This window comes from Cyprinus carpio, chromosome B3, assembly GCF_018340385.1.
Source record: "Cyprinus carpio isolate SPL01 chromosome B3, ASM1834038v1, whole genome shotgun sequence".
Taxonomy (NCBI): Eukaryota; Metazoa; Chordata; class Actinopteri; order Cypriniformes; family Cyprinidae; genus Cyprinus; species Cyprinus carpio.
Genome location: NC_056599.1, coordinates 20,968,540 through 21,256,897, shown reverse-complemented (window position 1 = coordinate 21,256,897; position 288,358 = coordinate 20,968,540). Strand labels below are relative to the sequence as shown.

The 288,358-nt window shown below is 37.5% G+C and overlaps 6 protein-coding genes and 1 pseudogene across 13 annotated transcripts; 3 read left to right on the top strand and 4 right to left on the bottom strand.

The window, feature by feature from the left end:
- Window positions 1-9,022: 9,022 nt before the first annotated feature.
- Window positions 9,023-82,151, bottom strand: LOC109060324 (protein phosphatase 1 regulatory subunit 29-like). The gene is made up of 3 exons (XM_019077485.2): window positions 82,104-82,151; window positions 34,486-34,579; window positions 9,023-17,842 (listed from the first exon to the last, which is right to left on the bottom strand). Exon 3 carries the CDS (start codon window positions 17,583-17,585, stop codon window positions 14,883-14,885), a length of 2,703 nt encoding a protein of 900 aa, XP_018933030.1. The 5' UTR covers window positions 17,586-17,842; window positions 34,486-34,579; window positions 82,104-82,151; the 3' UTR covers window positions 9,023-14,882.
- Window positions 82,152-118,029: 35,878 nt separating this feature from the next.
- Window positions 118,030-133,676, top strand: LOC109060331 (nucleus accumbens-associated protein 1). Of its 4 annotated transcripts, none has more exons than XM_042720203.1 (6): window positions 118,030-118,184; window positions 122,881-123,912; window positions 125,716-125,886; window positions 127,254-127,359; window positions 127,443-127,540; window positions 128,730-133,676. In XM_042720203.1, exons 2-6 carry the CDS (start codon window positions 122,910-122,912, stop codon window positions 129,035-129,037), a joined length of 1,686 nt encoding a protein of 561 aa, XP_042576137.1. In that variant the 5' UTR covers window positions 118,030-118,184; window positions 122,881-122,909; the 3' UTR covers window positions 129,038-133,676. The 4 variants fall into 4 exon arrangements, with proteins under 4 accessions (XP_042576137.1, XP_042576139.1, XP_042576136.1 ...); XM_042720205.1 differs by lacking the exon at window positions 118,030-118,184 and adding an exon at window positions 118,253-118,883 and having other exon boundaries at window positions 125,719-125,886; XM_042720202.1 differs by lacking the exon at window positions 118,030-118,184 and adding an exon at window positions 118,285-118,883.
- Window positions 133,677-135,545: 1,869 nt separating this feature from the next.
- LOC109060330 (immediate early response gene 2 protein-like) lies at window positions 135,546-136,865 on the top strand. Its single transcript, XM_019077494.2, has one exon. The coding sequence runs from the start codon at window positions 135,662-135,664 to the stop codon at window positions 136,196-136,198; it is 537 nt and encodes a 178-aa protein (XP_018933039.1). The 5' UTR covers window positions 135,546-135,661; the 3' UTR covers window positions 136,199-136,865.
- A 2,678-nt stretch (window positions 136,866-139,543) lies between these two features.
- Window positions 139,544-240,022, bottom strand: LOC109045151 (voltage-dependent P/Q-type calcium channel subunit alpha-1A-like). The gene is given in 49 exon segments (XM_042720201.1): window positions 139,544-143,907; window positions 145,498-145,742; window positions 145,853-146,051; window positions 148,373-148,414; window positions 151,063-151,176; window positions 153,147-153,282; window positions 154,082-154,191; window positions 157,232-157,332; window positions 159,391-159,498; window positions 159,812-159,917; window positions 164,449-164,545; window positions 167,442-167,569; window positions 168,585-168,735; window positions 168,827-168,924; window positions 169,051-169,116; window positions 170,148-170,264; window positions 173,988-174,071; window positions 175,936-176,046; window positions 176,347-176,511; window positions 176,639-176,840; window positions 177,079-177,219; window positions 177,308-177,468; window positions 178,292-178,391; window positions 188,014-188,120; window positions 188,798-188,857; window positions 189,112-189,241; window positions 189,641-189,779; window positions 189,863-190,206; window positions 191,233-191,738; window positions 192,369-192,501; window positions 193,965-194,071; window positions 194,434-194,501; window positions 194,605-194,722; window positions 194,811-194,883; window positions 195,036-195,167; window positions 195,281-195,393; window positions 195,724-195,836; window positions 196,895-197,101; window positions 197,673-197,747; window positions 198,116-198,172; window positions 198,408-198,523; window positions 199,503-199,562; window positions 199,564-199,604; window positions 203,143-203,330; window positions 203,452-203,604; window positions 205,743-205,834; window positions 220,897-221,036; window positions 221,231-221,336; window positions 238,113-240,022. Coding segments are annotated over 49 exon segments (7,035 nt in total). The 5' UTR covers window positions 238,385-240,022; the 3' UTR covers window positions 139,544-143,304.
- An 8,447-nt stretch (window positions 240,023-248,469) lies between these two features.
- Window positions 248,470-250,607, top strand: alkbh7 (alkB homolog 7). The gene is made up of 4 exons (XM_019074568.2): window positions 248,470-248,888; window positions 249,624-249,797; window positions 249,889-250,013; window positions 250,139-250,607. Exons 1-4 carry the CDS (start codon window positions 248,610-248,612, stop codon window positions 250,257-250,259), a joined length of 699 nt encoding a protein of 232 aa, XP_018930113.1. The 5' UTR covers window positions 248,470-248,609; the 3' UTR covers window positions 250,260-250,607.
- An 80-nt stretch (window positions 250,608-250,687) lies between these two features.
- gtf2f1 (general transcription factor IIF, polypeptide 1) lies at window positions 250,688-257,532 on the bottom strand. 5 transcript variants are annotated; one of them, XM_042720196.1, is made up of 15 exons: window positions 257,301-257,532; window positions 256,716-256,784; window positions 256,629-256,642; window positions 256,393-256,439; window positions 256,202-256,274; window positions 255,886-256,079; window positions 254,391-254,561; window positions 254,070-254,275; window positions 253,838-253,994; window positions 253,663-253,721; window positions 253,425-253,556; window positions 252,955-253,025; window positions 252,653-252,794; window positions 251,747-251,879; window positions 250,688-251,411 (listed from the first exon to the last, which is right to left on the bottom strand). In XM_042720196.1, the coding sequence occupies exons 2-15, from the start codon at window positions 256,771-256,773 to the stop codon at window positions 251,207-251,209; spliced, it is 1,662 nt and encodes a 553-aa protein (XP_042576130.1). In that variant the 5' UTR covers window positions 256,774-256,784; window positions 257,301-257,532; the 3' UTR covers window positions 250,688-251,206. The 5 variants fall into 5 exon arrangements, with proteins under 5 accessions (XP_042576130.1, XP_042576132.1, XP_042576129.1 ...); XM_042720198.1 differs by lacking the exon at window positions 256,716-256,784 and having other exon boundaries at window positions 256,629-256,670; window positions 257,301-257,411; window positions 257,501-257,516; XM_042720195.1 differs by having other exon boundaries at window positions 256,629-256,784; window positions 257,301-257,531.
- Window positions 257,533-259,566: 2,034 nt separating this feature from the next.
- On the bottom strand, window positions 259,567-275,870 carry LOC109062332 (annotated as a pseudogene).
- Between the last annotated feature and the right edge of the window lie 12,488 nt (window positions 275,871-288,358).

The following is a 288,358-nucleotide window of genomic DNA, read 5'->3' as shown; positions in this document are numbered from 1 at the left end:
ATGAAAACTGACACATAGCTCATGGTGTAAAGGCTACGGCGTAGGTCCGACGCAGAAGTATAAATCAGCCTACTCCCTCCATAATTGTGTAATTGCAGTCACTTTGTGGAACTAATATAAATCAAATGAAGAGCAGGAGTGGAATGAGTTTAGCAGTGTTGAGGAATATATCCAATAACTTGCAGTGTGTGAATTATATAGTGATTTTCAGTGTGGTTGAATACTTTGTACAAATTTTGGTTTTATTAAATGAATTTTAAATGTTTCAGGAACCTTTTTAAGTCCATGGGTTGATTTTTATTAAAATGAGCAGTGATGCATATATTTTACACTTGCCCCAGAAGCAGACTTTTAATTTTAAAACATGAAAATCCATTAAGAAAATATTCCAATTATAACATTTAAAACCTTTACACCCTAAAACTGGGTGAAATAAGCATAACCATTTCAATAGCATATATTTGTTGTGAGAATAATACTTATGTGTATTAAAGACACACAAATATCTATGAAATTAACCTTGGCAACACTTGTGTCAGAAATCGAATACTGTCTAACATGTATACATTTGGCTTGCATGCGAGTATGAATGTGTGTAGTATGAATTAGAGTCACCATATGTCATGTGACCCATGAGTGTCAGTTGCATTGCTTCACAAATCCTTTCCCATGGCCACATGGGATAGTAAAGTATCCATCAGATGTGCACTTCAGAACTTCACCAGAAGTAGAAAGTTATCCTTGTACTTTTCACCTACTATTTTATGAATACTATAGATTTGGACATACTACTCTGCTCACATAGTGTTTTCCACCTACTGAATAGTATAGAAGTAGACATGACACAGGACAAGATAAACGAGTCAGCCATTTTATTCCAAAGACATAAAAAATGCACAGGATACTATTAAACACAATATATAATTTCAGATATTATGGAAATAATATATTTGAGAGGCTCCAGCTTCCTCGTACATAGGACAAGCAGTTTGGAAAATGCACCGTACTGCAGCTGACAGTGTGTTTGGCGTCTGAGCCTCTAACATCTCCAGCAGAGGTGAAGACATCAGTGAGAGAGCAGGTCCGTTTGCCCAGGTCTTAATAACACTCACACTCATGCACACAGCCGCACTGATTTATGTGCTGAATTTCCAGTCGCTCAGCCTCCCTGTGAACCCAATCGATTGGTGAAGCATGAAAATACATCTAGAGCCAAAGAGAAGTTTACTTTCTCTTACTTTTTCATTGCTTTTCTTCATTCTGTAGACATATATGAGTATGAATAAGGCATGAAAGGCTCGAAACGGAGTTAACAAATTCAATCCATTCAAGATAAAAGCAGTTGTTTAGTCCATTATTTGTATTTGCTCAGCCGTGAGTGTTGCTTGTATCGTTGTTAGACTTTGGATTTGAAAACCCTTTATGTGCACTCGGTTGTTTTGTTGTTAGACTTTGGATTTGAAAACCCTTTATGTGCACTCGGTTGTTTTATACAACCAAGCGCACAACCTGAGGCCTTGTAAATGAATTTTTTGTAAATTCAATATGATAGAATATAATATATTAATTTTTGATTGATTTTATTGATTTGTTTTAATTTGATTACATGACTAGCTTACTCTCTACAAATTTAATTAAATTTACAAATATAATATATTAAATATATGATTACTTAACATTTTATTATTGTTGTTGTTGTCATTATATGAAATGCCAAATAGGAAATAATTATGTAAAATTTGAATATATAAATATAAAGTGTGAATATATAGATAAAACAGTATACATATAAATGTATAAATGTACACATAAAAATATACATCACGAGTAGTAGGTAACTCTAAGTATTCAGATATATACAGTAGTAATGTATAAATGTAAAATGTGAAAATGTAGATCTTAATATATTAATATAAATTGCAATATGTAGATATGTATAAGAATACATGGATACAAAACTGAATATATAATGTAAATCATGAATATATGTGTAAAAGTAAATCAAAATATATTTTAAAGTTTTAATAAATAGAAGTAAATTTGAAAATATAGTTATGTTTAAATATGTAAATGTAAATTCTGACTATAAAATTCTAAATCAGATTTATATTTATAAACCTTGAATATATAAATGCAAATCTAAATATTTAAATTTACATTTACATTTAATCATTTAACAGAAGCTTTTATCCAAAGCGACTTACAAATAAGGACAACTAAAGAAATCAAAATCAACAGAGAGCAAAGATATGCAAGTGCTATAACAAGTCTCAGTTAGCTTAGTTTTTTTAAATTATATAATAAATAAAAAGAAAACAGATAGAATAGAAAATAATAGAGCAAGCTAGCCTTAGTGTTTTTGCATTTGTTAATTGTATAATAAATAAAAAGAAAACAAATAGAATACAAAAAGATTAAAGAAGTTAGTGTTAGGTTTTTTTTTTTTTTTAAAAAAAGAAAAACAAGCAGTTAGTAAATGAATAGAGTCAAGTCTAAATGGGGCAAGTTTTTTTTTTTTTGTAATTATATATATGTATATATATATATATATATATATATATATATATATATATATTAGATATTATATATATGTATATATATATATAATATGTCTACATAATAGATATATCCACATCACAATATAAATATATCTTTATTATTAGGCATATCAATAGACTTAATTAATTGTTGCTTTTTTAAAATGAAAACAGTATGCCAATACAATGTATATATGTATGTATATGTATTCAGATTTTATATAATCATTATTTCCTATTTGGCACTTCATATTATTATTATTATTGAGTGAATATAAATGAGGAAAATGATGTCAGGAGCAGTGAGTGTGGTTTAAAAACAGCAACAGTGTACAAGAACACAGCAGGGAAAACAGGGAGGAGATGGACTGAAAAGGAGGGAAAGAACAACCCCAAAGGTGAACTTAAACGAGCAATAATCTTTTCATAAGTACGCACAAGAATCTGTCCATGCCTCTAAAAGCGATTGCACAATGACACGCTATATTCAGAGTAATTGCATGGTGTCAGTGAGGCGTTTCCCCCCCTCAGGAATCAAAAGAGCTGCCGGCAGCACTGCAGGCTGTACAAATGCAGATCATTCCTCACAGCTGATGTACCTCAGGAATATTTTGCCTTATCTGTGAAAAACACTAATCATAAGAGAACACTAAATAAATGAATGAATGCTATTTAAAAAGATGAATATAATTGTTGGTAATGTTTGTGGGGCAGTAGTCACATTTAGGTTAAAGAGGTGTATTGCATTATTCAAATAGTCGGTCCTCTGTATTGCCACGGGCAAATCTGTTGACCTCATCCTGTCCACAAGTAGTTATTGTGCTGCTGAGAGCAGCGTTTAGCCTGTGAGACCCTGTGCTCTCTGAGTCTGGATGTAAAGTGGCCCCAAAATATTTGGACACTTAAAAATGTAGAAATGATTGATTCTACTATGACTCCTAGCAGGTTTCAAAGTGATTTTAGTGTATATGTACAGATGTTTTCAGGTGTCATCATCACCTTAATGTGCTTCTGTGACATTTGACAACCAGAAATGATCACAAATTTTTTTACTTTTCAGCATTTGTTGTTTTTAAACCTAACAAATGTTGTTTTGTATAAAGTGTGCTATATTTCTTTAAAATAAATGTCACTGACTTTGACATTTTGTTGTGGAATAACAACTGTGACTGATGTGTCTAAATACTTTTTTATGACCATTTATCTTTATAACAAATGACACTAGCTAGATATTCCCGGTTCAGAGAAAGACAACACAGAAAATAGTTTTTTCCCTCATAAATGAGACAACATTGGAGGAAACTGATGAAACATTATCATAAATACTTAACACGTCTTTCCTGAAATCCTTTATTTTTTCGCACTTGCGATCTGTCTTCACACTGTATGAAATATTGAGGGGCCTGATGAAGTCTTGCAGGGTCATTCCCAGCTCAGGATAATATTCTGCCTCTCCTCTCTGTCCTCCAGGGATTTCTTCCATCTGTTTCAAAGGTTAATGCTCCAACAAGTCAACCATGAATTCTGGGACTGTACAACACCTGTGATTCAAAGCATCTTGCAAGTCTGATTACTGCTCAGTTTGTCAACTTACTGTGAAGTTTATTGCTCAGAAGTCACTGAATTTATTTAACCAGTGTAACTTTAAAGTTTGGGGTTTGTAAGACCATGGGCGCATTTATTTGATCAAAAAGAAACAGTAAAATAGTAATATTGCAAAATATATTTACAATTCAAAATAAAATGCCATTATTCCAGTGTCTCATGATCCTTCAGAAATCATTCTAATATGCTGATTTGCTGTTCAATATATATTTCTTATTATTGTTTATTTTTGTAAAATTTTTGATGCTTTTTATGTTTTTTGGTATTTTTGTTGAAAAAATGTTTTAAAGTGTTTTTTTGTGTATTTTTATGATTATTAATTTTATTAAACCAAACTTTTGCATAGTTGTAAATAATTAAATATAATTTTCATTTATATTTATGGAATAACCATTTATGTATAAATACATTTTATTTTTAAAAAGGAGCTGGAGATACAAAAATTATATCATCAAAAGTGGTAAGATTTTTGTCTCTGTATGAAAATACTCTAACAAGGTCAGCACTTTTTTTTTTTTTTTTTTTTTTTTTTTATTTAGCATATTATTTGAATGTTTTCTGTTTATTTAATAACTTTGAAGCATTACATAATCTATTTTTCTTCACAAATGTATTTCCACTGTGATCATAGCAGTTAATATGAGCCCACTTTGCACATCCATTACAACTAATCCATTTCTGCTCAGTTATGGAAAACAGCTTATTGAAGTTGAAGCATTCGGCATCTTTCCCTTCTGTACCGTGGGTGGCTTTTTGACCACAGTGGGTTTTTTCAAAAACCACAAATAGCATCCGTGGACTTACTGTCAAATATAAGTGCATATCTTTTAGACATATTTCAATATAAGCATATACGTTTCAGAGATTCTGAGTTTCTCTGTGGCACTGTTGTTTTATTTTTTTTTATAATATCATATCAAAAGTCATTTAAACCAGAGGGGCCTTCATAGTTTCTAAATTCGCTTCATCTAGAAGTATTTTTTCTTTCTTTCTCTTTCTCTCTGCAGTTTTGAGGAGAGCTTGTTGCATGTCTTAAGTCTTCATTAGCAGCATGACTGAAAGTCTCTCTCCTACAGGCATGAATGATTTATCCTGGCCAGGACATTCATATCCACCCTGCTGTATCATCAATCATGCACTCCCACACAACATTTTTAATTGCTTCATAATTTAGTGGGCTTTGTGTGTTGATGACTTAATGTACGTTTAAAGGAATAAGAGTGCGCTCTATCTCAGCACAGAGAACAGAGAAGGATGCATGGACTCTTCTATTCATTCTTGTTGTTAAATGAGGTGAATTTTATTTCTATAGTTCAATACTTCTGTTTGTGTCTTTTGCTCAAGGATTTGAAAAAAAGAAAGAGAACAAAAACTGCTCACTTTAATGAATAGGCTTAAATAACCTCATGCATTTGCATTCTATAAAACCTGGAAAATGTATGGAGTGATTTGTACAAGCTTACTGAATGTGATCAAAGACCCCGAGGAAATGTACAAAGAAAGCAATACTGAAAGGAAACAAAAGACAACATGAAAAGAATAAACAATGAGAGGACAGAAGGGAAAGATTAATAACACAATTTATTGTTAAGAAAATTAAGTATTAATTATTATTAATTGATAAGATTAATGTGCTTTCTATTGAATCAGTCACATATTTTGAGTGTTCAAAGGTAACAACAAGAAGGAATTACAATGTTTTTTTTTCTTTCTTTGATCTCTGCTCTCTTCGCTGCTTCTCCTTTAAGACACATATTATATTTTAGGATATTTTTAGGATATTTTTTCCCCCTCCAAGTGCAAGAGACTACTTCAGAGAAGTTGAGAGAATTACGAGATGTTCCTGTGATGAGGAAACATGCAGGGAAACACCTCAACTTTCACCCACACAACATCATGATTTACGGTTCATACTATTACTGGACATGATGGTAAAAAGCTGTTGACTCACAGTGGAACCATTTATGCTTATTTGGAATTTCATAGCAGTTTGATCTCATAAATTCACAAACCATCTGATAGAAAATGGCAAGAGATTTCTCAATTTTTACACGTTTAGTGTAAGTCAGGTTGCAAATGATTTCTTTGGTCCTCTGAGACAAAGTCGTGTTTACAAGCTACAATATGAGCAAGACGTTTCTGCAGTTATTCAGCAAATGAAAATAAAATGATGAAGAGGAGCATTATAACCTGGCATTTATCCAAATGTTGAGGACAAAGTTCACATATTTTCCAATAATTTATTTAGTGCCGTCTGCATTATGACGATTGCTCTGCCATTATTTGGATGAGCTACCAGCAGCATATTATTGTAGACTCACTGAATTTAGATTAAACTTAAACCATCACATATACAATTTACTATGGTTAGATATTGTGCATGTTGGTCAGATAGTCTCTCCTTTCCAAGTGGGCAGCTTTGGCCAGAATAAGCTGCAAAGTCAACCAACATTTATGGCAAAAAGAAAAAGGTTGGCTCTGCAAGATTTTCTGTATGTATTACATTTCTCACATTTGTTTATCTGCGATTCAAGCAAAGATTTAAAACTAAGCAAAAGAGTCACTTAGCAGCTTTCAATAGCAACACTCAAAACTCTGGTCAAAAAAAAATGAGATGAGAGTTGCAGAATACCAATGCATTTTCAAGGATATGTGGCGATATTTTGTGTGAATAAACCAGCTAATGCATCTGAAGCTTTTTTTTTTTTTTTTTTTTTTTTTACTACAAATTTATTGCAAATATAGAAATAGATCTTTTGTACAGAATTTGTTGTGAAGATGTAGGATATAATTACCAGCAAAATAAATGTAAGTAAACCATTTCAGAGGCTTTCCCCCCTTTCACATCAAAGAAATTGTGTCCTTTTTGAGATCCATTCTTTAGATAGAAAGAGAGGCAAGTAAATATACAGCTGAACTCTGATTGTGAATGAGGCTCTTTAAAATCACTGAAATTCATTTACAATTCTGTCAGATCCTGTAGTTGAAGGTTCAGATACTTATGATGTCCAATATTAAAGTATTATAAAACTCACTCACAGTTGGAGTTGTTTTGTGTGTTGCCATGGATGAGCTTTGCTTTCCCCTTAAAAAAAAGCAATCAAATGTCTATTTTTCCCACATTTCTGCCTTTTTCAGAATCCTACTCTCGACCAATAAAATGCTATATATAGTCTATTATTTATATATGCATAGTGCTCCAAGAGGAGAATGAACTGAAGGGCCATTGGCAAGAGTTCAGACATGATTATTTTGGTGTTGTGGTTTGGCCCAAGACATGCCGTTGTGGCCTCTCGGCCTTAAATAATCAATGCAGGCCTCTTCATTCAGTCAGGCCAAATAGAGAATGACATCCTCTACAGCCTCCAGAGACTCCAGCCTCCCGAACAGACCAGCCCCTCTCTAAGTACCTCTCTTTCACTGCCCATGGACTATTCCACCCACTGGCTTCTCAGAAACGCTGAAACATTCATTTGCTGATGTTTACTTTATCATTGATCCAATGAGCAGCTGTGCACGGGAGAATGTTTTTCTCCATCCGAGACGAGGGGCTACTGCGGGACACCTGCAAGGTTAATGTAGTGGATGTGCCGTATACTCTCATTTATTGATCTGGAGTCAGCTGGGCGGCACTGAGTTCTGCAAAGGATGAATTGACCCAGCTAGGATCTCGCTTTTCTTTTTCATTGCAGAGAAATAACCATAAGTGATAAAGGTCTTATTTTGGCACTAAACAAGACTGACTAATAAATCATTTTTTTTTTATGGCAGAATACAAAGCTTTCCCATGGCATTGTTTCAGGCAGCTTTTTTCTTGGTTTAAAACGGTAAGAAGTATTTCAGTGACAGTAATGGAAGTAGTTCAGCATTACTGAGGTACAGTATAAATAAACCTCAGTATTATCCCTCAAAATGATGGCAAGTTCTAACAATATTTCAATGCCTAATTTTTGCTTTGTTTGCAACATATATCCACTCAATATACACAACAATATAATTCATCTCTTTGAAAAATACAGGAAATCATGCAAACATAACACTTTGTTTCTTTTTCTGCCACTTTCTATGGCCTCAGTTTGAATCAGATCTGTATAACGTGGATCACTGTATTAACCCAGTCCAAAGCTATACAACATGTTACCCAAAGATCACCCGAAATCTCCCACCCCGAAACATAATAATAACAATTACAACTAGAACTTTAGTGACAAAAAACAACTTTGATCTTTTTACAAAGTTTGAAATTCACAAATATAGCTATTTGTCTACTATTTACCTCCTGTTTTTTGGAACAGGAAATCAAATGTGTGAAAAGAGGGCTAATAAAGCAAATGAGAAGAAAAGAAGATGCAAGCTAATAATTGTCATAAAAGTTCCTGAACCATATTTTGGGACAGGTGAAGGCTCAAAGATACTGAAGAGCACATAGACAGACCCGCCAACCGCATGCCAACTTCATGAGAGGAGATTATTATACTGGAGGATTAAAACAAAACATGAAACACAAAAGGCCCTTGGGTCACCCTTTGTACATTTTATCCTCACGTTCAGCAAAACACATTATTTGCGTGTTGAAATTGACTGTAAAAATAATCAAATGAACGACAGAGTAGACCCAAACACCACCCCCTCAAACTCCTACTCTGTGATTTCTACCCGCTTTACAAAGTGCCAAAGTCAGGCTGTAAGTCACATTCTGTGAATCCTCAGCAATTTATACACAAAAAGCACTCTGAGATGTGCATGTTTCAACCAAAAATCACTAGATCCTCTATGCAAAACATTTTGGACTTGTATTTAAAATAAATAAATAAAAAACTCACAAGGGATTTATTTAGAAGGTGTTTTTTTTTTATTATGTTGTTGTATTATTGTTGTGATGAATAAATAGATAGACAAATGCCATTCTCTTTTTCTCTATAAGCCCTATTGTTGGACACCTGCAGTTGCAAGAAATAATAAAGTCTTAGTCTTAGTTGTTTCATTAAATGTCCTCTATTCTTCTCCACAGCATGTTACTGGAGCATCACTCCCATCTTCAGACAGCAGTGATGGCAGTGTCTAAATATGGGAGTGATATCTTGATATGTTGGCCTGTAGACGGAGAGTGAGACTACAGAGGGAATGAGTGAAAGATTACAAGGACAGCAAGCTGATGGAGTCTGAATTTAATTGGGAAGTGAGTGATGGCGAGGGATAAAACAGTACCCAGGATTAACTGGCGTGATCTCCTAGTGTGAATTGCTGGGAAAATCCTAGTTAGCTCCTTTGATATTCCCACGTATATTTGAAACATTTCCCACGATTTCTGAGTGGAGAAAACAAAGCTGTTAATAGTCCATCCAAACATTATTTACATTCCAAAATGCGACTAACTTACTTTCTTCTGTGAAATAACAAAAAAGTGATATTTTAAAAGAATCTTCACACAGCTTTTTCATAGCGACCGTGGCTGCTATTAACAAAACAAAACAAAACAAAAAACAAAACAAAACAAAACAAAACAAAACAAAACAAACAAAACAAAACAAAAAAAACAAAACCAAAACAAAACACAAACAAAACAACACAACACAACAACACAACACAACACAACAACACAACACAAAACAAAACAAAACAAAACAAAACAAAACAAAACAAAACAAAACAAAACAAAACAAAACAAAAACCGAAACAGAGGGTGACTATTTTCATGAACCACAAACATTTGGATCTAAATCGGTGATAAAAAGCAATTTAAACTCTCTGATCATCTAAGGTAGCTTCTTCCCCTTTCATAGCATTAAAGATTGGGCATGTTGTTTATTCATTCAAGGCTCCAGTCATTATCAGGTTGAAGCAGCTTGCGTACTCTGTTCCTCTCTCTCCTCTCAAAGTACTCCTACACACTTGCTGCATCATCTCCAGCCCTGATTTACTGTCTCCTCCTGATCCTGAGTGTTTAATGTGTTTTTCATCACCATACCGACATTCTCTGACTCACTTTGATGAGCTCATTCAGAGTTAACCCCTCTCTCCTGCACTTGTTTTCTTCACTCAGTGCATGCTTTTGTCTCTCCATCAGTTTAATATAAAGATTTATGCCTTAATTAGGTTATCAAAGCCCATGGGCTGCGTGTTGGAGAAGCACAGAAACGGGCCCTTTTATTGTCTCCTCTAGTTCTAAACAATTGTGGTTATCCATCCTGTAGCCTGTCTCTGACAATCCTGCCATGTTTTCCACCCCGCTGTCAAACCAGAATTCAGAGAACATTTGAGAGAAAAGAACAAACAAGCGGAAAATATCAGAGGGAAAATGTGGCAGTGTGGTGCTCTTCTGTGCAAAGAGGGAGAAAACGACTTAAAAGCTTCATATAAGAGGCACAATTATCCTGACTCCAGAGACCCTTGGAGTGATTTTCTCTAGACTTCTTTTGAGCATGAACAAAGACAGGCAAAGCCAACGAGGGGGACCTTCAAAGACACATCAGAACACGGTGACTGCATGTAGCCATTTGCATTGGATTTAAGGGGCAATACTAAGCTTGACAAAACAATGTTTGGTCCTGAGTAATTATTAAGGATTCTGTTCTTGTATAAAGAAGTAAATTATTTTAAATGTGTTCATTACAAATTGAGAACTCTGGTGAAGACTCTGGACTCAAAGCAACCTCAAAAGAAGTAATGAATAATAGGGATTTATGATATAACAGAACTAGCTACTAACTTTTAGTGAAACTTTTGTCACTTTCTTGTGATTCCAAGGCCATTAAAAAGAAAGGAGGCTGGAATGAAAATCTTGTTTCAAAGTATTAAACCGTATCTCTTTTGCTCTCTTCAAGCCAATCTCCTTCTATAGTGTCTAACACTAAGAGGAGGCTAAAGAGCTTAGAAAAGTAAAAACTGCTGTGGAAGAGTAATCCACTTTATGCTCTGTGTAATATTGCTGAAAGCTGACAATGATTAATGTCAAATTATTTTCTACTCTTAGTACAACAAACTTCCTTAACACAACTATAGTGAGAGGGCCTTCAGAAAGAACTATTAGTATAAAGAGGCTATTAAAAATATGGGTCTATGACCAAACGTGAATTATCCAACACTGTCAAATATCCTATGTCAACCGCATACAGTCCAATACGTAGATCACCATTTTGTTCAACCAGAGCTGGTTTGAACAGTTGACGTGACACCCCTGGCCAAAATAGTTTCTTCAGGAACTTCTGAATTGTTAACAAAATCAAACTGTTGACGGTGAGACTAGCATGTAGCAGGAATATAATGATACTTTAGCACAGGATTGAAAAGAAGAGACAGACACATGCATTATTCAACTCTGAGAAAAAAAAAAAAAAAGCTGTATTCCAAGAGGTGAAGCTCTGACCCCCAACCATTCACTTGTGATCAGTTCAGTCAATAAAATGACTGTTAGCTCTGTAGTAGGGTAGTAAACAAACATGTTGAGAATTTGTGCATGACTTTTCAAGTCAAAAGTTACAGGCCAAGTAAAAGACAGAAATAATTAAAACATGAAATAGCATATGAATAAAGGTCTGATATAAAAATGTGATTTGGTGGAGGGAGATATTAACTTGAAATAAATGAATCACCTGTTTGTCCTGAATGAATGGGAAAACACTGAGGGAATATTCAACGAGATTGGCCTTGAGCAAAGAGAAAAGAGAACAACACAGTCTTACTCCCCAGCAAAGTATGATAACAAAAAGCACTAAGTACACATTTTCTTAAACAAATAATACATAACAGAAAATCTTACAGATGCCATGCCAATAGTATTATTACTTCCCTCTTTTGTTATTCAACTTTGAATTCATTGGAAAAATGGCTGACAAGCTTTTGTACAGGAGTGCAAAGTTCTTTTTTTTCTTTGTCAACGAGGGGAGGCACAATAAAAACCAGATCTAAAAACATAAAGCTGGGCATCAGATTTTACTGTTATAAAAACGAAGTAATTTATGATTGAGCATTCATGGTTAGTTCCTTCAGACCAGTCCAAGTGGTTTTAAAATTTTGTAAAGTAAGGAAAATGTCACAGTAAGCCTCGGGTAGCAGTCCTTCGTGGGTCCATTTCCGTTGCCCAAGAACAGTTTGTCCAGTTATGGTCCAATTTATCTCTCTGTAATGTCTTCAAGTACACAAATAGTGCCCTAATAATCCACATATGTTATAGCTGCTTGAGTAAACCATTAAGCATCCTATAAACAACGTGTTGTTGTACACCTTGGACTGATTTTTTTAAAGCCCCCGAAAAAAGAGAGAACAAACAAGACATTGTGCCTGAGTGTATGTCAAATGTTGGCAGGTAGGTTATCCATCACATATTTACAATGAAAAACCTTAATCGAGAGAAATTGTAAGAAAGATGCTATATAAATGTATGTACAGTGAACCCCTTATTAAATAAAGGGATTTTCAGAAAATGAACCACACAGCATAAAAATCATGAACAGCTCTTTATGTGGTACTACAACAAATAATGGACCTATTTACTGAAGGCACATAAACACCTGATGCTGAAAAAATGGGATAAAATAAAGAGGTTTGCTGGCTTATGCTAAACCCCATACAAACTGTTTGCATTTTGTTTCTAACTTATCTCAATGATTTATTAAACGGGTCATCTCAGACATGTTTCACCAGTAGTGATGTCAAGTTAAGTGCCTGCGACAAAGTAATGTTAATAAGTTCTTAGAAAAACCCATATGAATTGTGAAGCTTAAAAATTTTCCCATGTTCTTCTCCATGCAATTATAATGAATCACGCCACTTTTAAGCTCCAAAAAGGATGCGAAAGCATAAAAGTATCATGAAAGTGGTTTATGTGGCTCGTATGCTACATTCCAAGTATTCTGAGGACTCACAACAGCTTTGAGAAACAGACTTTTTGTGCCCTTTTTGAAGTTTGAAAGCTCAGTCCATATTCATTGTATATGTATGGAAAACAGACGGTTCAAAATGACACCTCTTGTGTTCTGCAGAGGAAAGTAAGATTGAGTACAGAATTTTAATGTTTGTGTGAAACTATCCCTTTAAGCCAAGTATTTAGAGGGGGATGGGGGTATAATTATACTTCACTGAGCAAACGCCATTCATTTGATTTCATGTGCCCTTTGGATGTCTCACCTGTCACTTCATACTTACAGTATGAGAGTGCATTGCAAATTGATGTATATTTTAATCTAATCTAATCCAATTTTTTGGTTTATTGGTCCGTGAAACTGTAGGCTGAATGTGGTTGCTGTGAGAAGAAGAAAGAGTGATCTCTTTTAATCAAACTGGAGGTCTTGGCTGCTTACCCTTGCACACTAAAGGATATAGCCTTGGTTAATTGCAATTTTTTTGTTTAATCTAACTGGACATTAATAAAATAATAGCTGACAGAGGTGTTGGAGTTAATAATATTTGTCTTTTTTTTTTTTTTTTTTACAATAAATCATACAATTAATAATGTATTATGATATGAAAAGTCCTATGAGATCTATATTTGAGATTAAGTGGGAAGAGCTTGAAACCCAAGGTCGGTAAGTGATGATAAGAGCATAAAATATCTACTCAATAAATTCTTTGTATTTTTTAATATAATTTAATTAATTCTTGCTCCATTTTGTCATAATTTCAATGTCAGCATCATGGATAATAATTCCGCCCACTAAATAAATAAACAAACAAACAAGAGCCTGGAGAAACGTCGTATAAAGCATCAGTTTAAAATGGTCTAGGTCACTTTGCCTGTTGAATGTCTCAGCTGTCAGCAACAGGCTTCCAAAAGCCAATTAATGGACTAAACAAATTGACCTTAGGGCAGAGGAACAGAATACATAAACCTCTGCTGCCAACAGCCACTTTGTGCTCATGCTGTGATACAGGTGACAAGGTAACCTCTGATAAGGAAATGCTATTAATAATGCATCAGTGATGAGAGATGCACAGCGCTATGTCTGCTATATCCAACACAGATCTACACATTTTCCACAGAGCCTAGTAAATCTACAGTATTTTCTCTAGCACCCCTTGCACTATTTATGTCATCCTGCTCAGCACAGCAAGCAGCTGCCAAACACGGCTGACTATTCCAAAGCTCCCCAGGGAGATTCTTCTGTTTCATTTTTTTATCCTTTCCTTCCCTCCATTCCTTTATTTTTTTCACATGAGGAGTGCTATTGAAATGTAAATTTGGTTGCTCTGTGCATAGTCTCTGCAATATGGAAGGGGGAAACTGCTTTTGACAGGTTTGTAGAAAATCAGCACATCATTTTATCCTCCTAAAACACACACTCATACACATTCCCGCCTAACAAATGAATGTGATGGCCTGTGATTCGAGTGGGAGTATAAACAAAGATTCTGTCTCGGGCTGAACGAAGGACTCAGGTTACGAAGGTCTCACCATTGATATGAACGATGAATACACAGATGAATACTTAGTAAAATACAATTATTTCAATTGCTGACATATGATAAGCCCATCTGACCTTTTTCACAGAGTACGACAATGGTCAGTACTCCAAATTACATCTCTGAATATTATCTTATGTATGTAGTGTATCCTCAGGCTCTTTTACTCTCTTTCTGGCTCACTGTACAAAAACTGTATTAAAACAACTTGTCCTCAAACCCTGACAAACTTGGCTCTGTTTTGCACACTGCAGCCATAACCCGACTTCTCACTATAGTCGCTCTTCTGGTTTATCAGGCAGTGAAGGAGACCTGCGCTGTGTTTCCACGCAGTCGCATAGATTACAGCTTTTGCTGTGCCGACACACCCTTCCAGTAGTCAAGGATGTCATGCAAGTCCTCCCCCTTGGCAAACTGGACCTTTTTGCGCAAGGCGTTTCCGGCTGTTACATAACAGGACTCCTCGCGGGGACCCTTTCTGTGGGGACGGAAGCGCTCCCAGATGCGCAATGTGTTCTCGGAGGAGTACTCTGGACTCGAGGAGTAGCCAGAGTAATTGTGGTGACGGGGAGAGAGCTGAGAGTAGGAAGCAGCGTCTCTCTTGGTACGTGACAAAGGCTTGAGAAAAGAGACCCTTTGGGCTGGGGAGTCATGGAAACCCTCATAGTAAAGGGCAGGGACTGAGTGACGATGCTCTGCACAGTGGTAGTCTGGGTGCACTTCCAGGTGCTGCTGAAGGCCCATCCCATCTACAGTACCACCATCAATGCTACAGCCACCACCTCCACCACTACCTACTAAAGGGAGCCTCTCCATGGGCTCACCGCACCCCAGTGGGCTGCCCTTGTCTGGATACTGGCAGGGATCTGGGCTGTGGGGTTCTGGAACATCTAGGCTGTAAACGCGACCTTTCCCACTGGAAGGCCGGCAGTGCCTCTTGGAAGAAGAGATGATGACAGCTGCATCGGCACTCATCTGTCTTTGAATAGGCCTCACTGCAGAAGCTGGGGGAGGTGGACGGTACGGCGGTGACACAAAGCCGCCCCCTGTTATTCCAGGTCTCTCGGACAGAGGAGCTGTGAAGGGAAGAGGGGGTGGAGGAGGAATTTTTGGGGAAGGCAGGACTTTGCAAGTATCACTGACACTGGTAGAAATGGGAATCAGTCCTCTGGTCAGGGAGGAGGTAGAGGTAGGTGGGGGTGAGGTGGGTCCACTTGCTGTGGTGGAAACAGTAGAGGTTCCAACAGAGTCCAGCTTAAGGGCATCAATGCAGTTGTTAATTATCTGGTTGACCTTGTCAACCTCCATTGCAATTGTTGAAATCTCGGATGCTGATCCACAGCCATCATCATCTGAATCATCACCCAAGTCACTTCCATCATCCCCCCTGAGGTCTTCCTCCCGAATACCATGTACCACAGCTCCATCTCTCCCCCTTTCGTCTCCTCCTACAGAGGTCCTAATATCCATATAGTTGCCCTTAGTGGCCATGGCCTCTGAGAAGGCCGTTGCCATCTTCTCTACTTGAGGGATGGAGGACAAACGTGAAGAACTAGTGTTGGCAGAAACATGGCCAAGCATGGCAGAGCTGGACGAGGAGGACATGGGTAGTTTCCCATGGTGATGCTGATGGTGGCTTTGCTCATGAAGTTTCTGGACAGCTGTAGGGTCATTTGCAACTGCTGCTGCCACCTCTGGTCCGTATCGCATTTCCAGAATGGTCTTCTTCACACAAATGGATTTCTCTTTCTCCTCCTGTCGGCGTCGTCTTCGCAAGCAGTAGTAGACAAACCCGAGAACAATCAGCATTCCAAAGAGGCAGCCAACAATGGTCATGATATAGTGGGTGGTCGTGGAGGGTGGAGGCATCAAGTCATCTGGATTTGGAGCTCTGGTAGAAAAGGATAAACAAGTGTGGTTGTAGCGCTGTGAGTTGCGTATAGATGCCACACAGAAGGTGTAGTTGGTGTTTGGTTTGAGCTTATTAAGGGTGATCATTTCCTTTTTATTTGTTAATTTCATCACATCAGACACAAAGCTCTGATTATACTGCACCAGGATGTACATTTTGCTGTATGGCTTTGGAATCTGGATCAGAAGGGATGCAGAGGAGAGAGACACATGCTGCAGTTTGATGCTTGGACTAAATGCATTTTCAGATGAGGAGGAAGTTGTAGGCTGATGGGATGGTCCAATGTGGTCAAACATGCCAGGACCCATGCCAGAATAATCAGGATCAGGTGGCAGAGATGTCATTCCTGGAATCCGCACCCCATTCCGGCACACAGAGGAAAGGATATATCGAGCACTCCGTCCGTGCCCAGCCACAGGACTCAGCAACGGATAGCCAAACAGCTCCCGTGGAGTCTCGCACTGAAGTCGATCATAGGTGTGTGTGACATTGTTAAAGGCCTCTAACCAGGTGAGGAAGCTATAGAGCTCACAGCCGCAATGGAAAGGGTTTCCCGCAAGCTCACATCCCATGAGCCTGCCCAACACAGTGAATGTGGATGGGTCTAGCCGGGCAAGTTTGTTCGATGACAAGTCCAGGTTGCTGAGGCTGGGGCACTCCCAGAATGCATTGGTGGCAATGACTTCTATGAGATTGTGCTGAAAGAAAAGAAATTGCATACGTCCCAGACCTCGCAACATGCCTTCAGTCAGGTTGGTTAGCTTGTTATATCCAAGTTGCAACACCTGTAGATTTGCTTGGCTTGCAAAAGCACCGTCTTCGATGTACGAGATCTCATTCTTGGTGAGGTTGAGGTCGGTCAGATTTGTGAAGCGACTCAAGGAGGTGAAAAAAATTGCTTTTATCTTGTTCTCATTAAGTCGCAAGTCATGTACTGTGTTGTTGATGTGCTGTGGGATTGTCTCATATGGTGGCTGGTTCTGGCTGCAGATGGCCAACCACACATAGCCTTTATCCCCCTCGATGAGCCAGCAGTCACCTCTGACCAATGCTGGCGGGCATAAGAACATGAAAAAGGGAAGGGAGAGGAGGGTGGTAAAGGAAGGAGTGAGGTCAGTCAATAAACTCTTCATGATGGGAGTGGAGAGGAAGGGGTTGTTTTAAAATAAAGGTAAACAAGGTTGGATTCTTATGCGAGTCCGCTATTGAGAGTGCAGACCTTTCACATATGCAAAAAATGGATTTCCTTTTGGGCTGTCAAAGCTGTTTACTTGTCATGGTTTCTTGCAGAGCCATTTTTGCTCATATCCAGTATAGCTGAGTTAGCGTGATACATTTTTCACGCTGATTTTGACTTGAAGGACAACTGCTGTAGTCCTCTCTGTTGAATCTGTCAAATAAAACAAAGAAAGAACATATGAGCTTAATTTAACAAAAATAACAAAAGATAATCTCAAATACAAAAATAAAAGCAGAAATATACACAAATATTTTATTTAATATAAAATCAAAAATTAATTCAACATGACTATTTTTTAAATCAAATTCTACAAACTATTTATAAAATATAGCTTCATTTTTAAAACACCTCATTTGGTTATTTATCACTTTAAAACAGAATACATAGCCACTACTAACATATGAGTCATAAAACATGACACATTAACATCCCCTAATGGATTCTGCACAATAATGAAAGCCACTTCAACAACTCTTGAGAGGCTCAAATCTTATCTATGCATGCCTTAGTTCAAACATTTAACTGGTCCATATTTTCATTTCAACTAATGATGAGATGCCACAAGCGCTTGTACAAGCTGGCACAAATGCATGAATTTGTGTATATGTGCTTGGTTGTTGCTGTAAACTCCCAATATAAAACCAGGAAAACCATTTCCATTTGGACCATTTCCCAACAAATCATTCATTAGCTGTAAGAACAAATAGTGCCCTACCCTTGGATTTCATTATCTTAATCATTAGAACAGTAGTAAATGAGCCATGTGCTGGCTTTCAAGAATAGGGCTCATTTATCTCACCCTGCCACCTATCAGTCAGGCCTCCATATAGACAGCGAGAGGGGATTGTGATATGACAAACATCATTAATCAACCAGCCATGCAAGGTTCCCCATTTCATGAACAGCATTCCAAGCCCGCTGTATGTCAGAGAGGAAAATATGTGTAGAAACGGAGGATTAAAATGCTTTTGCATTGTGCCAGGCATTGCCCTCCTCTGAACGCAATGGAAAATAGAACACATTTACACATACTCTGACCTGCTGCTCATTTCTGATGAGTCTTACAGAAGCTTTTATTCTTATGTTCTAGCCTTGAGTACCATCAGTAAACACTCAAGTGACAGTTACAAGAATTTGTGATTTAATCCTAGGATTATATGTCATCTGGAAAAAAATTTATGTTTTCTTTTAAACAGCAATCTAGAGTGGCCTCAAATATGAAATCTAGGTTGTAAAAAAGTTTGCAGCAAGTCCTAGTAACCAAGCTATCTCCACTATGAAGGCCAAGGTTGTTAAACCCTTCTTTGACACAGATAAAATTCAATCTTTTTGTCCCACAACTTCCCCTCATTATATTTTGTTTCAATCTCTTTGTCTTTCACACCCACTGTGTTTCATAATTTCAAGTACAATTAATTGTACAAAAGCTTATTTTGCTAATATTGAATAAAAATGTTTGCTAATCGAGAGTAATTGCCATGAGAGTAATTAAAGATCATCTGCTATTGTTTTTAGATCACTACAGAATCCCACACTGCAAAATATTAATAAAACAAGAACAATGACAATTTTAGTGAAACATGCAATCACAAAATCGTTCGAGTAAGGGCTAAGGCTAGCAGGCAACATTTGCAGTCTGATCATGCCTACATCTCGATGCCCCTCCATCTTATCTTACTTGTTCCTCTCTTTCTCACTCTCACTTTCTTCCTCAGCCCACCAGAGATGTGATCTGGTTTGGTGCTCCACATAGTGAGGCCCAAAAGAAGCTTTAATTAGAGCTGGGACTAAAGCAAGGAGGTGCATCCCAATGAGAGAGCAGTCTGTATGTGTGGGAGCGAGACCAGCTAAAATAAATGAAGAATTATAACAATCTCAGTGGGATAGAAATCACTTATTTATTTTGCGACTCAATACCTTTACACCATGAGATACTGATTGATTGCACACAAAGCGTTTGCTCTCCTGCTTTCATTAATTTGGTACAGTCGTCAGAGCAACAGACAGATTGGCACCTGGTCTAAAATTGGAAAGTGCTCTTGTTAGGAGTGCCAATTACTTACTGGTGTCTCTCCAAGACTATTACCTAATTAGTTACGATGATATTCCTCTAAACCTAAATGACATCTGTGTACACAAAGAGGGCCTAAATTTAAGTACAGGTAAGTACATTTTATATTGGCAGTGTTTAAGTATATTAAGTTTCTCATTTTTCCCCTTAATCTTTCCGTCTGCAAGCCTATTCTTTGAGTAGATCCTAACAGGGCCTGAGTGGGTGGTTTGCTACATGGAAGTGTAAGAAGTCTCATTTCAGACTGGTGTGTGTGGGACCATATGTGCTATGATTTCATGTGATATTGCGAGATATACCAACACACAAGAGGCTTTTGATAATATATGTACTGCGTAGGTGCAGAACAACACACACCTTGCCATGGTTCTGCTTTGTGTGGTAGTGATAGCTAAATTTGAAATCCCCAGAGAACATCTATTTAAACATGCATTACAAACGTGTATGCAGTCAATCTGGTTGTTGCACTATATACATTTCAGATGTGTTTTAACATTCCCCAAGACTCAAGTGCAAATATTTTACCTTTGTTTTAAAGTCTATGTATATGAGAAATATAGGGTGAGAAATGTGAGGAGGAGGAGAGAAGCAAAGAAAACAATAGCATATTTAAAGATTTGGCAATGGTTTATGTTTCAGGAGGTCTGTAGCATTGGTGGGAGAGGATCTCTATGTGACTTCTGAGGGTTGGAGAAGGGTTATGACACCGTACCTCTGCTGGAGCCTCGTCATCATTGCTGCTGACTAGAACAGCACTGAGACCAGCTGCTATACGGACAACACATCACCATGGTCTTACTGTTTCCACTGACAGGTATCTGGGACAGTGTTGATGCTGATGCAAGAGAACAGGCTGGCCATGCTTTCCTGTACCACTATTTTGGAGGAAAAGTCAGGCAGTGTGAGGTGATGTGAGCCAATATGAGGCAATGTGAGGTGGTGAGAAATGATACGAGTCGATCTGAAGCAGCATGAGGTGGGATTGTGTGAGGTGTTCTGAAGCAATGTGAGGTGATACAAAGCAGTTTTAAGCGATGTCAGGTGGAGTAACTTTGAAACAGTCTGATGCAATGTGAGCCACATGTACGTTCACATGCACTTTAAGAGTTCAGTTTCAGTCAGACTAAAATAATAATTTGTCCTGTAATAAAATGTCATGTAAATGCTTTAGTAAGATTGGAATCTTACCTGGCTGTTTTTTGCTGGAAAACTGACCTAGGTAATGCAATTGTAGCTCAGCTTCATGTAGAATTTATATTTATAAATGTTCATTGGACTACAGTTGGCCTTACTGTTGTGCACTTGCTCCGAAAGACAGAGGTGATGCACAAAAAACCATGGCCAAACTATTTCTAACCCTTAGCCAAACTAAACTAATTGAAAACATACTTCTTTTAAACCTTCAAATGTCAAAATATATTACAAAATGCATCTTTACAAAACTTATCAAAATTATTAAGTTTGAAGCCAGTAAGATTTTTTTAAACAAACAATTTCTTCATGATGCATTAAATTGATCAAAAGTCATTTCTATTTCAAATAAATGCTGTTCTTTTTAACTTTTTATTCATCAAAGAATCCCAAAAAAGTCCTGTTTTGAAAAGAGGCCTGTATCACATTTAAAAATAAATAAATAAATCAGACATAAATTACGCAGCACAAATTTTTTCAGTATCGATAATAATAATAATAAATGTTTCTTGAGCAGCAAATCAGTAGTATATTATAATGATTTCTGAAGGATCATGTGACACTGAAGACTAGAGTAATGACAGCTGAATAAATGACATTAAATTACATTTTAATATATATTCAAATAGAAAACCTTTATTTCACAATATTACTGTTTTTACTGTGATTTGATCATATATATGCAGCCTTGATGAGCATAACTATGAGCATAATCTTTCAAAACAAATAAAAAATTCAGACTCCAAATGTTCATAAAAATATACATTAACATATTATGGGATATATGGGAATATTTAATTACAAATGTGTCATGTATACTTGGACAAACAGATGCAGACTAAAGCTTAGCTACACAAAACCTTTCTTTAAATCTATTAGGTAACACTTTATTTTAAGGTATCCTTATTACTGTCACAGCTCACTACTGTGAGGGAGTCTAATTCAAACATACAGTCTTTAATAATATCCAGGGAAACAGGAAAACACATGTAGCAAGGGTTTACATTAACAATTCCAGACCTGGGAGAACAGAATGGGCTAGGACTAAATCGGGTAGATAATGAGGGGCAGACAGGTGGGGAGGATAACTAATAACAAGGAACAGGTGACTACTAATAAAGAGAATAGGAACCAAACCAAATAAGGACAATCAGGAACATAACGGGAACATCCACGTGACATGTTACATGTACTTACTATAATAATAATAATAATAAATTATGGATGATTACATGCAAGTAACCCTAAACCAAACCCTAATCCTAACCCTAACCATGAAGTAAGTACATGTAGTTAATTAATATTACTCAGTACTTAAATGTTTAATTACACTGTAACAAGGACACCTTAAAATAAAGCATAACTCTCTAGTATTACCGTGCATATAAACATTGTAAAACTAATAAGAGTAAGTTTAAAGCTAAGCTTGATACACGTCTTTTTGAAGCAATGTGAGGTGATGAGAAGCAGTTTGAAGTAAGTCGTATAGAGAAGTAGCGTGAGGCGGCATGAAGCAACGTGAGGCAGAGTATCATGATGTGAGACAGTCTGAATCAATTAGTGTGAGGCATGTAAGGCAGGGGTGTAAATTTCATCTAACAGTGGGGGGGACAATAAACATAAATTTTCTCAAGAGCAATTTTTGAAGGGGACACAAATAATACAGCTAAAATTGTACTTCTAAGTATAAGTATACAAAGAGAAAAGGCTTTCTACTATTAGCGTAGCAGGGAGACCATGCCAAATTAGACAACTTCAAGCTGTTGTGGTCACACCGTGACAGCAGTCGTGTCCGTTGTAGACATTACTATCCTTCAAGCAGGTAACGTCATTATTTCTAACATAGTGGACTCATCAAAAAATATATTGGCATCATCTTATTAAGCAGAAAATAATCACTTCATCCATTGTTTAAGTGAATAAAATAGCCTTGACAGCCGAGTTCCACAACTACTGACTTCATTCTCACTCACCGGACTTGTGTGTGTAGGTGATGCAGGGTTGCCAGGTTTTCAAAAAAAAAAAAAAAAAAAAACGCCAAATCGCTACTCAAAACGAGCCCAAAACGAGCCCAATCGTGTTCCGAGGGGGGTTCCCCGGTAAAATTTGCATTCCACGGGCTAAAAATTACGTTATTGAGGTCCATTCAAGCCCCCCAACAGCCCCCCCCCCACCTCAGGGATTTCCGCCTGTGATGTACATGATCTGAGACTGTGAGGTGGCTTGATTCATCAGGTTTATTTGCCTGTGGTGAGCCAGAGCTCAGCCAATACTGCATAACATCTGCAGCAGGAGCCATGCCAAGCCTCTAACAAACCCACAGGAAGCATGTTTGTGTATCACACACCTGCTGCTGCTGCCTCACACAACATTACTGTACTTATAGCTGGGCTTTAGAGATGTCTGTCTATACACATGCACAGACTGTGTTTAGTCAGTGGGGATGATTAGTAGTCATTATGTTATTGGCACCTGTATGGGAGAGTAGCAATATATGTGCGAAAAAGATAAAGTATACGTGATACGCAGAGCCAGGGCCCTCAAAACACCAGGGGGCCCCCTTGCTCTTCATTTTTGAATTTGGGCAGCGGTTATGAAAACCACTTATGTCATTTATTTTAATGAAGTGCATTGTCGCCCTTTCTACATAAAAATCAGTCAAATCAAGTAATGTGAATGTCATACAGTGTCTTACTCAAGACAAAAAAACGACTTCAAAACATACCGAGCCGCGGAAGAGACACTGTTTCTCAAGTGTTTTTCGTGAGCACGGATTTGACACAGAGTGAACACGGACAAAGGCCTTTCATTCATAACTTGTCCTCACCACCTCACCGCTGACTAAGTTTTGCGTAGGGCTAATACAAGTCTAGGATCGGCACTGGTGATAAATCTGCTAGTGCGTTTATGAGTGGGGTAAGATGTGTCAGTGTGTACACTGTATATTTTCTTTGTCAAGTGTCAAAAACTTATCTAGCTATAAAAAATATATATCATATATATTCCCAGTGTATGAGACCATGTAAATTATTTGTCCAAAAATATGGTAACACTTTAGAGAGCTTTTTTACATTTTAGAGAAGTCAAATTGCGATACCGAACAGGACCACATCGAAATGCCAAAAAAAACTAAAAAAAAAAGTAAACCAACCACCTGCTGACTGTATATACAGTATCTACTACTGTAGACAGATCCATTCATTATCGTGAATGTGTGTGGAAACTGTGAATGTATGGAAATGTCTGTGCTGTGCATAAATACAATGTACGATCAGTGCGTAAAGAGCACTCATACACGCTTTATTATAATGGACTCATGAGTGCTTACTATATGACTCCTGTAGGCCACCGCAATCGTCTTTACCCTGATTGCAGTCTTCATCCATCAAAACTTTACTAGCAAGAGGATGATAATGTGACCCTTCAACAGTGGTGCACGCACGGTCCTTCGCTTTGCTTACTTTGTCAAATATTCTACAATCCTGATAGTAAATTTCGAACCACTTTCTATCTACTCCATCATGAGTACTTCAACAGTCAAGGACAATTGGAAAAGAGTGACTGAGCAATCGCCAATAAAGAAAAAATTCAAAGATTCCACCTTCACTAAAAAAGAGCTTGAAGGCACCATTGCTAATGGTATAAAGCTAGCACTTAAAGAGCAGCAAATTACTTTGGATTCGTTTATGGCCTCGACAGTAAAAGATGCGATTGACTCTGTACTGACCCCGGTATTGCGTGACCTACAAATGGACATACTAGCGACCAAAAATTCTGAGAAAGAGCTAAAAGCAGAAGTTGAAAAGCTAGCCATCGCGGCGAAACTGACACATGACTGGGTCGATTCCATTCAAGCAGCTGCACGTGAGGATAGGAGAACAGTCACGAAACTGAGAAAGCAGCTAGAACAACTTACCGATAAAGTCACGAACATGGAGGATAGGAGCAGGAGAAATAACGTTATAACAGGGGGTGGAAGGCTCCGATGCAGCCGGCTTTCTCAGAGATAATCTTTCCAAGTGGATTCCTGCACTGAAAGGACCCGATATTGAGATTGAACAGGCTCATCATGTGTATGATATACAAAAAGTAACTCCGAGCGGCTGCGTACTCTTATCTTTCATGTGCTGAGATGACAAGACAGATTGGCGATCCTGAAGAGTGCACAGCAGGCATACGAGGTAAAATATACGCAGGATAATGTCACGCTGGTGTTTTTTCCTGACTTCAGTCCAGCCACGTTTGCCAGGAGAAGGAACCTCAACCCAGTCTTTAGGAGAATGACAGCACTGGGTCTGCAGCCGTTTCTCATCTATCTGCCGATTATTAAACTGCGACACAATGGTGAGCAGATTATGTTTGACTCTTCTCAGAAAGCCGAGGATTTTATCAGCTCACTGCCACAGAAGAAGGCATCTTAACTGCCCATGAGAGGAGGATAACAATGTGGACATGGACACTTAAGTTGCTGCTGTGATCTTCTATCCTGCAATCTTGTCTGGTGACTGATAAGCTTTGAAATCTTTTTTTTGGAGCTAATGGAGAGAAGGTTTGATTACTAGTTCTTGACACTGGGCTTTTTGGGGACAGGTTTTGCATTGGTGTGGATCGGTCACATATCCAAATATTTTTCTGTTTTTTTTTTTGTTTGTTTTTTATCTTAGGCAGACCTATATTCTTGGTAATGTGCGATCTGCTTTGGTTTTTGTTCAAAGTTGTTTGTCGTTCCTTTTTCTGTGCTACTTTTATTTTATAGAACAGACATTAATATATTTATGTATTTCATTTGAATTTTAAAAGGTGTGGGATTGGGTTACGATTGGGTTGCACGTTTCCTCGTGTGTGGAATTGTTGATCGCATTGCAATGCCTTTTTCTGACAAATCAGTTTGGAGTCGAAAAAATTATCTGACCTTGATTTATCTGTCGACTTAGGAGAGGGTGTGGTCTAGCCTCAGTTTGGCCTTTAGGGAATTGGCTCATCGTCTTATATATTTCAAAGTTATTCATGGAACATGTATAGTAACACAGAGTGTGTGGATGATGTCTGTTGTTGTTTTGGTGTTTTGTTATGTTTGTTGTATGTATAAAAATAAATAAAAATTTGATCACAAAAAAAAAAAAACTAAAAAACTTTACTAGCAAGACTGGTTATCCAGTTGAGAAATTGTAGTTTGCGTCTCATCTGGCCGTACAGCAGTGGGGATGTTGACAATCCATTCAGTCTGTACTAGTCTGCTCATGCTCTTCAGAGACAATCACAGAATATGACAGAGCTCTGCAATCTCTGATGTAATCAGCCTGGTTTCCTTTATATTAGCACTCTTTTGGAGGGATTGTTTGAACACATTCACTTACTGGATCATTAGACTGAAAACTTTCCCGGAGTTTACCAGCTTAAAATGATCTGATCGCAAGCAGAGAAGCAAAATTGGGTTAAAGGGTTAGAATAGAAATTGTGCTTCAGTAATTTTGCGTTAACTGTGCTAAATTTTTTATATATATATATATATATATATATATATATATATATATATATATATATATATATATATATATAATCTTTATGCCTTTTGCACAACTTAGGACTGTCCATCCAAAAATGAAAATTCTGTCAAAATAAATAAATAAAATATTTCCGTTCCAACTGATTTTCACTGTGTTTTTGTCTGTACAATGGAAGTCAATAGGAACCAAAACTGTTTAGATACCAACATTCCATAAAATTTCTTTTTTTTTAATATATTTTCCACAGAAGAAAGTAAAGGTCATTGCACACTGACGGTTTTTGCACATTGAGTCTGAAATTCTCATCGGAAATATGACCTTGCGTTGTGTCAATCATGTTTACACTGCCTCTGAAACTTTCCTCCGCCATAAAAATATTCGGAAGAGGCAGTGTAGAGAAAAAAGATCTCTGATAGCCGAGGCACTCCGTAATTAAAATGTCTTGTATTGCAAAAATGACATGTCCTAAATGGACAACTTTAAAATGCCCACGCGTAGCAGCATGGGGCCTTCTTCAGGCCCCATGCTGAAGAAGATGTTCTACCTTGGACCGAAGAGCACCCAAATCAAATGTAAAAGGGATTGAGCACGCCATTCATCTTGAATCTAAACATAAAAATATTCGGATTGGGTTAAATTTTCAGAATTTTTCACATCCGTAGCAAGCATTTTGAGAGGTGTTTTGACAATTCAATGCCACCATACAAGTGAACACCAAAATCCAGAATGACCACTGACAAGTTGATCCACTTCGTTTTGCAGAACAAAGCACTGTATGACAAGCAAAGCGTAGAATACAAAGATATGGAATATAAATATAAACTATGAAATGCTTGGGATAATCCCACAGCTCCTTGATAAGGAGGTGGAACTCTCCTTCCTCTCTACACATTCACTGGATTGGATGGACCCAATATTTCCTCTTTCTTGTTTTCTCTTTTAAAGAGGAAATATTAGGTCCATCAAAGACAAAGAACAACAAAATCATCCTCACAAGACTCAATTTTGTGTTGTTTTGTGAATTTCTTTGCAAAGATTTATTAATATGCATTGGACTCAGTGTGTAAGGTTTCTGTGCATGACAAATTTTTATGATGACAAATATGAAAACACACATACGAAAATGTTGTGCTCAGTGTGCAAGGACCTTAAGTCATACCAGTTTGAAATGACTTGCATGTGTAAATTGTTACATAATTTATGGGTGAATCATGTCTTTATGTAAAAGTGGCACAGTTTACCCATGCTAATCTGAGAAAGACAAGTTCAGACAAGTTGACCGCCACCCTGTGACCACGAGTCTCTCAGTTAATGCCCATACTTTCCCTAGAGACAATGTAATGGACAGACTGAGAAAAAAGTGAGTTCAAAAGTGAGAAAAGCTGCCCAGCCTGTGATCTGTGAGTGAGATTCAAACTGTGTAAGTCAACTTCATCCTTCCAGTGGGGAGTATGTTCTGTTCAGGACTCAGAGTGCTAACAGGCAACACTCTGATAAACACACACAACCCTTTTATTCGGATTTGGCACCTCTTCTACTGGAAATGCTCTCACACAGCAACATATACACACAAGGCCCCCTGCAGTAACATGGTGAGGCACAGCGCCGTTCTCCCCTGCAGGGAGGTCTGCGCTCCCTTCTCTAATTAGAGCAGATTGATCCCTGTACATTGTGATTTTGTACGGTCCACTGCACCATGTTTATGTTTGGCCTCTAGGCTTTGGTGTGTGTGTGTGTGTATATATGTGTGATTGTGAAAGAATGAGTAGTTTCATTTTTAAATCCTGGCCCACACACAGTGGTTTGTCCGCCCTGAGCAAGTGTTCATCTAATCGTGAAAGTTTTTACTGTTTAAACTGTGGTTGAGGGCACTCTGTGCCTGATTCTTTAATTTGAACTCTGCTCAAAAGGAAGGGAAACTGTCTCTCTGCTAAATCTAGCGTTTAACGTTCCTGTAGCTCAAATAGTGCTGCATGGTCTTTGCCACATCAAGGTCATGGATTTAACTCCCAGACATGAACTGATAAAATGTATACTTTAAATACAACATATAACGCTTTGGATAAACTTGTATGCCACATACATGTAAATTTGGGGTTCAGCTGAGTGATGCCTTTCCAGTGTCATCAGAATCAAAGGCCTGATTCATCTCTCTAGGTTAAACCACGCTCTGAAAAGTGGATTTTGAATGTAGTATTTGTATCTTTTATAATTAAAGTGCAATAGAAACCACACAGTTGACTTGGTGCTAGGAGTATTTTGCACATAATTTTTTCCATAAGGATAAAAAAAAAAAAGAAAGAAAAATCAATATAAAGTTTTAAGCCAAAGCACTAAGATAAATTATTAAATTACAAAAGTTGATTTGAAGTATAAAAAAAAAAGAGGAAAAATAATTAAAGTCAAGAAAAAAGAAAAGGTACAAGACATCGTTTATGAAGGAATTAATTACAAGCCCATAAAGGACTGCGAATGACTTGATCCAATAAAAAAATATATGATGTATTTTGGACAATATAAAACTACTGATAAGTATTATTTAAATAATATAGCTGCAAGCAGCGATATGAGGCCAAGACCCTGAATGGGGCTGTACTGCAGTGCAGAGTAGGAACATCAAAAATAAAAAAACAGCAGAAGTTGAATGAATGTGAAACACAGCCAGTTCAGAATTATTGGTGAGAATGAACTTAGAATAAATAGAAGTTCAAATGAAAATTAACACAGCATGGATAAAATCATTTATTTTTAATCCAGGATAAATAAAGGTTTGTACAATGCTGTTCTGGATAATAAAGGAATCAAAACAGCACAATATTAAACACAATTTTATAAAGTCCCTACACAGGACTCGAACCCACAATCACCAGGTCACATGCCTGTCACCTATCTAGTTGTACCACTGAGGAGATGGGTGTTCACAAAGATGCTGAAGTTCAGAAGTTCAACTGAGAATTAATTCAAACAAACTCAGGGACGGTCAACTTCCAAGAGGTATTTCTCAGGAATGGAAGCCGATATCAAAAATCTGTTCAGTCATTTCTATGCGGCTCAGTCCAAAGATCATATGATCAGATTTTGGACAAAATTGTGCAAAATTTGTAGAAGGAGTAGCGAAAAAAACTGTTTTTCATCTACTTCAACTGATGGAAAGTGACAAGTGAGATAATAACCCATCGACATAACCCAAGGAATGAAAGGACATAAAAATAACAAAATTTGGACAATGTTTTCAAAAGTAATGTGTTTTTGCAAGAATCATTATATAACTGGAACACTAGGTTTATTTATACATAATAAATATACACAGTACACGCATATAAATTATGTAAACAAAAACTTTTATTTTGGATGTTGTGATTTGTTTTTGATTATTTGTTTGAAATATTTATTAAATATTTAAATTTATGTCAGATTTCAAAATGGCGGACACATGGTTCAGCCAATCTTGGCAAAATTTATATCCTCTGATTCGGCATGACCTGAGGAATCCATAGACACCAAGATCATCATTTTTCAGATTAACTGTTTAAAAGTTATAAGCCAAAATAGCCATTTTTTCATACCTCACGATCCATAGGTGGTGCTGTTCCCATTTCTGTGGTCATGTCTTATCTCGCCTAGGGCACCACAAGGCTGATCTGCCACAGGTTCCACCCCCCACCAAACAAAAATCAATAAATAAACCAATAAATGAATAAACAAACAAACAAACAAAATTTGCATGATGCCCCTGGCTGAAGTGAAGTAACAGTTTCTGCACTTGATCATCTGTGCCTGCCATCAACATCATTTGGCTAACCAAGCAGACTGATGCCTTACATATGCTCACACACAAAAACAGCGTGCACACGCAGCACTGATGCAGCTGAGCACTAAAACATGCCTATCTCCTGCATGGAGAGGTTTGGCCTTGCAGGGGAATTCAGACACCAGGGATCAGACCGGGGCAGCACTCACTGCCCCATGGGAGAGAAGCAAGCGAGTGGATAAGGGAAGGAAATGAGGTCTACATGTCCCATCATGCCTCGCCAAAGGACGGAGCTGTGCGACCCAGTTCCCAGCGTCTCAGGTGTCCACAGAGAGAGACGAGGAATGTCCCAAATCCTGCATTTAACCACACCGGAGAGTATTTAGCATACATTCCTGCCCTTCAACTACACTTCATGACACATATGCCATGTGCTCCTGCCCCGTAACTTCACTGTCTAACACAGCGACTCGCGCTTCACCCACTAACTCACGACTTTCAGCTCTTAAACTTTGCATTTTCTGTCTGCAGGGCAGTATTGAACTCTTTTCATGAACTGATATAATCTAGAAACACTACTCATATTGACGTAGTTCGGCTTACTTAATTCATCCCACAGGGTGAGACTGACAGCAATTCTTTTACATTTCAAATTTCACAAACCCTTTTCCTGCATCTACAACTACTGAATAACAGCACACATTCAATGTCAGTTCCACTGAAAATCTCTGAGTTGTGGCTTTGGGGTCAGGTGCTAATATGGGTGCTGCAGTTCAAGTTAAACCCATAATTTTTTTGTTGTATGTATTAATAAAAGTGTCAAAAGAGCTCACATAGAACTTAAATAGCAAGTCTTAAACAGTATCTTTGGTCTGACTCTGCAGTCTAATGGCACTTGCCAATTAAAAATGATTGAGACCAATGATTGAGAACCAATCAAATCAAAAAGGCGGGCTTTACTGTAATTCAATGAATTCTAGCATGACGCTTCATTTTTATTGCTGAAAGAATGTAAGGTAAGATGTAAGAAGCTTAAAATTTAGTATAATATAATATATAACAGTTTTATGACAGAAATGAGCGTTAAATTACTTATTAATACATTCAACTGTAAAAGTTTGCTGTTTTATGTATTATGTATATGTAATGTATTGTATAATTCTTAATTGAACAAGACCAGAAACACAGCCAATTTCAACATATTAGGTCTATGATTAGGAGTAAATGTGTGCGTAGTTTAAAATAAAAAATATATGCAAATAGTTCAAATGCATTACTTTACAATAAATTCTGCTTATTTTACTACTATTTGTACTTATATTCACTTAAAAAAGGTCCTATCCAGTGATTATAGACATGGTTATAGCCTTGCTTAGCAGCAATGCAGTACATCACACTACAGTACCAATGATGGAGTGGATTTATGATCCCCACCAACCTACTTTATTTTGTCTTCCTCTTGGGTTTACTGATGAGGTTCATACATTTACTAACAACCGTTGTGATTATATAATCAAATAGTAGTGTAATTTATTATTCGTAAGAGGAATCAGTGTTTTCTGAGAAGCGTCTGGCTCAGGCCAGCCAGGAATCCACTGATAGTGTTTACTCATTTAACCTGACTTCCAGATAGCAGATATGCGGCCTAGATCATTTGATGAAATTTTCTCAAATATCAAAGTTCATATCTACTATTGTACTCTTTTATTACATGTACTTTTTACATTCACTTGGAACAGACTCCAATGCCCAGTCACTCAACTAGGTTGACATGGCAGTATCGCCTATGCCGTTATTTATGCCAATAAATGTAATATCATTTATTTAATACTTCTACTTAAAGTACTTCTACTTTATTTTTCTCTAGTGTTATTTTATCTTGTACTTGAGTGAATTAATATGATTTGATATGATTAAGTATCATGAGTTTGTATACAACACTATTATGAGAAAAAGCCATTGCTATCACCTCACAGCCCGATTATTTGGCATACACGTAAGTATTGTTACTGATAATAATGCTCAAGTTCATATAGAATGCTTTGTTCAAGAGTTAATTCACTCTTTTAAAAATAAGACAAACTGTTTTAATATTGCTGACATCTCACGTGGAGAACACCGTCTTTATTGAACTGACTCAATAAAGATGGTTTTCATCGTCAAAACTTATCTTTCTACTGTGTCAAACCATGCTAATTCCAGATAATTCTAGCTGTTAATAACTAAAATAACAGACTATTTGGCTGTATAATGCATCTTTTTCTGTGTAAAAACAAGCAGCACATGGGGAGACTGCTCATGCTGGCAAACTCATCTTCTCACTGACTCTAATTTTATGTTCCAGCTTTTCCTTTGTCAATGTTATGGCAACACTGCAGTGATATCTCAAAGCTCTGTCTGAATACTCATAAATGAGAAGATGAACATAATGCTGAACAAATAAGAGAGAGAAAGACAGAGATTATTCCCCTGGCAGTCACTATAATAAGGTATTCTTAATATTAGAAATGCAGCTCTCCACTTGTTCAAATAGCAATGAGCAGAGACAGACATTAATACTTCAGCAATGGGAAAACAGTTTAAGAACAATCAGCAAATGAAATATCATATAGGAAATTTTACTACAACTATACACGAGTTTAGATATGCCATTGAATGCAGTTTAATCTGTTAAAGTATCCCTATTATTCCATCTTTGAGGTTCCTAATATTGTTTTGGGAGTCTCCTACAATAGGATTACATGCATGCAAGGTCAAAAAATGTTTTAGTTTTCTCAAAATCTGCATTTAATATCACCTGCTCTGCTCTGATTGGTCAGATGGCCCAGTCTGTTGTGATTGGTCTACCGCATACAGAGCGTGTCAGAAACAATACGCCCATTGCCATAGTTCCGTATTTTTAATGCTCAATAGAAAATATAATTTATTATTATACTTGTGAATCAGTGGAGCCAGCTGGTCCAAATAAACAGGGTACTGAGCCATCTTTCAAGAGCAAGCGTTTAGTGAATCCAGCGTTGAACTCCCCGAGGTTGAATTTTTTTTTAACTCCCCGAGATTAGAGAGAAAGCAGTCATCAGTAAAATGATGTGTTTGTGGGCGGGGTCAAGTTGTTTGCCGCCGGCCAAAATAGAACATAGGCAGGATTATGCAAATGTGTTACCCTGTGACGTATAACCGTCATGGATGGGGATTCAAATGACTAACGACTCGTTTAGGCTGTAGAGAGTAATAACTTTATTTATCATGCACTTTTGTCTTTACAACTTTGCTGATCGGTTACATACACATACAGCTACATTACACACTGCATGAAAGGCAATATTGGAAATGGCATAATAGGGGCACTTTAAAGGTATAGTTCATGCAAGGTATACTTCCAAAACTGACTGGCTTTTCTCCATTGAACACAAACAGAGAAGTTTAGCAGGATGTCCAAGTTGCTCTTATCCATGCAATGAAAATGGCTGTCATTGAGCATTTTGTCACCTCAGTTTTTGCGGTGTGTTCTACACCATCTGCGCTAGTTGGACCCTGTTGACCGCTTATTGGCAGCTTGTTGAACTGGTGCCGGGCAATCAGTGAGAGAGATATCTCTAATTAGTTGCTCAGCATTAATAAACCAGTTCACAAAAAGAAAAGCAAAAGTGATGAAAACACAAAAGAGCATTTCAGTACACATACATTTTCATAACAGCATAAGCTGTCTGGAATGAAGAAAGTGATCAACAAGAATTATATTCAAAATGGTAGGCAAGTGCTGCTTTGTTTAGTTACATCCACAGTCTTAGTTTCAGTCTCTTTTTTTAATGACAAATATAGACTATTTCCCCTTGCTGGTATAGACAGCCACTGGCTGTAGTCCTCGCAGTCTTAGTCCAGATGCTATTTCTTAGTTGTTGCTAGTTTGGATTGGCATGTCACGATGTTTACATTTGATGCTTGAAAGCAGCTTGGACACTCTGTTTTATTTTTAATTTTAGACTGCCCCGAAGTATTTGAGTATTATTGTTTTGGATGAGGTCTGTGGTGTCAGATTTTTCATTTTCAGGTAATCTATCCCTTTAACTTCTGTAGTTAGCAGAAAACCCATGTGTGAAGTTGACACTGCGAGACGAACAAGAAGACTCTCAGGTCTACCGTTCAGCACAGCTTGAACTGAAAACAGCTGCCTATGTGCATACTGTATGTCTGTTCCCTAAGAGCATATGTGGCATTTTCTCTTAAATCTGCTTGTGTGTTTCTGAGGGTGTGTGTGTGCTGATATCTTTACCTGTGTGTTCCTGCGTGGTCGTATTGGCTTGTCTTGTTAGCCGTGGAGGAGTATGACAGGGTTAGGACATGCAGCTGCCTTGCTGTCTGAGGCTCTGCAGCAGGAAAGGAGACTATATGTCATTGTCATAGAACAGGAAAACCTGCCAACCAAACATCCAACCTATACATAAAATATAATCCAAACCATTATAAAACTCACATTAGAGACTCTTCATATGACTAAAAGATCATATTGTGCATGTTACTGTAGCTAATGCTTTTAAATGGGTCCACATATATGACACTACATGGATAATTATATACATCACATTGTCTTTAAGTGAGGCTTGTCTTGTAAGTGAATAACCTGTAATTAAAAGAATGTATGCAAAAAAAAAGTGCACATAAATCAGCACTTGCGTTGAAAACTGAACCATGAATTAAACTTTATAACGCAAATCTCAGAGGCCTTGTTCTTTCTCAAAGACTTAATTTTAACGTTCTCAGGAGTCTCAGATGTAACATCAACCATTTATCCTGCAACAGTATTTAATGTATTGCATAATAATCATTACATTTAATAAAATGCAATAGCAGTGACAAAAACCTATATGCAATTTTCAACTTTTTGAATATAACTTGCTTAATATTCAATTTGTTTTTTATTTTTATATTTATTTTTGTTTTTTATTTTTGTATTTTTTTATTTTTTTAGTTTTTTTTTGTGTCTTTTTATTATTATTAATATTATTATTATTTATTATTTTATTTGTATTAATTTAATTTTATTTTAAACTTTTTCAGTTAGTTGCCAAAGCAAAATTTTCCATTTTCTGTTAATTTTTTTTATCTAATATTTATCTATTAATATAATCTTTTTGTTTTAGTTTTTTAAGTTAGTTTTTTAATCAATATTTACTATTTTTTGTCTAATATTTTTGTTATTTGTGTTGAGGAGACCATTTACTGAGAAGTACTAGAGAACTAAAGGCACTGCTTAAATTTTCTGTGTGGCTTTAGCCATTTGGGTCAGATTGGTTCCTAAAAAAGCCCAAAGGCTCATAGCTGATTAAGATTGGTTCCATTTTTCTTTTAACCCCTTTGTTTTTATCTAATAGGCATTTATCCTATTAAATGTTGCATTTATGAACACTTTTATAGATAAGTCTCTTTTTTATGAATTTGGCAAAAGTGGAATTATTTCAAAAAATTAAAGTATCAAAAAGTTATAGAAGTTTAAAACATGTTTGCATATAAAATATTTATTATAAATGTGTTATCAGAGCTCAAATGTCTAATAAGTTTGTTATTTGAAGTTGATGTTATCAGAGCTCAAATGATGTTGTTATTTGAACTGTTATCAGAGCTCAAATGTTTCCCTTTCTGTGTGTGGCTTTACTCCATTGGAATCCTGGTCAGACCTTTCCAATTGTTGCCTAACAAAAAAAGACCGTAATGCATTTTGTAATAACAGACACTGCCCACTAGCCATAAGATTTTGATTAACGCAAATTCACAAAATGGTTTTCACAAAAGTGCTGTGAAAATATATATTATGATTTACTAAAAGATTTTATAGAGAAAAAGGACAACAAAACAAAGAGTGCCTCTCTCCTGGTGTGACAGTTAAGGGGTTCTATAACAGCACAGCTCTCTCCTGGTGTGCCATTACACCTGCTCAAAGTGGACTGAGTCCCTGCAGGAAGGGCCGTTTTGTAATTTTAAAAGTCATAATGTTCCAGAGAATTAAATGGAAAGAAGCTGAGAAGTTGCGAGAGAGATTCCATTATCATTCTTTACGATTATTATTGTTCTTTCTCGCCTTTTTCATTATTTACTGTTCTTCACTCTCTTCAATCTATTGTCTGCAGCTAATTTGTTTCATCTTCGGCAATACAAATTGAATTGTGGGCAAGAGAGAGAGAGAAAGAGTGAGAAAGGCAGTTTTAAGGATAGAAGAAAGAGGATAGAACCCCCTCCCATCATCCTTCGCTTCACTAAATGATTACTGACCAAGAATGCTAATGAGGAATGAAGGGGTGAGTCACTGCTCTTGTCTACTGAAGCACACAAATATGAGATAACACACACACTCACTAATACACTCACACGCTGGGATTGCTGACAGGTTCCCCCTACACTGCTGAAATATTGGGAAAGCTACAGTATGAGGAAGTAGCCTACAGTCATTTGTCATGATTCGAGTCAGTTCGGTAGCTTGTAGTCAATATACTGCAGTGCGGCCAAATACATACGTGATTTGTGATTTCAGTAATATTATATGCACCACTGTTCAAAAGTTTGGGTTGGTAAGATTTTTGAAAGAAGTCTCTTATGCTCACCAAAGCTGCATTTATTTATTAAACCAGTAATATTGTGAGATATTATAATAATTTAACATAATTGTGAACTATTTTAAAATATTTAAAAAATTTAATTTATTGCTGTTTTTTTTCAGTAATGGAATTCTCCATTTCTTCAGTGTCACATCATCCTTCAGAAATCATTCTGATATGCCGATTTATTGTTCAAAAAACATTTCAAAGTTGCTGCTTAATATTTTTTTGTAGAAATCGTGATACATTTTTCCCCAGGATTCTTTGATGAATAGAAAGTTAAAAAGAACAGCATTTATTAGAAATGGAATTTTTTGCAACAATGTAAAGGTCATTGTTGATTAATTTAACGCATCCTTGCAAAATAGAAGTACTAATGTCTTTAAAAAGATAAATCTTACTGACCCCAAACTTTTGAACAGCAGTGTGTAATATATATAATTGGACACTACTGTTCAAAAGTTTGAGGTTGGCATGATTTATACAATATTATATACAAACAGATATTTCAAAATCGAGAAAATAATTTCAGCAATAACATAACATTGAATGGAACATAATTTGGGTGTGAAAGGATGAAAATGTTTCCTCTCCCTGTATCTGTTTTTAACACCCCCTTCATTTCTTTCTCTGTGCATCGGCATCGACATCTTAAGAACCCCCTTCCTTTTCTTCCCATGCCTTCATCCAATTCCTCTCTTCCTTTCTTTCTCTCTTCTCTTACCCTGGAGGCAAACAGCATACTCTGATAATGATGGCTCTTATTAATTCTCTTTTCCGCGGTGTATCAGAAAGGCACTGTTCCAGAGGGAGAGCTGAGATGTGCTTTGACTTTGATAGATCGTCGGCTATTAGTGGGTGGGTCCCAGCATGCTTTCCGCCTCCATGACACACAAACACATACACACACTCACTCACACACACATGCCACTACCTGTCACGGAGGACCAAGCCAACGGCACACAAGCACAGTGGGGGAATACCTCACTAATCTGTCTGCCATGCATCCCAATCCAACTGAGTGTGCAGTGAGCATCCTAATGCTGCCCACTCCTCACTAGAGCGAATATTTGTGCTGTGTGCATATCCTGATAGCAAGAGCCACAATGGCTGAAAATGCATGACATTCACTGATGGAAAAGAGCATGAAACCAAACACTCACTTACCTTTGCCAAGTGAGCAATGATGTTTTGACTGATTTATTTGGTTATTTTGGTCCTTCAGATTCAATATCTCAGAGATCATATGCAGCCAGCTGGCAATTATTGCAAAATAACCCCCGGCGGGGTGATCAGGGTGACATGAAGCTTATTACTTTCCAAATAAATGGACACGAGTTGAAATTATTATTTGATTATGTATTACATTTTATCATGAGAAGAAATAAATCATAGAGTAACATAAGAGACGAGAGAAATGTGAAACAAGTGCAGCTATGCAGGAAATCACTTACTCTGGATGGCGGTCAGTTTTATAGTTATTATGTAAGAGATAATGTACAGTCAGCTGGTTGTTATTGATGCAGAGTACACACCAAATAAATATGCAGAAATAATATTAAGTTGAAATTTTTGGTAACACTTTAAAATAGCGTTCAGTTGTACTGTATGTCATTTATAAGTGATTAGTTGATGACCTAATAATTTACAAAACATTCATAAGCGATTAATAAGTGATATGCTAACAATTTGTGCATGATTTGTTAATTCATTTAGAAGTCATGTATAAGTAATTAGTTAAAGATTAACTAATCATTTGCAAAACATGACTATGCATTCATAAATGATCAATAAGTGATATGTTAATATTTTTTATCTATGTTTGGTAGATTAAGTCATAAGTCATTTACAAGTGATTAGGTGATGATGAACTAATCATTTACAAAACATGACTATTCATTCACAAAAGATAATTAAGTAATATGCCAACGATTTACAAATCAGTAGTAAGTGATCTTAAAAAAATAGCATCATGAAATAATCAAACAGATCCTTAGTAAATGGTTAATAGTTACTAGTTAAGTTACTATATACAGCGTTAAAATATTCCATGTGTGTCAGAGAAGACATCTGTCTAAACCCTCACCAGTGAGCCCTTGCATTGCAGTACACACTAAAATGTATTCAAAACTCTGTTGTGTAAATGCATGAATAAATCATTTACAAAGCTTTCTGCATCCCCTAATCTAAAGTGTAAGCTACTCATCAGTTCTAAATGTGTTACATATCATTTATAGATTTTCTTACCTGTTACAAATGACCTGTAGGTGTATACAAGGCATTTACAACACATTCTGTATCTCCTAGACTGAAGTGTAAAATACTTCCGGTTACAGGTTCTGTGCAGTAAATGTCCTCACTGTGCCATATGACTGAATCTATATTCTAGCTGAATTTTTACAGATGAAGGGTGAGTTATAGTAATGTGCAGTCTTTGCCATGGTAATGCTTCTATATACAGTATCACATGGCTTAATGTACTGTAATGTAAAATGCTGTATTTGATGCCACCTGTCTCCCTTCTTCTCATACATCTCTGATCCTCTCCCTTGTGTCCTGCTACATGTTCACAAATAACAAAACACGCGGTTTTACAAAATGATGACGTCCTCAAAGGAAGGTTTTAGGTGATTTTTTAAAGTTTTGCTTACTTCTGGGTACCAATTTGTCCCCCAAATATGCTTACAATAAGTAGGCACACACACACACACACACACACACACACACACACACACACACACACACACACACACACGTTTTCCTATCATTATGGTGACATTCCATAGGAGTGATAGGTTTTATACAGTCTCCCCCTACACTAACCCTACTCCTAAACCTACCCTTACAAAAAAAAAAAATCTCACTGGACCCAAAAAAAGGACAATGATTTCAGATATTGCCATCTTTGTTGGGACATTTTGTCTCCATAAAATAGGGTTTACCTGAACCACACACACAAAATAGTGGTTAATCATGGATAAATCACTTTTAGTGTAAAAATAATTCAGTGCATTTGGTTATCCCTAAATTGCAATCACGTTCTATAGAAACTAAATGTCTATTGAATGTATATCTATAGATGCACCAAATGATTCACTAATTAACCATTAAGGTGAATTAGATTAAATAATAGACAAATGTATTCAACTAAATGAGAAGTCATGATAATGAAAATTTTGATAGTAATAGTTTTATGAAAGGAAGTTAATGTGAATGAAACATTTATATACTGTAGATAGAAAACTTATTTTATGTATTGAAAAGGATATTTTGTGATTGTGTGTATTGTATTAACATAACTGAAAATATGCTGAAATTTTTGAAAAAAGTGCACTTTTGATGATCTGTTGTGATATTAGTACTTAGAGGTTTGAAAATGTACCAATTGCTTGTGAAAATTGTGCCAAAGCAATAATAATAATAAAAAAAAACTAACACATTATTATTATTGTTATTATTATTTTACAAAAAAATAAATAAAAATAGTTTGAAAACTGTTTGAAATTGTATGTAATTGGCAGACCCCCTGCAGTAAAGGAACTTAAATATTCATAACCTTCTTTTTAGCAAAGAAAGCTTCACATTTGATTGGACAGCCCTTCTAAACAGCACAGAGAACTACAGTGCGCCTAAATGCGTCTGCAGCATACTGTATATCTGAGGCCAGAGCCGGTGATCTGAACTTGAGCTTGATTCAGAGTGCAGGGAAACAGCTTGCCGTGTGTTTCTGCTCTGCAGTCTCATAGCAATGAATTGTTTTGGCTCTTTTATTCAGGGGTGACGGTAGAAAACCTGCTAATAAACTAGGGCACTGACTGTCTTCAGGCACAGAGGAGAAAACGCAGAAAAGAGAACAGAGAGAGAGGGGGAAGAAGAACGGGAGACAGAACAGAGAAACCAAACATGACAATGTAATGGAACTTAAAGTGAACTACATACAATTTATTAAAGGATAGCTTTAGTGAGACATCAAACATAAGGACTCAAATTGTTCCTTGCATATCTATTGACTAAATGTCAGTGCTTATTCTCCTACACAGCTTTTTAATAAACCACAATCATCTGCAGTCATTCCCACATCTACCAATTGCGTTCCTTGTTATGAAATGTGACCAAAACAACAAATAACTATCTTCCATTGTCTTACTGTCAATCACGTGGCTTTGGCAGAAAGCAAAAGCCATGTTTCTTAAAGTCATTTGAGTACAATATGAGTACAAGCTAAGGCAGATGGTGCAAGAGTCTTTAATGTCAGACTGTCCCATTCAGATCCTAAAAGTATATTTTTAAACTTGAAAACTTTGCTTGCAGATGAGATCATATTAATAAAATGAAAAGCCACATAAGTATTCTTGAGGAGAATACACTTTCGTGACTGTTTCTTAAAACACTTAAGTACACTTTTAAAAAGTTTGTAATAAAGTCAAATTAAAGATTTTTTTTCATGCTTTAAGGAAATACACTCATTTTAATGTGTTGACTGTAGTAAAGCAAATAATTGAGTGAAATCCTCTGACATGCGAATATGAAATGGTACTGATAGGTCCAAACAAGTCTTTGCACTAATGATGACAAGTTCTCTGAATGTCTGGAGTCTGTGGCTAGGCAGGAAGAGGCAAGTATGAGCCAAACATTGTGGGGAAGTCGTGGCCTAATGGTTAGAGAGTTTGACTCCTAACCCTAAGGTTGTGGGTTCGAGTCTCGGGCTGGCAACTGCCTTGAGCAAGGCACCGAACCCCCAACTGCTCCCCGGGTGCCGCAGCATAAATGGCTGCCCACTGCTCCGGGGGTGTGTTCATGGTGTGTGTGTTAACTGCTGTGTGTGTGCACTTTGGATGGGTTAAATGCAGAGCATGAATTCTGAGTATGGGTCACCATACTTGGCTGTATGTCACGTCACTTAAACATGACGTGAGAGCAAACTAACAAGCTATTTATGCTGTAAATGATATAAACATGCAAGTATAAACATTGTAACTGAACATCTACCTCTCTCTCCCTCACACACACACACAAACAAACATGTTGCTATGCTCTTATTAGTTCTTTATTAGTCCTTTAAAAGCACATTTCAGCACATTAAGGAAGATAAGGGATAGATAAGGTACAAAGATGTACCTTTGAGAAAACTGCCCCAATGAAAAAAATATAGCTAAAATTTGCAGGTGTTGTATGGTAATTTTTCTGATATTGTGTACAAAAATGTCTGACACTGGTAATAATTCATATGAAGTTAAGATTCTTCGCGAAGGCAGATAATCAAAACAGAAGAACAAAATTGGTCTAGACGGCAAAAACTATACAGTGTGCAAACAGTTTGGATTTCGGTCTCTCATGCAAGTAGGCCAGAGAAGAATGTGTCAGGAAGAGGACAGGAAAGGAGGACAGTGTAAAAAGGGAAGATAGAAAGGAAAAGAAGGGAGGATGTAAGAGTAGGAAGAGCTATAAGAAGAAAAGAGAGCAGATGAGTGATGAGTAACACAACTGATGCCGTTCAGCACAAGCAATGACAACAGGCTCTTATCGGGATGTTGGCATTGTGCGCACATAGTCATGAGCTGAATTACAGAAAATCATGCCTAGACTGCCATGACTGGCCTAGAAAAATGAGTATTCATCCTCTGTAAAGCAAACAGCAGTTTTTCAGTTGTCCTGATTTGGCCCTGATGAGAGCTACAGTATTAGTATTAGATGACCACACGTGCACACATACAATCACACACACACACACACACACACACACACACACACACACACACACACACACACACACACACACACCTCGGTTGGTGGCAACATGTGCCTCATGTTGACATGCTTAAACACTAAAAGCGTGCAAAACTGTCATTTATCACGAGACATGAAGAACACAGATGTGGAGTGAGAGGCCAACAGATGCTAGATCATAATCAGCTTACAGTATGTGTCTCTTGTTTCCTCTGAAGGAAACATCCACAGTCGGTCTCCATCACAACAAGAGCAGTGTTCAGACACAAAAATAAGAGTAAAACCGGGGTTTGGTGCAAAATAAATAAATACAATAAAACCAATTATCATATATAACTTTATTGAGAATTGCAAAATAAAGTACATTAACCCAAATAAGAATGATAATCTGATTCTCCAACCCACACTTACAAGCAAATGTCACTCTACTGACTTTCATTGTGCATCACCCCAAAAAAAAAAAAACTCACTTTCGATGTCACTCTGGTGCCTTAATCAACTTGTTTCAATATTCCATCACTTTACCCAAGGCTAAACCTTAAAATGTTAAAAAGTAATGAAACTTCTGTCATCATTTAATCATTACTAATCATTTCAGTTTTATTTGTTTTTTCTCTGGGACACAAAAGAAGTATTCTTAATATTTAAGCTCCAAAAAAAAAAAAAAAAAAAAAAAAAAAAAAAAATATATATATATATATATATATATATATATATATATATATATATATATATACATATACATATACACACACACACATACACACACACACACACACACACACACACACACACACACACCCATATATATATATATATAATGTTCATTAAGGTGATCTATTCTATTGCGCAATATTTCAAGTCATTAGAAGTCAAAGAAACTGTAATTTAATCTTTATGCACTGACAATCATCCCCAGCCTGCCTCATGAAGTAAGTTTGAAGTCAATTATGTTAGAATTACATAATTTATATACAATAGTAAAAACCATTAATAATATAAACCTAATGAGAAACACTGCTGTTAAACACATGCATAATAACATTTAAAGACTGCAGAGAATGTGATGGAATCCTGCAATTTCCTGAAGCAAACCAGTAATTTGACGAGCGCAAACGTTAGTAAATCTTATTGTGTGATTCATTTGAATACTCTCATCCCATAAATTTTGCATCTGAAAGGGAAACTCCTACAAATGCCTATTTGGTAAGGTCAGGCACAAATATAACTGTGTCCATGCCTTTTCAGCACTAATTGGTCACTGCGCGTCTTTAGTAAAACCTGACAATACTATTTTAATGCCAAAAAACTGTTTGCATCGGCGCAAGCTGTTTGTAAAACTGGCCCTATAGTACTTATTAATTAATTGTTACACTATCCATTTTAAATTTGGTTCTAATTATTTACGACAAGATATAATGTATTACAATGGACATTATGAATAATTTAAATTTATTTAATCCTGCTCGTAATAGCAGGAATTAAATCTGATTGGGTGTCAATTTTTTTTTTTTTATTGTTATTAAGATGTGATGAATTTTTGTGATATTGATTTTTACAATATTGTTTCTTTGTCTCTTTATCGTTATAGTTGTGGTGTGGACTCATCTATTCTTTAATACTGAGAATGATTTTTAGAACTATATCTTTATCTTTATGGTTCTGTCTTGAAAACTCTTGGAGGGATTGGCATGGTAATATACATGATAATGTTAATGTGCTTGGTCTTGGTGGAATAGATCTGCTATGCTGCTGCGGCAGAGTAAGTACCGAGACTTGCTACTGCCAATACATTTACAACATGCTGCTGTGAGCATGTAAGAAATACTGCTGCTGCACATATATCATAAGTGAAATAATCCCAATAGCATACATGATCACCCCGTAGCAGATCTATACAGGTGGAGCTGGGGAAGGCGGGGAGTTTCTGAAGTGCGCTGCAACTGCTACAGCGAGCACTAGCCAAGTATTTGAATGTTGAGCAGCAAGTTCATTGGCTACCAATACAGGAGTCAACCAATCAGCTGTGACATGTGATGATGTCATTATGTCAGATTGAGTTAGACTCATCGGACTGCGCCATCTTGAGTTACATGACTGAACTTTGGATATATCGTCCTTGGTGTGAACAGGCCTTTAGTCTACTGGAAAAATTTAATCTAGAAGGAAAAAAAAAATTCAGCTTAATGTGGCAATGTATTGATACCCTACTGAATTTCCTGTTTATTGGCTGAAACTTTAACTTTTGTTATTTACGGACATTTTATACACTGACTGAAAAGGTCAACATGGCTTCGTCACTTGCTGAGACACACAGCTGCAAAATAATAGCAGGGTCATGTGAGATGTCAGGGTGGGCTCAGCTAGACAGCAAAACCCCGCTCATCTACTCTGATAGTGAACTGTGGTATGAGCCGCACACCCCCGTAATCAACAATATCTGCAATAAAACCTGCAGAGCAGCTACACCCTGACATTACGTTTACAGTATCCAGGAATCGGTTTAATGCCCAACATGAGAGTTTAAATGACTTTGTGAGCAGAGCGTGGCAGGTCATGTGCATAGAGTTTGTTGTGATTGAGGTGAGGGATAAAGCGAGACCTTTTCAAAACAAGCAAACGGCTCCATGCTTTCTGTCTTGAAGCAGGTCGCCAAACACATAAAGCATTAGAGGTAATGTATTGTACTGAGATTGCTTTGCTACAGGGTCTGACACAGTGGGTGCAGTTATTCATAAACTATCAAACAAACAAATTAAGCAAACAGACATGCACATGCATACCGAGGAACACATTTACTCAATCTTATTCCACTAATAACACTTTTATTTCTCCTATAAGACAGACCCCACAGATTATTGATCTGAAGGTAATCATTGACAAACCTGCAGCACAGTTAATCGCTTTCTGACCACTATGGTTGTACTTGTGAAAGCAAATCCTCAAAAATATAGTAAAACAAGTCAAAAGAAAAAACAACTTAAAGACATTTGAAATGGTCCTCACTATTTGAAATGCTCATAATTCAAGTTTGGTCAAGTTTGCTTCAAATCTGATGTCAGTGTCAACAGGGTTCTGTAAAGATGTTTTGTTATATGAAAATCACATTAAAACTTTTGTTTTGTTTTGTAAAACTTTTAAATGCTTTTGTTTACTCTTGTAAATGACTTTTACAGTGTGTATAGCTTGTTGTTTTGCCCCAGACCTAGACGCATACTTAAACTATGGAAATTCATCATAAAATGTGAATTGTAAGTTTAAATCTGTGAAACAATTAAAGCTACTACTTTATATTGAAATATATAATAAATATTTATACTATTTAATTTTGTCATATATTTTTTATTAGGAAGAATAAATTTTTTATAATTATTAAGTTGTTGAAATGTAATGTTCATGATCATTAATTAATTATTAAAAAAAACAAATGCGTAATGTGTGTGTGTTTTGTGTGTGAGTGTATATGTATGTGTGTATGTAGTGTATATACCACATGCTACATTTCTTTCTCGCTCTCTCTCTCTCTCTCTCTCTCTCTCTCTCCAGTAACAGCAGAGACAAACTGTTCAGTAACAAAACCCCCCCCACTTCTGCTGTTTAACTCCATATTCTCCATCACATTAACAAACAAGCAATAAGATCCTTTTTTTGCAATGCACCATGCAAATTAGACTGAGCACAGTCAATGTGAAATCCTCAGTCAGAACAGCATGTTCTTACCAACTAGCTTAATCAGTGGTCTTGAGCTTGATGCTAGACAGTGAACATCCATCCTGAAATCACCTCCCACACAACTGCCCCTCAAACCCATGAAGACAACCACTGGAGCCGTTACCACCAATAGCGGGGATCATTTAGTCACAGGATTAGGGATCATATAGGCATCTGTGAATCTTAAGATACAGCCATTTGAAGTCCTTCACGCCTTTGTACATGTCACATGAACACATGTTTTGTGAGCTCCTGTCAATGGAAAATGAGGGGCGTTATTGCTCTGAGGGTGCATCTCAGAAGAGGAAGGGAGGTGTCTGTGGTGAATGTGTGGACGTGATTGGGAACTTAAGTGCAGTAGTGGAATGTTCTATACGTGCTTTGTTGAAAAGATACTACATAAGGAAAAAAGTAATTGTTATATATATAAAAAAACACAATTTCTTCATTCCTCTCTCTTTGTTTCTCTCTTACTTAGTAGCAAAAACACTGCCGTCTGGTGAATTATCTGAAGTGCAATAAAAAAATACTTGGGGGTGGCATCTGATTCCTACGCTGCTCGAGGAGAACAGCTTCAGGCTGTGGTCATCCAAATTCTTGAAGAAATGCACACAATAGCCAGTCAGAATGTTCTAAATCATAATATGAATAAAACAGCCTGAGGTGGTTTGCTGGTCTTTTCTGGTTCTCCTTGTCAAGGCAAATTTTGCTTGTTAAGCAGGTTTGCCAGTTGGTCTCTCCATATTTTCCCCCATTTTATCATGTGCCAGGCAAAAAATTGTCCATTACAAAGTAATAAGGTAAAAATAACAAGCACTTTAGCAACCCCTTGCAGCCTTCATTCAAGACTGTTCAAAGCAAGTAATTCCCAACCAGAGATATGTGTACCACAGGTGAGGTGTTTTCAAACTTCTTGATGGCAAGGACCCCCAAGTATAAACCCAATACTACTAAATAGCTACTGTATGTATTTTTATAAAGAACCTTTTATAGACCGTTTCACTGGGCGCACGCGCCTATCCCTAAGTTAACATCCGGTCTGTGTTTGTTTATCAGTCTGGCTAAAGTTAAGGTGAAGCTTTTCCAAAAGGCTTCATTGAATAAACATGAGCACGTACTGCATGTTTAAAAATCAAAACGAGGCGCGGGAAGACTATCTTTAATTAGTCTATAAAATTTTCAGTGTCATTTTCATTTAATCTTGCATGTTATATGCCTGATAAAGCAGTGTTTGTGAGCTCAGCACTGCTTTGTGTACAGCAGTTACTGGGGAAACCTCTGTTTCTCCCGCTTAAAGCACCTCCTGCTGGCAGAGAATGAATTTGCATTTTCAGTAAATTTGATTTACGCAGCAAACATATTATGCTTGTTATCAAAAATAATCTACTCTAGAGGGACTACTAGCTGTTGTTATTGATTTTGTTTGGATGTCTACCAGAAGTTAAGTTAGGGCCACAAAAGCAGTAACGTTTGTTTATGTTGTTGCCAATTATAAAAAATATACGCTGTTTGTAAAATTATAATTTGCTTTTATATTTTCATTAAATAAAGCCAAAAGAAAAGTTATCTGAAAAATATTGTTGCATTAAAATTATCTTTTTCCTTCTCATTAATATTAGATATAACATATCAATGTATAAACACTGAAATAAATATTTTCAATTAAAACTGTATAGTGGTTTTTACAAATAAATAAATAAATACATACATACATAAATCAAACAATTCCAAAACAAAAAAACAAAAAAAAAAAAACCTTGAGCTATAAGCATAAAATTATTCCCCTTGAATACTAAAAAAGAAGAAGAGATTAAATATGTTTTAGCTGTCACAAAACTATGTGCAGTTTTGTTAATGGCCTTACTTTTAAAAAGCATGACTGACAATAAAATAGAAAAAATAAAATAACATAAAATAAAATAACAATGATTAATCTAATTATATCCATTTTAGAAAGCAGAATGAATCAGTCAAATGACTGTATGATCGCTAGTGGGTCATATTTCATACTTGTTGAGCTGGTATTTAAATGATACTGTACAAAGAATGCAAATGGTTTTAATATATATATTAAATTAATAACACACACACACACACACACACACACACACACATATATATATATATATATATATATATATTTATTTATTTCAGTTAAGTCTTTCTTAGAGAAATTTTCACCATGGCTGAACCCAGTAATATCAAAAGTTGTGTAATACAATCTCAGACAACTCATTAAAGACAGAAACTACTAGTGAGTCTGTTTTTCACCCACAATATCAAATGTTTTTAGTTGTGGGCCTAATCATTGTAATAATGCCCACTTTAATAATAACAATAATTAAGCAATTTCAACAAAATGATTCTGAGTGTGATATCGCTTTTTCAAGACCATTTAATAAACTTACATTTTAGTCCCAATATTTCCCTTACACCAACACCATCAAAAAATAATTCCAAACAAAGTCACACCATATTGAACCAGCATTTGTCTTCAAGAAAAAACACAGTAGTAGTAGTGTTTCATTCGTAAATGAATTAATTGTTAATTGTTTTTCTACCTGAATGAAACAAATTAGTTGAGTGAGTGATTCAAATAAATCACTCAAACTAACTACTGTGCCTGGGTATGCCTAACTTCCAACTATGTAGTAGGCAACATATAGAATAAATATTGCTAAATTCTTAGTATTTATAAAACAGTTGACAAACAGTATCCGAATAACCTACTACACCCACCTGTCCCATGAGGGCATAAGTTGTAAATGGCACTGACTTGGTAGGACGTGATCAACTGATCAAACTGGATATCCATTACAATATACTGTAAGTTTAAAAGAACACATTTCAGATTTGGTGTCCATAAAGGGCTACTTCAGCCTTACCAGTGAGATGGTGGATGTGTGAAAAACAAAAAAAGGCATTTTAAATTCAGAGCCATCAGTTCTAACAGAGGATCTACACTACAAAACTGCACATCACTGCAGAGCCAAAGAGAGTGAGAGAGCAAGGAGGCAGGAAGGAAGGAGAACAGAAAGAAAGGCGAAAGTTTCCTGTGGACGAGGGCGAAGGAGAGATTGCTGTTTACTGATAAAACACATACCTCAGAGGGATAAGCTTCGCCTAATCTCTTCGTCTGCCATTTTTCAATTACAGGAGGCTGCAGCCAGGGAGGCTGGGTAGAGGAGAAGGGAGGATTACAAGGATATTTGGGCTCTTATATTGAAGGAATAAACTAACTGAGGCCCCCTTCATGGGGGGCGGTGGGACTCGGTGGACAAGTGTGCGAGGTAGAGATTTGTTGGGCCCGCACATGCACAAACACACATAGCTGCTTAATTCACCCTGGAGTTAATGCGAGTCTAGTGTCTCCATCATAGTGCCAGGACTCTGGGGAACATGCCAGTGAGGGCGAGATAAGACAGGGATAACAAATGATACAATAGCTCACCAAACTAGTTGGCAGGGTTAAGAACCACGGGAGCGGCGAGAGACCTGCAGATGTGAGGCGTACAGTATATCTGGAGCGTACACAAACACACACTCAGAATGCAATTACGAATGGCCTACCAACTGAGCGAAGACGTTTCTTAGCGATCCCCCGTGGATTTTGATTGCTGTACAAGGATATGTGTTTATAGTGATCATGAATTAAACATTTTATTACACATTCAGATCGCCGTGCGGAGGCCTTTGTGTGTGTATGTGTGTGGTTTTATTCCATCTGGCTATTTCCATTGGATACATTCCAGCAGCAGAGCACACTGTGGATTTAAGAACGCAAGATTCAACTCTGAATAGTTTAAATGCAGTATAAAGTTTAAAAGACCACTGCTAGCTGAAGAGATTTTTTTTTTGACATTTGTGAGCAAACTAGGAGATGTGTACTTGTGTATGTAGGATTTCACATGCATAAATGTAGATTTTGGTAGGGCTGATAAGAACAATAGCAATCACAGTCGACAGAATATTGACAAAATGTAATATATTGTAGCTATTAAATTCAATGTAACCATAGTTCCCTTTCAGTCGGTCACTCTCAATATCATGTCGGTTATGACCAACAAATTGAAATCTCGCTTAGAGGGACCAATCCACTTCGAGTGTAAACTACACGAGCCAATGCACATTGGCATGCAATGATTGCATTCAGCTGCCTCTGATCGTAGCGTGAGTATAACTAGGTAGCAGGTGCAATGCATACTCAGCTTTTTGCTTCGGAGCTGATCGGTCATATTGTTCTGTGTCTGACTTTTACTGAGAGAAGACTGAACGAGTTCAGCACGCTTTTTGAGAGCTCTTCGTGTTGGCGGTATGGCACTTCAGTGGTGGTGGTTTCCCGTGTCAAGTGGGTTGCACACATCAGGCTGCACTACCCCCTGTTTGTGTTGCAGACGGCCATCTCCCCAGTGAGCTTCAGCACGCTAAAAGAGTTTTTTCCCAAAAAGAGCATTCACGGGTGCATCTTTTTAAATACGATGTTTCGTCATGGCAACCTCGACGTTACATCTTTATAAAGATGACGTTGCGTCTTGCTACAAACAACATGTCACCCATGCGTTTCTGGATGCGATTGTTACCTGGCATCGGGTGATGGTCACGATTGCTGCCTCACGTGTCTGGGTATTAAGCACGCTGAGGTGGTGTTCGTGGATGACTCATGTTCTCATTGCGGAAAGATGACCATCTCGGAGTTGCGGGCCAAGCTCCATTAGCTCTGCTTCTATCTAGTTCTCGTCATGGCGGCAGTCAGGTAGGGGCTACTTCAGGCAGTAGCACGGGCGGTCTGAGGGTAACAGTGATGGCAAACCCTCCAGGGAACCAACCCTCGGGGACCATCGCTCCTCTTGCACTCTGCAACCAGTTGAGCTGCCAAAGGACCATGTTGGGCCCTCTACAAGGAGCACTGCTGCCCTTCGGGACTGTAGCAATGCCTGAATCAGATCCGGAAATGACGGCTATGCTTTTCCCAGGCTGCTGTGAGGGTAGGGCTCGAGTGGAGACCTCCACCGTGTCCAGAGCCCTCAAGGTTTGACGATTGCTTCTTTGGGGTGGCCCGCACTGGTTCTCAGCACCCCGCCCCCATGCCATTCTTCCTGGAGGTGCATTAGGGGCTTATCAGGTCGTAGATGGCACCTTTTTCTGCCAGAAACCGACCTGCTAACTCCTCCTCCCTTACCACTCTCGACAGTGGTGCAGCAAGGGGATATACGGGGGTCCCCCCGGTGGAGCGGTCGGTTGTGATGCAGTTCTAATACCACCTCCACACGGCAGGGCAAACCATACCTCCCCTCCTGTGTCTGTAGGTACTTGTCTGGTCATGTCCACACTTGTGGTCCAGGAGCGTCACCTCCTGGAGTGTCACGCAGACAAGTTTGGTTCCTCAAGTTCCCTGTGTTCCAGTCTGGCCTCTTCGGCGACGCAGTCGAGAACATGGCCCAGCAGTTCTTGGCTGCACAGGAGCAGACTGAGGCGATCCGACACATCCTGCCCCGGTGGGCAGCTGCTGGCTCCACCCATCTTCTTGCCGCAGTGCCCCAGCCTGCTCGTCCCCGAGGGGGGCCCCCTGTGTCCACCCCAGCTCCCGCGCCGCATCTGCAGCAGCCTCGAACATGCGGCACCTTCCGGTGAGCAGAAGAGCGAGAGGCCCTGGGACGGGCAACCCAGAGAGAGGGGGAACTGTTTTTCAGGGGATGGTGAATACACCTCTCCCTCCCCCGGAGGAGGGCCGGGTGGAGAATCTTGTTTCCAAAAATCTTGACAGAGGAGCAGTTTTCTCTGTCTCTGGGTCCCAAGAGGGCATGGAGAGTCGCAGATGGACCAACACCCCACTTCAATGAGAGCTACAAGACATGCATACGCCTTGAAGTGGAACCTGTTCATCGAGTGGTGTTCTACTCATTGAGAAGTCTCCCGAAGATGCCCGATCAGAGTTGTGCTGTTTTTTTGCAGTCAATAGGGGGAAGTCAGAAGTCGATAGGGAAGCATGACCTGGTCATCAGGTTACTTAGGGTGACCAGAAGGTTAAATCCTCCCCGGCCCCTCTCTATACCCTCTTGGGACCCATTTGAGCCTCTGCAGTCAGTTGAGCTAAAGCTTCTATTAATGAAAACTCTGCTCCTGCTTGCACTGGCCTCCATCAAGAGGGTAGGGGACCTGCATGTATTCTCGGTCAAAGAATCATGCCTAGAGTTTGGGCCGGCGGACTCCCAGGTAATCCTGAGGCCCCGGTCTGGCTATGTGCCAAGGTTCCCACTACTCCCTTCAGGGATCAGGTGGTGAGCCTGCAAGCACTTCCCCCGGTGGAGGCAGACCCAGCCCTAGCTTTGCTTTGTGCCGTCCGAGCTAGGGGTGCACGATAAATATTGGCCGATAATTAATGTGCTGATAATGAATGTGTCAGTTAACAATGGGTCTGTGTAGTAACAGCTGCTCTATGTGAAATCATGCACCTGATGGAATTTACCGCTGTTTAGTTAACTGGCTTTACTGACGGGATTAATTATCGGCCGATATTTATTGTGCACCCCTAGTCCGAGCCTTTATGGGATACTCCACCCCAAAATGAAAATTTTGTCATTAATCACTTATCCCCATGTCGTTCCAAACCCATAAAAGCTATGTTTGTCTTTGGAACACAACTGAAGATGTTCTGAATGAAAACCTGGAGGCTTGAGACTGTCCCATAGACTGTCAAGTAAATAACAGTGTCTATAAGGTCCAGAAAAGGTATGAAAGTCATCGTCAGAATACTCCATCTGCCATCAGACGTACAATTGGGGTTATATAAAGTGACGGGAAGTGAATAAAACAAAAATAACGACTATTCAATAATTCCTTTGTCAAGGGTCAATGTTTATTAGATATTCAAAGACTTAATGACATAAAGGCATATTTGATGAAGACAGAACTGTTAAAGATCATAAACTTATGAAGACTGAGTGTTCCTGTGCATCTGTGAGAAGAGCACTGTCAAAATAATTGGCCAAAACAGATGATTTATTGCCAGATTTATTGGTTGACCAATAACATTTTGTCCATTTTTAATCGTAAAATAAATTTAATTTTGAGTTTAAATTAGATCAATATTTATTAGAGTAAGAGCACTGTCTGGAAAGTGACTGCACATGAGTTTATTCTAAACGTTCACACACGTTACTATCAAATGAAGGAGGCTGATAAAAGAACAAAACGTGACAGCATTATCTAAACCAAAGCGCTACAGGCCAAAAGACATTTCTGACATTTCTTAAAATACCTTCATGTCCGACAGAAGACATGCAGAAGACATGAAGGTGAGTAAACATTGACAGAATTATTTTTTGGTGAACTATCCCTTTAAAATTTGATGATCAGGGCCCGTATTCCCAAAACATTTTATCTTACCACTAACAGTTCTCCTAAATAGCAGTAAAAGTTTTTAGCTAAGAGTTTTCTCTTAAAACCTATTTACAAAGCTGCTGAGACAAACTTTTACTAAGGAATAGAGAGAAGTCTTAGGCTAAGAGTAAGGGCGGGGTTGACCTCATTGCTATGGATGATGTCAGCTTGCTTACTAACTATGCACACAGTCATTGGCTGATAGCGGAGGAGTCTCTGTCAAAAATTTATTCATAGAAATATTGTAGAGCACAAAGTTGCCATATATAAAGGTTTAAAAATAAAAATGTTGCCACATTCAAATAAAGATTTTAAAATGCAGGGTGTCACTAATTAAACAAATATATGTTCAGCTAATTGTCAGCCTCTTACATGTATGCTTCTCGTAAACAATTAGTGAATATGCATATAAACATCCTTTTAATTAACAGAGTAGAATAATCATGGCTGATAGTAAAAAATGCAAACATAAAAAAAAATAAAAAAAAATTGATGCAACAACAGCTGTTACTTCTTACCCAACTGGTTAATGAAAACAAGGATATAATCAAAGGAAAATTTAGAGATGGAATAGCCTCCAAAACCAAAGGCGATACCTTTTTAAAAAGTCTATTTTATCAGATGTTTCTAAAATGTTTAGATTCAGAGGCAGATTGCCGGCAACAGCCATTTTAGGATAGTTTGTGGTTTGATCTTTGTGACTTAGGAGTCCTCATCACTACTCCTAACGTTTCACAGATTTACTGTAGGAGCTAGTTTTAGAGATAAAACACTTTGTGAAATACTCGTAGAGCAAACATTTAGGAGTCCTAAATATATGATTGACAAGATTTTCTCCTAAATTGGCGAGTTATGAGCTACTTTTAGCCTTAAGATGTTTTGTGAATACGGGCCCAGGTGATTGGCTCAACATCAATTCTACAATATCTACAATTTAGATTTGTAGTCCTGCGCCAGCCAAGTAAGTGCCATTAAGATGATTGAGAATGCTTATGAATAGCTTTCTCCAAGTATTACAGACCTTATTTAATCTCCACTGGCTGTGTCTTTGGTTTACATTTTTTTTTTTTTTTTTTAGAGCTTCAAAATGCTGACTTTTACTTTGAAAATCATTCTATGAAATCAAACTGATTTATGAATGCAATCATTTATGATTATTTTAGCCTCATGATATCAAGAGTGAAGCCAAAACCTCTTATTAAAATGATATGGTCTCTTTCAGCTAAATTTCAATTTCTCAGCAGTCAGATATAGTGACAAACCACGCAGTGACTGGTGAGAAAAACCTTGAATAAACAAAGAGTGCAGGATTTGTAGCTGTGCATCTGTACAGTTTGACTGACGTTAACCAGGCCTGCACCCTTGGTCTTGCGGTGGCTGAGTGAGACGGCGCTGTGCACATCTGCAAGTGTACAGTACATGCGTGTATTTGTGAGGCACTGCTCAGTGTGAGAGTTTGTGTGAGGGGGCACAGAGCACCTATCTGGAGGGCTTCCAAAAGCAGGTTTGGATATTAAAGAGCACTCAATCCTCTGGTCACATTCACAAGAGCATCTATTTGATTTATCACTGAAAATAACTCCCCATATCTCACTCTAATGCTCTCTCTCTTCTATTCTGGCTCTCTCTTTCATTCAGGTCCAGGACCCCAGATTCCCTCTACTTGTTCATACTGATCTATCTCTGACTGCACACTTTTCTGTTTAGCAGGGATTTCTCATAACGCACACACATATAGTACATGTATCATCCTTACATTTTCCCATTGATGTCTATAATTTTATAATAAGCTAATAATATTTTATTTCTCTTAAATGGATAGTTCACCCAAAAATAAAATACTGTCATCATTTATTCACCCTCCTGTTGTTCCAAACTTTCTTTTGTGGACCACAATAGATGATATACTTATATAGAATATAGGTAACTAAACAAAACAGACCATTAATTTTAATAGTATGGGGAATTATTTTTTATTTTATTTTTTTATCAAAATATCATCTGTTTACCACAGTTTTGGGACAACATGAAGATTGGTGTTGTTATTGTTAAAGGTGGACTAAGTAATATTTGAAAAACACTTTTGACCGTAGTGTTGGACTTCGTCCCAAAACACACTTGTAACCAATCAGCAGTAAGGGGGCATGTCTAGTAATGATAGAGAGAAGATAACGCTCAATTTGAGCACACAGGACGGATATTAGCAGATAAATTATAGATAGAGAGAGATGGCAGATACAAAGAGAGGACAATATCAAAGAAACTAAACATTTAAAATAAGGGTTATGATCAGGCAAGAGCTAGGACCCATATAAATATCGGAGCAGCTTTCCAGTGGTGGAGAGAACTCAAGGAGCGGGAAGGCCTGAAATCAGACGCCAAGGTTGTGTTGTTTCTTCTTGATAGGTTATGATAGGTGATAGGTTCACACAACTTATCTGTGTTGGCTTTTGTTTGAATATCTTTGTGTTTCATCTTTGCTTGTTTCTATGATCATCGTTGTCATGGTTGTATACGTACATGTGAGGCGGAGATATCAAAATAGGGGTGAGGTCCTGTTGGGGTATGGACGTGTTTGTTCTGGTGCTTTCAAATATTAACATTGTTTTGCAAAATTCGCTAAGTGGACCTTTAACTAAAACCATTACAATTGTTTTCGGTAGCTGACATAACTCCTATATACATATTACATATTTACAAAATTAAATAAGTTTAAGTACTAAAATTAAACCTAAATTATTCTATAGAAATATAAAAAATAATAACATTTAAAAAGCAAATAAAACACCCTTAAAACGAAAATTTATATGAAAACTGAAAATATAAAAAAGCTAATTTAAAATATAAATAAATAAATACTAAAATAAGAATGAGATTTTTTTTCTTTTGGTTGCACTATCCTATCCCTTTAATTTTACACCAAAACTTCACACAAAATGTATGCCTTTTTTTTTTTTTTTTCATAAACATATTGTTTAGTATGTTTAAGTTTTTGCCTTTGTAGGGTCATTGTCTGGAGCCTACAATGCAGGAAAAACTTCAAACATATGCACTGAGCAAAACACCAACAACTTTTTTGAGAAATAATTAAATTAGAATTAAATTGAATTCTCCGGTGTGGACTGATCTAAACTAATTTTGCCTAACAAGAAAAAGTGGGAACCAAAGAATACACAGAGGATGAATGTTGTGAGTTGTGAAAGAATAATTAATTATATCATAGTGGCTTCTCTGGTTTCCCAAGAGGGCCAGATGGCGTGGTGACCTGGGTTCCTGGATGAATAAACTTTTATTATTCTCTGTCTACTAACCGGCTGCCACCATTATGGGTGAGTGTGGCGCCTCAGGGGACAGCAACCATCACGCTCACCTGGGATGGTGCTAATTGTCCCAAGTACAGTCTCCATAACACATCATCTGACAGGAAAACCTAGCTAATGTCCACTAGAGCAGCACATCTCCTTCAAAGATCTAACATGCAGCTGAACTGTATGTTCAGTCCACTTCCAAATGACCTCTGCATACATTTGAGTAAACTTATTTTTACTTAGAGGCCAAATCAGAAGAGACCACCTCCAAGTCTCTAGTCTCTAGTCCATAGATATAGATCAGGTCACTCCAGCAGGAATTCATAGAATACAAAAGTTGAACAAGTACTCAAAGTCCTAGCACTAATATTAAGCAATGCTTGTCTTGGCAAACATCATTAATAAGGCTTTTACAGAACATGGCCAAAATCTAAACATGTAAGGAGAATAAGACTGAGAGGGAGGAGACTGAGAGGTTGTGACTTGCTGAAATAATGATCATAAGCCACCCATGTTCATAAGATGAAGTTGAGTAAAGTCATTGCTTTGGAAATAAATTATAAATTATAGATCATAGATCAAATCATTAATCATTAAAGCGCAGTGTCGGTAGGGGAGTCTTTGACAAGCTGCCTCTGATCACAAGACAAGAGATTCTTTCTTTCTGTCTTTCTCCCTCTTTTGCCTTCTCATCTCCTCTGTTCTTCCTCCCCCATCAGTTTCCTTTCTTCTGCACAATTTCATGCATACTTCATGTGTAAGGGGTGGGTTTTACATATAAAGCTTTTGTGCAAATTTCATAATGACATATGAATTAATTGTAGTATATTTTATGCTGACTGAAACATTTTAGTCAATTAAAAAAAAACATATTTAGTAACAAATAACAGATAATACGATACAAAATGACAAAATATGCCTGTAAAACTGTAAACTTACACCATAAACTATAATGTAAATGTATTTCATCTAATGTAGTGCTGTCAAATTGATTGATCGTGATTAATCGCATGCAGAATAAAAATTTGTGTTCACATAATAAATGCACACACATACATGTATGTATTTAAGAAATATTTACATATTTGGAAATATAGAGATATATTAAATGAAATATATACATAATAAATATATACATATATATGATTTATATTATACATAAGATTTATATTATACATAAAATGTATTTTATGTATAATATAATATATACTGTATATATACACATATAAATATACACAGTACTTACACATATATTATGTAAACACAAACTTTTATTTTGAATGTGATTAATTGCGATTAATCAAGTTGACAGCACTAATTTCAACTTGAAAAGTTTACACTGTTATGAATTTTTCATGCTTTACACTATAAAGTACATAGTATGGTCTGTGGTGTTTCTGATTACAACACTAATTAGTTCATCTGTGCATTTACTTCAGTGTCTGTGTAAATATTACCTTTATGTTGTAGATATAGTTTATTTTATCTCATATGAACACCATATATATTTTTAAAATGATGTGTATTTGTTTGTTTTTTTTGCATATTTATAGGGGTGGTTCCAAAAATGTATTTTTTTTGTCATCATTCACTCACCCTCATGTTGTTGTATGACATACTTTTTCCTCTGACAACACAAAAGATGATATTTCGAACTGTATGGACAAAACCACTGAGAGATTAAAAAATAGCTTTTGTGTGTGTGTGCTCCACAGAAAAAGAAAGCCATACAGGTCTGAATGGACATGAGTGTGAGTAAATGATAAGAGAATTAATCACAGATAATAGTTTTGATGTACTCTGCTTGACTGAAACCTTGCTAAAACCAAATTATATTGTTCTAAATGAGTCTACTCCACCAAGCTACTTTTATAAGCATGAGCTCCGTCAGTCTGGTCGTGGTGGCGGTGTTGCAACAATATATAGTGATATTCTCAATGTTACTCAGAAAACAGGATACAGGTATAACTCATTCAAAATACTTATGCTTAATGTTACACTTTCAGATATGCAAAAGAAATTTCTCCTATCTTTTGCTCTGGCTACTGTGTATAGACCACCAGGGCCATATACAGATTTCCTAAAAGAAATGCAGGTTTCTTCTCAAACCTATTGGTTAATGTTCATAAAGCGCTAATTGTCGGAGATTTTAACATTCACGTTGATAATACAAATGATGCATTAGGACTTGCATTTACTGACCTAAAAAACACTTTTGGAGTCAAGCAAAACATCACTGGGCCCACTCATTGTTTTAATCATACACTAGATTTAATTATATCGCATGGAATCGATCTTAATGATATAGATATCGTACCTCAAAGTGATAATGTTACCGACCATTTCCTTGTATTGTACATCCTGCGTATTACTGAAATAAACTATATGGCTCCACGTTATCGTCCGGGCAGAACTATTGTTCCAGCCACCAAAGACAGATTCACAAATAACCTGCCTGATTTATCTCAACTGCTCTCTGTACCCATAAATACACATGAACTAGATGAAATGACTAGCAACATGGGCACTATATTCTCTAATATATTAGAAGCTGTTGCCCCCATCAAATTGAAAAAGGTTAGAGAAAAACGTACTGTGCCATGGTACAACAGTAATACCCATGCTCTCAAGAAAGAAACTCGTAGTCTTGAGCGCAAATGGAGAAAAACTAACTTGGAAGTTTTGAGAATTGCATGGAAAAAACAGTATGTCCAGCTATAGACAGGCTCTAAAAACTGCCAGCACCGAGCATATCCACAAACTCAAAGAAAATAACTAGAACAATCCAAGGTTTTTATTTAGCACAGTGGCTAGATTAACAAATAAACACCCCATCTAAATATTCCCCTTTACAGTTTAACAGTAATGACTTTATGAATTTCTTCACTGACAAAATAGATAATATCAGAAATACAATAACAAATGTAGATTCTACAGTGTCTAATACTTCAGTTTTATCCATTGCACCCAAAGATAAACTGCAGTACTTTACAACAATAGGACAGGAAGAGCTAAATAAACTTATCACTGCATCTAAACCAACAACATGCCTGTTAGATCCTGTACTAAATTACTGAAAGAGTTGTTACCTGTAGCAGAAAAACCGCTTCTCAATATTATTAACTCGTCGTTATCTTTAGATCACTTCCCAAAACCTTTCAAGCTGGCAGTTATTAAGCCTCTTATTAAGAAACCACAACTAGATCCTAGTGAACTGGCAAATTACACAACCATTTCAAATCTTCTGTTTATGTCTAAAATTTTAGAAAAAGTTGTGTCTGCTCAATTGTGCTCCTTGCTGGCAAAAAAAAATAAAATTCTCTATGAAGAATTTTAGTCAGGTTTCAGGCCCCACCATAGCACAGAAATTGCACTTGTTAAAATGACAAATGACTTTCTTCTTGCGTCAGACCAAGACTGCATCTCATTGCTAGTTTTACTTGATCTTAGTGCTGCGTTCAACACTGCAGAACCTGATTTTACCAAGTGCGATATGTTCCTGGTACAACACTGTGATTAACCAATCAGATTTGAAGAACCAGATTTAGTTTTTGTGAAGTTTATGCTTACAATAGCCGCATTTCCACTGTAGGGCCAGTGCGAGCCAGGGCTTAAAACGGGCCAGGCGGGGCTAATAGCCTCGGGCCAGTAGCACTGAGGCCAGAATAGCGCAGGGTTTCCACAGTCGAGCCTGAAGCTCTGCTGCTCTTCACTAAAACCCGCCCTTTACACGCCTTTCAGGAACAACGTCACGCAACCCCATCATTTCACCAACAAAGAGAAGTTATCAGAAAACTAAGAAATAAATCACTGGAACTAGCGTGATCACAAAACGAACATGATAACAGCGGCCTTTTGTTTGCATGCTTTGTTAAATATTCAAATTCAAAAGCATCGATGTTTTACTATAGAATAAGTGATACATTGATCATAATGAATCAATTTATCAGGACTCAAAATTAATCACACAGAAATAAATTTATGAAAATAGCCTGCTTATTCAGTCGAGTCTGTTTCTGTTTATTTGTAGCCACAGTAGCCTATATACGTCACATTTAGACTGAATGATAATAATAATAATTTGATAATAATTGATAATAATTAAATGATAATAATGATAATAAATGATAATAAATGATAATAATTTTTATAAAAGCTCCCGAACAAAAATCATTATTATATTTTGATGACATGCTACGCGGAGCTAAACTCTCGAGACGAAACTTATGACAGATAAAATATGTTACTAAATAAATACACAATTGTGATAGAGAATAAGAAGCTGATGCCTGATTTCTCCAAGTGGTTGCATTTACCATGTTTATTGTTTAGTGTGCATAGTCTTTTACATCGCTTATAAATATTTCTGCCTTTTATGATGATTATAATCCACATCGGATCTCGTTGTTTCAAACACTCGCTGCTGACTGAAAGTGAGTTTTGAGTTCAGCTTATTTTTAAAAGTTTTTAATGTTGATGTTATAGCTGTTATTTTTTCTGAAATGATCCGCGGCTCTGACGCTCTCCACTCGCGAAGAAACTCCGCCTCTGTTCATAACCACTCCTCTAGCCCCAGCTGGCCCGCTTTGGCCCAAGGTTTTCATCGGGCCAAAAAACCCTGGCCGTTGGCCCCGAGGAAGCCCCGACGAGGCACGATCAAGCCCCGGAAGTGACAGTGGAAACGCGACTGGCCCTGGCACGAACTAGCACACTCGCTTTAAGCCTGACAGTGGAAACGCGGCTAATCAGTGTTTGGTGCTTGTACATCAGTGTTATTCATCTATCATTTTATCTGATTTTAGGGATTACTCATGGTTAAGGTTAGGTTTAGGGTGTAGGGATATGGTCAAGACCAAATTTTTGTATTAAAATGTTGTTCCAGGGTCAACAAATTATGTTGACCTAGGAACACATCTAACTCAGCAAAATAAGGATGTGGGTCCGACACTATAGATCATGACATACTCATAGATCGATTACAAAACTATACAGGTATCCAAGGGCAGGCTTTAAGATGGTTTAGATCCTACCTGTCCGATCGCTACCACTTTATTTTTTTAAATGGGGAGTCATCTCATCTATCACCGGTAAAGTATGGATTGCCCCAAGGATCTGTCCTAGGTCCTCTGCTATTTTCAATATACATGTTACCCCTTGGTAATATTATTAGAAAATACGGGATTAGTTTCCACTGTTATGCTGATGATACTCAACTATATATCTCAACAAGACCAGATGAAACTTCTAAATTATCTAAGGTAACAGAGTGTTAAAAATGTAAAAGATTGGATGACCAATAATTTTCTCCTATTAAATTCATATAAGACAGAGATATTACTTATTGGACCAAAAAACATTACACAGAATCTGTTGGATTACAATTTCCAATAAGACAGATGTACTGTTACTTCCTCTACAGTCAAAAATCTGGGTGTTATATTAGACGGCAACTTGTCTTTTGAAAATCATATTTCCCATGTTACAAAAACAGCATTCTTCCATCTTAGAAACATTGACAAGCTACAAAACATGTTACCTGTTTCTGACGCAGAAAAGCTAGTTCAAGCATTCATGACCTCTAGACTGGACTTTTGTAATGCACTTCTAGGTGGTTGTCCTGCATCCTTAATAAACAAACTACAGGTAGTCCAAAATGCAGCGGCTAGAGTCCTTACCAGGTCAAGAAAATATGATCATATTACCCCAATTTTACAGTCTCTGCACTGGCTACCTATTAAGTTCTGTGTCAGTTACAAAATATTGTTACTTACCTATAAGGCCCTTAATGGTTTAGCTCCTGTGTATCTAAGTAGTCTTCTACCACGCTACAATCCATCATGCTCCCTAAGGTCAAAAAATGCTGGACTTTTGATAGTACATAGGATAGCAAAGTCCACTAAAAGAGTTTGAGCTTTTTCGCATTTGGCTCCCAAACTCTGGAATAGCCTTCCTGATAATGTTCGGGGTTCAGACACACTTCCTCTGTTTAAATCTAGATTAAAAACACATCTCTTTAGCCAAGCATTCACATAATGCATCTCATAATCTTGTACTGCAGTTATATCTGATCAAATTCACATTATTATTCTTTAGCTTGGGTTGTACAAATAATTTTTGCTTGGTTGGAACAGCAGCTATGCTAATTATTTCTCAATTTGTTTCTCTGTTTCTGCCACGGGATTGAATCCAACCCTGAAACAACATACAGAACTACCAAATTTTTTTACAAGTTTGATTGCAACATATAATCTTTGCTGTGAAGAAAATTTAAGCTAAAATGTAAAAAAGGAAAAGTAGGAAGTGAGTCAAACAATAAATCTAAATTGATACAGTGAAACAGTAGCCTAAGGGTAAACCTTGAATTAATACCGCCTCACTTAATTGGTAATGATCATTCATTGTTTTCACGCATACAGAATACAACTGGGAATACAAACATGTTATTGAGGCTAAATAATTAAATTCAAATGCTAATCACTTAAATGTGATGATTCAAAATAGTTAACAATCCAGCAATGTTCATTAATAGTGTTCATCGTCTGTTTGATTACATCATTAACTGATTTTTACCATACATTTCTGCCATATGTGCATCAACTTGACATAGTCACCAATGATAAGCTACTACTAAATATATTGTAGAAACTTAATTTCCTGTAAAGCTGCTTTGCAACGATTTGTATCATGAAAAGCACTATACAAACAAACTTGGATTGAACTGAATAAGATAATTTTCATTTTTAGGTGAACTATCCCTTTAAGTCAGAAAAAGAGCAAATAAACAAAATCTACATTCACAGTCATGGTTCAGGATAGAACCTTATTTGCCATTTAGTTACTACAGACTCTCAAATTATAACTACAGACCCAAACTTATCGAATATGGTCTGTATGAACAAGTAACCCCCTTTCCTATTCTTGAGATAGCGATGAATAACATCTGTAACCACAGTGATAGTCACTAAAGTAAATATCAAATATGGCAACTTCTATAACACCACAAAATCTCATCACATTTCTGCATGCAGTGGTTTTTTATAAACAAGCCCAATCGAGTTGAGAGTTAATCTGTCAAATCTTAATTAACTGACAGTGGCTATGAATGTTCAGACATCAAATCTGGTGGGGACAGACAGAAACAGGATCTAAAACCTTCATACACACAGTTCATATCTCCCTCTCTAAATTCCCAGAACCCAGCATGAAAAATCACAATACGTATGAGGCATGAGAGTGGTGAAACAGACAGCTAGTTCTCCAATATGGTTCCAGTCAGAAAGCAGCAGTACACTACTACAGACTAAGGGTGTGTTCACAGGTTTGGTTTAATTAAAACGTAGTTAATTAAAGTCTTAAAAGTGTGAATGCTGATATCTGAACCTTGGAGCGCACCAAACAAGTGGACTGAGAACCCCTGAAAAAGTCGTTCTCGGTCAGATTCCAAATGGATTCTGGTGCTGTTTGACTGAAATATGAATGCATGAAATATGAAATATGTAAAACAAACCACCCGAAGGTTGACCTTCCAACATCAAAAAAAAAAAGATGTAATAAAGTCTGGAACCAGAACCCAATTAGGAGTGTAAACACACCCGAAGGTTGACCTTCCAACCAAAGATGTAATAGCCCATTCAAAAGTATAATTTTCTGTTACATAACTTAAATGCAAAACTTTATATATTGTATTCACTTAATAACAGCAATAACTGTATATATATTTATTCCCTAACAACTCATATACAACTGCTGCTACAATTTAGACTTTGCCTACTCATTGTCAATTCTGTTTTACTCTGTGTACATGGTTGTATTATTGTCTGTATTTATTGTACTGTTGTCTTTTTAGCCCTTGTGAGTCTCCTGTGTATCATTGTTGTTTTCCTGAAGAAACTGTGTTTCCATTTTTTATCCATGTGCTAAAAATGACAGTAGAGTTGACTTTGACTTCGAACTTGCTCTCAAAATTCAGCTCTGCACATTTGCGAGAGTAAATTAGCACTCCAAACAGGTCTGACACTAGAATTCTGCTTCTGTGTGAAAAAGAGCCAACTCTTTTAAGGCAGAAGAAGGAACTACACAAAAATAGAGACACTGATAAAGAGGTAGAAAAGATTGTACAGATACTAAACGAAAGATAATATGATTTTAGAGAGAAAAACACAGTTCCACAACACAAAAACAAGAAAGAGAAAACAGCTGGGGAAAAAAGGACCTCTGTTTGTGTTTTTGCCATCTGTTTAATTTTCTGCCTCAGAAATCTCGGGAAGCTCTCGCTACATTTCAAACCTTCCCAGCATCAGCCTCTCTGTGAACTGATGTTTTAGTATGCGGCTGGAGAAGCGGCCATCCTCTGCCCTTTAGAAGTGGAGCGTGTTGAGCACTCTTCTTTAAATAATGGTGCTAAGACCCTGCTGGGTTCTGCACCGCATGAGGCACAAGATCAGAGCAATGAGGAAGTCATATAAGATGTTTGCTGTGCTGTCTAAACCCCTATTCATACCTCTCCCCCAATATTTGTTTTCTTTGCTTCCTTCTTTTGACCTTTTTATTGCCGCATATCTCTCCCTCTCCCTCACTTTCGTCCCCTCATTCCTCGGCTCTTTGAAATGTTAATTCTGTCATCAGGTCTCTTGCCTAATTGGCTGCCTCCTTGTTTTAATTAGGTATGTATGACTTGACCTAGCAAGAAGTCCCTAGACTGCAGCGTGTTGTTTTCTTTGTGTGTGTGTGTGTGTGTTTGTGTGTGCACAAGCTCAAAGCTGGCTAGAGTGACATCAGAGTGAATTTCCTGTTTTCAGGTCTCTGTATTATGTGTCTGGCCCTTGTGTAAGGTCCATCTCTCGTGTTGTCGTAGTGACGGCACGAGTTCCCTGCGGCTGTGCTGTTGTTCCCAGAGAAGCTAATCTGACTGTATGGCTGAGCTGACGGTCATGAGGTCATGTTTGTCCTATTACGGCTGCATTTGCCCTCCACCTTTATAAGGAGGTGGACACAACAGGATCAGGATGATGCTGTTTCCCTGTTTTAGTAAAAAAGTGAGGACCAAGCAAACTTTTGACCTAACCTTGTGAAAATGAAATAAACTTCATTATACTTTCAAAAAGAGCACTTATTTTAAAATAGTACACTTTAAAACAGTATAAGTGGAAACTGAATATAATTTCCTGGACATTTAATTGCATTTTAACTGAAATTGAATGAAAATGCATTAGAGTTTGAATTTATATTAATGCAATCAGCTGAACTGAAGTGCTTTTTGACCAACTTACTGTAAATGGAGTCATCTTTATATGTATTCCATAACTACTTATATTGCCTTTGAAATATGGTTAAAGCACACTGCCTAATGTACTGAAAAGCATTTATGGTAAACTGAAGTAAACTTTAATGTAATTTCTATTGAAACTTGTCCTATATGTTGTGTATTTATATTTACAATTATTACAGATTTGTAATGAGGAAATTTAGTACATTTAGTACATCAATTATATTTAAATGTAATATTGAATTACACACAGGAAAGTTAAAAACATAACCACAGAAGAATTATAAGCACAATTTAATAAAAATGTTCTTTTTGAAGTACACTACAAGTGACCATTCAATACAATTAAGCACACTGCTTTTTTACAAGGTTATGGTGGATGCCTTTCCACAAAGTCCTTGAGGTGTAATTTAAGGCGTCAGTATTTAAGCCTAAAAAGTTTTTATTACCATACCAATCTACAACCACTATTCCAAGAGCTGTTTGCATTTAGTTTTATGTAAAAAAAAATTGATACAAATGACAATGTAATCGCTCCTGTGTGACATTTCATATTTTAATGATATTTACAAAAACTGCAAATGACTTTTGTTTAATGTCCCATTTGGACTGGATGTATAAATAAATTCGCCTTTAGGTCTTTCTCAGAGAAATGTTTTCTGCATGGTTTCCCCCAGAAATGTCAAAACTGGTGAATGCTCAGACAAATAAGATCAGGTGTCTCATTAAAAAGAGAGAGAAAGCTGCTTTGCGAGTCTGTTTTTCACCAAAAATATTGATTGCTTGAAAGCAGAATAATAGCCACTATTAATGAAAAGGCTAGTATATTGTTTGTTTATAGCAATATATTTCAAGATTGGAGTCCATAGACCTTACTAATGGCACTCCAGGAGTAAAGAAATTTAAAAAGGCTGGGAAATACTGCTTTAAATGACAAACACTTGAAAAGGATTGTAAGAAAAAGGAAAAGAGATAAAGACGGAAAGAATACACAACCAAAAGTGAGCCAATATCAGCCTTATTTCCATCACTAACATGACAGTATAGAGAAATTGAGTTATTTCTTCAAAAGCTATAAAGACAGAATATTCGCCTGCATCTGCCTGCAAGAACATGGCACAGATACTGTATGCCTATCACATGACAGAAAGAGAGAAAAAGACAGATCTGAGAGTGGAGGAGTGAGAGAACACAGAAAGAGAATCAGCTTTACGACTTCTAATGCATTAAGTGTTTCTGGAGTGACCATCTACATCTGGTTTTCAAAGATTATTCACAGCAAATGCTATACTTTCTATCTGTCACATCAGACTGGAAATTCTGTCTTTCTTATGGATGTGTATGATGTATTCTGTATGTTGAGTGTGTGATACGTGGAGGAGAGGTTCTTTTTTATCTAGCGAGCTGTGCCATTATGTAAGCTGACCTATCTTTGCTATAATCAGATCAGCGCGCACACATAATAATCTAGAAACAACTGAAAAACAATGCTGAATTCACTCAGTCAACTTACCAAACCCGCTCGTGGAAATGTGCTGAGGATGAGAGGGTACTGAAGTTCATGCCTTAGGATGTCTGCGTTCATCTGGGATGCATATTTCATGCTTTGTCAAGCTGTTTATGGATGCTTGTGGCTAACTCTTTCTTCCATCTCTGTCTTTTATCTCTTTCTCCCTGCTCTCTCTCAAGTCTCATGAAATCAGTCTTATTCTTCTTTAATGAGGGCATGGGGGAAAATGTATATTCAAATATCTAAGCATTCACAGTTCGCACAACATCACAAAACATCACAAAAATATTTAAGCAGCATTACAAAACTGTGATGTTCTGAGATGAGCAAACAGCATTTGTTGACTGTATAAAATTCTGCAGCATAAAGCATTGTAAATTAGCTGACAGCTGAGAGTATTTGTGGATACGCAGAAAGACAGAGGACGTGGAGGTGTACCATGACCTGGAAAGCCTGTGTGTGTGCAATGTGTGTCTATGTGCTGCATGAATCAGACGATGCACAGAGTAATGAGATCCCTTTTTAAATCTTCTTAGTTGGAAATGTATGACTTGGCAGCAAACCTGTTCAGATTTTATAGCATTCAGCAGAGTTCTTTTAGGTTATCTTTCTCTTACTCATAGTCAGCTAGTGGGGCCCTTGGTAAGATTAGGAAAATCAGTGTAAAAAAAAAAAAAATCACTATAATCATAATAATAATGATTAAAAAAAAATTCAAATCATAGAAAAAAAAAAAAAAAAAAAAAAAAAAAAATTCATAGGTGTGTGTATTAAAAAATTCCACTTACTGCAGTAAAATAATTGTCTTTAAATCTCAGTTCATTTGAATTCTACTTAATTGCAATTGTGCATCCTGTTTGTTGCCTCAACCTCAATTAAAATTTTGGAATTCGATTGATTCAATTCTGAATGCAGCACACCCCTGGTGTTCAGATCAATGTTTATAAATTATTTACTGCAACAGACTTTGCAAAAAGGGCAAATTAATTTCTTGTGTTTTCACTCTGCAAGTCGGTGTCGATTTAATTCTGTGGCGTTCATCATTCATTATAGTGGGACAGATACAGTCACGACACACCACATGCTTCTAGTGTTCATTAGGTGATGAGTGTCTTTGCACTGAAAATTATCATCTACTTAATTTTTATAGAGCATTTCACTGTGCTCTTTATATCTTTCTGTGTGTCTCATGCCTTTCATTAAACAAAAATCACTGTGCATAATGATTATACTGTCCAAATAATAACACATACAGTATATCTACATTCAGTACTTCCAATACAAATATGCTTTGAATCACAGTAGGTGTGAGGTCATGTTACAGCAGAGTTTCATACTGCATGACTCATGCTGTTTGATGTCATACATCATTGTAAAAGGGAGTGTGAAAAGGGCAGAGGTCACTTTATGATTCATAGCCACAAATCTTTTAAATTATCCCCACTGGTGCACATTATGATGAACAAAAAAATATTTCATTGACATCATGTGAATTAGAGTGATTGAATGACATGTGAATTAATCAGAATGAATATCTTTACTATCCTAAATACATACTATCTCAGTGAAGTGTGTCATGTACCAATTCTCTTATCCACAGCTCGCGTTATAAAGTCAGTTCTACATTTACTGACTCATCAGCCCACTTGTGTTTTGACTCAGGGGTCCACAGGTTCACTGAAACCATTAGTCAGCCCAGGTTTGCTTAATAAAGTAGTTTGTCGAGCGGTGAGGTCATGCAAAAGAGGCTGTTTTATGAGAGCTATAGGGACTACACAAATGCTCCCCTGTGCAGGGCTCTCAGAAACAGCAGCTCAATACAGCCACCAACCTCCTTCAGGCCTCAGATGCTCTTCATTAATAAGCAGAAAAGCTCTCTGGTCCTTTACTTCATAAAGGGACCTTCATTCAGAGAGGGCAGCGAGTAATCACGACAGAGTTTGGAGCTCTTAATGAAACACCAGAACACACTCCCCAGACCCTGATATTAATTACCACCTCAGCTATGGAAAGACAGTCTGTGTCTCCACATCTCACAAGTGCTCTCACCTCAAGATCAGTCTCAGCATGCGGCTACAACTTTGTCATTTCTGAGTGCTCAGTAAGAGCTCAACTCACCTGACTCTCTCTGGCTCCAACATCAGAGATCATCTCATATCGAGATTCTGTCACTTTTAAAGTAGTTTCTTTCGACATGTACTGCAAGAAGTATGGTGTAGATTCTACTGTAATGTTTGACATATAAGAACATAAAATCAAAGATCAAGCTTGAAAGAAAATTGCACTTTTACACAAAAATATTAAGCAACTGTTTTCGACACTGATAATGATAATAAATGTTTCTTGAGCAGCAAATCAGCAAATTATAATGATTTCTGGAGGATCATGTGACACTGAAGACTAAATATTGATGCTGAAAATTCAGCTTTGACATTACACTAATAAAATGCATTTTAAAATATATTACATTCATTGCTCTGGTGATCATAAGAAAATGATTACTACTTTTTAACGGTAGTTTATGTTTTTAGCAGATATGTGCAATAAATGCTCACTGAAGTGAGAATGTTTCCATAAATTATATATACTGTATATTATATTGCTTTATAGTCTCTAACCAGCAACAGCACTTGGCGTAAATTATAAGCTATTGGTCACCCGATTAAAGGTTCATTTAATCATTTTTGTAAATGTTGTGCTGATTTGGCAGACAAACTGGAATGACCCCTAGTTATGTGGATGAAACATCACACATAGTCATGAATGAATTTATTCAGCAAGAAAAAGGGTCTGGTGAGAAGAGGGTTACAGAGAGTACTAAGTAGATCTGGCTTATGCAATCTTAAAGATTTTTTCAAAAGTACTACTATGATAAAATAAATAAATAAATAAATACAAATTCTGAATGGACCTTTAAAACAAATGTACTGTCCCAACTTTCTATGGATGTATCTGTAAAGTTTCAGCTCAAAATACCCCACAGATAATTTATTATATCATTTTGAAAATGCCTATTTTGAGTGGAAGCAGTACCTGTCTCTTTAAATGCAATTGAGTTGCTGCTCCCAGCCCCCTTTTCCAGAATAGAGCTGCTTCATTACAGCTCAGACCTACTAAAAACATCTCTTTTGGTTCTGATTATAATGTTTATCGCGCTGAAATAATGCATTTTAAACCATATAAGTTTAAGCTTTTGATATATGGGGTTTTCTGAGAGCACACATCTGAAGCACACGGACAGAAAGCGGCTGTCGCAGCATGTGAGTACTAAACTAAGTTCTCTTTCACATATAAGTTTATGTTAAAAACACGAGTTACAAAAACAGTCGGTTATGTCTGTGAAGGTTTTAGATCTGTGTGGCAGCAGCAATATACAGTAAATAAATCAATAAATCCACTGCTCTGTTGTCTCCTCTGAGGCTGGGACTCAAAACTGTGCAGCCAAAGATGGAAAAGTTAACATGTATTGCTCAAACTTTCGCCATGGCATTAGAACTGGTACACCTTTGTCGCTTGCAAAATAAAAATGATGGCACTGTGGGTGGTGCTTACAGATGAAGGGGCAGTCATTTTATAATGAAATCCCTTTGCCACGTCACCAAGGGAGCGGAATCAAATGCGCTCATTTTCTCACACGCTTGCAGTAAAAGGCTTACCAAAACAAAGTTACTGGGTTAATCTATTTCATGTCTCCTTGGTTGGTAGATGCACCGGGGACCTGATTTTAGTACTTTTCATGATATGATATGCAGATTTTATGATATGTCAACTTTAAATGTTATTGCTATGCATCAAGCGGTTAAAATGGCTGGCTCCCATTCTGACAATCTGGCAAGCGATGCTGTACTCATTAAATATATGTTTGTAGAGAATAAGCAGTTCTCGTGTGTAAATCAGCCGCTGTAGAATGAGCTGTATAGTGCTAATGGAGAATGTTGGCCTGTGGGGCTGAGTAAACATGGCTATTTTTAAAACACAGGCTCTGGATCAGCAACAATGGCAGACAGCTTCTCATAACACTGCATGCATAAAGTACAAATTGTTCATTATGTACTCCATTGCAAGAAAGTGCAGTTACTGTTTTAGGCTATGTCCATATAGCAGTGCAATATGGTTGTCAGTCCTGCTTGTAGTTAACATTCATACACAGTTCAGTTATGTAAAAGTGACAAATGCATTCTACTGTATATTCAAAGTTACTACCTCATGAACAATTTTCAACAGTCAAAACTGCATTTAAAGAGTGAATTTGGTTAAATGTAAGCTGTATGAACATCTATAAATGACAAAAAGGCTCATGTCAGTGTTCACACATTCATACTTTCATTACATCATTTACAATAAGAGTTTTTGACCACACACTGCTTCTTAAAGAGGATCAAATGCTAGATAGCTTAGAAAAAAAAAATCACAAGATGCAATTTAAAGTCTTGATATTTACTATCATTATCTGTCACTATGGTTACAGCTATTACTCGAGGCTGTCAAGAGAAGAGGACAGACTTTGGTTACTCATTCATATGACAGCATTCGATCTGCTCCTGTCTGTTATTGTATGTACAGGGCAATTTCACAGACACACCTGTTAGTAAATACGGCTGTCAATCCCAAACACTGACACAGCCTTTCAAAGCTCTTCTCTCACATTCATTTACTCCAGAACCTTACACAGGCTTTTGGGTGCTTTCGACCTTCGCTTCTCCAGCGATCTGTCATTTCGATTCAATTACAAAACCCTCCCTCCTTGCAAGCCTGTCACTTTCCATGTGGAACGGCTGAGAGTGTGAAAAGCACAGTTTAGACGCGCCTCAGAAGATGTGTGCGTGTTTGTGCACTTTACTTGCCATCGAGTCTCTAAGGACTTGTTGATTTTACAAAATAAGTGTCTATAAGCGCCTGTTCAGTCACTTTTGGCCCTGCAATCTACAACATGTGTATCAGTGTGTCTAACATCTTTCACAACAGCATCAATCACAGGAGAAACTGCTGTTTACTCTGTCTGTCACACTGATATGTGATCCGTACAAACTCTCTGGAGAGATTTCCACTAGTCGTTTCATCACTGAGCCTTGTGCTCTGTGTAATATCGTCCTCCCCCACCAAAAAACCCTTTCTTAGATGCAAGACCATCTGCTTGTGGATTCCAGTATAACACAAAACCAAAGGTACACATGTGAGGATAAAGAATTACTGTAATTCTTCTGACAGTTCTTTGTAGCTCAAACCAAAGCCTCGGATTAATCTTACGCGTCGACACAGAAAGAGACAGCTTGTTGCAACACTTCTCATCAGTGGATGGAGATGCACATGCATCAAAGTACAGATCTGAGAGGGTTTATCTGAGAGGGAATATGACAAGAGATGATTTTTTTTTTTTTTGTACTTTTAATTAATATATACACCACGATTCCAAGGTTTGGGGGCTGTAAAAGGTTTGAATGTTTTTGAACAAAGTCTCTTATGTTCACTACGGCTGTATTTATTTATTAAATACAGTAAAACCATAATATTGTGGAATTTTATTTCATTTAAAAATAACTGTTTTCACATATTTTCAAATGTAATCTACACTTTTGTTCCACAAGGTGTTTTTTGCAATGATGCCATTTTGGGTTCCCCATAGAACCTTTCAGTGAACAGTTTTTAAAGGAACAATGTTTTTCTTAGTGTGAAGATTTTAATATCTAAAGAACTTTTTTTTACAACTGTAAAGAACCTTTTGTGGAATGAAAAGGTTCCATGGATGTCGAAGATTCTTCAACCATTATGCCGATGAAGAAGTTTTATTTCTATATCCGTGTGATGGCAAAGTGGAGACATTTCCTGTATTGAATTTTCAGCCATTACGTCTTCAGTTCCACATGATCCATTATAAATCATTCTAATATGCTGATTTCAGTTGGGCTGCATAATATTTTTGTGAAAACCTGAAAATGTGAAATTTACAAGCACTCCCTGGAGCCTTTCACATAAAATGAATGTTTATTCTGTACTGTCATGCAAAAAAAGGGGAGTAATTCAAACTATAGTGTAACATAGCCATATTTCCATATGCATATATTCTAAAATATGTTTTAAAATCAAACTATCATAGCAGTGCAATTTGAATTACCTCATCTGTCGATACAATGCTGGTGAATTGCAGAGTTCATTATTATTTTTAATTATTAGTTTATAATCTAGCTCTGCTGTCTTGTTGTATACTTTTACTATGTAAAGCACTTTGGTCAAGAAATATATCCACATCGCTTTTATCAGATTTTGTCTTAACTGCTCTTTTTTCACTGCTGTCATTTTTGTTGTGTGTTTATTTTATTACTGAAAGGAAAGCGCAGCATCAGGATGTTCATTAAGAGTATATCGCTGTAAAGGTATTTGCAACTTCTGTTTACTTCTAAGCGAAGAGCGAAAAAATAACTTCGCAATGAGTAGCCTATATCGGGGCTTTCAATCGTGTTCACTATTTTGTACATTACATAAATTGCTGACTGCAGATAGTTGTGTTCAGTCCTGTGTTCCCTGGTCCAGTCTACTTTGTCCCTATATGTCTCCTGCTTTTTCTGTCCTGGATTTACCCTTGTGTGGATTTATTAAAGACTATTTGCATTCATCTTCATCTTCTTTGCCCTGGTCCAGTCTACTTTGTCCCTATATGTCTCCTGCTTTAGGTCTGCTTTACTGACATCACACCTTCTTTGCGCACTTATCAACCACCCCTCACTCACACTTACAGTATGAATGGCAGTCACACAAGACTATTACAGGACTACACAGCTACAAAAAGTAGCTATGACAAATTCAGCTCCATCAACACCCTTTAAAACACTGGTTTTTGATGAATGTTTCTGATAAGTTGTAAATTTTGCAAGGTACCCTAATGCACAACGTGTATCTTTAACCACACATTGTCATATTAACTGCCAGATAGTAACTAGTAATTAATGCAAGAATCTCTGCAAAGTACTGTATGAAAGTCTGTGATCTAATGCATGTGTGAGAACTGTTAACGGAAGAATGGTTTCACACTTCCCAACCCTAAATCTGACTTGTTCAAAACTTATATGTCTGCTATGAGAGAACAGACTCGAGAGTCTCGCCTTCAGTATTCACAGCTCATTTCTGAGTGACCGGTTAGCCATTATGAATAAAATTCTCTGGGTACAATCTATCTCAGACACACATGTCAAATAGCCACAGACTGCCACACATTGACAGTCTGACTGTGACTGCTTCTGTGTGAGTGAAGTGAAAGCACTTCTCATTCTGTAAGAAAGTTTTATTCTCTCACGTTCAAATGGCTCTAGCTAGCAAACTGGTCTCTATCTTCTCTACTACTAGGTCAGATTCTGTCTAGTGGTGGCCTAAATCCATTATTTTGTTTGCATGTGACATAGATTATAGATTAGATTTGAGCAGTGTGAACATAAAAATCCAATCTTTTAAAATCCAGTTTGGGCCACTTTCATATGTAGCCCTACAACTAATAAATAACCAATCCATGGCCATGTGACCCTAAAAGTGATCACATTTGATCCAGTATATGAAGCTTTTTAGTTAAGAAAATTAGTTACTTTAAATCTTTAAAATTAAAATACCATTTTAATGTTTTGCCTTGATTTTTTGTTCTCACCAATTAATTTTTTACAATGCACAGAACATTTACTAATGTATATGATAGTTTCAACTCACCACTTATTAACAGCTAGCAAGGAAAATGGACAATAGACATAAAGAAAACAGAATAATATGAATCAGCCTGAAGTTAACTGACAGCAGACAGATACATATACTGATGTCACCTGAACATAGCCAGATATAGACTCAGTATTGATATCAGCAGAGAACTATGGGCCTGTTTTCAACATGACTACACAATATAGAGCAATTAAGATACTCTGAAACAAAAAACCAAGAGCTGCAACTATGTACCAAACAAACTCCATCTACCTCAATAGCTTGAGACGGGCCTCTGATCAATACTTTCATTAGAACTCTCAATTGCTGTCTTTTGTCTCTTAAGAGAGAGCACAGAATGACTCAAATTGGTTCATCCTTCCTCTAGAAATCTTTAAGTAAATCTTATAAAAAAGAAAGTGATTTGACTAAAAACCAACACAATGTAAGTTGCACAGCATTTTCAATTTAATTTCTTGTCAGGCCCCATCCAACCATAGCAACTTACCAGAATGATGTTGAATGTTGCTTTAAAGCATTGTGTAATTAAAGAATTAAATGTCAGTCATGAACGAGACAGATTCATTTAAAATGTGTCTCTGATGGTGCAATACAATAGATTGTTCTGTTGCCAGAGCTGACTGAGTTCTCAATTATTTTAGAGAAGGTTGGACTGAGTATTTTCTGTAAAATAAGACCTTTCAGAAAAACACACAAGCTTTAACGAGAGCAGAAGGATCAAACCTATTAAAATATAAGAGATGGTCAAAGTGCAATATAATATTGCTATAATAAAGTCACCGTTAGAGACACGATAGGATTTGGACACATTTACACATTTCCATTAACCGCCAATTAGAGACAATATCACAAATGATGCCCATGTCTATGGTCTATATCTATGCTCAAGCATATAGCCTCTTGGATAAATAAAATGTAAGTCCTGTTGTCCAACATCAAAATTCTCTTAGAAATTTGAACAGTCCATAGATAGATTTACAAAGAGAAACACAGAGGGTCAGATTCACTACATTCAACAGCTGCCTCACTTAGTTCAGTGCAAAATAGCCAGTTTTATTCACAAACCAACCATTAAAGGGGTCATATGATTTTTTTTTATTTTTCTCACTTAGTTCAGTGCAAAATAGCCAGTTTTATTCACGTGCATAAAGAAGATCTGTAAAGTTGCAAAGACTAAAGTCTCAAATCCAAAGAGATATTCTTTATGAAAGTTAAGAGTCAACCACTCCCTCCTAAAATGCCTCATTTAAACATGCCCCCACATGTCTACGTCATGATGTGGGAAGATTTGCATAACACTGCCCAAATGTTCATGCAAAGAAAGAAATCGTAACTTTTATTCTCTCTGTTGCCGCCGGCACCATGTCATATAAACGCTGTGTGTTTTGTTGTGAAAGCGAAACTACTTTGTTTGGTCTTCCAAAAGAAGACACAACTAGAAATCAGTGGTTAAGTTGTATTTATAACACTGTTTCAGAACATTTCAACCTAAATATTCAGATGTGTGCAGTACATTTTATGGAGGACTGTTTCCTGATCCTGGGAGAGTACACTACAATGCCAGCTGTTCTGACTCACAGTCTGTAAGTATGTTTACATATTTAAAGGATTCGCCACTGACGATTCAAACACAAGTTTTGAGCAGTGTAGATTAGCGCTTGTTGTTTGTTGTTTCTCCAATCACAAAGGCAGACATGGTTTCATGTTTACGCTGCTGATTTAGTAATTTTATATTTTTGTTTTATGCTTCAGACGTTTGTTCTATTCGACCGTAAGTGCCCTGCGAAGTGGACATCACAGGATATTCCGCCATGATTCCAGTTCGAAGCAAACGTATATGTTCCATTCAAAGTGCATTGAAGTGTGTGAGACGTGAATTTAAATTGTATTTATTTACAGAGGTATATGATGTCACAGTTGTCTGTGTGTGAAGACATTTGTTACGTCCCAGGTTATAATTGTGTTTTGGGTACGATGTTGTTTCTCCCTCCCCTTCTTTCTCTCTCCATCTTTACTTTCTATTTCAGCAGGGTGACGCGGGAACGGGAGTTGTCGAATTGTCAATCAAGGAAAATGTTAAGTGACGACAACGCGCGGCTTCACTAATGAGGACGCGCCATATGATTAAAGGCTGCACCTGTGCGGGAAGCGGGAGTTCTCTCGCATGCTAGAGCACTCATTCGGTCGTGACAGCACTTGCGGGCTTGGTTATGTTTGTCCTGTACTATCTTGTTCGGATATTACTTGTGGTAAAGTGTGTTCTTTGATAACTCAGTGATTAAATGGCCCATTCGATCGTTCTTCTCTCTAAGGTGTTCACCATTTCTGTTATCTGGTTGTCAAACCAATGTTAGTAAACGGGGAAAGGGAAAAGAACAGGTAAGATATCACGTGATATACATGTGCCACACTGAGGTTGTCAATTGTGTATAGAACACTAGTTTAGTGACTCGTGCCACTTGATTGTATGTTTTCTTTGGCTGGTAGCTAGCGTAGTTTATTTAGGGCGTCTTTGACGCTGAAGATTTTTCTTTTCTTTTATATAGGGGTTTGTTTGTGAATATTGATGGTTGAGTTAGATTAGGAGTTTTTTGTTTATAGTAAGATTGGTTATGTTTTGTTTCTTTCTTTGTTTTGGCACGGTCTTGTTCTTCTCCCTTTTCCCCGTTCTTTTGTAAACCTCTATTTTTGTTTGATTATAAAGTGTATATAATTTTGTAAAGTTATGTAAATAATATTCTGGGTTAATGTTTAGCTTGATCACTGTAATAAATGGACACTTTGCCGAATTGAGGACCGGTTGTGTGTTGTTGGTTTTTTTCCAGTACACGTTCAGTGTTTTAATGTTGCACCCCTTTATTTTCCCCCTAGACTTTAAAAAGGGTTTGTAACAGCTCTTTGTTTTTTTAATGCGCTCTTTAATTTTCCTAATTGAGTTTAAATTGAATTTTTTTCCCCTGCTCAGGCAGTAGGGAGCAATGAACATTGTGTAGGGACCATGCCAATGGGAACACAGTTCATGCACGGAGCTCACTTCTAACTAGCTGATTATCTGAATCAGGTGTGTTAACAGAGAAATACAAAATATGCAGAGCTGGGGGGCACGAGGACTGGAATTGAGAACCGCTGGTATTGTCATTATAATGCATAACTATGTCCCCACTGGATGGAACAAATGTCTTGTTTATAATGGGTTTTAATGTTTTTGTCTCGGCGCTCCAGGACACACGGCATCACAGTATGTTAAGAGGCGTAACATTTTCGTCACACCCTTGAGGTATTCGGCCAATCACAACGCGCTGGATAGCTGGCCAATCAGAGCATACCTTGCTTTTCAGACCGATGAGTATTTATATTATATCATTATTCTTTTCAACCCAAACAGGCCTCTTTTCCATAGATCAAAACGCTTTGACTTTTCTGTAGGTTCATTATAGGTGACGACAAGTGATGACAATTGAGTCAGTGAATCATTCGTTCAACCAATTTGTTAAAAAAACTGATTCCTTCAGGTATGAAACACCACTTTTGTGCATTTATTGTACTTGTATGGTACTTTCTGCTTTGTGAAAAAACAGACTGGAAAATAAAAACTTTTATTCAGCGGTAAAGACAATTACTATGTTACAAAAGATTTCAATTTCAAATAAGGTCCTTTTTTTTTTTTTTTTTATATTCATTAAAGAATATTGGAGTAATGGCTGCTGAAAATTTGGCTTTGCCAACACAGGAATAAATTACCTTTTTTTTAAATTAGCATAGAAAACAGTTTAAATTATAATAATATTTGACAATAGTTTTTACTACATTTTTGATCAGCCTTATTCATAGCTTTCAGTCACGTGACCGGCTCAAAGACCTGGAGGGCAAAACATCCATAGAACTGCAGGACAAGCCTGTCAGTTTTCCATGTGTTTCACAGCCGAAAATATTTAGATCACCTCTCAAAAGGATAAAACAAAGGTATGTGAACAAAATGGCCATTTGCAATCCATATTAAGCAACCGCGGCAATATTTCAATCATTAAACAGTGCGACAAAACGTTGTAAAAACACTTAAAGTGCCTTAATATATTTAAAACAGTAATATTAAAAGATCAAATTTAGTAATCTCTATATTAATGATGCATAGTTAATGTAGTTAAGTAGATGAGGCCAGAACATGAACACAAATGGTTCAGTTTTAATGTTCCAGTGTTTTCTTTCTAATGGTTTTCTATGGGAAACCATTTAACGTGAAACTTTGCACATTGGCTTCATCTGTTTGCCTGTGCAAAATATACACCATCAGTAAGGTGTTTACTGAATTTCGCCTTTTAATATATGCATTTTACTACATTACTACTTAATGCAACCTGCGTAAAAAAATAACTGGCGGTCAGTTGAGCAAAGCTTTGTTTTGCCCTCCGGGTGGGCATTCTAATAAGGTTGTGACATCATGTGAAAACTATCAATTGAACTTTTTTCAAAAACATTTTACTAACCCCCAAAAATAATGCATATATGTGTAAAGAAAGTGCACTAATCATTCTTAGTGGATTCCCCCTGATGGGAACCCATCTCCAGCTGTGTTCCAGGAGGGAGGGAGGGAAGGATAGGGGGATGTAACGGCAGAACTGCAGCTCTTGTCGATGTGAGTAGAGCCGGGCAGGTCAGGGCAGGGGTGGAAACAGCACACTTAAGCACTGTTGTCAGGCAGTAATAATAGAGTTCCTGTGTTAATCGCTGTGGGTGGAGAGGCAGCCATTATGTTCTTCTCAATAGTACAGTCGCTACTCACATGACACACAGAACCACACATACACACTCATTCTCACTCATTGTGTTTGTGTGCCTTCCCTAAAGGTCCTGGCTTAATGTGCTCCCCATGACCGACCTTTACTGTCAACAGAGTGCCACAGCAGTCATTACAGAATAGACATTTCACACATACATACACACATTCAACTCTTACGGGCCAGGCAAGGAGAGACACCTCACGCAATATGAGTTTTCCTCCTGCGGTGATGAAGCCAGAGGGAAGATCAGCAGATGAGCACTCGCGGCCTCTTACTAAACATGGAAGGTCACCTGTGCCTCTAAACACACACCATCTACACACAAATCACACAACCTTCTCTCTCTGTCTCTGTTTCAATTGCTTTGCGCTTTCACCAAACTTTTTCTCAATTTATTATTAAATAAAACATTAATAATGGAAAATAGTAATAATATACAGACTTATTCAAAAGGAAGGAAAATGCATAACATCAATGAATAAAGTTGTTTATATATATATATATATATATATGTATATATATATATATATATATATATATATATTTATGTGTGTGTTTTTTTTTTTTATTTAAGAGTTAAGTATGAAACATAATATAAATTATTGTGTTTATTTTTACACTTTTAACCTTAATTTAACCTAGACAAACTTAACAAATTATGCATAAAAATAAAGTAAAAAATAAATTAAAACATTTTAAATAAATTTTAGAGTTGTGAACCAAAGCTAAAGTTTTAATGCCACATAAAAACTTTTTAGCAAATTTTACACATTTTAACCTTCATTTCTAATTTTATTTTAACTTAACATAACATAACATAACATAACATAACATAACATAACATAACATAACATAGTGTGTGTTTGTGTGTTTTATAATGTATTATTTATAATTTGTAGTTTATTATTTGTAGATTTTTATCTTTCCTTTTTAATAAATCTCTAATATCTTTGCATAATGTTCATTGCATGAAGGTAAGTTGAAAATTCTGCATCAATACACAAAATACAAAATATTTGTCATGCCAATGAAGCATTTTAAAAAACACCTTTCTTCTAACCCTTCCCCACAACAACAACAAAAATTGTCTCAAGATCATGTTGATGGTTTTATTGTTCATAACTATTGTTCATAACTTACAATTTCTTATTTATTTCATTTGTCAACAAAATTTATTTAAAAAAAAAAAAACTTAGGAAACATGAAAACATGCCAGAAATGAAACTGCTTTTGTAGTAGACTTTAGTCCTATAACAGGCTCTATTTACACATACTATATTATTTCTGCAAGTATTTGTTATGAAGGAAACGAGAAAGCACAGTGTGTGATTTGTGGACTTGCGCTATAATGATGGTCTTCATTATAGGACCGAGGGGGTAAAGAGGGTCACAGCTGAGCTCCAGTGGTCCAGACTCATTAAAGCGTCTCACTGCCATTGAGCTGACTGCGGTAAGCATGAGTGAGCAGGACCTTTTTCAAGGGAGCAAAGCAAGGACATTTAACCATTTCATTTTAGTGTTAAAGAGAGCGGAAATCATCCGTGGGACCCCTTAAAAACCACTGCACACTTCCTATACCGAGCTAAATGAAAATACATAGTCTTGTGTGACTGTATTTGAAAACAAGAGAGAGCAGGTTTCTCTCTTCATGCTGAGTGTGTGTGTCAATGTGTGTGAATAAGAGAGAGGAAAAGACATGACAGGTCCATCATCATTTACAAAAACACAAACCACAATGCCTGTCAGCTTGGGGCAGGTCTGATGCTTGTTGAAAACTGCAAACGGATGGAACAAATGCTTTTGCAGGGAATTTGCACACAGACAGTTTTTTATATGCACTGTTTAACAAGGTTGACAATCAATACACAAGGAAGGGCCAAAAACTGCATCACGTCTACATGTATAGTGTGACTATTCCAATTCTCACCTGCTTTCCCTCCTCTGACGCTATGCAGTTTATGGTTGTTGTGGTTAGGATGTGGCTGTGTTGTTGTTTTGTTCTTGTGATGAGGTTTGGTCGCTGTACCAGGTCTGCAGACGTCAAGTGTAAGCGGTCCTGATGCTTAAGCCTTGGTTGAAATCCACTTGTCGCAGGGAACACGGGCTGGGAACCGATGAGCTCTGAGCTGAAGATAAGAGATGATGGGAGAGGAAGAGACAGTTAAAGAGCTGGCGCAACGTCTGAATAATGTTGTTTGTGGTGCTGCAAACCCACTTGGCTTTCTTAATTAGCCTGAATCTAAATAAGGTGGCAGACTTGGCAAAGTCTGTCACTTAGTGCATCAGGCAGAGACATCAGAGAAAGAGAGGGAAAGAGAGAGAGAGGGGAAATAGAAAGAACGAAAGCAGGCAAAACAGGAGCGATGAAAGAGTGAAGGGAGTAAGAAAGTACAGTGGGAAACTGAGGAAAGACAGACTTTAGATTTTTAGCATTCTTTCATTTAAACTTTGACCTAGACCAAGCATTAGTGGACCGCCAACTATTATTATTATTTGGATTTTAAACATACTTCATATACATTTTATATGAAAACAGCTTTGCTAAAAATAAAAAAATAAAAAATGTAAATAATAATAAATGAATGAGGGTTAACTTCATCCAAAGCTAACATTAAGAAGCTAAAGTTTCACAGAGTACCTGTTGCGTTAAAGGAATAGGTCACCCAAAAATAATATATACCCACCCCCAGGCAATCCAAGATACAGATGACTTTGTTTCTTCATCATAACAGATATGGCGAAATTTTGCATTGCATAATTTGCTAACCAATAGGTCCTCTGCATTGAATGGGTGCCGTCAGAATGACAGTCCAAACTCCAGTCCATCAGTTACTGTCTTGTGAAGCAAAATGCTGTGTGTTTGTATTAAATCAATTCATCAGTGAGACCTTTTTAACTTCAAACTGTGGCTTCTGGCTAAAATGTGAATCCTCTATCTGTAATATTGTTTTCTCCAATGAAAAAGTAATCTCCTTTGAATCAGGAGAGAAATATGAACAGATCAAGCACCATTTACAAGAGAAAACAGTTGCAAACAAATACATAGGTGGATGTTGATGTGAGAGGATGACAGGGGATGGAATTTTTCACTGAAGGAAGTGTCAATATGGATTATGTATTAACAACAGTTTAAAGTTAAAATATCTAAACGATGGATTTGTTTATTACAAACATGCAGCCTTTTCACTTCACAAGACATTCATTGATGGACTGTAGTCAGGTAGATTACTTGCGGATTACTGTGATGTTTTTGTTGGTACCCATTCACTGCAGAGGAACCACTGGTGAGTGTTATGTAATTCTAAACTACATGAAGAAATAAACTAATAGATGGCCTGAAGATGAGTCAATTTTCACTGAATTTTCATTTTTGGAAAACTACTTTACGTTAAGCAAAATGAAACTGTAACACACAAGTATATATCTCTGTGCGTCAATAATGACTATTTCAATGGCTTATGTACAATGTAATACATCAATATGGCACTATACACATTAGTTTAGGCTTCATATAAAAACCTATGCTTTATGCTATATCTTTCAGAGGGTACATAAAACATAAGAAGACACCTGAGTTAGACATTAAAACAAGGTGGTACAATAAAATATGGAACCAAGTAATACAATCAACATCAGTAACAAATCTAATCTCCAGACTCATTTCAGAAAACGCTAGAGAACTGAAAGACAGAGAAGCACTGAAGTATTTTGTAGAGACAGAATGAAAGATAAGTGTGCTGGAATGAGCCTGGGGAGATCAGTGCATCGCCTGCCTGGTAGATGCAGTAATTTAGCAAACAAAAGTTCTGGTATTGGCTTTGGAGAGGGAAGGTGGGAGGGAAAGGAATGATGGGGCAGATCTTTCCATCAATCACACACCCAAATCAATGAGTCAGGCAACCGTGAGCAGTGACAGAGGAGATGCAAAGATTCAGAGGAGAGAGACCGGAGGTGGAGGTGGGTGTGGAATGAGAAAAGAAAGCAAGATAGAAGCTTATTTTGTGAATACTTGAGTATTTCTAAGGTTCATTAACTTTATTTGAGTAATGTTCTGTTAAATTATTATTTTATTCTGATTTTAGCCCTAGGTGAAAGGGTAAAAGATTTTGTAAACAAAATCAAAATATAAACCACTTTTTCAAAAATGGTTTCCAGACTTCCCCATACTAACTGATAATGATAAAAATCATTCTAGAAGAGGAAACCACAGCCCCCTTATATCAGCTAGATATGTATCAGAGTGTCGTTGCCCACAGGGACAGTGGGTGGCAGCCAGACCAACAAAAATTCAAGGAGATTCGGGACTCTGATAAGTTATTTAATTGATAAAACTTTACACTTTAAAGGTTCCCTTTATAAAGGGTTTAAAAAGGTGTTAATAAATGACTAATAACTCACTTACAAATGCATTGTAAATCATTAATATGCAGTTAACAATGCATGAGAAAAAGGGTGAATTTATTGCAATACCTGCCAAATAGTGAGCCATTTTTAACACACATGTCATAAATGCTTAACAAATATTCATTAATACTTGTTTAACTCAAAACCAGATTCCTGATTTATTTCATGATGCAGCAAAAATTTACTATAATAGCAAGACTGAACGGTGTTGTGTTTATGGTTTTCTCATTTATATCTCATGACTCGTGTCACTTTTCTTACAAAATACAACTGATGTATGTGGAAAGACATCATGAATGTGGAAAGACATCATGAACTAGTCATGACTCATGAATCTGCTCTGTACCTTACCCATGATTTCTCCTAATGTAAAGTGAAAAATTTCATCTTGATAAAGTGACACGAGTCATGAGATATAAATGTGAAAACCATAAACACAACACCCTTCAGTCTTGCTATAATTGTAAATTTTTGCTGCATTATGAAATAAATCAGGAATCTGGTTTTGAGTGAAATAAGTATTAATAAATATTTGTTAAGCATTTATGACATGTGAGTTAAAAATGTCTCAATATTTGGCAGGTATTGCATCAAAATCACCATTTTATTCATGCATTTATAACTGCGTATCAATGATTTATAAAGCATTTGTAAATGAGTTATTAGTCATTTATGAACAACTTTATAAACCCTTTATAAAGGGAACCTTAATGTAAAGTGTTACCATTTCATTTATTGAGTAAATGAATATCATGACTGTTTCTTAACGCACTTAAGTACACTTTTAAAAAATGCATTTTCTAATAATGTTTTACTTTAAATTACATTTTAAATTATCATGTTTTAAGAATCATTCCTCACACTTTAAAAAGTAGACTTCTTTTTTAGACTGATTTTTAGACTAACATACTAAAGCACATGCTATACATAAATAAGGCACACACATAGTATAATTTTCTGTAGTGTGTTATTCAATTACATCTAAAATTACTTCAGCATTATCCATATGTTTTCAAATATATTTAACTACATGACATAAAGGTTTCAATAGAAATTACATTTAAATTACATTTTGATTTCCATAAATTCTTATAAGTACATTCAGCAGTACACTTTAATCATATTTCAAAGAAAACAGGAATAATTATAGTACAGATGAAAATATACTAATTAAGTTCCATTAAATGGGTCAAAAAAAGACCATACATTTCATTTAATTTTTATTTAATTGCAATGCACTTAAATCAGGAATAATTATAGTACAAATACTTTTATAGTATTGCTTTTATTTATTTTTTTATGGAACTTGACTGTTGCACTGATCACCATTCACATTCAATGTACGGAAAAGAGAAGAACGACCATCCCGCCTAAAGTGTTTTGTGTTTAATAAAAGATATAAAATCACGTTTAGAATGACATGAGGATGAGTAAACGTCAGAATGTTCCATTCTGGATGAGGCGTCTCTTTAACAATGATGCCAATAAGCACTGTTGACTCTGACAAGGTCCACGGCAGACATGACTTGAGGCAGGTAAACGGAGGGAGAGATAGAATCAAGCCACAGTGGAGGATGAGTAAAATAAGGCAGAGGTTGTGTAGGAGGATCACTCTCTATTATGCTGTTGTCCCTGGCAACAGCCACTTTCTCTGTCTCTCTCTCTCCTTTCTTCATCCTTCTCTTCCACACCTCCTCTTCCTCCAGCCTCTGCTGATCACCGTTAGCCTTTTCTGTTTTTGGCATAACCTCACCCTTTTTTTTGCCTTGATCACTCACGGCCTTGCTGCTAATACACCATATTTGCTTCTTCTATTTCTACGCCATCATGTTCATTTCTGTCTCAATTCACTCTCTCACTCTCTCTCTCGGTCCGTGAGTGCAGTGAGTTAATGAGTTCTCAGTTGTCTCACAGTGGCACTGAAGGGAGGAGAGATTGTCAGTCAGTCTGTGCATCTCTAACACACTAATCCCTGAATTTATCTGCACAGACATGTGCATTGGCACAGCATACCATGCTCTCTTTCTCTCACACATACACACGAATATATTCGACTCGCACACCCACTGTATCGCCGCTGACACGGTAAATAAACCTGCGAGACACCTCTCGGCCAAGGTCTCGGCGATAAACAATAATACACTTGGTAAAATGTTGACAATAACAGCCAGAAAAGAGCTCTAGGAATCCCTGGCAGTGTTAAAGGTGTCTGTTATTACGGGGAGTCCTGATCTGTATTTTGGCCCTCTGCTAGCCACAAGCAAAATAACTTCATTCACACTATGATTTCCAGACAAATCAAATCTTGGACTGGTGCACAGGTATGGTTTTTTTCCAGCAGTGTGAACTTTGTTTTGGCTTCTGACTTCTGTCTGGTACCCTGCGGCCCCCTTCATTTTCTGTTGCGTTCTCCATTTTGTTCTCTCTGTCCTCGGGGATGTACTTTGAGAGTGAAAAGTTGAATTTTCAGCAACAGTGCATGGATTCAAGTAGAGATTGCCATGCTTGAAAGCGTCTTGCTGTTAAAATGACCATACAGAGTTCATCTGCAGATATTGCTTTTGGCCTATACGATGAACAGATCAAAGAGCTCTTTATACAAACGGTCAGGTTGAGAACCTAGATTGCGCTCTTTTGTGTGATTTTACACATGCTCCCTTAGATGAGACCAGCTGTGAGAATATACATAGACCTAAAAGTGGACCTTTTGCCAGGGTCTCAGAAGAAACATGACCTGCATGTTGAAAGACTCAGAAGGTCCAATTTCCTCATTATTCACACTAATTATGTCATTAATCTAATCAGCCTCATTTCTCCATCTCCGATCAATGGCTATCGATAAGGTCTCCATCTGCCTGAGGTGTTAGTATCCATCTGTCTCAAACACAGCGCTGTTAGGTCTCAGTGGTCCTCATGTGCTTCTGCTTCGGCTCAGTCATACAAGAACCTTCTGCTGACATTTCTGCTGTTCAAACAAAAGGAATAAAACAACTAAATTCCTAGGTTAATACATGAAGTATTTTTATTTATTAATGGGGATAAATTATTAAATGTTTCCTGGAGGTGGGTGAATTTTGGATGTATTTTTATTTTTTTTCTGGAGGTGGGTGACTTGATCGTTATCCATCGATGAGCTGATAGTTATTTTCATGTTATGACTGGTAACTGATAAATGACCAGTATTAAAATTGTACAGTTTTGTCTAAATAAATATAAAGTTAATCGTATTAAATGCTACAAAATGATTAGTATCATATTACATTTAAATGAGCATTAAATTATATCTAATTATATACTAGATGGTAGTCTAAATGTAAAAGATAAAAAAAAAATGAGTACAGTTAAATATCCAATAACTGCCAATACTGTTAATATTAACGGCAAAATAAATACTCACCGCTTCCACATATGGTGTGAAAAAGGACTAATGTTTGTTGATCACATAGAATGGCTTCTCTGTGGTGTTTCATCAGTTTCTCTTTCTTGGTAAAATGAGGAACAGAGTTTCTGACTCAGAAGACCCAACACTAATTGGCTATTATTGTCCAAATTCTCAGCAGAACAAAATGAAATTGCAATAAGTCAGTATGTTCATACTTCAGCTAATGACTACTGCCTCCTGTTAGCATCGCTCGCAGCTGCAGTTAAAGTGATTGATGTGCCCTGTGTATATTTAAACAAGTTACAACACAGCTGTTATTTTAACTTGTTCACCCAGCTCACAAACACAAAAACCAGCAGGCTTTGGCAATCAGCTCAGCAATGCAGACACATAATGCTTATTTCTTTACATTTATGTGAGCTGGCGATTGTAAAATACTATGAGATATGAATGACTGCCCAGTTATTACACATTTGAGTCAAGAATTAAAAACTTTGTACATTTATTGAAATATTTAGGGTAAATTGTTTAAAAAAAAAGAAACTGATAGTAGAGAAAAACTGTTTAAGCAGGATGCCAATTGCTGATGGCCAACGGCAGCTAAAGGTTTGTAAAATCGGGGGAAAATTTAAGACGCTTTTGAAATCCAAAGTTCTGTCACGAAACCCTAGATGGCGCAGTCCGATAGGTCTAACCCCTGTCCTAACTATGTGCGCCACGATGCCCTGACATGCAATAAAACGTGTCTTTTCCATGTTAATCTGAGTTTTTGTTCTAACTAGCCGTGGAACAACAACATACAAACTATAGATACTCTCAGGTGATTATGTGTTTTATTAAAAGTTAAACCTGTCTAATATGAGTTTAAATATCTTTTTGCGTGACCTTATAGCCATACTGAAGCAACAAAAGATAGTTTACCTCAAATCTTGAAAATAAATTAAAGCAAATATGTACGTTAAAACTGTGAACTCACTGCGAACCAATGAGTGTATTCCGTCGCGTCTGGTGTGGACACCCAAATTGCTTGTCGCGTTGCAGTGTAACTCAATCTGACATTATCACATGGCGCAGCTGATTTGTCTTTTGGTATCAGCAGCCAATGAGCTTGCTGCTCAACATTCATATTTTTGGCTCGTGCTTGCTTTAGCAGTTGCAGTGTGCTTCAGAAACCCTCCACCTTCCCCAGCTCCACCTGTATAGATCTGCTACAGGGTGATTTCACATATGCTATATATGGGGGTTATTTTATATATGTTGTATGCACAGCAGCAGTATTTCTTACATGCTTACAGGATCATCACTGTTGAAAAAATATACCCTAACCTGGTGATCAGAACCCTGATTCAGACAGGAAAAAAATAAATAAGTGAACATATTGATGTAAGTTATAATTAATTATAGTAATTATAATATAGTACTTTACTGCTTTACTGCTTTTACTTAGAAAATGAACTGTTATGAGAAAAATATGGTGCAAGTTAGAATTGTGGAGTGATACAAGGTACATGAAAATTGTCATAAGAATGGTCAAATATGCAGTGTAGTATTTTTTTGTTTTACCTCTCAATGCTGACAAATAAGAATTGAGTAATTACAGAGAGCTGTGTAATGAAATAAAATAACAAAGTTTAATTTAAAAAAAAAAGCCTTTGTGATGGTTTGGTTTACTAGATGTGAAAAAAAAAAAACTGTCATTATGGACCTGTATGGTTGTTCTGCAGTAGGTGAAGACAGACTGCAGTTAAAGAAAGAGAGCAAAAGTGGTAGACAGCAAGAGTGCTGAAATGCTGATGGAAAGCAGGAGGGTGGTTTTTAGTAGCAGTCAAACTGTGAGCCCTGCAGAGTGAAAAGAAGATTGGTATTTTTCCATCTGCTAGGTGATCTCAGAGCACCCGAGTCATCAGGTGTCTTAAAAAAACACACACACATATACATACCATCACTAAATACACATATCACATTTGAAACTGTTCCAATACACAGGGCGATGAGCCAAATGTTTATAGTCATTGTTTATTCATCCAGTTTTGCACCTAGGACTCAATCTGTTGCCTTCTGCTCTGAGGGAGATTCATTAACTACCTGCAGAATTAACCCTGCATGTGCCCTGGTGCATAATGAGGTCCAGGAGGAGACGTAAGGAAGAACAATGAGTGAGGGAAAAAAAGCGAATTTCACTCATTAGACCGTAAGGAGGTACATCACACTGACCCCCCTAGTGTGTGTGTGTACTGCATATGTGTGAGTTCAGTGATTTTAAATTTCAAAATATATTATACACCAATGAGCCAAAACATTATGACTACCTGTCTAATATGCTGTAGGTCCTACTTGTGCTGCCAAAACAACACTGACCCGCCGAGTCATGGACTCTACAAAACCTCTGTCAAAGTCACTCAGAACTTCATTCCTGCCCAATTCTCTTGCACCAACACATTGACTACATGAAGTAAATTACCCAGTCCTTGTGTGTGTGTGTGTGTGTGTGTGTGTGTGTGTGTGTGTGTGTGTGTGTGTGTGTGTGTGTGTGTTTCTGTTTGTGTGTGTGTTTGTTCTGAAGTTCTTTTCAAACAGGACTTTTACATTGTGTATTTATATTAAATGAAAATGAAGCATGCATATGTTCGAAGAACACATTAACATACACCATGAATTAATAGAAGTCATATATTTTGAATATATGCAGAAAATGGTACAAAGGCAGGTATGAATCTGGGCATCCCTCATGCAAATCATCACTCTGTAAAACACTGTGCAGATGACTCAACATCCTGGCCAGTGAATAAACAGAAGCACATGGCTTGCGCGTGAAGCGAGGAAATTTGGCTCTCAGATATCCTCAATCTTTAGACCAGGACCTCAGGATCCCATACATCCTCTTTGGCATTAAAGAATTGCCCAGAAATCCATCAGCTTGACTCCATTTATATTACTCTGTGGGCACAGACAGCTTTCAGGATTCCCTGCCGAGGAGGTTTGGGAACAATAACTATCATCTCTCTGCTACTCCATCATGTAGGCCATGAAGAAACAGATCAGCTCGGTCATTCACCATATGCTAGAAGTCCAGTATGTGAGTTTCATCCTGATTGTAGACAGTTTCTCCTTTGCATTTTTCAGTATTTGAGTGGAATTCAACATTTCTGGCTTTCTTTCAGTGGCTTTTGCTTGTGTAATGAAAACCTTATGACATAAAACTTGGAGGGTCCATCATCTTGGCCGAAGAAATGTGATGCAGCTATGTCAACTTGTTTATAAAGTGGATAAAGCCAAATTCTCAACTTTGCTGAGGACTCATGACACTGAAGATATGTGAACAACTTGGTGTGCACCAGAAACACGAGGACAATAATTTGTTGGGCCAGTGTTCAACAGACTCTCCAACACTCCCGACAAAGCAATAATTCTACACACAACTAGTGTTTATTAGTAAATATCCTCATTTTCTCATTTCTAGAAAGAGCTTCAAAGGGCTGGACACACTGCCGAACCCATGAGTCAGATTCATGATTGAGTACTGGTTGTTCTTAAATGTTCAATGACAAGAGCATCCTGTAGTTTTAATCAGCCAAGAACTATCATCTTTTAAACTCTCACAATGTCACTGCATAGACCCATTAAGTTTTAATCAAGTTTTAAGGGGAAAGTCACCTGTTCTTAAGATGTTTTTATTACCTTTATCAATTCAGTGCCTTTGGAACTTTGAACTTTTATAATTTTTTTTTTTTTTCTTTATTGATTGAGTGCCTTTGGAACTTTGAACTTTTATAATTATCTCATTGAATGTTGTTGAAATAAGATTCTTATATTAAAGGCTGCATTTATTTATTTCTTTATTTTTATCATTTTTCCCTTTTCTATATTTCTTTTTAAACATATGGTAAATGAGTCTGTGATGTCAAAGCTGGATTTTCAGAATCATTACTTCATTCTCCGGTGTCACATGATCCTTTAGAAATCATTCTGATATGCTAATTTGCTGCTCAAGAAACATTTCTTACTACTATTAATGTTTATTTGTTTTCGTTTATTTAAAATATACAACTTTTGTGAAATTATAAATGTCATCACTGTTGATCGGTGATCAGTGTTCTTGCTGAATAAATGTATTAATTTCTAAAAAAAAAAATAATGATAATAAATAAATAAATAAAAATACTGGTCTTTTGAATGTTAATGAATTTTTTGACATTAATAGTTAGTTTGTACATTTAATAGTGAGAAGCTATTTAGAATAAATCTCTTGATTCCCTGTTTATTTCCAGATAAAAGTGGACAAAAAGTGAAATTTTGAAGAACCCACACTTAACCCTTGTTCATTCAAAATAAAATATCCTCTGTGATTGTTGATATCAATAAATTATGATGCATGAAAATCTCCTGCATTGCACTGACATTGAAATTAATGAATTAATAATTATTAATTTATCTAGTTTTTGTAACAAATATATATATATATATATGACAAATGAGCAGCAGTCAGAATCACTCTAGCACTCCGAGTGCTGGTGCCGCTGCACCCTGGGCAGGTGATAAAGAGTGACACATGGCTCATGGCCAGAGTGGGGAAACTGGCATCCAGTTGTTTTCAACAACTGTGGAGTGGCCTCTCACTGCACTTGAGAAAGGACCCCAGTGTTCAAGCCACATAAAACCAAAGTTTGCCATTTACAATATACAGCTAGCGCTGAAAAACACATTCATATTCTTCAGCCACTTGAAGATGCTTAGCCATTTAGCATGCATTTAATTTCCAATAATAATTTCTTCCATTTCTACTTTGAGTTTTAAGTATTTCAACTCGATTTTCCAAGTCAAATAAATAAACTGTGGTTGAATGTGCGATGAACTTTTTTTTTTTTTTTAATTTAAAGCAGCAATTAAACTTTTTTTTTTTTTTTCATTTTCAGTTTTAGTGTGTTGAAATCAAGAGGTCAGTGTGGCAGTCGCTCTTGAAATGAATGGGAATAAATAATATGGACCGCAGTTAAATTTTTTACAGTGATTGGTTAGATTCCCTGTTGGTTTTCACACTGACTTATTAACTTTAATATATTCAAAGGAAACTGAACTTCACTCTTTCCTTGCCCTAACTCTCACTCCATCTTTTCTTCTCTTTCATTGTCCCCAGGCACTCTGACGCCTCCATGCATGTGGTCATGTGGCACTCTGGGGTGTTAGTGAGTCAGTAGGGCGTGAACTGCTTTGAACAGGCTGCCTCTCTCTCTCTTTCTCTCTCCTGCCCTCTATCCCTCTTTCCTGATGATTTCACTCAACTCTGAATCTGTGTGCATCTCCCTCCATCTCAGTTAATCTCTTTCTCTCCCTTCCTTGTCCATTTGTGCCATCTGTTTTTAAAGCCATACACTAACCAACCACTAGGAATTAATAAGCGTTACATAACCAGGCCACACTTGCTAATTAAACTACTGTACACCGGTTATAGCATTTACAAACCTCAAACAAACTCAACAGCTTTTTAAGCAAGCCCTTTCAATACGGTAACATTACTAAAAACAACTGCTGCATTTGCAGGCTTCCTCATCCTTCATAAACTTCAACAAAGTAAGCCAGATCAATGTAACCTAGTGTGCACATTGAACAACAGCGCCTACCATATCAAGCCATGCACTGCCTCCTCCTGCTGCATTTGTATTGTTTAGGACCACAGTGTGTTACAATCTCAACACTGCAATAATCCCATTTTGCACAGTCATCATAACTGTTGTCATTCTAACCCCTGCAAGCAGCGGAGCATGACAGCATGTGCTTATAAACACCTTTCAACGCTCAATCTCCTTCGACCAGTCTGAATACTGCTGCGAGCCCAGCGCCGGCTCGCCTGTGATAATCAAGCAGTGCAGGGAGGTAATGTGGGAGTGAGGAAGGATGACCAGACTGTGAATGGGGTGTGAGGAGACTGAGGTGTATAGCTATTAAAAAGGAAATCAGTCACTAAAAGGGAGTTAAATTAAATTTACAGTTCCAGTCTGTGCATTGCTTGGCAATACACAAAGCTTTATGTTTTGGCAAAGGTTTCTGGCGGAAGAAAAAAGAACAAATTAGCTGGATTTAGTTTGGGAAAAGTTATTTCATATTATGAAATATTTAGTTATGGTACTTGAATATGAGCTGTGTCCCAGGAGTACTGACAAAGTCTAACAGCATTGGGATTCTCACGTCTTGTTTCTCTGTTCACTCTGTGGTGGGGAATAATCAGTGACTCTTTCTGCAGTTACATCCTTGTGCCAGAAGGTGGCAGTAAGTGACTGTATTTATGAGTGAATCATTAAATGATTAATTTAACTGTTTTGTTCAAATTTGCTGATTCATTCAGGAACACAGCAAGTGGCTATTTTGAGTCATTGAATCACTCAAGCAGTTCGTTCAAAAACAGTGACTTCAGAAACTCTAGGTGATCCTTCGAAACTACTTGTTGGTGGAGCAAAAATAGACAACAAACTGGCAGTATTGTCGAAAATGTAAGTTATTCAATTTCAGCTTGCTGTCATAACCACATAATTTATTTAATTAATTAATTAATTTTATTTTATATTTATTTATTTATATATAAATACATATATTATATTATATTTATATTTACCAGAAAACAAACTAAATATAGGAAATACCAATAAATATCAGTGTAGGACACTTATGTAATCCCAAAAATAGCATTATTAATTACATTACAACATTTAGCCACTTAAAACTAATGGATCTATTTTTATTCGCAAAGATAAATCCTATAGATTCCCTATAACATAACTGGCAGTATTTTGTCTAAAATTTAAGTTAATATCAATATTATCAACCATAACCGCACCATATTTTATTTCTTTATTTATTTTTACCAGAATACAAATAAAATGTAGGAAATACTACATTACAGTGTAGGACACTTATGTAATGACATTATTAAATTACATTACAATATTTAGTCACTTAAAACTAATTGATCAATTTATATATCCTTCACAGGGATAAAACCCTTAGATTCCGTATTTGAAAAAATATAAAATAGAAATATAAAATTTTAATAGCTACACAATATTTAAAAGAAACATGCTGGTAGAAAAGAAAGATACTGGTAAATGATACTGGTGCTTCAGAAAGAACTGGTGTTTTAGTCAGGGGCATTTTTGTTTGACTTCAGTGTCAAAAGGACAAAAGTTGAACCTCACTGATGTGTGCATGAAAACACACACACACACACACACACACAAAGCAGTAATTCAAGTCAACAGATGTGTCAGGGTGTCATATGACTCACTTAGAACAAATTAGGCATGCATCTTGCACAAGTAGCATAAAGCATCATGACTGGATGTCAGGCAGAGGTTTGTGTTTGTAAGGGGGAATCACTGCCCCCAAGGCTCTCAAGTCCCCCTGCTTTGGTATGGAAATAAACATTTACCCTGAAATACAAAGGCTGCTGAGATTTGTGGGAAATGCTGTGATGCCAGACACGAGTTGACCTGATTCCTTATCCCCTGACCCAATCACATGCAAGAGGGAAGCCCATTGGGCAATGCATCATTACTAATCCACTAATACTAAATCATGGAATAGATCAGATTTAGAGATCGCGCAAAGAGCAGCTTATTGAGGGGCTGGCCACTGACAGAGGAACTGTGCAAAATCAGTAAAACACCCAAGGTTTGTGCTAATCCTGGTGAATGGTTTTGCATGGAGTGAACAGTTAAGTGAAGGCTAAACGAATCATAATGTTCAGCATCAGCCCTCTACGTCACCCCTTACTGTGAATCTAAAATCTTCAATAGGATTCTATTATCTCTGGCCTCTTCCATTACCAAGATTATTTCATCAAAATTTAAAGGGAACATTAGGGTTTGAAAGGAAATAAAAGTCTTCTAATCTATTATATGCCTCGTAAGACATTTGGCTCAACGGGAAGCCTAAATGTTACATCCTGCAGTAAAATAGTAAGTTAAGTGATTTCTTCTTGTTGTTGTATACTTGATGATCTCCTTGATTTTTTGTGAAAAAAAGAGATGTGAAGAGATTTTAGTGTGGCACAATGTGGAGCAAATGTGTTTTTTAAAATTTTTGTTTTAAAATTTGAGTCAGCAATATGATTTGCAAAAGAGTATCATATCAAAGATATCAAAGAAGTGGAAATTCCATGGTTAATGAAATTTCTACAATTCTATATTGTAATGTAAAAATGAAAATTAATGCAACAGTAAACATTGTAATTGTAATTTAACACAAACGTATATTGTGTGAGATACAAATTAATAGATGAATTAAACAAAGTAAAGCCAAGTAAAGTGTATATAAGTAAGCCCCTCCCCTCGAACACAGATGAGCCAATGGCAGTCGAGTATCAGTTGCACGAGAAGCGGAACTTGGACATCTTTAGGTTTCAGCGCCATAGAGAAACATTGGAAGAACCAAAGCTTTCATCGGTTTCGTGGTGTTTATGCTTCAAAAATGGAAAAACGACATGCCTGTGGAACTTGTAACACTGAGTCCAGTTTTCCTGAGAGGATGGGCAATAGAATTTATTTTATTACATTTCCTAAACCCAAACAAAACAGAGCAAAAGGGCCCTAAGCATTCAACCCCAATCCCAATGAAGACAAAAATGTTCATTTTCTGGTTTTCATGCTCTCATTAAGTTAAAATTTTCATCTGTTCAAGCAGAAGCAAGATATCTCTGGCTAAAACTAGCTAACGTTAAAGTTAATAAATCAATGCTATTACAAACCTAAATAATGAACTGTTCTCACATCATGTACAGTGTAGGTCAAGAACACATAAACAAAGGTCTACATTTCAGTGCCTCTCCATAATAAACTGGTTAAATGTACATTCATTTAATCGTATTCTGCGGTACATGAACAGTGTTGATCCAGGATGTTGTCATCTGCGATCGTGACGACTGTAAGATGAGACATCTCCCGCTTGCATTGTGATCTGTAAACCCTCGCTTCGAGTTTCCCGCCATATTTATTTTAAAATCTTTTATTTATCCCTCCATGGAATATTCAATTCCCACTTGAATGGTGGCCCTTCTGTGTCCAAAATTGTGCAAAAACATCGTGGGACGAGGTTTTCACACTGAAAGCTGTCATTGTGAGACAGTGAGCAGCTCCATTTGTTTTTCCGAGGGAGGAACAGTAACTAAGGGGGCGGGGCTTACCGATAGGTCAATTCTATATTATGAAAAACCCTGTGAATCAGAAAGCAGTTAATCTCTGCATGATGGGAGCAAGTCTGCAGCATGTGATGTTTTCCTGATTGAGCGCAGAAGTAACTGAGCTGTCCATGGTTCTGAAAATAGAAGTCAGTCATGACTCACAGACAGAGAAATAGTGACAGAGAATGAGAGTAAGATAGTTTGGGGAGTTAATAGATTAATAGATAATGGAGTTTATTTAGGCTGCGGCTGACCAAGTGAGCAAGTTTCTTATGCTCACAAAGGCTGCATTTATTTGATCAAAATACAGAAAAAAACTGTAAACCTGTAAAAATATTATTGCAATGGCTGATGAAAATTCAGCTTTGCATCACAGTAATAAATTATATTTTGAAGTATACTTAAATAGAAAACAGTTATTTTAAATTGTAATAATATTTCACAATATTTTTTTTTCTGTAGTTTTGATTAAATAAATGCAGCCTTGGTGAGCATAAGAGACTTCTTTAAAAAAAAAACATTAAAAATCTTACTGCTCCCAAAGTTTTGAACGGCAGTGTATATATATTAACTTTAAAAAGCACCAGAAAAGAAGTGTCCTGATAAGTCTCAGCGGATACATTTAGCCCCAGTCTAGCAGCTGTGTCTCCGTTTATGTGCCTCAGTAACTGCATAATACTAGTGTAGGTCCACAGGGAGAAAGAGTTAGAAATGGAAGTCCCATTGGTGACTGCTGACCTTGCAAACATGCTGTGCTTGAGTGAACATGTCAGTCTGATGAGGGCCTGAGTACAGACCAGTAAAGTGACCTCTTCTGTACACACGTTCACACACTCAGAAATGTGTGCTGCTGCATGTGTCTGCCCACTAACTGAGGATGCACTTCCCTCAAACAGAATCACTTGTGATGTTTCACTTTTACAGATATCACGGTTCTTGTTTAAAATAATAATAATAATTTCCCTCTTGTTTAATATATTGTTATTTTTAATTTTTATAGATATGTGTGTTTTTTTTTAAAATATTAGTAGTTGGCACAATATAATATTCGTAATAAGTGTAATTTATATGAAGGAGTTGCAGTGTATTCCATTCATTATAATTACTGTGCCCAGTCAACCTCTTAATTCAACAAAAACTAAAAAACAAAAACTATATTTACTGAGCAACAGTGGGCATAACAAATCTAATGTGCGTATGCAAGAAGAAAAGAACATTTCTGATTCACTCTTCAGTGAAGCCAAATGAATGAATCCCTGTAAATTCTCTCAGTAAAGCTGACTCTAGTGACCTCAGACTGTTACAGTGTGCTCTAGGTCACATGTTCAAAACACACATACAGATTACATTTATGCATGTGGATGAAAGCAGTTTCTTTCATCCAAATCAACTTGGATTGCATTCAAAATATACAGTTTTTCAATTCACGCATTCCCAGGAAAACAAACCAATGACCTCCGTGTTGCCTGAACCATTCTCTACTTCTTGAGCTATTTACATGGATGTTCACCTCTTAAATCTGTTTAAAGGCAGAGAAATAGCAATATATCCATTTCTTTTTGAGAAAATAAAAATATGTATTTCTGTTAAAGCCAACAATAGTTTTGTCACCAATTTTAGAGGAAAGACAGTTTGATGCAACCAGCCTAAGCTACACTTATAACACAGATGCAGCACTGTGTGTCAGTTTTCCTTTACTGACTTCAGCTCAATGAAGAGAGTCGGGATTCTGTTTGACTCTCGACTTTTCAAACTCCTACAGAGGACTGCTGTGAAAAAAGTACACACATAGCGAAAGTCATTCTTGTAGAATCGCTGCACTAACGAAAGACCAAAAAGAAGCAACAAATCCAGTGGGAGTTGTGGGATCCTCACAGTTTCACGGATTACGTGCTTTAGAAGGTTATCATGTTTGAAGTTGCTCTCTGGAGGACTACTCTAAAATGAGCCCTTTCCCAGGTGTGTTTTCAGTTATTGTTCACATTATTACAAATAAAGCACATGAATATCATTACCATTTTCAGCGACAATCAAGCTCAACCAAAACCAGCGTTAAAACCATTTGCATTCTCATTTAACACACTAAACACATTACTCCAGCCTGCCTTGAAGTGCACAGGCAGGATAAATATGTATGGGAGAGAATCAAATCAAACCAGAAAGCACACAACAGGCTCAACCATCCCCTTTTTCTTGCAGTGAGATTGCAAACAAAACAAAATGCAAACAAGCAGTGAATGGGTGGTGAATTAATTCTCACTTCACCATACTCTGTTTATTAAAGTGTCCCTTAACTATTCAAGGCCATGCTGTGCACCAATCCAGGGATGGGAAAATCATTATGATTTAGGTAATGAAAACACCACTGTGCAGGGCAGGAAGCTGCATGTCCTCATTTGTCTGCTTCTTGCTTCTACCTTATTAAAGCATCATTAAATTTTGAAGACAGAAAACGTCCAGTTACAGTTCCATGAAAGTGGCCATTTGTCAGAAAGTGGATATAAAAGACCTGTATGGGTTGCACAAGCCTTATTAAAGCATCATTTTAAAGTGAGATATAGAGTTTGCACTAAACTAAAAGTTAAAATTCAGTAAACTTAATTAAGTTGCACCATTAGTTCTTAATGGGATAGTTTACCAAAAAAATGCAGATTATATCAATGTTGTTACAAATAAAGGTATTTTGAGAAATGTCTCATTGTTATTTGTTTATTTATTTATTGTTTATACAATGGAAGTCAATGGTGATGAAATTCAATTCAAATTAAAATAATTCATGAAATCTATAGTCTATTAAATCTATCATCTATATATATATAAGAAAGTGGATATAAAAGACCTGTATGGGTTGCACAAGCATCTATCTATACATTTAAGAAGTCTATCTTAAACTATAAGATAAAGATATATTTATTTATTTACATTTTTTGCTGTAGTAAAAGAAGCCCTACATGAACAAGTAATATCAGGCAGCACATAGGAAAGTGTGTTGTTTAGGTTTTGTGCTCAAGACCCACTAAGAAGTCATTTATCCATATAATGTTCAATCTCTTAAAAGCTATACGAGTGTAAATGTCAACATCAGCGTATGTGTCTGAAGGATTTAAGTCTTTCACAGAGAACATGATCTCATTTTTGTAATCCAATCACCTTGCCATTTGGTTCCAGACGTTACTCATGGTTGGAGGCTTTTGTGAATATTTAGATACTCCATAGGGTTATGTTTTAACTAAGTTTAATAGTGTAATGTTCACATATTTAGCTTAGCGCCGCTTGTTTAATTTCCAACTAGGCTGAGTTGTAAGTAATTCACAGCTGGTGCAACCAGCCCCCGCTGAATTCTGCTCCTGCAGATTCTGTGAGGTCTTGCTCTTTCCTCTAACACCATTAAATGTAATAGAGACCAACGACATATCAGATTAACCAGTAAAACTACAGAAAGCTTGGCATACTGAGACTGATTCTTACATTGTGCTGGTGATAGAGAGAGAGAGAGAGAGAGAGAGAGAGAGAGAGGGTGGGAGTTGAGATGTGGGCAGAGACTCAGAAAAATGTTTTTGCCAAAACACTGAACTGGGACAGGCAGAAGAAAAAACACTAGTATCTGTGATTCGGAGCTGCTCTCTGAACAGTGGTTCTTCTAACCGAAGCAGGAAGAGAGAAGAAAGGATCACCGAGACATTCCTGGTTACTTATTGCTACAAATCCTCCTATTTCTCAGCTTCTCTGTCTCTTTCTTTCTGTCTCCTAGGTTTGTATGCTTCACACACTCACTAGTGGATGATAGGGGGGTAACGGGCCTGGCATAGAGTGCTGTAGATGGCAGATGGTAGCCCTTCATACACACACACACACACACACACACACACACACACACACACACACACACCACAAGTCTCTCACCATGTACGCCTTGCTCATATATGAACACGCAGTCAGTTTCTGTATGTATAGCCTGAACACTAACCCTGTGTATGTAAGATATACATAAAAGGAACAATTATGATACACTAATTGTGATGCAAAATCCAACTTAGCTAGGTGATTAAAGATCAGTAAGCATGATGAAAATGCTGCACACAGTTGTTAATTGGGATATCGGTTTTCACTAAAATCTTTCCTTTACTGGAAATGCATTATATCACTAAATGCAAAATGGTAAATAATTATCTATTTCAGATATGTACAAAACAAGAAATGATACATACTGCTCTTATAAAACAAAACAATTCAATTAGTTTCAGATCAAGTCACTAATGTCAAAATTATTTTCTAGTGCTCATAGTCATCAAAGCATAAAATGTAAGTTGTTTGTTATAGTAAGAGAGGCTTATAAATAGCCAGCAATGTAATATTTGAAAATATTTTAATCAAATGCTTCACCAGGGGGCAAATTGCAGTGACCTTAAATTTAATGTGCATTTGACACATCTGTGTATTTGACACATTTGAATATCTATGTTAATTCCCAAATCTCTTCCTTTCTCTCTCTCTCTCCCTCTCTCTCTGTCCCTAGCTCTCTTATCAGGGTTGTGCGGTAATGTTGCTGTCAGTGTAGAACACTGCTCTTCGGACATTATCACTGCAAGGATTGTCAATGAATTTGAAGCTGAGAGAGTGATGGAGCTTTTTTTTTCTTTCTTGGGATGGAATATTCAAACAAAATTCTGATCTTAGCCAAAACGTGTATTATTTAAGGAATAATGTACCATCACACTGTCATTATCACAAAATAAACCCCTTTGGGGTGTTACAAGATCACTCTGACTGCACATTATCCCTCTAATTACACAGCTAAGCACCAAATAAATAGATATGTGGATATGAAATATAGATTTTATTATTTTATAATCATTATAGGCCTAGTTATTTTTTTATAATTTACCTGTATATTATGTTAAAACTTCTGTACATAAAAAAATAACCATTACAATAAAGTAATCAGTCTAGCAACAACAAGGTAATTACAATAATTATTACAATTACAAATATTACAAACATTATTACAATAATATTTATACTTAAGTCCATAGGTAATTTTTTTTCTACAAACAATAACTGGGAAACTAGATGGTGCTTGTTGTGTTTGTATGAATCAAGCGAAGCGGTAGCGAGTCTGCAATGTGATACCAGTAGCAGGCTGGTAGTAAACGAGTAGGAAAAGTAATGCTGGTTTCCATTAAGTCCTGCTCACAGCACGATAATAACTATAACCATAACGTTTTAATAATCATTCTAATTATAAATTATTTTTGAATCTGATGAAAGAAAGGGATAATGCTGTAAAAATCACTTAAAACTAAACTGAGTCATGATAGACAACGATTTACTATGTTAGGGAACTGTGTGGTAAAGAAATTAAGAAAAACTAAAGCAGACTTCTTCCTCACCATGATGGAAAAAGCAAGAGGTAATGGAGCCTGTTTTTAGAATAAGTCCTGTTAGTGATTCTGATGTTATGAGAACAATTAGATCTCTTAAACCATCTAGAGCAGTGCTTCCCAAACTTGTGCTGGAGGCCCCCCCTGCCCTGCACCTTTTGTATGTCTCTCTTATCTAACACACCAGATTCCACTCATTAGCTCGTTAGTAGAGACTGCAAGAGCTAAATTGGGTGTGTCTGATTAGGGAGACATACAAAATGTGCAGGCCAGGAATGTCCTCCAGGACAGGTTTGGGAAGCACTGATCTAGAGCAAAAGACAAATATGGTATGGATGTTGTTATGCCCAAAGAGTCTAGTTCGACTCTAATCAAACCTATTACTAAAGTTATTAACCTTTCAATTTCTCAGGGTAAATTTTGTGTTTGGAAGTTGGCATTTGTTGTTCCAATATTTAAAAGTGGAGATCCCCTTTCTATTGACAATTATAGGCCAATCAGTATCTTACCCACTATTTCTAAGGTTTTGGAAAAATTTGTTGCAGAGCAAATTAGCTGTCACTTGAGTAGTAGTACATTTTCCTTGCATCAAATGCAGTTTGGTTTTAATAATACTCAATAATACTAATAAAATGCTCAATGGAAACCACATATTGTATTTTATAGAAAATATTAAAACTCTCTCAGACAGGGGCGTAGCCATCATTTCAGAAGTGAGGGGACAGAAATGTTATATATATATATATATATATATAAACAAACATTACAATATAACATTTCTGTAATCTATATAACCTTACCAGTCAACAGTTTTTAAACAGTAAGATTTTTTATGTTTTATAAAAACTCTTCTGCTCACCTGACCTGCATTTATTTGATCCAAAGTACGCACAAGCAGTAAAGCTGTAAAATATTTTTACTATTTAAAATAACTGCTTACTATTTGAATATATTGTAAAATGTAATTTATTGCTGTGATTCAAAGCTGAATTTTCAGCATCATTACTCCAATCTTAAAATAAATGCAGGCTTGGTGAAAAGAAGAGACTTCTTTAAAAAACGAACAATTTTACAGTTCAAAAACTTTTGACTGGTAGTGTATGGGCAACTTAAATTTTTCTCTAATTTCTAGCTTTTAATTGGCTTAGAAATCTATAACTGCTGGACAATGACCAATGATAATGATTTGTTTATATACTACAAACACTTTTTTTAAATCACATAATAAGGCAGAATCTATACTGTTTCTATACTGTAATAAATGCTATATTTCAATCGGCACTGCATTGTTCATCTAGGCTACTTTATTTCTTAGGCTACCTGGAGATGACTTGAAAAACAAATAAACCATATATTGTCACAGTCGTATGTTTAATGTCTTCATGTTTCCAAACATTTCTGGTTTTCTATGAAAATACAGTGATAGTGGTACGCTTTTGTCCAAAGTTGAAAGTGGGGGGAAATTGTCCTCCTCGTAATCTACGTCCCTGCTCTTAGATAAAAGTGGTGTAATTGGAGCCGTGTTCCTTGATTTAAAGAAAGCTTTTGATACCGTTAATAACAGAATCCTTATGTCTAATTTATCTTGTTGAAATTTTTCATTACATACACTTAATTGGATAGAATCATATCTATCAGTTCGACTTCAGTGTGTTAGAGTACAAAATCATCAATCCAGTGATTAAGGTACATCGACTGGTGTTCCGCAAGGATCTATCTTGGGTCCACTGTTCTTTGCTATATATATAAATGATTTTCATCTTGCATGTCACAAATAACGATATATACAATATACAAATGTATGCGGATAATACTGTAATTTAAATGTGTCCAAAACAGTATGTACTGTATGTGCTGCAGGTAGTGTCTCAATATAAATACCTGGGAATACTGATTGATTCTAAACTTACATTTAAAGCTCAAGTTAAAAAGGTTTGTGAGCAGGTTAAATTCAATCTCTATAATTTTAAATTTACTAGAGATTATTTGTCATTAGAGGCATCTTAGATGTATATTTATTCTATGGTTATTTCTCATATGACTTATTGTTTAACAACACGGTCTCAGGTGAGTTTATTGAGTCTAAAACCATTAGAGTCCTTATACAAACGTACACTTTTTTTTGACAAGAAACCGGTACACTTTCATCATTGTTCAATATTGAAAAAACATAATCTGATAAATTGGGAAATTATTATTAAGTACGCAAATGTGTGCTTGAAGCATAAAATTATTTATGGTTCATCTTCTCCCCCTCTTGGTCAGTTAGTTAGTATTAGAACAACTGCATATCGTTCTACAAAAGGTGCATTAAGAGAAGACTGAATCATACCACTTAGACGAAGTAATCTTATTTAGTCAGCTTTTTCTTTCAAAGCTGTACGAGAATAGAACAACATTTCTGACAACTATAAGAGTTCTAGATACCTATAAATTATTTAGGGTTCAACTGAAGAACTGGTTAATTAGTACTCAGATTTGTCAACACAAGAATTTTATATATGTTAGCTATCCTATTATTATTTGTATCCTGTTTATATTGTTTTTAATTTACCCTATTTGTTTTTATTAATATACATATTAATTATGCTATGTAATTATTAAATTCTCCTAGCATTGTATTCTAATTAAATTTTTTTAAGGGTGACTTGTGACATCTTGTCCAGGGACTACGGATGAAAAAGAGCCTTTGGCTAATTCTGGTACATTTACAGAAATGTTTTATTAATGTAAAATGTCCCTGTTAACTAAACAAATAAATAAATAAAATATAATAAAACCACAGCTATTAATATAGCAACATAGAGGAACGATAAAAAACATTGACAGCCAATCAGAATCCACAGATGTTACACAACATTTAAAGTGGCGGGTATCTACAGTGCGCATGTATAACAAACAGAAAGTTTACTGATCAAATTAGACCTTAGTCAATAAATACAAGGCTGTGAAGACTGACTTTCAGACTTTTCCATTTCATACACTGTATAGGTCCAGCTGTTTATGGAGGCTTTGTCTACTGAAGGTTTTTTTTTTTTTTTGGAAAGTCATGATAGGTAAATAACAGTACAATCCATGGAACGCACAATACTTCTATCCCTCATAGCCTCATTTTCATTCCTGTCAAAAAGTAAATACGAACCTACACTGACCAAGATTTATTGACCAATCACAATCAAGTAGGCCATTCTAGAGTGCTGTGTTATAAAATAATGTAAAATTGTTGCTAAATGTCGAACAGAGAGTTTACTCTGAAAAGTTCCTGCTTGTGGTGGATACTTTTAAGTGTCGTTCTGAGTGAATGAAAGGTAATTTTCTCTGAGTTGGTAAGTACAAAGATGGACATCGTAACATCGCTCTTTTAAATGTCAGAGGTGGGAATGGTGTGGGTGAAGGAATGAGAGAGAGAGAATGAGAATGAGAGGTCTGCTCTCAGAAAATGAGTTTACATATATGCAGAGAGAATATTAATCAATTCTTTCTCCACACTATGTCATTTTCATTCTTTCCTCAAATACTATATCAATCTATTTTCCATCCCAATCCACCTCTAAGAGCGCCTCGGTCTAGATGTGATGAAAATTAGACCAATCAAAAAAGAGAGAAGGCGAATAAAGAATACATAGACGACATGATACTAAACCACTTTATGGTCAACTGGTATGACGGGTGTAGAATTACTCATATAATAATTAAAATGTCTGTTTATTTAAGTATTGGTGCTGCTTACTAAAGCATTCACTATTACTACTGGTGCAAAACTGATATAGTTTGTGGTACGCGCCTGAAAAATCATGCAACTTATTGAGGAGAAGTGCACTTTTTGGAGGAAAAATACTTATTTTCTGTCAAAGTGACTTGCGCTTACAAAAAAAAAAAAAAAAACATAGTCTTACACTGAAAAGGGACCTTATAGAGGTTTGAGGGTGGGCTTTTTTGACTTGGGCTTGTAAACTGCCACCTTACAACTCCACAACACCTGAGTAACCATGTAGCAACACATTAGCAACCATATAGCAACAAACAAAAGGCAACGCCACTCAGATATTACTCCGTAAATGTAATAAAAGAAGCACTTTCAGGTGACAACTGAAAGGGAGGAAACATATCCATACTTTATTTGTGAATGTATTAATGTATATATATGAATAATCAAAGCCTCAACAAGCATGTTTGCAGACTGTCTGCATACACAGTCTAACAGATCCGTGTTGTAATACCAGTGCTTAAGGTAATTTGGGCCCCCCGTAGTACTGGGAGTGTAATTAGCCCCCTGAGCCAGCCAATAGGAAGTGACAGTAAGGTAAACAGGCAAGCCTCATTAACCCATCATCATGAGACTCTGTAATGAGGAGACACACACAACGATTACAATCAGTACATCATCATAATACACATTCAGACAGCCTGACTGGCAGGAAGTTGTAGATCATCTGGAGACGAGAGTCTTGACATCGCTGGGCAAACGAGTGAAGATGATAAGCATGTTTAGGTGGGCAACACGTCCACTATACCAGCCCACAGAAACAAATCTGCTTTCACACACTCAAGTGCAAATTCATACTAATGAATGCAAATGATGTGTGAATTTGTGTGGGTCTAATGTGTGTATAGAATAACACATATTACAATACCTGGAAGACATCTGCATGAGTCTTTAAGAATTTCCATGTCTCTTAAAGTACAACTAAATTTAATTCAGAAGGAGTAACATGATTTAAGTTGTAACACATCAGTTTAACCAATTCGAAATGAACTGCAGGGCTGAAATCATGTACCAGCAGCAAGTTGCAAAAACTTGAAAATATCAAGCATTTACATTTCCCTGTCAGGGTTATATATTGATTTGAATTCTCAAACTGAGTAAGTGTATACATTTGTGAAAGTGACAAGCACACAGTGTCATTACGTTTTTAGATTTAAGTTGTTTTATTTATTTATTTGTAATTTGTAAATTGTAAAATTTACTGGTGGTTAGAGAGTTTGACTCCTAACCCTAAGGTTGTGGGTTCGAGTCTTGGGCCGGCAATACCACGACTGAGGTGCCCTTGAGCAAGGCACTGAACCCACAACTGTTCCCCGGGCGCCGCAGCATAAAAAATGGCTGCCCACTGCTCCGAGTGTGTGTTCACGGTGTGTGTGTGTGTGTGTGTGTGTGTGTGTGTGTGTGTGTGTGTGTTCACTGCTGTGTGTGTGCACTTTGGATGGGTTAAATGCAGAGCATGAATTCTGAGTATGGGTCACCATACTTGGCTGTATGTCACATCACTTTCACTTTCACGTTCATACAAAAGTTCAAGTATTTTGTTTAAAGATAAGTTATTTTATTCAGCATTAAACAGATCAAATTGAATAGTAAATACTATTTGATTGTTACAAAAAAAAAAATTAAATTGTCAAATAAATGCTGTTTATACACCAATTTTTTTTTTTTAATCCACGGTTTTTCAAAAAATAAAGAAAGAAATTATATGTAAAAAAAATAATAATAAAAACATTAAGCAGCACAAATTAGAAATCTTTCTCGTTTAGCAAATTAGCATATTATATTGATTTCTGAAGGATTATGTGACACTGACGACTGGAGTAATGATGCTGAAAATTGAGCTTTGCCATCATAGAAATAAATTATTACACTTTAAATTATCTTAAAATAGTAACAGTTATTTTAAACCGTAATAATATTTCAAAATATGATTTACTCAACTAACTGCAGCCTTGGTGAACATCAGAGACTTTGTTCAAAATCATAAAAAAATTTGTGCTTGTAAACTTCTCAACCTTTATATGGTAGTGTATATATTGCATTAATGTATTATATTACATTATGTATATTTGTTTCTATATTGTTTACTGCTTTGATTAAAATGTTCCTACATGTTTATATTTGAAATACTTAGGATCATATGGGCATGGTGCTGGGGCAAGTGTAGTTATAGAGTCTATATAAAGATACCAGCTTAGTTTACATTTTTAAATAATGCAATGTTGTGTAGTTACTTCATCACAGCATGGTCACTGTCGTTCAGTTTAATCTAAAAGAAAAATCTGTTATTACATAAACCAGATAATTTTATTAATTACCCAGAGCCTCATTACTATGACAACATTTGCTTAAATGCAAGATACTGGCTAGATGAAACAGGTTCCTTACTTGCCAAGGGCAAAGACATCCTATTACTTTCCTAGAAGTTACAATATAACAAAAACATTTTTGATAAATGTTTACCGATGCAGAGTTACACTGACATCATCTCTCATTGATACTAATCACCACAGCCCCTCGGTTTTATAGATTATGTTGCATGCTAAGGCAGCAAGTCGTATGATTTCTAAATAGCACTCATCAGCACTTCTCTACTTCACTTCTCTACAACATAATTTACCACTGGATCAAAGCAAAACTGCCTTGACTTAAACTATATTTAATTTTACACAGAATTAATGTGCTGCTTAAACTTGATGTGATTAAAAACAACTACTGCCCCCCAAAAGCATAACAGTTCTGACATCACACACAACACAGCCACAGCCTTCATTACTAAATCAAAGCCATTATTCATTAATGGGAAGCAGAATATAAGACACCCCTCCCCCTTAACACACATACTTTCTCCCTCAGCCTCTGTCTCTCTTATATCATTATAAGGCTCTAATTAAAAGGCACATTGAAAGCCTGCAGGGATCCGATCTTTAGGGATGTATTTGGAGCAAAGGGACAGTTGAGCTTGGCATCATAATTACTGCCTCTCTGTGCAGTGAGGAGAAAGATGCATTAAGTGCACAAGAACAACATCATCCATAGTGCCCATTTCCTTCATTACGCCGGTTTCATCTCATACACAAGCAGCATCAACCGCATTTGGCCATTTAAGGACCAGATTGTGCACCCTCAAAGCATTAAGCTTGAGGGATGTAAAAACAGAGTCATGCTGGTAGACATTGTCTGAAATGTCCTCCTGGCTTGACCTTTGTGTCCAAAGCCGTTTGAGCCCTAGGCCACCTGTGCAAACACTGCGCTCATGTGGCTGAGGAACTGAGCTAATTGCTCCGAGCATCAATGACCGATAGTGTGAGATCGAGCCCTGTGGCACCCACCTGTGCAAACCAATGGGATTGTAATCCTGCTAAGCTCTGCCATAAGCACTTTCACTGTCACTTTCAAGTCATTTAGTGACATTGATTAGCAATTTCTAAATTTTCTTTTCAGTATTGAGATGTTTTACTGATGAATGTGTGCAGTTAAATCTTTAACTCCAATCAAGATAAATGTGATATGAATCGACTGATGTTACACAAGACCAATTTACAAGCTGTGCACTGCTTAGAGACCAATATTGTGATGCTTTGGCACCTATTTTCTTTGATAGAAATGAAATAGACTAATATAACCAATTGTTCAGTTTGTTCAATTGTTCAGGTTTTTCAACATTACATCATTATTTATATAGTATAACTCATACATAAGCAATATCACACTCACAATTATGCTGTAGTACTGCATATCAACACAGCTGTAATTACCAGTGGCCTTGTGCATATGGCTGAATTACCACTTATATTCAGCTCAATAGCATTTATTGCTCATGTGGTTTATATGCTTAATATGGTTATATCTAAATATTTTAAAATGTGTTATATATTCTTTATAAATATTGTACACTGAAAAAGGTATAGAAAAATAGATAAAGAACAAGAATTCGATTCTATAAAAATAATGTTTTTATATAGGCTAATATGAGTGTCCAACAGGTTATCCTGGACATTGTAACTGTACTGTCATAGAGACAAATCAAAGACAGTGTCACACTGTTACTTCTCTTGATGCATATTAAAAGAAACACTAATCATTATTCAAAATCTCTCACCCGTACAAACACGCACACCCTGTGAGCTGTGAATGTAATTCCACCACACAGTTCGTGGAGACGCAGTGCTTTCTTACATACACACACATGCATAATACATGAGAAGAAACGAACCATGTCAAAGTTATGAAATACTGGGGCTTCGGTCACATGCATGCTGCTGTGAGCCGAAACCGTGTCACGCAGTTCGCCAACAAAACCCCGCCATGGTATATTAATACCAAATCCCCTCCGCACATCTGTCAGTGGCGATCTAACGGTGCATCTCCTGCAGTCGCTCTCCGGGTTTATTACATGCCCATAGATTAACTACAGCCTATGTACTATAAGTATAGGCATGATCTTTCAGATGGCACCACACAAGTAACATTCACGAGAAAAATCACGCCAAACCTACACATTTGATCTACATAACCCGCATGCTTTGAGACGCACGAATTTGAACAGAAAACGCGCTGTTCCAGAAACGCGTGAATGCGTTGATGATTTCTGGATAAAGCGCGTGAGTCGCAGCGCGTGCAGGTGGCTTCTCATAAGAGCACTGCGCAGTCCAGGCAACCACGATGCCTGATCTCCGATACTGTATAATGAGGTGCTCCATCTATTTCGCCCAGGCATTCCCGGCATAGATTATCGAGGATTTAGTTGGTATAAAGACATAAAAGTTTCTTACCTCTGTCGCGGTCTTCACTGAAAAGATTCCGCTGTTTGTTTAGCTGCCTATCCGCTTTACTACACTGTGGTGGGATCGGTGAGAGATACAGAAAGGGAATGGGAGGGGGAGTGAGAGAGTGAAGATCGGGGTAGACCTCTCTACACTGGGATGATGCCACTCCTGCGTGATCTCAACCGCAATATGCAGCCCCCCGTTATGTTAGAGGAAGATGCCATCATTTTTTAAAAGATCATCTGTTATTTCTGGTTTCTTCTACAAAGGATCAAAGACTGCTAACTATCCACCCACTCACCTAATGTGTTTTGTCTTGGACAAGCTGCTCTAAATGATGTTTTTTTGTTTTAAATTCAAGTTTGTTTGTTGGTATGTATTACTTTTAAAAGCCCCGGACTGCTGAAAGCCTCTGAAGAACCTTTAGGTAGCTTTTCAAAATGCTGGGTTTTCTGAGGAACTTACAAAATAGATATCTTAAGCAGGGCGGTAGCTGGGGTTTTGCGGGGCCCCGGTGCAGGTTGTACTGATGGGCCCTGTTTGAAATTGTGTAAATAGCATGAATAAATAAATAGAACAAAGACAGAAATTAAACAATGTTTAGTTTTTTCAAGTTTGTAGGTATTCAGGTACAGAAACCGAATAATCAAATAATCTTCATAGTCTTCACTGTATAAATTAAATATAGATTAGTTCTTGTTAAAACTACAAAGTAATTCAGTCTAGTGCAGGGAATGGTTTTCTCTCTTTTATTTTCTTGGATTAACATTAAGGGCACCGACAGCAGCTAGTAAATTAGGCGCGGTCACTTTAAGAGACAATGCAATATAATGATACACATCAGATTTCTTTCTCAACTGTTTGTTCACTTAAGACAAACAACAGTTTTTCGAGGATACTCACCAAGAAGGGTATTTTGACAATTTTGTATGTATTTGTCCGTTCAAGCACAAGAAGAGGCAAAACTCAATTCGGCATTCAATGGCTGTGAGACGCGGCTCTCTGTGTGTGCAACGTGCGCACAGAACACAGCATGTGGGTGCTGAATTGGACTCTTTCGAATCTTTTTGTGCTTGCATGTTTAAACTGGTAAGGCGTATTTGTTCGTTCAGGTGCAGGAGGACGTGAAGAAAACTCGGTTTGTTTTTTCCCGATGTCTGAGACGCAGCTCTCTGTGTGCGCACTGAAAACAGCGTGCAAGTACTCAGTTGAGTTTTTTCGCATCTTGTGTTTGAATACTTTAAATTCTCTTGAATGTTTAAATTGGCAAGTCTTAAAAACACATGCAAATTATAAACTTTCGTGGTGACGTGCAGCAGTTGCCCGTCAACTGTCCTGAGTGTCTTTTATGCTGGCCTCGGGCAGTCGGTTGAAATCGCCGGGGGCCCTGCCCCTATAATCGTCACCACCTTTCTCCCCACTATAGCAACGGCCCTTGTCTTAAGTCTTGTGGACAGTTTCGTCAGTAGTCATAAATCACAATGGAAAGGCTTCCGGGCTCTTGAAATAGATACTGAAGCTCACTGAGTACACAATAGGATATTTGAAGCACCTGGTTCTTCTAATGATTCTGCCTGCAAGCAAACTGAGGAATTCCAAATTATTATTATTATTTTTTTTTACATGCTGAAGGAAGTCACATTTAAAATTATCTCCTGAAATACATACAAAAAATACATTTTTTAGGAGTTTGCATACATTAACAAAGCTTAACTCTTAGTCTGATGCTCTTCCATGAGTTTCCTCACCAAGCAACACTCGTGACTGACTGCATGTCTTGAGCTGAGCCTCAATTCAGGCATTCTCTATTGACAGTGTCCATCATGCCTACAAGAACGGCCGACGACATATTCTTTTGAAAATAGTACTATTGACATTATGCCATGTGCAATGTGTAACAGTCCTGCTGAGAGTTGGACTCTTAATCAATGCATAGAGGGAGAACAACATAGTATGGTGACTGTGTGTTATGTGTTTATGTTAGTGATGACATTCTTATTCACTGCAGTTAAAGCTGTCAGAGACTCTATACAACAAGAGTGAAGTACAGTATACGAGAGAAAAATAAAAATGAGAAAACGCCTTGTTAAAGGCATAGCCTAAAGGAAAAGTTCACCCAAAAATGAACATTTTGCCATCATTTACTCTCCCTCACTTCATTCCAAAACCTGTATGCGTTTCTTTCTTATGAACATACACGCGTTACAAATTATTATGCAAGTGATATATCAATAGGATTTGGTACAATAAAGAGTCAAATTTTTGTTTGTGTGGTTTTTCACATCTTTTTAGATAACTGGTTTCTCTTTGTGAGGTTTGGTTAGCAGTGACTGAAACGCAGCTTTACACACAACTGTCTTTATGTTTGGGTAGTTTCTTGATTCTGTCTGCTGTTTGGTGGTGGGTTTTTTATTTTTGGCATTACAATACAGTTCATTTGTTTGACAGAAACTTTCCTTAATAAATCTTTGTCTGACCAAGATCTCCTGTGCTCTAAGTCACTCACAAATCTTTTGACAATTCAATAATTTATTTTTGCTTTTCACAAAATATTTTGTTTTGATGCCTTTTGCAAAACATTGCATTTTTTCATACTTTTCATCTTCAGAAAGATCTTTCTTCCTCGCCATATTTCATGAGAACTGTGACTTGCTTAATAATGTGGAAAAACCTCTTTAAGTAGGGTTTCCATTTACCTAAGAAGACCTGGCAAACTATAGACCTAACCTGTCTGAGAGTGATACCAGTTATCTAAAAAGATGTGAAAAACCACACAAACAAAAATCTGACTCTTTATTGTACCAAAATCCTATTGATATATCACTTGCATAATAATTTTTAATAATAATTAAAAAACTTTTTTTTTTTTTTTTTTGCATGTATAGCAGAACTTTTTTGGACTCTGTCATCATTTACTTACTCATTGTTCCCGACCTGTGTGAGTTACTTTCTTCTGCAAAGCACAAAAGAAGATATTTTGAAGAATGACTGAACAGATTTTGTCCATATGAGAAAAAAAGAAAAGAGAACAAATTAGACATTTTATCAAAATATCATCTTTTGTGTTTCACAAAAGAAAGTCATAAGGTGAGTAGCTAAATGATTTTTGGGTGTTTGGGAGTAAGAGATTCTAACCTGTTCAACATGTTTAACACATTAGATAAATAGAAAAAGTGATAGAGAGTTGGATGCACTCCTTGAGAGAGCTGACGTGTAAACCCCTCCAAGATGAGAACACTTCAAGCCTCTAAGTGAACACAAAACAACACATTTGCTCACACTATTGGCAGAGCTATGACTGTAGGTTCTGTAAGCCGCCTTTTCCATTCCAACTTGCTAAATCCAATGAAGAAACGCGAATGTGTTTACTAAATAGCAACCCCCAGCCTCCCCAACTCACGACTCAAGTGCTGCAGCTGTGTTCCCATGGCAACGTGCCGCAGAAGTGAGACAAGCAATGAGCCAAGGTAGAGCAGAAAAGATAGTGTGACACTGCTTAAAAAAGACAGATCTTTCTTCTCATCTCACGCTCTCACTCCATCCCTCCATTACTGTCACTCTCTAGTCTCTCACGTCCATCTGTAGGAGTGGCGGAGGCCCAGACACAGTGGTTTCATAAACACCGACCAAACTATGTGTAAAATGGGTGCAAAAAATGCACAATGCTGACGTCTTATTTTGTCTTGAGTGTCGAGAGGACTTTCTTGGAGAAGAACATCATGTACCTGTCTTTCGCTGAGGAACTCAGAAATTCACTTTGAAAATGGAGACCAGGGTAGAGGGCGAAAGATGAATAAATGATGGCGTGAATAAATGAACATGCTGGGATGAGTAGCAGCGGCTGTTGATAGACTACAGGCTTGTTCTGTGGTGGAGAACTCACCCGATCACTTGTTCATTCTGTTATCATCCATTCAGCAAGCACCTCCTTCTCAGATTCGGCACACTTGTGAATTTTAACCAACAAGTCCATTTCACACCACTCGCTCCATCTGTCTGAATGGCTCTGAGTGCTTGTTTTTCTCCTTTAAAAAGTCTTCAGAAGTATTCTGGTGTACACAAAACCTTATAGCCAAGAAACGCACATCCGTGACCTGAGCGTCTCTCTGCCTGCTAAGGTGAATGAGAATTATTTACTTGTTTTATAGTGCAGGATGCTCAGTAGCATGTCCCATCTGGCCAATATTTGCCAGCTGTTAAATGCACACCAATGTTTCATCATTGTACTTAATAGCTGTGCTAAGTTCGTTCTTGGAAAAATGCTGTTAGTTGTCTGCAGAATGGGAAGACATAATTAGCAGTGAGCAGAGACATAAAAGACTGTCAGGGGAACAAGATAGTTTGGACGACTGATGTGTGGACATTTCAACTATCATCTGAGAATGGGATAACTAGAAGAAATGGTTTATATTTAAAAGATTTGAAAAAGATTAAAAAGTAAACAAAAGCTGAATGTGTTTGTTTTCTAGAGCGGTGGGGAGCCGCAAGGGAGTGCTAAGGGACTCTGTTGTGAATAATTTGAGGAGATGAAAAGTGAATAAATATGTTAAAATTAATTTATAATTAACTGACTAAATATATAAAGAATTAAAAAAAAAAAAAAAGATGAAAATAAATTGATTCCAATAATTAATCTAAAGGATTAATAATACATCTAACAGTACAGTTTAACTACTATAATGAATAGACAAAAGTAATAATGCAACAAAACACAAGCTAAATATTTTCCAAATAATATTTTACATGCTTTCAATATTCATTTTTGACAAAACACTCTCAAAAAAGGTACAAAAGCTGTCAACTGGGCGGTATCCTTTCAAAGGGTACACCTTTGTTCCTTATTTAACCCCCAAAGGGTGGATATTAATACCTTAAAGGTAAAAATTAGTACCTAAAGTGTAAGCCTAAAATAGATAGTTGCCTTTAAAATTTTAGGCCTCAAACCAGGGTTATCATATTCGGGGACCATAGCTCAAAAAAAAAAAAAAAAGAAAAACAAAAAACTGTTAGCGAAACCTTGTATATAACAGTTAAATCGAAAGAGCATTTCATGCTACAAATAGATCTATAGCTAACTGCATTCTAAGGATTATCAGGGTCTCATGTGACCCATAAGGTTAATTTATGCCACATTTCAGCACTGCACGTCAGTGTTTCTTCCAGCTGCTTAGAGTCACGAAGTTTGAATGTACAAGTGCTGCCATCAAGTGGTGAGCAGAAGTAAACAATCAATTCGTCTTGTGCTTTGATATGGTGGCCCTCAACTGGAGCTATTTCCCTCTTTACCCCTGCCATCTGTCAGTTGAGAATCTGTGCTCAAGCTGTGAATTAACTATGGATGTCATTTCCGGCAGCAAACACCGCCACACGGCAGCTGCCATCGGTGGAGACAAATTTACTATTAGTGAGTGTTTCCTGCAGATGCTAAAGCGCATAAACCCGGTGGAGCCTGCCTCTCACATGCAAGCAGCACACACATGACATATGACCAAACTACGAAAATAATTAAACAGGTGAAATATTTATAGTAACATTAAAAAACGCCTATAAACTAAAATAGTGAGTCAATAAAAGAAATGTACTTGCATACATTAACACATTTGATACAAACAGAACAACACATACATGTTGTTTAGCTTTTTTTAAAGCATGATTACAGTACATATAATAGTTATATAATATGCACAGGATGTAATATATATAATGACTGAAGGTTTCTGATATGCAGTAGGATTAGGCCTGAAATATGACTGAGATAAGGCACCGAACCACATGATGCTCAGATGTGACTGACACTTTAATGGACTTTAGTTAAATGAGTAATTTAGTAAATGACAAGCAAAAGGAAAACTCTTAAAAGGCCATGTATTGAAATGCAGAAGATGAAATGCAGTAAGAATATGGTCACCGTGATTTTGCCAAATAAGACATGTTCCTGGATCAACATCTTTTATTTAACCTGGATCAGCAGAACTGTCCAAAAATACAGACTTAACCCAATCCCTACCCATAACTGATTCCTAAAATCAGTATGAAATCATAGCTGATCAACAAGGGTGTAGAAGCACCTAACCATGATCGTAAGCCTAAAACAGATATTTCCTGAAAAGTTATCCCTCAATTCTGATTGGTTGATACGAATGTTGTTCCAGGATGAACAAAGATGTTGATCGAAAACATGTAGCTACTTGGTGAAATCACGCTCACCCTTCTAGGAGAAATAAAACGCTCTGCATCGTGAGATACTGTAACAATGCCACTAGAGGGCAGTGCGACGTTTTGTTTGAATTTTCCAATGTATACATTTTACATCATCACTTTCCACGAATTAGCTGCTACATTTTTACAGTCTATGGGTACCACATGGGGCCTGAAGTATATTTATTCATTAAACAAATGGTCAGTTAAATTCCGGATATGTCTAGTTTCATTAAAGAGAAGTAAATTAGATTAAATGACAGATTAAATACACACTGTATTTATAAATATTACATTTTAAAAATTACAGTAATATGGTTGTAAGCTGAAAATTGTATCTGAATTGAGATGTCACTTTGTTTTTTTCAGAGTTCATACTCTTAATGTAAATTCAACACATTAATCCTGTTTATATAAAGTGGCAATTATGTGAAACACCACATGAGTTATCAAAACTGGATAACGTGTAGCAGGGTCATAAGTTACAGCGCTCGGGGGAAAAACCCACTGAAGGCAACAAAAATGACACAGAAAACAAATTACATTAGTTGTCCAGGCCACTAATGAAAATCTGTTCACCCAAACTAAACCCGTCGCTTAAAATGGTATATAATATGGACCTGTCTGATTTTAGGGCTTCTGCAGAAGTGTGCAAAAAGGTATGACAAAAAGAAATGCAGTGTAATGAGACACACACCAATCTGGCAACCCAGTGTTTTCACTTTCACCAAATCGTGACTACGGAAGCCCGTGCGCACGTTTTTCAGACGCAAAAAAATGCAATTGGAAATGCAGCTCACCGGGGTAATGTAAGGACATCTATAGGGTCACCATGTGACGTCACGCGGTCGTATAGTTTTCCCTGTAGATCCAGACACACAGTTAGATGTATGTGACCTGCAGGCTTGGGCAAACTTACATGGATTATTCGAGCATACAGTGAGTATTTCATGCTTCCCACGTAAAATGCATTGATAACCGATTCTAATCAAGAATCGCCCACTGGCCTCATTGACGTTGTCAGGGGTTGCTTTAAATGTAGGGCTGCTGAAATGAATTATGCAGTGATTTTAATGAAATAAGCAAGAGCTATTAAAAAGCAAATGCTCCACACATAACTAAGCGGAACGCAGTAAAATTCTCCAACACTAAACGCTGATTCGGTATAAGCAAGCGTTATTTGATGTTCCCGTTAACGTCGTCTGTACGGTTCTGGGTGCATGGCGTTCTCTGCGCGCTCTATATCGGGGATGTGTCTGGCGAGACGTAGAGGCATGGCCTACTTTTTGTGCACGTATGGAAACGAGGCGGTGGCTCTTTTCGCTGTTGCTGTGCCAGCCTATGCGCAAATACATCTCGACGCTGGATAGGTCTCCTGGCATTGAGGCTGCGCCTGTGATGATCATGCGATTGAGTGACGATGGGGAGTCATGTCTAGTCTATGCATGATCAGTGGCTCTGCGCTCCGCATCCCGCTGGAAAAAGAGTTCGCGCTCGACGGCTCTGCGATCGACTCCGCGCCTATGCCCACAATGAATGGCTGTTTCCAGCAGCGCGAGACAGACGAGGCGAGAGAGTGAAGGAGAGCGAGCGCGTCGGACTCCATTGAAACACTTTGAAACGGCCTCCAGCTAAGGGGTGAGTATCCCGCCTTTGAATCCGCGTGGCGCGTCACGCGAGGACGGCGCGCGAGCGGCTGTCCTGGCATTTTGGCTGAAACCCGGTGGCTTTGAGATGTTTTGGGGGGCATTGATTTGGGGAAGGTGTGCGGTGGGGGATGGGCACAGATGAATGGTACCAACAAAAAGTTTAACCACTTCACCGACCTCACTGACATGGCTGAACGCGCGTGCTGGCAGATGTTCCGGAGTCAGATCTGGCTCGTTTAAAGACCCGATTTCCGGGATCTTTTTAATCTGTCAGCCAAACGTCTTATATTTGTGCTTTTGATTTGAAGACGGCACTTTGAGCGTGCTCGATGTTGTTGTGGCGATGGGTAGTTCAATCATTTTCTTATTGGCGGAGTCCCCAACCCCCCCTGGTGTCAGCGCTGGTTCAGTCTGGCTCGCCCCCAGTACGTGCATTTGTCCCGGGATGACCTGTTGATGTCTGTGAAATAAGATAAGGTGGGGTATCCGAACTAGCGCGAAATCGCCATGGAACATTAACTTTGAAATCCCGCGGACTGAAAAGTATGCACTTGGGTGTTTTGGGGATGCTAATACCGGCTGCTCATTGAATCGTTGGAGATTCTTGAGTGTTGCCGTTGTAACGGAACGGGGCGAACGCTCGTTTTTGGCGGACCCGTCTAGGCCCGAGGATGTAGGCACGCTCGTTCTCGGTGCGGTGCATTGGCAAAGACGGGACAAAAGCGGCAAACTTGCTCGATTCGTGCGACGCGACGCACCGCGTACCTCCGCTGGGTTTGTGCTCGCTCGCATGTAGGTGCTGCATTTCTCACAGAGTGGCTCACAGTGCGCGGGTTTGCCATCGTTCTTCGCCCCCTTCACGGCCCGTGCCAGGGGAGAACTCCGGACAGACGGACTGACACAGACTCATAACAACGCTGTACTGGCAGGTCTGGCGGCCAAAGGTTTGCTCTTTGTTTTGTGTATTCTACTTCACTGTTCTGCATTGTTGGATTAGTGTTAGTTTATGTTTCGGCGTATGTTCAGTGGCTGAGTCTGCACTTCCAGCACACAGGTCTGGCATCAGAATATTAGATAGGACTCTAAAGCTCAGATGATTCTTTTTGCTTTGATGTGTATCAGTGGTTCTCAGCTGGGGGCCCGGGGCCCACTAGGGCACTCTGTAAACTTCCTAAGGGTCCTCAATCTTGTTATATTTAAGTATTTTTTTACAATTGAAATGCTTAGCTGCTTAGAACCTATGTTGTAAAATACTATAAATTTTATATAAGTAGTGTAGTGTTTCATGTTACACTAATGGCAAATCAGTGACTTCACATGTACTATAAATATTTTTTATTATTTTTTTTTTGAGTGCAGCATACAACATGGGTGAACAGTATTAACTTTATTTTTCCTCTCAACAATAATATGTAAAACATCTGTAGAGGCCATTTTTTCACTCTTCTTACATGTTTGCTTATCTTTCCCTTCAAAAAAAAAAAAAGTTGCCGGCTAGTTAAGCAGATAAATACTGTAGCACCAAAGAAACCGATTCATGTATTTATAATTTCTTTCCTTAAAGACGGCACAATGTGGTAATGCTCAAATCACCAAATGTGTAAATCTTTAGATGAATTACCATAAATTATTTTTATATGTTGACAGCATTAGTAAAATGGTTACAAGCACCTTTGACTTTGACTAATGGTGAGTTCAGGTAAACCAGGACACGTCTTGATTTGACTGCCTAAAAGTGGCCCAGTTTACATGGATTTACAAAATAATTAAAGTAGGGCTGCACGATTATGACTAAAATCATAATTGTCGATTATTCCCTTGAAATTATTAATTACGATTATCACAGTTTACACTGAATGATGTTTATGCCATTGTTTGATGCAACTGCATGCCGTATTTTCATATGAAAATAAACAAGCTGAAAACACTCTAACTGAAAAACTTTTAGTGCTTTTCTATAGTATCAAGCCTCAAATGTCAACTATACATCAGATTGGTTTCTTCTTTAAATTATAAAAAAAGTTAAAATATGAATGGTATTATAATGTTATACTAAAATTTAATAAATAAATTAAAAATCTTTTTTTTTTTTTATAAAAACCCATAAGATAAAATGTAGAAAGAAAAGCACAGAATAACATAATTGGACTTTGAACGATTAATTGCTGCTTTAAACGGTTACGTAATTGTGGCATCCATAATTGTAATCGCGATTAGAAATTCGATTAATTGTGCAGCCCTAAATTAAAGGAATAGTTCACTCAAAAATAAAAATTCTGTCACGTTTTACTCCCCTTGAAGTTGTTCCAAAACTGTACATGTTTCTCTTTTCTGACAAAAGAGGATATTTTGAAGAATGTTTGCAACCAAACAGCTGATGGTAGACATAGTATGGTAAAATAAATAAATAAATAAAAATACTGTGCAAGTCATTGGGGACTACAATCTCATACAGGTTTGGAACAAGTGGAGAGTGAGTAAATAATGACCAAATCTTATTTTTGGATCAACTTTCCCTTTAGAGTAAATAATTTGTCATTGACCATAAGTGCTAGAAGTTTCAGGAGTATACCTGACTATTCATTAATAAAATAAGATCGAAGTTATGACATTACTTTTTTCTGTTTTTACAAGTGGATGTGATAGAGCCAGCCTCATTGGTTATTGCATGTTGACTGTTTGAAAGTCTCATATACTTGCAGTTTGGCTTGTGACTAAAGACTTTAAAAGTTTGTGTCCCCCTGCACACTTTGATAACCATACCTGAGGTGTCCCTGTCTTCCCCCGCCCCGAGGGAAAGCTTCTTAAATAAACCCTGGGCCTCTCAGTGTGTATGTGTGCCACTGCTCTCTGGCCAACTGTAAACAAGCCGTTTTGTCTGATGTCTATGGCTTGTGTATGTGTGTGTGTGTGTGTGTGTGTGTGTGTGTGTTCTTGCAAGGGAGGGGGAGCGAGCCTGAAGTCAGACAAAGAGGGTACTTCTTTTACAACGAACGTCCTGTTAGTTCTGTGTGATCAGATCAGATTCAGTGATTTTTACTGTGATGGCTTGTGTGGGAAACATGTGCCCAGATGTTCTGCCTACCGCGGTCTAATCTTGATGTGTGAAGTATATCACATCACAGTTCATACTGTCGTGTTGGTTTAGCTGACATGATTTGAGGGCTGTTTTTACTTCACCAAATGACTCCTAAACACGATTTTTGCGCTGACGGCAAAATGTCAATCTGTGCCTTCGCAAAAAAATCTGCCACTCATTCTGCTGATTCGCCAAAAATCCTCCCCTTACTAATATGAGCGTATTTTTTGCCTTAAAAGGAGGGAATTGTAAGCATCGCAGTTTTAAACTCTGTAGTAAAGTTGATAGTAGAAAGCACAGGTTAACCGTTTCTAATGAATTTCCCCGGCAACACGGCTGTAAGCTGTAATGATGGCTTTGCTCATGGTGTCACATTTTGCTGTAATCAGACTGACTGCAATGTCAGTCAAAGCCCATTGTTTTCCACCCTTTTCCTCAACTATGACCTCAATCACTGGTTTAGTATCTCTCTAGCGCTCTCCCCCTCTCTCCCTCCCTGCTGTAGTACTGTAAAGAGTGCCATTTTATCTCTGTCTCAGCTGAATCACCATCTCATTCAGATTAGCAGTCACATCCCGCTCACAGGATTTTAGAGGCGGCTCGCCAACCCCCCTATTATTTTTCAGAGTTTGCATGTTCTAGGCCGCTCTGCGAAAGTGCACACAGACTCATCCCTGGGGTCTTATACATTTCACTTTTTAATGTAACAGTCTGTTGCCGGTAGCCGTTTGTGTCTTCGCAATAAATTGTCGGATTCAGAGGATTTAACTGCTTTAAAAGCAAATGATGGTTGCAGTGAGTCTTCAGGGATGTACTACTGTGCTGCTGAGAGAATGTTGCTGACAAAGATCTCTTTCTTTCTCTTCCATCTGTCTTTCCCTCCTTCTCTTCCTCCGGTGCTGCTCAGATTTCTCTGGTGGTGCTGGCCATAGCGCCATGGCTCAGACCCTTCAGATGGCGATCCCAAACTTCGGCAACAATGTCCTGGAGTGTTTGAACGAGCAGCGGCTGCAGGGGCTGTACTGCGATGTGTCCGTGGTGGTGAAAGGCCACACCTTTAAAGCCCACCGTGCCGTGCTGGCGGCCAGCAGCTCCTACTTCCGTGACCTTTTCAACAGCAGTGCGGGCAGCAAAACCCCTACGGTGGTGGAGTTGCCCCCGGCCGTACAGCCGCAGAGCTTTCAGCAGATCCTGGCCTTCTGCTACACCGGCCGCCTCAGCATGAACGTCGGAGACCAGTTTCTGCTCATGTACACGGCCGGCTTCCTCCAGATCCAGCAGATTATGGAGAAGGGCACAGAATTCTTCTTGAAGGTCAGCTCGCCCAGCTGCGACTCACAGGGTCTCCATACTGAAGAAACCCCTCCGTCGGAGCCTCAGAGCCCTGTTACCCAGACGGCGGCGGGTGCTGCGGCTAACGGCGGAGGCGGGGTGGTGGCTACGGCGGCCAGTCGACCCACTTCCTGCTTGACCCCACTGCCCCTTGTCTCTCGGGTGAAGACAGAGCAGCCAGAGGCCTCGCCATATTCAGTGGTTTGCACGCCGGTGGCCAAGCGGCTTTGGGAAGGAAGCAATCGGGAAGGCGGCGGGGGTTCAGGGGCAGCTGGTGGAGGAGGGATGAGGAAGGCGGCTCGCTTTTCCCAAGAAATGGCACGCGGAAGTGCAATTCAGCAGCAGGGTAACATGGGACTTGGTATGGGTCTTGGAATGGGCACAGGGGGGCACGGTGGAGGCGGAAGCACCAATGGCAACGGCACGAGCAGTGCCACCCCTGAAGGCACCAGCCCCGGTACTTTGAGTGCCTATGCCAGTGATTCACCCATCTCTTACCATGATGATGAGGAAGAGGAGGAGGCGGTGGATGACGGCACTGAAGAGCAGTACAGGCAGATCTGCAACATGTACACCATGTACAGCATGCTCAACGTGGGTGCTACAGGTGAGTCCAGAGCACTGTTGCATCCGATTAAATGCTTGAAATCGTTTACTCAACCTCATGTTATTCTAAACTTGTATGACAACTTTATCTTCAATTGAAAAGAGCTGGCCAAATTTTAACAATGTGCTTTTTGCTTTTTCAATGGGATTACAATGAATGCAGACTGGAATTTTTAAACTTCAAAAAATATATGCAAATGCACCACAAAAGTTGTCCATATGACTCGTGCACTATAATTCAAGTTTTCTGAAGCCATGCGATAGCTTTTTGCAAGAAATTGACTGAAAGTTTTGATTAAATGTCGACATAATTTTACTCTCTATATATATTTTTAGATGCATGTTACTTATTTTGAACAATTCATCCTTGAACACGTTTCGTTATTTATTTGACCTTGCAATTTTTTAATCAAACTGTCATAACTCGTTTTATCAGGAAAATGAAAAAGACTTCTCTCAGGTGACATGTAGTTGATTGCAGCTCCCACACCTCGAAATTCAATCAACAACCGCTGGAGAGAACAAAGTCCCAAGCATACTACAGTTCGATAATTTGTTACACTAGAATGCATGTCACAATACAGATGAAATGTCTGGTGCTACGTTTTTTTCAACACCGTTATTATTCATTTCGAATCTTTTCCTTAACAGTTGTAATCAGTGAGTAAGTCCAGTTCATTTATGAGTAATTCAGACTGGTTTTGTGAACTGGATCAACAGATTCCTTAAAAAGAATGATTATTTTACCAATTAAACATTACTGCTACACCCATCAACTTTCACCATTTTCGGTGGATAAAGACACAAAAAACATCTCCACTCCCTATTCATGATTGCATTATAAATAAACTACCACAACAATGTCTTCGACTGGTTCCACTGAAGAAAACAAAAAATCATACAGGTTTGATGATGACAGAATAGAATTTTAATTTTTAAGTTTTAAATTAGCACTTCTTAAACAGGCACTTCCTTTGAACCTGTGTGTGTTGTAATGTATGCAGCCACCTTTGTTTAGTTCTCATTTAACAAGTTAAACGTGCTGTATGTAGGATTGACACCGAGTGGTTGAACTAGGTATTGCAGTCCAAATTCAAAATATTGGAGAGGGTTTTTTTCCCGGCCCCTCCTCCTCAGAGTTGAAGCACAAGCAGGTTGCCAGATTGAGGACACCAACAGGAACGAGCGCACTTGATGATGAATGAAATGAGATGCGTTGTGTTTTCAGCCAACTGGCAACCTGGGGTGCTGAAATACAATTGGGTAAACTGGCAGTGGGGGGGTTTCACAAACCAAAACAGAGAACGACGTTCCGGCCCAGAACACAAATTTTCAAAGGAGACTAACTCACTGTAGCATTGTTTTTCAGATAAACAAGTATGTACTTAGCACGTTTCTTAAATATCTGCAAACATATTATGCCATTTTTTTTGCTTTAGTAGAGTCAAAAACTTACATACAGCACCTTTAACTACAAACATATTATGCCATTTTTTTTGCTTTAGTAGAGTCAAAAACTTAAATTTAGCATTTTTTATTAAATGCTTGAACTGTTTGGAGCTCATGAATATTTTATGAGAAGGTCTTCTTATCTTCTCTCAGACAGCATGAAAACTGAATGTGTTCTGATGCCTTTGGATTTCTCAGGTCTTTTATTAGTCTTGGTCCCAAGAGCTCTGTATTATCTGTCTGTTTTTGAGAATCAAAAGACTTGAGTCCTGGTTTAATCTTTCATGGCTGTCGAGACTGCGTGCTCGGAGATCACGTTTTTGTCTTGACACTTTCTCTACTCGTCACTTCTCAGCAGGTGAACGTGTGGAGGCCTTGCCGGACCACTCAGAGACGCGGCCCAGGATGCGTGGCCGACAGGATCTTGCCTCTCTCCCCACCGAACTCATCGCTCAGATCGGCAACCGCTGTCACCCTAAACTGTATGAGGAAGGTGACCCTGCAGAGAAACTGGAGCTAGTTTCAGGTCTGAGTCTAATCACTGTACCTGTTCATTAACAAAACCCAACAGATGAACCAAAGTATCTTGAGTCAAAGGTATATTGTAGTGGAATGAATCATTCTTTTGTTGTTCAAACCATCGTCATATCATCCTGTATAGGTTTTAGGAAAACATCTGCTGAGAAAACAATGTTAAAGTTAATCTATAGAAGAGTCAAATAGGGAGGATAACCGGCATCATACAACTGAGTCATGTTCAATAGCCCATGAAAAGCAAATGATCTTGTGTGGTGATTGATGGGTCAACCGTGTTTGGAGAAGCCGTATTTTGGTATTATGGTGTAGAACAGGTTTTGTTGAGTGACTGTAGGGGGGTGGAGGCTTCTGTGAGCTGTAAAGCATGGCCTTAAGTGACTCTGAGCCGTCCGACTGGATCTGTTCAGTACACATAAGTTACAGAGAAATTCCTCTAATTGCTAGAACTTTATTTAAACAGCAGTCACATATATAATGCAGCTCAAAGTGCTTTACAAATACGATAAAAGCATGCGATCGAACAAGACCAGACATGAAGCAATATAAAGTGGAAAATGAAATGAGGAATTGAAACAGACGAGAAGACTAACGATAAAAACGTCTTTGGAAAAAAAAATTGGCATCAGAAAAAGTCATTAAAAGATGAACAAATACAAGGCACTGGAGGAGTGAAAAGCAAAAATGGAAATGAGACAAAAATGTTTAATTAAGAGCAAGAAAATAAGCTTTTGAATGGTTTGAATTAGTTTTAGTAAAGCCCATAACGCATGGAAGTAGGATTTGTTTTTTGAATTCTAATGACCAGCGTCTGTTTTGACTTATTTTCCATCACAGGAATAAATTACATTTTAAAATGTTAAATAGAAAACAGTTATTTTAAATAATACGTTTTCACAATATTATTGTTTTTACTATTTTGTCTTAGAGACTTCTTTCAAAAGTTGCATTAAATGAGTATCTGCAGCGAGCACAAGACTGCATAAGTTATCACACAGATGGATGCAGTAGAACAACAATCATATTTAATGAAGCCATAGGTGTAGAAAAGCTACATGAATAGAAAAACAGTTGTTAATACAACAGTCAGCGCTCAAACTTCACAAGTCACTGTTAGTACTAACACACATGAGTGATCTTTAGCAGTAATAAGGAAAGCTGAATTTCTTTCTGAGCTTCGTGTGATTAGTATTCATTCATTTAGCATTCATTTTTGGGACTTCTACTCATTCATGCAAATCGATGAGTTATAAGGCATTTGTCAGTCTTTCAATATGTAACTGCTTGTATATCTTGAGGACATGAATATGAATGAAGTTGCATACCTTTTTAAGTGAGCTTCACGTATATTGTGGACAGGCACCAGTGTGTACATCTCACGAGCTCAGCTGATGAACTGTCACGTCAGTGCGGGAACCAGACACAAAGTCCTTCTGAGGAGGCTGCTGGCTGCTTTCTTCGACAGGTGAGGCTGGGAAACGTTAAAGACGGCTTCCATAATAGTGAAACTGTATGACGTCTAACTTTCTGTTTCTGTATGACGTACAGGAGTACTCTGGCCAACAGCTGTGGCACCGGCATCCGTTCCTCCACCAATGACCCCAGCCGTAAGCCGCTGGACAGCCGAGTGTTGCACGCAGTCAAGTGTGAGTTCCCGCTCTTTTATATTATTTCACCCAAAAAGGAAACTTCTGTCATTGTTTATTCACCCTGATCATTTCTTTCTTCTGTTGAACGCATAAGATATTTTGAAGAATGTTTACTTTCATAGTATTGTTTTCATACTATGTTTACTTTCATAGTATTGTTTTCATACTATAGAAATTTTTTATTTTTAATGTAGTTTTAGTGTCTAAATGACAAGTGTCTCAATGCTGCCACATCTCTCTATAATGCTCTATACAAAGACAGTTCACTCTTATCATTTAATACTTACTTATGAATTGCATCGCGTAATATGGGTAGGGGAATAGTCCCGCCGGTTTATAAAAGCCAATCGCTGATGTGGAAAAGTCATTGCATCACTACAGCGACTGTAAGAAACTATCAAGTTCCCATAGTTTAGGACCTGAGGCTAAACTTAGAATCAATGAGTATGCATGCATTTTCACAAAGCTATGTGCTGAAGTGTGTTATGTTTGTTATGATTCTGAAAAATAAGCTTTTTTAAACACTTTTTGCATTAGAGACAACATTTTTGGGGCAGTTCATTTCAGATTTTGTTGCTGGTTTGCCACATATGTCTATAATGTTCAGCGAGCAGTCATTCTAAAGATTTCAGGATCCCCTCCCCTTTTTTTACAAGATAGGACTTGGTCTTGTATTATACATTGCAAATATGGACACCGAGTGAACACTTTTCTTTGTAATACTTGGTGGTATGTTATCACATTACTCAGAGCCATATCACAAAATGTTTAAAATTGCAAAAATATTGAATCACTGCAATATCGTGTTGTAAGAGGTCCTCTAGTGATTCCAGCTCTTAACCTTTGCACCAAGTATGATAATTACAACTAAAAAAACATTGATAATCAATCTAATTATGCGAGAAAGGGGCAAGTCCACTCTGCAGCATTGACAATAAGGAATGATATTTGTTAGAAACGCGTTCAAAATCACTTTTTATCCAGCTTATGATGCTGGTTTGACAGATAATCAGAAACTATGTTATTTAAGTTCAGCGAGCAGTTTTTGAGATTTCAGGATCCCCTCATGCTTCTAATAAACAGGAAGTTATCATGCATTGGTGTGGGTGCTGAAAGTTATCTGTAATAGTTATGGTTCTTGGTGTGATCGGGTCTTTAGAAATGTCTTATTCTCTTATGTCAACAGTTTACTGCCAGAACTTTGCCACCAGCTTTAAGGAGAGCGAGATGAACGCCATCGCGGCGGACATGTGCACTAACGCTCGGCGCGTGGTGAGGAAGAGCTGGATCCCCAAGCTGAAGCTACTGATGGCGGAGGGCGATGCCTATGCCAATTTCCTCCCCGACAGCATCAAGATGGAAGCGGACGGCCTCAGCGGCGAGCCCACCTTCGAGACGGCGAGCCTGGAGGGCGGCGCTTCGGTGGAGACCGGAGGATCCTCGGGCGAGTCTCTGCAGGGTGTGGGCGGAGACAACGGCACTTTGTTTCAGTGAGCGACCCGCCAAGGAAAGCCCTGCCCCATCCCCTCTGCCGCCCCACCTCCTACCCGCCTCCCACCCCGCTGCGTGACTCTGGGCTCTGCTGCTTCTGCCTGGGATGGGGAAGGGAGAGTCGGGTAGGAGATTGGAGGAGATTGCACGGTCTAGCGTCGGGAGGAACACAAGGGGTTGATGCCAGGGGCACCATTTTCTTTTCAATCATTTTTGTTTTTGCTGAATAACCCTCTTTTGCACAGAAGATCCCCTTTGCCTCCATGCTCGGGAAGTAAATCTAGTCACCGATGCTATAGGAATGCGTAATTAGGAGCAGGAAAAGTTCTTGCGACCGGAGGTCCGAGGTTCCCTGATCTCTCTCTACTGAATTTGAATGTATTCATGATTTTGTAGCACCTGGCTATGTCAGACTAGCCGATTGTATTTGGCCCAGGAGAGAGACAGGAAAAATGCCTGTCATAAGATCTGAAGGAACAGCAGATGGAGAAAGTAGTGAGGGAGGAGAGGAGAAAGAGAAGTAGGTGGCATATTCTGTCTCTCGTTCTGTCTAAAACGGAAAGAATCTGATATCCTCCTCTCCTTCCATTCCTCCCAAAATATATGTGGGATCTTAGTCTGCCACGTTCTTTGTTTTTTATGCCGCCGTTTTCTCCTTTCTCCTTCTACTTGTTCCACTGTGTGTGATTTATATGAATCCAGAGTTGATGAAAGATGATTAAGAACTGTAAAGGATAAAAATATATTTATCTGCTCGCACCTTTAGAGCTCAAGAGAGAGGGATTGTTTTAAAATCTCTTTTTTGTGTTTTTATTTTTTAAACCTTTTACATTTTTTTTCTTAAATGTTTCTCAAGAGACACCTTGTTGTCGGGCTTTAAATGGAAATAGTGAGGAAAAATAAGGACTATTTTTGCATAAGGATTATCTTGCATTTCAAAGACTGGTGCTTGGCTTGTATCTCGATCACGATCGTGTCCGCAGTAGCTGAATTCGATTGGCCGTTTTGACCAGTGACGTACATTTTGCGTCTCTCGCCGATTAAAGGGGTAGTTTATCCAGAAATCTAAATGCTGTCATCATTTCCTTACCCCCATCTCAAACCAAACACAAAAGAAAAGTGTTTGTTTTCATTCACCGAAAGGCCAATGGGGTTCAGTGTCGTTTTAGTCCCCGTTGACCTTCATTGCACGCACATAAAAGTGTTCTTTAAAAGTATCTTACATACAGGTTATACAGGTTCGAAAAAAGACTTGAGGATGAGTAAATTGTGGCCGAATTGGATAAACTATTCCTTTAAGAGAAAAATTGTGTAGGACATAAAAACAAAGTGTAAACCTTTTTAGCTTTCTTCACCCCCCTCCCCCCATTATCACACACAAACACGCTTTTACAGCCCAGGGGGAAGGGAGGTTGTGCTTCTTATTGTTAGTCACTTTACTGTCTTAAGGTAGTGACTTTGTGTGTGTTTGGGAGCGGAGGAGGGTTTACATTGCCTGTGTCCCAGGAGAGCGGGAGCAGAACGATTAAGTCTCTCCATGTTGCCCATGTCCCTGTTTGGGCAGCTGTGTGTGTCCGTCTGTGCTCGCTTAGGCAAGCATGTCTGTGTGCGCACAAGTCACCATCTGTATACATTCCTTGCACATAGTTGGCACTGTGTGTTTGCATGTGGGTGATGTGTTGAGTCGGGGATTTAGGGTATGTTTGTTTCTGCGTTTATGTGCCGGAGGCGTCTCATACGGATGCTTTTAAGGAAATTCGGCCGTCTGAAAGTTTGCCGTAAGCCGTGAACTTTTGCATATCCCAAATTTCCATCGGGATTTGAATGGGATTGCATGTGATGTCTTAATGTGTGCTCAGGCATGGGTTTTAAACACACATGCCTCACAAAAACAGAAATTCGATATTGTAGGCTATTTTAATCTATTTGAGTTATTAGGCCGTGCGTGTTTGTATAATCATGTTTTTTCGTGCGTCTGATCTCCTGGGACACATACAGTAGCCGCCCCCTTTCTGACAGAGGACATGGACCTCTTTGCACCTTTTGGTAGACTGAACTAGAGCTTTTTGCACCTTTTTAGTAGAGGAGAGTGGTGGATTGTGCACCTTTTTTGTAGAGTGTAATCGAAGGTTTTTGGACTAAACTTCCTGGATGTGTATGTGTCGGTATCTGGCCCGGAACAGAATGCACCCCTGTGTCTGTGGCCAGCCGTGCGGAATACTGATGTAAATATCGAAGAGACTATTGAACAGATTTCGACGACGTTTTTAACAGGTCGTTCGTCTTTTTAATTGATGGCTTACATTAGGTCTTTCACCCCTCTTGTTTTAGCTCATGTTTTTATTTCATTTTTTTTTTATTTGCATAACCAAGTCTGGCTTACCTGCTGTGTTTGCATATCTGGAAATTGTAGTAGTTGTTTTTTTTTTGTTTTTTTTCTGGCTTAAGAGCCGTAGCAAATAAAGTGAACTCCTGGCAAGTTTACTACTTAAATGCAGTCTGGTTCAGGTCTGACCAGTGACCTCATTTCTTTTTCTTTTCTTTTGGACCAGAAAACAATAATGCCTCTTGTGTAGAAATGTATAACATTCGCGTAGCCTGCGAAATCAACATCGGGGAATGTGCATGCATGCATTTCCTTCTCCGTTTTATTTCTCCATTCTTTTAGCAGACCACGTGTACTGTATTTACTTTTCAACTACTACTAATTCAAGGTGAAAGAGTTGACTTGCCAAGTTTTTTAAGGATACAATATAGAGTTGTTTGACTGATGATAGAGTACTGAGTATTTTTTTCATTTCTTTTTATTGACTAAGTGCTGGGAAAGTGGGGGGGCCATGGTGAGGGATGTACTGGTGCTATGTGTGCTATTCTTTAGATGTTAAAGGCCTGCTGGGTCACTGGTGCCTTTTCAGGAGGACTGCGGGAGACGAACTGCGTGTGTATCTGGGTGGGGCGCGGAGCGGCGGTGCTCCTCTCTCTCCTCTCGCCAGCTATGACTGTGCCAGTGTTTATGCGTCCTCCATTTTGATGGCACAGATCACATATGCTGCATGCGTTGCTGGAGAGGAACCGCTGTGTCCATGCGCCACCTGCTGTCTGTGTGTTGTCACTGCAGCTTAGATTTACTACTTACAGTCAACACCAGGGGGTGTCATGCCTGAGAAAGATGACTCTTGGTGGCCACAAAAAAATGGCCTTTCTCTTACTAGGAAGTAGAAGGTGACTTTTTTTTTTTTTTCATTGTTAAAATACTACAAGTAAGCCATTTGAAGGTTGATTTTTATTTGTATTTTCCCCTCCAAAAGGCGTAACACTGTGGCTCTGTGGCACTATCAAAAAGTTGCTCTGTTTGTTTGAGCATCACAACCAGCCCAAGAGAGCATCAACCCACGGCGCAAGTTTGAAATCATTATTTTTGTGATTCCGTTTTAAATTACACACTTCACCTTTAAAGGATTGGTATGAAAGTGTGAATGAAGGGACCAGTGTCGATCAAAAAAGACTGGGATGTCCATATCTCGCTGCCTATCTGTCTGCTCTCTGTGCCCGAGTAAAGCACCTTCTTCTGGGGTTTGCGTTCATAGACGTGCTCCTCGGAACCTTGTAATTCAGTCTGACTGTGTCACGGAGCGCAGAGAGCAGGTAGATGGCGGACGCCTGAGTGGGTGAGAGAGAGAGAGAGAGAGTGAGGGTTTAACTGCCCGTAAGTCTTGTCATTCTTCCTCGTGACACAGTTTGTTGGGGTACTGTGCATTGTAGATCATTGTGAATTTGTAATCTGGTGGATCGCTGACAGCATGCCAGAGAGAGTACGGAGCAATGTATTAAAAATGTAACTCTTTTATAAACGGTGACTGTCTTTCCTCTCTGCAAAAAGGCAGAAACTGGGCCCGTCTGTTCTGGAGCGACGGACTGGCTGTATTTTGCAGGCTTTCCTTTGGCTTGCAGTTTTCGCTATGTTTTTTTTTGTCAACCTAAGCCTCTTTACCCAGAATGCAGCACTGCTATTCCACTCTAAATAAGACATACCACATAAAGATACTCTCACCTCTTTCTCCGTGTGTTGCGTTCTCTTCCAGCACACCCCAACACTCTGCTTTCAGTCTTTCCCTGAAATGAGACGATGATGATGATGATGATGATTATAACCCAACTTTGCAAATGTTTTGGTAAAGTAACGTGTGACAGCCGGACAAATTTGCGTTTGGACATAGTATCACGAATTACAGAGAAATACAGACAGGATGGGGGATGACATCAGCTCGCTTGAACATTCAAAACAACAAACTGGTTGTGAACCTTTTTTTTTTTTACGATGCAGTGTCTCACTTTCTATGAATACATCCCTATACAAATCTATATACTGTATATTACATAGAAGCACTAATGAAGTTTGATTGTTAGTCGTGCACTCTCAGCATGAGTTGTAACCCATACCCAGCTGTGCTCATGCGGTGACCCTGTAACGCCAGTGCTCATCCACTCCATTCTGTCTGTGTTCAAAGTGCCAATAACTTTGTGAATCCCTAACTGTGACCCAATATTATCAAAAGTAATTGCACATTAACTACTGTAAAAAATGAGTAAGAGAAAAGTCAAAGGATACAGCTGAATATCTTAATAAAAGTTTGTAACAAAGGATTGTGTCTTTGGCTGTTTGTTTGTGTGTGTTAAAGCAATTCTCAGCTAGGCCAGTTAAAAAAAAAAAAAAAAACTAGGACTGTCAGTAGATTAAAATAATTGTGCTTTGTTCTGTGCTGAAGTGTATGATGTCAGTTTGCATGTTTTATGTATTGATTCCACACTGCGGGAATCTTGATCACTATACTTTTTACATTTACTTGGGAAGCAAAATGACTTGAGATTTGAAGTCTTGTTTTCTGAAAAATACAAAATGTTGCTTAAAACAAGAAGGAAAAAATATCTGGCAATTGAGAAACTTAAACTTAATATTAGTCTTATTTTCTGGAAAAAGAGATTGTTTTTTTTTTCCAGAAAATAATAGCTATTTGTACTGGAAAACAAGACAAATGTACAGAGTAAAAAAAATATTTTAGCCATGTAACAGCTTTAGCATTTTAATGTAATAATTATTTTATTATTAATACTTTAAAAATATTTTATTTTATTATTTTTAAAAATATTTTTAAGACTTCTTGCAGCCCTAGGAAGTCTGGTGAGAACCATTGTGTACATAGTATAATGTTTAACACAATGCCCTCTAACTGCAGTCTTTCTGCACGGAGCGAGTACACTTTGACTAAAAATTGAGGTCTTTCCTGAATCCAGCATTATGTAAGAATTTAAACTAATAGTTTACATTTTGGGAACGTAAATACGGAATGTCAAGTAAAATTTGTATTTTTAAGGCACAGGACTTGCAAAGGTTTCCTGCAGCCAACACTGCACCACACTGACTATTAAACAGGAGCCAAGCGGATATAGATTTTCTCTTACAGCGAGACTCTTACCTCAAAATAACTCAGTGACCTCTTTCCTTCTTGTATCAGGCTATTGTGTATTATCATGCAGACCTTGAGTTTTTACTGAGATATAACCACAGAGAAATGTGTGCTTATGTAGCCTTTCTTCAATTAATCTGCAATCCAGAAACTGTGTTCGAGTGCCCTTTTTGACATTTCGTTATTTGTTTTATAAAGTGGCCTTGAACAGATCTCAAATCTCGTCTCACATTCGACAGTCACTCTGTAATATTAGAGTTCCTTCCACCAAACACTAAACTGAATGTGGACTGAATTGAGAAAGAGAAACCCCGTTGGGAAAGCAACATTCAAACAACACCTGGCTGGGAATCTGTTCGATAAAATGGTGCTGTACGTTTTACCCGAAAACAGCTGGATACAGTCCGTAAATGGGCAGAGGAAGTTTGACGCGCTCATGTCGTGTGAGGTTATTGGCTATGACGAAATCTTTTGAACCAAATATGGCAACAGGAAGTAGTCCGAGCGCGCCCAGGCATCATGGGTTTTCCACAAGAGCGGACCAACTAGCGGATGTTCCTTATATGGGCATAAAAGAACGAGGAAGCTAACAATATCCACGAGAATCAAAGTGTCTATTGACCCAGGCTAAAAAAAAAATAAAAATAGGACAACCCTTTGTATTTGTGCTGAGTTAGAATAGAATAGAATAAAATAATTAAAATTACAATATTTAAAGTGTCATTGGGTCGGGTAAGATTATAATATGATATATTTTCATTAAAAATAACATTACTCGAAATTAAATGTAGGATACCAATAAAACAATCACGTTATTGCATTCGCGTTGAGTTATTTCAGTTTTTCCATTTTTAAAAGGTCATCGATAGTCGATGATTAATTTAGTAACTAATCACTAATCATCAAAACCCCCTGTGACAGATCACAGCAGAAACAGAGTGATACACTTCTGACTGATTTCCTCAAACAAGCGCCGCGAGTCATGGGAGGAGCCCGGGTGTCAATCACAACCGCACACGTCAGCAAAACTATATAAAGCCCGCTGTCTTTACGCTGAGGTTTACTTCGGTGAATGAAGCGACGGTGAAAGTGACCCGAGCTCGGAGGGAACTGTCTGAACCGTTGCTGTTGTTTTAAAAAGTTAAGTGAATAACTAAGAACAATGGATGTCACGGCAGAGGCCAAGCAGGTTATGGTCCAGGCGTTGAGTAAAATATACAGCTCGCGCACGCAGCGCGGTGGACTCCGTCTCCACCGGAGCCTGCTGCTGACGCTCGTCATGAGATCTGCAAGGGACATCTACCACTCTGCCCGACTGACCAGCGAGGAAAAGCTGCAATCTGACACACGCGGAGTCACAGAGAGCCCAGCACAAGCAGAAGAGCCCATGGACACAACGAGCTCCACAGAGACGCAGGCTACCGAGGACGGGCAGAGGTCCGGACTCGAGGGTCATTCACAGATACACGACCCCGCAGGACTCGCAGTGGACAAAGAGAACTGCAGCCCGGCCGGAACGGATCGTCACTCAAGAAAGCGGCGGAGCAAAGCAGCCACAGACCCTGACTTTCTACCGTGCAAAAAAGCCAAGCTGGAGTTCGCGGAGGTCAGAGGGATTCTTCAGGCGACCCAGAGTCACTGCAGAGCGCTGGACTCACGGTCACTCGTGCCTATGCCGAGAACTATTGTCACGTTCTGAAGAGACCATAACAGCAGTGGCACAACACAAGGACAGCAGAGTCAACTTTGCGCACTATTGAGGGATCTCCTGCTGGAGTATTCGGGACACTTGACTGTTGTGGAGCAGTCAGTGGGTTATCACTCACAGGGGAACAATGTGACAGCCGATTACTCATCGGAGAGCAGGTTGTTTTGGAAATGTGTGACTAATAGTGCTTGTTCAAGCTACCGTGATTCAGGACGTGACGCGGTACTATTACCTCTACGAGAAGTGTGACTGACAGGACTTCCACGGATATTCATGTTCATAACTTTTTTATTTTATATTTATTTATTGACCACGAATGGTTTCTGGTTGTTCTGTGTGTGTGTGTGTGTGTGTGTGTGTGTGTGTGGTTCAGACTGTATTCGTCTGATTGTCCAGTCATTACACTGACTGGGATTTTTTGTGGTCTTCTTGCTGGAAAATCCCAATTAAGCTGTGTTTTGGAACATTGTAGCTGGTTTCTCACTGGTCCAAACTAATAGACCATCTCAGAAAGCAAACCATTGCAGCTGGTCAGCCAGCCAGTGGTCAGGGATTTTCCAGCAGGTCAACATGACATAAGCTACTACAAACACACATCATGATGTTATGGTGTACATCTACCTCACTTTTGTACAATAAAAGATTCTAAACCATCTCATTTCTGTGTGTGACGCATTTTGTTAGGACGGGTTTATCCGGGACACGGTCTGCCTGAGTCAGCTAGGCTCGTTGTGTGTAGTTGTATGTGTTGTGTTGAAAGTGCTCGCGCTCATGTGACCGGAGGTGCGGGCGGATGGCTCGCGGGCAGGAGGTGTTCGCGGAAGGCAGGATGCGGTGAACACATCAGGCCGGATGATCGCTACCGTCTCTTTTTTTCACACACCCACTTCTTTTCAACCCCCATAACCGGATCAGGATATGGGGAGCAAAAGAATAGAAGCAGTAAAACGTTTAAGCCATTTACATGTTATTAAAGGGCCATTAGCAACTGTAATTAAACCCAAACTTAAAGCCTCTTTTATTTATTAGCCATTTACCTTATTCTGGTTGTTTTCTCTATTTAAAGTCTACGCTTAAGTTGTCCTAGTAGGCTATGTGTGAATCTGTGAGCGTGATTTCAACCAACCTTATATCACAATGCTGCAATACAAACCGCAATGAGCGAAATAGAAACAAAGTAGCCTATGTTGAAGTTCTCGTTTATCTTATTTTATAAAACCGAATATTATAATATGTATGTGTGTGTGTGTGTGTGTGTGTGTGTGTGTGTGTGTGAACCCTGGACCCCAAAACCATTTTTTGATAGATAACTAAAGAAATAAATAAGCTTTCCATTCCATTGATTGTTTGTTGGGATGAGACAATATTGAGAAATATTGAGAAAGTCGCCTTTAAAATTGTCCACATGAAGTTCTTAGCAATGCATGTCGAAATTACGTTTTGATATGTTTACGGTGTGGAAATTTAAAAAAATTGAGAAAGTCGCCTTTAAAATTGATAATGGTGGTGGTTTTATAATATATTTTTGTTTTTTGTGGTATTATAATATCCTAATGATTTTTGGCATAAAAACTGGTTTTGTGTGCAGGGTAACAGCATATATATATATATATATATATATATATATATATATATATATATAGGGTAACAGCTATATACTGTATATGCATTATCTATCTATCTATCTATCTATCTATCTGTCTGTCTGTCTGTCTATCTGTCTGTCTGTCTATCGCACTGTGGCGTTATATTAACAAACACCGTGAATTAGATGGAACAAATACAGTATGTTTAATAGATACATAAATCTGCATTTGAGCCATGTGTATAATTATTGTTGACGCAGCAGATCATGTCCCATGTTGGAAGGGGTAAGGTTGCAGGAAGCAGGAAGTGGGGCAGGCGCGCGAGAGAGGAATGTGGGAGTGAGCGGAAGGAGGTATTAATATACTAAACTAAAGGAAGGACAGCACCCTTCACACATCCGCACATCTGGCCAACATACAGCAGACAGCCAAGCGGGAGCGGAGCTGCTTAATGCCTGTGTGGCCCATCGATTGTCCTGCTAGTGGAATGAGTGTCCCCCTCCCTTTCCTTGTGGAGTCTGAAACCTGAGCCTCCAGTGTCTGAACTCTCACAGGAATGCACTGTTAGCTCCTGCAATCTCCTGACCAGAGGACTTTGCAACACTCGGATCAGCAGAACTACATACAGGCTAAAGACATGCAGGAGCAGAAAAAGGACAGAGCAAGGAGAAAAACAAAAGGGACAAGCTAATCATTTATCAAGCTACCTGATAATACAGTAGATTTAAGATTCTGAGCTATTTAACTTGTGACAATGACCATACTAATGGGCTAGTTACGTCAAAAATGAACATTGTGGTACTTTACTCTCCATGTTGTTGCAAACCTGCATGACTTTATGAAAGCCCGTTTCTGCCACAGAATAATAAAAAAAAGTTAATTGCAGTTTTTATCTCACACTCCAGCCTCTGTTTCTCGCAATTCTTAGTTTATATGTCACAATTTGACCTTTTTAAAGAAAAAAAAAACAAACTTTTTTTTATGTGTGTGCTGGCAACAACAACAACAAAAATAATAATAATTTAATTGTAAACTCAGAATTTTGATTTAAAAAAAAAGTCAGAATTGCGAGACGAGATCAGAATCAGAATTTATACTAGGCTATACTCCACCCCCCCCACACACCCTTTTTAAGACTGAAATTGTGAGATAAACAGTCACAGTTAACTTTTTTTTTTATTTTTATTTTTTTTATTCCATGGTGCAATGGGCTTACACATTTTTTAAGATTTGGAATGTCATAAGGATGAATAAATAATGACTTTTTTTTAAAATTATTATTATTATTTCTATTTACTTGCTGCCACTGAAGCTTACAAGATGCTTTTGGGGTCAATCAAATTGGACACAAATTTTTGAAGTACATGTAGCTCAAAGAAGAAAAGCAGAAAAACATGTCTGGGAGTTCTGGGGCCAATTGGATGTACTGGTTCTTTTCAAATATGTGCCAGCAGTGTGGGTGTGTAACTGATAGCAGCAGCACCATGAATGAAAAGTGTTAAATCCTGCTCAGAGCACTTTCTCCTGACCATACTCGGTACTTGACCTCTGAAGCTCCGGAGGTGTCCTGTGACTACTCCTGTGGTCTGATGGGTCAGATCAGGCGGAAACAGAGAACAAGACTAAATGCTCTGTGTACTCCCAGTCATGCCTCTCATTCTTTGGAAATTATGAAAGAATCATAAACTCAAAACCATAGCGAAAGCAGGGCTTTCAAAACACCCCAGGTCTGAATCAAAAACAGCAAGGATTTTGTTCTTGACTCTTTTATTTCTTTCTTTTTTTTTGTGACAGTAGTCATATTGACGTGCCCTGAACATAGTGTTGAAGTGTCTCTCCTTCTAGTTGGCAGAAAAACAGCTAAAAACAGAAAGAAATAAACACCTTTCAAATTGCATCAAAGTGATTTTCCTCCCCAGAATATGCTGTTATTTTTCAGGTTTGTTTGTTTTAAAAAATAGAGCATAAAGGAATATATTACTTTAAAAAAGATTTTTCTGTACTTGTGTGTTTTTCTACAAAACATTTAATATTTTTTTGTATTCCTGCAGTTGACTTTTTATCAAACGCTGTGGCATGCACATTGCACATGCAGTTCTCGAGGTAAATGCTTCTCTACATTTTTTTTTTCTGACAAAAACTTGCTTATTTTTAGTTTCTTCTTTTTACAGTGTGACTCCCACATCGGCATTGTATTTTTAATTGTCACTTGTTTTGCCAAACATGAACTGAGGTTGTTAGTAATGATTAATTACATTATGACAGACGATGAGAAATGTCAATGTCCTATCCAGACCAACGCTTGTCTTTTCTCTCACAGCCACACGCACAGCAAGAAGTTGAGAGAACATCATGCATGCAAACGAGGATGACGGAAAATCATTCGCTTGGTGAATACTGTCAAACATATCATCATGGACCTGATCACAGACATACACACACCGTTCACAGAGACACATCATTTCCTTGACTCTTCTTGCAACTCAAAACAGGTTGGTATTGCATATATAGAGATAATCTCCTTTTAAAAAAAACTGAAGTCTCATAAAGCTAAATGCCTGACATGGATCAAAGCAACCAAGAGACAGCTTCACTGCAGCTGTACAAATGTGTAAAGATGGGATGTGCGGCCTAAATAACGGTGAATAAGGCACTGATTAATCTCAGTAATACATTCCTAAGAATGCAGTTCTCAAAGAAACAATGGCAACAAAAACTAATAACGCTCAACTAGCAAGGGGAGACATGAAACTTGGATCCTGTGTCTAGTGTTTACATCCTCAAGGACAATATACTCACCAGTTGTGGACACACTTAAACATACAGTCTCAAAGGAGAGCCACAAACTTACCAGTTTCATCAGTAATGCTACATACAGGACTCACTCGAGTGGGATTGTGCGTGTTAATATGTTAGTAAATGCTACATACATAGTCTAATTTGCACATGCTTAAAAGTTGGACTCGTTCGGCAGCGTGTCTGTGTATGCCGAGTCATTCCACAGAGGATCTGCCTCGTAAAGAAGACTGAGATGACGATGGTAATATGGGCCGAAAAGACACAAAGATTAGTGGGACACAAGAGACAAGTTTTGGCAGAAAAGGCCCGGTCATTGTTTCACCCATGCAATTTGATTGGCTGTGTTACATGTTCCTGTGCAGTTTGATTGGCTGTGTTACATTTCCTGAACACAGAACGGTGCACCATCGGTGACAGACACACAGTACTACTCTCAGTGTACAGGTCATTGACATAAACATGGAACAGAAAAAGGTGAGACTGACAGAGCCAGAGCCACTGGCTGCAGAACAAGGTGGATCACAGCGCCATCTGCTGATCTAGTAGAGGTAGTGGAGCTCAGTTACCTTCTCACCATTTACTAGCGCATTAAAATGTCTTGGGGACTTTTTAGGTTAGTTTAAAGCAGTGGTTCTCAATCTTTAATGTAGATCTGAGTCTTAAATCTATTTTAATATATAATTCATTTAAGAAGAAAAACATTCTAAATAGATGATTAGAAAAATTTAAATAAATAAAATAAATTAAAATCCTAATAAAATAAAATACTTTAAAATTAAGATTATTACTAAAAGAGTGAAAATAGATAAAAATAAAATCAAATAAGAATTTTATGCCAACATAACTAATCCTTGTTTACTTAGCTAATATCTAAATGCTCTTTAAAGATGAATATAACACGTTTGTATCAATATGGTTGATAACTAGTCAGCTCTTCCTCTACTTTCTTTTATCCGTTTCATTTTTTTTCCTTCTTGATAAAAAGTGTTCACAGTTACAGAGACTCGAGGTCAGATGCATGCTTCGAACTGTCATTAACGCTCAATGATATGACTGAGAAAGTGTTTCCATGGAAACATCCGAAGTCGTCGTGCTACCGAGGACATCGGCTGAAGGTCAGATGGGTCTCTGTCATGGCCCATAATGGATCACTATCACAGAGCTCCACACACCATCTACACAAAACTCACATGAAAACAAGTATGGCAATACAAAGAGCAGCTGAGTCAAATACAAAAACGGGTAGAAAAACCAAATGATAAGCATCATCATCATCATCATCATCTTCATCACCAATTATCGTCATTTATGCAATCATCTTTATACACACATTATCATTATTGACATGAAATCATATGTAGAGTTGGAGAGGTTCTCTCTCTCTCTTTTCTCCCCCCTCAACTCTCGGTCTCTGCGTGTACCCTGGAAGACTGGAAGAGCACGTTTACGGCGGTGTAAGGGAAAAGAATCACATGTGTCATTTATATGTTTGTGTATTTTACGTGCTATTATATCTGCATTTTTGTGCAAGTGAGCAAATCATCTATACACTGATAGAGGAATGTAAATAAAAAGGTTATAAAATGTCAAGCTTAAAAATAATTGTGCTATCCATTTATTTTTGATTCGCAAATTTGGCACCAAATCTGGTCGAAAACATTGCGAATATCTCTCTGGTCACCCATTTACTGGTTTGAACATTAGCAATGGCTTCTTCTCCCCTTTCCTCCTTCAGGAGAGAGGGATCTCAGAGAGGCGTGAGAGAGAGAGAGAGAGAGAGAGAACGTCAGGGACATGACAAAAGAGCCAAGGAATCGATCCCCCTCCCCCTTTTTTATCCAAAGTTTCTTTATGTATTTTTTAAACTTGTTTTTTTTTCTTCTCTCTCTTTTTTTTCAATCATGCAGGATTTCCAAGGGATTTATTTTCTGGGAGTTCAAACAAAGCTGGGCAGTGCAACAGAAGATTCAAACTCCAATGTTTCCAATGAGAAGCAGAAGACGAAGCCGTAGAAGAAGAAAGAGTGAGGAGCTTTTCATTTTTTCTCTCCTATTATTATTATTATTATTTTGTTTGTGATTCGTCTTCCTTGCGTTTGGGGGTCTGGGGTGCAGGGTGGGCTTTCCTGTTTTAGTTCAGGTGAGTTCATCTCCAACTCCACCCACAACTTACCCGCACGGGTCAACGCCTCCCCCTCACTGGGATGATTATTAACAGTAAACACAGATGATAAAACTCATCGATATTTCCCAGCATCTGGACTGATTTTTGCAATAAATGAATCTCCTGTTAAGTTCTGCAAAATAAAAATTGATCCACTTTTTTTTTTTTTTTTTTTTTTAAACGAGTGCTAAAGAGTTCCTAGCATCTCATTTCCGGAGGGACTGCGTGAAATGTCCTGGGGAAAGAAGTTCAGACATTCCTCCTCCTTATCAAAACATTATTATATTCTTCAGAAAAAGGCTAAGAACAGGATTTCGTATTCAGAGGTCTTCATATTCACTGTCAGCGGTCCGTCGCTTTCAGGGAAACACTCGGCAGCAGAGGAATCGGAAAAGAAACGAGAAATAGAAAGAAACGAATCATGCCTTGATTTCCCCTGTGGACATTCAGCGCTCTGCCTAGTGTTTCCCCGGACAGAGTGGCCAATCCAGTGAGAGTATCTCTTCACTGTGAGAGCGCGGCTGGACTCCCCCCTCCCCGTCCCAGAGGCTAGCACCAGTCATCCTCATCAGTCTCACTGTAGGGTTCATGGAGGCCCTTCCTGGGCCCTCTGGGATGAGGAGGTTTATGAGTTCCCGGGTGGGCGGGGGTGTGGTGGTGGGGAGAGGGCGAGGACGAACGGTAGCCATTTGGCATGCGCCGTGGATGTGGCTGGCCCTGAGGGGGGGTGCTGTGGCGGGAAGTCCTGGGGGAATGTGGGTGAGGGTTGCCCTGCACAGGGCTTTGCTCGTAAGACGGAGGCTCGTGGTGATTGAACTCGTAGTCTTGGTCGTCGTAGAAACCATCGCCCTCCACGCTCTCCGTGGGGCCAGGGCCCCAATGCGCATGACGGGCCGAGCGAGGAGAGCCGTGGTGGGGAGGGGGAAGAGGGGGCTCGGGGCCGGGCGGACTGAACCGACGGGAGGTCGGGGTGGGGAGTCGGTTCTGCTGGCCCGGAGGGGGGGTGCCGCCAATGGGCTTACGGACCACGGGAGAGTAGGTGACGTGGGGTCGGGGCGTGGCGGGGGTTTGGGGAAGCTGACGCCGGCCGCGGCGGGGCGTGCTGGTCCCAGAGGTGGAGGGGACTGGACTGCCGCTTACTGAACTACTGCCCTACATGAAAATGGAACAAGGCAAATAAAACAGAACCACAAAATTAACCACACAACAAGAAGAAGGACAGTAGGAGATGACACATACACCGCAGTCAGAGAGGAAAGAGTGCAGTCATGAGAGAGAGAGAGAGAGAGAGAGAGAGAGAGAGAGAGATACAAGAATGAGAGACATTGCAAAGCAGCACGATGCAAACAGCCATAAAATAAACGACCAAACGTAAAGCAACATATCACAGGGAAAAGAGAGGACACAAGAAAGAAAAGAACAACAAAAAGAATTGAATTCTGTTGCAAGTGTGAAAGTAACTTGTTTAAATTTGGTCTTGACAAAACTAGGCTGGGTGTGGTCAATACAAATTAAACTGGAAAAGAATTCATTCAGACTGGTCACATTATTTTTGGTCCTGACTATCACAATATTGTTGGATATTGTCACAATATAAATAAATAGCATAAATGACTGGGACAGATATAAAATGTTGATTCTTGAAGTTAAACATCATGTTTTAATGCAAGAAACAGATGGGTTCTCTGCACAAATCATTTCACTAAATCAGTATTTTAGTCGTGTTTTTCAGTAAAAATACCAAAACATCCTTAAAACAAGATTTACTAGAGAAGCAACAACAACAACAACAAAATCATACTGACCCCAAACGTTTGAACGCTAGTGTATATGTTACACAGAAAATGAATTCAAGTTCATAAAGTTTTAAATAAAGTTTAATTCTTTTTTTTCTTGTCTTTACCTCCAATGTTTAATCTAACTAATGTTTATTCTTAAAACAAAAGAAAAAACAATTTGCTAATGAGTTAGGAACATTAAACCCAATTAAATTATGATTGTATGATTCATGTTTTAAATAACTTGGCTTCTTAAGTAAATTTGACTTTTTAAATGGATGTTTGGATAATTTTGCCCCTAGTAAAAAAAATCCATAATTTATTTTAAATACATTTATTTCATACTGCAAATCTTTTAACATATTTATTAACATGGTATATAGTATATAACATAGAATGCTTACTGATATTAAATTATAGGCCTAATTCAACTTTATTTGGAATATTTCTTAATATTAAGCCTAAAATGTGTTTTAATATCACTATTAATAAGGATTGTGTGATCTCTGTGTAATATCAGCCTTTAAATGCGAGATATTTTAAGTGTACTTTAAGTATACTTGCAAAAGTTCCACTTTAGCACAATCAGATATACTTCAGTATATCTTTAGTTGGACCTCAGCACTATTTTCACACAATTAAAGTGCATTAAGCACAAAATTAGATGTTCAAATTTAGCAGACTTTAAGTATACCAGATTAGTATACAAAGTACAACTGCAAGGTATTTTTTATTAAGCACATAAATGTGTACATTTATTTGTAGTATACTTAGCACAAAATAAATGTACTTCAAATACATTTAATATATATATTTTTTTCTTTTCGCTAGGGACCGAACAACAGTGAAGACAAATTACTGATAAAGGAAATGATTTTTTTCAGTGCTGCAGAAATGTTCAACTGTCATGTGTTTCTATGTGCATTATGAGCACATGTTCACATGTTATGAATGAATCGCCCACCTGTCTGTGAGTCAGGCACTCTCTGCCCTCACTCGGGGAGCGGGACCAGCGGCGGTCTCTCTCTCTAGACCCTCTGTGGCCGTAGTCCCCTCGTTCTCTTTCGTGTCCGTAGTTCTCCTTATCTAGAGAACCGTGATGGTGATGGTGATGATGGTGGTGCTTGCGGTCTTTGGCCCGGCCCCGGTCCCTCTCCTTGGATGGCAGATCTCCTGACTGTGTGGTGGTGCTGAGGTCAGTGCCAAGACCTGCTAGGCCACAGCCAGAGAGAGGGAAAAAAACATTACTATTAGCCCTCCTTCTAATAGTAAGACAAAATGCCATCAGTACCATTATTTTACATGTGTTTGTCTCTGACCTGTGTCAGCATCAGTGTAGCGGCTCAGGGAGCGTTCTGAAGCACGGTGACTGCGGTCTCGGTGGCGATGCCCATGTCTGTGACCCTCTTCTGGGATAACCCTGTCCATGGCATAGTCCTCACCCCGCATTGAACGGCCTTGACGCCCGTGGCCCAGAGATGAAGCCGAACGCTTCATCGGACTGTTATCGGTGATGGTCTGCTGAGAGAGCCGGCACAGGAGAGAAAGAGGGAAAGGGAGAGAAAAGAAAAGAGAGCGAAGGAAGAGAGACGATTCTGTTTATTGGAAATTAATGGGTCCGGAAGATTTGAGAAGGGAATTTCATTTCCGTAGTATTTCGTAACGGCAGGCAGATGGTCGTATGAATGTACGGCCCTCTTTACACTTGGTATAATAACATCCATCTTGGGTGAGTGAGAAGGTCTCTGATTTTGTGACTATATACACATCACTTGCATTACTGTTCAAATGTTTGGGGTCAGTAAGATTTTTTGAAAAAAGAAAACAAGAAATAAATATTTCTTAAGCAGTAAATCAGCGTATTGGCATGATTTATGATCATGTGACACTGAATACTGGAGTAATGATGCTGAAAATTCAGCTTTGAATCACAGGAATAAATGACAGTTTTAAATGTATTAATTTTACATTGTAATAATATTTCACAAAACTGCTATTTTAACTACAATTTTGATCAAATAAATGGAGCCTTGGTGAGCAGAAGAGACTCCTTTCAAAAAAAAGATCTTAGCAACTCCAAACTTATATAATCCAAAATATATATTTACGACTCTCTAAAACAAATCTTATAAGCATGTTTAGATATTTAACTGGAAAACAAGACAAGCATCATGCTTACAGCTGTTTATAGTGCTGAGAATTTGTGCCCAATCGTGTGTTAACACCAGGTGTAAATGGGGTCTATGATGACTTCAAACTTGTGTGTTTAATTCTGTAGGTCTGGGAGTTGGTGTGGCTTGATTGTGAATGACCTGATGGACACACTCAGCCGATACTAGCAAACAACTAAAGAAATTCAACATGCAGAATCCGAGTAGAAGACATAAAAAAAAATATAAAAAAAGAGAGAGAAACTTAAAGATAGTTGCAAAAGGTTGTGCCTTGCATGCATCAAGGACTTAATCTATAAGCACGTTTCTTCAGTGTGTTTCTTGTTTGTTCTGTATATTTATCTCTTAATGTCTTGCAGTCCACAGAAAGAGCAGAGAGAGGCCTGTCCAGACTTTCACAGAGGATGTGCAGAGGGAAGAGGGATTTATTGAGGAGTGTTCTGTCTTTATCAGTGGATGTGATGAGGTTTCCACTCGTTGGACCTTGTGTGATCTGAATAATCTGGTTAAAACCTGTCCTTCTCATAAAAGCATGAATTTGACTCTTTTCACTATCAAACACTATCAACACTGACACCTAGAGGCATGGATGCAGCACTGCATACAGTCAAGGGTTTTTAGTTATTGACTCAAGCTATTTTCTCACCCACTTACATTACAGTAGCATTATGTATGTAAGATTTTTTTTATTATTATTTACAATGATTACATTTATTTTTATCATTTTTATTTTTGCTGTGGACAAGTAGTTGTTTCTTCATCATATGTTGCATTCAACAACCATATACCAGATGTAGGTGTAACTCAATAACACATTCAAAGTTTCCTTAAAATAAAAAATAATAAAACAACAAATAACCCACTGAACACCAAAAGATCTCTGCACGTCTCTGCTCAAAAACACAGTCACACATAAACACACACACCAGCACAGAAAACCGCACACTCACACTTAAAGACTATGGACACATATGCACACAAAAACATAACATGCACATGAACACACATCACACAATGAGTGTTGCAAAGCACACAGATAGCAGATATACATTAGGAGGAGGCAGACAAGGAGTTTTGTGTGATTTGATCTGCACACAAATCTGTCTGTACCGTACAGATAATAATAATGCCCCAGTATGCAAAAGTTGACTTGAGTAACAAGAAAATTGTGTTAGACTTGATAATTTTAATTCATTAATGCAAATCAGTTATAACTGTCTATTACAATGAATAGCTTCATTACTCTTCACAAGTGAGTCAATGATTTGTCTGTAATTACTAAAAATATTCACAGAAGTCCCTCAGTATAGTAAAAATATATCTATATAAATATTTAATTTTCTTTTAAATATAGCAATAAACAGAAATATTAAATGAGTCTTCCTTTATTGCTTTCATTTGGTTAAAAATGATTTTACTGAAATGTTTACTGTATTATGGTTGGAATGTTTCCTCTGAATGAAAAAAAAGAAAAAAAAAAAGAATACTGTCAAAAGGCCAATAAAACCCATATTGCAATAATGAAACATTTTTCCAGTATTTTTTTTTCCTGAGATATTCAGGCACAAGTTTATGTGATTTCCAGGGAGACAGAAAGACAGATGCCAGAGTCTAACAGAGAGTGATAATGGAAAGAAAGTAATAATGAACGTGAGAGGTTGCACATACAGTGAGATTATCTCCCCTGTGCCGTCCTTTCCTCCGTGGCTGCTGAACAGCCATTTCCATACAAACACAAGACACCACAAAAATGTCCATACAAATACACACATAGAAAGCACATTGGGCCGCATTTACACAAGACAAAAGCAAATAAACAGTGGGTGACCCCAGGCATGAGAGAGAAAGAGATTGCACTCAAAAGAAGAAAAAGTTGGAGATGGGGTTTCGTGCACGAGTAAACGAGGATGGGGTGGACAAATACACAGAGTGAAAGAGGGGAGGAAATAGAGAGAGATATAAATAAAGAGAGAGAAGAGAGACACAGAGAACCTGGTTAGACACAGAAGCAGTGGAGACAAAAAAAGACACTTACCACAGCAGCACACACACTGAGGACCAGAGGCAGTGTTAGAGACACATCACGGTGCACCACACAGAATGATACGGTGAGGAACAGTACAGTGATCACGAGACACAGTGGCCATAGAGAGGTATACTACTACAACACTGCGCACACATACAGTACGTATAAGCATGAGACCACACCAACAAAACTCTCTTGTACTTAGTTTCAGAAATGTATGTAAATCACTCTCACACTAGTACATGTTGAGTGTTGTGTAAGTACAACACATACACTACCGTTCAAAAGTTTGGAATCGGTAAGATTTTTTAATGTTTTTGAAAGAAATCTCAAATGCTTACCAAGGCTGCTTTTATTTGACCAAAACAGTGAAATTAGTACTACTTTGAAATATTATTACAATTTTACTGTTTTATGTTTAAAATGTAATTTATTCATGTGGTGGCAAAGCTGAATTTTCTGCAGCCAGTCTTCAGTGTCACATGATCCTTCAGAAATCATTCCAATATGTTGATTTGCTGCTCAGCTAACATCAGTTATTGTTGGTGCACAATTATTTATAATGGTCGTCAGTTCTTATTATTATCAATGTTCGAAACAGTTTTTGCTGCTAAAAACTGGTGAAAACATTTTTTTTTTCAGGATTTTTTGGTTTATCAAAAGTTTAAATGAACAGAAATGTCTTTGCTGTCCCTTTTGATCAATTTACTGCATTCTTGTTAAATAAAACATTTTTTTTTATTAAATTTTATTAAATTTATTTTTATTAAATTTTTTATTTTTTTATTTTTGATTTATTTTTTTTAAATTTTTTTTTTTTTTATTAAACTTAGGAGACATTTACACGCACACAAACACATGCTCACACAAATCTCAGTACCAACTCCCAAGTCACTGCTTGCTTCACCTCAAATTTCACTGAGATTTATGACCCTGAATGAAACATAATTCAAACTTGGCCAAAATATAATAACATAAAAAATAGCAGGGAAGCATATAAAGTAATACTGGGCTGTAAATACATAACTTATTTTTTTATTGTAAAGACACTGAGTAACTTCTTTACTGAGGGAGTAAGTCAGAATTAGCCAAACTCAAAATAAAAATAAGAATTTAAAGAAAATTAAAGGTAAAGAGAAGGAGAGAAGGAAAGACTTATTCACAGAAATTCAAGGAGACAGCATGAGAAGAGAGTTTATTCAGAAAAAAGGAAGCAAACCCAACCCTACTTTTCTAATCTGTCAGCTCTTCAGCTCCCACAGCATCATGGGATAGCCAAGTGTGCACTTGTTATAGATTTTAGAATCCCAGTGGATGCAGTATGTCATGTGGGTATTGTGTTTAACGAATACAAAGCCTCCAGATGTCCTGTTCGTGTGACATCCTGCTTTTTGTATAATGTGTAGCAGGGAAGTGTGTATATTAGGGTCTATATCAGGGTCTGTATGAATGAAGATGAGGCTACTTGAGGGCCAGTGATGAGAAACATGAGAAGAAAAAAATACACTTAAATTATACCCTGTAGACCATCTAGACCTGCATAAAATATGCATCATGAGTAATGAGGGTGCATGTTGTAATATGCTAGATATCATGTATCTAGACAATTATAATACGATAGTGTTTGAATGCAAAAAAATGTATTCTTGAATACATCATATATATTCAAACACATATTCTGATAATTACAAATACTTAAAATGCATATTTATGGCAGGTATGCTGATAAAACTATTTAATACTGACCGATCAAGCTTTGTTTCTTGTGGAGTGCCTCAAGGATCTGTTCTGGGTCCAACATGCTTTTTTTTCTTTCTTTCTTTCTTTCTTTCTTTCTTTCTTTCTTTCTTTATTTGCAACATTAAAAGGCATATTACCTAGAAACTAACATTTTTTCTTCCAAATTTTCTCGGTTGCAAAGATTAATATACTACTTGTCCCAAAGTATGTAGACACCTGAACCTATGTCCCTAATGAAAATGTAATTCATGTTGCTATACCATCTTACAGATTCCAACTCAACAGACTGCATCACTGTATACTTGACTTAATGCACCATTTAGCCATCTAGTATTTTTATGACTTAGCAACTTAACATAATTAACTTGTTTGTGTAAATCACTCTCACGCCTGCTCATACAGGACATCAATCCATTGCAGATGCTATAATGGGTTTTCTTTGCTTTATCTGGTCAATGGGCACATTTGTTTAATGCAAAGGTGGCAATGGAAAGTGGGTTGGAGGGTCAAGAAAGGTAGGACAGATGTGAAAAGGGGATTAGAAGAAAAGGAAGGGGGAGAACAAGAAGGAATGACAGGATGAGGCGCTCACTTGGTTGTCTGCTGGGAGTCGAGGCATGGAAGCAGCCCTGCCATGGCCTTCCATCGGCAGATAGTGCTCAGTGTCCGAGTACCCGTCCCGCCCCATCTCTCTCATCTCTACTGTCTGCAGAAACAGAGGGAGACCATGCATGACTGCCCAGGGACAGCAGGCAAGAGCGGATGCCAGAGGCCTAAGAGACAGGCCTAAGCACAGTGGATGGAAAGAGGGCATCTCCACCTTCATCTCTCCCTTAACCCTGTGGGGAGATGCAAGAGTAGCAGGACAGTCCTGCCCAAGCTTCTGTTTTAATACGTCACTGGTGTTTGGTTTGCAAAAAGTACATGCATATGCAATACATGCAGGACTTCAACTGCAGGATCACAGAGAGAAGATCAGGAGATTATGGTATTAGGAACTACTCTCTCTCAGATCACAAACAGGATATTCTGTGATCCAGCTTCAAATACATAGACACATCTCTTAACTCACTTAACTCTTAACGCACTTCTTTTAAAGGTTTAGACATAATTTGCTCACCCTCACATTCTTTTAAACAGTCTGACTTTCGTTCTTCCATAGAACACAAAAGGAAGACTTTGAAGAATTTGCTGGTTACTCCTTACTGTGCAATTACAATAAATGGGGACTGAAGCTTCCAAGCTCCAAAAAAAAAAAAAAAGAATCACTGGATCACTGAGTCCATGATTGAACTGAACTCTGATTCAAACGGACTGCTTTTGTAAACTCAATCAGCTGATTCAGTCATTCATTCATAAGATCTGACTCAAATAAATGATTCAAACATGAATCAGACATTGCTTTTCTTATGAACATAGATGTTAAGATTTTCCCAGTAAATAGTGACATGAACCTCAGTCACCTAACTACTGTACCATATGCCTTCAAAAAATTAAGTTTAAGTTTTTTGGACCATGTGCTTTTTATGTTTTTGTCATTTTGGAGATCAACAACCCCAGTCCATATTCTCCGTCATTATGTTGTTATGACCGCTCAGGATATTCTACAAAAATTCACTTTATGTTTTATATAAAAAAAGAAAGTAATATGAGCTTTGACTGACATGTGGGTGATTAAGTAATGCCATTTTTTTTGGCGGGGGGGGAGGGGCTATGCCTAAGCTCTCAAAAATCAATCAAAAAAATCTCTTCTCACAGAACAATACTATCTCACGGTTTCTGACTTTCATCTGCTCAAGAAAGCTGGACTTTTTCTAATCAACTTTAAAACTGTGTTTTATAGCTTTTCTTTTGTTACTTCTTATGCTGCCTTCCTCACTGATAAGCTTTGGATAAAAGTGGCTGCTGTTGCTGTCATGAATTTAATGAATAGTTGAGCTGGGCATGAGTGTCTCACCTCCTGACAGTATAATGACACTTATAAGACTGCGGAAGGGTTTCAACACCCTTCCCAGAAAGTCAAATATGGATGCATATATTCAATGACATGAGCTTCACCGTACAAAGCAGACATGTGAGAGTAATAAAAGAATATAACCAGTAACAGAAGGACACACAGACTGAGGGGAAATATAAGAAAGAGAATAAGTGAGTGTGGAAGATAGTCCATCGAATTCAGTTTTTACTCAGCAACAGAGAAGGGACTTTGTTGCTGTCTGCCAATGAGATGCACATGGATGAGGGATAGACAGACCAGCCATTCAGGGTTATGAAAACAAACCGCTCCAATGGACATCCTGTGAATATCTGAGTTGCTGTCTTATAAAGGCAGAGAAAACATTATTGATCCACTGAGACGTCCCATGGTTTGACACTACATGAACATTCTGAACTCTAATAACAAATATTATCATGCTGCGAGGGAGTTATATGCTGCTGGAGAATTCATAACTGATGAAATAGTGGTTTTCACATCACAAAAGTATTGTTTTCTCATACAGTAGTGTGTGGAAACAATTTCACTTGCATTTATTGTTGTACTGTCATACTAATCTGGTAATGTTTGAGGTTAAGAGCACAGTGATGCACTACCCAAACGTAATATTTATAAATTCATGCATTTACATAAATACCCTCACCAAAAACTGTAAATGAGATAGGGCAGGCTCTGTGTACCTGAGACTGTCTGCAGTTATCTGCGGGGTCGTCTGGGTGTTGGCCTTCAGGACTCCAGCTTCCTGCTTTCTGAGACATCTCCTGAGCTCGCGCTGTCACCCAGGATTGGCTCTCTGGGATCCTTTCATCAACAGGCCTGACAACACACCCGCATTTAGTCAGATTACAAGCTCTCTACACTCCATGAAGTGCTTAAGGCTATGGTTTGTCACTCATTGTGGTTTAGATGATCTTTCTCATTAGATGTCCACTAGAGTCAATGACAAGGAAAATGTTGTACAGTGGCCTGATCTTTATCAACATTTGTTGTTTTAAAAAGTGGGCTTTATTTATTTATTTATTTATTTATTAATCAATCACTCATAGTTTTTGCATTTTGGAAATTATAGAAAAGAACAGAATATATTTATACATTATTTATACATTATACATATACAGAATATATATTTTTCAATGCATTCATTTTTTTTTTGTAAATTATAGTTTTTGTCTTTAAGGAATTATATATTTATTAACTATTAATAATAATAATAATAATAATAATAATAAAAGTTTTCTTTTTTGCTGTTTTAATCACAATTCTTGTCTTTGGAAAACTATGAAAGAAGAAGATAAAAATTAATAATGCATTAATTTGACTTTTTTTTTTGCTGTTGTTTTAATTCAATATTTCATTATGTCATATTTATTCATTTGAGTACATTTTACTTTGACAAAAATGAATACTGGTCATTCTTACCCATGATTTGGTTATTTAAAACTCGGATTTAATTATTGTCATGATGTATGCATTAATCTCAGCTTTGTTAATATTGACAAAATACTAATAAGAATCCCTTTGTTTACATTTACATTGGAAATAATGATGTAAATGAAACTGTTAATCTTAACACTGGGAGAGAGACTGGGGAGAAATTGGAGAGCGTGCTACTCACAGATGGTTTGCTGGGTGCTGTTGTGTTTCAGGAAGGCCAGTGAGTCCCTGTCCCACATCCTGGCTTGGAGACGGCGGCTCCAGACGCTGAAACATTAATGGCGTTCGATTCTGTGTAAGATACAACATGGCCTACAGCTGGTATCAGGCAAGCTGATGGGAAAATGGGGTTGGGGAAAGATATGGGATGCAGAGCATCCCATGTGCGAATGGGGAGGGAATCCAGCAGCGGTCAGTCAGGAAGCATTCCAGGAGCATTATGGGTAAATGGGTTTCCTGTGAGTTGTATTGCCTGAAATCTGCCGATGGTACCATGCTGAGAATTCATTTACTTTCATTGTCCCAGTAAATGAAGAGTTTCTGTAATCACCTGGCTGCTAAAGAGTGGTGATAAATCTTGGTGTCATTCAGTAGACAGTAGATTGCTAGCTATGAGCTCATCTGTATGCTATTGTACACCTAAACATAGGCAAAATTCACTTTTAGCAGATTCGTTCTCTTCTTTTAAATGTTTAGGGTCAGTAAGATTTTTTTATACGTTCATTCAGCAAAGTTAAATTCATTAAAAGTGATAAAGATAAAGATATTTATAATGTTATGAAAGATTTCTATTTAAATAAATGGTGTTTTTTCGAACTTTCTTTTGATTATATTGTATTTGTATGATTTCCAAAGAATCATGTGACACCAAAGGCTATTGTAGTAATGATGCTTAAAATGCAGCTTTGCCATTTTTTAAATGTATTAAAACAGTCATTTAACATTGTAAAGAATTTTCACAATATTACCGTTTTTACTTTATTTTTAGTCAAACACATGAGGCCTCTTTCAAACACATTTTAAAATCATACTGACTCCAAACATTTAAAATTTAGGGTCTGATTCTTCTGGGAAAACAGATAAAAATATTTTGTCTTATCCTGTATTACATAGATTTTTTTTTTTTTTTTTGCTCAATCAAATGCTTTTTAGAATGAGAATGTCATTACCCCACATACCAAAATCAGGAGAAAGTCACAAATCATAGCTGTGATGTAATTAGCCTATACTTAATAGGTTATTTAATAAAAAATTTACAAGCCCTTTGTTAAGTAGCACCCAAACTTTCTGTATTTGGATCAGTACGATTACCATTTTTTAACAACCCCAGAGCTTGTAAAACTGTTACTCTTTAGAGCCGTTTTTGTGTGTATTCAACCCATAAAGCAGATAATTGGTACCACCAGCCAAAATGACACCTTGAGATTTGGAAAATGAAGGAAGAAAGCAATAAAAATCAACCTATCCGGTGAGAAAAACAAAATGCATGTAGTATGTAAAGGCAGGTTTCATATTAAAATTTCATGAGAGGAAGTAATAGTTGATAAAAGAATGAGCGATGATAAAAGAAAAGGAATCATCTGTGAACAACATGCACAGATCGAGTTTGCTTACTTAACACTATCTAATGGATGAATTAGGAGACTGTATGAGAAAAAGCTTAGCAAATTCAATGGTATCTGCCAAAACTGCTACATCCACCTGAAACATCAAGAGTGTACAGGCCAGCTCCATGTCTACAAAACTGTGTTCGACTTTCATGTGGATGTATAGTTGTGGATCACATAAGAACAAAAGAGTATACAATGTAGATCAGGCCCATGTTGCATTACACTCTACTATTCATACTGATATTCATCATCTATGAAAACACATGTATTTACCACCTTCATATAAACCATTAAGGAAATTAACGTGTTTAACTGCTTAAAAAATTATGATTTTGTACTCTTTCTGCAACCAAAAACATAGTAACTGCTAATAATCAATAGTCATTGAACCAGTGGGATTCAATTACAGCAAGACACACACTGTTCCGTTATTCAGCTGGAAGAATGAATGGACATAATTAAAACAACCTATCAGACATACTGAAATATTAAACCACCCACTGCAAGTGACTTCATAAAATGAGGAATTAAGTCAGGAGGTCAATACGTTTGGCAATTAATAATTAATCTACAGGTTTATGTGGAAGAGAGTAATCATGCAACGCAATACTTAACAGATTGTAAAACCCTTTTAAGGGGCAGCCTCTTACAAGACTTCCCATGTTTATTCTATTTCCTTTCACTTCTTGGAAGGATGCCAAACATGTCATCAAAGTGATTTAAAAGTCACAAATGTGATTTAAATTCTAAGATTATGATTATAAATCCAGTTTTCTTAGAAAGATGAGCTGTGAGATGAGAAGTGGCCTTCCTTTATCAAATTCCTTTAGCATTTATAATTGTTTTTACTTATTGAAGAGATCAATTTAATGTTTCTGAATTCACAATTCAGTTAAGAAATTGATGGACTTAGAAGACATTACATACTTTACTTGAAAAAAAAGTAAGTCAGGACTTGATTTTGTCCATCTAGAACTGAATGGTTGCCCCGCCCTCACGCCGATGCACATTACATCAGAGTAGATGAGTAGACATCACTGGGGCAAAGAGGATTATATTGTTGAATAAATATATGGGGCCACATAAATTGAGTTTGGTGTGGGATTGCCTCTTTATCTGCCCAAAAGCAGTTGGCAAAGTTTGAAGCAGTCATTATGTTTCCATTCCATTTGGTGAAACTAGTGACGCAGAAACAACACACTTCATCTTTAGCTTCACATAAATATATTTTGTGTAAGGCAGAGATGCATTTGTGAATGTAGCACTTTAATGCCAAATTATTATTTTAAGTAACAGTAAAATGCTGAGCTGTCATCACTATTGACAGTTGATGCATCTGTGCAATTGAAAGATAAAGAACAAACGAACTAGGCAAACCTATTGGACTACTAAATACAATGGAGGTTATTGCTCAGTCCCAAAATGAGAAAGATGAGTGCATTGTCAAAAATGTATTCTCAGATTCCACATGAACTGTGAACTGCATATTTATTGTGCTTCCTCATCTTTTTTTGTCTTTCTCAATAGCTTCTCACTGAGAATGTTCTTTAAACAACATCAGCTCCTCCACTGGCATGTAACTGGCTCACTATCTAAGATACAAGTGTGTTTACTCTTCAGAGTCGATGGTGAAAATGAGCATTTAGCACAGCTGAGGAATGCTTGTCCCAGCTCATTGTGGACTGAGATTGTGATTGCAGGGTGAGAGGATGACGGTGTACCTGTTCATCGTGGAGAGCCTGTGTCCGTTTGGCTTTACTTTGCCTATAATACTCCATGATCATCATGGCAGCGTAGATCTTTCCCACTGTCAGGTCTGTCGCTGCTGAGAAAAGGACAGGTTACCCTGCACGATTAGACAAGGTGAGATGGACCCTGAGCGAGGGGGATGGGAGTGAGGACGGGACATGCACAAGACAAACGCAGATGCATAAACTCACATGCACAGACAAAGAGTGTCAAATTGAAATTGAAAAAGAGCAAATGGTCTTTTGTCTTTTAGACTGGTTGAATGATTGCTAAAACTATTCACGCACTTCATTTTTACGATCAATATTTAAAATACTCCATTTCTACTGTTTTAAGTACAAAATTACTGCAAGAACTGACAGCAAACTACAGCATAATTCCTGCATACAGTAAACAAAGTTTCCCAAAAACGGTCTTTGCCGCTTTATGGAATCGAGTTCACATGGAGAAGTTACTAAGAGTAACTTCAGACTAGGTTTACATGCCATGCTTAGTGGTGTTTAAAGCCATGGTCACCACCTCTGTATAGGATCTGCATAGAACAATGAAGATAAAAATTAGCATCAAACAAAACAGTCCTAAATTACTACATGCTTGCTGCAAACTCATCTATAGCATACTACTAGCATTATCATTGTGTCAAAAGCTTTATTGCCTAATGTGTGACAGCAGCGCCACCTCTTTATCTCATGCTTTTTTGTAGCATCTAGCTAGCATTAGGCTAGCTAGTTTTAAGCATATTTCATAAGATAGTTCGCTTTAAGCAAGTTTTTAATATGTCTTACCAGCGAGCTAGCACATACATCTCATTGGTAGCATAATAGTGGTGCAATATATGTATATACATATTTTTTTAATAATACTGTTTTACGTACATCTTGTCAGGAATCTCATAACCCCTGTAGTGAAAAGACATCTATAGAGGGTTGATCTATAGTAAGGCACCCCCTGGTCTCAGGCATAGTGAGCTGGACATACACCAATGTGTTATCAATGTCTTTTATTGCACTTGTCTTAAAATATCTTTGTTAATATGTTAGTGTGTAAAGTTGCTATTGACTGTAGTGGAAGGAAAGGTGCTAAACAAGCTAAAGCTATTGGCAACATACTAGGTGCTCGTGAAACATCTTTCAAGGTGTAATTTTTTTTTTTTTTTTACTGCACTAAGGCCCTAAGTAAGTGCAAAGTAATTCAGTTTTTATGCACACTGATGTAAATTCCGTCATTATACTAGTATACCAGATTTTTTTAACCCTGCATACAATAACAACAAACTACTGGAGATGACAACGACAATAGACAAAGTTGACAAACGCTTATGTGAAGATGTTCCAAGATAACCAGATCTACAGTTTGCAAAGGCATTTTTATTGCTCATAACTTTTGGAAAGAATTAGTGCAGACACTGGACAAGGGTAAAACTTTCTAGTGTGAAGGTGCCTAGCATGCTATCAAATGGAGTATATTTTGAAAGGCTATGTGTTTAGCTGTTCACAACAAAAACTAAAATATACTTTCTGCAACTACTCTCTTGGTTCATTTGCATGTATAGGCCTTGCATCTATTTATACATTTGCCCTATACAAACTGCAATCAGCAATTATATTGTTGGCATGTTTGCGCCATTACTGGATTTGAATAACACTGTAACCCTTTAGTATAGGGACCAGTTCTCACTATTAACTAGTTGCTTATTAGCATTCCTATTAATAAAATATTGGCTGTTTATTAGTACTTCTAAAGCACATATTCTCCATGACCATATTCTACATAACAATACCTAAACTTAACAAGTACCTTACTATTAATAAGCAGCAAGTTAGGAGTTTATTGAGGCTAGTAGAGATAGTTAATGGTTTGTTGATAAAGAGAACTGGATCTTAAAATAAAGTGTGACCAATAATACATACTTTCTGCATCACTTTCAGTGTCTACGATTCATTCTCAGTGAATTTCCTCTTCTGTGATCAGTCTGAGGTCTAAATGTAAATCTATAAGAGCCTAAAGTGAAACTAAGGGTACAGGCCTGGACCATCAGGGGGTGCAGAGCAGTGAGTGGGCTGGCTGAGAGAAGCTGTCCTCGGGTGGTAAAAGAGACACTGTGAACACACCAACCTCCTGGGTAACTTACACTTGTGGGGTGTCACCAGAAGGTCCAGATTCTTCTGAGAGAGATTAGGCCATATCGCCATCATCTCCTTCCTTAGTTCAGCATCCATCTGGTGCTTATCTACGCCTCCTATTTACACAGCAACAGGTACACGTACACACATATATGCAAACGTATTTCCACAAACACACACACACATACACAATTTTTGTTAAGGCTTGAACAATGTAGTGTGCAATCTTAAGCAGAAATACTGTGCACAAAATCTTACAAATTCTATTTTACGAGTAATTATATACAGTGGGGTCTTTTTTTGAGGTTTGGCCAGGTTTAGAAAATATTTGAATCTCAAGGCTTTGAACCTTTAACCGCTATAAGGAAAATACATTAACTGTTGAAACCATAGGAATGAATGAAGAAAGTAATGCCAAACCTTCCCCACCCTTGGCGATCTTGATGTCCAGAGCAGTTCGGATTAAGGCCATAAGTGTGGAATTAAAGTGCACTGTGTTGTCATCAGCAACTGGCAGATCCATCCGCAACAGTCTCTGTGGAAAGCCAATCAGGAGCAGTTAGAAGAGCAGTGCCACTGAGATATATGTGTGCTTTGAACCTCCAGGTAGGGTGTGCTTTTGGTGTGTGAGAGGAAATGGGAGGGGAAAGGAAGGAGGGATTTTCAGGGTTAGCTCTGTGACCTTTGATACTCAGTGCAAGAATTAATTTAGAGCTGTCTTAGTGCAGTAATCGAGGAGGAGACTGATTAATGGTTTATGAGATTGTTGTGGAAGTTAATATATAAAGAACAGTTCTGTGGTCTAGAACAGTGGCTTGGTCTGGTTGGTCACAACCCAAAAATGGTTCGCAGGTCTCTTCTCAGAGAACAGCATAAAAACCCACAATGCTTATTGCATTTAATACAAATACACAGTGGTCGAATTGATAATTAAACAATATTTTGCTAAATGTGCTTTTGTGCTGAAACCTTGGCAGGTTTAGATTTAGATAGATTTAGGTTTAGATAGTCACGGATAAATAATGATGACAATAAAACCACCTGTAGGTGGCAGCAAGCCCCTGTTTTGATTAATGATTTATTGAATCGTTCAAATAAGACGATTCATTCAAAACGGCTGATTCAATTAGAAACCAAACAAGCCTGCGTCCCAATGTATATACAATCCATCCTAAATTCTATGTGATATTAGTAATTTTCAGTACTATTTAGTGCAGACAGTGAAAAGTGAAAGTCGTGACATTTGTCAAGTATGGTAACCCATACTCAGAATTGGTGCTCTGCATTTAACCCATCCAAGTGCACACACACACAGCAGTGAGAAGTGAACTCACCGTGAACACACACCCAGAGCAGTGGGCAGCTATATCCAGCGCCCGGGGAGCAACTGGGGGTTCAGTGCCTTGCTCAAGGGCACTTCAGCCGTGGGTATTGAGGGTAGATAGGCTGGATAGTATGCACATTGGGATGCAGGGAAAGTGGAAAGTGAATGGGCCATTGGATCACTGGCTCACTTGATTCGTTCAAAAACTGATTCATTCAAGGAATGAAACACTGTGTTACTATGCACTGTTGTATAAAATTAATAGCACATTTGTGCTCGCGCATGTAGGCCTACTTATATTCAGAAAAGTACAATTGCTTGTGCAATGAATATAAAAACATAAAAATTCATACATGGGTATTTTTTCTTCAATTGCTTGAATTATGAGGTTATTTTACCTGTATTTTAACAGGCTTCATCGTGCAGTGAATGCTTTTGGACTATCAAGACGTGTTTTTGTTTGGTTTTTGCAAGGTTGATGACTCGATAATGTCAGCTCTCCTATCATCTCTCAATCCTTCACAGTTACACATACAGCACAATATTATTATGTCAGGGCAATGTTTTTAAATTCTAATGAATAAAAAAAATCATATATTTTCTGTTGTCTGTAACAGAACCGAGTTCTGATTGGATAATCGCCGTTATTCGTGAATTATAAGTAGATAATTTTAACATTTTATATGCACAATGAGTTTACACATTATTAATCTAAAGGGGATGGTGGGTTTACTGATGGGATGCTTTTTGTCATTTTTTTCAAACAGGGGGATGCCATCCCCCCGCATCCCCCCTCAATTCGAGCCCTGCAAATGCAACTAACACAATTGCTTACAGTCAGATGTAGCAATAATAAACAGCCTTATCAACTTTTAAAACTGAGGAGGAAATGGTTCCCATTTCTTTTGTTGCTGACCTCAAAGGCTGTTTTGCAGTATTTTTTCTGCAAATTCGTTTGAAATTTGGTGTGACATGACCACAAAATAATGAACAAATCTATGTCACCAAAGTAAAATAAATCATACTAAATTAAATAAAATTTCAATGAGTATAAGCATGATTGTAGCGACCACAATGTATTTTGAACATTGAATTGTTGGCTAAATATTTGATTTTAAGGACATTATTATTAGTTTTGTAAAACTTGGGTCCTTAAGCAAAACCAGTCAAAAACCACTGATTCAGATGTCCATGAAACTGAGGCAGGATTTGTTATAAATCAGATTTGTATCTGTATGATGGTGTATTTTGTTTTCATATCAGCATCTGAGCTGTCAGTCAAAGAGCTTTTCCGGGAGGAGGTTCACATATTTAACTCAGACCAGCGGATGAAATAATAAATTAAAACATCATTACATAAACGTCAGTGTTTTAAAGTATAATTCATCCTGTACTGATCTGGGGAAAGATTATATTTAAACACAGAAAGTCATAATTGCATTGCACAGGGTTAAATGTTACCTCAATCCTTCCGTTACCATGACACCCTCTGCGATGCAATCACCCACGTTACCCGGTGTCTCCCAGTCCCGATCCATCCCAGAAGAAACACTCACCCTCCACCCCCACTACCCTCTTTCCCAGCATGCATCATGCAGTCGCATGCATCACAGGACAAGCAACGGAGCAGCCAACACTGAAAGCATCATCTAGTTGTTTCATTTCAGCTCATTCATTTAGGTTTAGTAGTGGTTGCTGTCATTGAGACTCAATCATAGATGGGCTACTGGATAAAACAAGATGTCGATCCAGATTCTCTGGTCTCTCAATGCAAAAAAGATGGGTGCAGGCTATTGGTTTAGGTTAGAGCAGCATTCTCCAGGGAAAAAATTAAAGAACAAAAAAAAGGAAATGGCTTTGTGAGTTGTTGTTGTAAAGAGGATGAGCTAAGAGTGAAGATTCGGCTACCTGCTGCGCAAGGGTAATACTTTAATGCTACAGATGATAAAGAGAAAAGCAGTGGGCTGCCAGAAAGGAGTGCCAGAGCAGGAAGTTGGTTTAGGACTGACAGCTTTTACAGGAGGAGTTTGGATGGCTGAGATGGTAGTGATGAAAGAGACAGGACAGAGACGGTGACACCAAATTTAAAGAGAACTCAAAAGCTACATGATAATCCTAGGGCGAAGGAGAATGAAGAGAAAGATAAAGCTACAGGAAACGTAAGAAGAGAAAGCTCTACCACAGGCTGGTCACATTCTCTACAGGCAATCCTCTATTATGGGCCCTAATGTTTGACAGGGAGAAAGAGGGTGAATGCAATGGTCGTGGTCACTGTTCTTCAGTCCACTGAGGTTAGGAGGCAGAAGAGACCTCGTTAGACAGGAAGTGACCCGTCTGACTTAATACACAGAGATTGTTGGTTTGCCACCACATGTTTATGTTGGCGGAGATCACTGAACACTCTATAAAGCAAAATATTTTACGAAATGGGAGATCAAATGGGACAGAGAAAAATGGAGGGGGTGGGGCAAAGGTAAGAGAAAGGAGATCCCAGACTTGTTGAAGGCTCATTAAGGGCACAGATCTCCTTTCCTTCAAGCTGTAGTTCACTGACCGAAGGGTGAAATGTCAGCGTACGGTTGCAGACAGACAGAGAGAGAAGGAGAAAGAGAGAAGAAGCTAAGGGAGTATCTTGTGGGAGGGGCCAGTGGCCTGGAAGGCGGGGCATGCAGATGATTGGCAGAATGTAAAGAGGAGGGGCTGGAAACAGATTAGAACTGCATTGACAGAAGAAAGAGAAGTGGGAAAAGGATTATTTGTGCATCGTACCAAAATGACTTGATTTGTTCCTTTGTAGGGCCATAACGCTAGCCAAGGATTACATGTGTGTTGTTGTATATGTGTGTGCATCTGTTTATAAAGCGAAAAAAGAGAGACAGAGAGCTGGTCCCATGAGGAAAGGGTCCCTAAGAGAGCGGCATCCACAGAGCTGAGGGACTCGGAGGACTAAAGTCCTTCAGGCCTTCCTACCACTGCTGCACACGCACATTTGTGGGTGCTTTTTAATGTGTGTGTGTGTGACGATGTGAATAGACAATATGCACGTGTATGTTTACATGTGTCCCAGTTTATGTACTCATGCAACATTCTATGCCATTTTGTAGTAGTGTGTTCACACTAAAAATCTGATGCATGATGCACTTTAACTGAATTAACTGAAATAAAGACGTTTGGAATGTGGAACACTTCATGCACTCAACTGTCGCCACTTTCCTTATGTAGCAAATATGGAGGGACAACCAGACTTTGATGCTGGATGACAAATTAACCTTATATAATTCATAAATTAGACGGTAGTGCATAGTATACGTGCATAGTGTGTAGTGCATCATTTGGGACACCACATTTTTTTTGTTTATTATCACACTGCATCTCAGATCTGAAATTCAGTTATTGATCACTGCTGTACATTAAAGCATAAGAATCGTGCTTTAATGTATTGATAAAAGTGTAGAATGCAAAAACAAATCTGAGACCTTTATGTTTCATCCTTCGAAGTTTCAAAAGCTATGAAAGTGTGCGTTAGTGTTCATGTGTACGGTGCAAAAGTGCTGAGAAGGTTAGTCCGTTCCCGCTTCCCTGTGGATCGGCCCGCCTCAGTCTAACACCCTCGAACCCGGCCCTGCCACCAGAATCACAATAGCGGCCTCCATCAGACAACGAAGGAGGAAAAGGAAGAGAGAAAATAAAGAGAAAACACCAACAGTACAGACACAGCGCTGGCCACTCGGAGGCCCTCTACCTTGTAGGCAACCCGTGCAGGGCACTTCTTCCCCAGGCCTAACGGAGGAGACATGTGCCTGAGCATCTCATACATATCCCTGAAACTGATTCTGCCACTGGGCCACCGAACAAAACAAAAACCAAAGGAAATGTGCATGGGAGAGAGAGAAAGAGAAGAAGAAAAGGGGTAAATCAAAAAAGAAGGGATCAGGAAGGAGACGGGGAAGTGGGAGGGGAGGAGAACAGAACAGAGCAGAACAAAAAGAAGGTTATTGGCCTGGACGAAAGGAGCGGCTTGGTAAACTAGGCTGCCGTGAGACTGATGATCGGTCATTTGTGAATAAGGGGTGGGGGGAGGTGGGAGGGGGTTGTGCTGAACGTCTTGAGTTGCTAAAAAGGTGTTCTATGCAATGGGGCAGGTTGCATAGAAGAGCATGCGGGCTTCAGAACAGGCATAAAGTCCCGCTGCTGGCAGGGCGTTGTAATGAAGTTTAATGTCAATGCAGTTTCTGTCCCCCTCCACCCAGAACAATGCACGCTACCATACCAGCTAGGCCTAGCCGTGCCTCAACAGCAAGCAAAACAAAAATCAAAGATGGCTGATTCGTTTGTTTGTTTTTTTTTTGTTTGTCTTTCACTTTAGTGGTTTTCTCGTTTGCTTGTTCCATACACACTAGTGCACTAGTTCATGCTCCTGTAAGTGTCGGCATTGTCCTGCACATTCTCATTGTCATATCAAGTAGAATGCAAGTAGAAATGGTGAGAGTACAAAAACATTGTTGAAAAGAAAAAGAAGAGGAGGTAAGCGACATTCATTGCATTCTGGATGCTAGCAAGTAATATTAGTTTTTAAGTGGAAGTCAAACCTTGCAGGCCACCCTATGAGGACATTTCTTGCCTAAGCCCAGAGGGGGGTCGATAACTCGCAATAAATTTTAGTTTTTATTTTGATGTATGAGCTTGCTGTAAGAAGAATACAGGGAAGTTAGAGAACACAACTCAGAACAGAGACATTGGCAGGAAGAAGAGCACAAGAACAGGAAGAGAAGCACAGAATCACACACACATTTTCATATTTGCTCGTCACCCGTTTGTGCCGTCAAATCTCTTCGCACACCTCCATATTACTGTTCCTCACCCGTCTCTGCTTCACTTCTGTTTTTTCCTTATTCCTTACTTTCACTTTTCAGTTCTGTTCTGTTTTCTTCCTATATTTCCTCTTTTCCTGGCTTCCTTCCTTATTCTTTTCCTCCCTCCCTCCTTCTTTTTCTTATTTTCTTTCATTTTCTTCCTCTTCCTCTCTTTATTTACTCCTTCCCCCTACTTGAATTCCTCCCTTTCTCTTTTACTTCCTCATTTTTCTCTTCTACTTCCATTTCCTCCATTTCCCTTCCTTCCTCCCTCCTTTCATTCTTTTCCATCTTTCCTTACTCATTTTTCCTTATTAAATATATTTTTTCATTCTCTTTATCATTTATTGCTTCCTTCTTTTCTGTTTTCCTTACTTGCTTCCTCTTTTCCTTCTGTTAATTGTATTCCTTCCTTCATTTTGCTTCTACTTTCTTTTCCCTTTTTTTTCCTTCCATTCCTTTATTTTTTTTCTTTTTTTTCTTTTCTTCAGTTGTTTCCTGCTTACTTTTCCCAATCTTTCTCTTTTTCTTTCATTAATGGTTTTTCTTTACTTACTGTTTTTCTGGCTTCCTTTTGCTTTCTCTTTCTTTCACCTTGGATTCTCTTTGCCTTTCTTTCTTACTTTCTCTTTTCCTTCCCACCTTCTACCTCCTTCCTTCCTTCCTTCTTTACTTTCATTCTGTTTTCCTTCCTTCTTCGTGCCCTTCTTTCCTCATTCCTTTCTCTCTTTCTCCCTTTATGTTTACCTTCTCTTTACTTTTCCTTTTTTTATACTTCTTCATTTTCCTTTCCGTTTTTACTACATCTTTTCCTTTCTTGCTTTCTTTTTTCTACTTCATTTCTCTTTTTTTCGTCCTCTTTCCTTCTTCCTTGCTTTCTTGTCAGATTGATTCTGCCATTCAGAATGAAGACTCACACTCTGAAATCTTTTCAGCTTAATTTCCCTCACTAAAAAGGCTTTAATACTGCTTGAATGTTAAGATTCAGTCCTTCCTAGTCTTCTCTGAATATCTGATTAACTCTCGGTTGCCTGCCTACATTACTGTCTAACACACAACATTTGGGTGACAGGCACTGGAATGCAGATACCAGGAAACTTAGCGTGTTCAGTGGAAGGGAGGGGGCTGGCACAGTAAGTTTGGCTTGCAGTATGCAGTATTCCAGAGTGGGAGGGCTGGGACTCACAGAAGGGCACGTAGGAGGGTTTGGGGGGGATTGATGGATTTTAGCAGAGCTGAGAAGCTCAAATCCATGATCCCTTTCTCTCAGCTGGTGCTATGGTGTTCTCCTCCCTGTTTGGTCCAAGGTAGGATACAATGAATCCAGGCTCTGTACGTTAAAGACTTTGCCAGAGGCCTCGGCTCTATACTGATGTCAAAAGCGAAGCGTTCCAGTCGAACACATAAAAGAGGGCCAATGTGGTCTGTTATATAGGACAGAGGCTACATTTACAGGTGTGAAAATGTACAACACATTTAAAGCACACTCTCTTTGCACACAAGACCAAAAAATGTTAAAACAGCCTCTTAAAAACGGTGTGTCCAGCAAATTTAGGGGCCAAAGAAATTTGAAAAATAAGGGTCTGTTACATCCAATTCTGCATTTTAAAAGAATCCATAGTCTCACATTTTAGGACATTATCGATTAATTACCGAGAAACATGTTATAGACAGTCTAATGGTATCTATTTAGTACTACCAAGAGTGTATTAATAAGTTAAGTGAGATGTGCAATTAAACACAATTATCCATTTTGTTTATAAATTTGCTTCATGTTACTAAGTAAAAAGTACTTTTCACAATTAGTATGTAACATCCAAGATTAGTACATGATAAAATATTGCAAGAGCATGTTTATGTGTGCAAGTGCACATAGGCTCACCAAGCAGCTGGATCATACTCCGCCCAGATTCTCACATACTCGTCCAGGTGATGGGGTCCCAGGATAGAGGAGTCACGCGTCAGGTACTCAAAATTATCCATGATCACAGCCACAAACAGATTCAGCATCTACACACAAGAAAATCACAGGCCTAAGCAGACAAATCTGTTGAGCTGAGCTGTAAATTACACACCTCATGTACATTTCTCCACTTTTAGGCAATTTTAATACAGTACAATTATGGATGTCCCACTGTAATAAAAATGTTTTATAAGTGTTGTTGTTGTTTGATGTATTTTTAAATTTTATTGCATTTTTTTGGTAATTTTAGCAGAGTACTTTATGATTACTTTTAGATTACATTTGATCTTACTCGTTCATCATATTGATTTAAATAGGTTGATCTTGTACCATAATGATATAAAAATAGTAATTAAATGCATTCTATGCATTGTAATTAACAACATTAAATGCATTAAACACTACATTACGCCAAGGTTTCCCATGGGGTTCATAAAGGAACTGCAAGGGGTTGGTCAGTTTAACGAAAAGTTAATAATTAATTAAATTATAATAATGTAAAATTAATAATGTAAAATTTGGAATCTTATTGTGTAATCCAGATTACATGTAATCAGTTACTACCCAGCTCTCTCTCTCTTTTTTTTTTTTTTTTTATTTTTATATATATATATTTAGCTACATAACTCAATACATATAATACAATAAAAACTAAATTGCAGCTCAGCTTTACGTCAGTGGATATAATCAGTATTGGGAACACATTTGTTTGCATTTTGTTTTGCTGTATCACTGGAACAGATGGAAAAGTAATAGAGAAGTATGTCGCATGTCTGAGTCACTTTTCACCACTGATGACAAATGTGGCGACCACTCAAACTGATAAATTCTAGTGCCAGATTCCCTCTTACTATAATAAAACGCCAACTAAAGAAATGGAAACTGCTGCTCAACAATTGGAGATCTTTTCATCTGTATTTGATACAAGCTTTCCAAAAGCTATTTTTAATAAAATAGCAGGGCCCACATTAGCTATTTTAAGTAGCCGTGGTGAAATGTCCCCACTATAAATGATGCCTATGAGTACAACGGTAGTAATAATAAGAGTGCTGATGTTCTCACCAGAAAGGAACAGAGGAAGATGAAGGAGACAAAGTAGAGGTAGGCAAACTCGCTCCCACATTCTGGCTCCGCGTTACCAGAGAGAGGATCACAAACCTTCTTTCCTAGACATGACAGCATGATGTCGTGCCATGCCTCACCTGTAGCACTCCTACAAACACACAGTGTTGAACTACGGTTATCAAGTGTTCGTAACCCACAGACAACATTCAACACAGCCAGTCTGTGATTCACACACAAACCTGAAGAGCAGCATTAGGGCCTGGAAAAAAGTCCTGAAGTTGTTGTGCTGGTTAATGGCACTCTCACCTTCCTCCTCAATCGCAATGTTCCCAAACAGCTGTGAAACACAAAACCCACACCAGTATAAACACACAATCTCATTGCCCACTACCTTCAAATATAGCCATTTACCTATTCTCAGTATGTCCTGTGCAGCCTCCCACACACTCTCTCACATACTCACCTGCATGCCGATGATGGCGTAGATGAAGAACAGCATGGCGATGAGTAGGCACACATACGGCAGAGCCTAGGCACAGCAGACAAGTCAAAATAAACCATCAATTAAATGTGAGTGGAAACCTGTTACTGGCAGTCAGAGGAGAAATGTGCAACACAGTGTCAACATGTTAGTGTAAACTTAGGTAAATTAGGACACATTTTGAGATAACTATGAAAAAAAAGCCTAATTAACCTGAATTAACCCACACAAAAAACCCGAACTACATAAAAAAAAAAAGTTATTTATGCTTAAATCCTTTATGCTTTAGTTATTGAGATACCGCTACTTTCCGCACACACTGTAAATATTCTCTTTCCATAACAAATTTCTGAAAAACCCGAACTACATAAAAAAAAAAAGTTATTTATGCTTATATTATTTTTGATTTTGTTTTGTTTAGGTTTTAGTTGAGTTAATTTACACACTAGCCATGCGCCTTGGTTTCAGCTTACACAGCTCCAAGGTTATTACTGTTTTCTTAAACTAAATCTAAAACTATTAACACATTTTCAGTTTGATATATAAAATAAAATAAAAATATTACATGGAAAACCTAAACTAAATGAAGATTAGCATGTTGCTTTGGCAACTAACTGACTTTTAATTTGAAGAGGTAAAGTTACTAACTGAAAAAAATAAATAAACTAAAAACTAAAAATGAAATAAAAATTAAACCTGAATAATAAAATAAAAATAATAAAAATGAAAATATAAAAATAAAAGCCAATTCAAAATATTAATAAAAGCTATATAACATTATATAAATAATACTAAAATAACTGCACAGGTCAAGCAATTCAATCTGCAACATTACTGATTATAATCAGATTTTTTGGGTTAATATTCATACTAGATTCTTCAAAAGAAAGTAGTAAAAATTATTTATCATCATAATGCACATTTTTACCCACAACTTCATTATTGTTTTTGTAATAAACAAAAACAACCTTCATTAACCAACATTTTACCAATAATTTCATTAACAAGCTCTGTGTGCTGTCTGACTCAAAAAACAAAAACAAAAAAAAAACATGTTTTGTGTGTGTGTGTAATTTTACCTTGAAAGACTGGACGAAGGTCCAGAGCAGGATGCGTATGGTCTCACCCTGCCTGAGCAACTTAATGAGACGAGCAGCTCTGAAGAGCCTTAGAAAACTCAGATTTATGAAGTTGTTCTACAGAGACAGAAAGGAAGCAGTAGACAGAAATAGAAAAGGGGCAGACAGACAGAGAAAGGAAATGATGTCAGTCCAAAATATTTGATTACAAACGGTTAAGAAATTAAAAAGGAATTAAGGAAGAAAAGAAGGAAAGTAGGAATAAAATCAAACAAGGAGAAACCAAAAAAATAAAAAATACAAATCATACTGACAAGACTGAACAGGCTCAGCATATCCAGTGGTGAAATCATACTGGGAGGAACCAAAAAAATAAAAAATACAAATCATACTTTTGGGGGGGGGGGGGGTGTTGTGGGTGGGGGGGGGGGGGGGGGGGGGGGGGGGGGGTTTTTTTTCTTTTTTTTTTTTGGGGGGGGGAGGGGAAAAGACAAAGATAAAGGGAGGAGGCAGCAACTCATACAAAAATAAATAAATAATAGAATTATATAATAAAATAAAATACTGTAAAAGAGTTCTCATTAGGGAAGGGAGTGCACAGACCCTAACTTCTTGCTTCAGTCAACCAAATGCACTGATCTGTAGATTCACGTGGAATCATGCCAACCACACTAATAGCATACAATGACCAACAGAGGGCACTAGCAACGACAAGGAACATGTGCTGGGTTAAAGGACATATTTCAGTCAGCTTTGGGAATTTTTTTTTTTTCTGCTTTTTTTATGAAAGCGTCAGGAACTGAGGGGAAGAAATGACTGTTTATTGTCCTTTAAGCTGCACAGAGATACTGGGAAACAAAAATAGAACACAAGTTTCTAGGTGGATTTGACTCCATCTCTACCTTCATAACTGACCTATTTAGATGTCTTCAGTACGCTTACATCTATGTGTGTGTTGAAGTATTTAAATGTCTGTATGACTGTATGAAGATGCAGTGTCAAAAACAACAATTACTAGCGTTCCCTGTCAGCAAAAAAGCGCAACATGCAGAGAAACACTAAACCTGCAGAGAAACACTAAACATTTAAACTGTGTGCTAAGGATCAATTACACCTCAGCTGAGAGGGGTTTTGTCATATTGTTAGACAAGCAGGGGTGAAAGGTCATCATGACTCGAGCACATGCATCATTATATCATCATCATCATCATCATCATCAGCCACAGAGAAACAGATGCATTAGATGCATTACTCCAAAAGAAAAATTACAAACCATCTACATGTAGATGTTGCAGAAGCATGGTTTATAGCAGTATTTTTGGAGGTTGATTAAACAACCATTGTGATCGGTTTATTCAGGTCATGGATATACACATGAGTTTCATAGTGCATTTTGATTGGATGGAGTCATCAGAGGGCAAAGCCGCCATAAAGAAGAGTTTAAAGAAAGCATGTAAAACAAAGATAAAACAAGACATGAATTATCATTATGCATATCAACAAACCTTTCAATTCAAATAAAGGTTGATTACAACAAAAAACATTTTTAAAATGATGCACTTTTCATATGCGGTTTGAAAAGCTTTTATCAATACATGTATATTTGACAGTCTTGTAACTGGAGATCTGACTTCAGTCTTTAATTACAAATTTAACAAAACATCAGCACTAAACTCTTCAGGTGGATCTCCAGGTACAGGACTTGGTCTTAAAATAAAAATAAATAAATAAAAACACTTATTAATATCATATAATACAGTATTTCACATAACATTTCTGTTAAAAACACCATGAAATTAAAATAAAAGCCCATCAGTATGCTTGTGTAATCCAAAAAGCTGATAGAGTTAATTTAATTAAAATGTAATATTCATGGTTTTTCTTTGCTGAGGAAATGGAACAGAAGTATTTATGACTGAAATGTAGGCCCAATAAAATGCCCTTTAGAATGTGAAAGTCCCTTTCCCCTAATGCAACCTGTCATCAAGTTGCAATAGCAAGTAGTAAATCATGGTTTTGCCAGACTGTGACATAAACTAAAGTCTACTGCTATAAAAATAAATAAATAAATAAACAATTATGAAATAAATCAATGAATAAGTTAATTAAATAAACAAACATTTAGAAATAACCACATTAAAATATTACATTTCCAAATAAATAAATAATATCAAAACAAATTTATAATAATTACATTTTCAAATAAATGATAAAATTTTAATTCACAAAGACCACTTATGTAACTAAGCTCTCCAGGTAAATAAAAAAAATATATATTACAAAATAACTACATAAACACACCATGTGCAAATAGCAATGCATTCTAATTTACGCTACGTTAAAATAACAGAATTTTCTGCTATTTATACTACTTAATGCAAATAGTGGCAATTATCTGCACCTCAGTATTGTAGTGCATTATAAAACAGTATGCAATAATGTATTGAGTGTAAATTATCATTTTAATTCAAATTATTAGATGGATGCCACCTTATTGGGACAAATCCCTCCATTCACCTACCCTAACCCTTTTCATCATTTCGATTATTTCCTTCATTTTTTATTAAAATTAAATGCCTTTCCGAAGTGATATAAGATTTGAAAAGGTAGAAAAATAAAGTTAAGCAAAAGGCGGATTCGAACTTGGGTGAACTGCGTCAAAAAAGCCACAGCACGCACTATACCACCTATGCCACTGGAACCGATATTTGATAATAGTCTTTTATAGTATTAACTCACAATCACATGTTGGTGGGTGGAGTTTGTGTAAACAGCTTCTGCCAACAAGGAGGGCTATTTGCACTTAGTGTAAACACACTCTGTTATTATTAAACAGGCAACTAAAGGTGTGCAATATATATCATCTACGATAATATCGTAATTGTTGTTTTAACAATGTGCGATTTGACATTATGGAGTACATCACAAAAACCAAACAAAAAAGACTTTATTTACATCACACCCATTAACCATGATTTGCTATTCACATTTGGGGCGGGACATTCTCATGACTCGTCAATACTTTTGGTATTTTGTCCTAGAAAAGAACAGTACTTTTTGAATGCGTAGATTTGATAGTTTCACTTGTCTAATTTTAGGTCAATTTGGATTCCATGGAGTCTTTGAAGTGCCTGTACAACATTTTGGTATTTCGCCATCACCTGCTTTCAAATGCTAAAGCAGCATTTCAAATAGACAGAGCCGCAGATCACTGAGAAGCTATGCAGTATCGCGTTCATTATCGCAGATGTATCGCCTTCGATAATGAATGCGATACTGCGTAGCTTGTCAGTGATCTACGGCTCTGTCTATTAAATGCCGCTCCATTTGAAAGCAGGTGGTGACGATTTAGCGGTAATCAGGGAACCGGCTTTACTGACGAAATGCGCGGGACAATCAAATGCGATATATCGCCCATCCCTACAACAGGTGTTGATGATCTGCTGTAAAACCAAGAAGAAAAACACATACACAAACGCGTTTCGCTAATATTTTTGAAATGGCCATCATCATTCGCTGGATCATGAATACATGTTAATATCTCAGAACAACTTTTTTACTGGTAGGTCAGTTAGATCTGGCTGGGGGACAAATAACGACACTTGAAGAGTAACAGACCTCCGTCACCACTGAGCACCACTGGCTCACTGATCTGTCTCACACACCAACTGGGACGATTATATAAGGCTTTTAGGAGTTCCTTACACCTCAGTGAGCAAGAGAAGATCCTGCTGAGAGTCTCTCAATCACAGACGGAAATACACACAAGCGTACAGACAGGATACACAAACAAACACACATACGCACTCACAGATGGCAGCCCTTCTGCTACACACTTACCCCTAGCTCTGTGACTAAAATATCAGTGATGCTGCCAAGTACAGTCACACAGTCGAAGATGTTCCAGGCGTCTTTGAAGTAGTTCTGTGGTAAAAAAGACATAGATGTGATTGTCAGCTGGGCTAAAGGAGGATTACACTTGGCACACACATATATTCAGTGACCCGCCGACAGAAAAAGCAGCAAACGATTTATTTTCACTCTCTGGTGCTAATGAAACGTCTCCTTTCCCCCTTTTAGCCCTTATTCCTTCACTGAGTTCTCCAGCCTGTGTGCAAAAAAAGGTAGATGCCTAGAAGACTAGTGGCCCAGATGCCGAACATGACAGCCTTTTTGTGAGCTGCCAAGTGAGTGCCTGCAGGAAAACAGTGCATTAGGGCCATTCAGTACACCAGCTGCATGGGATCAAGGGCAAAGAATGTGTGTGTGTAACTCTTTCCGTCAACCACCCTTCATACCCATAGTCTTCTTTTCGCTCAAAATCCATCCTCCTTTTTCCATTTTCCACTCCTAATCACTTCAATGTGCCCTCCAGCTCACTATCTTCATGTGCATCTCTTTTAGCTGACTACAACCATTTCCTTTGTGTACCGCACTTCATGTCCCAACCCTTTTCTCATCTACTTCAGAACGCAACTTCTTTGATCTCTCTCTCTCATGCTCAATCTGTTCATAAATCTGCTTGTGCTGTGCTGATTCTGACCTCTGTGGTTTTTAAAGACTTTTGTCCCAATTCCTTTAGCCCTGTTTCACACAAAACAGGTATATGAACACAGGTAGGGTCCAAAATGAACATTTTGCCACATCTACCAACACTGAGCGAGGTGAGAAAATTAAACAGCCATATTTAAACAACCAGTCTTAGTGGCAATAAAACTGTATTTATTTATTTTTTTTTTTAAACACATGAACTATATTTCTGTCCTTAAAGCGATAGTTTGCCCCAAAATTAAAATTCTGTCATTATTTGTCGTTCCAAACCCATAAGACCTTCGTTTATCTTCTGAACACAAATTAAGATATTTTTGATGAAATCCAAGAGCCTTCTGACCCAGACACCAATGCAATTGAAATGGACTTGTTAAAATAGTCCATGTGACATCAGTGGTTCAACCTTCATTTTATGAAGCTACGAGAATACTTTTTGTGCGCAAAGAAAACAAAAACAACTTTATTCAATGATTTCTTCTTTTCGGTGTCAGAATTTTACACGCGTTCACAATAGTACCACAAAGCATGCATCTGTCTTCATCTGCTTGTAAATAAGCCACAGTGGTTCTATGACAGAACGCCATCTCCTACGTCAGCAGCATCACACTCATGAGGTGCGGTACTTGTGTGAATGCACAGCGGAGACTGACATGGTAATTAAGAGGACTTGTTTTTATGGTATATTACAATCGTTTCTGTTATCCTTGAAAGTGTCAGTTGTTTTGCTGTCTATGGGAGGGTCAGAGAGTTCTCGGATTTCATCAAAAATATCTTAATTTGTGTTCTGAAGATGAATGAAGGTCTTACGGGTTTGTAATGACACAAGGGTGAGTAATTAATGACAGAATTGTAATTTTTGGGTGAACTTTCCCTTTAAGACTGTGATTTTTTTTTTTTTTTTTTATTTGTTTGTGTTTTTGTCTCTTAGTATGAGTGAGTTTCTGTCATATTATTTGGCCTGATTTTATTCATTCACGTTTGATTTTTGTTTTGTTGGCCTAATGCAAAGAAGATTCAGTGTGTACCAGTACATATACTTTTGTGGCGGGGGGGGACATTAGGCATCCTATATAAACTTCTGATGGTAAAAAGGTTTTAAAAGTCTTTATAAGATGTTGCAGCTTCTAGTAGTCACTGTATACTTTCACTTGCATTTGCTGCTTAGTGAGTGACAATTCTGGACCCAAACATGCACACACATACAGTTAAACATGAGAAAACTGTACAGTAGACTCACCAGCACTCCAAAGGCAATGATCTTCAATATACACTCCATGGAGAAAAGTGATGTGAACACTATGTTCAGGTTTGCTAACACAGCTTCATAGGCATCTGATGCTCCATCATACTAAACAAACACAACATATTTAAACTGTATCAAACTGTATTTAGAAATGTCTCAAATTTTGGTAACTGGACTACAAAAAATGCAAACCTTGTAGAACTTTGGTACTGAAAATTCATTTTTAGTTTTACCCTATTTGTGGAAAGCACTAATAAACTAACAATGCCAGAATCTAAAGATTCTAAACTCTGTAATTGTTCGTTTGTACCATCACAAACTTTTAAAAGCAAATTTTCCATACATCGGAAGCCTAATTCTCAAAATATATAAAGTGAGATGTACTAAAGTGAAATACTGCCACACCTTCATCATAAGGACAATGGTGTTGAGAGCAATCAAGGTCATGATGGTGTATTCAAATGGAGGAGACACCACAAATTCCCACATGCGGTACTGGAATGTTTGTTTGTTCTGAGGCATGTGTCGCGTGAGCGGTTTAGCATTGATGGCGAAGTCTATGCAGGCTCTCTGAAAACAGAACAGATACGATGAGGTTAGTCAAGCTGAAAATCTGTGGCCAATGCCAGCGCTATGCATAAAGAATGAGCTAGACTGATCATTTAGCTTAAAAAACATCCATTTGTTATGTCCTCACCTCATTCTTTTCCAGGCTATACTCCTCCATCATTTTGTCTCCTTGCTCCTGGAAAGTGATGATGATAAGAGCCACGAAGATGTTGACGAAGAAGAAGGGGAAGACCACGAAGTACACCACGTAAAAGATGGACATTTCCATCCGGTAACCTGGACTCGGGCCCTGATTCTCGTAGGTCGCATCCACTGAATGTTTCAGCACCCTGGCAAGTGGCAAAAAAATAAGGCATTGAAAATGCTGTAATGTGATACTGTCAAATCTTTTAGGTAATTGTAACAATTCCTTAGCTATGCCATTTAAAATAACTTCAACTTAACTCAAATTGTAATTTGTGATGAAAACATTTGCATTACATTAGAAAACAGAGCAATTTTACTAGTGGCTTGAGATCTTGGGTATGTACTCTGAGCATTAGGTTAGGAATTGAGATGTATACATACTGTGGCCACCCCTCTCCAGTAGAAACGGTGAAGAGGGTGAGAAGGGCCCAGAGCACGTTGTCGTAGTGGAAATCGTATTTCTTCCATTCCCGCTTCTGCGCCCGCACTTCGTTATCTTTTTCATAGACAAGATATTCGCCCCTAACAACAAAATGCTTTTAGAAAAACACACCAATATGTCTGTTCGTCAGTCTGTTTGTGTGTGTGTGTGTGTGTGTTTTTGTCTCACCTGCAGTCACGCTCAAACTCTTTGGATTCATCGGTACAGTAGAAGAAACGGCCTTTGAAGAGCTGCACAGCCACCACAGCAAAGATGAACATGAACAGCATGTAGACAATGAGGATGTTCAACACATTCTTCAGAGAGTTCACCACACAGTCAAAGACAGCCTGAAAATCAACAAAACAGAGAAGAGACAAATTCAAATGCAGCCTGAAAGCAGAACACAAACTCGGCCTCAAAACACAAACCAATAGATCTTCAAAATGTAAAAATTCAACTGAATAAAGCTAATAAATATACATAAAAAAAGAATTACAGTCAACTTAAACAAACCAGACAAATAAAATAAAATAAAATAAAATAAAATAAAATAAAATAAATACCCTAAAAAGCAGCAAAAAAAAAAAACAGTCAAAAACAGTCAAAAACACAAAGAAACAGAAATTAAAATATAGCCCAACAGTCAAACATAAACCTTATAAGATATGACAAAACAGCATCAAAACTGTACAAACACAATTAAATAAAACTATAAATGATCATAAAAACAGAAACAGAATTATAGCTTACCAGCAAAAAAGAAAGAAAAAATGAAAAGAAAATCAAGTGAAGCCTGAAACAAGACATACTAAAGGCATTTATATAACAACTCTTAGATAAAACAAAACACCATCAAAATATGCCAAAACAAAAACAGATAAAAGCAGAAACAAAAAAAACAAACAAATGTGAAAGCACTTTAATGTTAGAAACCAAAGCCAAAAACAGATAAAGTAGTCAAGTGATACAAATAAATGAACAAATACAAACGAGGTCTAAAAACCAGACAAAACAAATTAAAAACAGTCTGGTCAAACACAGCCAGAAACCAATTACACTGAAAAATAAAGCCCATGTAGTGAAAAACAAAAACAAAACACAAACATACTCTGTAAACAGGCAAATCTCAGTCAAAACAAGGAGGAAAAATACAACCAAACACAGAGGTACCTTCAGCTTGGGCAGACGCTTGATGGTTTTCAGAGGCCGCAGTACTCGGAGCACACGCAGCGACTTGATAGTACTGATGTCTTTCCCCTTGCTGCTTCCTCTGCAGATGAACACACACACACACACACACACACACACACACACACACACACACACACACACACACACACACACACACACACACACACACACACACACAAACACAAACAAAAGAGTTAGAAAGTGAAATGGCAGAAGGCGTTAGGCTACATGGGTAATTGGTCCAGCACACACACACAGTTTAGGGGTGAGTTAGTAGCTCAGGCTGTTAAAACAATGAAACATGCCTGCTACATCCACACATTTACTCCCAGCCAATCAGGAATCTCATCTGTGTCTCCTCACTGAGAATGTAGCCTGTTGTAGTCAGACAATCAAGCCCATTTCACAGCACTTAGGATAGACACATACTAAAACACATGCACACAGTCAATCTCACAACACACACACACACACACACTCAGACACTCTGGCTGGTTTGGTTGTTTGTGTAATGGTGTACTTGGATCTGGGTATGTGGTTTTAATTTTAATTTTTTTGTGTATGCTGGAACCACCATTGTACCTCTTTTCCCAAGGAACACTGGCTGGTTTCATTACATTGCCATGATGACAGCATGAAACATACGGAGTAGGTTCAGGCATCCCTGCTGCAGAATGCCCAGCCAAACCTCTTTCTTTCTTGTTTTTGGGGTTGTCCATTGGCAAACACAACATATAAAAGGACCTGGAAACACACATCCAGTCACTCCAGAGGGGTTAGAGCTTCTACTAATCAGCCCAGGCTTTGCAGTGTGAAGAACCATGTCACCCTGAAGCTAGTCAATCTGAATCTGAATTTCTGGCCTACATTATCACAATTTTCAAGTCGCTCTTGTGGTACCCAAGCACAGCCATCCACCAGATGTGTGTACAGCTGTTGCACAGCAGATGTGCAGCTAGTGACCAGCAAGCTAAATGCAAAAGTCATACACTGAAGATTAAACTATGCGAATGTGTGGCTGTAAACTGATTTATATCACTGTAAAAGACATTTATGTAATTATCCTTAATCACATACAGTGGGGTCTAAAAGTGATTTTTTTTTTTATTAATATAACATTACTGTAATTAAAAAAACCTTTTTGAGTAAAACTTTGAGTGGAAATGTTTTTGGAAGAAGTCTCTTCTGCTCACCTAGCATTTATTTTACAACATACAGTAAACACAGTAATACTGAGAAATACTACAATTTAAAATAATTGTATATGTATGTTTTTACTGTCACTTTTAATCAATTTAATGCATTCTTGCTGAACAAACATACATTTCTTACAGAAAGCTAATTCTCAACAGTAATACTGAGAAATACTATATATATATATCATACATTTCTTACAGAAAGCTAATTCTCACTATATATATATGAGCACATGAACATAAATTGGTAAAAGCTATGAAAGTATTTTGTTAGTTTATGTTATCAAATTATTAATATTCAATAACTAATATAAAAAAGTAACTTTATTGTAAAGTAATACTGATGCACTCATGAATCGGACACAGCGGTTTCTTTCATAAAGGAATAACAACTTAAATGTGGTTCTGTTTCACATACAAAGCAAACAATTCTATTTTTTTTTTTTTACTTTTCTTTGTCTAAAATTAGTCTAAAAATCCAAAAATTTTCACACTTTTGGACCTCACTGTATAAATAAGTAGATATATGTATTGCTCTCTCTCTCTACATATTTTGCATCTTTATTGTCTTCCCTGTCCCCTCTTCTCCTCTTCTGTCTCAGTGTCAAGGACAGAGGGCAGTGCTCTAGATTTCCAGCGCCGTGCCGAATCCTGCCCTCTCAGCAGATGTGGTTACACACTGTCAAGCATAAACAAGCGTCCATCAGAGAAGTGCTGTTAGAGTGACGGGTGCAGAGGTGAGGGACCTCTCAAACCCCCCATCAGGACTACGTGGACTGAATGATCATCCACGGGTGGTTAACAAAGAAACGGTGACTGAGTGATAGAAGGAGATGGGTGACTTGCAGACAGACATAGAGACAAATCCAAAAAAGAAAGAGAGGAAAGCTGTGTAATTGCCAGGACAAGCATTAAGAGCAAAAGAGGGAGGAAAAGAGAGAGAGAGAGAGAGAGAGAGAGAGAGAGAGAGAGAGAGAGAGAGAGAGAAAGAGAGAGAGAGAGAGAGACATTACCCGCTGCCTCCGCTGTAGGTGTGAGCAGTTGAAGAGATGAGAAAGGAATCACACACACACACAAGACACGGGGGAGAAAGGGAGTTTGAAGGAAGAAATACATTAATATGAGACACATACAGTAAAAAGAGAGAAATAAGGATGTAAGCTTGTGAATTATTACACATCCACACACTCATACTTCTGTCTTCACTTACCCATTTATATCATTTACAAAACTAAAAACAATATATAAGCTGCGCCAGCAGAACATTTAGTCTTATATAACCAGACTTTTGACTTGCAGCAAAACGTCTGGTTGTCCTCGCAGCTTATTCCAAGGGGCAGGAAGTGACCGCCTGGCTGACATGTAAGATGATCAACCACAGTCCGTTTTGATTTAATGTTATGTTTAAGGGCAATTTTTAAAATAAATTTGACCACAATCGAATGCAACAGGCAGGTTCCAGAAGTAAAAAACAAAACAAAAACAAATTAATTTTCTCCATAGTGGAACTGATATTTAAAAATAATTCACAAACCTTTAAAAACGATCCTACTGTGAGCTACGAGGTTGTTTTATGCTGGATTATTATGCTGAAACCCACATTATTTAAATTTCTTTTGTTACATAATCAGGTTTAACATCAGAATTCCATGTGAAAAACGAAAGAAGATTCTGCAAAGAAATCTTGGGAAATATAAACAAACAGCATCAAAAGAACACTTCAGATCTTGCCAACTCCTATGAATTACTGCAAATGACATTGAATCCATCTTCCTAAACTCTTAAACTACTTAAATACACGTATGCATATTTTGCAATATTTACCATCAACGTCTTTTCAATGGTTTTCAATAGTTTTATATTTGTCTGTTGTTTTTCCCTTATGAAAGCCATATAAGCACAGTCTTGTACTTTCCTTTTTCAAGATTTTCAAATATATAACATTTTTTAATGTTGCGATTCACCTCGTAGGTGGTTGGTTTGGGTCATGACTTGTCTTATAACTCTTTAATAAATACAACCTCCTATGGGAAAAAATGAATTGGATAAATACTACCAGAACCAAAGCTGTTGAAAAATGGAAGGGGACTCTATATAACAATAATCTGGTGGTTGGTTTGTTGGATAAATACTACCAGAACCTTGAGCCGGAAAAAACTTTTATACTTGCAGGCAAAACCCGGAAAAACCCGGAAAACAATGTGGAATGTATGTTTCTGGCTCAAACAAATCTAAAAGAGAAAATAATTTGACAGTCAATATCAGTCAGAACTTGCCTTTTTTTAGTGCACATTAAGCACAAATAGTCAGCGAACAGACTGTGGGTGATCTGTAGGCATGTTGTCTGAGGCTGAGACTAGCTAACATACACATATGCACACTTTCACACAAATCTAAATCTGTTTGAGTAGTAAACATGCATCGCCATATTGCATGTGACCTCATCGCTGTGGTGACAGCTTCTGGAGTTAGTTGCCATGCCTCATGATACAGTGCTTTAGAGCTCATACCGTCACATGACATGATATACGTCACATGGCACTGTCATATGACCATAAGCACTTCACCTGCAGGGCAATGGAGACCCGAATCTCTGCTGAAGTCTGTGATTCATACAGATTTTTTCTATATGGTACTATTACGTGCAAAAAGCTTAATTCACTCCAATTTATTAAGCCCAAATCCAGCACTCAGCACAAAAACATTTAAAACAGACTCCCAGCAGGCTCAAGTCTGTCAGCTCAAGCAGTTCACATGCTCAGATCAGGAAATGTGTACAACTGTGTGGCGTAAACACACACACCTTCTCAACAAACATCTCTCTGAGGCACGAGAGACGTTGTCTCAGTCATCTCTTTTTATTCTCTAGAGATGATCGGGATCAATTCCATCACAAAAGACTTACTTAGTATTGTCTGTGCCACTAACTTACGCAAACATGCTATTTTAGACCATGCAGTGCATCTGTCCTATTCCAATGTGTCTTATTTGCCAATCATCCCTATTAGTAAAAGAGGAGAACACCTGTTGAAAGGTGTGTGTGGCATAGATTAGCTAGTTTAATGCACACCGGTGATCACAGATTCTATATATCATCGCATCAAGCTGCCACGTTGCTTGAAAACTGTCTAATGTAAATATGAATGAACTCTACTTCTTGTTTCTAGAATTTTATTGAACAGAAGCAAAGAGCCAACTGATTCACAATGTTTTAACGCATATGTATTTGTTATCCAGCTTTCTGACTCTATATGCCAGCATGGGGAAGTGCATACTGGCATCTGTTTCTTTGAACTTTGTAGCTATGCAGTTTCTCGCTCTCTCACTTTTTCTCTCAGCTGACATTTTGCCGCAATAAATAGACTGCCTAATTGGATCTTGCGTTCATCAAAATGGTGATACACATCTCAGTTGGACAGTGCCCTTCTAGGAGGTGAGCAGTTTGATTGTCTGTAATCCCATTATGGTGTTATCTTTCTGGGCAAAGACCCTGTCCAGCCCTAATAGGTCCTAATGCATTCTGTGTTGTCTTTTTTCACTGGATTTACATGGGCAGCTCTGCAAAAGTGATCTGTATATAGAGAATCGCCTGACATTTCCTCTGCATGTCTCACTATGCTGCAATGAAATCACAATCACAAATCACAAATCTGCAAGTGTATCGGTCTAATCTGTTGATTGTTATCATGTCCAATTATTCAGTGAAAGGACCACATGTGTCCAGTCATCTGATGAAGTGCACTAACTATCAAAATCTTTACATATACAAAAAAAGTATAAAAATAAACAGAGAAAAAAGTATAAATATAAACATAGAAAGTTAAATATACTAAACATGTTATTAAATCAATTAATACATTTACAATAACTGTAAAATTTTATAAATTATCCCCTGTAATTTACATTGTATTTAAATTAAATTTAAATGATATTTTAAAGGAGTACATGTCTGTAAATAATATATTACTATATCTAACTATGTATAATCTGTATAAAAATAAATATAATATTGTTATTATATATATATATATATATTTTTTTTTTTACAACAACTACGTCTCCCATAATAAAGTGTACACTGGTTTACCTATACATACTACCCATCACATTTATATACAAATATAAATTTTAATTAAAACAGTATAATTTATTGGTTTCCTCCACTTCTCACCACATATTAAATAATAAATATTAAAAATAATGAACTGTAATTTTTAAAGACATAATGAAGACATGATAAACTTGATAACAGGGACAGCAGCCATTTTAGCTCGAAATGTCCCATTACAAGTTCAGAACATGCCAACATATATATATATATATATATATATAGATATATAATATATATATATAATATATTTATTTATTTATTTATTTATTATTATTATTATTATTATATATTATTATTATATTATTATTTTACTGTTAGATAAGTTTAATGAAATTTAATTGGACTTTTAAAATATTTTTAAAAATACATTTGGGCTACAACGGGGCGAAAGGCCCACCTTAAGAAAAAATTTGCTATTCACTGCGCCTAAAATGTATAATTGCAGAAAAAATATATACGTTGTATTGGAAATTAATGGAGCAACTGATTTTGTGTGAAAATAAATCATTCAAGTTGTTTATTTTGTTTAAAAATCTTATAAATATATGAGGTGGCAAGTGGCGGCCTTTTACCCCACACACGGGGCAAAAGGCACACAGTATTGATTAAAATACTTAAATTACAGCTAAAATAAGCAGAAAATAGTACAAACTTTGCTAAAGTGATTGTTTTGAACATGTATTAACTTAGACTGCTGCTTTAATTATCTTAAACAAAACTGAAAATCATAAAGAAGACCTTTGTCTCAAAATATATGCATTATTTTAGTGATTCTCAATTTGCTACTTAAATCTACAACATTTTAAAAAACATAAAATATTAGATCAATTAAGCACAGAACCAACTTTGTACTACTGCGCATGACAGCGTCAAAGATCAGACAAATATATATGTGCGTCTTGAAAAGCAGATGTTTTGTAAAGTGCTATGCCACGTTTTTGTGCCATCTAGTGGTTTAGATGAAAATAATATCAATGGCGCCTTATACCTCATTGTACCCTATATTTAAAAGCTGCTTTTCCAAAATAATTAACGACTCAAGTATTTATGACTGTTTTACCTGCTGTAAATCAGACATACCACACTTGTTGGCCATTTTAGAGAAAGGCCCGACACAGAAACAAAGAGACACACACGTACACATAGACACAAACACGTATGTTAACACATTTAGGTGTCCACATACTGTAGAATGTACCAAGAGTTGATTAGCTGTAAGATTAAGTTACTGCAGCTGGCTAAAGAATGACATGACCTCGCCCTTGGCTTGTGTCCTATGTGTGAGGGACATTTGAACGGACAATCAGACAGACAGATCAGTCCACAGAAGGAGAGGACAGGCGTGTGATGAGAAGGACAGGCAATAAGAGCAAACAGAGGGGAAAGGGAGAAAGAAGAAGACATTACCCCTCTCCTTCCCCACTGCCTCCTCCGCTGTAGGTGTTGAGAGATGATCAGAGACAGGAAGACAGAGACAGACAAAGCCAGAGACACATACAAAGACACACAACACACACAGAGACAGAAAAAGGCACAGGGAAAGAATGGGGGTTTTGAAGCAGGAAAAATATCAACATGAGACAGAGAATACAATCACAAAATAATGGCAGAACTCCTAGTTTGGTTAATATGTGGACACCTAATCTAGTGTGAACACTTAAAACAATTTAAATACAAATACAAAAATACATATTTGCAAACAGAGTCCAAAATTAACTTTTTGCCACACCTGCATTCGCTAGCAAATTGGGAAGAACTTATCATAAATATAGACTTTTATTCCCAGTCAAAATATTGTATTTCACATGATTTAAGACACATTGTGTATTTGTCCCTATGATAAAATAAAATAAAATAAAATAAAATAAAATAAAATAAAATAAAATAAAATAAAATAAAATAAAATAAAATAAAATAAAATAAAATAAAATAATAAGACCTCTATTTTCCATGGTGGTCACGAAATTACATTTTCTAGCTTCTAGAAAATGGGTCAATTACACATTCATTTACTCGCCAAAGCCTCTTTTTTACATGCATTTGACGCTCTGCAAGTGCTAATTTTGGACTCTGTACACAAGATACTAAATAAACATGCACAGATACATACAAACAGATATGAGTCACTCCCTGAAATTGAGTAAAAGGTTAAAAACAGACTCTGTGAGAGACAGCAGAGATATGGGAACTGTTCCCACGCTCACAGCCAGGGAGCGCTAGTCACCCCAGAGCGCCTGCCGTTCTGAGCACACTATCGCTGTGTGCAGAGAGAGGGAGAGAAAGGAAAACTGGAGAATCTAGCCATGATAGCAAAGAGTACAGAGTTTTTTGGGACAGGCAGGCGCATCCAAATGTCTCTTTATGAATCGCCTAATAAACTTATTTCATGCGGGAACTAAAGATGTGGGTGCAAATGGAAGTGGGGTTGGTGGGATTGGTGGTAGGGGAAAACACTCAAGGATTCAAGACAGTTTCTTTAAGAAAGTCATGCTGGGAAAGATAATCAGTGCAGTTTGCAAGCTCTATTTGTCCCCTCAAACATTGTTACTTATATTTTTCCTTACATGTTATTGTTTCTGCTGTTTTATGCCTTATAACTCAAATTTGAGTTCTAGAAATATTGTATATATATACACAACTATATCCATCAGGTCATAAAATGTGGCATAAAAACATTTTAATACAAAATATTATATCTTTATAAACTACTTCACACAAAGTCTGAAATATTTTTCAGTTTTTAGTGTTCAGATGCCAAAAAACACATTCGATGAGAATGGGAATTTCAGCATCAGATTCTGCATGAACACCTCTGTAGTGCAAAATTATTTGCAGGTATTTTACACTTTCACATTTAATTGTGTCAGACTTGTGTGAACAGGTCTTTATTAATATAATTCTGACAGCCATTCACATTTTGTATGCATGGTACATGTCATGTGTTGTGTTTGTCCACCTAGTCTAAAAAACTTTTTGTGAAAAAGAAAATGTGTGCACATTTACACATTTACAGTTGTTCAGGGACTGAGGAGGATGTACACAAACACAGACAGAACCATATAATATTACTATTTCAAAGCATTCAGATTCTGGTATTTCAGGAAGAAGAAAAAAAATGATCTGGGTTCATATTTCTTCCATTCATGCTTTCATTCAGGTCATCTGACATGTCGATTCCCAGAATCTGTTCTCATGCTCTTTACACTAAGTCTGAAAAAGAGCTTTTACATGCATTTGTTTCCAGTTTCATATTAACAGATGCACCTTTCTGACCTCTCCCTCATATTAGCAACTCTCTCAGTCCAGTAGTTGGGCTGCATGCTTCCGTTGCGATCAGATACACAACCTGGAACAGTCGTTTTCCTTTATTCCTCTTCTAAGCTATCCTGACCGCCAGTCATAAATCCCTTCTATTTGTTCCTGTCTTTATTTACAGTAGTTTAAGAAGATTCCTGATCATTTCAGTTTGATCTTAACAATTAAAAAGTTTAATTTCTGCATGGATTGTGACAAAAAACATACTACACTGGACCCAACTATAAACCCTCATCACACGAATAAGCATTATAACTAACTTCACATGCAAAGAGGTCAGCCAATCATAAGAGGGGTTATTTATATAAACAAATCCTAAATATAGAGGTAAATAACTAACTATAAATAGTCTAACAATGGTTTAAAAGTGTAGCATATGGTCTCTTAAATGTTTCCCCCTTGCTCTTTCGTTTCTTTCTTCTTATTGTCTGTTTTCTCCATGTTTGGTTCCAGGTACGTGGCATAAAAATGGAGTGTAGAAATACCTGAGGTAAGTGTGGCTGGATGCTCCAAAGAGTCCTGGGCACTAAAGGGTTAAAGGTGCCCAGGTAGGGTCATCACCCTCATGGAAATGGGCCCAAGCTCGCCCACTGGGTAGGCACTGGGCAAAATGTTGTGCATGATGGGGTGGGGCAGGGGGGTGATATTCGGTGAGAAATTACCAAAATGAGATCTGGGGCTTAATGTGTGTGTGTGTGTGTGTGTGTGTGTGTCTGTGTTTGTGGTTGTTTGGTGGTGTGGGGGGGAAGAGCGGTGAAGAGAGGAAAAGATAGGGTCAAGATATGTCAAACGCACAGGACTGAGTTGGGGAAGGAGAGAAAGGCAGAGAAATGGTGAGAGAGAAAAGAAAGAGAGAGAGAGAGAGAGAGAGAGAGAGAGAGAGAGAGAGAGAGAGAGAGAGAGAGAGAAGGGAGGGTTGTATGGGTTGTATGGTTGGGATGCTGGGTGTCAGGGAGGTGTGTGTAGGCTGTGCAGGCATTTGACCTGTAGGGAGCAAGACGGGAAAGGACGAGGAGGGGCAGCAAGCAGGAGAGGAGAGAGGAGTGAGGCATGAGCGCTGGGGCCTTGATGACACTTACGTGAAGGCGAACGCCACCAGGGCACCACTAACCACTATAAAGTCCAGGATGTTCCACAGGTCACGGAAATATGAGCCTTGATGCAGAACAAGACCTAAATCTACCATCTGAAACAGAGAGAGAATTGTTAAGTAAGTGCACTGCTGTTCAAAAGTTTGAGGCCTTTGAAAGGAGTCTCTTCTGCTCAACAATGCTGCATTTATTTGATCAAAATTAATCAAATCAAAATTAAAATTGTGAAATATTATTACAATTTAAAACAACAGTTTTCTATTTGAATATATAAGTAAAATGTATTTAATTTCTGTGATGGCAAAGCTAAATCTTCAGCAGCCATTGCTCCAGTCTTCAGTGTCACATGATCCTCCAGATATCATTAAAATATGCTGATTTGCTGTTCAAGAAATATTTGTTATTATCCATGTTAAAAGAGTTGTGCTGCTTAAAATTATACAGATATATAGTTTTGAGGATTATTTAATGAAAATAAAGCATTCATTTGAAATAAAAAAATAATAATAATTACAATCATGATTCCCATACCTTGTGTTGTAGTTCATTTTTATGATATTTCCAGGAATCACTATTTTTAAATTCCCAGATATTTCTGGGGTTTCCAAAAGCATGTGCAACTATACGAACCCTATAGTACTTCAGATTATTGCATTACACAACATGGAGACCAATAAACAACTCTTTAAGTACAAAATACATAAGTATAATTTTTTGAAGGGTGAAGCATAGACCATCGTACCCCAGACAGCTGTGCAGGATAGACACTTACCTTAATGAGCATCTCAAAGGTGAACACACCAGTGAACACATAGTCAAAGTACCGCAGGACCTGCAAGCACAAAGGAGGTTAGCAATAATTGTTAGCAATAAAATTAAGCCCTTTATGACAAATCGATATGACAAGATGAATATAAAGAATGATGAATAAACAGATAGAATTGATGGAGAAGTGAACTAGTAAATCAGGTAATGATTAGAAGCACTGATGGATAGATAGATGAAATGGTTTCTAGTCCAGTAGACAAAAATAAACTGAACCACAGAGACATAAAGAGAGGATGTTGAGATGTAGGACTGTCTCACATTGTTTCGGGGGGAATCGGGCCAGACAGGGTCTTCAGCGGCCAGGGCAATACTGCTCATTGCAATGACCAGCAGAATACACATCTCAAAATATCTGAGCGTGACGATATAGTGGCACAACCTCCGAAATCTACAACGGAAGTTCATAAAAAGACCTGTTAACAACAAAAACAACCACTTCTTTTGAAAGAAAGCTTGTTTAATTTAATAAAAAACTCAAAAGCAGGTGACTCTAGTCAGTTTTGTTTAATGTCAACATGATAAAGTGCTTGCACCCTATATTACTTCAGTAATTCGAGAATTGGAGGAATTTCCAAATTAAACAGGATAATAAACAGTAGGAAATAAGCAGGACATGACTTCATTTTATCCGTTGGAATTGACTGGACTTTGAAAAGTGGTCATTATATACAAGATATTATTAATATTTTTATTACAGTTAATGCAATTTTAATATTGACCAGCTGCAGAGTCAGAGTGCTAGGACTGGCAGTAAATTAGCAAGTTTCACAGAGATGTCTGCACTCACGGGTTGGTGGTAGTCAGAATGAACATTGAGGTGTAGGGTGGCATGGGTTTAGGCCCCCCATCATCTTTCTCATCATCATCATCGTCACCCTTTGTGTCCTCCTTCTTGGGCAGGGGCTCTGTGTTTGCATTCTTATTGACTGTGGAGACGTGACGAAGGGAAGACAGATGATTAAGACAATAAATTAAAAGGTCAGTTACTCTCTTTAGCTCTTTCTCTTACCCTGTAGGATGGCGTTACTGGAGGGGAACATCGGGGGAATGTCCACGGCAGTGTAATCAGATTTCATGCCCAGGTGACCAGTGCTGGTAACATTAGCAGTGGTAGAGGAAGGCTTGGTGAGAATGAGGCTGCTCTCGGTGCCAGTATGTGCCAGGCCGGCAGTGTGGGCACTGTTGGCCAGATTGAGCAGACTATCATGAGGAGTGGAGTTACTAGGTGGCTGGGTGGCTAGCTTGCTGTTCATGGCATTGTCCAAGTCCTCACTGTACTGACTGTCCTGCCTGGACAGAGTCTTCTGAATGGGACGGGTGGTGGAGAGAGTGGGGCCTCTTCCATGACCATCCCTGGAAAAAGAAGAAAGCAAGATTATAACTTTAAAACATACTTGTTAGGAACCCTTCGGAATGCTATTTAGTGTGTCACTTAAAAAATTGTCACTTATAAATATGGAGAGTACTACCAATCAAAAATCTGGAGTTGGCTAGATTTTTTTTCATGTTTTGAAAATTTTGAACAAAAAGATGTACGTTTTAAAAACAGTTATATTATAGATGACCCTGGATCACAAAACCAGTCTCAAGTAGCACACTGAGATTTTTGAGTGACTTCAGTGCCCATAGGCAGAAAAGACACGGACAGAGCATTATGTACAAATAAGTGGCAGTAACAGATACAATAAAGGTAGTTAGTGTTAAGAGTTATGTCCTGCCTAATGTGATTATTTGGGTAGGCTGTATCTATGTCATTGTAGTTGTTGTAGAGTGACGCAGAGCCTGTAGCGAATTGAAGTCTCTGTTTCCTGTTCTTAGCTGACAGGTAGCGGCATAAAGTGGATCTGCTGCTGTGCCCATCTGTATCTACGTGTTGTGTGTTCAGATATGGTGTTCTGCAATACCTTTTTTGTAACGATTAATTTATGAGATATTGTGTGACCTTTCCTATATCTCTAACCAGTCTGCCCATTCTCCTCTGACCTTGACATCAACAAGCACACTGCGCTCACTGGATATTTTTCTTTTTTTGACTAAACCCTGGAGTTCGTTTTGTGTGAAAATTCAGTAGTCGCAGTTTTTGAAAACAGACCCGGACCACTGACCAGCCTACTCCAGCGTGTCTGTCACCAACAACCATTCCACGTTCAAAGTCACTTAAATCCCCTTTCTTCCCCATTCTGATGCTCGGTTTGATCTTCACCACATCTAGATGCCTAAAAGCATTTAGTTGTTGTGACTGCCATGGTTGATTAGCAGTTTGTGTTAACAAGCAATTGAACAGGTGTACCTAATAAAGTGGCCGGTGAGTGTATATAAATTGTATATACATATATGTATAGAAAATCATTTATATAGATTAATTTAGACTAAACTCACTTCCTGGTACGGTGTCGCACCCCTCTCTCTTTTCTTCCTTCGCCCTCATGGCGATGATGTCTGTGTTTCCGCTCTCCTCCATCTGCATGCTCACACTCAGGTCCTCTTTCCCTGCCCTTACTCCTGTGTCTCCTCCCTCCGTCCTCTCCCTCATCCTTTGTGGCTTTATGGTGTTGGCGGGCCTGGCTGCAGCGATCGCCGTGCTGATGTCTGCGGTGAGACTCTCTACCCTCCCCATGGTCCTCTGAGCCTAAAAGACTCCGTCGGGATCCTGTGGAGTCCCCCCTTTCCAACGCTGCCCAGGGCTCAGACCCTCCACCTCCTCCTCCACTCTCCCCCTCATTGAAGTTGGGCTGTTTGTGCAGGAGCTGATGAGTGCGCTGGGGCTGGCCGTCACCCGGACGAGTTTTGTTGGTATTGTTATTGCGGTTCTCCTGAGGGTCCACGACCAATGGCCGGTCCAGATGTGTCTTCATATCGGGACGAATGTGACGGGAGTATGAGACCTAGAGGCATGATAAAAACAATACAAAGCCCACACATTTGTCAATTAAATAAGAACTTAATTTAAGACAAATATTAACCAAAATATTAAAGCTGTAGGATTTTCTTTCTTGTGTGGAACATAAAAGAAACTATTTTGAAGAACGATGGTAACCAAACAGTTGCTGGTCTACACTGACTTCCATAGTATGGAGAAAAAAATAATATTATGGAAGTCAATGGGGACAAGAAGCTGTTTGGTTACAAACATTCTTCAAAATATTCTATTCTGTGTTCAGCAGAATAAAGAAATTCATACACCCTTGGAACTGAAGGGTGAGAAAATTATAACTGCATTTTTATTTCTGGGAAAACTACCCCTTTCATATCTATTTATTTATATACATTCTATTTATATTAAAATATTAAATTCATGGTACTTAATTTTATGATATTAATATTAACGTTTTGAGATCTTAGATTTTTAGATAACGTTTAACAGTGTTATTAAATGTAAAAAAAGTAAAAAATAGTGGAAAAGTACGATATGCAATATTTGACCGATGCAATGAAAACTTTTTTATCCGCTGATAACTGATATTTAAATCCATCCTCTTTGACCAAGCATGTCTTTCTCCATCACTTCTTCTCACCTTCCAGCGATCTTCAGGGTCCAACTCATTGTAAAGAGCCTCTCTGCTGTTCACCAGGGTCTGTCGTCTCAACTCGATAGTGCGCTGCTCCCATACCGACTTACAACCTTTGTGGTTCTTCTGTTGCTCTTTACTGTTGAAAAGAGAGAGAGACAGACATTTACAGTAGATCTGAGAATAGTAATCACCAAGAGGGAAAAGTAAGGTTGCTGCAGCTACCACAGGCTGAAAATGCCCACCTACAAGCTACCAGCTACCATTTGTTAAAGAGGATGATTGCACCGCTTGGGTCAAACTCACTCATAGAACACACACACAGAAAGAAGATAACTATAATAATTCTGGGAGTGAACACATCACAGGCGCCCAACCCTTAGAGCAAAGCATGTGAAAGAGAGAAAGTAAAGGAGATAAGAGGAGAACAGCAGGTGATGAGTAGCAGTATGAAGAGAGAAGAAGAGATGAGGAGTGACAAACCCGTCCCATCCCACCCAGCGGTCTGGAGAACAGAGCGGGGAGCAGCACAGAGAACCGAGGAGGAAATGCACATGTCGAAAAGGCTGATGGGAGAAGAGTGGGAGGTGTGGGGCGAACAGAGAGGCGTTTCGAAAGAACAGAAAGAGTATAAATGAATAAATACCAGTCCAGAAAGTGTTCTGTTGCATCAAGACGCTCAGAGTTTACTGTCACGCTGAGGAGGAAAACAGCATGTGAGAAACACAGAACATCTCTTTGCTCTTCTCCCCCATTCACAAGTTCGTCCTCACTGATACACACATATTCTCTCACGATTCTCTCTTTTTTTTCCTGACAAATACTTGAATGCATTGGCACACTGACAAACCGGAATCATCCTCAATCGGTCTGTGCCTCTGCATGCAAGTTGTGTGTACATAACTGTGAGAAGATCACAGATAAGCTTGTTGATGGACAGGAAACACAACATTATAGGTCTATAGCTCCAAACATAACAGAAAAAAACATGTTTCTTTAAACTGCTATCTGTGTTTTGGAACATTTTATTTTTTTTAGCTTGCTAACCATGTTCAAAAAAAAAAAAAAAAAGCTAATAATCCAGCAACTACAGTATGTTCCAAAATGTACTTACCAACATAACTGGATCTACAGTTTGTGAGTGAAATTTTTAGATAATATGAACTTTAAAAGCATGGGTTCTGATTCCTTTTGGATTTTCTACGAATAGTTTGTCCAGGGGAAAGAAAATTTGGGTCATTGTGACTTATAGTTTGTTTTGGGTCAGAAAGAATTGTATTCATTTAGAATTTTTTTGGAAAGAAATGAATAGTTTAATTCAAGGACACAATGAATTGAACAAAAGTGACAGACATTTATACTGTTGTAGAAGATTTCTAATTCAAATAATGCTGCACTTTTGACTCTTGTTTGACGGAAACCAAAAAAAGCCAGATTGAAAGTGTTGCTTTTGTTCTTTATGTTTTTGACTGTTGTTGGTATATGTGGGTGAAACATGGTCTGAACATATTATGAAAAAATTAAAAGGAAGATAAAGGGATTGTGGGGGAGTTGTTGTGGAGGAAGTGTGGAGAGAGAGATATGAGAGAGAGATATACTCACGCAGCAATGGAGAGGCTGGCTGCAGACAGTGGGCTGACCTCTGCTACTTCCTTGGCCGCCTGAAGAGCCATTTTCTGATTGGCTGCTTGCTCTTCCTCCTGTTCATCCTATACATGGAGAGAAACATGAAGCATATTGGTTAAAATGTGATGCATGCTGGTGCGTAGGAGTTGAAGCATAAACAGAGAAGGAGAAAACATGGACATTGTCATACTACTACCTAGTGAGTTAATGCAACCACAAGAAAATAATAAAGAAAAGTATTTAACTGACATAATTTTTTTTTTTTTTTTTGTGCACACCACATGCAGTTTTGTGAAGTGTCCGATCCCAGTCTGCATTTCTTTTAATATTTACTTTTACTTGATCATGGCTGTGTGTAAATCAAGTTTTTTCTTTTAACTGAATGTTACTTTATTTTATTTTGTTGTTTTGAACCCCTGATCCATTACCCAAAAAATCTGTTTACCTTAGTCAGCTCTTGTGCATTGGCCAGATTGTCCACAGCGATAGCCAAGAACACATTGAGCAACGTGTCTGTTCACAGAAGGGTTAAGGAACATCATATTAATGCTGCACTGGTGTATGTGAAAATTAAGCGAAACAGCATGTCAGCATGCAATACTATGTGTTTGGATACAGTTGCCGAAGAGTGTAAGAACGATGAAGAAGACTGAGAAGACCATGCCCTTTTTGACTCCGCCCTGAGACTCGATCCCATCATACATGACCATGTTCCAGTCTTCACCCGTCAGGATCTAAGATGCAGAGAGAAGGTCTATAATCACAAAGCCATGGAAAACACACAGAATGACTGCACACTGTTTGATGAGCACATTTGCTCACCTGAAATACTGTCATTATTGCTGCAGGAAAAGTATCAAAGTTTGTAGGTGGTGTGCCAGATTCGAAATTAAACCTGAACAGAAGAAATGGTGGTTATATTGTTGTTACACAGAGTATTTCCATGCCATGCCTTATTTAGGGCCTGGACTGACTTTGGTGACCCATGACAATAATTAAATAAATACATTTTTTCTGTTGTTACGTGTATTGTAGTGTTATACTGACTGTCCTCCAAAGAGCTGCATGCCCAGCAGAGCAAAGACCACGATGAAGAGGAAAAGGAGGAAGAGTAAACTGATAATGGATTTCATGGAGTTCAACAAAGACACCACCAGGTTCCTCAGAGACGCCCAATACCTGAAAATGGGAAAGAAGGACATTTAAAATGCTTAGTCCTTCTTAAAACAGTTCAAAGGGACAAAGAGTGGGACGGAAAGACAGACATGGGACTCGAGACGTGAGAGACTCACTTGGTCACTTTGAAGATCCTCAGTAACCTGAGAGCTCGTAACACACTGATCCCAAACGAGGTTCCTGGCTGGATCATAGACCAGAGCACCTCGAAAATGCTGCCACAAATGACCTGTCCCACACACACACACACACACAAAGACACACACATATATAAAACACACATTTAAAACTCATTCAGTAACAGCAAGCCACAAAACAAAAACCCATTACCCAACGTCAAACACTAACACATATCTGCTTCACACAGTCCTCACAAATTCATCATTTATTAAAACACCCAAAACACTGAAATACTGATTAAGAACCTGATTTAGTGCAATGAATTACAAATTCAACATTAAGACCTGAAAGAGCAAGGAACGGCTGGTATAATGTTTTGGTTTCCTTCAAATGTTTTTTGGATTTAGTAAAAGAAGGAGGAGGGATGGGAGAAACTCACAATGCAGTCAAAACAGTTGAAGGAGGAGTGAAAATAAGGCCTGGTCCCCAGCCCATACATCTTAATACACATCTCTGACATAAAGATCCCCAGGAAGATGAACTCAGCAAAGTCTGGATTGAGGAGAGAGAGGGAAACAGACAGAGACAAAGAGCATTTGAAAGGTCAAAGATACAAAGAAAAGAAAGAAAGCCACATTTTAAAATAGATAAATGTAAATGTATTATATGGGGGGAGGGGGACAAATATTTTAAATAAATACTGCACAAACACACTTTTTAAAAGCAAGAAAATTGTTGATTTCAAATGACAGAGATACTGTTCAAATAATAGATATGGTGTTTAATATAACAATTAGGGAATTTTATGGTTGTCAAACTAACTGACCACTTTTAATATGATGAAAATGCTTTTCAGATATTTTTAAGTGTCCAAAATGTAATACTTTTGAGGGTATTACTCAAAGGGAATGTCTAATGCTATTTCATGCATTCTGATTTATTTACACTGCTAAAGAGTTGGATTCTTATGCTAAACATGAACAAAGTCTCAAAAAAGGAGTTGGACGTATGACAGAGAATTTCTGTGCCAAAGACACTCCTTCAGGGTTTGTGTCCACTTTTTTCTTCCCGTAAGAGAGGGCGCAGCCATTTGTAAATTCTATGGGTCTACCTTCCGTTTTGGTGCATGATAATGAAAATTGCAAAAGCTTTGCATGCTCATTACCCTTTAGCTCCAGGAGCTCGATTGCTTTCAGACTGTTTCTTATAAATCTGACAAAACTAAAGACTCCTCGGAGATATGAAGGATGCAATACTAGGTACTTAAGATTCACATGAGATTGGCAGAAACTGTGTGTTATGTCTGCTTTAATGAATAACAATTAATGAATAAACAAAGATACAAGAAAAGAAATAGAGTAAAATCTTCAGAAAGTAAGATAGGAAACCATAAACAGGAAAATAAAAAAAGTAAATTAATACATCATCTCTCCACTCATCTACATGCAATGAAAGAAACTTCACAGGTTCAAGCACGTCTGAACAGAAAATACATCCTCAAATTTCTGCTGATTTTCCCACACAATACGCACAAAAAAATACAGAGAAGTCTGCACATTCTGTGTGAGTCTACTGTAATAATGAGAGAACAGACAGATGGATAGACTTACAGAGGAAGTCAGAGAGCTTTTCAGGTTGGTCGTAGTGCACAGCAGCCACACACAGAGTGTTGAGTCCCACGAGACACAGCACGGTCCAGTAGAACGCTTGCGTCTTCACTATGTGCCTGATGAAGAATCGCAGCCGACGCTCCTTTTTATGGAAGGAAGAGCCCTCCAGTTTGGAGCTCTTCAGACTGCCCCGTGCAAACGGAGAACCTGACAGTCGGAAAAGAAGCAGTTAAGCAGAGTGGCAAGGAAACAAAATACAATGAAATTAAATGAAAACTGAAAAGTCCTATCAGATATGACATCTGAAAGTTAGGGAGATAATTTTGTAATTCAGGTAAATTTATCAAAATGCTTTTTACTCAAAATGTTCTGCTAAAAATATATTTTGGAAATCAAAATATATATTAAATGTAAAAAAAAAACAAAAAACGCAAATCAATAAATATATATATATATAATATATATATATATATATATATTATATATATATATATTATATTATTTTTTTTTTAAATTTCCTAATGCTTTTTCACCCATACAATGTATTGTTGGCTATTGTTACAAATATAGCACAGTGCTATGATATACAGTACACCATGTTACTTTTTATCAGTACTATCCTAAGGTTTTTAAACCGTCTTTTAAAGCATACCAAAAACTAACATGTTTTTTTAAGGTAATTTTTATGCCAAAACCCCATTGATCAACCCTGAGCCAAAAAAACATAGAAGTGTATAAGTATTTGTGTGTTTTATATATATATAAAACTCAAATGCACCTATATCTCCATCTCCATCCTCTGCATCGAGCAGGTCTGCTTTATTCTTCTTGATGGTAGGCCTCCTTCGCGAGCCTGTGTTTAACAGACCACAGTCGCATACAGATATACATACAGATTCTGACAACCTAAAATATTAATACATAACTGATAAATAGATGAACAGAAAGAACTAAATGAGACTACTAGGAAGTGTAGTGTGTCTATCACATGTCTGCTGTAAGCTACAGACTGACAGCCCATGTAAATGTGCTCATGAACACTACATTAACTGTGCATACGGACAAGAAGTATACAATATCACCCCCTCAGCAAAGCCAACACGCTATTGATCTCTCTCTTCTTTTACAATAGGAATTCAACACCTAGTCCCAGTGAGGGAGCAAAGAGAGGAGGAGAGGGGGATGAAAAGGAAGGAAGGATGGAGGAGTTCACGTAAATACCATCAAAGGGCATCCGGTCATCTGGGTCATTGTCCTCGTCAGCCAAAATCACTTCTTCTGTACAGAATTAAAAAAAAACATTCAAATCAAACCACTGCAAAAGTCATGAAAATGGGGACAATTTCTAGTGCTTAAAAGAAGCCTAATGAAACATTTTGTACATTATCAGCACGTTCCAATACTGAGACGCACAAGTGTAAAGACATCCGTATCAAAAGAGACAAGCTACTATCTGAATTCTTGGCTTTAGCTTCTCGCTGGAGTAATTAATGGCACTTTCTATGGCATTTACCTGCTTTGCAGATCCACTCCAGATATCCGTTCAGCTCTCTCTCTATCTGCTGCTGACGCTTCAGCTTAAGAAACTCTCTCCTGTTCTCCACGCGCTCCCTTTCTTTAGCAAACTCACTGTATCACATACACATGCAAGCAAACAAATGCTTGTCAATGGAAGAACACAAAGTGCACATACATACCAATTAATTTGGAGATTTTTGGATAGGGAAAAAAAAAAAAACAAGACATCTTGGCAACGAATTAACAATTAATTCCCACTACTTAGTTCATTTCCCCACTTTAGTTAAATTGTGGCCACATTGTACACAATTTAAATAAGGGAACTAATTCTATTACACCTATTTTTTTTTTTTTTTTTTTTTTTTTTTTTGTCTTCGTAATAAAATAAGATGTTTAGGCATTATTCTAAGCATTTTATTCTACAGATGTCTTTATCGATGGATAATGAAAATGTGGTGTTTTAAAATATTTTTGAGGGCCTTTTTAATAAAGAGTGTGCAAAATAAATACTGAAATTCAGGAATTTTATGTCCATTTTATTAATGAACTAATATTAATGTCTGAAACGACACAAAAATAATCTGGGATTCAAAATGTAATTTAAATCTAAAAATAAGTAAAAAAAAAAAAAAAAGATGATGACAAAAATGAAATATCTCAGATTCTGCACTAGCTCACTGATAAAATTTGTGACACTGACATGTGAACTTATTTGTACAAGAGATCAGATTTCTTTCCACTGAAGCACAAGATGCTATTTTTCACTCAGCTTTTTTTTTAATTGCTCTGCTGATAATTAAAAAATATAATAAAAAGTTCTATAATTGTACCTGTAAAATTGTTAATCTAAAGTAATTTTCATTTGTGGTGGTGTTATACTCAAGATATCTACCTCACACAATACACAAATAATTATTTTTTTAAACACATAACATCCACAAACTGTATAGTTCACATAAAATCCACAAAACAATCACGAACGCTGTAATTCATAAGCAAATCAATCAATGCACCAGTGTAGACCTGAAAAAAAAAAAATCACAGAGCAGAATTTGAGAAAAGCTCACACTGTCAGAGAGAGGTTTCTTACCCTGACAGCACACCCAGCACAAGATTGAGCATGAAGAAGGAGCCTATGATGATGAGGGGGGAAGTACATCCAGTTCCATGCACTCCCTGAAGCATCATTGCTCTGTAATGGCATAAAACAGCCCAGTCAGTACCATGAGGCACACATCCAAACATTTTTTCTCTCTCCAGCTGAGAATACGGTTTGTTCATCTGGTTTTCTTTGTGTTTGTCTTCCCAAGACTCTCTACAGCTCACTTCCAATAGTGTCAAGTAGAAAGACATCAGAATGTTTGCCATTTTTATTTGGTATTTTTTATAAGGTGATGGGAAATTTGACCCCACTAACAGAGGATTAGAACATCTATGACAGAACCGTGGCAGATCCTAGGACACCACATACCATGCGATGTGCAACCTGAGAATGGCAACCATCTGGCTGGGGCTGCTTCATCTGTGGCACAAACAGCTGGGTGCTCAGCACCGCTGCACCCTGTCACTGCAGAGAGGAACTAATGGGCAGCCATCTTGTGTGGCATTGCTCCACTGGCTGCCTCTAGGGAAGAAGCCCAGGCTACAAAAGCCCAGATCGAAACAGCCCACAAGTGCTGCTTTAGGAAAAGTGGAGATGATGTTACAATCTCTGCACATTTTTGGTATTTAGGCATTTCAAGGAGACACATTTTGTTTTAAAGGAATAGTTCACCCCAAAAAATGAAAACTGTGTCATCATTTACTTACGTTTTGTCGTTCAAAACCTGTATGACTTTCTTTCCTCCAAGGAACACAAAAGATGTTTAGCAGAATGTCCAAGCTACTCTCTTAGTAGTGAAAATGGATGGGGATTGTCAAGGATTGTCAAGCTCAAAACGGACACAAAAAGCACCATTAAAGAATAATAAAAAATATTCAAGCATTCTGGAGCTTGCGATAGCTGCATATGAGGAACAAAATGAAATTTAAGTTGTTATTCACTCAAAATTTAGACTTTCATTGAATGTAAAAAGCAGCTTGGATATTGTGCTAAATATTTCCTTTTAAAGATTAATTTTTTTGCCATTTTGACTTTATTAAAATAGGATAGTGTAGAGTAGACAGGAAGCGAATGGGGGGGGGGGGGGGGGGAGTCAAACTCGGGACAACGGAACAACGTTATATGTCAGCGCACTGCCCACTAGGCTGTTGGCATCAATGCTAAATATCTGTTTGCATTCCAAAAAAACAAGAAAACAGTTCATAAGGATTTGGAACTAGGGCTTGGAAAATAAATTGATGCATCGTGAATCGAGAAATGATTTTGCATCGAATCTGAGATTTTCTGAATACATTGCGATTCTTTCTCGATTCGATTCTGAGCTTAGTTTTTAAAAGCAGATGGCACTACATGCTTTAGAAACAGCCGTACTCTGCTTGCTTCCTATTACTTATACGCACTTGAACCTAACATAACCATTCGTAAACTTCGAAAAGGATGAAGCGAATTACAAGGCTATTCACAGTGGGCTTTTTACATTAATCTCACTTCATAAAAGCATTCTAAGACGAGGTGAAATTACACGACTCAGTCAAATGCACAAGCGCTCTTCTTTGTGAGCATTTGAGTGTGCAGATAAAAACTAGATTAGAACACCATCTGCTGTTAAAAACTAAGCTCAGAATAACCTACAGAGAGAATCGCGATTTATCGCCGCAGCCCTGTCCGGAACTCATATTTGAAGTAAACTAGCTAAATCCTTTAAATATATTTTAAAATAACCCAGCTGAATCTGATGAGATCTTTAGATTTTATTTTCCATTTACAGTAACTTGTCAATATTTGTAATATACAATGGCATTCTGTTGTAGCTATGCCTCATAGTCTTCCTCACTGTCCCTTCTTCTGTCTCCTTTGATCTGCCCCACTTCTTTTTCGTCTGCTCCTTCACTCTCTCTGCATGTCTGAGAGCTCTGAAAGCCCCAGTATGTACTGCAGCTTTTTTGCAATTAAATTTTCATAGGTTTCTTTCTCAGCAGCTGTAAGAATAACATCAGTTGAGCAGGGTCTGTTATATATAGAGCCCCGTTCACTGGAGAGAAACAGGAGGAAGAAAAAAGCTGGGGCAAGTAAAAATCGAGGGTACAGCGAGCCAAGAATCAAGAGTAATAAAAAGAAAACAGGGATAAAAATACAGTAAGACCAAATAAGAGATGATGACATCTGATTGGGCTGTTCAGAACTGCAAGCCTTAGTCATATAGAATAACCATCCTTTAGACTAATTCTCATTGGCAAAATCTTTTCTAAAATAAATTATAAATTTAATCCTTCAGGTAAACCTGCTGTTGATTTGTGAGATGGATTGACATGGCATTGGGATTAAACTGGCCCCTGAGGTAACATCATTAGTTTGTGAAAATCTTGAACACAGCATTGACATCACTGCCCTATTTTCTGTCGCAGAGGGTGGGTGAACTCACCGGAAACAGCACTGTCTGTTCAGAGTGGACAGGCTGGCCACGAGCGATAAGACTATAAATGCACTGCACCATCTTTGACTCTATAGGCGAGATTTTGCTTACTGTATGTCTGCGACTGAAAGGTACAGGGGATGAGGATTAGGTGGGGCTGTTCAGTCCCTTAGATTGGATACTTTCTGATAATCTTTAAGTAAAAGAAATCAGTAATCCTCTACCTGGAGGATTAATCAAAACCGTAATAATACAGGATGTCCATATTAAAAGGTGAGGCCCACCAATTCCAAGCCCATCTTAGACAAAAGTGCTTTTTGCACTTCTTTCACAAGGACTGCTGTGCTGCTATAAAATGTATATTAAATAGAAATACTGTAATACTTGCATTTTATTGACTCCAATAAATGCAGTTTTGTTTGAACTTTCTATTTTTAAAAGAATCCTGAAAGCATCACAGTTTCCACAGTATTAACAGCACAAGTGTTTTCAACATTGATTCTAATGAGAAATGTTTCTTGAGCAACAAATCAACATATTAGAATGATTTCTGAAAGATCATATAATGTGACTGAAAACTAAAGTAATGATGCAGAAAATTCAGCTTTGCCATCACTGCCATCAATTCATAGCAGTGAATGAAGAGGTATCATATCGATCACAAGTGCAGTATGGAGTACCTCAAGGATCAGTACTAGGGTCGTTACTCTTCACGCTTTAGATGCTACCCATGGGAGATATCATCAGGAAACATGGTGCTAGCTTTCACTGTTATGCTGATGATACTCAGCACTATATTTCTTCACGGCGCGGCGAAACATACCAATTTGAAAAACTAGTGGAATGCTTAATCGATATAAAAAACTGGATGACGAGTAATTTCTTTCTGAAATTACATGTTTTGTCTGTGTAATTAAGAAAGATGCAGAGACCATTAAATTAAACACCATTCTTTGACTGAAAATTTAAATAACATGTTTGAACCCTTATTTAATACATTTAAAAATATTTTTGATTAAGTAAATGGACAGTAGTGTGTAGGGTGTGTATGTATGCATGTATGTATTTATGGTTTCACACAAGCACTTTAGAACAATCAGAATTGAACATTTCTCTTGAAACATTGTTCGCGGTCTATTTAAGCTTAAGTCAAAAAATCCAAAAAGGAAACGGGGAAGCTCTATGGCTTTAGTGACATTTTGCAATGTGACTTACATAGTATAACAGGTCAGTCCAGCCCTCCATGGTGATGCACTGGAAGACTGTGAGCACGGCAAACAGGATGTTGTCAAACTGGGTAATACCATAGTTGGGTCCAATCCAGTACTTTTTACATACTGTTCCATTAGGACAGGTCCGAGCGTTAGTGTCATTTCCGCATGGAAACTCCTCTCGTATCTCATCTATCAGAAAGAAAAGGGTGTTTTTCCATACACAATCAAATTGGTGTATTTGCGATAGCGACAGTTTTGGAGATCATGAATGAAGAAATCTGCGAGTGAGAACAAGCACATAAAGGCCTACCAGTGATGTTGTCAAAGCAAGTGGTGTGAAATTTGCCCATGTAGAACTCAAGACCAATGATGGCGAACATGAGGATGGCAAAGAAGAGCAGCAGACCGATCTGCAGCAGAGGGATCATAGCCTTCATGATGGATTTAAGCACAACCTGCAAGCCTGGAAGAAAGAGAACAAGCATTTTTACATTGTCGAAGGTTTTAGTTATGTTTTTTTTTTTTTTTTGGTGGGGGGGGGCATGGGGGGTGGCAGCATAAAATTAGATTTCAAAGCTTAACAGAGGGTATAATGGACATAATGGGTAAAACGTAAACTGATAATTATTATGCTTCTAATATACTGCATCAGCATCATAAAAGCAATCCTTACCCGATGTACTTCTTCGAGCGTATTCTAGAGATTTTCACTGTGGTTATATGTGTTGTATGATTTATGGTGGTTTTTTGAAATTTTTTTGGTTTTATATTCGACGACCAATGTTTACTGCCAGTTCTAGGAACTTAGTTCTAGGAGCTAGCCAGCAGGGTGGTTCCTAGAGAACCAATTTCTCCCTCAGGCCGTTTTCCTGCTTGCATTAGCAAGGAATTCTGAAGTGGCGATAATGGCGTATTTAATTACGGCATTTACAAACGTCAACAAACGGTGAATGGAGGACATCATAATCGGAGCTGTTTTTGGTGTGTGTCGTGGGTTTCGCGATAACAGAGATGGAATGTAAACACACACTTAACTTGAGTGAAAGAGCATGAAAATCTAAAATAAATCTCCTGTGACAACTGGCAGTGTTACATATCATTGAGGCTGAGAAAAGAGCGCAGCAGAAACCAGGTAAATGCCATTGTCACCATTTTCCATGTTCGTAGAGTAAATATTTTTACACGGCTCTTTAAAAAATGCCGGGGTTTCTCATGCGTTTGTACATTTAGCATACACTTACATCACTGGTAGTTCCTATAGAAGTGTTTTAGTGCCTACTCTGAAGAAGGAGCTAAATTAGTTCCCCGAAAAGGAGTTCTAAGAACTAAATACGTTCCTAGTTCTTGCGGTTGGCACCTAGTTTTTCCTAGTTGTTGGGGTTTCTGCCAATAGTTCTAGGAACTATGTGAAGGTTCCTCCGGTACGAAAGCACCTAATGAGTTTAAAGCTAGTGTTATGCATTGTTTTTGCAGATATAGGGTCAATCATTCTTAGTGTTCAACAGTCTCTTTCATTTAATTTAAATTTTCACTTACTAATCTTCTTTGCTGATAAAGTCTTGCAATGATTTGTTTATGCAACCATGATCATTATTTAAGATTTTTGTTCTTAAAACACCAAAAATTTGGCAGTCAAGGTTACAGAGGCTCCTGCCAAATGGTCTCCCAAGATTTGTCCTTTTTGGAAGTCTGGCAAATCACCCATTTCACCCATGGCTTGTACTAAACACTGATGAACACAACTTATACTACACTGATTAACAAACTAAAGAATATAGACAATACAAAGATAAATATAAGCAAATCATTTCTTTTGTTGTTGTTTGCTGTAGACTACACAAATGACTGTATATGAACCCTTTTAATAATGAGTATTCACATTAGTTTATCCAACACCTGTACATATACTGTACATGATTAAACAATAGAGCCTTTCACACCGTGGGAACTTTTTCATAGTACCAGAACTAATTCTGGAACTATCCTCTTTTGGCCATTTTCGCACCGCAGGAACTGGGTGTGATTTTAGTACCGGACTGCCTTTTTCGAGAACCAAATTAGCTCCTACTCCAGAGCAGTGTCTAACCAGCACAACTGGTACAACCCGTGATGTAAGTAGACATTGATTGGCCAAACGTGTATGAAAACGCACTCACCCGCCACGATTTAAAATGCCGTGTAACATACTGTAAACATTGTGTCAACATATTTCGCAAGTATGAAGAACAGCGATAAATATACGGACGCTGAAGTGCAGGCACTTGTAGCAAATGTAGCACTGCCAGTTGTAGTTGGAGATTCTTAGTCCTCCTTTCTGTTCTTTCGATGGCTTTACGTATATGTCGACATTCCATGTCCATTATTGTGAAACCCACAAGACACAACGTCTTGTTGTTAATGTTGTTGAACGTCGTGTACAAATGACATGTGCTGTCGACCAGCTTACGTCATGTCCTAGTACACATTCTGTCAGTGTGAATGAAACCCTTTAAATGGTACTGGGAAATAGTTCGTGCAAAATCATCCCAGTACTTTAGTACTGTACATTTAGATCTGGAACAAAAGTGATGCGAAAGGCTCTATTGACAATATGTTACTCACTGGGAATCCCAGACACCAGTTTGAGGGGTCTCAACACTCGAACAGCACGCAGGGTCCTCAGATCAAGGTCTGTGCCCACTGTGGACAGGATTCTGGAGAGACAAGAAAAGACAAGGTCAGCCAAAGTTTTACCTGGGATATTGTGGTAAACAGCAGCCCTTCTACTCATACAGGATTTGCTTTTAGTGACAGCTTTTTTGAAATGGGAAAAGCATGTGTTAAAGCAGACAAAGGCGCTTAACCCGAGCTCATGTAAACCTATTTGCATCCAGACTAAACTAATGCCCATTCTGAACACTGATAAAGTGAAAATCCTAAATGGCCACAAAGTATTAACACTTCCCCTAGTCAGACATCTGCTCGATAGTGTGTGAATCCAAGACTATGGACTCCAAGAAAAAAAAGCAGTAGGCACTAATGGTTTCAGAGAGGATGGCACACACTGCCCGTCCCCCCGCAGAGTGAATGTCAGAGGTCCATGCGCAGAGAATAGAGATAAATGTGGATACCGCTGCTTTGTATTCATATGACCTTTATTTGTGCAGGAAAGTCACTGGAAACTGATTCTCTTCAGTGATGACATGCAGAGAAGAACAAAGACGTGAATCCAACTGAATCGATACAGCACCGCTGCTAGTGAAACATGTGACACAGGAATTTTAATCAACATTCAGACCCACAGTTGCAGCAGTAAAATATCAGGTTAAACACCACGTGTTTCTGGACACAGCAGGCAACCTAAACCGGCTTCATTGGGCAGGACATATAGGAAAATGACCCTTGACATATTACAACCTGACTAAAACTGCTTTGATATGAGTGTCAACTAAACAAATCTGCTTCCTTCAGCTTTGTGTTCAATAGAACAAACAAAGCAAAAAAGCACAGAAAAAAGAAAAGGGAATAGGAGAGGCTGAAGGAAGACATGGTTATGCAGTTAATATTAATGTAAATTACTGGGGACGGACAAAAATGAGAAGGAAAGGAGAGAGAGAGAGAGAGAGAGAGAGAGAGAGAGAGAGAGAGAGAGAGAGAGAGAGAGAGAATGAACAGAGCAAAAGGGGAGGAGGTGAAGAAAGAGAGCCAAAGGGGGTTGGAGGAGGAAGAGGGAACAGAGAAAGGGGAGGAGCTGGATGAGAGTGAGAGGAAGATGCTGACTGGTTGATTTATTCCCATCTCTCCTCGTCTATTTATAGAGCTGCAGCCTGAGAGCCACCACTGTCAGCTGTACCTGACTTATTATACAACACTTTCTCCCCCGTTCTCTAACACGCTCACACACTTGTGATTCTATGAGGGTGGGGACATTTCATTGACTTCCACTGTTTTATAATGAGCTAATGACGCTTTTGGTTCGCAACCCTGTTCCTAACCTTCACGCAAACCCTTATATTTTCATTAAGATTTTTTAAAATATGTTTATTAAGTCATTTTCCTTATATAGACGGTTGGTAAAACCTGTAATTTCAGGTTTTACTATTGGGGGACATTTGGTCCACACAATGGGCCAATCCTGATTTAAGATTTCACATTAACATTATGTGTACAAATTAACAAACATACATGCACAAATAAAATGACTGAATGGCTTGAATTTTAATGACCATAAAAAAATTAAACAAATAAATAAAAAACAGAAGAAGACTCAGAGCCAAACCACATGTCAAATAAAGTAAAATAAACTTTGTAATCCAAATTAATGTCAAATATTTCAACTGAAGGCCTATTCATAAAAAAAAACAGCAGTGAGTGTACATGTTCTAAATAAAATAAAATAAAATAAAATAAAATAAAATAAAATAAAATAAAATAAAATACCTATCTAGATGCCCCCAGGTAACCTAAATTTAAGACCCCCACTGTAAAGGTACATAAAGTGTCAAAACAAAACAGAACAGGCCTAGCTGTTAGTATACATGTTCTAAAACAAAACAAAATTCTGACTCAGAATTAATAGGATTACACATTAACATTATGTATACAAATTAACAAACAAACATGCAGTTAAAGGGTTAGTTCACCCAAAAATTTAAATTAGTCCATGTTTTACTTACCCTCAAAGCATCCTAGGTGTATATGACTTTCTTCTTTCAGATGAATCCAATCGGAGTTATATAAAAAAATTACCTTGGTCTTCCAAGCATTTGAATGGGAGTAAGCGTGTTTTTTTTTTTTGTTTTTTTTTTAACAGTCCAAAAGTAATCAAATAAAACATGTGCAACCATAATTGTGAAGCCTCTAATGGATAAGGGTGGTGAGTATAGGTGTGTTATTAAAGGTCTCCTATAGCGAATCAATGCGTTTTTGTAAGAAAAAAATCCATATTTAAAATGTTATAAATACTTTTCTCTCACTTCTGCTGACTGTCATACATGCAAGCCATTCCGGCAGATGACGTAGGACTTATGCATCTTCATTTGGTGCTTCTAATTTGTGACCAGCGTTTTGTTTTGCTGTCTCTCCTCCATGCTTCTGTGCACATTTTATTATGCATGCGCGCACTTTATTTAATTACTGTTAAAAAAAATAAATGAAAAAAAAAACCCTTCCGCTTACTCCCATTTAAATGCTTGAAAGAGCAAGGAAAAATTTTTATATAACTCCAGTTGGATTCATCTGAAAGAAGAAAGTCATATACTGTACACCTAGGATCCTTTAAAGGGTAAGTAAAACATGGGCTAGTTTTCATTTTTGGATGAACTAACCCTCTAACATTTTGGTCCCACTTTATATTAAGTGTCCCTAATGCCTGTGTACTTACATAGTAACTAAATGTGTACATAGTATGTAACCACAGTGTAAGTACACATTGGTACATAGTATCTACAGTTGTAATATTTCTGTAACTACACACATGTAACAACCCCTCAGGATGGTTTGTGTAAGTACAAATGTGTAACAGGACATTGGTAACAACACTCTGCAAGTACTTGTGTAACAGGAATTATATAACTACATTTTGTAACAACATGTATAAGAGTAATTGGAACCATTTGATCCAGGGGGTGGAGATGGGTAGGTTTAGGGATATGTAAAGTGGGAGGAGTTGGATCTTGAGTTTTGTAGTTGGTGCACCACTATAATACCAGTGTACCTATATGGTAACTGCTCAGGAACTGTCCACAATATAAAGTGTAACATTCTGGACACTTACCACAATTCACATGTAAATCCTAACTTACTGGCCGCTGCTGTGTAACATCAGAGTAATTACATGATAAATCTAATATAAAGTGTAACACTTTCATTACCAAAAAGTGCTATTAGTCCTGTTACAAATTTGTACTTTCACTACCAAAAAGTCTTGTTACCAATGCCCTGTTACACATTTATACACATACCATTCAGTGGGTTGTTACATGTGTGTAGTTACAAAGACATTAGAGTTGTAGATACTATGTGCCAATGTGTACTTACACTGTGGTTACATACTATGGACACATCTAGTTACTATATAATTACAGGTATTAGGGACACTTAATATAAAGTGGGACCAACATTTTTAATGACTGTAAAAAAATAAAAACTGAAAAAGAGGCAGGCACACACCCAAACAAGATGTCAAATAAAGTAAAATAAAATTTTAATCCAATTTTATGTCTAATGTATTATAATGTTTTAATATTATTTTATGTCTATTTTTATTATTATTATTGTTTATTACTACATCTACTAGGTAGAGGCCCCAGGTAATCTAGATTTAAGACCCCCACTGTAAAGCTACATAAAATGTTCTTTTCACTAGACTGGATGTGCTGAGAGAGATGCCTTGCTGTTTTGAGCTTGGGCGGTTTAGGAAGGTGAACGGTGGGTGTGTGACCTCCCAAAGAACCTGGCAGATTGGGTTTATGAGATACAGGAGAGGACTCACAGGTGTTTACACCACACTGACAGTTGACAGCCAACTGGGAGGCATCTGCCAATCCATCTCACCACAATCCCAGGCACACACTGGGAGTGTGGGACAATGTGTGTATGGCTGGGAATGAGAAAAAAACAGAAGGGAAGTGGCAGTGTTTTTTGTAGCAATGGATGTAATTGTAGGTCAGTGCTGCTACTAGTCAAAGCATTACCATTCAGTTAGCGATACTCTACAGATACTGTACCAGCAACAAAGTCAAAAATACATTCAGGTGTTTTGTTTGTTTAAAGAGCCGATGAGGACGACTCTCACCATAGACTTCCTCACAATACACCATATCCCCATAGCAACCGGCAATTCCTCATTCAGACAGTTTCTACGGTTACTGGGGCCTTCTCATTCATAACTGTTTCCATGGGAACAAGAGCCATTTCTCATTGATAGAATCTCAGCATCACTGCGCTAACAAGGCAAAAGGAGGGGTTTGATAGGTTTATAAACATACAGCATTCACATGCTCTGCAGTCTGTCCAATACACAGTCAGTTATTATTTTTTGAATACAGACACAGTATACTCTATCTCTATACGTACGAGGGGGAAACAATTACTATGAAATATCAACTAAAACATTCTACTGTTTATATGGCCATACAGAAATCAGAAATCATGTGCATAAACTAAAACAGACTCAGTCAATTGGCTCCTAAAATGATTCTCATGTTTAAATCTCCTGCCCTGAAGGAGCTTTTCAGTGTCCTTTTTGTCCTATTTCTCTGTGCATCCACATAAGGTAACACCCACATCACACCCCCCCCACCCCCAACACACACTTACATATTTTTGGGGGACATTCCATTGATGTAATGGTTTTTATACTGTACAAACTGTATTTTCTATCCCCACAACCCTAAACCTAATCCTTACACAAAACATTTATGCCATTTTAAATTTGTCTTTATTCTGTATGATTTATAAGCTGTTTTCCTCACGGGGACCTAAAAATGTCCCTTCAAGGTCAAAAATTACTGGTATTATCATTGTGGGGACATTTGTTCCATAATAAAGGGAATAGCAGGTACACACACACACACACATTACACAGATGACTAGGTAAGGTGAACCTGACACTAATAAATTCCCTGGTTAAAACAAGTTAGTACCATCAATGGACCCTAATGGTTGTGTATATTAAAGGTGCTGTATGTAAGTTTTTGACTCTACTAAAGTATAAAAATATTATGTTTGCAGATATTTAAGAAACATGCTAAGTTAACATACTTGTTTATCTAAAAAAACAATTGTAAGGTCCGTTATTCTCCTTTAAAAATGTGCGTTCCGTTTTAGAATATCTGTCTCTGTTTTGGTCTGTGAAACCCGCCAACTGCCAGTTTACCCAATTCTATTCCGGCACTCCGGGTTGCCAGTTGGCGAAAAACACAGCGTATTTCATTTCAGTCATGGAAGCTGCCAAACGAAAGAGGTCAGTTCCTGTTGGTGTCGTCAATCTGGCAACCTGCATGTGCAGCAAGTCTGAGGAGGAGGGGCCGGGTGAAAAAAACCATCTCCAATATTTTGAATTTGGACTAGTTATCCCACTAGGTGTCAATCCAACATACAGCACCTTTAATATATGTGATAAACTGCATAAATAAATAGCATAATTTGTTTCAAAGAGTCAGTTTTAAGAGTCAGTGTTAAAACTAAGCATTTGTTAACACTAAATATGAGATTTAAAAATATAAAGCATAAAATGATGAGTAGAGGAGTAATTTGTGATTGTAATTATAATTCATTTTACATTACTTTTGCATGCAATTTGACCCTTTGAAGTAAGTTTGATTGACAGGCGATCTGACCAATCATAATGCCAAAACCGCTTGTCTGACAAACCAACCAAACATTAGTGTAGATTCATGTCGGTAGACTTAAACATCTTTCCGCGATTTAAATAAAATACATTCTGATGTTCATTCATGTTTATTTCGTTCAAGTAAATACGATCGGTTCATGTGCCGCTTGAACTGAAGTGCTACAGCGACACGACACATTAAATGAAATGAATTGTTATGTTGATTCATGTTTTTTTTTTTTTTTAAATACCAAATTTAAAAGCTCAGACTTTGTTTCATACCAGAAAGCCATGCCGCTCTCACGCCGCACACCATGTTCTAACACAGTGAAAAATACATCAATGTGCTGACAGACAAGACAGAACAGGTTACTTCTGGTATGAAACAAAGTCTCAGCTTTCAAATTTGATCATTTTTAAGAAAATCAAACATCAAATACCATTTTGTTGCTCTTTAATTCGTCGTGACAGATCGCTTTAGCACCTCAGTTCAAGCGGCATGTGAACCAATCGTCCTTTGCTATTTAATTAAAGCACAAAATAAACTTGAATGAACATCAGAAGGTATTTGCCACTGAAAGACATCACTGCCACACCATTTTTCGAGTTTAAGTTCACCCATGTTAATCCATCCTGTCTGGTTTGTTTGTTGGACAAAATGGCGGATTCGGTGTTATGAGTGGTCAGACTGTCTGTCAATCATGCTCTTTGTGAAGGGTAAATTGCAAACTCAGTCAGGAATGACATTTTTTTTTTTTTTTTTTTTTTGGAATAGCTGCATTTCAGCTAATGTATCCGTGTACAGGAAGATCTTTTTTGCAATAATTCTGCCATTTCAATCATTTAACCATACAGTGTGTGTGCGTGAATGGTGTATTTGTGCACTCTGTGATTGATGTTGCAGCTGTTTTACATAAAATTTTGATGTGTTTTTAGCATATTCTATCAGAAAATAAAGTGAAAGAGGAAAAAGACAAAAGGCTAACAATGTGTGTTATATCAAAGGACTAGGGCTGAGGTGTTGAGAGGGGACGTATCATTTCATCTTCAAAGTGCTCCTCAACTGAAAGACACATCCGCCATTTACCTACCACAGTAAAGAGAGAACAGCTGTGAAGAGAGAGAGAATATCAGCGTGTGAGGAGAGAGAGAGAGAGAGAGAGAGAGAGAGAGAGAGAGAGAGAGAGAGAGAGAGAGAGAGAGAGAGAGAGAGAGAGAGAGAGAGAGAGAGTACTTGCGTCTCAAGGCTTTGCTGGATGATTGATCATCTGCAGTAGTGAAAAACAGGTTACTGCAGCAGCTCCTGCACAGACTTCTCTCATTGGCCTGCTCTATCCCCCCCCAATCTCTGTCTGTCCTCTCTCTCTCAAACACACACATATACACACACAAGCCACTGCTTGTTTCCAACCTATTGCTTCTACAGTTGCATCTTTCTCTTCTTTTTTCCCTCTTTTTCCTTTCTCTTCACTAAACCCTTGGAAACACAGAAAGACAAACCCAATATCACACTGCAGTTCACTCCACCAGCCACAGCAGCTGCTCTCGCTCTCTTTCTCAGTTTCTCCTATACTCACTTCCCTTTCCTCCTTTACCCTTGCTCATGGTGTATTTGTTTTTCTTCTAAATAAATCGTGAGGCAGTTTAAACAGGACAACCACTCAACCTACTTCAAGCGTTCACTGTACACATGATAAAGACTGGAGTGAGGAAAGAAAATGGCTGCAGTAGGCAAATAGGGATATAGCTCTCCTCCCTACTGCAGCCAACACACCCTCTGACCCATTTACACACACACACACACACACACACACACACACACACACACACACACACACACACACACACACACACACACACACACACACACACAGTCTCAGACAGATCAAACAGAAGAATATAATTCTGTATTTACACATATAAACGCATATACTGTATATACAGAGAAGACATGGTATACACGCACTTATGCTTGTACCCTTACAAAAAATACACCATTGTAATTACAAGATACTTGGTATGTGGTTTACACCAAAATTGTCATGGTGGAAAACCCGTCAGCATTTAGCAAGCCAAGGCAAAAAAGCAATGTTTTCCTTGCTAAAGTTTATCCGTAAACAAAAAATTAGCTACACGCAAGCTCTGTTTTTGTTTGATCGCATGGTTGCACCTATACTGATTATGGTTGTGAAATATGGGGCTTCGAACCAGTTGAATGTATTGAGAATGTTCAAGTGTCTTTTTTGTAAAAAACTTTTGTGTGTCAGCACAAGTGTAAGTAATGTAGCGGTTTTGGGTGACCTGGGAAGATTTTGCATTGTCGACCTCCTATATGAAAAGATGTATTATGTATTGGATAAAATTAGTGTCAATGCCTGATCATCGCTATCCAAGAAAATGCTACAATATGCTTTTAGAATTAGATAAAGTAGGTAGAAAAACTTGGGTTACGAATATTAGAGTATTATTGAATTTTTATGGCTTTTCAGCTACTTGGGAGGCTCAAAGTGTAGGTGATATAAGAACATTTACATCTGTTCTAAATCAAAGATTGAAAGAAAAAGCACATGAGGCATGGTATGCATCAGTTTTAGAAAATAACAAACTAAACATATACTCACAATGCAAGTCTTTGTTAATACAAGAGAGCTACATTACGTCTGTGTATAATAGGCAACTGGTACGATCATTATTCTTGTTCAGATGTTCAAGCCATCAGTTAGCTATAGAAACGGGTAGATGGGAGTAATACACCAGTTGCATAAAGAATCTGTCATTATTGTAATTTAACAAATATTTCTGTGATTGAAGATGAGATGCACTTTTTGTATGTTTGTCCTTTGTATAGAGATTCACGCAAGAAATATTTTAGTGAACTTGTCCTTGTGGGTGATGTCTGCAAAGATGTGTCAAGTATTTGTGATTCTGAGAATGCATGGCGATTAGCACTGTATATATATCAAGGAACGAAAAAGAGACTATCTGCCATGTCATGACATTTGTGGAACTATGGGCCGAGAGCCCATATATTCCTGAAATAAATGAAACTTGAAACTTGATAGTGTTAATACAGACATTTTCTAAAGACTTTTGTTTTTTCTTTGTTTTTTTCTTTTTTTTTTCATTCAAGTTTTTTTTTATTTGCTATATTAGCATATATGCACATAATGAATGATAACTGAGATTAGAATTAGAATCATTATAAATCATTATTAATAACAATAACAATAATAATTTAGAATCATTATAAATCGTTGTTTGTTATTATTATTTTTATTATTTAGACACCACACAACACAACATATACAAAGTTAAATTTTTATTATTTGAGGTTGTAGTACACTGAACAAACTGGTGTAGAAACTATTTTCACTCTATTTTCTATTTTAACTCTATTTTCACTGCTAGGAAATTTAACAATTACAATGAAATGCAAATATTTTTATAGTGCAGTAATTAATTAACAGTAAAGTGGTGAGTAGTATTAATTAACAATATAAACTAGCATCTTATATATTTATTCATATATTTTAAGATTTTTCCACTTTATATACATAACTGGACAATCATAATGTCAAAACTGCTACCATGATTTTCTACAGTAAAAATTTGACCTTTCAAAAGTAAAAGTCTGCAAAAATATCAGCCTTAAATTCTCTCTGGAACGCCTTGTATTTAATAACCCTCAGCACATGGCTTATAATGTGTAACTTGAAATATAAAACTCAATCCCGTTAGAATTAACCATGTTACCCTTTTTTAATAATTGTATGCCTTAATAATACTGTTAATGTTATGTTAACAGTTTACTCTAAATTTGAGCACAAGGTTTATAGTGTGAAATATCAACCCTATTACCTTTTCTTTTACCTTGCCTTTTCTTATAATTATATGTCCTTGTTAATGTTATATTAACCTTGAGCTGCCTTGAGAAGACACAAAACTATTTATTTGTCTAACAAAACATTTAAAATCTTACAAAAATTTACAGGAAAAGGCACCAGGTTCATAGAATGACACATCTGTTTACTGCATTCTACACTCTTCAGGCAAACACAGGACAACTCAGAATCAGTTCACTGCTGATGTGACGGAGCACGTCACATGATAAATGTTTTGGCCACACATACCTCCTGCACATTCTTCACAACACCCATCATGCGTTAAACTACCAATAACAGCACATGAGCCCCAGCAGGGTGCTAGCAATAATGCTAACTGAGCTACCATGGATGATCAATCAAGCTTGTGGATTGTAGGTCAAGTGGCAATATCTGTCTGAGTTAACCTATTAGCACCTCTGCGTTCAGCCCTAGTTCTTAAAATTACAAACTAAACAGGATGAATGAGCGAATTTGATGTGTGAAGAGAAGGATGGAAAGGCAACAGCTAACGTGTATACTGAAGAAGAGAGGCATTCTGAAGTCTGTACTGCAGGAGGATAGGCAGTGGTACTGACTGAAGTTTCAGTTCAGTTCTTTTTTTTAATTATGCTTTTATCCAGCAAGGATGTATTTAATTAATCTACGTGAGTGTAAAGACATATAATGTTACAAACATGTATTTCACTAACTGTTCTTTTGAAGTGTCTATCCATCAGAGAAACCTGAACAAATGTATTAGGGTTTATTATGAAGTACAAATGTTTTTAGCATTGATCATCTTAAGTTGAATCTTAAGTCTTGAGAACCAAATCAGCACATTAGAATTATTTCTAAAGGATCAAGTGACACAAGTAAAGTAGAAAACTATTTTAAATTATAATAATAATTCACAATTTTACTGTTTTTAATGCATTTTGTAATACATAAATTAAACTAAGTAAAATTTTAAGTGGCTTAAAACACCATCCCAAACCTTGAACAATATCACACAGTACATCATCATCAAATGCAGAAACTCGTAAGATTCATATTCAGTTTGGTAAACTGGTGAATATGAATTAGAATCTGAGTCTAATTATCAGTATCTACTGTTTTGATTATTTTAAAAGTGCAACTTTTATATAAAAGCCTGTTCACACCAAATCCAGTGCTAATATAGAAGGGAACTAGTTTCCACAAAAACACTTCAGAAAGTTTGCTACCAAAAAGATCTCGATGCTTAATGCAGCCTTAAAGACTTCACTCTACTGGATATTAAAATAACCACAAAAACTTCACGTAGTGAACACGTAGAAGACTGACACGGAAGAGAAGAAATTGTTGAATATTTTTGTTTTCTTTGCACACAAAAAGTATTCTCGTAGCTTCATAAGATTACTGTTAAACCCCTGATGTCACATGGACTATTTTAACAATGTCTTTACTACTTTTCTGGACCTTGAACGTGTCAGTTGTGTTGTTGTCTATGGAGGGTCAGAAAGTTCTCGGATTTCATCTAAAATACCTTAATTTGTGTTCCGAAGATGAACAAAGGTCTTACTGGTTGGGGATGACATGAGGATGAGTAATTAATGACACAATTTCCATTTTTGGGTGAACTAACCCTTTAAAAAATACTGGAAAATTTCAGAGGTGGATTTTTAATTAAATCTTGCATCTTGATATGAATAGAGCTTATTTAAAGGGGTGGTTGACTGCGATTTCAGTTTTTTTATGTTAGTTAATGTGTAATGTTGCTGTTGGAGCTTAAACAATATCTGCAAACAATATCTGCAGCGTCCTAATGCAAACAGAGATATGGTCTTTTAAAATCATGGCAGTTTAATGACTATAAAAACAGGGACAACAACAAGCTACTTCCTGGGTTTGTGACGTCACAATCTAGTCAGAGTTTTTGTTTTTTAAAATCATGGGAGTTTTGGATCCATGTTTTAGAGAAGTGGAAGAATTGTTGCATTTACAAATAACAGCATATCCATGGCCTGGACCAAAAAGTATGAGACAACCCAGCACATGCCCTGTACACAATGTTAGACTACACCCCATAAAACACAATCAAGCACATGAGCACATCATTTTTTGTTAGTTTTGGCATTTTAAAAAGGAATTACACAAGCTTTTTGGATCCAGCCCTTACAAAGATCTGAGATTGTAAACACCTGAGAAAGGTATTTCACTCACTTTTAGATCTGAGAACACCTGAGAAGAGTTTTTTTTTTTTTTTTGATAATTTTTTTATTTATTCCTGATAAGCTATTACTAAATAAGAATCTTTAATTTTCTGTAAAGCTGCTTTGCAACGATTTGCATTGTGAAAAGCGCCATACAAATAAACCTGAATTGATTTGATTTGATTTACACTAAGTACAAATAGCCTGCCTTTTTGGCAGAGGCTATTTACACTAGCTCCGCCCACCAATGTTTAATTGCGACAGTCAACATTATGAAAGACGATTATCAAATATTGGTTTCAGTAGTGTAGAAGGTAAAGCACGTGTTGTTGTTTTTTTTTTTTTTTTAGATGAGATTGACCCTGGTTCAAATCTGCCTTTTGCTGAACATTTTTTTTCCTCGCTTTCCAAATCTCATCTCATATCAGAAAGGTATTTATTTTCAATATAAATGAGGTAAATAATTGAAAAGTTGAAAATAAAGTAATGGGTAGGGTTAGGGTTAGGGTAGGTGTACGGAGGGCTTTATTGTCCCAATACCACCCAATATGTCTGTTTAATTATTTGAAATAAAATGATAATTTACACTAAATATGTTATTATTGCATGCTGTTTTATAAATGTACTACTATACTGAGGTGCAGATAATTGCCACTATTTTCATTAAGTAGTATAAATAGCAGAAAATCGTTTTTTTTTTTTAAATAGCGTAAATAGAATCTATCGCTATTTGCACTTGATGTAAATAGCATCTATCACTATTTGCTATATTCATTTAGTGTAAATAACCTCTAATTGTAGCCTCTGCCTTAAACAAAACAAACACACTAACTTTCACTATGTTTTGTGTAAGCACTGTGTAAACCTAAACTCCTTACAACAAATGGATACTGTCAATATACTTTCACCAGACTCTAAGATATTGGAGTAAGAGAGCAGTAATCTAGGTAAAGTGTGTCTAACCATCAGATTTTCTTCTACTCCTTCCTCTTCCCTTGGAAAAAAATTGTGATCGTCTACAGCCCTGTGCTGTCCCGTCATCCTTCCTCCTTGCCTGCTTCTCTTTTTTCTGTCTTGCTCTCTCTTTCTCTGGTGACATTTGTAGCGTGTCCTCACCGCTTGTATCCGCAGTGCTGCTCTGATCTGGGCTCACCATGAGCTCATTAGGTCAGGAGAACACAACATCACTTGCCGTGTAGTTACAGCTGACATACACACACGTCTACACAAACACATGCAGAATTCATGGGGAAAAATGGCAAAACAGAATATAACAGCAGGCAATATGCCATATTTTGTGCATGTTTAAAACACCAACACAGTGATATTAAAAAGCTTGTGAGGTAAATGCATTAAACAGTTGCACCACTTTTGCACCTGCGTCATCTTCACTAGCCACCTGTAATCCAGTTTAACCAGGCGTTATCTGTGCTGGTTTAGCGCTGCATCAGGTGTATTTAAAAATTACTCATTGTCATAATTTTTTAGCACAAAGACTCCTTATAGATGCTATCTGCCTGGTGCAATTAATGATATTACTGCACATGAAAAGCAGGTGGCAGGGATGGAAAAAGTGTTAGTATTTCACAGGTAAACTTGCATTTATGGTAGTACCAACACAATTCAGACTGCTTTGAAACAGTGTCATGGTATTTGCACAGCAACTCTGCGACCATTAATACTGAACTTCCTAAAAGAATGAGTGTGTTCGGTGGCATACTGTTTTTTGTTGTAGTATTAAAACTGGCATGGAGAATTGTGATGTTTCCCTAGTACTTGTACCTTATTTGCATAATCCTGTAGTGAATCGGGTTCTAAAACGACGCAGTTGGCACATGCATAAACTAACTGTATCAGTTGGTGCAATTGGACTAATTCTCACAATTAACTAGTTGCTTATTAGCATGCCTATTTTTTAAATATTGGCTGTTTATTAGTACTTATAAAGCACATATTCTGCATGAGCATTTCTACATCCCTAAACCTACCCAATACATAAATGTAACAACTACCTTACTTACTATCAGTAAGCAGCAAGTTAGGAGTTTATTGAGGCAAAAAGTCATAGTTAAAGGGCTAGTTCACCCAAAAATAAAAAATTCTGCCATTTTGGAGAGTTTCACATACGTAAACTAAATACATATGCAATGTATGTACGTTCAGATCAAAGTGTAAACAATGTATCCGCGAATGGGGCTGCTGACACAGAACACAATACATTGTTTACATATGTGATACTCTCCAAAATGGCACCATAGGGTGACGTGGACAAGATGAATTGTTGAATAAAGCCGTTATTTATTATTTTCTTTGCACACAAAAAGTTTTCTCGTAGCTTTGTAAAATCATGGTTGAACTACTGATGTCACATGGATTGTTTTAACAATGTCCTTTCTAAGCCTTGAACTTTTCGATTGGATTTAATCAAAAATATCTTAATTTGAGTCCTGAAGATGAATGAAGGTCTTAGGGGTTTGGAACAACATGAGGATGAGTAATTAATGACAGAATTTAAATTTTTGGGTGAACTATCCCTTTAATGGTTTGCTAAAGGGGTCATGCGATGCTACATGCACTTTTACAAGTTGTTTGAACTGAAATGTGTACACAACCACCCTATAATGATAAAGTTCCATCCAGTGTTTTTTTTATCTCATTAAATAATTTCCCCTTTCTCAAATCGAGCTGATCTCAGATGCCTGTCTTTGTGACGTCACACAGACATGCCCCTCCCATGATAGTTTGATTGACAATAGCGTTTCAGCACAGACTAAACTGGCGTCTTACCTTAGACCCCCCTGGGTGAGCCGTCATCAGTCCACCATTGTTTCACCGATGGAGCAGATGTAGACAAGAATGACTCCTAAGCGACTGAGGTGTTTTGTTGTTGGATGTAATAATGAACATAGCAGTCGTCATTTACTCCTGACATCAGTGCCACTGAAGAAGCCTTTACCTTTACTTTTGAAGGGAACGTGCCCTGATCTACCTAAATACGTCTATCTTTACGCAAATCATTCGTGATCCAGCCTCACCTCCAGAAGAAGTGTAAGGTTTTATTAATGAATTTTAGCAAATCGCCTTTCCTAGAAACGTGATAGTTAGCAAGTTTCATGATGAATGTGGCTAAAGAGCAGCTCAGAAGAGAGGGGTGGGGTCAGCAGAGCTCATTAACATTTAAAGCAACATGCAATAAAACAGCTTGCTGTAGACAGATCTGTTTTTGACAGGGTAAAAGGGTCTTGTTTTAACCTACCATTGAGAAATTTTAACCAAGCTATGTTAAAGACTTTTCATTAAGACCCTAAAGAATCATATGAACTTGTGGAAAATGGGCATCCAATGACCCATTTAATAGCAAGAATCGGGGCTTAAAATAAACTTACCCAGTAAGCACCACTACAAAGTCCATGACATTCCAGCCATTGCGTAGGTACGAGCCCTTATGGAAGGCAAAGCCCAAAGCCAAGATCTTAATGCCTGACTCGAAACAGAAAATGCCGATGAAGTAGGGTTCGGTGTCCTCCTGTGAGAGAGAAACACACATGGACGGACAAAGAGAAATAAGAGTGTGAAAACATGAATTAACCACTGGATTTCTGCAAAAGGGATGATACATCAGAGACCGATTAGTTCCTGTGTTTTCTGTTGAGTTACATGGCTTCTGGTATCACAATATATGGAAACAAACAAACACTGATCAACACAACTGGAACTCACCAAGCGCTCTGACATAGGTGTCTTGTCCCCGTCTGGAAGGTGCTGTTCCAGGGCCAGGACGATGCAGTTAGCAATGATGGTAGCCAGGATCATGTACTCAAATGGAGTGAGAATCACAGGTCAAGGAAAACGTTTAAAACAACATGAATGTTACAACAGTTTTGCAAAGGACTGCAATTTACAGATGGCTGCTCAAGCTGACATTCCAGAAAACATATAATAATATAAATATAGTAATAAATATAACTTCATATTTAAAAACATTATATTAAATGATAAAAACAATCTTGAAAAGGATCACAGTTTACAAACACACATATATATTCTAAAGAGCAGTACTAAATATGCAGTACTAAAAATGTTTTATGATCTTATTTTTAAGATTTAATCCCTTTATTTAAAAAAAAAAAAAAAATGAGAAAAAAAAAAAAAAAAAAAAAAAAAAAAAAAGCTATACAACTTACAGATACTTTAAGGGGTATGTAAATTTATGAGCAACTGTACTGGCTCTCTAAACCTCAGTGAAGAATCAATATATCTGATACTGAGAGGGCAGGCATTCAAACAGTCGCCCAAACCTGATTACTTAGCAAAATCACATTAAGCCCCTTGCGCTAAATACAGGTCAAGGAAAAATGCAGCAGTGCTTTTACAGAATCAAGTCTAGCCTCACTGAGAAACTGCTTCATAAAGCGAGCGTAGCATCATGCTCAGCCCGCATGGGCCAGAGAACATCTCGCACCATCTCCTCGTATGGCTGGTTGAGCCTGTGGCGAATAAGCTGGTATTCATGCTGAAGTAATACATGCTGTGGATGAGTATGAGTCAGGCAGATTCTGTATGCTTTAAATGACCTCATCACTCGCCGCTCATATTTACTGCAGGCCAATTTGTGTATGCATGCATGTGTGTTGAGAGCCAGCACGAGCTTTGAAGGTTAGAGCCTGCTGTGTGATTTAAAGTGACATGCCTCTTTGGCTCAGTATACACAAGAACTTAAGGGTGGGTGTGATTTGGCTATCAGGACTGACATAAGCACACACTCACACACTCACACACACAAACAAGCTCTGTTACAAAACCTAGAGAGCTATGCAGATGGTATGTTCAAATCATAACGTAACAGAAATAGCAACAGATTATTTATTTTGTATTGTAATAGAATTTTAATATTAATGTTTCAGTAATTTAATTTTGTCGATTTTATTTATTTTTTAATGTCTATATAGTTGTATTATTTTTATGTCAGTTTTAATTTTAGTTATTTTAGTAATTCAACATAAACTAAACAAAAACTAGAAGGTTTTTTTTGGCCTATTTTTGTTAATTTTACATTTACATTTATTCATTTAGCAGATGCTTTTATCCAAAGTGACTTTGGTTGTTCTTTAATGCAAGCATCAATGTCTTGAACTTGATGTGATCTGCAACCTGGAGCCAGTGCAGGGAGATAAAGAGAGGTGTGACATGGGCTCTTTTGGGTTTTATTTTTTCAGTTAATTTTTGTTTAGTTAATTTTAGTTAACAATGTTAGCCCGTATGCTAATTTTGTGGTATCATATACTCGTTCCCAAAGCCAAGGCTTTTTAAAAGGTAGGCAACTTAATTTTGCCACTTACTAAGAAACTTGTTTTTAACTAATTCTTAGGCAGAATTATATATATATTTGTCTTATGACTACATGACGTGATCCCAGAATGCACTGCAGTGAACTCAGTGCAAAAGTCTTTCCAGAGAGAAATGTCAACTAAAATAATAATCCATTCAATACCAAAAACTGTCTTTTTTATTTGTGTCTGCTATGCATTTTATGGCATGTTTCTGTCTTGAACTTACTGGAGTACAATTCAAAAGAAATTCAAAGCAGACAATGGATTCTGGGAAATGAAGTGTTCTTCCAACAGTCCACAAAAAAAATACGTTATACCTATAAATCTTTAGACTTTCGAACAAGAGTTTCTCAAGCCAATATTTAAAGTTTATCTCAACAAACGCAAATTTTTCTAGTTAAAAATTACCGTTATACAAATTTCTTACAATTTTAATTAGTTTTAATTGTCCTTCCTTAGATTCAGCTGAAATGTACATCACATTTGCTACCTCAATTCAAATTTAGGAATTGAAAAGGCATTGTTAATTCAGTTTTGAATGACACAGCCCACATCACAGTGGCCTGCTGACCTCCAGAGACAAAAATCAAAGTGAACAGGTTGTAGTGTGTAAAACAGCATGAGACGTCATGGAGGAAAAAAAGAGAATGATTCATTTTAGTGTGGCATAAGCTGATATTTCTGTCAAGGCAGCGAGAGAAGGAGAGATCTGGCAGGCTTTCAAAGGCTCTGTACAGTAAAGACTCCATCTCCTGTAATACCCGGCAGTCCGTCCAGCATTACAAAACATTAACACCCTCAGTGCCTTTTAATTAGCCTGCCTGGCTTCTACTCTGAGTGTGTGTGTGCATGTTCTTCCACATGCATGTGTAATAATATTAGTTTTGTTGTCTGTGATCATTTTAGTGTTTAATTTAAATACTACTGTCTGTGCATGTGAGTGTGTGCATGAGCGCGTCCGCCGGGATGGTATGATGAAAGCAAAAGTGGCGCACTCTTCCTCTGTCTCTATAGGGTGGATGAATGGACATCCTGTTCCTTCTCTAGAGGACCATGTGTGTGATATGGCCGCAGAGTGTGATGTGGCCGAAGCGTGTGTTTTGGTGCTTTGAAGACCCATCCCGCTCTCACTCTCTTGCGTTGTGAAAAAGGCGCCCATTTAAAAACAGGATGAATATGAGACAATGCTATGATGTGCTCCGCCAGAAAACTTTAATTATGAACCCACCTTCCTCCCTCTGCACAACACAATATATAGCAATGCCACTGAGATAAAAGAAAGCGGGAGACAAAGGAAGGGAGAAACTGTCCTTTCTCTGCCTGTGTGCATGTGTTTAAAGTAGCGTCAGTGGTGATGTGGCTTTTGGATTGTGTATGGTTTCTGTGTGTTTTGGATCTGAGAGGTCATTCCTGTTAGGGGTGAGGTGACAGCGGGTACATGAGGTCATGACGAAAAATATCATAATGCAGGGGTCTTAACATGGTAGGTTATTCTGTTGCCTACTAAGATACCTCGTTTTCACTGAATTCTATGGCAACAGCGAATGTATCCTTTGTGGAAAAAGCAATTTGAGAATGCAATGTGCAGAGATTAGTGGAAAAAAATAAATCCAAGATGCTGGCTGAAGCAAAGAAAAAAAAGACGAATGTTTTATTAAATGATTTAAAATATACTAAATAATAATATAGCTAGTTATATTATATTTAGTATATTTTAAATCATTCGTTCCTAGCCATTTCACAAATTTTCTCTAGAATTGCACTACAGTTCAAAAGTTTAAATCAGTTATTTTTAATACTTTTATTAAGCAAAGATGCATTGAACTGTGAAGACATTTATAACATTACAAAATATTTATGTTTCAAATAAATGGTGGTATTTTGAACTTTCTATTAATTGTATTCAAGAAACAGCTAAAAACACATCTCTTCCATCTACGCTTGACCCTCTAACACTAGCACTCTCTATTCTATTTTCTAGTCTAACTTGTTTTCTTTTAATAAGAAAAAATTACCCTCTAACACTAGCGTTCTCTATTCTTTTTCTATTCTTTCAACTTATTTTTTTTTATTTATTATAAAAAATTGACTAACACTAGCGTTCTCTATTCTCTTTCTGTTCTATCTACTTGTTTTCTTTTTAATTTATTGCAAAAAAAGAAAAGAAAAAAATCTCTTTCTGTTCTATTTACAGCATTAGAAAAAGACTTAAACCTTGCTTTTCTCTTAACAGCATTAGACTAATCAAGTCACTTTGGATAAAAGAATCTGCTAAATGACAACATGTAAATGTAGCCCTATTCATCTATTAAGCAGCACAACTGTTTTCAATACTGTCAATAATATAAGAAATGTTTTTTGAGCAATGAATTCTGAAGGATCATGTGACACTGACGACTGGTGTAATAACTGCTGAAAATTCAGCTTTTAAAATAAATTACATTTTAAAATATATTCAAATAGAAAGCACTTATTTCAATTGTAATGATATCTCACAAATTACCTTTTTTATTATTGAACAAATAAATGCAGCTTTTGTGAGCAGATGATGCTTTTAAAAACATAAAAAAAAAACTTACCAACGCCAAACTTTTAAATAGTAGTGTACACATATGTCAAGTGCCCTTCAAAAGTCCTGCACTCATCTTTTCCCTGTGAATCTGTTGTTCTCACACTCTCCCAGCATCCTATGCACCACGTCAATCTCTCATTCTCTATCCCTTCATCTCTCTGCCCTGTCCCCTCATCCCGCTGCTCCCCGGCTCTACCTCTCCCACTGAACCTGTGCATTCATCATCTCCCTCCATCAGCCCATCTTCATTCAGCCGAGTGCAGTCTGCAACGTCAGCACGGCCACCTGACACACTGCTCAACAGAGAGATGGATGGAGAGAGATGGAGAGACAAGTTGAGACAAGAAGACTGAGTGAAGGAAAAGAATATAATCTTCAACAGGACCAAAAGACAAAAAGATGCAGAAGAAGGTGGAGAACAAATACAGGGAAGCATTAAACAAGAGAGACCGATTTTGAGCTTTGAACAGTTTCAAGTGTGTTGATGGACTAAAGTTGCAAAAGTTTAAGTTGGCATGAAACGAAAATCCACCTATTGATTAATTTCTCAACGGCATATGATTATTGTTTTTGTAAACGATTGATCGGTTTATGTTTTCAATTTGACCTTATAATTTTTGATTAAGCTTAATCTTCCAGTGAAATGACAGAGTTCTCTCTGGTGATATATGCTGGACTTCTCCAATCATTTAGTTTTCATTATTTTCCACACCATTCTCATATATTTATACAGTATACATGTCACTTCACTTCACTTCATATACATACATACATATATATATATATGTATATGAAGTGAAGTGAAGTGACATGCAGCCAAGTATGGTGACCCATATTCAGAATTCGTGCTCTGCATTTAACCCATCCCAAAGTGCACACACACACCTTGAACACACACCCTGAGCAGTGGGCAGCCATTTATGTTGCGGCGCGCGGGGAGCAGTTGTGGGTTCAGTGCCGTGCTCAAGGGCACCTCAGTCATGGTATTGCCGGCCCGAGACTGGAACTCGCAACCTTAGGGTTAGGAGTTAAACTCTCTAACCATTAGGCCACGACTTTATATTTATGTATGTGTGTGTGTGTGTGTGTGTGTGTGTGTGTGTGTGTGTGTGTGTGTGTGTGTGTGTGTGTGTGTGTGTGTGTGTGTGTCTGTGTGTGTGTGTGTCTGTGTGTGTGTGTGTGTGTGTGTTACTTGAAAGTTTGTGAACCCTTTAGAATTTTCTATATTTCTGCATAAATATGACCCAAAACATAACTAGATTTTCACACAAATCCTGAAAGTAGACATAGAATCCAATCAACAAAAGATTCTGCTTAGATAAATTATCCGGTGTTGAATATTTGTGAGTGGCAAAAGTATGTGAATCTTTGTTTTCAGTATCTGGTGTGACCTCCTTTTGCAGCAATAACTGCAGGTAATGTTTCTTGTAACTGCTGATCAGTCCTGCACAGCGGCTTGTAGGAGTTTTAGCCCATTCCTCAGTACAGAACCACTTCAGCTCTGTGATGTTGGTGGGTTTCCGCCTATGAACTGTTTGCTTCAGGTCCTCCACAATATTTCAATTGGATTAAGGTCCAGACTCTGACTCAGTCATTCCAAATCATTAACTTTGTCCTCTAACCGTTCTTTGGTAGAACGACTTGTGTGCTTGGGGTCGTTGTCTTGATGCATGACCCACTTTCTCTTGAGATTCAGTTTTTGGACAGATGTCCTGACATTTTACTTCAGAATTTGCTGGTATAATTCAGAATTCATTGTTCCATCAAAGATGGTAAGCCATCCTGGACCATATGCAACAAAACAGGCCCAAACCCTGATACTACCACCACGTTTCACAGATGGGATAAGGTTCTTATGATGGGATGAGGTTTTTTTTTTGTAATGAAGTGTTTTTTTTCTTTTAAAATAATGTTTTTTATTTTGGTCTCATCCATCCACAAAACATTTCTCCAGTATTCCTCTGGCCTGTCCACATGATCTGTAGCAAACTGCAGATGGGCAGCAATGTTCTTTTAGGAGAGCAGTGGCTTTCTTTTTGTGACTCTGCCATGGACACCATAATTGTTCAGTGTTCTCCTGATGATGGGCTCATAAACATTAACATTAGCCAATGTGAGAAAAGCCTTTAGTTGCTTAGAATTTAGCCTGCAGTCCTTTGAAACGTAGTTGACTTTTACACATCTTGCTTTCAGAGTGTTCTTTGTTGGTAGAGCACTCCTGGGGAGGGTAACAGTGATCTTGAATTTCCTCCATTTGTACACAGTCTGTCTGACTGTGGATTGGTGGAGTTCAAACTCTTTAGAGATGGCTTTGAAACCTTTTCTAGCCTGATGAGCAACACCAACTCTTTTTCTGAGGTCCTCAGAGATCTCATTTGTTTGTGCCATGATACACTTCTACAAACATGACCAAACTTTGATAGATCCCTGTTCTTTAAATAAAACAGGGCACACACTGACACCTGATTGTCATCTCACTGACTGAAAACAACTCTGAAAAACAGATTAACTCTAATTTCACCTTTAAATTAACAGCTAATCCTAGAGATTTCATATACTTTTGCCGCTCACAGATATGTAATATTGGCTAATAATAAGTCTATAATAAGTATTTTGTAAATAGTTCTGTTTACCTGGCCATAAACCTACACAACCTGCACACTTGCTTCAAGGGACTTCACCTTTTGGGGGCGGTGGAGTGGGTTATGAGTGGTTATGAACGAATGAAATGCATTTGTCCATGTTTCACTCCGTCTCAAATCGCGCTCGTGGAAAGCGCTTGAGAAACAGCCTCTTCTGTGGCTCGGTACGCTTTCAACTCTTTTTTTAGTCTTGCGCAAGACTGTACGACATTCACATTACATGATTTAATTGATTTTTACATAGAAAGGGCGACAGCGTACCAAGTTAAAAGAAATTAGGAGTGGAACGGTTCGTGGAAAAAAAAAAATCGAACCGTACGGTTCTCCAAACACGGCTTGGCACGCGCTAGAACCGCGGTTCAACTTAAATCTGAAAATGCATCTGTAATATTGTTTCTTATAAATAAACAGGGTTCAGCTAATATATGTTTCTGTTGATGGATGTGCATTCTGGCTTCCCAGTACATTACAACAACAGCGATGAAAAGAAAAAAAAGACGTGGACAAACCACACTCTTGTTCAATGCGAATGCCATATGCTGGAATATGAGCAGTCATTTATTCCGTCATCACCAAGGTGCAGAGGCGCGCGCACACAGGTGAGACCTGAACAGCACACGTTGATATCTGGTTTAAACTAAACTCATTTAAGCTTTGCCAGATTAAACATTTAAGAGCAAGAGGATGCGAACTCGCGCGCGCAGTGAGAAGATTTGTGCATGTGCTCATCTGAAGCGCGCAAACCCGCGCCTTAAAACACGAGCAAATATTAAGCATTCTCTGAAGTATTGTGTTTAAATGGACAAATTCACACAAAAATTATGTCAAAATGTCCGTCTTGGTAAGTATCCTAGCAGACATAGTGGGCTGAACGCGCTGTATCAGTGCGTTCTCTTAAAGTGACAGCACTTTCTTAATATTATTCAAACAGCAACAACAAAGAAATCACTCACTGCTCTTGGTTGAATAGCTTTAGTAACTTTAATAAAGATTAATCTTTAATTTATACAGTCAAATATGTAATGCTGTTTCACATTTGATTACTTTATTCAATTTCTGTACCTAAAAACTAAAGCTAGACCTACCAAAAAAAAAAAAAAACCCTGAAAAATCACTGTTTATTTTATTTGTATCTTTAATCTATTGCATTTATTTGTGCTGTTGCTTGTAGTTAGATAGATTATTCGTATTTTCTTTTTTTTTTATTTGACAGTACCCCCCCCAAAGATAGCACATATCAAACTGTACTGAAACCGTGACTCTAAAACCGAGATACAAACCAAACCGTGAAAAAGTTGAACTGTTCCACCCCTAAAAGAAATTACAATTTTTCAAATAATCGTTTTCATAACCGCTGACCAAATTCAAAAACGAAACTAAAATTAAATCATCTTTGAGAACAAGGGGCCCCCCTGGTGTTTTGGGGGCCCTACCCAGCTTGCATATTTTGGGTATAGGGAGAAACGGCTCTGATTACAGTAAATTATAAGTTGAATTATTTATTTATTTATTTTTTATTTATTTTTATTTTTTTGAGAAGTTTACATTATTTGTCATGCCATGTTTAAAATTATATTTTAATATATACTTAACTGGTTCTGTTTTCATTTCTGGGCTTAACTTGTTTTCACTAATGTATGCTTGATGCATGAGGGCCAGGTGATAATGTTCTGGAATGAGGGGGTTATACGTGCTATTATCATGATAAGTAGAGCACAATAAGCTATCAGACTGTATTGTTTGAAATCTGTGGAATGTGTGATTTCTGCAAAATTTGTATGATTGGGGTTGACTTGCACTGAGATTATTTAGCCTTGAAGCTAATCAGTGTTTTTTTTTCTCCATTTCAGAAAACTACTAGACAGTTAAGGTCATAATTTACAATGTATATGATGTCACTGATGCCATCCAAAATGGGAATAGAGACTTTGAGATGGACTCTGATATAAAAAGTAATATAAAGATGCCTGTGAACTGGAAAAGGAAAATGACCACCCATTTACCCTTCTGATGATTAGGTGAACATCATGCCAACAAAACCAGGCCATTCAAGAACACAGACCATGTGCCGTAACAAATATAGCTGTCTGAAAAATGATTTTATCTGCCTCAACATTAATTTCTCTGATGAGGATATCACTAATGATGCAGCCTCCCATCATACACCACTGGAGCACTTCTGAAGGTTTGTGTCAGAAGATATGATAAAGGCTTTGACATCTAACACCAATGAGCACAGTTTTCAAAAGAAAGGAGCATTTATAAAATCATTATGAGACTATGGGAATGTAGTTAAAAGAACAAAAAGTTTACCAAAAACTTTTTATTTTTGTTGAAAAAAGTGGAGCCAAAACATTTCTGACTGCTGTACAAGACTCCATTATGTGAGCATTCATGTTTGTGGTTGCCAGATATCAAGAGCTTAAATCCCCCAATCAGAGCTTTTCTGTTAAACAGATACGTACTCTGCCCAGCTTTTTGCAACCTGGCAACCATTCACACGCTCTGCGAAGATGCCATAAAGAATCATATAGTACTGAACAAGTAAGCTGGAGTTCAGCGATCTCCATTTGAGGTATTCATCTTAAATGAAAGTGTCATTTAGCCACTCTGTGTTCTGTCATGGATCTCAACTTTATTGTCTGTGATTGTGGTTTGCTGACTGTAATGTTACTTATGCAAGCTCTGTGCAGCATAAGTCTTTTATGATAAATATGATAAAAACTAAAGGTTACATTTGACACAAGACTACGACTAAGACTTCATTTAAAACTGGTGAGTAAATAATGGGGTAATTTTCATTTTTTTCATCTCTTTAAGGCATACTAATAAAAAATTACAAGTTAATTTTTTTCACAATAATATCAATAACATGCATTTACTTATTATTATTTTTTTTTTAAATAAATAGAGTGAATTGTCATATCATGCTGACTTATATAAGACTTTCATAATTCCAGAGATGTTCCCTTGCACTCAGCACAGAACATTTACAGTAAGTCAAATTCGGCTCACCAAGCAATCCCCACCAATAGCTTTTATTAAAGAGTTGCAATCTATGAAATAATATATGAGTAGCGGTATCAAAATGGCTGACGAGACAAATCAGACCTTGGGACACACAGAAGCAGAATGAGTTGAAGCAATCAGACACACACAGTTACACTAGACACTAATCCACTAATACAGTACATGAGTGATTCAGTGGGCATGTCATTCAGTCAGTCAGTGAATGTGTGTGTGTGAGAATCACTGGTGTGGTAATTAACAGTAGTAGACGGCGAAGCGCTCCAGAGCGACCCGAGAAGCCCAGCCAGTGAAATGTAAATATGTATTGATTTCCTCATCTGGCTGCAAGATCCCAGGCTGTTTGCTTTTCTAATTCTATCTCTTGCATTCTGGGGCTGCAGCCTGAATAATTTATTAACTAGAAACAGCAGTGTTTTTCCCTCTCTTAATGCAGCTATAAAAGATAGGTCGGTAGTTACAAGTGCTAACAATCTTTCCATCTCTTTCCCTCACTCTAATCACTCATTTACCCTTTATATACCCTTAGTGCTCAGAAATCAGTCTGTTAGGACAGGATTAACATAGATACCGTTTGTGTGTGTGCGTGTTTAAGCAGCATAAAAGAAAATTGCACAATGCTTATTAACTTTGTAGGAAGTACTAGGTGGAACATTCCTCCTAATTCCTGTATCGGCTTACTTATAATCACTCAAACATGATAATCTATGAGAGAAAGAATTCTGCAATAACTACATATAACACATACAGTACTGTTAAAATTTTTTTGGGTTAGTAAGATTTTTTTTCTTCATACTTTTATTCAGCAAGGATGCATTAAATTGATCAAAAGTGATAGCAAAGGCTTTTATTAATGTTACAAAATATTGATTTCAAATCTTTCTCTCTTTTGATTTTCTGTTCATCAAAGAACCATGAAAAACATAGATCATGGTTTCCATAAAAATATTAAGCAGCACAACTGTTTTATTTAACATTGATGATAACAAGAAATGTTCTTGAGAAGCAAATCAGCATATTAGAATGATTTCTGATCGGTCATGCGACACTGAAGACTGGAGTAATGATGCTGAAAATTCAGAGGAATAAATAAAACTTTAAAAGCCATTATTTGATTTATAATATAATATAATAATAATAATAATAATAATAATAATAATAATAATAATAATAAATACTTAATTGAGAAGCTACAGCAGCGAACGGAGGCTACAATGCAATGGTACTTTATCTACTTGTACTATTTATGTCTCTATATGTGCTAGAAATAATAAAACAGCAGCATTGTAGACATTGTTGGTATCAGTATGTCTTTGTGTATCTGTTAGAGACAGAGAGCAGGTAGTTGGTAAAGGTGTGTAGCAGTGGCAACAGCATTAGCAGAAGCAGCACGTGACACGAGCACCAGCATGAAAATTCAAGCCACCACATCTTTTTTCCTCACCCTGCACCCAAAATAGATTTCTCCCAAGTCAGCATCATACACACATACCACCCAGCCACAGAAATGAATAATTCACTACTAGAACACAAGATACAGAACCAGAGAGTAAGAGGAAAAACATGAGCGGGTAGTGAAGTGCAATGCTAGCCTAAGACGCAAGCAATGGCAATAAAACAACTGACTATACACCTCTGCTACATTGTACAAGGACATAGTGTACATATCAACACAGAGACAAACGTCATTTTGAAAAAATCATCAAAGGGAAAGAAAAAATATATATCTGTCATGTCGTTCCAGACCTGTGTGCCTGACTTTCTTCTGTTTTTACTGGTTGCTCTTTTCCATGCATTGGGATCGGAGATTTCAAGCCTTCATTTTAAGTATTAAAGATGAGTTTTGTAGCCTCGTCTGCGGCAGCAGCTGAGCAACGTGGGGCTGCAACATTACGGATGACTACACTCATTTAGACCCAGATTTCAGGAGGTATGAAACCACCAGATTAGGCCTGGAAGGCAAACACAAACATGCACATATACACACACTGCTTCGCTGAAACAACAAGACTGGTGCTCTTATAATTTGCAAACAGGTCTCATGCTAAAACGTGACTTGAATGCCATGTGACACTTTCATTTTCAGAAATGCTGTTGCACACCTTTTCAATACACATTCCCGCCTTTATGTAAGTAATACAGCACATTCAAAACCCCATGTGTGTGTGTGTGTGTGTATATATATATATATATATATATATATATATATATATATATATATATGAATTAAGCGACAATGTTTTCTATTAATTTTGACCAAATGGTCTCATGGATGTATGAGATTAGTTGATTAAGTCCACTGTGAATATCCAAATCTTTTGCCAATATTTATGTCTTTTACAATCATGCAGAGAGAAAGAGGATTGAGTGGCAGAAACTGAGACAGTGACAGCTGTGTGAATGAATCTAGGATGACACATTTAACTCCCTGCTGCCCAAATGGAAGAGAGGATCTAAGATGACGAGACAATTCTATCATCCAGGCATATCTCATCATACCCACAAACAGGAACATGTTGTGATGCTGTGAACCGGGGGGAAAGTGTCCATTGAAGCCTGTGTTAATAAATTATGTGAGAAGTCAGACTTCTAACCCTAAGGTCGCAGGTTCGAGTATCAGGTCTAGCAGGGATTGTAGGTGGGGGGAGTGAATATCCAGCGCTCTCTCCAACCTCAATACCACGACTGAGATGAGACCCTTGAGCAAGCCACCGAACCCCCAACTGCTCCCTGGGCTGGTCACCATACTTGGCTACACATCACATCATTTCCTTTCCGATATGTTTGCATTTAGGTGGGTGCATTTAACTATCCCTCCATCCTAGATAATTTATACACAGACATCCTATCTTTTTTTCTTCAGTTCTTAGAACCTCTTTAATATTAGATCACACATAATGTAATAACTACAGTTGTGTGTCTTGGTCATTTTATTAGTTTTTAACATTTTCTTTTAAATGTCTCTATGGTTTATATAATTTTTTTATTTATTTTAGTTTTAGTTATTTTAGTACATCAAGTTAAACTAAATGAAAATTATAAATGTTGCCTTGGCAGCTACGTATACAAATTTTATTTTGATTATTTTATATAAGTAATGTAACATTTTATGGTTTTGGCTTTAGTTAACTATAATAACCCTACGTGTATGTACAACACAAAAACCCCTGAACAACAAAGTCAAGTTTGTGTTTCACAACTTTAAGTTGGGCTCCTTAAAACTTGTAAATAACACAAAGTATTCATTTGGAGTTGGATTTGTGTGAACTAACACATCGCATTTACTTTTCAATCCAATCAATGCAAATCAGTGCAAATACAAAACACCCAGACGTAAGTAAGTTATTAGAAAGTGTTAGAATGAGTAAACAAGAACTGCCAAGAAATAACAATACTATAATCCAGCCAGTACACATAATACATAACCACTTTATATTTGAGGCTTATAATTTGTCAGATTCCGCTGAATAGACAAGAGAAGAAAAATATTTGAGCACATAATAAAGAAGTGTTTTTTAAAAAAAATGCTTATTGTTTATTTGGTGGCATAAACAGCCTGTTCTCTTTTCTAATTTAAAGACACTCTGCAGCCCTCTTAGAAAACTACACTCTCCATTTCTCCTCCAAACTGGCATTGGAGTATGCGGTTGGACAGCGATGCCTGTCTGTGGCCCATCTGTATGCATACAACAGAGGACTGACTCCAAGGAGGCAGAAAGGCGGGAGGGAAGGAGAACATGCCATTGAGAAATGCTCTTTCAGTCCGCCGCTGTTATTTTTAGCCTGACAGAAACCTCAGAACAGGGGAAAGCAAGAAACATGCTTGTGATGAAGAAAAAAGAGGTTTGATATGTCAAAAAAATGTGTGAGTTTGTGAGTACATACCATAATTCCTTTTGAAACACTGAAACACAAATGGTAGACCTAGATATGTCAACACCTGCTAACACAAAACTAGCTTGATTCTGATGCAGGCATTGATCATCACTGAAAAAAATAAATAAAATGTATGCTTGTATGCTTAGTTTTGCTTGAGAAAATGAGAAGGAGGAATTGCGAGAGAAAGGGAGAATAAATCATTTAAATTCTGCAGACTGAATGTAGATCACTGCTTCTACACATGGAAGAAAAATGCAAGGGCTCACGACTCAAGACAACTTCTTTCTATCAGTCTGTCTCCCTCTGGTGTCCACTCAAGCACTCTTTCTGCCTTCTCCTCCAACTCATCTATTTATAGCGTCATGTCTTTTATATTATTAATTTTGTATTTTTTTCTATCTGTCATTCTTTGGTGGAAAACAAGATGGTTTGATTATGAGTTCAGAACATTCAGTCAACTTATTTGTGGATGAAAACATCCATGCGCTTCTCTTACTTCAATCAGACCAAAGGTACAAACATGTTTCATGACTAAATATATATGGTTCATGACTGAACTGAGCATATATTTCAGGTCCCTTCGGATAGACGTGCATACTTATCTGCACTCCACATAGGCTGCAGTTTCATAGTCGTCAATGAAACTAAAATTAGAAAACACAGCTATAAGGTTACATTCCATTTACAGTGCAGAGAGACAGACGGCCCATAAATGTAGAGAAGCGGAGACAATGTAGGCATCACAAATGTCTTTTTAGACTTTCATTTTCTCTGCAGAGAAGGTAAAAGAAAGGATGCAATGTTTGGAAACCATAAACTGAGTTTACAATTTCATCTAATCTACATGCAACACACCACTATGTACTTCTGCAATTCATAAATTGTTATTCAGACACATCTGTATTATACAGAAATCACAGTCAACTAAAACTACCGAAAAGGCTGCTTTACTGTGGGCATCTAAAAAAACACTTCTGATATAGCAGAGATTCCTAAGTTAAGGACCTTAGATCACAAGGCCTCATTACATGTTTACATGAGATAAATCAGAAGAATGAGGCTTATAAAAAGAGTGACTTTCAGGCCGAGTGCAAGGTTAAAGGTCACTGAAAGCTCTGGCAGATCAAAATGCTGTGTCAAAAGAGAAGTGTGTGTGGGGGCAGTTCTGTGCACATTTAATGCTTTTAAATCCTAAGAGGTTTATTAGAAAAGGAAGGGAGTGAACTTTTTCTGGAGTCTGACTAGAGGAATTATGTGTCTCTGTGTGTTTTTTCTGTATCTAAAGATTTGTTTAAATAAAACTCTAATGTTTATTGGGTTGTTCCACCATCATACAGGTTTCAGGCATCCAATCTGTTTTAACAATAAGGTGGAAAGTCTTTAGTGGAAGCTTCAGTGAACTTCCAAGGGCTGAGTCAAAAATACATGATTTAATGGATCTGTTAAATGGATGCACATGGTTTTTCATTTTCAAAAATAAATATGCATTTAAAAACAATATAAAACTGATCTACTAAAAAGAAGAAGAAGAAAAAAAAAACAGTACGTATTTCCCGATGAATGGGTTTCATGAAAACTCACACATAATAATTTACACCTACATCAAGCATTCCAAAAATGCAAGTTTTTATATAACAGTGCCTTTACTATATAGTAGACGAAAACAAATATGTTAAATAAGTAGTATGCCCTAATTTGCAGTTTCCATCAAACACTAGGCATAACATATATATCCATTTGATAGTCACTTTACTTTCCCATAAGCCCATGGGAGAAAAGTTGTTATAATCCTAAATGGCACTGAACATGTGGCTGATGCCATAGGTCACATGTCAATACCACACACACATGCATTCTTATAAAATGTAGTTTATTAACACTCACTAAGTAAATTCCTCATCAAATGCAGTACATAGGCCTACTCTAGGCTGTGTCACGTCACTCACTTCACTCTAAGCAGTACGCGATTTGGGAAGCAGTTGCTCCACTCACATACGCCATTCCAGATTAGCTTTCAGTCTGTGTGCTGCTTGATTTTTTAAACTGTTTTTTTTAAAGTGCTTGCACTTACATATAATAGGATTTAGCAAATATTAAGCATATTTGGCATGCTGTCTTAAAGGAGGGCCCCGAGCTCGGAATATAACGCGAACCCAGCATCCCTAGTATGAGATGAGAATAGTTTAAGAGTGAGGCGTTGGGGTGGAGGAGGGATGCCAGAAAACTGTCCTGGGACAGTGGTGAGTTGGCTGTGTGTGTATATATATATATATATATATATATATATATACATATATATATAATATATATATATATATATATATATATATATACATATACATATAATGCTAATTAATTGATCAACTAGACGAGCTCTACCTGTGCTGCATTGGTTGATTATCTGATCTGCTCCTCCCGAACCTTATTAATAAAACATAATTTTGTGTTGCTATAAACTAGAGATTACTAGCCAATTGCCTGAAACACAAGTTCCTGGTTATCATGTTTACTAAGCAGATGTATAAAAACACTATCACACTGTATTGAACATCAGCACTGCTGTGATTACCTGCTGCGGCCTTATGATACTGCTTTAACAATTTCCAATTCTCTCCATACAAAACCCCATTTGTCTTTAAACACGAGGCTCAATAGGTGCACCGTGAAAAATGCAAGTACACATATACACGTAGTATTCTCCAGAAGCTCTTAGAATATGGGAAATGGTGGCTTTCCCCTCCCCTCTTCACCATCGCTTTCTCTCGAATGAGACCGAGCTGAGAGACTGCACATGCTGACATCAGCAAGCCTCGGCGCGCCACAGCGCCGCCCGTTACCGTCACACAGCACCGCTCACCTCGCGCCCTTAACGTGCGTAACACACCGAACACACACACCAGAAATAGACTCGATTCATCTTGCCACAGAAATAACTTGACAATTAAAGGCCTGGAAATATTCTACTAATGAAACGTCCGCGACCTAATCATGCGCTCGCTCGTGTTTTTCTTCATAGCTATCATTAAACCAGCGTCAATGTGATTCGTGTTTTAAGACATTTTCAGGTGACCTTACAACATGCCACACTCAAGCGCACTATACCTGCAGCCGGAGGCCCCAGGGTATTCACTGAGGGGGGTTTTAAAGGATATGGCCATTCGGTGATCTTTTTGGCGTATTTTCTCACGAAGTTGTCCTCACTGAAGATGAATAGAGATCGGTTGACAGTGAAGCAGTTTTGCCGCACCGGTATAGGGTTGTACAGGGCCATAGTTCTGGCTCGCTGGGCCATTGACTGCTTGTACACTCTCTGGTGGGCACCTGGCGGGCCCCCCTGCCTGCTGCCGCCGCGGCCGGGGCCCCCTTGAGCGTGTCCCGGTCCTCCGCCATACCTGGACGGCACCTCATCTCCGAACCGAGCCATTCTATAAACACCAAATGCCAGTCTTCACGAAGCAGGAAAAAAGGGGGCGAATATTCAACGCGACCACACCACATTACATCCCATCCGCTTCAAAACTTAATACGTGTATAACTGGAGTACACATTAGTCTTCATGGCCTTTATATGCGATGTTACGCTCCAGGAGCTTGATGGTTAGATTTTAAGCAAACGAAAAAGAAAACGAAGAAAAAACAAAACAAAACAAAAAACAAACAAAAAAATCGAACAAAAAAAGCGTGCCTTGTATTTTGTAGTTCACAGGTTCGTTGCCCACTTCAACACACAAAATGGTCCATCATCACCTCATTTTATGTCCACAATCAACATATTTCCACGGCCATGCAAATCTTGGCTAAATCTCTCGTTTTCTGTGGCTCCATCCTCATATTTTCCAGAACTGTCTCTCATCCGCGCTTTTCCTTGAACATTCAGGTTGCAATTATCATAGCTACAATCATTTACACGATCTAGGTGTGATGGCTAACCAAGTGAACAAAAATGGAAACATTTAAAACAATTGTCTGAGTTCAGTTTTAATTGTAAATTCTGATGATTACAGTATCCATATATATTTAAAACGGGGGGGGGAAATAGGATAAAAATGATTATTTATTTATTTCACAACATCCGCAATATTTGGCACGGTGTAGCTATAATCTGCCTTCGGTCACCTCGCGCTCACGTTTACTCGCATGTATTTGCATCTCAGCTACAGAGAGATGTGCGATATCCGATGTTAATTCCGTTTTCCTCTTCTTCACGACACAGGTAATTACTCGGATGCAAAAACAGATCATTACAAGTATCGATTTTTTTAGTTGTTGTTGTTTTTTTCCTCACTGGTAAGGTGTCATCCTTTTCGCCAGAGCCGTCACTGGCATTTCAGAGCAAAAGAACCAATCCAACCGTCATAAAATCCAATGAAGGGACACAGTGACAGAAAGTAGAAGCATCAGTCGCGAGGGGACAACGGCGACATCTCAGGGTTCCCATAGCCGCTTGTGTTCCCCTGCACTGGGCTCTGGGCCGCGTTGGATCTGTTCATCTTCCCCGAGTGTGAGCGCAATCCGTTCGTGAGAACACTCGGATCACTCTATTCCTTATTTCTGCCAATGTTGAGCTGTCTGTTAGCCTCGTTACTCTCCGTCAAGTGCCCCTGAGGAAAAAAAAGGGGGGGAGGAGGCAGTTGAGGACGAGTGTGGGGTGGGGGCTCGCAGGATATCAGCTTGTGAAACACAAGCCGAATGAAACAGTTAGCTCCGATCAGCTGGCAAGCTAAGCTATAATGAGCCACTGATCAATTCAGCACTCTGGCCAGTTCTTCTTGCAGCACATGACGCACGGCGCACGCACCCCACTGACAAATTTGTTCTTCTGACTCCGGTCTGTACCTGTACCGACTGTTGAGTCTCCACCGAATGCGTTCTCAGCCTCAGCACACTTGCCTTTGACGCATGAAAATATCTTCGGCTTGTTCACACGACACTGAGGGGTTGTGCAGTTTTAGAGATAACGGAACGTAACAAGCTGACAGCGCGTTGTCAGGTTATGGACTGTTTGTGCCAGTGGTCGGGATGTGAGCGCTGGGAGACAGCTGCGCATTCGAACGCGCGTCTCTCGGGAACGGCTCCGCTTTGCGGGGGCACGCAGCGCGAGGTGCGACAGGCTAGTCTAAGACGCAGATATTTCGGAATTAATAGGAAATAAATTAAACGGAAATAATTAAAGGGGTCATATGACGTTGCTAAAAAGAATATTATTGTATGTATTTGGTATTATTAAATGTGTTTATGCGGTTTAAGGTAAAAAAAAAACATCTTAATTTCCTCATACTGTACATTATTGTTTCTCCTCTATGCCCTGCCTTTCTGAAACGCGTCGTTTTTTTACAAAGCTCATCGGTCTGAATTCACATCTCGCACACTTCAATGAACTTTGAATGGAACATATAAAGTAGGCTACGCTCGCTTCGAAGTGGAATCATGGCGGGATATCCTGTGATGTCCACTTCGCAGGGTACTTACGTTAGAATAGAACAAATGTCTGAAGCCATAAGAGAAACATACAAAATGTGTAGAGCAGGGGGGCGCGAGGACTAGAATTGAGAACCGCTGCTCTACACTGCTCATAACCGGCGTTTGAATCATCAGTGGCAAATCCTTTTCATATGTAAAGTACTTACAGACTGTGAGTCAGAACAGCCGGCATTATAGTCTTTTCTCCCAGGATCAGAAAACAGTCCTCCATAGCTGCACACTAAATATTTGGGTTGAACTGTTCTGGAACAGTGTTGTAAATGCAACTTAACCACTGATTTCTAGTTGTGTCCTCTTTTTGAAGGCCAAACAAAGTATTTTCGCCTTTACAAAGAAACAGCATCTCCACAACATGGCACCGGTGGGAACAGCAAGAATCAAAGTTAAGCCTTCTTCCTTTGCGTGAACATTTGGGCGGTGTAATGCAAATCTTCCCATACTGTGATGTAGACATGTGGGGGCTGTGTCAAGGAGGCATTTTAGGGGGGTGTGGTTGACTCTTAACTTTGATAAAGAATATCTCTTTGGGTTTGAGATTTTAGTCTTTGCAACTTTACAGATCTTCTTTATACACCAAGAGCTTGTAACACTCCAAAGAGAAAGGAAAAATTTAAAATCGCATCATATGACCCCTTTAAACTCTCCCTCTCCTCCATCCCACCCATTTTTTCAACAATAGTGGGAAAAAAAGCTAGTTTACGGTAAAGAAAAAATGGCACCTGTGAAATTTAAGCTACTTAAATGCTGTAAAAAATACAGTAATGATGTTACAAGTAATAAACAATCGGGCCTGGCATTTTGATGGCTGTATATTTTGTTTAGTTCAAACTGTAGGTCTATGTGGTTGACGCATGGAATTGGGAAGTGAAAATGGACCAAAAATTGTACATTGTAAAAAAAAAAAAAAAAAAAAAAAAAAACGTGTTTGACGTGCATATAGTATGCAGTTTTCCAGTGCATGATACATAAATTGTTGGCATGCATTTAATAGGCAGTATTCGTGTACACCTGAACCGCATCTACCCCACAACCCTAATCCTAACCATTGCATATCATATGCTCGTCAAAGTTCATTTCTGCATATAAATTGTATGCCAAATTGAAACATTAACTCTTGCTATTGATACATACTTTCATTAGATTGGGTTAACACATCAGCCATGCGACCATGTGATGACTTAGAAAATGGGTTTGAGAGTGAATTAAGCAAGGGCAATATGCTTTAGGATGCAGTTGTTTTGCCGCGAATGGCAAAAATCAGTAGACCCATGCGACCTTAACAGTGCCCACCTATCTGATATCACAGGAAGCAGTAAGCAGAGGAGGATATACAGAAGGGTAAAACGAGGCTAAAGGCACCCCAGGGTAAAAGGCACCATTGATATTATTTTCATCTAAACCACTAGATGGCACAAAAATGTGGCATAGCACTTTCCAAACATCCGCTTTTCAAGATGCATGTATATATTTGTCTGATCTTTGACGCAATCGTGCGCAACAGTGCAAAGTTGATTCTGTGCTTACTTGATCTAATATAACCACTAGTATATATATATATATATATATATATATATATATATATATATATATATATATATGTTGTAGATTTAAGTAGCAAATGAGAATCGCTAAAATTAATGCATATATTTTGAGACAAAGGTCTTCTTTATGATTTTCAGTTTTAATATAATTAAAGCAACAGTTTTTAAATTAAGAAAGAATATGTAAAAGTATGGTATTTGGGGTAAAAAGTGCCCCTGCTGTTGGGGCTAAGGCGCACAGTATTTAACATGATAATTAATAGATGGCTGACTTTTCCATTTGTTGACATGACATGGTTAGATTCAGATGGTAAATATCATACATTATGTTGGGTGTCCATCTTAAAGATAATCACCATGTTTAGAATGAAACCATCATATTTAAAAAAAAAATGGTATTAATCATATCATATAATGAAATATAATTTGTTGTTACTACTGTAAATATAGGCTATATTCAATTATTATTGGATCTCCTTCAATACTTTCAGAATCTTTACTTATTAAAAATGATTTTGTTTCTGTATTTTAAAATATATTTTTTATATTAACATTTTAATGATAGTATATTTTTTGAAAAATTAATTCTTTTATTTTTCAAAATAAGCAAAAACAGTTCAAATTTGCTAAAATGATTGTTTTGAACAAATATTAACTTAAAAAAATGAAGTATTTGTATCAATACAGTGTGCCTTTTACCCCATGCTGGTGAGCCTTTTGGTTGCCCCCTGCCACCTCATACATTTATAAGAATTTTAAACAAGATAAATAACTTGAATTATTTATTTTCACACAAAAATGTTGCTCCATTAATGTTCAATACAATGTAAATTTTTTCTGCAATTATACATTTTAGGCGCAGTGAAGAGCACATTTTTTTCTTAAGGTGGGCCTTTAGCCCCATTGTACCTTACTGGTCCTCCTAATGCCCCATCCCATCCCAATGTCTAAAACAAGTGGACACAGTCTTGGTACGGCAGACAGTGCCTCTCTCCCATGTGTAGTTTTAATCAGTTATATCACTGCTTGCCCACCTTACTGCTAAAAACTCCCCCTGAAACAAATCAAGAAATAGGCTACCACAATATCACATGGCCTGCTACTGCTGTGAAAAGAATTATGTGAACTTGAGGGGAAAATTTTTTGTCTGGATCTCTGCTCATCCCTTGATCTTGTGCAGCAAGCTGTTCACTATCTGAACCAGTACGCGTGTGATCAACCGAATGTGATGCGTTTAGCGTCAGTCCGGAAGAGCCCGGGGTCAAGAGCTCAAACAGGCACCAGCCTCCAGCCTCAAGGCTTCAGTCAACAGATCAACAGCGGCTGACAGGCGACTTTCTCCTGTAGCCTTTGTCTGAATGAACAGTCAGACTAAGCGACAGTCAATTGAGTGTAGAGAGCACACTGCATCATACATAATGGCTTTTATCGGTAATATCTGAGTAATTTTAGAGCTGCATCCTGTTTAAGTTTGTGATTATGAATCTATAATAAAGTGATACTGCAGCTGTATATTTTTCCTTTTAAAGCACCTCAGCGTAGTTGCGATGATTACTTCCTAAGACGCATGTGAAATCTGTTCGAAAGTGTTTATTTTGCACAAGGTAAAAATAAGCGTTCTGAGTGAGCAATTTATAATATAACTTTTGTTGTTATTGAAACACTATTTGAAACACAATTGAAACGTAAATAATAGCCTAAATCTATTACAGCTAAATCTGTTTGGCATTTGTGCTATTTAAACCACCCTCAGCCTTTGGTTTGCATTAATGAAACTTCAAACCCTCAAACAAAGTGTGATCTTTTAGCTCAGTTAGGCAAGAGCACCAATCTAAGGACAGCCACGAAAGGCAGCTGTCCATGGTTCTGAAACACTGCACATAGCATTAGATCTAAATAAAAATAAAATATACCTAAATGAAATATAAAACAAATGATGATAAACAAAATAATTAAAAACATAAACATGTAACAGGTACAGTGTAGACATCTTTAAGTACTTGCAGAGCATTTGCTTCATGTAAAGGCACTTTGGTTTCTACATTAACATAAACTTATATTCCAAACAAATACCAATTCTAAACAAAAGTCGTGGTGTATTTGCAACAATTTCTTACCCTAATTTTATTAAGTAATTATCACTAATGCCAGCCAAGTATTAGTCTACAGTTATTGTTGCAGATCAATGTGTGGACAGATCATAACCTGCTTATGTGCAATGTGCTGGTTTCATGATTTGTAGAATTATCTTTCAATTATTCCAAGTGAACAAACTTGAGAAGTGGTGAGTCAGAGCTCTAAACTGTGGCCTAAATTCATTAATCAAACTACGAACAGAGGGGGAAAAAACAAAACAAGCTAATTAAACGCTATATAAAGAATACATCTTCACAGTAAAGTAATCGAACACCCACAAACAGAAAACAAACCGAGACTCATTATCTTTCAAAATCAAAACCGCCAATTTAGTGACTGTCCTACACAGTCTAGCAGCTCCTACCCCATAAAAACCCTGATCAAGACAAATCCTGCTCATCATCCTGACAGCTGCCTCTGTACAAGGATTTTGCACAGCTGTGATATTAAATTGCTAAAAGACATTTAAAACATTCATTATTTTAAACAACACAATTGAAGGGCTTTGCTTAGCGTTACTAGGACCAGCAAACATTTTTTGGCCATTTAGAAGATAATGAATGTATAAAGAGTGTATATGTTCATCTGATTAAGTTATTTGTGTGTTACCACTAATCTTCTTAATGAAGAGTTTCTGTATATTGTGCATGTTTACGTATTGATTATGAATGCAGTCTCAGTGGTGGGGCTGTATGCTGTGATGTGTGCTGAAGTCCTGTTGTGTCAGCCTTGTCACACAGTTGGGGTTCACAAGGCGATTGCTTTTGAATGCCAGAGCTCTCTCCTGCTGCCAAGCAGAAACATCCCTCCGTTAGTGCATTATTAAAGCATGCCACACTAATCTAACACAGCAGCACACAGAAAGCATGCACAGCCAGCCAAAGAAAGAGAGAAGTCAATAAGATGTCTCACTACACTGCTCTACAAAGGCAAAACGAGCTGCACATTTTGCCCAAATTGAGTTATGAGTAAATTCCGGTCTCTTAGATTTGTCCTGTGACATATGAGTTTGGCTCAGCTATGCTCAGATTCAGAGAAAACGTTGTGTGAGAATTGGCATCAAATCAATCAAAATTAAATTGAGTGCTCAGTGCACCCATAAAACCGTCACATGTAAATCTCGCAAAACAAATGCAACAGCATAATGCATCAGTTTGAATGTGTGCATTCAGTAACTGCATATAATGGTGATAAAGAGATGGTAAAAATGTGAACCTATGCACACAGTGCCAATCAAGAATTCTGAAGTAATGCTGCTGTGTATTTGCAGCAGAAGCTAAACTCAGTGACTCATAAAATTGAATAATTCATAAACAGCATGTATACCAGGTTCTCTGCTCCTTATTTAACCTTATCTTCCAGATATAAATCCTACTGGTCAGTGGAAAGGGCCACATCGCAACGTATCACCCCTCGGTATGTAAGTGTGTCAGATGCAATAAACACGCACTAGAGAAAATAAGAGAGTTGAACACACGATTTCTTTGTGTGTTTATGAGCTTCTTTAGAGGCTCATTTATGATTAATATTTTATACAATTAAAATGAAAACACGAATAATATACACTTTTTGGCACAGGTAAGAGACAAAGATGAATATGTAGCTGTGATATGGAGACTGTGGGAGAGCGTAAAGTAGGCCATCGTCCTCTGAGCGGAGTGTTTTATTTGGGGAAGAGCCTGATGTAGGTACAATACATTTTTAAACAGTGTAGAATTATTAAAAGCCCCAATGCCTGACAAAACATCCATTCAACTCTTTTCAGTGCTCTTAACCCTTCTACTAACATATAGACAGTCTCATTAACTGCACCAATAGGAGATTAGCAAAAGGACCATTTCTGGATAAACATGTTAACGTTTTCACAATCTGTCAGAAACAATTTTACAATTAATGTGTCACTGTTGCATGAAATAAACAGCAAAAACCATACAATTATCAAAAAGGCCAGTGATAGACAGAAATTTGGAATGTCTTTGTTGATCTGTTTACAGCACTTGAACACTGACTCAAAGTGCTTGTAAACGGCTCCAAACATCCTTAAGTAGTAAGTAGGCCAGCATCTTCACAAAGGGACAGAACTGTCATCACAATATGCTTTCACTCATCTGTCATACTTTCTTTTCGCTCTGCTTCCCTAACTTGATTCCCAAGCTCAGTGCCTCTTTTCCACTCAAATCCAAGCTTTTCTGCTACATCTGTAATCCCCATCAACTTAAAGAGACAGTTCACCCAAAAATGAAAATTCTCGTTCCAGTCTATATGACTTTAATTCTTGTGTGGTTCTTCTGAGAAATTCCGTTGTGTTTTTTTTAGTCAGTAACTAAAAAAACTCTGTAGAACTCTCTCTGCGCCCTCTCCATGCCCTGTACTTCTCCAGGAAATCAAACTCATTTATGAGCCTATATTTAAATTACAATCAATTGAGCAATATATAGTCACTTGACAAACAGTCGGAGTCTTGGAGGCTTAAACGATTCCCTGTGTTCTTTAGATCAGCTGCTGTCAATCATGAAACCCATTAAGAAAATGCTCTTGCAGGATGACAGGCTTGGAAGTGAGCTAAATATGTAGCTGTGTTTGTCTGCATGTGTATGTATGTAAATGTTCAGCTGTAGTGTTTGTTTCTCCTTGTGAATTGACCCTTCTTTAGCCCCGCCTTAAGAATGTTGTTGACAATCCTGCCTTAGAACGTCTGCTGTCTACTATTTTTCCAGACAATATTTTGCTTTTTTCAAATGTACATCTATTGAGGTTCTGTTTTTTTTAGTTTAAATACCAAATTATCAAAAATATGGTAAAGCATTGTTTCCCTTGTGTTAACAAATGTGTGCTCTAATGCTATAAGTTGTAATTAGGGTTGCAAAATGGTGGAACATTTCTGGAATTTTTTTCACAACTGTCCAGAAATTTTGGAAAGTTTCCGGAAATTTTCCTCCCCTTTGCAACCCTAATTGTAATTGCTTTCAAATTAGGCTTTCTTGGGTCAATTTGGTCAATTATAATTTGCAGTCCCCGCTGTTTTAAATTATGCTTTTACTAAATTTCACAATTTCTTTTAAAAACAGCAGATAAAACACTTCAACTACATGATTTATTTGAGTCAATGTAACAATAATACCTTTTTACCACCTCATGAGCACATTTTTACTGAATATTACGCTGTTTAACGAATGTCCATTTCATTTCTATAGGATGTTTTGTAACAAGAGCCACCAAAGGGACGGGGCTTAGCAAAGGATAACTTATATTTTTAGAGTGTTCAAATGTAAAACTGACTGTAAATGGGTTGCATCTAAAGTTGCCTCTAAAAGTGATTTAAAGTTTGTAAAGAAATTAAAGAGAATTCCCTCTCTAATATGTAGGAAATTCTGAGCTAATGTATAATGTAAACCAGTACATATCTGCTACAAAAACAGGAAAAAAAAAATTCTGAGGCTAGGTTCTGATTTATTTCAGGCTTTGCCATCTTCTAATCTTTGCTGTATTGGCTATAGTGTGGATATATTGCACATTCCCCAGAGCCATGTATCAGCACTCAATGTCTTACTGCCTGTAAATCTCAGATACTTAAGACTGTTTACTGCCCTCCCACTGCCACAAACAGCACTGCCTGACCATTACAATTACAAATAATTACAATCATTACAGTCTCGCAGCCTAATTGATGAGAGAAACCAGTCAATGTGGTTTTTTTTTTTTTTTTTTTTTTTTTTTTTTGTTTTTGTGTGTGTGATGTTTCTAAAAGAACAGTGACATATTAGTCTGAAAAAAGCACAGTCATTGGAGATGGGTTTAGATTGGATTGTCAAAAGTGTGGATTATAATATATAGCACAGAAATACTGAATAGCTAGCAGGGGGAGGAGAGCGAGAGCTATTTCACATTTAACAAAAACACGCCAATAGAAATTGAGGTTGTGTACTTTATAGATTTAAAACGTGAAATTTGAGCCTAGGGGCAAAATAGGAAGAGACAGCGAAAAATCTGATATTTAGCGTGCTTATGTTTGGAGGAAATCAAAAAAGGATGCGTTTGCCCCCAGAAATAAAAGTTTTTTTATTTTTAGCTTCATCTGTCACAGCAATCAATAGTCATGTGGTGCTCTCTAGTGTTGAAATGCGGAATTGAAATTATATATAATTTATCATCACTAGAGTAGAATGTCGTCTTTACTCACTGGAAACAACAGAGCGCAAATTAAACTTGTTTACCTGTATTTGTAGCTAATGCATCGCCGTTTGTGACATAAATAACACAGTTCTAAAGTTAAACTATTTTGAACTAATTTTAAAAAAATTCTTGTAAACTGCAACTACATTCGTTGAAAGCTGAATATAATGCTAGATTGCTAGGCTGAAGCGATTTGACTCAAATACTGCAAGTCCCAGAAATCTTAGCGAATTCATAATGGCGCCCTGTCAATGACAGTAGTGACACTAGTACGCTGAATATTGTGGATATTTAAGTGCCATCGTGTGTCCTCGACAGAATGACACTACTTATTAGAGTATCGAAACAAGTACAGAGGAACTCTTTCCAAAATCCCTTATTGTATAGGCTTTTATCGGAGAGCTCGGCTTTACGAAAAGGCCCCGAGAGCAAAGAGTGTAAATGGTTGTTCGGGTCGTCTCAGGAGATTTTATCCGTAGTGCGTGGGCATGTTGAAGTTAGACAGAATTTTATCAGCGAGGAAGAGGAGAATGCCCTTTTCAAAGAAGTAGAGACAGGACTTAGAAAAAAGCGATATGAGTTTGACCACTGGGACGATGTAAGTACCATGGAGAAGTGTGTAAACCTAAACACTGCCATCCAGCGTCATTTCATTCATTGCTACTCTCATCGTTTTTATGGTCGTAGCTTTTGTGTAGTCTACTGTTTCTGGAGTTTAGTTCCAACCTACCTGTACTTTCCAAGTGAACCCAATACTTTCTTGAAAACGGTCCTACTATAAGTGAAATAGGTGTGCTGATTCATACTTCTCTCTGAGAAAACTGCGAATAAAGAATTTGAGCGCGAACCGCGTGTGTTAGCCAATCAGAAATCTAGCAGGTGGGCGGGGCTACTTTGTCGCAACAACCAAAGAGAGTGAAGTGTTTGGGAAACCTGTTTGGAAACAGTCGTTTTGTCCTCGTTGGTGCAGCTCATTCCTTGAAAAACAAAACAAACAAACATCCTGATAAAGCTTAATAAAATAGACACAGTTTATTATGTTTTATTATGAAGTGCTAAGTGGGTTTCATGCGTCCCACTACACGTGAACTTAAAGTACAACTAAAATAATTTCCATTGAAATTAAAGATTTGTCTACAATCTACGTCTTGACCTCAGTTTTTCTCCACTTGTTAATAAAAACCAACACTGTTGTTTTAACTAAATAAGGTTGTAAACGTATTTCTAGGGCATTTTATTTGTAAAATTCCTACTGTTAATTATTGACCATAGGCTATTAATGACCTTCACCCCATTTTCCAATTCTTTGGTACATTTCTCTTTCACCACTCAGGCTATTCACGGCTACAGAGAAACAGAGCGCCTGCAGTGGGGAGTTACCTGTGAAAGTATCTTAAGGCGGGTGAGAGCAGTTGCATTTCCTGAAGGCAGTCCACTGCTTGGGCCAATTCATGTTCTGGACCTGGACAAAGAGGGTTTTATCAAACCCCATATTGACAGTGTGAAGGTCTGCCTCTCAGTTATTTGTACAGTATTGATGTTCTCCACACTTAACACTGTTATTTGTACATTATTAATGTTCTCTGTTCTCTTGCCAGTTCTGTGGAAGCACTATTGCAGGACTGAGCCTGTTGTCCGATAGTGTTATGCGATTAGTCCCAGAAAATAAATCCACCGATTGGGTGGACTTGCTTCTGAGTAGGCGCTCACTTTATATATTAAGGTATATACCCAGCATATTTTTTATTTTTTTGATATCTCAAAAAAAAAAACAGTCTGAAGAAGAATATTTTGGTCTATTTTAGAAGACATTCAACATTTGTGAAACACATGTGTTCATATCAACAGGGATGATGCTCGATTTAAATTCACCCATGAAATCTTGAAAGATGAAGAATCCTTTTTCTCAGGACAGAAGGTTCCACGTCATCGCCGCATCTCTGTCATCTGTCGAAACCTGCCTGTTTAAAAGAACTGGACTGACCTTGGCACTTGTCTTGGAAACCCTGTGGCTTTATCATATTACTACCTTTGACTAGAGTTTTCCAGATACACACAAAGGGAACTAAAAATGTACAAATCAGATGCATTTTCCTGGAATAACCACAAAGAAACAACTGCTGGAATTTTTTTTTTTTTTACATTAAGATAACACTCACCTCACTGAAATGTCCAAATACCTGTACTGAATATATGAAGGAAAAAGATTTGATTCATACAATGCATAATGTAAATTAAGTCAGGGAAAAGGATGAAGACAGTTATTGGAACTGCTTCACATTTACAATGTCTATTAATAAATGTTTTTTGCTATTCACTATTGTGGCTTTCTTCTCAAACAATACATTACTGTTGCAAACGATATGCAGTTTAAACAAATGAACACAAACACTGTTATTAATTTCAGAACAAATTTAATGTACTACCAAAGGAGAAATCTTCTGCAAAAGTTTTACTTTTTACAGCAGAAAAAAAAAAAAAAACGCAAACAGACATGATAAGAAATGATTGTGTAATAAAATCCACAGATGTGATGGTATTCTCTGGATGAAGTCCCTCTCTCAAAATTCAGAAGGTTTTCATGAAAAATCATGGTGTTGATATTACCCAGCTTCTCTCTGATATTCAACCTGTCATTAACAGACATAAATGTGGAATTTACAAACACATCTTTCCTATATCCGTTACAATACACAAAAACCTATTCCACTGCTTGCTTCTCAGTTTTCTGTCTTTTTAATCTTTGGACCTCCAGCATTCTCATCTGGAACTCAATTAACAGCACTTAAATACTACTGTTTGCTGAATGGTTGAAAGCAAAATGACAAATTTCAGATCAAGTTGGTAGCCTTGACCCAAATGAGCTGTGCTGCTGCTGGTGATGGGCGCTCAGTTTCACTCTCTCCTCAGCTGGGCTCACTCAGTGAGGTAGAAGTGCATCTTGTCATTGATGTTCTTCCTCTCTGGGTTTAGTCTCTTCAAGATCTGGGCGAGCACATTGACCGTCTGCTCGCTGCTGAGGCCTGTTCGCTTAGTCTGGAACTTCTTCAGCAGGTCTTTAGTGGTCATGGGCTTCCTGATGAGATACCTGCGCACGGCATCCTCTGTCAGCAGCACATCACTAAAGGGAAGAGGCAAAAAATGTTAAACATAATGCAGTTTGTGACTGTGGCAATCCTTGAAGGGATAAAATGGGCAACATGAGCTTTAATGTGCTGAAGAGTTGTGCTGTTTTGAGACATTTGGCATAAACTTTGCATTATGGGTCTAATACACACAGTGTCATAGTGTAACTGGATACAGTACTGTATGGTTTAATGCAAGTTTAACTGGGTCCTCCTTCTCTCAGGGGATAGAGGAAATCAGCTGAAAGCTGGAGAAAAGACCCAGGACCCAGAGATGGGGAGAAGAGTTGGAGAGCTGAGGGTTTAGATAATGTTTAAGAAAGAAAAGGACCTGGAGCTGGGGGTGGATTTCCCTGACACTGGTTGGGGTGTGCTTTTCCCTGAAGAGCTCTGAGGGCTGGGCTCCATCTTTAATCTCTTCGTCGCTGGGGTCTCTGAGCTGGGCACAGTTGTCTGGCGCTTACCTGAGACAAAGAAGCAGATACATGAAGTTAAAACTTTACCTAACCCTTAACAGTGAAGAGAAACAGAGACAAGATGAGATACTAGTCCTTTTAATATAAGTAATGTCACGGCTTATTACATAAATTCTCTCATCATCTACTCACCCTCATGCCATCCTAGATGTATATGACTTTCCTCAGATAAACACAAACAAAGATTTTTTTTTTGGACAAATAATTCATCCATATAATGAAAGTGAATGGGACTCCCAAAATTGATGCTTCAAAAAAAGTCAACATAACAGTCCCCTGTATGTCTGCGCCACTTCTTAAGAGAGTTTGACAACACACTAACCAACTGAGTCATATGCCTTATCCTGTTCACTTCATTTGGTGATCCCATACACCTTGCATTATATGGACTCCATGGATTATATTTCAAAAAATCTTTGTGTTCATCTGAAGAGAGAGTCATACACATATGCGACAGCATGAGGGTGTGTAAATGACAGAATTTTAATTTTTGGCTGGAATATCCCTTCACCTGACAAAAGTTTGATCAATTAAAAAAAATAATCATAACAATGACAAAATTATATACATAAAAAACCTACATATTAATATGCTCCTAAACCCACTTTCTGTAATCTATTTTCATGCCATTTTCTTGCCACAATAACATCATGCAGTAATTTTTTTGTTTGTTTGTTTTGTTTTTTGCTCTGCAAATATTCATGCCATTAATGCAACTGATTTGAGTAACTGTTTAATCAGCTGAGTTTCATGGAGTGTACCTTGCTCCAGTTTGTTGGCAGCGGCACGGAGAGTGTTGGAAGTGGCAGCGCTGTCTATAGAAGGCGTGCCAGGTCGACTTCCTGTTCTTGAACTACCTGCTGAGCCACGAACACCCCCTCGCTTAGGAGGAGTGCGCTTCTTCTGTGAGAGGGGAGACAACAAGAGAGCACTGTACCATATACACATGAAACAACAACTGAATCTTCTCTCTCATACGCTCTCCCACACACACACACACACACACACACACACAAACACACACACACACACACACACACACACAAATATAAACCATTACCACCATGAACAGTGCTGAAGCTGCCTCTCCTTCAATATCACTGTCCTCAGAGCTGTCGGACTCGCCACTGCTGTCTGAAACAACATACACAATGATTTTTTTTCAAAAGGGAAAAAATAAATATAAAAATATAGAGAATGTCAACATTATGGAGGATTTTGGAAGATTAGCACTTAAAAAAAACAAAATACAAAGCATTTATCAATATATTAATTATAAAAGTTGCATTTAAAATAATTCAATATTTATTTTTTTATATATTTATTTTTATATTTGTATTTAAAATAATTCAATACGTTATTTTTGTGTTTATTTTTATTTGTATTTTTATTTTTTTTTTTTTTTTTTTTTTTTTTTTTTTTTTAAATTAATGTTTATTAATTCCTTCATTTTATTTTAATTTTTTAGTGGTATGCCTACTAGTGAAACATGACCAACTCTTTCAAATACAAAGAAAAAATCTTTCTTTTTACCTTTCTTTTTCTTCTTTTCCACCTGCACCGGTGTCTTCTTTCCATCTTCTTCCTCTTCTTCCTCCTTGCCATCTTCTTCATTCTTGTTTTCTTCCTCACTCTCTTCCTCACTCTCCGACATTTCATCAATTCCTGAAAAAAAGCCATTGGAGCTTCATGGAGTTGTCTCAAATCAAGCATCAGAATTAAATGAAATACACTCCTGTAGAAAGGCAAAAACACTTTCAGAGTCACTAACCTTTAGGGACGTCCTCTCCCTTACTGGGCTTGGGCTTCTCTGGCTCTTCTTCTTCAGAACTGGAGCAAAGAAAGAATGATTATGACTAGACTGCAGTAACCATGAAGAGACACTTTGTATAAAAGGCTGTTAGTATTTGGCAAAAGTAACTGTACGTAAAGATTTGTGTAGTCACCTGCTCTCATCAGACATGTAGTCCACCTCCAACCCCTCAAAGTCACCATCATCACTATCCTCGAACCCTTCCAAGTCGCTGCCCTTTTTCTTCTTCTTCTTCTTTCCCTTGCCTTTGGGGCCTTTGTCCTGTTTAGCTTTTGACTTGGCTTCATCATCTGCATTGAAAGAAGGCATTTTGGTAAGAAAGCCCTACATTTGACACTCCTCTCGCTCTCAGAGCCTTTGCTCACCGTCTCCATTGCTGCCGTCACTCTCATCGCTGCTCATTTCCAAATCATCCTCAAGGTCATGTATCCGCAGGTCTCCTCCCCTGCCTCCCTTCTTCTTCTTTTTCTTCCCCCCCTTCTCTCCTTCCTCCTCCTCCTCCTCTCCTTGCTCCTGTTGTCTGAGGCGTCGCTGAAGCATGATACTGAAGTGATTCACCACTTTGTTTCTCCTATATGGAAAAATAAGATGATGAGATGTCGGAGCTTTAGACGTGTTTACAATGATTTGACACCGGCCGCACAAGAGAGTCGTCAGAGCTGTTCTCATGAATGCATCCACTCAACCTGCCCCACTCTTCCTCTGCCTCCTCTGCTGTGAGTGTGCGGTGCTTGGCCTGCGGTGTGAAGTTGTACCAGCTGTGAACGGGAAACGCCTCGAAGGCCCCATCAGCACACTGTGTGAAGATGTAGTAGGAAGCGTTCTCCGTGACTCCACCTTTTTTCAGACCCTTGAATCTGAGTGATAAAGAGGAACAGTAGGGCAGTGATTTAATGAGGTGCCGTCCTTATAAAATGAATGGAACATAAACTCGACACTCAACAAAATGCTGACAGCAATTAAAAATAATCTCTTAAATCCCAATTTAAACTGGTCTTACTGATGATGATTTTAATCATCAAAATGGCTGTCGACTCAATTGAATTCATAAGACTTCAACATTTTAATGTATTAAGACTGTAACAGTAATAGTGCCCTTATTTTTTTTTTTGGGGGGGGGGGGGGGGGGGGGTTCTGTGTTTTATCATTTAATACAAATATATTATCAAAAAAAAAGAGGCAGTAATCAATGAATGCATACATTTTTTTCATAAATCATTTAAAACGTAATCAAATGAAATGTAAAAAAAAAAAAAAATCTTTGATGTCTGGCAAAAAAAAAAAAAAATGCTGCATAACAGAGATTGACTGTTTGAATTAAAACATTAATGGAAAATTGTGTGATATTTCCGTTAACTGTATTACTATTGTTTTATTACATTGAGAAGTACAATCTATTGTACAGTAGGACAGGGTTTCTGTCATATGTTCACGTCAAACCAAACTTTGAGCTTCTGCGTGTATCTGATGATAGGTTTTTATCAAATGCAGTTGTGAAATGCTTTTGAAGTGACTCTCAGAGCAGCTCGAGATGAAGTCTGTGCATTCATATCCACATCATTTTTGACATATGAGTGGACACAGCCACTTTTAACTGTGTGAGGCTTCTTGTGTTATTCACTTCCAGTTACTTTAGCTGTATATAACAGTCTCCATTGCTGCTTGATAACTGGTATTTGTTACCATATTAATTTAATGTATTATCACAGTCATAAACACACTGGTTCGTAATGCAGATAATTTGACCTTATAGTTATTTTCCGTAAGGTGTCCTTGTTACACATTACATGTACTTACTATAATAATAAAAATACATTATGCATAATTACATAAAATTAACCCTAAGCCAAACCCTAATCCTAACCCTAACCCTAACCATATAATAAGTACATGTAGTTAATTAGTATTACTCAGAATTTAAATGTATAGTTACACTGTAACAAGGACATCTTAAAATAAAGTGTAACCTAAGCTGGATAGTTAGAGAGCAGATGCTGAAAACACTGTTAGTGTCATGCTTGCTTGAGTATGTGTCGTAGAAAAATCTGCGTCATTCATTCACACAGAACAACACTTATTGGCTTATTAAGATTTACCGGAAGTATGGGTAGCTAAACTTACTCAAATATAACACAATAAACGTGTCAATAAGACAAAAAGTATAAAAGCAGAAACTTGTACCTTCTCCCTGCCTTGCCATTAACTTTAAGGATCCAGGGCTGGTCCTCCACCTTGAACTCCTTCGTAACGATACCATACTTCTTCCTCCGTGCTTCCTCTCTCTGTTTCTTTCCAAACTCACTGCCTGCTGCCCCGTCCGGAGTCTCCTCCTCACCATATATACGCCTATTACTCATGTCACGCTCCATACGAGCCTAAACATTGCACATATACACAGAGAGAGAGATAGAGAATTAAAGAGAAGACAAATTGAAAAATACAGGGAAGGAAAAATTGCATGCAAGTGTAAGCAGAGGCCATATATAATGACTGTTACCTGAGTCCACGTCGAGCAACTGACTTTATCGCCAGCATTGAAAGCCATTATGTTGTATTTCTTACTGGTGTTTCTGTTGGGCAAAAGACCAGAATTCAGATATTAACCGCTTTCTTTGACAGCACTCTAGAGTCTGTAATTGTATTTCTAATAAAAAGTATAGTTATAAAATAAATAAAATAAAATCTTACTTTGGAACTCGTACAACATACTCCGTTGCGGAGGAACTGCTGCTCCCCTGCAAACAAGAACAATCTCTTGGGCCTGAGAGACAGATAATACTGACAAAATCTGTACAGTATGATGATTGTAATAGATCAAAATTTACACATCTTTTCTAAAATGACTCACAATTTGCATTGTGCCAAATCTGGCTGGTGTTGAACAATCCAATCAACCACAACACAGTAGATGCTGAGGCACTTACCAGGGACGTCATCACTGCAGAGCAAGAAGTCCCGTTAATAACCTGCGAGAACATACAAGAGTATGAACATGCACACTGCATACGTACGACAGAGCACTTTCGCTGCTCTTGTAGTGCTGACATCTAAAAGTTGTGGTTGCAGCATCACATACAACACTGTAAAAAAAAAAAAAAAGGTATACAGTATACAGTGGTTAACTATGTTACTTAACTAATTTATAGAAAAAGTGGATTTCAGATTAACAGCCATTTATAATGATATAGTGTAATATTGATGTGCATTCTAAATGTTCGTCTGTATTTGTTATTGATTTTTCTCCTTTCTAAATAATAATTTAGGTCCCACTCAGTATTTCATGTTCATATATTTATTTTATTTTGGTAAATACTCCCAATGCATTATGGGAAAATAAACCCATTAACGAAAGCCCGGCGTTCTAAATGATTCAAACTTTTAATAAGTCCCAAATAGAATAAATAAAATAATAATAAATCAAAAGACAAGGGAAATGGACATGCTCTATGTATTCTTGTTATGCTGGATTAATGCACCAACAAGGATATTATTCCTGGCTTGAATAGAAGCAAAAACGCGTTAAGCTCGCCGTAAAATATCTATTTGTACTTTGAGGATGTTGATGTATGTGTGAAATAAACTGAACGTAACGTTACCTTCCACCGGCGAACGCTTAACTAGAGACCATCCGATGCTCTACTAAACTTTATAACGCTTAAACTTGTATCACCTCGTCCGGCTGCCTGTCTGTTTCTTATTTGGGTATTCTAGAAAACGAAAGCGTGAATTCACTTTCAAAAATAGATAAATAAAGGTACAGTAACAACTTTAAGGATAAGATAACAGCAGCCCGCACCGTCCACTTCTTCTCTACGCTAGTCATCCGCCTCTTGGAGACTTACTGCCACCTGCTGCACCGAAGCGAACACTGCAGTGAGTGCAGTACCAACAGTGCTTGAACTAACAGCGGTTTCTTGTAGTTTGTGTTCATTATTTATGTAGGCTAAATCTAAATAATCTCAAAGAGAAAAAAATAAACACACCACACACTTACTTTGGCTTTTGGCTATATATATATATATATATACAGTATATACATATATACAGTACAGGTCAAAAGTTTGGAAACATTACTATTTTTTATGTTTTTGAAAGAAGTCTCTTCTGCTCATCAAGCCTGCATTTATTTGATCAAAAATACAGAAAAAACAGTAATATTGTGAAATATTATTACAACTTAAAATAATAGTTTTCTATTTGAATATACTTTAAAAAAAATAATTTATTCCTGTGATGCAAAGCTGAATTTTCAGCATCATTACTCCAGCCTTCAGTGTCACATGTAACATCCAGCTCTATCACATGATCATTTAGAAATCATTCTAATATTCTGATTTATTATGAGTGTTGGAAACAGTTCTGCTGTCTAATATATTTGATGAATAAAAGGTTAAAAAGAACTGCATTTATTCAAAATAAAAAATAAAAAATTCTAATAATATATATTCTAATAATATATTTTCTATACTATCACTTTTTATCAATTTAACACATCCTTGCTGAATAAAAGTATTGATTTTATTTAAAAAAAAAGAAAGAAAAAAAAAATTACTGACCCCAAATTACTGACCAGTAGTGTATATTGTTATTACAAAATATTTATATTTTAAAAACATAGCTTATTTATTTATCTATCTATCTATTTATTTATTTATTTATTTATTTATTTATTTATTTATTTATTTATTTATTTATTTATTTATTTATTTTTACTTTTTATTCATCAAAGTATCCTAAAAAAAGTATCAATGTGTAAATATTAAGCAGCAGAACTGTTTCCAACTTTGATAATGAATCATCAGATTAGAATGATTTCTAAAGGATCATGTGATAATGATCCTAAAAATTCAGCTTTGCATCACAGAAATAAATGATAATTTAAAGTATAATAAATTTAAAAACAATTATTTTAAATTGTAATAATATATCACAATATTACATTTTTTTCTGTATTTTTTGATCAAATAAATGCAGGCTTGATGAGCAGAAGAAACTTCTTTTAAAAACATTAAAACTAGTAATGTTTCCAAACTTTTGACCTGTAATGTTTATGTGTGTATATGTAGTTAGATAGATAGATAGATAGATAGATAGATAGATAGATAGATAGATAGATAGAAACAGCTAAAAACACATCTCTTCCATCTTTTTTGACCCTCTAACTCGACTCTCTATTCTAATTCTATTTTATCTGTTTGTTTTCTTTATATATATATAAGTGTGTGTGTGTGTGTGTGTGTGTGTGTATATATATAAATAAATATATATATATATATATATATAAAACACATTGCTATGTGTAGGCTACTGCTTGCATAATATTGCTCCTTTGTTGGTTTTGATTACTTCTATTGTCCTCATTTGTAAGTCGCTTTGGATAAAAGCATCTGCTAAATTACTAAATGTAAATGTAATATTCCCGCGTCCCTTGGATTGATTTTTTATTTGTTTCTTTGTTTTCTATGAAGCAATAACACTGGCCTGGAAACTTAGCCATCATCCCAGACTTTCAGTCTTAACCTATGAAAATCATCATATCATATGAAAATCATTTTAAACAGCAATCATCTAAACAATGAGTGAAATTAAAATCAACCATTTGTTATGTTTTAAGAATTTCCAACATTTGTGTTGTGTATAATTTAATATTTAAGCTGTAAGAAATTTTGTCAAATTATTCAAATAGTTTAAAAAATATTATTTCAACAATATAGCTTGACTAAAATTCTGGCTGTGAAATTAGCCAAAGCAAGACAATGGAGTTGGCTATTTTATTCAAAAACACAAACAATACATAATTTGAGATAACTTTCAGGAATAATTCGAAAAAAAAAAGACAAAATGACATATCAGTGATGTTTACATGTACTGCTAATATAACCAAAAAAAAAGTATTACAACTTTTTTTTGTTTTATTCATATTTAAAAGGCGAAAAGCTGATATTTACCATATAATTTTTGCAAAGTAATGCCAATTGAAAAGTCAAAACAGCAACAACAAATAAGCAAAGGAATCTAGAAAGCATAAACACAAAATATTGCTCATGTAAGCTTGACTTTGACCAAAGTCACTGTGCACCCATAGAGAAGAGCGAGCAGGAAGAGGACGAGGAATGCACAGGCCATGTTCCAGGCCTCTTCAACTGTATCCTGTACAATAGCTTCAGGTTTGTTCTCATTCAAAAATATAGCCTCTTCAAATAATGCTGTAAAAAACATAAGAATAAGTTAACATTTAAACTTCATTATTTCCTTGATAAAATTGTTTTACTTGAAATCTAGGGTACCTGTTTTCGTTGAGATGTTAGTAGACAGGATACCAGTAACATGAGTGACCTCACATGTGTACACCTCACCAGGCACCCAGTCTGAAGGTTGGAGATCCAGGTGGCTCCGGATGCTAAATTTTCCATCAGGGCCTTTTGCGGGGTGAGTGACCTTGTGGGCAGACACCTCAGTCTTACCTAGCCACCAGGTGATGTTGATGGCAGGTGGGCTGAAACCAAATACCAGGCACACTAGCTCAGGCACACTTGTACCCTGCAGCAACTCTACAGATGGAGGAGAGATAATCAAAGAGGCTAAAAAAAAAAAAAAAAAAAAAAAAGTGTTAAAAGTGTTAAAAGTTCTATAATTATATAATTGTATATATTTGTATAGTATATATACTTTTATGTAATTTTATTTATATAGCTTAAATTGAAACCTTTCTTCACAATCATATCAAAGTTTTTCGAAACCAACATGAAAATAATCTCAGCAATTAAATTGAATCAATCCTATTTAAAATATCAGGTCAGTTTCATCCAGATGGCACCCACCGTACAAGTTCTCTACAGTGGCGGTGATTGGATTTTGGGATGACTCATGAGAAACAACACATGAGAATGTGCCATCCTTCCACTCTGATGCAGGCAGCATTAGGGCACTATGCATTGCAAAACCTTCTGAAGTATGAGCAGCCACAGGACTGTTAGTGAACTGAGACGCATCTAGTTGCGTCCCATTTAGTTGCCACTGCACGGAGATATCAGATGGGAAGAAACCAGTGATCAAGCAAAGAAGGCTGGGATTTTTGAGTCCAGAGAGATCACTGTCTGAGGGTCTGAGGATTCTCACAGTGGGTTGTTTGGGGTCTGCGGGCATAAGGCAACAATTAGTTATCAAAAAATAGTTTCTGAAATGGCAGCGCTGAGAACTGTAAGTGCTCACCTCGGGTTTTTGAGATTCTCTTCTGCTGTGCATAATTTGAGCACAGATGCTTAACCTCACAGGCAAAGACAGCATATGCATTCCAGTCTCTAACTGAAACCTTCAAAATGCTTTCTTTGCTTTGAGTCCCATTGTTATGATCTCTAGGCTCTTGTTCATGGCCATTTGGATTGTGAACGATACCATTCTCTTTCCACTGAATGGAGAACAACTTGACACTCTGACCAACAACCAAACATGTCAAACTCACAGAGGTCTCAGATCTCACACTACTGAGGGATGGACCCACTAGGTAGACCTCTGCCCGCTGACTGGATGGCGCAATCACTGTTGGACAGTGAACACATGTGTTGAGAGATTACATTTGCTGACTCAAAGGTAAGGAAAGTAATCAAACATTCTTGCATATAACTATAATATTATCAGATATCTGCATTTCATTGCAATGTTGATTATAGAGAAGGGGTTCCTGTTGCATCTGGCATGTTTACCTGTGCAAATACTGGTGCGTTTCTCAGCAGTTTTCCCATCGTGTCCGTTATTTATCTGACAGGTGTAAGTGATCCCTTGATTCCACTCTTGCTGTGGCACCAGTATCTCACTGTATGCTTTCATACGTCCATCTTCCATCACTGTGGGGTCTAAATCACTACCAGTTTTCTCCCTAGATTCTGAAAGCCCACTTGATTTTCGGATCGAATCCTGTAGCAGAACACAGCAGGCTTCTGTGGGTCTGAACTAGATCGACCCACACTGGGAACAACAGCAAGCTCTATGGTAGGATCTCCTGAGGAGATAAAATCAAATGTTCAGTGAAGAAAAAATAATGCATCATTAATAAAATACATTACATCAATTACTGTCCCCATTATATTTAAGGTTGTATTGATGAAATGTTTATTCCTCACCAAAAATGTTTCCAGTAGGATTGGATGTCCAGGATTTAAAGGGTCTATGAACTTTACAGGTAAAGGTGTTTCCATTCCTCTGCTGAACTATAGGTATTGTCAATTGTTTGGTCAAGGACCAAATGTTTTCGGATGGGGCCCAATCCACACAGCTTAATGCTGTGATGTCTGCTGTATTGGCCTGGAAGTTAATGCAGACCTCACCAGATGGGAGACCACTTACAACACACTCCAGCACAGCACTGGCTGTCTGCACTGATTTCACGAAACGCCTCCTGATCACCACTACAGGATCTGTCTTTATATCATCTGAGGAGCAAAAATACACTTTAACACATGACATCTGGGTTTTAGGAACTAAATTGCCATCAAGTGTATTGACAAATTCAGATCAGTTGAAAAGAAATCACTTACCAGTTTGAATTTCAACCTTCTCTTCTGGTAAACATGGATGTTTAGCAGTACAAACAACGGTCTTAAGAGTCAACCAATCATTTCTGGACAAAGTCAAGTTGCCCACAATGTTATTGGACTGGTCTTTGGATTCTTTGGTGCCACTTTTGCTTAACCCGTCTGTTAACCATGACACTTTAGTGTTGTCTGGTGCTTCAACAACACAGGAAATTGTGACCTTCTTGTCCTTTATAATGTCTCTGAGATTAGATTTCTTTATTTGGACTGAAGGTTTGAACAAAGATTGTGCTGTACAGGGAAAATGAATAAAGTTAACCTTGCATTCAGCTGAAAATCACGTGATGATGCTTATACTGTCAAGCAAAAAATGTTAGTAAAAATTTTTAAAAAGTATATTGAAAACAAAACATCTTTGCTGCAGAACTACACCAAAATACTTTCGTAACAAACCAGATCTCATGTCTGAAAAATCATCCGGAATTCATTTTCAATTATTACTTTATCTCTGACAGCAGAACAACTGGGTTCCTGTCGCATCTGGCATGTTTACCTGTGCAAATACTGGTGCGTTTCTCAGCAGTTTTTTCCCATCGTGTCCGTTATTTATCTGACAGGTGTAAGTGATCCCTTGATTCCACTCTTGCTGTGGCACCAGTATCTCACTGTATGCTTTCATACGTCCATCTTCCATCACTGTGGGGTCTAAATCACTACCAGTTTTCTCCCTAGATTCTGAAAGCCACTTGATTTTCGGATCGAATCCTGTCGCAGAACACAGCAGCTTCTGTGGGTCTGAACTAGATCGACCCACACTGGGAACAACAGCAAGCTCTATGGTAGGATCTCCTGAGGAGATAAAATCAAATGTTCAGTGAAGAAAAAATAATGCATCATTAATAAAATACATTACATCAATTACTGTCCCCATTATATTTAAGGTTGTATTGATGAAATGTTTATTCCTCACCAAAAATGTTTCCAGTAGGATTGGATGTCCAGGATTTAAAGGGTCTATGAACTTTACAGGTAAAGGCGTTTCCATTCATCTGCTGAGCTTTAGGTATTGTCAAATGTTTGGTCAAGGACCAAATGTTTTCGGATGGGGCCCAATCCACACAGCTTAATGCTGTGATGTCTGCTGTATTGGCCTGGAAGTTGATGCAGACCTCACCAGATGGGAGACCACTTACAACACACTCCAGCACAGCACTGGCTGTCTGCACTGATTTCACGAAACGCCTCCTGATCACCACTACAGGATCTGTCTTTATATCATCTGAGGAGCAAAAAATACACTTTAACACATGACATCTGGGTTTTAGGAGCTAAATTGCCATCAAGTGTATTGACAAATTCAGATCAGTTGAAAAGAAATCACTTACCAGTTTGAATTTCAACCTTCTCTTCTGGTAAACATGGATGTTTAGCAGTACAAACAACGGTCTTAAGAGTCAACCAATCATTTCTGGACAAAGTCAAGTTGCCCACAATGTTATTGGACTGGTCTTTGGATTCTTTGGTGCCACTTTTGCTTAACCCGTCTGTTAACCATGACACTTTAGTGTTGTCTGGTGCTTCAACAACACAGGAAATTGTGACCTTCTTGTCCTTTATAATGTCTCTGAGATTAGATTTCTTTATTTGGACTGAAGGTTTGAACAAAGATTGTGCTGTACAGGGAAAATGAATAAAGTTAACCTTGCATTCAGCTGAAAATCACGTGATGATGCTTAGACTGGTCAAGCAAAAAATGTTAGTAAAAATTTTTAAAAAGTATATTGAAAACAAAACATCTTTGCTGCAGAACTACACCAAAATACTTTCGTAACAAACCAGATCTCATGTCTGAAAAATCATCCGGAATTCATTTTCAATTATTACTTAATCTCTGACAGCAGAACAACTGGGTTCCTGTCGCATCTGGCATGTTTACCTGTGCAAATACTGGTGCGTTTCTCAGCAGTTTTTCCATCGTGTCCGTTATTTATCTGACAGGTGTAAGTGATCCCTTGATTCCACTCTTGCTGTGGCACCAGTATCTCACTGTATGCTTTCATACGTCCATCTTCCATCACTGTGGGGTCTAAATCTCTACCAGTTTTCTCCCTAGATTCTGAAAGCCACTTGATTTTCGGATCGAATCCTGTAGCAGAACACAGCAGCTTCTGTGGGTCTGAACTAGATCGACCCACACTGGGAACAACAGCAAGCTCTATGGTAGGATCTCCTGAGGAGAAAAAATCAAATGTTCAGTGAAAAGAAAAATAATGCATCATTAATAAAATACATTACATCAATTACTGTCCCCATTATATTTAAGGTTGTATTGATGAAATGTTCATTCCTCACCAAAAATGTTTCCAGTAGAATTGGATGTCCAGGATTTAAAGGGTCTATGAACTTTACAGGTAAAGGCGTTTCCATTCATCTGCTGAGCTTTAGGTATTGTCAAATGTTTGGTCAAGGACCAAATGTTTTCGGATGGGGCCCAATCCACACAGCTTAATGCTGTGATGTCTGCTGTATTGGCCTGGAAGTTAATGCAGACCTCACCAGATGGGAGACCACTTACAACACACTCCAGCACAGCACTGGCTGTCTGCACTGATTTCACGAAACGCCTCCTGATCACCACTACAGGATCTGTCTTTATATCATCTGAGGAGCAAAAATACACTTTAACACATGACATCTGGGTTTTAGGAGCTAAATTGCCATCAAGTGTATTGACAAATTCAGATCAGTTGAAAAGAAATCACTTACCAGTTTGAATTTCAACCTTCTCTTCTGGTAAACATGGATGTTTAGCAGTACAAACAACGGTCTTAAGAGTCAACCAATCATTTCTGGACAAAGTCAAGTTGCTCACAATATTATTGGACTGGTCTTTGGATTCTTTGGTGCCACTTTTGCTTAACCCGTCTGTTAACCATGACACTTTAGTGTTGTCTGGTGCTTCAACAACACAGGAAATTTTGACCGTATTGTCCTTTATAATGTCTCTGAGATGAGATTTCTTTATTTGGACTGAAGGTTTGAACAAAGATTGTGCTGTACAGGGAAAATTAATAAAGTTAACCTTGCATTCAGCTAAAAATCACATGATGATGCTTATACCGTCAAGCAAAAAATGTTAGTAAAAAATTGTAAAAAGTATATTGAAAACAAAACATCTTTGCTGCAGAACTACACCAAAATACTTTCGTCACAAACCAGATCTCATGTCTGAAAAATCATCCGGAATTCATTTTCAATTATTACTTCATCTCTGACAGCAGAACAACTGGGTTCCTGTCACATCTGGCATGTTTACCTGTGCAAATACTGGTGCGTTTCTCAGCAGTTTTTCCATCGTGTCCGTTATTTATCTGACAGGTGTAAGTGATCCCTTGATTCCACTCTTGCTGTGGCACCAGTATCTCACTGTATGCTTTCATACGTCCATCTTCCATCACTGTGGGGTCTAAATCTCTACCAGTTTTCTCCGTAGATTCTGAAAGCCACTTGATTTTCGGGTCGAATCCTGTCGCAGAACACCGCAGCTTCTGTGGGTCTGAACTAGATCGACCCACACTGGGAACAACAGCAAGCTCTATGGTAGGATCGCCTGAGGAGAAATGTGTCAAATGTTCAGTGAAAAAAAACATAAAAACATCATTTATAAAATACATTACATCAATTACTGTCCCCATTATATTTAAGGTTGTATTGATGAAATGTTCATTCCTCACCAAAAATGTTTTCCAGTAGAATTGGATGTCCAGGATTTAAAGGGTCTATGAACTTTACAGGTAAAGGTGTTTCCATTCATCTGCTGAGCTTTAGGTATTGTCAAATGTTTGGTCAAGGACCAAATGTTTTCGGATGGGGCCCAATCCACACAGCTTAATGCTGTGATGTCTGCTGTATTGGCCTGGAAGTTGATGCAGACCTCACCAGATGGGAGACCACTTACAACACACTCCAGCACGGCACTGGCTGTCTGCACTGATTTCACGAAACGCCTCCTGATCACCACTACAGGATCTGTCTTTATATCATCTGAGGAGCAAAAATACACTTTAACACATGACATCTGGGTTTTAGGAGCTAAATTGCCATCAAGTGTATTGACAAATTCAGATCAGTTGAAAAGAAATCACTTACCAGTTTGAATCTCAACCTTCTCTTCAGGTAAACATGGATGTTTAGCAGTACAAACAACGGTCTTAAGAGTCAACCAATCATTTTCGGACAAAGTCAAGTTGCTCACAATGTTATTGGACTGGTCTTTGGATTCTTTGGTGGCTCTTTTGCTTAACCCGTCTGTTAACCATGACACTTTAGTGTTGTCTGGTGCTTCAACAACACAGGAAATTGTGACCTTCTTGTCCTTTATAATGTCTCTGAGATGAAATTTCTTTATTTGGACTGAAGGTTTGAACAAAGGCTTGGCTGTACAGGTGAAATAAATAAAGTTAGTTTTACATTCAGCCAATAATCACATGTAATTAATAATAAATATGTGCTAATAAAATAATTATACTTTCAAACATTTCAATGAGCCAGATATTAGGTTTTGAAAGTTGTTCATTATTTTCTTCATTATGCTCAACTTACCCGTGCACATGTCATATTCTGTCATGAACACTTCAGAGTTGTGGGTGGCTTTACAGGTGTACTTTTTGTATTCATATGTGGCCCTGATAGATAGCTGACTTATGTAAGTGTACTTTGTCTCGCCTTTATCAGCGTTCTGAAACTTTTTAGCAATTTGACCTCTGACAGACTTTTCACCATCAAGCCATTGTACAGAAAGTTTGTCTGGGAAATAATCATTCAACTGGCACTCCAACACAATCCTGTCACCGTCCTCTCTACTCAGCAGAGTAATATTAGGCTTATAGACACGTATTGCTATTAAAATAGAGACAAAAATCAATTAACTTAGGCAGTGTGGTATAAACAAAGGCACAAATTTTATAAAAATGCTTATTCAATGAATTCAAAAAGATTTTCAAATTAATGCTGTTGATGTTTCAGTGTGGTGATTATTTACATCAAGGGAGTTTTTAAATGTTGCAGATACTGAAAACGAAGATGGACAGAAGAGGAAGTCAGAATCATGCTTCAGTGAACATAGCAAATAGCAGATGGAAACGTTAAGTAACAGTCAAGCTAAAATAGCCACCGAAAGCAGAACTGAAAACCACCTGCATCTCTGAGACATGGTTAAGCACATCTGCACAGGAAAGACACCTTGCCATTTACATAAAACAACTTGCTTGTTATGCAATTTATGTTTTAATATACTTTGAAGCATGAAATATTTACACTCACAAATATCCACAACTAGAAAATGTTGTGCTTCAGTCTCACAAAGAACAAAGCCTTGCAGATTTAGAGAAATTTAAGCTTTGAATTTAAAGAAAATTATGTGTAAGTTATTACATTCAGAAAATAGGGAAACATTTCAAACAGGCTTTTAAATACTTCTTTGTATTAATAAATGTTACTTTTTATGTAGTTTAAATAAACATGTTCAGAGCAGCATTAGAGTTGATCATGCAAATCAGTTTCTCCTTGAGATGAAATTTTGTAAACTTGAGAAGAAAAAAAAAAAAAATACAAGAGCAATCAATTGGTTTCTTTTTTTTATTGGAGGAAAAACAAAATTTTAAAAAAAAATATCAATATCATATTTTTAATATTGTGAAAAGAGAAGAGCTGTTTTTTTGTGAGATATTTTGTGTGTTTAAAGGAATCATTTCACCTGAAAGCATAAGTTGACACCAGTTAGAGCCAGAAAAAATTATTCTGTGTAACATGCAAATGTTAAATGTATGTCAAAGTTAAATATATGTTTAAAAGGAAGGACAACTTTTTTTGCATCATCTCTCCCCAAATGACTAAATCATTAGCACAAAATTAAAATGCTCCTATAAAATCTAGTCTCATGTTTATCCTAAACTAAAAATCAACTATAAAAAAAATAAATAAAATAAAAAATGTATACCTTAACAAAAGTAGCCCCTATGCTGTAGAACAAGGTGATGAGGAACAGGAAAACAAAGGTTATGGCAGTGTTTGCAATGCCACTATCATCTGTATCACTGGCTTCGTACAGGGGATGCTCTAGCCACACAATCACTGCTGCAGGAACAGACAAGAACACATTTGAATGACTAACAGGACAACAACGCCACTGTCCAGCACAAACATGTTCTCTTACAATTATAATGTTTTAATCACTTCACCTGCCGATCCTCATATAAAATTAGACAAGTCCGCTGAGGGCAGGGATATCCAGTAAAAGGAAACCAATTAGAATATTGTGGCAGAGAAAGAACCATGATTGAATTATGCTGTTTTTGAAATTTGAGGATTTTCATCTGCCATGTTTCATCTTGTTAATTATGTAGCACATTTACTACATAACTAAAACACAACAGAAATATAAGCAAAGAAAGGTGACCCTGACAACCTCATATAAGTCAGCTGAATGTGTCTTGGCATGCTGTAGACGAACTGATGTGTCTATGAATTATCTGTCTCTAATAACTGAAATGGAGAGCATAATGTGTTTAGGTGATTATAATATCAAACAGTACAAATGACATACAATATGCACACACACACACACACACACACACTGATATTATTAAGCATTTTATGTGCCAGTTGATGGTATAGCTTTAATGACATTTAGTCTTTTTTTAACTGCAGTTATATCAAACAGTACTATTTTTTTTATATTTAATAAAAGTATTTTTATTTATTTGTATTTCTTAATTACTTTTAAAAATTGCTTTCATTATTATATTTTTAGTTTTTTGATATTTTAACTTAAGTTTCATGTTTTCATTTGAATACATTTTGTGTCATTCAATAAATATATATCCAGTTTTTATTTCAATTTATGTGATGTTATTTTATGATGTTTGAGATCTTTAATGCTCACATATGCTGTGACAGAGAAATATGATAAACAGGTATAATAACAGAAACTAAATGCACAGGAATTATGCTTTGTTTCTTTTTTATTAGTCTTTTCCTAAATGTAACGTGCAAGAAAGTATCTCAAAGAAGCAAGAAGCCACAAACATTAAAGACCAACACAATTACAAATATGGACATGTAACTCAAAAACAAAAAGAAAACACTTAACAGGCATAACAGGAAGACATCACATACACAATGCTCTAGGGCTTGCAAAATGCAGGGGTATTCATACTTAAATTAATTACTCCTGCCTTTTCAATATTATCAGTAATAGATCTTGTCAGTACGCGCATTTTTTCATCAATGGCTTCGTGATACACGACACAACTGAACACTGTACCATTCGTCCACTTGGAATCATTAACTGTTAGCTGACTGTAGACTGAGAAGGTTTGATCTTTCTGAATTGGCAGGGCTAGTGCTGTATTTAGAAGTCACAGGTTCATCATCAGCAAGCCAAGACACAAACACCTCTTTGGGGTAGAAGTCCTTCACATAACATGTCAGGGTCATCGGTTCACCCTTTTTGTGCTCTGGGGGTGCTAATACGAAAACAGTGGGTTTCTTGGGTTTTTTACCTAGTAATACAAGATCACAGTTAAGACCAGAATGAGTCATGAGTCGTTTCCTTATTATTGTTTTTTTGTCAAACTCTATATTAACGTCAATTGCAATGAAATATAAATCAAAAGAACTTGTGAAAGCATGAACTGCATGATGTTTTACAAAAAGAAAAACCCATACCATTTTCTCTGACGAACTTAGTCGACTTGGGCTCTGCTAGCTCGTTGTGCTCAACGGTGCATGTAAATTCAGTGCCGTTGCTCCATTCTTCATAGCCAATCGGGGCATCAAGTTCCACATGTTTTTCGTTGCCCTTTATATCTTTCTCAGCGATGTTGTTATTATTAGCTGTTATTGTTATTTTGCCGAATCCTGGATTTTCTGATAAAGCTTTGCACTTCAGCACTCCTGTTCTATTTTTCAGCATGGCTTCAAGGGAGGGAGGCACTATATCAACAGCAATATCGCTGCAATCTTGAATAGGAACTGGGTAGAAAAATCAGACAGATTTGAGGAGAAATATGAATAATTCTATATATAAAGAATAATTATATATATATATATATATATATATATATATATATATATATATATATATATATATATATATATATATGAATAACATATGAATAAAGAAACATTTCTATTTTTTTAAAAACATTCACAGTTCTCAATGGAAAACATACCTGCATATTCGGCCTCTCTTTCTTCATTTCCCGCCTTGTGCACGAACTCACACTTAACTTTGCTGGTTTGCTTCTTCCAGGCTTCGGCACTGATTTGCAAAATGCTTGTTGCACTATATTCGGTTACTGAGCCTTTCTTCTCACTTTTGTCATAATTTTCTATCGTTTTTTTCAGCTCGTTACCATCCAGAAACCACTTAAACGTGTGTGATTTAGGCGAAAACCGTTGGGCTAAACACATGAAGGTTGCTGTTTCGTTCTCTAAATCCATTTTTGTAGGTGCTGTTAAGTACACAGTTGCACGCACATCTGGCGGTGGGGCTGGCAACATACAGGAGAAAGCAGAGGGGACATGAAAAGCAAAAGAAAATAGTGCAACATGCCTTTTTATGCAAGCAAATAAGATGCTCTTGTAGTTGAGTTTGAACGTCAATGTTAAATGTTGTATAGCGTATTTATATTTAAATTTTCTTCTTCTTCTTCTTCTTCATCATCTCCATCTTTTTATTTTGGTTGAAACAGCGGGTAAAAATCTCATATGTCATTGCATTCCCTGAAGTATTTCTAAAAGCCTATGGGTATTTCATTGATTAAAGAAATTGTGTAGCCCTATAATGTGCTTTTCGTTTTTTTGTTATAGCATTTTTAGAGCCTTGCTTTTCTCAGCTGGTGTAAACATTGACTGACATCAGACTTTGATAAGTGCTTGACATCCACAGTTATAACAGCAGAATAACTGGTTAAATAAACCAAAGAGTGCGATAAAATTTCCAATCAAACATGAGCCTCCACAAAGAAACAACAACATTATCTTAATCCAACAGCAAAATACTATAGAGAGACACATGAAGTAGCTAATGTAAAATGTTAGACATTTTAAAAATGTAACTTACGTGGTGGAAGAAGAGGAACTTTACTATTCTTTTTGCCTTTAGAATTTGAAGCTTCGCAGTTGTATGGTTTTTGAGGATCCAACTCGCTTTTTCTCACGCGCATATGGCTGACTTTGGTATATTCTCCACCACTGCCGAATGCTGGATACTGCACGAAATCACTCAACTCCTTCGTATTATAATCCGTCCATTTAAAAGTCAGCGAGTCCGCAGGTGAGAAACCTCTTGCCATGCAGCCGATGGTGAAGAACCCAGTAGAATCAGGAGTACACTGGGACATGGCGAAGATTGACGTTGGTGGAGATGATTCAGCTGTAGAGACATTACATCTTGACCAAACAGAATCAAGCATTTCTACGAGCGGCATAATAAAACACAAAATCTTGCGAATTAGGTGAAATATTTTTTTTTTCTTGGATGCTGTAATAAATAAAGTGTTAGCCTATATATCTATAGCCTACTTTATTACATGAAATTTTGACTGCATGGATTACTTTTCAGTTAGTTTCAAATTAGTCAGTTCACATAACCTGTTAATTGTATAAGTTAAAACAAACAAATATAACTCTTTAGTATAGGAACCCAACTCTCACTATTAATTGTTTATTATCATGTCTATTATTAACACACCTGGCTGTTTATTATTAGCCTACTTATAAACCACATATTCTGTATGACGATATTCTACATCCCTTAACCCGACCCAACACCTAAACTTAACAATTACCTTACTAACTTTAAATAAGCAGAAAATCAGGAGTATAATTAAGGCTAATAAATGGTTTGTTAATAGCGATAATTGAATTTTAAAATAAAGTGTGAACCAAACGAACAAATAGGCTAAAACAATCCTTTCGAGAATTTATATAGCATTATTGTAACATTGATGTATAGCATTATTGTAACATTGATATATAGCATTATTGTTACATTGATATATAGCATTATTGTCACATTGATATATAGCATTATTGTAACACTGATATATAGCATTATTGTAACATTGATATATAGCATTATTGTAACATTCATATATAGCATTATTGTAACATTCATATATAGCATTATTGTAACACTGAACTTTGGAATAATTCGAAAAGGGATAATTAGCCTATAACCCAATCTGTAATTATTAAATAGCGGTTGGGTATCGACCTACGCCGGTGTTTTACTTATTTATTTAGAACTGAATTTGTATTTTAGAATTTTTTTTCTTAGTAATAATTTATTATTTTAAAATATAAAAAGTAGTGGCCATAGCATTGTAAAAAAAAAAAAAAAAAAAAAAAAAAAAAAAAAAACAGGCACGCGACACGTTGCAGTTTAGTTATTTAGTCATATTTAGCTGATATTAATTATTCTAATATTTGCCCAGACTGGCAACACTTGCGAGAAGAATGAACAGTTAAAGCAGCCGTTTAACAATAACTACTGTTATTGATTTTTATTCGTTTTTTAGCAGCTATACAACGAAACATTATACAATTATGTAGCCTAGTCTTAAACATTTTCTAATGGAAAAAAACATTCATTTGACAACAATCAATAGAAAACTCTTAACTACTGATATAATAATAAAACTGTAAATGATAATACATACATGTGACATTTTGTCTTATTTTACGATACAACTGTCCTTGCATAATAAAATCTTACTGTTTGTAACGGTGACTTTGGTGCCGCGGTCCCCAGTAGTCGAAAGCCCAGTTACACGATATTCTTTTAATGTTACAGCGCAGTATAAAAATGCAACTCAAAAATGCCCAGGATCTGTTAAATGACCTGTAGCCGAATCGTTGTTTTATCTAAATTCGTGTAGGCTACATTATGTAAAAAATAATTATTCAGAATTAATGTGAATCTTTGCGTTTCTAGCAAAACTCTAAAGGCATGTCCCGACTTTAATTGTGCGAATCGTAGAGTAAATAGCCATTTAAACATTGCTTAAATATAAAAACAACTTTTTGACAAATTAGCCTACCTGTGACAATTTTTTCGTACTTAGATCAGATTTTGTTTAGAAGGTTTTTCTTACCTGACGAGACAGTGACCATGGTTCCTTTCCCCCAGTAGTCAAAAGCATTGTCACACTGACAGTTTTAGCCATGGATATTGTACAAAAATATCTATTATGTACGCTCTTATGACAAGTCAGCTTTATTTATTTTCCTAAGCCACAAATTTAACTTTTTATCCTTTTAATTCAGTCTAACTTTCATTCTTGTAAAACGGACAAGCGGTCTGTACATTTAGTTTTCCTTTAAGCTTTAATATCTATTTAAAACACGTGTCAATGTTTATGAAAGATTTAAATGTTTCTTCTTACCAGATGTCACTGTGACCGACGTGCCTTTCCCCCAGTAGTCAAAGTAAGCGTAGTCACAGTGATACTTTTCATTTCTTCAGCGCACAAAAACTCTAACGATTTTTTTTATACATATATCAGCAAATTCAGCTACAATCCTTTGTACAATCCAATGCAACATTGTTCATTATTTTTTTTCTCTCTCTCTCTTTAACTAGGCTATAGTAGACTAAAAAGTCTGCTACTAAACATGCATTTTTAAATTTATTTATTTATTGTAGTTTGGCTCTAACTAAACAAAAAATCGATCGTCTTACCTGATGTTACAGTCACCATTGTTCCCTTTCCCCAGTAGTCAAAGGCTTCGTCACAACGAGAAGATTTACGATAAGAGTCATACCATAACCCTAATAGTATATTTACACTGTCTTGCCACAGGCCTCCGTTATCAAAGCGACTAGTTTTGAGATATTTTAGTGCGCACTTTCTTTAATCTGAGAGTTTTACTCGATATTGTTTATGATTACCGACGTCCCCTTTCCACTATTAGCAAAGACAAAAAATTTAAATATGACTGCATGTTATTTTGTGTCAAGACCACTTACCTGATCTTCAAAACTGAACAAAAATTGAATAACAGAAAGTATCGACAATATCTTACCTGAGGAAACGGTGACTTTGGTTCCTTTCCCCCAGTAGTCGAAGTAGTAGACACAGTGACTGGTGCCTTTGAGTTAGTAACCAAAAACCCACAAGAAGAAGCAATGTTCATGTGATCAAACCTCAAAGCCAACATTTGTTATTTTACCTAAAACATCTCTTCAGCATGCCTTTCTGTAGCTGCCCTTCAAATATGAACACACTGATATTAAAAATTGAAGCAATTTTTAGTGCTATAATAAACTTAATCAAACCCTTCCTGTATCTGCCCCTAATAATAATAATAAAAAAGTTTTTTTTTTCTTTTTTTTTTAAGTTTTGCATCATTAAAATTGTCATTTATTCATTCATTCATACATGGGCCTACATACATACAAACAATCAACTGTTGCTTCTGGTCCTCGAATTCTAAATGATTATTTTTTTATTTAAAAGAGACTGAAATTGCAAACAAGGATTTTTTTTTTTAACTTTCAGCAACACCTTGTAGGATGCATCCAACAAATGTATTGACCAGCGTTTTTATGGGAAATCCTCCCCAGCCTACTTTAAAAAGTGATCTACTGTCAGGACAGTGTCTCTGTTACTTTGGAGGAATCAACTAAAATCTATGAAAAATGTTATTACGTTTTATTCTAAACGGTTGAAAAAGGTTAACAAAAACACTTGTAAATCAACATTAATGTTTTTAAATAAGATCTGTATAATCAACTTAATGTCTTCAATGTGAATCAACAGCATACAAAATAAATTTCTGCCTTTTAAATTATTAATATTAAATTATTTAAGATCATTACTATTATTTTTATAGTATTTTGATATTTTTTGCTATTCTAAAATCTAAAGTATGTTAAATATTATCATCATTAAAGGGGTCATATGATGCTGCTAAAAACACATTATTTTGTGTATTTGGTGTAATGCAATTTGTTTATGCGGTTTAAGGTTTAAAAAACACATTAATTTCCATATAATGTACATTATAGTTTCTCCTCTATGCCCAGCCTTCTGAAACGCGTCGATTTTTACAAAGCTCATCGTTCTGAAAAGCGAGGTGTGCTCTGATTGACCAACTATTCAGTGCGTTGTGATTGGCCGAATACCTCAAGCATGTGAGGAAATGTTATGCCCCTTAACATACGTGCCCCTGTTCTGTCTCCCAGGCCAGCAGCACGAGACTCATGCCTTGTCCAATTACAGGTCTTTGCACTTGATCACTTGACTACTTATATGACGTATTTCCTGTATTTGGCCCAAGTGTTCAAGTGAGGATGAAGACCCACAAGTGTGTGTACAACTTTTCATTAACCTGATGGGACACACTTTAATTCCTGGTGCTTCTAATTAAGTGATAAACAGCAGTTGCAAATGATGTACAAAATAAATATAGGCTACTCACCTTTGCACCAAAAAAAAAAAAAAAAAAAAAACGTGTAGCACTTTATTTTACTACCAAATTATATGTAATATCTAATTATTATTAATATTTAACTTACATTGGAAAGGTTTCCGTGACCTCTCGGGATCTTGGCAAAAAGTGTTGCGATTTATTTCCACAACATGATGCATGATGGGATACACTGAGCCTTGAATACTGCTCCGGAGTGTGGATTTAGTGTGCTTTAAGGGCACTGCGCTTTGGCGTTTTTAAGATCTGGACAGTCTTGTGCACTTACTTCCTGCCGCGCGCACGCGCTCTCAAGTGGCCAAGACCGAGACTGCATCCGAAAACTGAAAAATGCTGCCTTCGGAGGACGCATTCCAAGGTAGGAAGGCATCAAGGCACGTCCGAATTCAATGTTAGTTTCTGTTCCCGTCTCCAGAGATGCCTTCATCTGACAGATTTTTGAAGGCAGCATATATGTATACTTCGCTGCCTTTGATATCCCACAATCCTGTGCGTTCCATTCTGTGACAGTTTGGTTTCTGTGTGTTGAGATGAATTAATTTAAGATGGCGTCTGAAAGTTGCGGTCGGTGGTCAGTGTGTAAATGTATGTTTTTGATCTTTTATTTTATTTTTTTTGTGTAATTTATAGTTAGATATTAATTATTTTATCACCAAAACTCTCTATATTTTACTGTAGATCATTTAACCATTACTCTGCCTCAGAAGCCTGTCCAAAATCAGTTTCATGAGGTGCCTTCGTGCAAAAACGCTGCCTGCAAAGTCATTGCCTGATTTGGCAGCGAGGCAGCAAGTCATCTGCCTAAGTTTTCGGATGCAGCCCGCAAGTGTGGGTATTTGGACAAGGCTATAGTCCAGCTGCTCTGCTCGTGCACATCCCATCATCGCTTTCTTTTAGCAGTTCAGTCAATGTACTGTTAGGAGTAACTGAATAACTCTGAATATTGGTTTATTTCGCTTCAGAGGGAGTGTAAGGCACGTTTATAAACCGAATAACTTAAGTTATTTGTGGATTAGTGTGTACTGGAGACGCTAACCGTTTCAAACGATTCAGATAGATTCGGTGAACTGGTTCGACTGGTTCACTAAGAAGATCCGGTTAAATAGAAAGATTTGTATGCAATCCGGAAATCACTAGATGAGACAAAACAAATAAAACCCATTACAAACGAGGCATTTGTTGCATCCAGTGTGTGATGATATCAATTGATTGATATCATCACACACTGGATGCAACAAATGTACTTTGTAAGAGGCAATTAAAATTTGTCAAGCCAGTGAACTTGCTCAACTTCATGTGAAAACATTTGGTGAAATGATGCCAAAAAGTGTCTTCAAGTGCAGATGCTGCAATTGGTGTCATATCTTTCAAAGAGAAGCGACGCACGTCCAGAGCTGTGAAACAGAAGGATGGCATGTATAATTGCAACGTTGTGGTACTGAACATCAGCCTAAGCAATGTCCAGCCTTTGGGAAACAATGTGCAAAGTGTTATGGTAAAAATCATTTTGCAAAACAATGTTTTTCTAAAGGAAAAGTTAAACAAAAAGGGCAATCTGTCAAAATGATAGAGGAAACTGACTTGTGCAATACATTCTTCTTCGGCATGGTAACCTGTGAAAACAAGCTGGAATCTGAAAACACCAGTGGACACACTGGTGGAAAGTTATCAGTTAATGCACAGAGTCAAGAGGACGCTGTAAAAAATGACAAATGAGGCACCACTACAGATCAATGGAGCGCTGGTCACTCTCAAGCTGGATACCGGTGCTAAAGCAAACTTAATTAGCATGTTGGACATCAAAAATATGACAGAAAAGCCAAAAATCTAGAAAAAGCCAATACTTCAAGGACTACAATGGAAAAAGCATTGCCTCTTTAGGTATATGCAAGCTAAAAGTAACAGTGAAAGACAAAGTGCATCACTTACTTTTCTCTGTTGTAGCTGAGGAACTAGAGTCCCTGCTAGAGTCCCTGTGAGAGTTTGAATCTTGTCAAAAGGGTGTACCAAATCAACCACAACAATTCAGCTGTGACTACAAGTAACTCTGTAGATGACATAGTGCAGAACTTTGCAGATGCTTTTGAAGGCTTTGGTGTTTTACCTTATGTTTACAAGATTCAGTTAAAGGAAAATGCACAACCTGTAGTGCATCCTGCATGCCGAGTTCCAGCTCCACTCAAAGATCGTCTAAAGAAAGAATTGGACAGAATGACCACATTAGGAGTCATCAAAAGAATAGAAGCACCAACTGACTGGGTGAACTCAATGGCGTGTGTCAAGAAAAAGGACGGAGACCTAAGAGTGTGCATGGATCCGAAAGATCTGTATGACAACATAAAGCGTGAGCACTATTAAATACCAAAACATGAAGAAATAATGAATAAAATGTCAGGTGCCAAATATTTCACAAAGCTTGATGCCTCACAAGGATTTTGGCAGATACGTTTAGAAGAGGACAGCACAAAGTACTGTACCTTCAACACTCCATTTGGGGGATATTCTTTTCTTAGACTGACATTTGGAATTGTTTCTGCTTCCGAAATCTACCACAGAGCGATAGAAAACATCATTGAAGGACTTGAAGGAGTTAGAGCATATATTGATGACATCATCATATGGGGATCTTCGCTTCAAGAGCACAACAGCAGATTGACCAGATTGCTGCAGAAAATCAGACTGAGTGGACTGAAACTAAACAAAAACAAATGTCAGTTTGGTGTGCAAGAACTTATTTTCCTTTGGGACGAATTGTCAAGTCAAGGGATAGACGGTGAGAAGGTCAGTGCCATTCTAAGAATGGATAGTCCCACAGAAAGGAAAGGAGTACAGTGCATCATGGGTAGGGTGAATTATGTAGGAAAGTTCAATCTGAATATTTCTGCAAAAACGTCATGCCTACGAGAACTCCTACAAAAGACAACAGACTTTGGATGGACAGACAAACATGAGAGTGAATGGCAAAAGCTGAAAATATCATTAACCTCTGCACCCGTATTACAATTCTCTGATCCAACAAAGAAAACCAAAGAGTCCACAGATGCCTCCAAGAATGGTCTTGGTGGAGTTTTATTGCAAGCTGATGATGAGATCTGGAAGCCAGTGGCATATGCAAGCAGATCCATGACTGATTCTGAGTGTTGATATGCACAAATTGAGAAGGAGTGCTTGGGATTAGTCTTCGGCCTGGAGAAATTTCATAACTATGTATATGGCCTTCCTACCTTTACTGCAGAAACTGATCATCGTCCATTAATTGCAATAATAAAAAAGAATCTGAATGAAATGACACCAAGGATTCAAAGACTGATGATTAAATTACAGAGGTACGATTTGAGAGGAAGGGGATGTTGAGATTCATGTGAGAATGGTGCGCACTGCGTTTCTTGTGTCAGAAGCAAAGTCAAAGCAAATAGCTGAAGAAACCAAAAAAGATGCTGAGTTGCAGGCTGTCATCGACAACATGTGATTTTACCCAGAACAATTGTACCAGGAACTTTTTTCCCCAGGAACTATTTTCCCCCACAGACCTGTTGCTTTCTGCGTTTCCACCGCTTTCTAAAGTACCGTGAAGATTAGGCAAATAGTCTGGTGATGTAAGCCTGCGCGTGTTTCTCAATTCAAAGTACGCAAATTTTGGACTTGCATCCTCGGTAGTTCGGACTTTGCTAGTTCGACTCGGGAGTGTGATCTCCTGCGGACGAAACGAGGCAAGTCCGGTAATTCTGCAAACAGCAGCGTGCTTGATAACATCAGTCAGCTCGCCTTGCCTACTGCAATTTTCCTCACTGTATATTTACAGTAAGACGAAATATGATATTAAACACCACTGCCTCCTTTCATTTTAATTTAAACATAATAATAGCGGCAGAAATGTACTTCGTTCAGGGAAATGTGTATATATACTCGTATTTACGAGTTAAATGCACATGAACGCCACCACAATATCGTAAATACCAGTGGGGAGCTCTGGATTTTTCTTTAAGCCCCGATCTGTACGAGTTGGGGGCGTGTCAGTGATAAACATGGCGGAATCAATGGATGCAACGTCTGGAGTTGACGGTAAATTTTAATTGAATTTCAATGTTTACTAGTCTGTAAACTGTCATTTATCATGATCATCGTTAATCTTGTTATAAGCAGCAAGTTAATGAATTACAACTAAAAATCCTAACATTTGTGCACCTTTAGACGAGAAATGGTTTGATTCGCAAAATTGCACATGGCTTTAACATTTTTTTTATCTCTCCGTTTAGCATTTTTCCATGATAACCAGTTGTAAGAAGGTACAGCGCCATCTTGCTCCGACGAAACTGACTTGAACGCACCTCACGTCGTCAGCACGACTTCCCTCCTCGTACGTACGAAATTCCCAGGAGGACTTGAACGCACCATTTCTGAGGGGCATTTTTCTACCCGGAACTTTATTTAGATCCTGGTTCCTGCGTGGAAACACACCGAGTACCAGCCCAAAGTCCCTAGTTCCTGGGTAAAGTTCCAGCGGTGGAAACGCGGCTGTGTATATTGGATGGCCAGTGAGTTCATCTCCAAGATTCCAGGACATCAGAGGTGATCTATGTGTGGTGGATGGAATCCTTCAGAAACAAAACAGAATCGTCATTCCGCAAAGCTTGAGACATGACATACTACATAGAATTCACGAAGGTCATCTCGGTGTAGAAAAATGTAAGAGGAGAGCTAGAGAAACTTGGCCTAGAATAAACAAAGACATCGAAAAGATGGTGAGACAGTGTGAAACATGTCAAAAATTTAGAAAAAAGCAAACTAAGGAGCCAATAATAATACCGGATTTACCAACATCACCCTGGGAGAAGGTGGGAATGGATCTCTTCCATCTGAAAGGCAATAACTACCTAGTGGTGATTGATTACTACTCAAATTACCCTGAATTGGCCTTACTCTGGGATATGTCTACAAAGTGTGTAATGATACATGCAAAATCAATTTTTGCAAGACATGGTATACCACAGACTGTCATCAGTGACAATGGCCCATGCTTCAGCAGCAAGGAGTGGCAAGAGTTTTCAGTGCAATATGACTTCAAGCATGTCACATCAAGTCCAAAATATACTCAGTCAAATGGCAAAGCTGAGAAAGGAGTTCACATTCTGAAGCAACTTTTGAAAAAGGCTGCTGACAGTAAAGATCCTTACCTTGCTCTGCTAAATAATAGAACCTCTCCGTTAGAGTGTGGTATGGCCCCAGCTGAGATGCTTGATGAATCACACTACACTGCCCTCTTGTTCAAAACAAAAAGCAAATGTTAAAATAAAGCAGAAAGTCAAGCAACTGAAGTATAGACAAAAGTTCTACTATGACAGGGCTGCAAAGCATCTACAGCCATTGGTGAGGGATGATGTTGTCAGAATCAAAAGTGACGAGAATTTGAGCAAGAAGGCCACAGTTATGCAAGAAGCAGCTCCAAGATCTTATACTGTGAAAACAGATGACGGACAAATCTTCAGACGGAATAGACGTGATATTTTAAAGACTGAAAAAGAAGTGAAAACCTGAATCATTGCAATGTGAAGTCTGAATCAGCTGCATTGTACACAACAAATGACTGCAACACTGATACGAGCATAGACACACAAACATCAAACAACCTTACATTCACACTTAGAAGATCTACAAGACCCATTAAAAAACCTGATAGATTAAATCTGTAAGAAACGGCTTAAAACGTGGGAATAAGAAAATGTTCATGTTTGTAGTTCATCATTTGTATTAACTATATAAAATGTGTAAACATAAACTTTGAGTCAAAATGTTATATTGAGTGCAACTTAAGATCTGTTACAAAAAGAAAACTAAGGTTAATTGTTTATGTTTCTTTGAAGAAAGGGGGATGTGATGATATTAATTGATTGTAGCTGTTACTGTAGGAAGCCACTAGATGGCACTGTGTTAAGTGTTATACGTTGGATACATGGCAATTAAGAATGAAGAAAAACAAAAACTGGGGTTGTGTTGTTAAGATGAATAAAGACAGACATGTTAAGACTGCACTGAGACATTTTATTTAAGGACTGAACAAAACACATTGGGGACATAATTACTGATTATAATGACTTATACTGTCTTTTTACGCGTTGCATTGCATATCACGCTGCGTAAACAAAAAACCATGTCTGCATTTTTATGATTTGAGAAACAACAATCCTACTCTACTGCTCAAAACTCGCGTTTGAATCATCATTGGCAAATTATTTAAATATAAAAAATGTACCTACAGGCTGTGAGTCAGAAGTGCCAGACTGTCCTTGCAAAGTTTGAACTGCCCAACTTTATAGAAACAGCCATTGTGCCACAGAGGCATTGTAGGCTACTGGTTCAGGAAACAGTCCTCATCCTCCATGAAATGCGCAGCACACATCTGAATATTTGGGTTGGACTGTTCTGGAACAGTGTTGAAATACAACTTATCCACTGATTTCTAGTCTTGTTCTTTTTTGGAAGGCCAAACAAAGTTTCACTTCAACAAAACACACAGCGACTCCACAACATGGCAGCAGCAGCAACGTTACGCCTTCTTTCTTTGCGTGAGTATTTGGGCGGTGTTATGCAAATCTTCCCACATAGTGAGTAGAGATGTGGGGGCATGTTAGAACAAGCTGTTTTAGGGGGGTGTGGACGAGTCTTAACTTTTATAAAGAATATAGGATAAAGAATATAAAGAACTCTTTGGATTTGAGACTTTAGTCTTTGCAACTTTACAGATCTTCTCTCCATATTACTTTATGCTGTGTATGCTCTTCTATGTCATCTGCTCCACAAGGATGCACTGTTTCTGTGTGTATTTAGCTTTGATTTGAAATAAAACAGCGCATCCTTGTGGTGTGGATGACACAGAAGAGCAGACACAGCATACGTTGATATTGAGAGACACAGAGGAGACCGTTGACAAAGGAATTATTGAATAAAGTCGTTATTTTTTTTCTTCGCTTACAAAAAGTGTTCCTGTTGCTTCATATAACCCAGATTGCACGTCTGATGGCAGATGGAGTATTCTGACGACGACTTTCATACCTTTTCTTGACCTTGACACTGTTATTTACTTGGCAGTCTATGGGACAGTCTCAAGCCTCCAGGTTTTCATCCAAAATATCTTAAATTGTGTTCCAAAGATGAATTGAGCTTTTACAGGTTTGGATTAATGACAAAATTCTCATTTTGGGGTGGAGTATCCCTTTAAATATAAATTAATGTTAATACAGTCGTGGCCAAAAGTTTTGAGAATTACATAAATATTAGTTTTCAAAAAGTTTGCTGCTAAACTGCTTTTAGATCTTTGTTTCAGTTGTTTCTGTGATGTACTGAAATATAATTACAAGCACTTCATACGTTTCAAAGGCTTTTCATATCGACAATTACATGACATTTATGCAAAGAGTCAGTATTTGCAGTGTTGGCCCTTCTTTTTCAGGACCTCTGCAGTTCGACTGGGCATGCTCTCAATCAACTTCTGGGCCAAATCCTGACTGATAGCAACCCATTCTTTCATAATAACTTCTTGGAGTTTGTCAGAATTAGTGGGTTTTTTTGTTTGTCCACCCGCCTCTTGAGGATTGACCACAAGTTCTCAATGGGATTTAGATCTGGGGAGTTTCCAGGCCATGGACCCAAAATTTCAACATTCTGGTCCCTGAGCCACTTAGTTATCACTTTTGCCTTATGGCACGGTGCTCCATCGTGCTGGAAAATGCATTGTTCTTCACCAAACTGTTGCTGTTGGAGGGTGTTTTGGTACCATTCTTTATTCATGGCTGTGTTTTTGGGCAGAATTGTGAGTGAGCCCACTCCCTTGGATGAGAAGCAACCCCACACATGAATGGTGTCAGGATGCTTTACTGTTGGCATGACACAGGACTGATGGTAGCGCTCACCTTTTCTTCTCCGGACAAGCCTTTTTCCAGATGCCCCAAACAATCGGAAAGGGGCTTCATCAGAGAATATGACTTTGCCCCAGTCCTCAGCAGTCCATTCACTATACTTTCTGCAGAAGATCAATCTGCCCTGATGTTTTTTTTGGAGAGAAGTGGCTTCTTTGCTGCCCTTCTTGACACCAGGCCATCTTCCAAAAGTCTTCGCATCACTGTGCGTGCAGATGCGCTCACACCTGACTGCTGCCATTCCTGAGCAAGCTCTGCACTGGTGGCACTCCGATCCCGCAGCTGGATCCTCTTTAGGAGACGATCCTGGCGCTTGCTGGACTTTCTTGGACACCCTGAAGCCTTCTTTACAAGAACTGAACCTCTTTACTTGAAGTTCTTGATGAACCTATAAATTGTTGATTTAGGTGCAATCTTAGTAGCCACAATATCCTTGCCTGTGAAGCCATTTTTTATGCATTGCAATGATGGCTGCACGCGTTTCTTTGCAGGTCGCCATGGTTAACAATGGAAAAACAATGATTTCAAGCATCACCCTCCTTTTAACATGTCAAGTCTGCCATTCTAACCCAATCAGCCTGACATAATGATCTCCAGCCTTGTGCTCGTCAACATTCTCACCTGAGTTAACAAGATGATTACCTGAAATGATCTCAGCAGGTCCTTTAATGACAGCAATGAAATGCAGTGGAAAGGTTTTTTTGGGATTAAGTTAATTTTCATGGCAAAGAAGGACTATACAATTCATCTGATCACTCTTCATAACATTCTGGAGTATATGCAAATTGCTATTATAAAAACTTAAGCAGCAACTATTCCAATTTCCAATATTTATGTAATTCTCAAAACTTTTGGCCACGACTGTACATTTGAATTTAATCTTTGAGTATTTTTTTTTACATTAAGTACAGTTATGTAACTTTTGTTATAACACATTTTAATTTCATCTTTATTTAAGTTTTTAATTTACCTGTATGTAAGCACAGTGTAGTGTTAATGTTCAAACTGTGTATTTACAATGTTAAAGTGGCTGACAACAATAAATATTCTTATTAGGAATAAAACTGCCTTATTTTTGAACTGTGCAGAGCTGTAGTTAGGCCTACTACGCTGCTGAAATTTAATGTTGGTCATTGTGGTGGTACATAGCCAAATATTTTCTAAAGAGGTTGGTATAAAAAGTTTAAGAACCACTGGTTTAAAGGAATGGTATAAAATGAAATCATGCATTTTAAGAACTTTTCTGTAAACCATTTCTTCTTTCCCCTTGTAGAGTCATAAAGTATCAAGCTTATTATTGGCAAATTGGTAAGGAACTGTTCATCTGCTACATTGCACTGTCACTTCTGGTACAGATTCATTGACCTTTTGTGATAGATTGTGATTTTACTTAGTTTAATAAAAATGTACTAAATTTGATTTGACTTGTTTTACACTATATAGTTCTGATTTAAAACAGTGTAACTGGGACTCTGAAAACACTGCTTGTGAATAATTTGTTAATATTGTAAACTTTCATCTGAATACATTAAATAAGTGTTTAATGAATAGTGTTGTGCACTTTGGTTACAAAACCCCACTGTATTTAGTGATTTGTTTTGCATTCAGGTTTTCAGTTAAAAATATTTCACAATATCAAAGTTGATATTTTATGAGGATTTATTTTTGGTGTTTTTTTATTTATACAGGACAGTACAGAAAGCGGGAGAGAGTGGAGGAGACAGTATCAGAAAGGACCTAGAGCTGGGACACTTTCAAGAATCACCCGAAGCACAACCACAATATATGCACAAGCCTGTTGGTTCTAACATTTTAGGGTCCCCCTCGGTAGAAATCACATTCTGCGTTCCCCGCGGTAAAAAAAGACACGGTCTGGGGGGTTCCCCTCGTTAGAAATCACTTCCCCCCTCGGGGGTGGCCCCCTCTAACGCTGGGCCCTTGGAATCGTCCTAATCTTCCCTCCCCTTACGGCGCCCCTGGTTGCCGGTTCCATTCTCAAACTGTTCCAACACATTTTCACTGCACAAATGTACAAATCTCTTGTAATGAGACACATTAGTAAAACATGTTTACACAGAAACTATAGTTTTCCACCAAAATAAAAGATCAGCTGGTTTCAGTCATAAAAGTACAAAGGTTTCTCTTGCAAGTGCAGTGCAAAATATGCATATTATTTTACAAAAACCTTTAAATATTATTGTATTTGGATTGTTCTTCTACAGGTTTTTAACAATACATCCATGCACACACACTGCAAGCTAAAGTTTGGGATTATTTTCATCTGTTTTATACAGTATGTTTCCAAAATAAAACTGCTGTTTCACAATTTTGAGCATGTGGTAGTTTATAGAAGTTGATTGTAAAGCCATTGCTGCCAGTCATTTGATTTTTAACCGTTATAATGTACAAAGTTGATCTAAATGCAAACCATGCTCTAATTGAACGTACAGTTTGTATTTACCCATGATGAAGGTAAGACATTCACCCATGATGAAGGTAAGACGGTAAAACAATGTCACAATATCAACGTTGATCCAATTTGCAAAATTTAAACATAATCCGTCGTTGATTCAACCATGGAACCCGACGCTGATTCAACGTGAAATGCCTGCTGGGTCTTAAGTAATCTGTCAAACTGATGTTTTATTGTGAATATGAGACTGGACAGAAGAATCAATGCTGTATTAGATGCAGGTGTCAGCTCAGTACATCTCTCTCTCATAAAACTACATAACACAATAAGCTGTTCACTTGAGTGAAGCAGACCAACATTCCTTTGCTAGTTCTGAAGTGACTTTTCTATTTAGTAACAGAGGTTTGGGCTCATCTGATAAACTGTCAACCTGAGATTTAAATCAGTGGCAGAAGGAAGTAGTTTTTTTTTAAAGAAACTCCTATTTATTTACATACGTGTGCTGTCAAACTTTTGTAAAGCCGCAATATCATACAAGTAGCCATGTGACATGGGTTCATATCAGAATCACATCTGTGATGATATGGAGCCATTTTGCACAGCTACACTATAAAAAAAAAACTCCATAGCTTTTTTCATAAAATAAATTTGGCAGCAGTGGTTGCTAGAATGACATACTTAAATCGGTTACAAAGATATATAGTGGTATATTGGTTATTAATATAATAGGTAATATAATTGTTAAGCACTATCATGGTTACACAACAAAATCTATTAAGGAACATGATTATTTAAACAAGATTCTTTCAAATTTCGAGTGTCACGCAGGGAATTCTTGGAATATCAGTTTGCAGTTTTTGATGATTTTTTAAAAATATATTGATTTTACTTCTAAAAACTGTACAACTAACAGCATTTTGCTGTAAAATAATATGAAATGTCTGGTTAGATCTTTTACAACTTATTATAATAGCATGGAAAAACTGTTAAATCTATATATTAAAAAAATTTTCCCCATAAAGTCTTTACAATATTCTACATTTAGAGTTACACAAATTTTTACAGTGTACCAGTAGCATGTTTAGGCAACATGCAAACCACGGGGGTCCCACGGGGGAACAGGACTGCCACTGATGGGATTTCCCTAAGCACAGCTTCTTGCTTAGTGCCCTCAAAACTCTAAACATGCCCCTGACAGCGACTCATATGATATTGGTCATAGATATGCTGTGTTCTTACATGCGTGCCATTGCCATCTGATTCTGAAAAGATTACTTTCAGTTAATTTGACATGGGACTCTCTCTCTCTCTCTCTCTCTCTCTCTCTCTCTCTCTCTCTCTACTACATGTTAAAGTTAAGTCTACGGGTAATTTTACATTAACATGAACGTATGAACAACGTCCACAATTAAATCAAGTAATAATTTAAAATTTTAAATGTTTGATGCAAAATATATAAAATAAGGCTATTGTTAAACACCAAATGTCAAAGCGCATCTAGAGAAGAAATGCATAGGGTTATTTTAACAGTTCAATCAAGAGCACAAAGGTTTGATTCTGACGGTATCACCAGGAAACACCTGCGCTGTTGGGTGGAAGCATCTATCCGATCTGTTAAAAACTGTTTTACATAAAACAGCCATTTCAGTTTCACTTGAGCTCATATGACACAGAATAAAGATAAAGCAACATGATATCAGAATATAAATAGAACAATCTCCTCATTTACTGCAACTAAACTTTGTGTGTCTGTGTGTGGTGTTTCTAGTAGTGTCATTGTGAATGAAGTTCAGTATAGCTAAGGTTTAAGTGAAAGTGTTGTTTGGCAGGAAATAAAATAATGATGGCATTACTAGGGAAAGATGCATTAAAATACACAAACTAAATGCAATAATATTCAAAACATGCAACAAATTACACAGAATTGTCACAGTGTACAAAAAAGGTGAATCTTTATATCATAGTCAGGTTTCCCCCTTAATATTGTTGTGCATTATTGTCATTTAATATTTATTATAAAGCCTTAATCATACTTTTGTGTGTGTATAAGATTTAAAAGTGCAAAATGGTTACATACGATGGCAGTGTGTGTCACGCTGTAGTGTAGTCTATATGGGCATGTAATAAATACAGAATTTAATAGTCTCTTTTTGATTATTTTACTGTATGAAGTCTTGAGGTGAAAATGATGATAGAAAAAAAAAAATCTATTTGATTGCACATGATGGATTTACTGATCATTAATTTACAGATGCTTCTGAGCTTTTTGTAATGGGTTGAAATACTGTGCCCCAGCC

What these genes read in the sequence shown, in the direction of transcription:
- LOC109060331 (XM_042720203.1), top strand. Translation starts at nt 122,910, where the DNA reads ATGGCTCAGACCCTTCAGATGGCGATCCCAAACTTCGGCAACAATGTC. An exon ending in GCTCAACGTGGGTGCTACAG is followed by an intron (nt 123,913 to 125,715) that starts GTGAGTCCAGAG and finishes GTCACTTCTCAG; the next exon opens with CAGGTGAACGTGTGGAGGCC. An exon ending in AGTGTTGCACGCAGTCAAGT is followed by an intron (nt 127,541 to 128,729) that starts GTGAGTTCCCGC and finishes TTATGTCAACAG; the next exon opens with TTTACTGCCAGAACTTTGCC.
- LOC109060324 (XM_019077485.2), bottom strand. Translation starts at nt 17,585, where the DNA reads ATGAAGAGTTTATTGACTGACCTCACTCCTTCCTTTACCACCCTCCTC.
- gtf2f1 (XM_042720195.1), bottom strand. Translation starts at nt 256,751, where the DNA reads ATGTCAGCACTACAAGAGCAGCGAAAGTGCTCTGTCGTACGTATGCAG. An exon ending in TATGTTGTACGAGTTCCAAA is followed by an intron (nt 256,275 to 256,392) that starts GTAAGATTTTAT and finishes TTTGCCCAACAG; the next exon opens with AAACACCAGTAAGAAATACA. An exon ending in GTTGCTCGACGTGGACTCAG is followed by an intron (nt 256,080 to 256,201) that starts GTAACAGTCATT and finishes TGCAATGTTTAG; the next exon opens with GCTCGTATGGAGCGTGACAT.
- LOC109060330 (XM_019077494.2), top strand. Translation starts at nt 135,662, where the DNA reads ATGGATGTCACGGCAGAGGCCAAGCAGGTTATGGTCCAGGCGTTGAGT.
- alkbh7 (XM_019074568.2), top strand. Translation starts at nt 248,610, where the DNA reads ATGACACTACTTATTAGAGTATCGAAACAAGTACAGAGGAACTCTTTC. An exon ending in AGTTTGACCACTGGGACGAT is followed by an intron (nt 248,889 to 249,623) that starts GTAAGTACCATG and finishes TTCACCACTCAG; the next exon opens with GCTATTCACGGCTACAGAGA. An exon ending in CGCTCACTTTATATATTAAG is followed by an intron (nt 250,014 to 250,138) that starts GTATATACCCAG and finishes TCATATCAACAG; the next exon opens with GGATGATGCTCGATTTAAAT.